This window comes from Urocitellus parryii, chromosome 1, assembly GCF_045843805.1.
Source record: "Urocitellus parryii isolate mUroPar1 chromosome 1, mUroPar1.hap1, whole genome shotgun sequence".
Classification (NCBI taxonomy): Eukaryota; Metazoa; Chordata; class Mammalia; order Rodentia; family Sciuridae; genus Urocitellus; species Urocitellus parryii.
In genome coordinates this window covers 166,708,361-166,980,360 of record NC_135531.1, presented here as the reverse complement: position 1 = coordinate 166,980,360, position 272,000 = coordinate 166,708,361, and the positions used below count along the sequence as shown (strand labels likewise).

The following is a 272,000-nucleotide window of genomic DNA, read 5'->3' as shown; positions in this document are numbered from 1 at the left end:
GGATGGGAGAGGAGGAGGAGCCAGCACGTTACCAAGGAAACAAGACCCAACAAACACTCCCCCCTGGGCCTGGTGGGGGGCCTGTGGCAATGACCTCATCTGCCCACCCAGCCCCTCTCCCAAGGCCAGGCTGAGGTGGGGGGTCCTGGGCTGTTTGTGTTGGGCCTAAGTCCATGGAAACGGCTGTGGTTGTGAGCAGGCAACCAGTGGCCTGACCTCCCAGAGCTAGGGAGGGAAGGGGTCCTAGAAGGGAGGGGAGAGAAAGGGGAGGGAGGAGGAGGAAGGAATGGGGAAGTGGGGTACCCAAGAAGCGGGAGGAGGAAAGAGGAGAGAGGGTGGGGGATCCAAGAAAGAAAGGGAGGGGAATTAGGGGGGGAAGAGAGGGGGAAGGGAGGAGGTGGGGGGCGAGGTGGGAGGGGGAAAGGGGAGAGGGACGGGGAGAGGGGAAGAGGAAGGCAGAGGAGGGAGAAGGGAGAGAAGGGAGGAGGAGGACAGAGGGGAAGGAGAGCAGGAAGAAGAGGGGGGAGGGGACTGAGGAGGGAGGCTGGAGAGGCACCTGCCCTTGGCAGTGAGGGGCCAGGGCAGCTCCTGGGGGAGGCTCCCTAAAGGACAAGAAGGGCCTGAGTGAAGGGGCTCAGGACATGGGGCAGGTGGGCCAGCCCTGCCAAGCCCTGGGGGGTCCGGGGCTGGGTAGGGTGAGAGCTCTGAGGAGCAGGGCCTCTGTGTGGATTTTACCCTGTGACCTCTCTCTCCTAGAGGGTCTCCCTTGTCTTCCCCAGCCAATGTCTGTGGGCAGGTTGGATGCCACCCAGCCTGCAGTGAGCTCTGACGCTGGCCCTGGTGCCGGCCAGGTAGCCATGGTGAGAAGGCCCACAGCGAAGGTCCAAGGGTTCCAGGGGTCCTGCGTCTCAAGGCAGGGGCCAGAGCCTGTCTCCCTCCCTCTCAAAACGGACGCATTTTTGTGTTGTTTTCCAGGCCGTTTGAAATAAGTTGGAAACATCTGATTCTGTGTCCCAAATGATATTCCTCCCAAGGTGGCTGTTTCCACCCTGGCATGAGTGCACCCCACCCCTGCTCAGCCCCCTTCCTGCCGAGGTGTTTGAGGTGTTCGCTTTGGCGTTGCTTGCCCCCCTGACTAGGGATCCTGAAAAGATAAGCCTCTCCTCTGGGGCCCTGTGTTCAGCAGAAGGTGGTGGCCACACTTGGGAAATGGAGATGTTCTTCTGTCCTTCCTGTCTATTGAGAAACTTAGTGTTGTGTTTTTCTAGCAATGTCAAAGATAGGTAAGATGTTTTTCTTCTAAATTTGGTGTGTCATGCAGGCTGAATGTCAATCATCTAAAATGCTTGGGGCCTGAGATGTGTTGCAGATGTTAGGCTTTTTTTTTTTTTTTTTTTTTTGGATTTGGGAATATTTGTAAAAGTTGAATACCCCTAATCTGAAAATCCAAAATCCTAAAATCTAAAGTCCAAAATTTTTTGAGGGTCACATAGGTACTTAAAGTTTAAAGTTTTGGATTTCAGATTTTTTGGATTAGGGATGCTCAACTGCAAAACAGTGCCATTGTTACTGGATAATTGCATTTCTCTATCCATTCATCTAGCTGTCCATCCACTTATCTATCCATTAGTCTATCCTTTCACCCTCCTATCCACCCATCCATTCATTTCTCCACCCATCCATCCATCTACCCATCTATCCATCCATCCATTTCCCCATCCATCCATCCACCTACTTATACATCCATCCATCCATTTCCCCATCCATCTTTCTATCCATTTCCCCATCCATCCATCCATCCATCCATCCATCCATCCATCCATCCATCCATTTCCCCATCCATCAATCCACCTACCTATCCATCTATCCATCCATCCATACATACATACATCCCCCCGCCACCCACCTATATATCCATCTATCCATTGCCCCATCCATCCATCCATCCATCCATCCATCCAACCCCCATCCATCCAACCACCTATCCATTCATACATACATACATACATCCCCCAACCACCCCACTATACATCCATCCATCCATTTCCCTGTCCATCCCCACCCACCCGTCCATCCACCCACTTCCCCATCCATCCACTCAGGACAAGTATCCATCAAGTGCCTCTTACATGCCAGGTAATGCCAATGCTAAAATCAAGGGTATCAGCATCAGCATTAAAACTGTATGTTCCATGGAGGAAAATCTATTGTGAACAACTAACTGTCCATGCAACTGTCCTACCATAAACTATCAGGGGGACAAACCCTGCAAACTCTAAGACTGTTATGGTGGTGACATGTATGAGAAGAGGTCCCCAGAGTCTGGCCACAAAGAAGCCCCTGCTGATGCCCCAGAAAACACATCCAGCCCACAAGGAAAGCTTTGAAGGGAATGGATTGTAGGCTGCCCAGAGTGGAGCAGAGGCCAGGAGTCTAGTCACTGCCTGTGGGACGGAGTGTGAAGACAGCAGGTGCAGACTGTCAAAGGGCCATGCTCAGGCAGGAGTGGGGTGGCTGGAGCAGGGTGGACAGCCAGCTTGGGACAGCTGAAAGCTGCCACCTGGGTCCACAGAGGCCACAGCATGGAGTTTGGGCAGTAGCTGAGGACAGCCTCCACATTCTGCGGCTTCCCCCTGTGAGGTTCAGGCTGTAACCAGCCCGAAGGCCTGACTTCTGGACTTTTGCTTATCTCTGCACTGTCCACTTTTAGCAAGAGCTCTGCTTCAGCACCCTCGCTATCTGATGGGTTCCTCACCCCACCACCCCCAGATGATGTCTGGTCACTGGCCTGCCTGCAGCAAGAATCCTGGGTCCAGCCAGAGCCCCTCTTTGCTCCTGGCCACATCCCAGCCATGGATCCCGCTTTCCACTTGTTCATGCTGTGTCTGGAGGGGAGCCTGGATCTGTACCAAGACTTCTTTCTCCCTATTGAAATTGCCCTGAATAAAATCTGATTTTGCTGCTATAATTTCCATCCAGCTCTGGTTTCCTTGGATGCTGGTGTCTCTCCCAATATGAGAAAGGGGGGTGGTGGTGGTTTGCCTGGCCATTTGCTGCTACAGGTGTCCAAGGAGCTGTGCAGAATGGTCCTGCAAACAGAATCCCCAAGAAGGAGCAGGAGGGAGGACAGTGCCCACCACCCTGGGGGCACATTCTGGTGAGCAGGAAACAGCAAGAGGAGCCGCGGGTGGTGTGGGAGTGAGGGTGTTCCTGTGGGAGAGCAGCCGGGACCAGAAGGGGGTGCTGGGAGGAGGGAACTCCTAAGGCAGGGCAGTGGGGGTCAGCCGGGAGAGTGCAGGCCAGGGGGCTATGCTGGTGAGGTGTGCCCAGCCCCCCAGGTCAGATAGGGGAAGTCAGGTTTGGCACAGGGAGGGCTAGGGCAGGGGTCCAGGGAGTCACGGGGTCTCCTGGAAGAATCTTGATAGTGGGTATGGAGGGGTGAGGGGCTGGCGGACACTGAGGAAGAGGATGCCGTAGGGGATGGGCCAGCAGGGGCCTGGACACAGCTGTAGGGGAGCTGGCCAGCTGTGGAGGAGAGGGAGTCAGCTCCCCCTCCCCGACCCCATGCTGGAGCCCAGGGAGGAGCCAGGGCTGTCCCCTGCCTGCCAGCAGGGTCCTTCTCTAGATGCCAGTGCAACCTCAGTGGAATTTCTGCACTAGGTTCCGAGAGCAGGGGAGGTGGGGGCGAGGAGGCCCATGCAGGCCATGATCCCTGGACCCACTGGGAGCGAACTCTCCTGTTAGGACCCTGTCTGGGTGCAGGGCAGGTCTCCGGCACACCTGGAGCCAAGCTCGGGGCCTGCGGGTGCCACCAGCATGGGGCAGCCTGGGCACCTGTCCTAGGTGCCAGCAGAGCAACAGCTTCTCTGCCTGGCTGGCCTGCGGAGGTGACAAGGCACAGGGGAGCCTGGAGGGGAGCCAGAGGACAGAGTGGAGCTGGCTCCATGTGGCTGCGCATGGTGACGGAGCCACGGGACAAGAGTGCCACTCAGCCAGTGCCCGCTGAGGGACCCGCTGCTGTGGGATCCCCGCTGTAGGCACCTATGTGCAGAACGATGTCCCCTCTCGCCTCCTGTCCACTCACGGTCTCCAGGCTGGGCCTGAGGGTCCCTCTGTGCAGGTGGAGTCTGCTCCTCAGGGAAGGGGTGTGTCCTGGGCAGGGACCTCTGTGGTGTGACAGGGACCCTAGTCACGGGCAGATGTCTCAGCAGAGGACACTGTTGGGCCCATCAGGGGGCCCAGAGAGGCTACAACTTTGTGAAGTAAGCACAGCGAGCAGTAAGACACGAGGGGCTGCCCCACCCTGGCTTGGCCCACTGCACAGGGCTCAGGGCAGGTGGCCAGCTGTGGATCTTGGAAACTGTCACTGATAGTGTCCCCTGCTGGTGACGTTTTTGTGGTGCCCCAGGAAGTTCTCCATGCCAAATAGCTCCTTAGGGCTCCCACGTGGCAGATGGACAGGTGAAACCTGGGCCATGCGGGGCATGAGGATTTATTGCAGGGTCCACAGGCAGGGGCTACTTCCCAGGACCCCCACCCCCAGCACTGTGCTGGATGTTGGGTGGACCCTGAGCCCACGGGGCCCAGAGACCCTGTCCTGCCTGGCATCTCAGCTGCTCCCATGTCCTGGTACACAGTGGTGCTCAGACAGACACAGAAGACAGGTGGGCCCCATCCTCCTTCTGGGGGACAGTGAGGTAAGCCCCCTTCCCGAAGGTCCTCAGCGAAGGGCTGTGCACGGGAGGAAGGGCCAGTAGGCCTGGGAAGGGGTGCTGACTTGGAGGAAGCTGGGAGGGACCCAGGGCAATTGGGGAGGGGAGGACGGGCTGGAGGGACTGTCCCCCACTGCCTGCACCTCTGCTGCAGCCCCCACGGAAGGGCTGGCTCTGGTCACCGAGCAGCCATGCAGCAGGCTGGACAGGGACAGCCTCCAAGCCACATACCACAGTCCGCCCTTTGGGCTCAGGGAGAATGTCCCCCTCCAGCAGAGGGGACCTGGGGCAGAGCTGCCCTCTTGGACCTGGGGATGGCAGCAGGCAAACACCACAGGTGCTCCAATGTCCTGCTGCGTGTGTCCCCAGAGCCTCTGCAGGCCGCACCCCTACTGGCTTTTGCCTGACCCCACGGTCACACCCACCAGCTAACTTCTGCTGCCCTCTGGGTGTTCCTCTGTCCCTCTGGCTGCCCCCTAGCTATTCCCGGACCCTGGGCTGCCCCTGTTCACCATGAGGCTGCCCAGTGATTTCCCCCCTGACAGATGGAGCCCAAGGGAGCAGGGATCCTCTGCACCTGAGCCTTGCCCTGCTCCTGCTGTAGGAGGAGAGGAACCTGCTCCCTGACACCGTCTTCAGTGTGTGGCCCCTGGACGGCCCGGTCCTGAGGATAGCCCAGAGCCAGAGAGAGACAGAGAGGCAAAGAGAGAGAGAAACAGAGAGAGACAGGGAACAGAGGGGGACAGAGATAGAAAGAGAAAAAGACAGGCCTCCAGTGCAGGTCACCTCCCCTGGGGAATGGAGCGGACAGGGACAGTCCTAGCGAAGCCCCCCTTCCACTGCCGATAGGCGCTAGGGGTGCTCTGCTGGTGGAGGGGGTGGACTGGGCCCTTACTGGTGCCCCCCACACCCTCCCTGAATTCTGCTCCCCAGACCCCTGCATCTCACCCAGCCTAGCCTCCTCCCTGGTGCCTGAACCCAGAAACCTGGGGCTGCGGCCTCCTGGGGGATCAACCTGCTCATCCATCTGCCCCTCCACACTGTGACCCTGTGGCCAGCAACTGGACTGTCCTAGGATGCATCCTGTCAAGACCTAGGAGCCTGCCTGGAACCCCAGCCTTCTCACCCTTCAGTCAAACTCCCTTTCCAAGGGCTCAAGTGGCCAGGTGCAGTGCCACACCTGTAACCCTGGTAACTCTGGAGGCTGAAGCAAGAGGATTGCAAGTTTGAGGCCAGCCTGGGTTACTCTGTGAGGCTCTGTGGGGGTGGGCTCAGCGTAGAGCCTGGCTTAGTCCCCAGCACCACACACACGACCCAGGTGCCATGTCCTCCTGCCTGCAGCCATCTGGGTTACCTGCCAGGCCCAGGGGATGGGAGTGAGGGTACAACCATCGCCCGGGGGTGAGGGGCACCTCTTGTCTGTGTTCATGGGGAGAGGGGCTTTCTGGACCCAGGGTTGACTGGTGGAGGAAAGCTCAGGACGCCTCCCCAGAGGGGGTGAGATACGGAGGAGAGGCCAGGCTTGTCCCTTGATGCCTCAGGACAGTGATCAGTGCTGGCTGCCAGGAGCCCAGGGGAAGCCTGGGCGTGGGCGGGGGCGAGAGCTCACGCCAATCCGCAGGGCTGCAGGGCAGGGACGGAGGGGGAGTATTATGTAAACACTCGACTGCCGCATTCTAGCAGGATGAAATCATGCTCCTCTGGCTTGAAGCTGGGAGCCGGCCAGGAGGGCTGGGTGGGCCTGGGGCTGCACCAGGCCCTCGGTGAGGGGTCTTGGCGAGGGGCGTGCTGAAGTTCCCCAGGCTGAGGCAGCCAGAGCGCAGCCACCGCTGAGAAGCAGCGCCTTGGCTGGGTTCTTCTCCGCCAGGCTCAAGGGCCTGCGAGAGAAAGGGTCAGGGCCCTGCTGCCCAGGAGGCCGCAAGTCTCCTGTGGGGCCCACTCCTTCCATGTGGCATACAGAGGCATGTGCATAGAGGACGCTGCACAGCTCCTCCTGGACCCACAGCACCTGTGACCACCTTGTCCCCTAGAGCGTCCACCCTGGAGGCCAGAGGCCTGGCTGTGCTGGACTTGCCCAGCCCCACTCAGCGAGGCCTGGTGCAGCCCAGGGCCTCCAGCCACCCTAGTAGCTCCCAATCTGTGGGTCACCCAGTGCTCAGGAAGGGACAAGTACTGAGGAGACCAGGGTGTGCCAGGTGGGAGAGATGCTTGGGGGCCAGGGTGTGACTAGACAGGGCTGCAGTGAGCCCTGCAGTCCCCTCTCGGGTGGGCAGTGCCGGACAGTCTGATGGCCTCCTGCCCCTTTCTGCCAGCTGAGGTCCAGGTGTGCAGGGCGCAGGCTGTGTCTCATGGTGCAGACAGGGAGAGGCAGGGGGACAGAGACAGGGGACAGAGATAGGGATGAAGAGATAGGGAGAGAGACATGGGACAGAGATAGGGATGGAGAGATAGGGGGACAGAGACAAGGGACAGAGACAGGGATGGGGGAGACAGGGAGAGAGACAGGGGACAGAGACAGGGTGAGACAGAGAGGGAGACGGGGATAGACACAGGGAGAGACAGGGAGGGAGACAGGGGGACAGAGACAGGGATGGAGAGATAGGGAGAGAGATGGGGAATAGAGACAGGGATGGAGAGACAGAATACAGAGTCAGGGATGGAGAGACAGAGACAAGGGACAGAGACAATGACAGAGGCGGAGATGGGGACACAGGGAGAGACACAGAAACAGAGTCAGCCGGTGGGAGACATCCCCAGTCAGTGATGTGGCTGGGGATTGGCTGGGGTGGTGGCCCCAGGACATAGAAGTCTGTTGCCTCTGGGGAGTTCTGAGTCTTCTGAGGGCAGCTGGGGGGTCACTGGTCATGGGGCCCTCATGTTCTGGCCTCTGCTCTGCATGGCCCCTCCATCCCCATGTCCCCAGGGGCGGACAGCCTGCTGCCCACTGCTCACCTCAGAGCAGGAGCCCACACTGATGACTGTGCCTGCCTTACTAGTGTCCCCCCCCTTTCCTCAACCCCAGCCTGTGCTGGGTGTCACCAGTGTGTCCTCATGTGTGTGGGCAGATGGACAACAGGTGTCAGGGGCTGCACTGACATGGGGATTCCCTGGGGATCCTGGGGCTCGAGGAGACCTGGGGAGAGACCTGGAGAGGGAACGTGAGTCTGCCATCCCGCCTGCCTTGGAGGGTGTCAGGCCAGGGACGGTTGGGGGCCAGGCCAGCCTCTTGAGTCCCTACCCCGGCTGCCTGCAAGGGCTGAGCTGGGGGAGAAGCCCCCACTCTTGGCCCTTGGGCAGGGAGCCATTTGCCCACCTAGGGCAGGTTCCTGGGCCCTCCCCCATGGGTCCGTGGGCAACAGGTGGGAAACAGAGGGTCCTCCCAGCCCCCTGTGCACATGGGGTCCCCAGTGCTCAGATGGGTCTCCAGTGGTCCCGGGGTCACAGTGTCCCACTCTTGTCAGGCAAACAGGGAGGACTTCCTGGAGGAGGGTTGGGCCAGGCAGGAGCTGAGGCGGCCTCAGGGGACGGCATGGGATTGCTCTGGCAGCTGTGGGAAGAAACCTTGAGTTCTGTGTGTGCATGAGTGTGCATGTGCACATGTGTGCGCTCCCCGTCCAGGCCCTGTGAAGACCCCGGGAGCACAGTGACTCAGATCCATCTGACGGGGACGCTGCGGCACCATGTGTCAGGTTCCGGGCAGTGGTGGTCAGCTCCTAGCCTGTCCGCTTCTGTGACTCCTACCTATGAGGATGTGGCAGAAGGCTCAGGTCAGGACAGGACTCTGAGCCACTCTGGTGGCCTGAGGGCAGAGTGAAGCCCGCCACCGCAGAGGCACGAGGATGTGGGCTCCTCTGGGTGACTTCGCTGATGCAGCCCTGTCCCCTCTTCAGAGCTGCCTCCACTGGCTGGCCCAAGGGAGGGCCCCACCTCAGCCCAGTCCAGGGCTCCGCGCCCTGCCGGTGCCTGTCCAGGAGCTCTGCAGGACTCCAGCGGCAGATCTGAGGTGGTGGTCCAGGCCCCTGCTGCTGAGAGCAGGAGGAGAGACCATCACCATGGCTGGGGTGGCCTACAGACTCCACTTCCCCATGAGGCTGTTGAGGGAGGACATGCCCAGGCTGGGGACTTGGGTCAGCAATCAAGTCTGGCTGGTACAGATGGACTCAGCCCCCTCAGCTGCCCTGGGGACCAAAGTCCACTCTGGATGGGGCTGTGGCCTGTGTCTGGGAGTCTGGCTACCACCTGTGACCATCTTGGACCTCTGAGGAAGGGCCGCTCCAACCCCATCTCCACAGGGGCGCTCCTGAGCAGAGAGCCTCTTCCTCTCCAAGGTGGGTGGGCACCCAGGGGCAGGCTCTGCAGGACAGGGCTGGGATACTGGGCAGCATCTTTGTGTGACTCCATGGAAAGTGGTGAGGCAGCTGGGTCTGGGGTTTGGGCAGGGGTGGCCAGAAGAAGGAGGGGGATAGTCGCCCATCCCAGGCCCCTCTGCCCTCACTCTGCCTTCCTTCATAACCACAGGATCCTGAGAACCAGCCTCCTTCTGGCCTCCTGGCCTTTGTATGGCCTGGCCTCTGGCCTGGAGTACTCTTCAGGCTTCGTGAACTCTTATTCACACAGCAAAGCCCATCTCAAAAGGCCCCCTTCCCTGGGCCATCTTCCCTGATAGAGAGCTAGAAATTTCCCCTAGATGACTCTCCATCCTGGGCCCACCCCACCACTCTGCTTACGTACCTGCTCCAAGTGCCCTTTCACTGTGGACCCCAACCTGGGCAGGGTGGAGGTACCAGCTCCTAGAACATGGCTCAGGGTCAACAAGTGACCTCTCAGGGATGGAAGATATAGGACTGGATGGTCAGAGAGCACTTGGATCGGGAGCCTGAGACCTAGAGAGACCCCTGGAAGCAGGTGCCCATGTGCCCCAGACCTCCCACACTCCCCTTCCTCCTCACTGCTGCCCTTTGTCCTCCTCCTGGGCCCAGTGGGCAGTCCAGGCCTTGCTGCCTGAGGGGAAAGCAGCTGGATGCCCATCCCTGAGCCCAAGTGAGACTCCCAGTGGGCTTGGTGCTGAGCAGCTGCCTGACACACGCTGTCCACTGGGCCCTCAAGGGGTGGGCACAGCAGGCCCCCATGACCAGGTGGAGCTGCTCTCCCAGCTGAGCATGCCCAGGGGCCTGAGGCTGGCAGCCCTGAGGGGCCTCCCCTCACACCTGGGGCCACTCTTCCCAGGAGCAGACCGAGCCCTAGGAGCCCAGGCTGATTGCTGCCTGGTGGATGGCCCCAGCAAGAATGACCCTTTCCATCTGGGTTTGGGATGGGAAGGAACATAGAGAGGTCAGAGTCTGTCCTTGGCCAACTACTCTATTCCTACTGAGCTCTGCCCTGACCACTGGGCGCCCATGCTGATCTTTGCACTGTCCAGCTTCGGGAGAACCCTGCTATGTCAATGCAGCCGAAAGCCCTGCCCTCGCTGCTGCCAGCTCCTCACCCCTCCACCCTGGATGATGTCTGGCCACTGGCCTGCTGAGTCTTGCCAGCTGGGTCCAGCCAGAGTGCCTGACCTGTGTCTTCGCTGGGTCAGTTTCTGGCCGTGGACTTACCCTTGGCCACCAGTGTGCACTCACCACTGTGCTGGGGCATAGCTCTGTCTGCTCCCCACTGCGAGACCCCCCGATAAAGTCCTTCTGTCTTGACGAGGGTTGTTAGGCCTTTCTTAACAGAGGGACAACGTCCAGGCAATGTCCAGGCAATGTCCGCAAGTCCCCCCACTGTCTGGGGACGTGACTCCTGCTGCTCTGACGGGCCAACAGACAGAAACTAGAGCCCTATTATCCATGTGGACCGTGCGAGTGGCCTCCGTGCCCACAAGTTGCCAGGCAGCCTCCGAGCCTTGTGGACACCGGCAATGGGGCCCTCTACCTGAGAAGCCTCGCCCCATTCCCCCACCCTCAAGCCCCAGGGGCCTCCTGCTCCTGGGCAGCCCCCGCTTCTCTGGGTGTGCACACTCCTACCTCTCCACCTGTGTGTGTGTGTGTGTGAGCCTGTGAACGCTGAGAGACCCATCCCGCAGCAGGAGCTGGTGCTGCCTGTGGGCAGGCATGGATGGGCACGTGTGTCCTGGACACAGTGTAGACGTGGTGCGCGTCTGCAGGCACTTGTGTGTTGGCACAAGCACATGTGGGCACTGGCATGAGGCTGTGCACGGGCAGTGGTGTGGGTGTGGATGTGTGTCTTGGGCGCAGGCCTCCTGTCTTGGGCAGCCTGCGTTGCTGCGGGGGAGATGCGTGGACACGGTATTTCAAGCTCAGACACGTAAGTCACGGGCACCCTGCACCCGCTTGTGGGCTCAGACCTGAGTGCCCAGGTGTCTGTGCTCCATGGCTGTCTGGCTGCACCCATCCTGTCCTACGCCCAGGGCTGCCCCTGCCCCTTGGCTTACTCTGCTCTCCCTGTGGAAAGGTCTGATGCATCTGAGAAATTCCACTCCCAGGCGGCCCCAGGGACAGGTCTGGTTTCCTAATTGCTAGAGAGGAACTGGGGCTGCTGCCCGGGGTGGGGCTCCCGCCCCCTGTGGGTGTGTTCCCAGGATGAGCCCTGGATGGGGTTGGCAGTTCCCACATGAAGGGCCCCAACTGTGTGGGGGTGACATTTGGAGACCCTGTGCATGCCACCAATGCCTGGGTCCTGGGTGGGCCTGGGGTGGTCAGGGAAGAGGCTGGAGGGGTGAGTCAGAGAAGCCTTGGGGAGCTCAAGTGCTCCCTGCAGGGTGCCCTCTGGCTCAGGTCCCGCCTCCTGCACCCTCCAAGGCAGCTGGGGCCACCCTGCCTGCTTTTGGAGACTGAGGGAAGTTGGCTGCGGCCCTTGTGGGAGGGCTTCACCCTGAGTCTGTGGGGCTCAAGGGGACTCGCTGGGTGTGGGTTGGTCTGCAGGGAGGACTCGACATCCACTGGCCTCGCTGCAGCTGTGATAGCTCAGGACCCAGCAGAGCTGCAGCCAGACCACTGCCCACCAGCCTGGGGAGGACATCTGGAGACACCACTGAGTGCACCCTGGGCTGGGGTAGGGGCCAACAGTGCCCTCTGTTCTCCTGGGGTGCTGGCACACTAGGCATGCCCGATCTTCCTGCGGCCTGGGAGAGAGGCAGGCTTGGAGAGGGGCAGGGCTCCCTAGCAGGGGTAGGGGGGTGCTTTGACAGGCAGGGTGCCAGCCCCAGACCTGTTTGTTGAGCTCCCCACCTCCTATACCTCTACCCTACCCTACCCCAACCCTTTCTTCTGGGGCCCAGAGACCCCAGGGCCTTGGGTGGCTGCTGGAGGATGGACCCTGGTCAGTGGCCACTGCAGTCTTCTGCTCTTCTGCCTGTCGCATCTCCCAAGGCCCCCAACACAGGGCCCATACTGCTGCAGCTGCCAGCTGAGCTCCCTGAGAGTGCTCAGGCGGGTCCTGAGGGCCCTGCCCAGACCTGCCTTGGCTCACCGTAGCCTCCCTGGCCCCAAAGGCAGCCCCTGGTCCCTGCGACCTGGGATGGGCTATGTGTAGCTGGCCCTGTCTTCCCTGGATGTCTGGGGCAGACAGACCCAGGGTGCTTCCCTGAGCCCCAGCTGGGGCTGATGGACGGAGGACGTGGTGAGGCCAGTCTGAGGAGGCTGCCACAGGGAGGCAGTGAGAGCAAAGGGCCCTGGGGGGGTGTCCAGTGTGTCCAGCCTGGGGGAAGGTGGGTGGTGGCCCTGAGGACTCCACTGTGGACTGGGAGCTGGTTTCTGCAGACGTAAAGGTGACAGTCCTCTTGAAGACTTCTGAAAGCCAGTATCCAGTATCTGGAAAGTCACACCAGTCTTCCAGCACCTCTGGCCCTCTGCCTCTCCTCCCTGTGAATTCCTGGAATTCCTTCCCCACCCCCTGCTGGGCTGGGTGCGACTGGGGCTGCACTTCCCAGGGTCAGTCAGGCGCTCAGCCTCCAGGCCCCAGGCAGTCGCCCCTGCCAGGCACCAGGCTGCCCTCAGAGGCCACCGGTGCTGTGGAGCTTCTGCCCTGCACCCAGGGCTTGGTTGCAGGAAGCTTGAGCTCATCCACCCCTCACCCTGGAGGAGGATGCACTGTGGGTGTCCTGTGGGCTCCTGATGCTTCTGACCACACATGCAGGGGTCCAAGAGCAGGTGGGGAGAGGCAGAGACAGGGGGACAAAACGGGGCGGAGACAGGAGGCCAGTAAGAGAGCAAGAAGGGCTGGGGGTAGCTCAGAGGTGGAGTGGGCACTTGGCTGGCCTGTGAGAGTCCTAGGTTCATCACCAGTGGGAAAGAGAGGGAGGAAAAGAAAGAGAGAGAGAGAGGGAGAGATGGAGAGAGGGAGAGAGGGAGAGAGAGAAATGGAAAGAGAGAGAGGAGAGATGGAGAGAGGAGAGAGAGAGGGGGAGAGAGATGCAAAGGTGGAGAGAGAGAGGAAAGAGAGAGGAAGAGATGGAGAGACAGTGGGGAGAGGTGGAGAGAGAGGAAGAGATGGAGAGAAAAATGGAGAGAGAGATGGAGAGAGAGGGGGAGAGAGAGGGGGAGATGGAGAGAGAAAGGGAGAGAGATGGAGAGAGAGAGGAAGAGATGGAGAGAGAGAAACAAAGAGGGAGAGATGGGGAGAGATGGAGAGAGAGATGGAGAGGAGAGGGAGAGAGATGGAAAGAGAGGGAGAGAGATGGAAAGAGAGGGAGAGAGAGGGGAAGAGATGGACAGACAGAGACAGAGGAAGAAAAAGCATAAGACAGACCGAGACGCAGAGGCAGAAAGGGAGATAGAAAAACAGAGATAAAAGAGGGAGAGGGACAGCCAGAAACAGACCGAGATAGACAGAGCTGTAGAGAGGGAGAGAGAGACTGATGGGGACAGAGGTGGCAGGACAGCTGGGGCAGGCCGCAGCCGCGGTCTTTTGTGCCAAGGGAGAGGTCTCAGGCTGTGGCAGGCCCAGGAGCCCCGCTGGGGGGAGGTGGTGGTCTGGAACACCCACGGCTCTGAACTGCTGCTGGACATTTGGCCTTGTGGCTCCCAATGCAAGCTTCACCCTGACCCCAAGCCTGTCCTCTCAGGCCCTACTGACCCCACATTTAAATAACCTGTGGCTCAAGGCAGATAGCCTGGGCCCTTGGCCTGCTGGCTCCACATCTAGGTGACAGCATCCACCACCTTCTGATGTTGGGGATGCTGATGGAGTGGGGGACAAGGGCAGCCCATGGCTCGCCCCTGAGACCAGGCGGCAGGCAGGCCAGGGTCCATGGAAGTATTTGCTGTAGTGCTTCCCTTGGGTCCTCAGTCCTACTTGAGGCCTCTCAGGAGAAACAGATTGTCCCTGCACCTGGCCTGCCCCAAACCTTAGTTCCCTTCCTGGGTCACAGATGGGGCAGAGAACAGAGGAGCTGGATGCCCAGGGGTCCTCAGCCTCAAGCCTGCTGCCCACTGCTGGGCTGCGCAGGGGCTAGGAGAGGGCAGGGCCTTTGAGGGGAGGCTTTTCCAGCTCTCCTCCCTAGCCACCCCCAAGCCTCAGTGACAGCTCATGTCCTCAGGCCCCGTTGCCCAAACTGGACTTGTTTCCCAGACCCACCCGCCCTGGGGATCCGGGCCAAGCCCCCGCCTTGCAGAAGCCCTGTGGTGTATGTGGGGTCCAGGGCCCATGGAGGCCCCATGTGACAGCCCCTCCAGATTCAGCAGCTCACCAAGACTCTGTCTGGGGCAAGCTGGGCAGCGCAGGTTCTGGCTGCTCTGTACCCTGGGGCACCCTGAGAGCCCTGGAGCAGCAGGGACAGAGACTCCAGGCTGCTCCGCTCCCTGCTGGCCCTGGCCACCGGCTGGAAAGGACCATTCCTGCTGCCTTAGGGCTGGACCTTGGCCACCTGTGGGAAGACCAGGGCTGGAAACCTGCACGGGGAGCAGAAGGGTATCTGCAGGGGGTGGGGAGGTGGCCCTTGCCAGGGCTGCTGTGGGGTCCTGCCTGGGCAGAGGAGTCCACCCACAAATGCCCACCAAACCTGGCCATGGGAGGGACCCACCTTGGCTCCATTGCCCCTTCCAAGCCTCTAGTACGCGTTGTAAGGACAGCCAGCCTGGCACCCTCTGCACCTCTCAGGGTCTCCCACCTGGGACATCCTCCCTTCTGCATGGCTGGGCCGGCACGGCTGCTCTCACCAAGACCCTTACTTGGACAGAGTGACTGCCCCTCACTGTGGCATGGCCTGGCCCAGAGTTCATAACTCCCCTCCTAAGGTGGGAACCTCCCAGGGAGGTTCCCAGCAAAGACACCAAAGGGACCTGTGGTGAAAGCGTGGGGGCACAGCCCAACCCCCCCCCTTCATAGAGGGCAGAGGGGGTCTTCCAGAAAAGCCCACAGATATGGTGCCTGGGACCCCCAAGACCTTGGGACGAGGGTGGAGCTGGCTTTCTCCCATGGTGGGCCAGAGCTGCTGCTCCCAGCACCTGCAGGCCATGCCCGGGCTACCGCAGACCCATGCTCCCTGGCTGTGGAAGCCTGTCCGCACAGGACAGCTGGTGGCTGCCTTGGTTCCCCTGTGGCTTGTTCAGGAGGTAGGTGGCCTGGAAGAGCCCCACCCACCATCTCCTGGCATGCTGTGGGGTGGGCTTGGGTTAGGGCCCCGTGTGCCCGATGATGTCACCTCTATCCCCAGCCTCAGTTTCCCCAGCTGTGAGAAGGAGAGATGCCAAGGTTTCTTTCAACTTGCAGATAGGAGGGAGAGCACTCACTCCCCAGAGGAGCCACCAGAGGGGACATTTGTCCTGTGGATGCTCACCCTCACTGTGGCTGCAGCTCCCGACCCCATCGGCCTTCCCCTACAGCCTGAGGTGGTCACAGTTCAAGGGGTGCGCTCCCTGCCGTGAGGCTCCTGGGGACAGCCTGGGGTCCTGGCTCCTGTCTGGGGGGTCCTGCGCTCCCTGGGCAACAGCAGGTACACCGTCAATGTGAAGGGACTACAGAGACCTTGCCAGGCATCCCTCTCCCGGGGACCCCAGCGTGGCCCTATGAGCTGCGGGTGCTCTGGAACCAGCATGTCTGCCTTTCCTTCTGACCCCGCGAGCTCCGGTGGAGATTCCTACCGGCTCTGGGCCCAGCACCACTGCTGAGAGAGTGTTATTTCACCTGCTGGCTTCCAGCATTCCAGGGCAGGGCTGGGAGGCCATGAGAAGGTTGCGGTAACCTATATATTATTTTTATGCTGGTGCTTAACACGGCGTCTTTGACACATGTGCGGGGGTCCAGTCATAAATCAGGCTGGGTCCACTGTGCACCCGTGCAGGGGGCCGCCAGGCCTCTCACACGTGTGCTGTCCGCAGCCTCCCTCCGGGAGCTGAGCTTCAGGGATGGTCTGGGCTCCAGCTGCTGCCAGCGGCTTCCCTTTGCCTCCCACTGAGCTTCCCCAAGAGCTGGGAAGGCCCAGGCCAGACGCCCAAGGCTAGTGTTGGATTTGGCGGCCATAAGCACATGTGAAAGTGTCTGCGTGGGTGTGCTCATGAGTGTGCATGGGCGTGCTCCTGTCTCAGTGTGAGCTGTGCTCATGTGAGTGTTCCCAGGGGTGTGTGTGAGCTCGAGTGTGAGCAATCATGTGGGCACGCGTGCTCCTGTGTATGTTTTGGATGTGCACGTTAGTGTGCCACGTGTGCATGCGTGTGCTTGCTGGTGCACTGGGCGAGGGCTCTGTGCTCATGTTTGCAGGTGTGTGCTGGTGTGCTCGCGTGGCATTGTGTGCCAGAGGGCTCCCAGGCTCCCATGGGACACGGTGCTGATGCGTGTGTGTGGATGTGCTGGGCAGAGGCCCGGCTGCCCCGTCCACTCTGGTGTGGCCCTTGCTGTCTGCCTGGTTGGGCCAGGACTTCCCCAGGTGCTGTGCCTGGGCCTGGTGGCTCCCCTCCTGAGGGGCGAGGACACAGGTGATGGCACCATCCCAAAGCCCCCGGGGAACCCCGAGTCAAGCCTGGGACCACATGGATCAGGGCTCTCTGGACCTGGTTTCCCTCTCTGTTGCACACACAGGCCATCCCTGTGTTGATGGACTGGGCCTCAGATAGGCTGAGTGGACTGTGGGGACAGTAATCTTTCTTGGGGTGTCTTTTTTTTTTAAAGAGAGTTTTTAATATTTATTTTTTTAGTTCTCGGGTGACACAACATCTTTGTTGGTATGTGGTGCTTGAGGATCGAACCCGGGTCGCACGCATGCCAGACAAGCGCGCTACCGCTTGAGCCACATCCCCAGCCCTCTTGGGGTGTCTTGTCTGTGGAAAGTGGATGTGAGGGATTGGTGGCCTGGGGAGACTCGTGGGGAAAGTGGGTCTTCTATAAATTGGGTCAAGGATCCTAGCCTTCCTGACCTGCCCCCACCTGCAGGAACTTTGTAGGTGTCCTCTGACCCCATTTCTTTGGCCGGAGGCCCCTGGTCTGGGCAGCATGTGCTATTGAGGGCCACAGAGCCCTGGCCTGGCCCAGGGCTGGGCCCCTCCTTCTCTCTGCTGTGAAAGCAGACAGTCCCTCCTGGCTGGGGCATGAATGGACGGTGGGTCCCCATAGTTTGGCACAGCACGTTGCGCCCAGAGACGTAGGAGAAGGGTGTTTTCTAAGGCGACCGTCCATGTCTTTGTGCGTACCTGTGGTGTGCATGCCTCAGCGCACCTGTGGGATGGCCCGACATGCCCCTGGTCCTCAGGGGGTCTTCACTGCAGGACTTCAGGGTGTGCTCTGGTTGTACAGTGACACAGGGGTGGAGTCGATCTCAGCATCTGTCAATGGACACCCAAGGGGCTTTGCTGCCTATATTGCCCAAGGGGCTGCGGTCCCAAGGTGGCCATGCTGTGGTCCTCTGAGTCTTCCGAGGGCATCTGAAAATGAGGGCTGGCTGTTGGCAGGGGCATCGGTTTCTCTGCTGAGGGTCTCATGTGGTTGCTTGACTGGCAGTCCAAAGACAAAGATGTCCCTCTCACTTCCACCACATGTGTGGGTGCCAAGAGCTACCCTTAGCTCAGGACAAGTTGGACTTTCCAAGAAAAGCTTCATGATGCTGCTTCCTGGGCCTGATCTTGAGCCCAGGCTGAGCTGAGGCCCAGGAGGGATGAGCAGTGAAGAGGGGCATGTCTGGGGACCCCTCAGCCCAGATCCAGAGCTGTGGACACTGTGCAGATGCCACCAGGCCCGGCACTGTGGGGAGGGCGGCTCACAGTGCTGCCTCGCCGAGGCCCCGGCTGGCTTTTAGAGTAGGGCTGGGTGGGCTGCCCCACGCCCCAGCCTCTCTTGGCCCCTCAGCCTCCCCATTCCTCCCTCTCTGGGGCAACTGACCACCATCGAGGACCCCTAAAGCCTACAGTGGATTCCAGTGTGCTACACCCTTAATGATCTCAAGAAGATATGGCCAGGGAGAGGACGGGGCTGAGAGGCAAGGGCAAGGGACTAGGGACCCTCCAAAGGGTCAGAGGTTCTCTCCATGGGTGGATTCATGGGAGGACAGGCAGGAGCCATTCTAGATAGCAAGGACAGCTGACTCCTCCCCTCCTGCCTGGAAAGCTTAGGGGAACAAGGCTGGAGTACAGGGTAAGGATTGAGATGGCCTGGAGCCGAGGGGATGAGGGACACAGGGAGGGTCCTGGGGGCAGCTTCTCAGCACCCTGGGCAAGGGGTGTCTGGAGGTAGGCAGGGAGGGGGTGAGGTGGAGACTTCTGGGGGAAGGCCCCAGGTGGGACTGCTGAGCTGGGGTCCCAAGGAGGGAGCTGTCCAGCAAGTGTCCAGCTGTGAGTGAGGACCCCGGCTCAGGGGAACACAAGCCTTAAGAGGGAGGCCCTTCCTGACCCAGCTGCACCAGCCCCAAGCCCCCAAGTGTGCAGCAGTCCGGGCTGTCCAGGAGGTGCCTCAGGAGGGAGTGTGGAGGGGTGGGGGTGCACTGGGCCTCAGTCAAGGGGCCTCTGCATGGGGGTGCCCGTGGGCTGCTGTGCCTGAGTACCCGGCCTCCCGGGCCCCTGGTGCCAGGCCACAGAGGCAGGCAGCTGATGATGATGAGAGGAAGTCCTGTCAGTGCTGGCGGGAGGTCAGGTTGTGGCTGGGCACAGACAGGCTGTGAAGCGGACACCAGGGCTGGCTGAGGCTACTGGCCACCACATAGGCCACACAGGGCTGCTGGGCTGAGGTGTTGGGGAGCCCCACACTGTGAGCTTCCTGGACCCTGAGGGCAGGATCTCGACCCAAGAGGCACAGTCCAGCCAGGCCAGATTCATCCCGGGGCTCATATCCCTCTGTGCTGGAGGAGACCCTGGCCCTGGGGGCAGGGGCTGCCTGGAGAAGGGCCCCTCCCCTGCTCCTGCAGCTGGAGGACATCCTGAGGGGTTCCAAGGCCCAGCCCTGTCTGTCCACCTGGGTGTCCTCCCTTTGCCCAGGGAGGCCAGTGGCGAGACCAGGGGATCTGGGGGCAGAGCCCCTGCTGCTGCCCACAGCAGCAGCATGCTCACACACATTTTATAAGGACCCAGGATGATGGCTGTGTCTGCCTTCCGCTCCAGCGCATTTTATTAAGAAGGAAAAGGAGGGAAAAAGAAAGAAAAATAAATGAGAGTCTCCCACAAGGACCACACACGGTGGCCCAGCGTGGTCACGGGGCAGGGCTGGCCCAGCTGGCAGGCTACAGCCCACAGCCCCTCCAGATCCTGATGGTGGCAGCAGCAGCCCTAGTGGAATTTGGGCCAGATGGGTCCCACTTTGGGTTCCTCACACCTCTGCTGTCCCCCGGCTGCTCTGAAATGGGGGCTAGCGAGGCGCCTGTGTCCTTGGCGTGGTCCTGGTGGGGCCTGTTTGTCATAATCCTTGCCAGCAGCCCTGGCCCTGGCGGTGCTGCTGACCCAGGCAGGGACCCCACTCCCGGCTGCATGCCTCCAGCCCATAGTGCCCCCTGGGCACACTGTCTCCATTCATCCACCCATCTCTGCAGCCTCTGCTGGACACCAGGAGGTCCCAGGACTGGGCGAGGGCCATGGCCTGATCTGGATCCTGTGGGGATAAGGCCAGGGGCCTGGCAGAGTGTCTGTCCCCCCTCCTGATGTCCCACCCCCAGTCTCGTCACCAGGACCCATAGGCCTGACAATACAGGAAGCCCCTCTGGGGACAGGACTTTGAACTAGGAACCATGCAGAGGGAGCAGGGCCTGGGAGAGCTGGGAGCCCCCTCCCCATAGCAGAGCAGGCATTTGGCTTCTGGCTCCTTGGTTAACAACAATGGAGGGGGTGGGTGCAACCTGGAGCCCACCCCCGCCCAGTGCGTCTGTCCCTCATGCTTGCTTCAGGAGACAATCACTGTGGACCTCTTGGAAAAAATGTTCTCATTGTGAACATAAACAGGCAGCCCAGCTCTGCCAGATGTTCCTGGAAAATGTTTAGGATCCCAGTCAACATATGAAATTTCCATCAGACCTTTTATTAATCAGAAGGCATTTGCTGTCGGTTCACCCCGCCTGATCCCCTGGACATCCTGGGAGAGGCCTGGGCCCCAAAGGGGACTATCAGCACAGGGCCTCCTGCCTCCCCTCCACCCCCAGCAGAGAGGGCTCCAGGACTTCCGCAGGGACCAGCCCCTGTCACTCAGCCTGTGGGTCCTCCAAGGACCAGGACCCTTCCCACGCTCCCAACAGCCCTTCTCCTACCACCTCTTCCCGCTCCGGGCAAGCCCAGCTGCTTCCAGAGGTTCTGGGCAACTCAGTGGTGATCTCTTTTATGGGGTGGGAGACTCGTAAAGAACCAAGAGCCCCACTTAGGAGCTGAGAAGCTTGGCTGGCTCCACAGCCCAGGAGGAGAGGCGGCGAGTCCTGGGGGTCAGGAGGGAGGGAGTGGTGGCAGGAGCAGGAGAGGTGACCTGAGGGGGAGTCCTGGGGAGGGAGGCCTGGAAGGAGTCCTAGAGGAGAGGCCTGGGAGGAGGGGGCCTGGTGGGGCAGGCTGGGGGCAGGAAGTTGGGTACTGGGGAGCCCCAAGAGGGAGGGAAGGCCTGGAGGGGGCAGGAGTCTGTAGGGGAGGGGGGGAGGGAGGGAAGGAGTCCCAGGGCTCACCAGACAGGGAAGCTGGGTGGGTGGGACCCCCAGACTGGAGCCCTGGGGCCCTCTCTTAGTAGGATACCTGGGTCCTGTGTGAGTCAATGGAGCCCCTTGACTCCCCAGGCCCGTGGTGTGTATCACAACCAGATGGGCAGTGGCCCTGGCCACAGCAGTCAGGAAGCTGGAGCTGACTTTCACCCTGGTGTGAGGATGGGTGCACTCCCTTGCTGGCTCTGGGTGGGGCTGGGCAGGGGGACCTGAGAGGGCCATGCTGCCCAGGGGCTGGGGGTACTTCCTGCCCTCGTTCCTAGTGTGGCCTGCTCACCCCCGGCTCCAGAGCCTGAGGCCTCTGCCCTTGGCAGGGAAGCTCAGATTGGTCACCTCAGAGGTCCGGGCATGTCGTCCTGGCACACGGCCAGCTGTGTCCTCAGCCCTCCTTATCTGGGCTGTGAAGGGCTGCAGGCCACCCTGGCTCGGCAAGAACCCATCAGCTTCCGAGATGAATGGCCGTGGTAAGGAACTCCGCGTGATGGCTCTTGGATCAGGTCCTGGCCGCAGTGTCAAAGCATCATTTTTTATGGGCAGCTCTGTTTTGGCCATTAAGTCATAGAGGGAAGGCGGGAGTGGAGTCCGACCTGTGCTCTGAGGGTGAGGCGCCAGCATGGCCCAGCTGGGGCCTCTGGAGCAGACCAGTGCCCTGGGATGGTGGTGAGGAGCCTGGGAGGGGATGCCAGTGGGTGGGCATGGTGGGGGCCTGGGCAGCCCCCTCCCACTCAGGCCTCCGTCGCCTCTTCTGGCCAGGAAGAGCAGGGAAGATTCTCCCAGCCAGCTGGCCAGGACTGGGACTGAGCCAGGTGGGTCTGGGACCTTCCTGCACAGAACAGGGCAGCAGAGCCCCTTGAATTCCTTGCTGCCCTGGGGGCGGTAGTGTGTGCCCTTCTGTCCTGGACCTGGGTTTTGCCCACTGTGCAGCCCTCCCTGCAGCGTCTCCAACAGCTTATGGGGAGTAAAACCTCACTGCCATGGGGGAGGAACTGGCTGGCCCTCAGTGAGGCCCTCTCTGCAGGAACAGAAGTGGCATCCAGGCCAGAGCAGTAGGTGGGGACCTGCTTGCTTCTCATTGTCCTGGGCACAAGACTGCGCCCAGGACAAGGCTGGGAGGAAGGCTGGGAGGGGCCGCCTTCCATCCCAGAACTCACGACGCCCTAATAGTTCTCAAGAGCTTGCAGAGTACGGAGAAGCAGAGGGACGTGGGGCAGGGTGTGGGACGGAGCCAAACCCAGCTCTCAACTCTGACACAAAGAGCTTCAGAGCCCACAGTAGAACCAGCACCCGTCACTGTCCCCACTCCCTGACCTGCTTTGTCCAATACTGAGCAGGCAGCGACACTGAGGCCAGGAGGGTCACCTGCAGGATGGGGAGGAGGAAGAGTCCTTGGTGGTCCCTTAGAGGACACAGGGGAGGAGTCCTTGGAAGTCCTCTAGAGGTCAGAAGAGGAGGGGTCATCGTAGGGAGGTCCCCTGGAGGACAGATGAGCAGGGGTCTTCCGGGGGAGGAAGATGGAAGGTGGAAGAAGGGGCAGAATTCGTGAACTAGGTGGGCTGTCACGGAAAGGTATGGAGGCTCCTCAAATAACTACCAAGGAAAGGATGCAGAGTCCTACCACTGGACCTTCCTCCAAGGGACACGAGGTAGCGTGTCGGAGAGACATCTGCACTCCTGGGTTCACACTGTCCATGGTGGTCAGGTGGGATCAGCACAGGTGGATGAGGAGCAAGTGGTGCCGTCACAGGCCATCCAGCCACAACAGGGGTGAGGTCCTGGTTTCAGTGGCCAGGTGGGAGGAGCTGGAGGACCGTGGATGAAACACACAGGCTCAGAAACAAGGGCTGCTCATGTCGGACACCTGGGGTGGTATCATGACCTCAGAGAAACTGAAGCCTGTGCCCTGAGGCTCACCCACACTCACCCTGATGGACAGCAGGAATGGGACCTTTCAGAGCAGCTACTAGGGAGGAATCTGAATGTTCCCAGCTCAAAGAAAGGATGACTAATGGCCAAAGTCTGAGGTGACAGACCTGCCAATCACCTGATCTGATCATCACCCGTTACACATGGAGATTGAACGGCCACTATACCCACTGAGGGTGTCAACTGAAAGGAAAATATGTGTTAAAAAAGGAGAATGCTGCAGCTTCTGTGTGGTCCTCTGCTTCGAGGGAGTGATTTCCTAGTTCCTGGGAGGGTCCTGACCATGGCAGTGCAAGGGTGGGCAGAAGAGGAAGTAATTTTGATTCACCACGGAGGGGCTGGGGCTGGGGAGGATTTGAATGGGCAGTGTCAAGGGAGGTTGCATTTGCCTGTCTCCTGTTACTATGCCAAAATGCTTGAGGTAGGGTGGCTTTTTAAAGGAAAGAGGTTTTGCCGGGCTTGGTGGTATGCACCTGTAATCCCAGTGATTCCAGACACTGAGGCAGGAGGTTCAAGGCACAAGCTCAAAGCCAGCCTCAGCAACTTAGCGAGACTCTGTCTCAAGATAAACAAATTAAAAGGGCAGGGGATGTGGCTTAGTGGTAGAGTGCCCTTGGGTTCAATCCCTAGCACTGCATAAAAAGGAAAGGGGTCTGTTTAGCTCACAGTTCTGGTGGTCTAAGATCCAGGGGACACATTCGGGGACTGCCTTCTCGCAGCAGAGTTCTAAGGCAGCGTAGGGCACTATGCAGCAAGACAGGGAGTGTGCGTGTGTGTCCTCCAGTCTTCCTGCATGTCCTATGTTCCTCAAATGTCACCAGGACTCCTCCTCCAGGCCCCACCTCTGAAACCTCCCAGGGGGGCTCAGTCTCAACACAGGACACACACAGAGGGTGGTCCTCACACCACGAGACAGATGAGACAGACAGGGCCCAGGCACTGCTGGAGTCAGGAGGGAGTCCAGTCACACGGCTCCCCAGGGTGGAGGTCCCTGCGCCCAGAGCCTGGGGACATGGGGCTGCAGGCTGCACTTGGGCACGGCCCACTCCTGCTATGGGCTCTCCGACCCTTACTCCAAGCACCTGGCACCATGAGCCCCCTGAGCTTCCTGGCCAGGTGTCCACCAGGAGCTGATGGGAGCTGGGGACAGGTATGGCTGGAGTGGGAAGCAGTGCCCTCGCCACTATCTCATGAGCCAGTGAGGTCCCTCTGTGGGCAGCATGGCACACCCAGTGTGGCAGCAAGGCAGAGGCCCTCAGAAAGCCTGGCCAGCCTGCAGCTGGCCTCCTGGATGCCGGTTCTCTCTGAAGCCCGTGCTGGGGGCTCTGCAATGCCAGGGCAGCGGAGTCCCAACTCCCAGGTGCAGCCTGCCTCCTCCGCTCAGCACCCCAAGCCAGCGTCACAACTGCCACTCACACCAGGCAGGCCACCGCCCCAGCTTTGCAGAGTAGGCCACTCAAATGTGCTGGGGCCCAGGGAAGTCCTGCTTCTAAGAGGCCAGAGAAGTGCCCCCTGGTGGAGGAGAGGGCAGAGTGCCACTGTGCAGCCACTGCTTTGGAGCCTTGGAGGAAACCATGAAGTGGGAATTAGAACCCAGAGATGTGCCCGGACTTCAGCCCAGGATGCCACAAAGTCCTCAAGCACAGCCGCCAAGCTGAGGGCCAGGGTGAGGCCTGCCCACGCACTGGGCTCTCCCCTGCTGCAACCATCACACCATGCACACCCCAGAACCCCGCAGACACATAAAGGGCCACGTCACTTTACAAACTGAAGCTGGGAGCAGGGGAGTGTGCCCATGATCCTAGAGCCTCGGGGTTGAGCCAGGGGGCCAAAGTTCAAGGTCAGCCTGGGCAACTTGATGAGACCCTACCTCAAAATAAAATAAAAAGGGCAGGTGCAGCTCAGTGGTAGGGGACGCTGGAGCACTATGAGGTCCTGGGTTTGATATTTATTTGAGGTACCACAAATAAATAAACACAACAAGCTAAAGAATCAACATCCCATCTCTGAAACAAAGCGGGTTCCCTTTAACGCACTCTAGCCGCGTCCTGAATGTTGGCTCTGTAAGTGCTACCACCAAGGCACGTGCTCTGCTGGGTGGGGTGCGAATGCCCCAGTTTGGGGCGTGGTTCCTCCAGGAGGCATGGCCAGTCCAGGCACCACAGAGCCATCACACACGGGGGCGGTGGGGAGGCCTGGCAGCTGCTACTTCCCATAGACAGCCTCTGTGGCTGCAAGAGTCCCCTCCTGGTCCATGGGGCTGTGCCTACAGAGCCCCTCCTGGTCCATGGAGCTCTGCCCACAGAGTTCCCTCCGGGTCCATGGGGCTGCGCCCACAGGGGCACAGTGGCCGGAGCACCCTCTGCACCAGCCGCGTGGTCAAGTGTGTTCCTCTGCTTTGACGGGTGCTGGAGGTAGTGCTGATCCTGGCTTGGCCACAGCCTGACTCTGGCTCAGTGCCATGCCGTGCCCACTCCCCAGGTGCCTGGCAGCTCTGCTCACTCGACAGTGGGAAGCCACTCTCCCTCCAGGAGCACCCACAAGTGCCATGGATGTGACCCAGGAAGACAGAGTCACATGCTGACTCTCCTTTGGGGGGCTCCAAAGTGTCCGTGGCTCCCCAGGCCCAGTGCAGGTGGACGACAGGCCAGGGGAAGGGTCCAGATGTGGTTAGAGCTGGTCATAACTGATTGTGGCCAAACCCCACGGGACTTGCCGTGTAAAACCATAGCTCTGTAAACACCGTAGAGCCAGATAGCGGAGCTTCGTTTCAGTCTCCTGCCAGAAAATAAGCCCAGGGACAGCAGAGAATGATCCTTCTATCTCCTTGCCTTCCCAGGGCTGTGACTGGGACACAGCAGGTGTCCCGTGAATGTCACATGGAATGTGTTTATGTTTTGAAGTGCTGCAAGAACCCTTGTGTTCAGCTGCCCTTCGGGGCTGCATGACCCCTCCCTGGTTGGGATCCTGTGATCTCAACTCTATTTGACCAGGTACCTCCAGGAACTGGAGCAACACTTGTCACCCACCAATCCCACAGGCAGGGTGCAGTCTGAATGTCCAGCCTTACCCACTGACTTCTGTATGCATGGCAGATGTGGATCACCCAGTCTGTGGCCTGCTGAACTGCAGTGTCCACGTAGAACACGTCAGTATCTTCTGACCAGCTAGCCCATGAACTGTCTCTCCCTGGGCATTCTTGCAAGTTCATGTTTTGATAAAAAGTTGGAAATCAACTTATCTAGGTACAGAGGAAAAGAAGAACCTTAAGCTGCTCTGTCTGACCTGTGTGTCATTCCCTTGGGTGCACCTGCCGTGGTAGGGGCTTGCCCTGAGGGTCGGCCCCTTCAGCCCTCAGCAGCACAAAGACCTCCCTCCTGGTTCTGTTGTGTTCCTCTTTAGGCCATGGTCTGGGAGTGGCCTTTGAAGCCCATGTGCTGGAAACCCAAACCCAAGGTCATGTGTTGGTGGTCTGAGGAGGGACAGGGTCAGGAGTCCCTGCTGTCACCAGGGCCCTAGCGGGTCAAGGAGGACGTAGCTTGGTTAGGAATATGCTTGCTCTGGAACACCTGTGAGGGCCATGTGAGGCCCTTCCCAAGTCATGGTGGGGCAGAAAGTCCCCACAAGAGCCCATGCTTCTGCGTTCCAGCCTCCAGAAGATGAGCCAAATAAGCTTCTATTCTGTCGCCTGCCTGTCTTCCTTCCTTTCTCTTTCCCTCCTAACCTCTATTATTTATAAGTTTCCCAGTCTGTAGTATTTTAGTTATAGCAACAGAAAATAGACTGAGAATAGGGGCATTTTAAAGAGCTCTGCGTGTGACCTTCCATCTCTTTTCAGAGGGGGTAGGTGGGCTGTCCATCTCATTGCTCAAACCTCGATGCCCCCTAACAGGTGCACAGACTGCGTTTACACAGCTGTCTCAGGACTGCTGAACTTCCTGTCACCTGGCAGTCTCATGTTCTCCAGGACAGCCCCCCACACTAAAAGCCTTCTTGTTCTTTACATGAGGACGTCTTAAGTGACCCTGCTCATGTCTCTGGACACCTCCTAGGTGATGACAGAGACACTGTCCTCCAATGGTGCACAGTGACAGTGGAGGCAGAGCCTGCCCAGTCCCAACCCACGTGTCAGGCAGGAGATCCCCCATTAGGGACATAATGGCATCTCTCGGTCCATGATTGTCGAGAAGTAGAGAGGGATGCTTTTATAGAATTTGGTCTATTTGAACCTTCTGTTGATTTTGATTTTTAAAAAATTCCTAAAAAGGGAATTAAAACTCATTTACATATAATTATGTAATATCTTGTGATTTCTTTTTTTTGTTGTTTCATTTTTTTTTCTTTTTTACCTCCAGTGTTGGAGATGGAACCCAGCCTTGCATATGTGCTCTACCACTGAATTGTACCACCAGTCCTTATAATTTTATTTTGAGGCAGGGTCTTGCTAAGCTGCTGGTCTTGCTAAGTTGTTGAGGCTGGCTTGAAATTCACCATCCTCCTGCCTCAGCCTCCCAAGTCACTGGGACCATAGGTGTGTGCCACAGCATCCAGCTCCTCTTTGTCATTTCTTTTTTTGTGTTCTTATTCTCATTTCTTTCTTGATTAGGTTAGTAATCCCCTCTCCCCTGCCACTACACACGTTTTAGTTTTTTTTTTTCTTTTTTAAAAGCAGCATTTTGAAATACAGTTGTCCCTTGGTGTCCTTGAGGGTTAGTTCCAGGACCCCCTGCAGGTACCAAAATTCAAGTTTTTGTGTAAAAGGCTCAGTATTTGCCTGTAACCCAGGCAATCCTCTGTGCAGTTTGCATCTTCTCTAGGGGGCTTACTACACCTCATACAATGTAAATATTCTGTAAATAGCTGTTATACTGTATCATTTAGGAAATGACAAGAAAAGTAAGTTTGTTCATAGTTAATAGAGACAAAATTTTGGGAGGAGTATTTTCCATCTGAAGCTGGTGAGTCTGGGGTACTAGACATGTGGAGGGGCAGGGCTGACTGCCAGCTGTGGTATGTTTTGATTTGGGCTCATTAGTTTCTGCACAGATCCTCTGGTTCCTTCACCTTTTCCAGTTTTTCAAACTGGATGTTTAAATGTCTTCAGGAACTCCTTTCTGTTTGCAGGTTTAAATATTCAGACAATGCCCTTCCCTCTTGCCTCAGCTCCAGCTACAGCCCACAGACTCACACTGGCCTCTGGGTAGTCCTTCCTACAAAGGCTCCATTTGGTCTGGGCTCTTCCTTTCATGCTATGGGAGCTGCCTCACTCTGAAAGTGGATGTACAGGGGACAGGTGGACCCTTCTCTGCACGGACACTCACTCTGAAGGAATCTGCTGCAACCCTGGGGCAGAAAGACCAGTACAGAAGCGCTGAGATGCTTGCTTCATAAATATTTAATAACCTTACCAAAGCTCCTGGCTCTCCTGCTGCATCTCCTCTGCCCTCCTGGGAAGCCCCTAAGCCTCCCCTGGGAGACCCACCTATGGCCCCCGGCACCTGGCCTCACCTGGCTCTGAAGAGACTGCCAGGAGGAGCATAGGGACCCGGAAGGCTGCAGCTGGATTGAAGCAGGGCGTGCAACCATGAGGAAGCTTGGGGTGGTCTCTGTCCTCACAACACTAACAGGCCCACCAGAATGGCCACAAGGACACCAACAGTGACTTCCAGGATGGGGCAGAGAGCAGGGGTTGGCTGAGGAGGAATGGGTGTGATTTCTATGTTATACCGGATCCAGTTTGAGAAATAGGAGACCCGGGCATACACTCCAGGGAACAAGGGCTGGGAACATCCGCGGCCCCAGCTCACGATTCCAATCTGCAACCATGTGTGGTTGAATTCACAGACCAGCGGCCCCCCAGAGTCACCCTGCAAAGGAAGTGGGGTTTTCTGTTACCTGAGGGTCGAGGGCCTGCCTTTCAGGTGCAGGGAGGGTGGCCTCGCTCTCCACTCACATGGCCCCCTCCCTGGCGGCAACAGGCCCAGAGCCACAGTCTAGGCCTAAGGCAGGTACGAGGTATTCATGCACCATCATCAGCACACAGCCATCCCAGGGTCCCTGCCCAGCCCCAACTCCAATCCTTCCGGTGGGAGCATACCTCGCACACAGTCCTCACGTTAAAGAGGTCCCCAGCACACACCATGTCTGGCAGGATATAGGACGAGTGTCTGTACAGCACTGCACACAGAGCCTTGGAGACCAGCGGCAGCTGGACCTCCTGCAGCTCATCCGTGGTGTGACCTGTAGGGTTCGGAGAGGGGCAGCTGGGTGAGCTCCTGGTGGGCAGGAGGCAGGGACAGCAGAGCCTCAGCCCGCAAGGAACACAGCCCACCTGGGAGAAGACATGTGCTGGCTTCAGCGTGAGCTGCCCTTGTGCCTACCTTGCTGCGTGACCACTCCCCACCCAGTGGCCCAGCAAGAAAGGTTGGTGAGGTTCACATCAGGAGGTGCCAGGCAGACCGGAAGGACGGCATCGGAAAACACAATGCGGGTCTTCAGCTGCACCAGAGCCACATCAGCCCCCACAGGGTGGAACCTTTCGAAGTTGGGGTGCAGAATCACCTGGTTCACCTCAAACCACTGGGTGTGCTTGTTGGCCACCAGGAGGTTGACGATGCCCACGTACATGTCAAAGATCTGGATGCTCTTGTCCCTGGGGGCCAAAATGAAAGCCACTGCATGTAGCCCCCGCCATCAGCCTATAGATAGAACCAAGACTGGAAGGCAGTGCAGCCTGACCAGCAGAGATACCCACAACGGATGCCTGACTCAGATCCCAGACCATCAAGGGCCCCTGGCCAATAGCTCTACAAGCCAGACGCCCCCACATACAAACCCTCCCTTGCAGCAGGCTGGACAGTACACACTTCCCACAGCTGGCAGATGGCCAAAGGGGAGTCTTGTCCCTGTGCACCAGGCAGCTGCTGTGGATGTGACTGAGGCTCAAGGGACAGGGCCTTGCTCGGTTAGCATCAGCGAGCATGGCTGGGGTGGGGTCTCTAGCGTGGGCACCTCACTGAGGGTATGAGGTGGAGGGAGCTGCTGGTGTGGGGTGGGATGGTGCAAGTGGGGACCAGCCTCCCAGAGCAGTCGGGGCCTCAGTGCAGAGAAAGGTTCTGCTCAACGAGGTGGACGCAACACCGTCGTGGACACGCTGTGCTCCTGCCTCCCGGCGCCCTCACCTGCCGAAGCAGTGCGCGGCCGACAGCACCCAGTACTCGTTGAGGATGGAGCCCCCGCACACGTGGAAGCCGGCATACTGCACGCTGACCTGCCATGGCCACTTCTCTGGGGGCGCGGACACACCGCCCAGGATCTTGCCCTGCACCGCGCGCCGGCCACAGGCTGGGGAGAGACAGGCAGAGTGGGCGCGCGGCGGGGCAGCGCGAGGGGTCTGATGGCTGCCCGCGCCAGGGACGGGACCTACCCACAGCACTGCTCAGGGAGTCCCCCGAGCTCTTAAGGTGTTGGTGGGCCGCGGCGGTGGCCCGGGCCAGGGGCGTCTGCAGAAGCACCAGCAGCAGGAACCCCAGGGCAGCGCGTCGGGATGCGCCCAGGCCGGATGCGGGGGCGGCCATGGAGGAGCCTGCGCAGCAGGTGAATACGTAGTTGCAGGTGACAGCGCCCCCAGCCGGTGAGGGCGCGCGAGCCGGACACGTGACAGCGCCTGAGCCCTGGATACCCGATGGCGCCCCCAGCAGGACATGCTCCCACCAATGACTGCAGCCCCAGCAGGACACGTGATGGCGCCCACTCTAGGCATGTGACAGAGCACCCAGCCCAACTCTTGTAGGTGTGGCATTCCATCCCATAGTCACACCTCATTCTTCCAGCTCTGAGAACTTCTTACCCAGTCTGGTATCTCCAGCTTTCTCCGTGGCCAACTCAATTTGGTTGAATCATTGTCTCTCACACTTGTGCCATACCCTGTGAAAACCTTTTATTTTTTTAATTGAGGCTTCATTTACACACAGTAAAATATACTCATCCCAGCTAGTTTTGACAAGTCTTGTTATCATCAAGATACAGGATTCCAAAGAATTACATAACAAAAATGAGAAAAATTAGGGCAATTCCAAACAAAATCCTGGCATGGTCTTTAAATGCACTCTACAAGCTGGTTTTAAAAGTTATAATTCATGTTGGGTGCAGTGGTGCAGGCCCGTAACCCCAGCAGTGACTGGGGTTGGTGAGGCAGGAGAATCTCAAGTTCAAAACCACCCTCAGCAACTTAGTGAGACCCTCTCTCAAGATAAAAAATGTATGAAAAATGAAAGGACTGGGGATGTGGATCAGTGGCTGAGTGCCCTTGGGTTCAATCCCTAGTATAAAAAAAATAATAATTCATGTGGAAGGGTAAAAATTTAAGAAGAATAAGGCAGATAAAATTTCCCTACAAGACACCAAATTTTATTATGATTCTTCAGTAATTAAAACATCAGGGGGGCATAGGCTGGGACAGATAATGGAATTGTCTTCATCAGTTCAAGTTGCTATGACAAAATACCAGAGACTGGAGGGGATGTCAACAACAGAAATTTATTCTGCATATTCTGGAGGCTAGAAGCCCAAGGTCGGGCATCCAGCATGGTCAGGGACTAGGGAGGGCCCTCATGGGCTGCAGACTACTGCCTGCTGTTGCTGACCTCACATGGTACAGACAGGGGGAGGGTTATGACTTAATCCCCTCCTCAAGACCCCACTTCTGGATACCATCACACAGGGAGTTAGGAATTCAACCTATGAATTTGGGGAAAACACAAATATTCAGTTTATTATAGGAATGAAACCCAGAATTAAATCCTGATAGATATGGAGCTTCGATATCTAATTGCAGTGGTGTGTTAATCCACTTTCCATCACTGCGACAGACTACCTGAGAAAATCAACTTTAAAAAGAAAAGATTCCTTTTGGATCATGGTTTCAGAGATTTCAATCTACGGTCACTTGGTCCTGTGGCTTGGGACCTTTGTCAAGGAAGCATCATGGCAGGGGACACATGGTGGAGCAGAGTTGCTCACATCATGATAGCTAGGAAGCAAAGAAAGAGAAAGGAAGGGGCCAAGGGCAAGCTAGTGCCTTCAAGGTCACATGTCCCCTAAAGTTCCTACCACTTCTGAAGAGTGCCACCAGCAGGAGAACAAGCCTTCCTTGGGGTCACTTCATATCCAGACCAAAACAATGACAAAACATAAAGCCATCTCCAGAAGCAGGAGACACTTATAATTCGGTAAGGACTCACCAGAACAGTGAGATCTGGGGAGCAAGGAGACAATGACCCGCCCCATCTGAGTGGGTGCTGCCCTTGCAGAAACGGCGGCAAAGGGGTCTGTCCTTTTGAGGCTACTGAAACAAAATAGGAGTCAGGACCCAGCAAGGGGTGAACTGTGGTCAACCACACCTGCTTCTGGCTGAAATAAAAAGGGATGCTCCCCAGAAATAAGGGTGAATCCTAGGTAAATCAGTCCTTTAATGGCCACAGCCCAACTCTGAATTAACTGGGTACTCAAACCTTGAACCTGGAAAATCTCAAGTTCTCAAGCCCTGAAGGCAACCGAAGGTAACTCCAAGTGGCTGGTGTGCCCATGCACCTGGAAAAAAGCCCAGTGAGCTCCTCTTAGGGCAATGAGAGCATTGTCCATGAGGCTAAGGATGTTTCACAGACCTCTTTTCCAGCACACAAGCAAAGATGGCCAGAAAGAAGCACGAGATGTGCACCATGACAGAGAACCAGCAGGAAAACAGACACAAAAAATCCCAATGCCTGGATCACCAGCCAGAAAACATGAAAGAAGGACACTGACTATGAGTAGGCTCAAGGGGGTCAAAGGCTTGTCGACTGTTTGCAATGACTGGAAGCTGTAAATTTGACCAAGGAGAATGTGAAAAGAATCATCATAGAAATTATAGAAATGATGGGCTGGGGATGTGGCTCAAGCGGTAGCGCGCTCGCCTGGCATGCGTGCGGCCCGGGTTCGATCCTCAGCACCACATACCAACAAAGATGTTGTGTCCGCGGAGAACTTAAAAATAAATATCAAAAATTATCTCTCTCTCTCTCTCCTCTCTCACTCTCTCTTTAAAAAAAAAAGAAATTATAGAAATGAAAAGCCCAAAAACCAAAATTCAGAAACCACTGAATGGTTTTAACAACAGTTGAGGCCCAGATGAAGAGAATCCATGAACTAGAATGTGAGTCAGAAGAAAAGACCCCCTATGGGAAGGAAAAGAGATGCTCAGAAAAGAAATGTGGACGTACTATGCTGGGACGCACTTTTAAGAAAGAAAGTGCTGCTTTTATTTTGATTTTTTAAAAATAAAACAATAAAGCCAAGTTGTATTAATAGGACCAGAATGACCTTCCACCTGAAACAACTCCCACCCAAAATTTAATACCGGAAGCTGGTGTTTAAGACCAAACATCAAGCAGTGAATGCTGGATCCCAGAGAGACAGGGAAGGAGTGGAAGTGGCCACCACTGAGCAACTCCCAGGACACAGCACAGCAGGACACAGCTCCAGGGCAGTCGGGGGAGGCTGACAGAAGACAGGGGATAGCAGGACGGCCATGGTGGTCAGGTTCTCAGGAGAGGGCACCAGGCACAAGAGAAGGACAGAGAGAACCCTGGAGGACCGGAGAGGGCACCTTTGTGTTCTCAGCCTAGAGTTTGTCACATAAGCATGTGACAAAACCACCCAAGGATGAAGAGAAAACCCCAGGAGAATGAAGTGGAAAGCCACCCGGTACTCACAACAGGTGTGAGAGTCCTATTCACAACAGGCAGGTGGGAAAGGTTCCATGCCCACAGGACAGTGGCAGGTGTACCCGACACTCTCAGTGATGAGAACTAGTCGTCACTAGACCAGACCACACCCACACCATCTAGGAAACCACAGAAGCAAGACCTGAAAAGACTTAACCGGAGTCAAGCCACACAAATGAATTCAGATTAAATTCAGGAAGATCTGTAGGAATTAAAAAATATATATATACAGCACCCAGAGAGGTAAAATTCACAATGCCTGGCATGGGTTCAAAGAAACTAGACAGGTAAAGAAGCAAAAGCTCCCATCCCCAAACAAGGACAAATCACCTGCAACTGACTTCATTGTCAAAATGAGCAAACAAGGACATTAAAACATATCATGGCTGTATTCCATGAAAATAAGAAGTCACGCAGAAGCCTAAAAGACACTAAGAAGCACAACCAAACTTAGAAATGAATCCACAATCCTGAGGCTCACCCAAAGTCTTACAGAAAGCCTGAGAGGAAGGAGTATTGCATATTATAGGTGCCAAGAGTGGGGCCGGAGGACCCTCTGGAGAAGGTCAGTGGTGGGTTATATAGCATAAGTGCTATGATCAGTGGGCTGGAGGGCAGAAATAGAGACCTTCTAAAGGACACACAAAGAGAATCACTTTCCAACAGTTTAGAGAATGGTGTCTGTTAGTCAGCTTTCTGTCTCGTGGCAAAGCCTGGGACGATCAGGCTTGGGATGCAGGTCTGGGAGACTCTTTCCTTAGCATGTGGGGGGCATGGGTTCAATCCCCCACAACATGGCAGGGGATGGTCCTAATAAAATCAACTTAAAGAAGGAACGATTTATTTGGGGTCATGGTTTCAGAGGTCTCCGTTGGTGCCTCCCTTGCTCTGGCCTCAGGTGAGGCAGGACAACATGGCACAAGGGCTTGGTGGAGGACAGCAGTCAGCTCATGGCTGCCAGGAAGCAGCAACAGGAGAGGGAGCTCAGAATAAGATGAACCTTCCAGGACATGCCCAGGGGCCACCTCCTCCAGCAGGCCTTGCCTCTCTAGGTGTCCACCACCTCCCCAGAGCACCACCAGTGGGGACCAGTCTTCAACACACAGACCTTGGGGGACAGTCCAGATCCAAACGAAACCAATCAGAAAATGAGTAAGATATAGTAAAAAAGAAACATGAGGACTGGGGATGTGGCTTGGTGGTTAGATACCCCTGAGTTCAATCCCCAGTACAAAAAAATATGAAATTAAACAAAAAAAGCAGACCCAGGCAATAATAAATGTCAGAGAAGAAAATAAAATAGGAAATAAATATATAAATAGTTGGCAAAAAAAAAAAACCCACAAAGAAACAAGAGCTGTTTTTTGTTGTTGTTGTTGTTGTTTTTTTAAATCACTAACATTGAGAAACCTCCCAGCAGAATGGGCAGGAGCTGCAGTTGAGGTCCACGCTGCCAGCATAGGAGGGAGTGGGACGTGGCCAACATCCAGCTGACAAGCAATGGAGGGAAGGCGACATTTGGAGCATGTTGTTTGGTGTTACGTTTTTGGAACTGGGGATTAAACGCAGGGCTTTGAGAATGTGAGGCAAGCATGGAGCTACATCCCAGTCCCTGGAGCACGTTTCTGCCACCCAGGTGAAGTGGGCAAAGTCCTGAAAGTGGAGCTCCCACAGGGCCCTGAAGAGCAGACATCTGAGGCATCTGTCAGCCATAATGAGGACGTTCTGTGGTGAGCACGTGGTGCAGAAGGGCCCCGAGGAGCATGCCACCGAACATGGGGCAAGTCAGACGAGGCTCACCCAAAGTCTTACAGGAAGCCTGAGAGGAAGGAGGACTGCCCCGTACCTCTGACACCAGAGAAACCAGAAGGTACTGAAAGTAAAGGACGTTACAGAACTGTTCCTTCATGAAACCAACACAACATTTCTCTACAGCTTTTTAGCAAATCAAATCTGAAGGACATGGACAATAGGCCCCAGGGAACTTCCCTTACTATTCTTCTACCCACCCTCCTGCCCCACCCTAAAGGAGCCCACCACCAAAATTCCTCCCGTGACCTGGCCCTGCTAAACCCATACCCTTGTTGGAGCCCACCGCCATTTTCCCCTCGAAATTTTCCCCTCAAAAATGTGTCCCTTCATTACTTAATAAAGCATTGCTGGTCCAGTGAGCTCTGCCACCATTTTCTTTTTCTTTTTGTATTCCCTTTCATGTGCTGGCATTTGGGGCCAAAACCCAGGATGGAGATTTGGGGCTGTCTACCCTTTCCTGACCTAATGAACCTCTACTATGTTTTCATATTTCCTTCCAATTCCCCCTGCCTCTTTCCACCTTATATTCAGAGAAGGAGGCCCTCCGTGAGGCCTGGGCTAGAGTTTTGTTTCTTTACTGCCACAAGGATGGAGCAAGGATCCCTATGGGTGTATGAACTGAATATTAGCAGCACCCCCTAATCCTAACTGCTCCAATTCTTTCCTTCTCTTACGTATTCAGACCTCCAGGCTGCTTTTTTCCATTTTGTTCCTGCCTGCAACACCAGGCTTCTCATTCTCTGGAGAGGTAAGTTCTCTTCTGGTCTCTCACAGAGATGCCCTGCCTGAGACCCTCACCTTTTGGCTCATCTGGATACCAGGGGTCCTCCACCAATGGGATTGCAGGAGGGGACACCCTCTCACTTTCTGGTGGAACTCTGGTGACAGGAGACATTAAGGGATGCCTTGATCTTGACTGACACCCCAGTCAAACCTCTCCAACTTGGGCACTAACCAGCCCATCCCACAGGATTCCCTCTTAGGCTGTCTCATTAAAAATTTCAAAATCCTCCACTTCCAATCTGATCTTAAAAGTAAATGCCTTATTAGGATGAGTACTCGGATCTGGCTGCAATATAAACTAGACAACCTTGTCGATGGCCCAAATTCAGAATTTGTGATATTTGACCTCCAAATCCTCCAAGACTTAGACAATTTCCTCCAATGAACTGACAAATGGCCTGAGGTTCCTTACCTCCAAGCTTTCTTTTGCCTTTGTACAAGGCCCTCATTATGCCAACCTTGCTCTGCTCTCCAATTAATTCTCACTGACTCCCCACTCCATAAGCCCCCTAAATCAGGTCCTGACTCCCAGCCCTCTTCTTCATTTATTGTCCCCCAAGTAGCAGATTATACCCCAACAAAAGTAAGTAAAACTGAAGGCTATAAAGGAAAGTTTCATAGATAGGAGTGCCTGATAACTATCAAGAGACTATTAAGGGCTGGGATATAGCTCAGTTGGTAGTGTGCCTGCCTTGCATGCACAAGGCCCTGGGTTTGATCCCCAGCACTGCACACAACCCAACACATACACACACACAAAGAGACTGTCAGAGTCATAAGCCTTTTTTTCTGAGTCAATTTGAGATCTACATATCTTCCTAACCTCCTATATAGGCAAGCTTGATCTGTGTTTCTGTGTCTGCTAGTATGATTATCTAGCCCCAAATGTATACCTCATATTGGTCTAAACAATGTAACATGGCATATAATAGTCCTAACGAACTTTACTAAGAAAGTTCTAAGTAACAGAAATAGAGAGATCTCTACTAAGCACAGAGGTTATGCTAATAGAAAGGTATTTTGTAAAAATCAGATGACATTAGATAACTACATCTTATGGGGGAATCTGTGACATTATAAAACTAATTATTGTGATAATCCGGGCAATGTTAAAGATTTACATTCCCCAATAAAGGCCTTATCCTTACCGGCTTTGTTATGGGAACAACTTCTCAGCTCTTGTACCTCCTGGTGAGATTAATAGTTTCCATCAACTTCATGATATTCATTGACCTGTTCTAGATGCTGTGATATTATTTTGCATAATCTCATTCCAGTCCTCATGTCTTTTTGTTTCTCTCATAGAAGCACCCACCCCCAGATGACTTTACAACCTGTTCTTTCTAAACCAGACTTTTGCCATGGACACTTCAACAGACCCAAAACATTCCTAAAATGGAAACCCAAACTGGCCCCAGGTCATCCTGTCTCAGGTCAAAGCAGCCAGAGCAGCCATCTTCACTTTTCCCTTACAGCAGTAAGATTCCCTTTCTCAGAGGGGGGAACCGAAGCCAGGAGACAAAAAGACAGTGTAGATAATAAATGATTGGGTCAAAAAGAAGGGGCCTGATTCAGGAGGAAATAGAATGTTCATACCTCCAGGACACTTCCCCCATCCCCACCTGTGGCCAAGGTGACCTGCCTCCAGGGAACTCTCCTCCTGGCAAAGAGTTGTTAACGAATGAATGCCCCCATCCACTCTTGCTTGCTCTTCCTGCCTGTACCTGGGCTTTATTCCTGCCCTGGGATCAGCCACCTGTGGCCCTCCTTTTGTCACTAGTCACAGGACAGAGAGAGAGAGGCAGGATTGGGGTGGGGGGGAGCCTGCTAACTGTTGTGTATGATAATTCTATCAAGTGGGCTCTCTGTGCTGACCCTCACATGCTTTCTTTTCCAAGAAACAATTTATCTGCAGCCCTGCCTGGCCCCTGAGGACAGGATATGCCACATTCCTTAGCAAACTAGCTGTTCACTAAAGGAGAACTGCAGACCCAAAGTAATATTGATAAGAGGAACCCAAGTATCTCTGAGGAAGATTTCGTGACCAGATTCTGAAACTCTGGGAGGTTCTCAAAGTAGAGCTTCCCTACCTTTAAAATGAGACAACCTTCTCTAGACTCTCATAATACACATTTTTCTCCTGTACTCCCCTCATCTGGGAGGAAAAAGACCAGATAACTGTCTCCTTTAACTAGAGTAAAACTAGCCCTCATCTGTCTGTCATATTTCAGGAACACAAATCATTTCTCTAGTGAAGATGTCACCCAGAGCACTAACAGACTTGCCTCCTACTTGAAATTGAGGCACATAATACGAGATCATGGTCCTGTGAATTTGAGGACCCAAAAGGACAAAAGGAACATGTAAGAAACTTTAAGGGCACAATTAGCTGGCAAATGTCCTCCCTTAAATTAAAATATTTTCAAGAAGTTACTTATTATCCTCCATTTTGAGTGAGGCCCCAGCCAGAGGTCATGGAGGAAAAGGCAGAAACTGCTGACCCTTACAGTCTCCAACATAGGGGAGCTGTCTTCTAGCCAAAGAAACATTTTTCTCAGCACAGGTGCCCATATTTCTCTTCTCTTTTTTAAATATTTGTTCAGAGGGGAGTCTCATCCTCAAAAGTAATAGTAGGGGATGATTTAATCACAGATGAGATAAAGGAGATGCCTAAACATTTTCTGCCTCCAACGTGGCCTGATTACCAACTGGGGAAATGAAAAAGGGTCTCTGGAGGAAACATAAATTACAGGACCATACCTTAAGAGACTGATTTTACAAAAGAAAAAAAAATAGTTAAAATGCAAGCTCATGGCAGCAGCTTCCCTCACTTAGCTTCTGCCAGATCTCTATGTCATCAAGGCTTGTGTTGAAATGTAAAAATCGTGGAGGTCTGCTGGGCTTGCAGGGAGCTGATTTAGGACCAAAAGGGGTAAAAAGTGTTACTTTTAAAGCCAAGCCACTTGTGATACCTAAATGGCTGGTTTATTTCCCTTTTGCAAACTAATGATCTCATATATCAAGACTTCTTTACCTTGAGAATCTTTACCTAAGGATTTCAGGGCTCTCTCTCGCATTCTTTTAATATCTGAACTCTAATCTGAGCCAAAAAGTGAACTCTGATCTTATAACAGCCATGTTATTTTCCCCCTAGAACTCTTGTTTTTAAATTATATATATATATATATATATATATATATTGGGGAGAGGCAGGTGGGTACTGGGGATTGAACTCAGGGGCACTTGACTACTGAGCTCCAGCCCTATCCCTATTTTGTATTTTATTTAGAGACAGGGTCTCACTGAATTGCTTAGCACCTTGCTAAATTGCTGAGACTGGCTTTGAATTCTTGATTCTTCCATCTCTGCCTCCCAAGCCACTGGAATTACAGGTGTGCACCACTGCGCCCAGCTAAATTTTATATTTTTGAGCTCATAGTTTTATGATAAATTCACATTTGATCCTGTGTGCCTAAATTAATATTTTTTTCCGATCAGTTTTATTTTATATAACTATAGAGGTTTTTATATTCTGTCTTTGTTCAGGGGCCAATTTTCAAGAATTAGGTCTCAAATACATTGGGAAAACTTCCTCTTACAACAAACAACTATGAGATCTCTGTCTCCTATCTGTTTTGTGTATGTGTGCACACCTATGTATTGTGGTATTGTATCTACATATGTGCTTATGTCCATACATAATGTACATGATATCTGTTAGGAGCCACAGCAAAAATATTGATATAGGCACCTTTGGATTTAATGACTGCCAGCCAGCAATTCACATTCATATGGTAATTGGACTCATGCTGTTCAGCTGGGCCCATTTCAAGACTCAGGTTACTCATGTCACTCTTGTAATGGGAGAGTTCCCATTGGTTGGAAAAGGATGGTAGGAGGGTGTTCCGGGGGAAGTGGAAACCCCCCCGGCTCAGGTAGAACACACACGTGGCGGGCCCACCTGTTAGGGGACGCACACGGCCTTTCTCTAAATAAAACTTTGTCTCAGTTTGACTGGCTTGTGTTTTTGTGCCCAACCGGGTTGCAAGATTGCAAGCCCGCGTGCACTGACAGCTCAGCAGGGAATCGCTCAGCAGGGGTGCCGCAGGCAGTGCTCGGCAGCAGGAGCGGGACTCAGCCGGCCCGGGGCCGGGCAGTTTGCGGCAGATATCAAAATTGGCATATAGATAAATGAGTACTCATAAATTAAAATTTAAATGATGAATAGATCCAAGTACCTTCTTTCATGTGACTTTTAAAAAGGGGTTCAATTAGGTAAACAAATGAGAGTAAAGATGTCTTTAAAAATTACTCACAAGTTTTTCTAGATTGTCAGACAATTAATAGAGTGTTGGTCTCTATAAAATGTCTAAAATGGGGCTGGGGATGTAGTTCAGTTGGTAGAGTGCTGGCCTTGCATGCACAAGGCCCTGGGTTCAAACCCCAGCAACACACACACACACACAATATCTAAAATGTAATATGCATTGCTTTGAGGATTTTTCTTCAATAAGAAAGAGATGGCTAGTATTATTAACTACACTATCTGATATCTTGTTTTTTACAGTTAGAAATAAGTAAATTAGATTTAGCATAAATGGTGTTAAACATAAATGTGTTTTTTAGAGACATCTGATTAATTTACAAAGTTAAAGTGATAACTGCTAAATAGAAATCAAGTATGCTTAACTTTTTAAATTCCATAAGATAATGTATTTAAACATTATGTGTGTTTTCATAAACTGGTGAATGGAAAAATGTTTGAGATTGCTATGCCTGTGTCTTCACTAAAAACAAGGTTACTAAGAGTTAAGATTCTACCAGGTATAATTTATATGCAAAGAGTATAATAGGTTTCAGTTGGACTTCAATTAAAGTACCATAAAAACATAAAAGTATTTCATCTTATTAAAGTGGAGTAATCCGTCTAAATTCAGAAATTTCATAAGGGTTGTTTCACAATGTAAATTTAGAAAAGGGTCAACACCTAGGAAAGAGATATAAGAAGGTTCTAGGTATGGAAATATATTTTAGTATGGAAAGTAGAAGGAAAAAGGAAATGTTTGTGTGTGAGAAAATCTTTGGTGATGTAAAAAAGCCGTAGGATGTCTAAGCAATTTGCAGAAGTTTGATGGAGGGTAAATTTCAAAATGTTTGTATGTAACTAAGTTGGTTACATATATATATATATTTAGCATAATAAGTTAAAGCTATTCAAGGCTTTTCCCCTAAGGTCAAATATTAATAATACTGATATAAACCAAAGTTTAATCCTGTATATGTTGAAGTAACAAAGATTTCTTAAAACATTAATCTGCTCTTATCTATCTTATTATGTGTCTGTTAAGTTTTAGTCTTCAGAAAAATTAGTCTTAAAGGAATAAGGGTTTGTACAACTCTGGCTAAACAACAACTGTTATTTTAGTGTATTACACTACATTACTGAATCTAAATTTTTCTTTAAAAGCCAGACTTGATATATAAAAACATCAGTGTAATTGTCGTGCTATTACTGGATTTTTTATATACTCAATGTATTCATACCTTCCAAGTATACAAGTCTTTAAAATATAAGGTCTAAAAGAACAAAGAACATTTTACCAATTGGTGTTCTTCAAACTAAAGTTTAGAGTAAAGGTTTGGGATTATAAAAATTATGTTTCTTGGTTCCTAGCTATGATACAAACTAAATACGTTTTTGCTCTTGTTAATTTCATTTTGTATTTTCCTTGTAGAATTAACTGTTCTCTGTTAGTGCCTTACAGAAGTACAACTTTCAATATAACAACCTGAGGTAATTTGAGATAGTAGGCCATCATCTATAGACAGAGAGGATGTAAGGCTAACTTCCAGTACTCACACAGACCCCAGTTGAATAGAAGGGGTAAATTACTGTAAAGATATAAACATTAAAGTTAAAACCCAGTACTCTTTCTGCAAGATTGATGAAACTGGCTTGCTGAATGTTTAAGACTAAGTTAAGAAAGTAAAAGGGCCAAGAAAGAAAATGGCCAACATTTGGTCCTTGCCCTCCAAGTCAGTTTAAACCCATGGAACAAGGGAAATTCTCTAAGGGCTTTGCCACTCTGGGCCACATGACCTCCCGATCAGGCAGACCTATGAGACCCTGGAGAACAGAACACTTCCAGTGCACATGCTGCAAAGATGGGGGGCATTGGATAAGGGAGACATTCCTAATGCTTCCAAGGGAAGCCACAGTGTCAAGGAGACCCTGGTCCATCCTGGCAAATGGCACTCAAGAGGCTGCTCACAAGCTCCTAAGAGTGACCCTGAGGGAACTCAGCTGACTCTTAACAGCAGATAGGAACAAGATCAGTATGCCAACTTGATCTTGAACACCTAGAAAAAACAGTCATAACCAAGTTACAGCCATTCCTGAGCATTTAAAAGAAAAGACAATGGTTCTTTTAATGGAACCTAAGATTTACACTTGTGTTAGGCCCACAGCCCTGGTGTCTCCTGAATTCTGAGGCATTTTTTCCTTTGTGAAGCTCATATTTACCTGCCTACCAAAAATTGGACTGGCCTCTGTACCTTTGTCCTCAAATTGATGTTTTACCTGAAAACCAAAGTTTGCCTATCCTGTTAATGGTGTACACCTGACACAAGAGAGCCCTTAAGTTTATTCCCTTGCTCAAAGAGATAGAAATATCCACTGGGATTGAAACAGGAGGAGCAGGATTGGAAACCTCTATTCACTCCTATAAAAAGTTGTCAGAACAGGTTATTGAAGATATCCAACAGGTTGCCCATTTGGCACTGACTTTGCAAAATCAACTGAATTCCTGGGCATCTGTCATCCTGCAAAATCATCAGGGCCTAGGTAGGCTGTGCCCCTTCCTCAGGGAAGAATGTTGCTTCTATGTCAATCAATTAGGACTGGTAAGGGATAAGGTTAAACAGCTGTAGGACTGACTAGAAGAGCAGAGATCAGAACTAGCTGATTCCTGGTGGGCCTTGTTGGATGGGAGACCTAAAGCAGTGGGTTTCCTGGCTTCTCCCTCTTTTAACCCCTCTAATATTCATTTTTCTTATAATAACCTTTCCCTCCTGCTTTGTTTACTTTATACAGAAGCAACTTCTTGATAAGGTATCTAGCCCATACCACCTCCCAAGAACATGTGAAAGCCATTCTTCCCCCTTACTCACAACATGACTCTCCTGTGCCCCACGATGGAATAAAGAAGGAATCACCCACATGACATTGAAGTTCCCTCCCTCTACGTCTATCTCAAGTCACATCCACCAAGACTAGAAGCCTAAAATGCCTCACACCTCCTTATCCTCTTCCAGATCTCTGATAGGGGATCCCTCACTCCACCCCTTCTCAGCAGGAAGTAGCCAGATATTATGACATAGCCCCAACTCATTATACCCCTTTCAGAGTCTCAAATGGAGGATATGGACAATGGGCCCAGGGAACTTCCCTTATCTACAACTGTTCCCCTGCCTGACCTCCTGCCCTTCCCTAAAGGAGCCCACCACCAAAACTCCTCCCATGACCTGGCCCTGCTAAACCCTATAAAAAACAGACCCTTGTTTGGAGCCCACCACCATTTTCCCCTCAAAAAGTTGCCCCTCTGTTGCTTAATAAAGCATCGCTGGTCCATTGAAGTCTGTCTCAATTTTCTTTTTGTATTCTCTTTCATGCTTTCCAAGATTGAATAATATATAAGAAAAGTCAGTACACGGTAATCAGTTGTGGTTTATCCTAGAATTGTAAAGTTGGTTTGACATTTTAAAAAGTCCATCTCTGTGATTCACCATATTAACAAACTATGGCTGGGCGAGATGATGCATGCCTGTTATCCCAGTGACTCAGAAGACTGAGGCAGGAGGATCATGGGTTCAAAACCAGCTTCAGCAACTTAGCAAGGCCCTGTCTCAAAATAAAATTGGCTGGGGATGTGGCTCCATGGGAAAGTGCCCCTGGGTTCAAGCCCAAGTACAAACAAAAACAAAAACAAACTATGAGAGAAAATATTGCTCAACTCAATAGAGACACAGAAACATGAGAAAAAGTCTAATACCCATTCCACGTTTTAAAAAATGTCTAGTATTATCAGCCATCAGGGATGTGTAAATAAAAACCACACAAGATGCCATTTCACACCCACTCAGATGGCAATAATTTTAAAAATGAAAAATAACAACTGCTTATGAGGACATGGGGGAAATCACACCTTGCTGGCAGGAATATAAAATGTTGTACTCTGTGGTATTGCACTGGGGATGAAGTTTTCAACACAGGGTTTTGGAGAAACACATCCAAGCTGTAGCAGGTTGACTCATTACAAAGACAGAACAATTACAAACATATGTGCATCTAACTATGGCCCCCAAAACCATGCAACAAGGACAGACAGAATTAAAGAGAGAAGCAGACACAGTAACACTCAAGATACTTCAGAAATCCACTCTCAGAAGTGTGTCAAATAACCAGCAAAGTGCAGTGGGGAGACACAGATGGGAGCCATACTGTGGACAGCAAGGCCCAGAAGATGGCGGGCACTTCACTCAACAAGCAGGATCCACATTCTTCTCCAGACATGTGAACTTTCTCCAGGACAGACCAACATGCAAGGTCAAAGATGAACTTTAACTCATCAAAAAGGATCGAAATTATACCAATGTGTACTCTTCCCAAAATAGAAATAAATATGAAAAGCAAAGCAGAAAAAACTGGAGGAAGTTCATGAATGTGTGAGAATTAAACAATATACTATTATGTAGCCCAGGATGGGGATGGGGTTCCAAGAAGATACCACAGGGTAAGTTAAAAATATTTTGAGATAAATGAAATGAAAGAATACCATGTCAAAAAATAAGAGATGTAGCTAAAGTAGTTCTTTTTTAAAAAAATATTTATTTTTTAGGTGAAGAGGGACATAACACAATGCCGTTATTTTTATGTGGGGCTGAGGATCGAACCTGGGTCCTGCCCGTGCTAGGCGAGCGCTCTACAACTGAGCCACAATCCCAGCCCCTAAAGTAGTTCTTATAGGCAAATTTATAGCTTTATTAATTAATTAGGTACTGGGTTTTATTTTTTATTTTAAGGCTAGGTTTTGCAAATTTGCCCAGGTTGTGATCCTACTGTCTTAGCCTCCTGAGGCACTGGAATTATATGCATGTGCCACCGTGTCCAGCAAATTTATAGCTTTAAATACCTATATTAGAAAAGAAAGCTCTCTCTCTCTTTTTTTTTTTCAGAAGTCCTCTGAAAGTTGCTTTGCCTCCCACTTCCCAAGATTGCCCACAACCCAGCTCATACACTTCCGAGCCTGGTCTGTCATCTCCCAGCCTGGTCTATTATCTCCAAGCCCATGTGTGTCCTGACTCAAGTTCCTTCAGGATCTATCTGGACTGAAGCACCTCACTAAATGCTGTCTCTCACTGTGGAGTGAGTTTGCTCTGGGACTCCCGTCCCACATTCTCTCAGCCTGCAAGGTGACTCTCTTGCTCATATCTGGGCTGCACACCTACAGTGGGATTCTCAGTAGACTTCCAGACTGCAGGCCACTCTGGGTCTTGCCCAGCAGTTTTCATCTCTGCCCTCCCCCTGAGATCTTTCCAGGTCTAAACCCCCTCTCCAGTGTTCTGGACCAAGGGGATTTCCCTGAGTACACACAGTCTCTCTTAAGGCCCTCATCAGTCTAGTGGGGGAGATGGATCTTGTAATATCAGGGCCTTGAACTCCCTAACCCTCCCAAGCTTCCCAGCAGCAGCACCAATAGTGCCAAGAACAGCCCACACTGGAAACAATGCTGCCTGGCTCAGGCCTTCCATCAGGATGGCCCAGGAGGACAATGATGGCCCTGCTCTCAACTCTGCCTGGCCACAGAGGGTCAGAAGTCCAGGCAGGAGCAATGCTTCTCTCTGGGTCTATATGTCCCTTTTGGACTATACTGGGCTCACTTCTTCATCCTTCCTTTCTTCTCTTCCTCCTCCTCTTCCTCATTCTTTTCTTCTTTTCTCCTCTTTCTTATTTTGCATTTAAGGGATGGCAAGAATCCCCGCATGTTGCAGATGCAATGTGCACCAGTTGTTTTCACTTTTGTTCCCTTCTTGCTATGGGCTGACCCTGCTCCACACCTTACAGGGACCTGGGCTTCAGATGTGGGTACATTCACCTTGTGCAGTGACTTGTTTTCCCCACTTTCTTGCACTAAACACTGTGAAATGCAGGTTCTCAGAGCACAGTCCAATGTTTGACAATGGATCCTTGCTTCTGCTGAGTCAGCCCCCAAGGCACAGCATTTGCATTTCCCTGGAGAATTCCTGGGGACCCTTATCCTTTCCTGTCTCCATGCTGGGGACATCTGCTGCCTTAATTTGCAGTTGAGGGGGCCTCTGTGTCGTCTCTTGAGGAGGATCCCACATGCCCACCTGACAGGAGGGTGGGGAGGAGTCATTGAGGAGGATCTGTCTACAGCAGTGCTCCAGGTCCCTCTGGTCTGTGACAGCAGCAGGTACTATCCATGCTTTCTGCTTGGGTGGAGCATGCTGGAAGCCTGTGGCTAGGATGACTTGCTCCACCCAGCTGTGTCCAGGGTCACTAGGTGAGTCCTCCATAGACAGAGACATGGAAGCAGGGCCAAGATTGGCCAGAGGGGGTTTCTGAGCTGGGACACTGGACGCCTGGGCAGGGGATGGATCTGAGAACTGAGCCCAGGCTGGAACTGGCCACATCTTGAGGCTTGAGGTGGGAATGCATGTTTCCTTCCCAGGAGGGTTTGAGGCTAGGCTGTTGTGTCCTGGGAAGTTTGTGACCTCTTTGGACAAGACATAGGGGAAGGCAGGGCAGTTGTGGGCTTCCCCCAGGGAGAAGCCACTGGATGGCTACATTCCATGTAGCCGAGAGTTGCAGGGCGGGCTCTCCATACCTTATGGGTCTTCTGCCATGTGCATGTGCTCCTGAGATACACACACCTGGTGCTCCAGTTTGGGATGACCAGCTTGACTGGCTTTGTGTACCTGCGCCCAAACTCTCAACATGCTTTGACACTTCGACATATTTTGCACCCCCAACACCTGCCACCACATCATCCACACCCTTCCCAGGGGGACCACCTCCTGGATCTGCTCCAGGAGGGCCCCTTCCAAGCTCTTCAGTGTCCCTCTTGGCACTGAGTTAGGAAACAGGATGAGGCTGGCAGAAGACCAAATGTAGATGGGTGTGGTAGGTCAAGAGGGCCCCTGCCAAGGGCTGTGGTCCATAGGAGAGCTGGGCAGCTACTAACAGTGCCAGCCATGTGTCACCATGCACCATGCACCATGTGAAACACCCCAGATCAACTTCAAGGTGTGGGATGCAAAGAGCCCTGAGCTCCATTCAAGCACCCCACTAGTGTCCTCACCCTCATGTTCCCACAGCCTGCCAGGGGCCAAGGACCAGAGACAAGCCCACCAAGTGGGGGTAAAGGCTCATGCCAAGTTCTTGCAAAGTGGCGGAAGCCAGCTGCAGGAGGGAAGGTGGAGATTCAGTGTGGGTGACCCAGGGTGGCAGGAAGAAGACTCACTACAGAGATGGCAACTAGAACCTTGCAGTATCTTCCCTTATAACTCTGCCTTGTCTACTCTGTAGAACAGAAGACACCCACCACAGCTATGTGACTCAGCTCCAGGTCCATAACTTCTCTTGGCCTCAAAAGTAGAAGCCCTGTGCCAGGTTGGCTGGCACATGCCTGCAATCCCACTGACTTGGAGTTTGAGGTAGAGGAATTGTGTATTCAAGGCTACCTTGGCAACTTAGCAAGATCCTGTCTCAAAATAATAAATGGGGCTGGGGATGTAGCTCAGTGGTAACTTGCCCTGGGTTCAACCCCTGGGACCAAGGGGGGAAAAAAAGTAGAAGCCCTTTCTTCCCAGCTATAGGGTTAGCCTTGGGAGGTTGACCTCCCCCTTGCCCTGTAGGATAAGGCAACCCCATAGCCCTTAGGACCTGTATTCCACAAAATCTCTTGTACTTGGCAGGTGGTGGAACTGGAAGCCTTGCTTAGTCTGTAGGAGCTGCAGGTTGTGGAGCCACAGTTTTCTGAAGGCCATGGGCATCCTTTGGGTCAGTTGAGAAACACTGAGCCCTGTCCCAAGTTCCCATGCCCGAGTCTGTGCAGAGCTTGGTGTCCTGATCAGCTGGCCCTTGCATAAATCAGAGGCTACCAGGCCACAGGAGAACATGCCCAGTCTGTGGGAGCTTGCAGATGGTCCCTGAATCCATGGCCCACCTGCAGCCATCGCCGGCTATTAGACAGGCGGCCCTGACACGTGGCTTCAATCACAGCAGGGCTGGGAGGAAGGGGGGCCAGACTGATGTGACTCTTCTCTTCCCAGACCAGAATCCAGACGGGACAGCACACCCAGCAGCAGGCCAGCCCACCCAGCGCTGCTGCCTGCCAACTGTCTGCCTTTGAACTTGGGGAAATCGGAGGCAGATGCCTGTGGTCAAAAGAGAGTGTGCAGGTGGGGCTCAATCCTCTGAGGGGACAGGAGATAGGGAGAGGGGCTGGGCTGGCCACACTGACCTCCCTAGGCACTTTCATGTGCCTGTTGTTTGCCCACGGCTCAGCTAAGACTCATCCATCCCAGGATGGACCTGCCGAGCAAATGATCACCCCTCCCTCAACACACACACTGACTCCGCAAGGGGAGCATCCGCGATTACTGACCCTGGGGCGGCACAAGAACATCACCCCCGACCCAGACAAGACTCCTCAAAGAGTGTTGTCAGGAAGGGCCTAGTGGCCTTGCCAAGTGACCTCTGCAGCTGTCCAGGAGCCTCGAGGCAGAGGAACGCCCTGCCTTTGTGCAGGGTCAGCCAGAGGCCTTGGGAGGCACCGCCCACCAAGCCGGGCCTGTTCCCAGCCTGCTGAGGAAGGCCAGGCAACCAGCATGCCTGGAATGTTCCCAGCATCCAGCTTCACCTCGGGCCAGAACGGCCCCTAGGTCACCCCTGGAGCCCCACGCTGCTTGCTTGCCCCTGGGACATGGTCCAGGGCAAAGCTGGCTCCCTGTCTATACTTGGTCAAGAATGCACTGGGGTCTTCCCAGGACAGACAGTACTGGGACAGACTGTGATGTGGAAAGGGAAATGCCCAACACCTGATGGTCACTGCTCAGGTGTCCTGGATAGACTCAGGTAGGAACGCTGGCAGTACCTGCAGAAGCCGTACGATAAAGCTGCCACTTCTCAGGGCCCTTGGGCCCCTCCAGCCCCTCTGGTTCAACGCTATGAACAGTTGCCTTTTTGTTTACTGTAGCAGATTGAGCATCTTTAACCCAAAAATCTGAAATACAAATGCTCAAAAGTCCAAGACTTTTTGAGGGTTGACATGACAGCCCAAGAGGAACATTCCACATAAGATTTCATGGATAGGTCCCAGCCAGAGTCCAAGTGCACTACAAGTCCTGCCTACAGGAGTTTCAGACTGTTCTCTTTTTTAAATATTTTTTTTTAGAGAGAGTGAGAGAGGAGAGAGAGAGAGAGTTTTTTTTTAATATTTATTTTATTTAGTTCTCGGCGGACACCACGTCTTTGTTTGTATGTGGTGCTGAGGATTGAACCCGGGCCGCACGCATGCCGGGCGAGCGCGCTACCACTTGAGCCACATCCCCAGCCCTCAGACTGTTCTTAAGTGGCCCTGAGGCATACATGAAGTGTGTGTTGAGATGTACATCACACCTGCAAGATGAATATGTGTATGTAAACATTCCAAAATCCAAAAACCAAAAATCTGAAATCTAAAACACTTCTGGGACCAGCATTTCAGACGAGGGATGCTCGTCTGCTTTTCTTTATTTCTCCCTGTGTTTGGGGGTGGGTAGGTATGGGGTGGACTCAGTGCCACTTGCATGTTAGGCAAGCACTCTGCACCGAGCTTACCCCACCCTACAAGCTGCATGAATACACTCTGAGACAACTTCTTAAAGCCCAACATACTTTTCTGTAGGACACAATTATTACTAATGGATTTGTATTGAACAGGTAATCCCAGATTCAAGTTGGTAAGCACTGCCAAAAGCCAAAAAAACAAAACCTGAAAATAACTATTTCCACTGTGGCCAAGTGATACTGCAAGGAAATACAGAGTGTTTTTGTTCAAAAAACAGGCAGGGCAAAACCTCACAGAACACTGGAAAATATTTAATATTTAAATATGATAATAGAATGACGATATGATTTTTGGTACCAGGGATTGAGCCCAGGGATGCTTAACCACTGGGCCATATCCCCAGCCCTTATTTTTTATTTCGAGACAGTGTCTCACTAAGTTGCTTACAGCATTGCTAAATTGATGAGGCTGCCCTCAAACTTGTGATCCTCTGCCTCAGCTCCCTAGTTGCTGGCACTACAGGCATGCACCACTGCACCTGGCTAACATTTTCGTAAGTTTACTGTTCTAGAAAGAGTCTTAAAAACTGTTGGACGCTGCACTGTGCTCTTAGCCCTGCTCCTTCTCCTCTTGCTGCTGCTTCCTGCTCTTGGCATATCCATCTCTGTATAGATTCTTGAGATGCTGAACTTACTGAGTTCCATCACTTTTTATTTGGGTTTGTTATACAGCCTAAACTAACTGATCCACAGCCAATTTGTGGCAGTTGGACCTGGTTTAATCTGTCACCAAGTTCTGGGCGTGGCCGCCTCACACAGCTGCAGGTGGCAGTATCCTCCAGGGGCCTGGCTTGTTCCTCCGGGCTGTAAATGCGCATCCTCAGGCTGACCCTCATCTTTGCTACCAACAGCATGAACCTGCTGGGCCTGGGAAGAAGCCCCTCCAAGGACACAGTAACAGTCTTCCCTGGATGTTGGGCCAGCAGATGTCTTGTTTTCTTCCTAGAGGGCTGTGTTCTGCTCTCTTCTAGGAGGACGGTCCGGGAGTGGTCTCAGATCTACAGGGTAACTAGTGCCTCTGGACTGGAATCTGCTGCAGCTGAGCTCAGGGCCTCAGTTTCCCCACTGTGATAGGAAAGGCTGCAGCAGGTCTTCCCTGACAAGGTCATGTGAGCTAGGCCCATGGGGCCTTTTCCTGTAGACACATTCCCCCATCCCCCCAGCACAAGGGAGGTGCAGCTGGTTCTGATTACAGGGCCCCAACTCTCCTTGGTGAGCGAGCCTGTCTGGCAGAGGCAACCCAACCAGCCCCTCACCCACAGTCTAGCCCCTGGAGGATGGGGTCAGCTGCTCCTAACTTGCATGGCCCCTGAAGACAGGAGCCTCCCAGGAAGTAGAAGGTGAGCCTTCCCACAGGAGAGCTCTTTGCATAGCTGTGACCTCATGGTTTTTTGCTCTGATCTTGGGTGGGTGGAGCGGGACTGCATTTTTTCCACTTCAGTGGCCAAAGAGCATCTGATCTGAGCACAGTAGGACTTTATGGAATTATAGAAATCTCCTCTCCTGGACCCACTAAGATCTAACTTCCTTTGCCCCCCATGAGGTTCCACCCAGCAGAATGGGAGAGGTTCCCCAGGCCCCTCTCCTCTTGACTTGCCTCCTGGGCTCTGTCTGCCTCCTGGGTTGGGGCTGAGCATAGGGACTCTTTCTGGTGGTGTACCATGCATCCCCTGGGCACCTGGAATCATGAGGGCCCAGGGCCAACACAGGCCCAAGCACCCTCTCTCCCCCCATCCCTCCCACCACAGGGAGCCTCGGCATCCCAAACATGAAGTTAGGGCAACACAATAGAGACCCACCCTTGGCACCCTACAAAGCAAGCTGCTCCTGGAATGTCAGCAAGGCCACATGGACTCCCTGCATGTCAGCTGCATATGCAGGTAGGCTGAGCCATGTGCTCCTTTCCTGGGGCATGACAAATGGACCGGGGCCACAGAAGCCCTGAATTCTCAACACTGGGCCTAACCTCAAAGGAGGGTGTGGCTAAACCAGGACCCTGACTCCTCAACCCATATACCACAGTCTAGACTTTCTACCTATTTCTCAGAAGTGATCCTCACAACTATCCAGGCATACTGCTTGACTTGGAAACCTGACCTCCATGGGAAGTTGTCAGACTCTAGCCTCTGAGAGGGCCCTACTGGAAGCAAAGAGCCAGGCTGGACACTGAGCTGCAAGAAGACCTGGCACTTGCTGAGAGTTCATTCTCCTGAGGTCCCCTCACCAGGTGGTCTTTGGGGTGGCAAGTCCCCAATTCTCAGCCCCCTTGGAAGAGGTGCCCAGCTGGTATGGGAGCTGTCCTGGGAAGATGCCGGATGCCAGCTAATAGGGCCCTGCACCCTCCAGGACAGGGCACTGTGGGGCCAGGGAGAGGCCCTGTGAATGTGAGCACTTGTGCCAGGTGTGCAACAGTCTGCAGTGGCTCAGGGTCACACAGACATGCCAAAGGGGAAACTGATCTTGCAGCCCATTTAGAGGCCTGTCAAAACTCTGCCATCTTCAGTGAAGGCCCCCAAAAGCAAGCTCTGGGCCTGGGGGCCTAATGTAGACCTGGGAATTGAGTAATGCCAGTCTCCCCACCATGCCAGGTCACATCTGAGGCTGCCCCACTACCTCTTCTTCCTTCTAAGGTAGAGCATCCCTGGGGAGGTGGAGTTGCCCTGCTGAGGTGGAGCAGCTCTGGGGAGGTGAAGCAGCTCTGGTGTGATGGAGCAGCTTCTAGGGAAGTGGAGCAACGGGGATGCTGGCCCCTCCCAGGTCCTGAGCTCACCTTCTGTCACACCCCTCTGGCCTCCAGTCCCAAAGGACTGTCCAAAGTGACACCCTGCTTTGTCATGATCTAATCTCCCAGCCTCAAGGGTCTGGGGAGGATGCTCCTGTCCTGTCAGGAGCTCCCCTCCCCTTGGCTTCCTCCCTCGCACATTGTGCTCAGAGGGCCTCAGTCCCACAGGATGAAGGTGCTGCTGCCTGGCTCCTACATTGTGTAAAGCTGGCTTTCTTGGACATGAACTGAATCTGCATCCTTACACACTGAAATAATGTCTTTGAAATTCTTTAAATTCAGGAGATGGACAGTGGGGTGTGTTTTGTAAAAAGCTGCAGTCGCTTTCTTTCCTGGCACAAAGATAAAGGAGACTTCTCTTCAGCCACCATAGCTGGGCCACATTCTTGGTCCCTTGAGTATAGTGAGTGCCACTCCTTGAACCCACAGGCAGGCTTCCTAGGCTTGGCCCCACGTCCCTCCCTCTGGAGTCAGCATGAGTGCGCTGGTATCCCAGGCTCAGAGGGCAGAAGTCTGACACCTTCCCCAGGGGTGTTATTGTGGAGGGTACCCAGACACAGTGCTGATGGCTGCTGGGTCCTGGCCCAGAGCCACCACCACTTTGTGAGCTTCCCCTCGCCACAGCAGAGACCTGCCACTGAGACTTCCCTCACCTGGCTTTTTAATGGAGAGTGAGTGAGGGCTAGGAATACCTGGGGAACAGTCACTGGTGTCTCACCTGGAGGAGTGAGGTTGGGAGCCACTGGCAGGGGCCAGGCTGGCCTCTGCAGGGATCTCCACCATGCACTGCAACTGAAACATAATGCACGCTCAGTTATTGGCTCGGCATGTGAAAATGTTTTCTTGACAGGCATTGTCGGTGTTTGATTTCAAAATCAGTCCTTTCAGGTTGACCACTTTCCTTGTGTATTTAGAGGTAACCTGGGCTCTTCGGTGTCTTGCAAGTCTAGGAAAAGGGGTAAGTAGGCCACTATCCACATAAGGCATCCTTTCTTGCTAGCCTAGGTCAGGATGCACTGATTCTTTTCTTTAAACATGGAAATGGCTTCACAATCCTCACTGAACAGATAGGGAAATCAAGGCCTCAAGAGGGAGAGAAGGAGATGCCTAGACTACACCACTGGAATTTGTCTCTTGTCCATCAGCCCCTCTCTAACCCAACACAGGATAGAGACAGTGACACAGGGGATGTCTAAACACAAACCCTCAAAGTACACTCTCTGGTCCCCAAATGGTGCTTGACCTTGGGGAGACAGCCCCCAACATTCTACCAGTGACCCTCACAGATGCCAAAGCCACAACCTTCACTGGAGGCACAAGAGACAGCAATCACACCTGAGCTGTGTGTGAGGTATCACCCAAGGGGGACTGGAGAGGGTGGACCCTGACTCTCCCTGGTCCCAGCTCTGGCAGGGGCCCTGGGGTCATGAATGTACACCTGAGTTGGTGGTGGTTATTTTTCTGCCTGCCTGTGTGAGCATGTGTCAAAGCCTAGCAACAGATGAGAGAGGTTCTGCAGAGAGAATGGAGCTTCCTGGGAATGTCCTTGTAATAAGAACACACGTGCCACAGTCATCTAACCTGAAGAAATGGAGGCAAGGGGACTTCTTGAGGCAAAATGAAGAGAAGTCTATAATTTGTTCTGTTAAAATGATTCTTGACCACAGGATCAATACTAAGCTAGGTGTCAATAACAAGAGTCGCTCTACCCAGGGTTGTACATCTGCCCAGATGTCCCTAAAGAAGTAACTTCTGTGCAAGGCTGCACTCTTCTGACAGTCCCTGCATTAGTCCCTGTCGCCAAGCAGCCAGTGCGGGAGCTGTTCAGGCCTCCCTGGCTCTGCTTTGTCGCTGTTTTAAACCTAATAGTTTTCAGTAGGTCCACGAGTCTCTGTGTGAAAGGGCATGTGTGCGTGCAAGGGCATGTGCGCACACACTGCTCTGCTAGGGGCTGAGCCTCCACTACACTTGACTGGGGGTCAGAGAGGTGCTGGGGACTCTCCCCACGGTGGTTTTGGTGGACCGGCCCCAGGAACTGTGGCATGGAGGCACATCCAGCGTGAGTGGCCAGGAGAGCTGACTCAGAGATCTCCCCCTCACAGGCCCTGCTCATGAGTATGGAGTTGGACAAGGCTGAAATGAGCACAATGAGTGTCCCCCAACAGTCCAAAAACACACTGACATGATGCCAGGCTGCTCTCAGCACTCCAGTGGCCCCAAAGGGTGTCAATCATGATCTCAAAAGACAGACTCCCAAATGCTGAGATCCTCAAAGAGCAAAAATCCCTGAAATCTAAAATTCCCAAAATTGCAATCTCAAAAGATTAAAATCCCCAATATTACAAGCTGAATTCCCCCAAACTGCAAATCCCATAGGAAAAAAAGGGGGTGCTATATTCAGGATTGTATCTCAGAATCATGGGCAGCACCACAATTTATGGGAGGTTTTGTCACAAAGACAATACCTTAGTAAAAGAAGTCAGTTCAAATGTATGTTCTTGATCTCACATTGGAGACTTAAGTGGTTATTTTGTGTCTACTGTGCATACTAAAGGTCTGCAGAGGAGATAAAACAGAGAGCAATGCAGACAGACAATTTATTGATATAATGCTGATATAAGGCCAGTTCTTTTGTCTTATAATCCTTCCACAACCTGAAATTTGGTTTATGGTGCATTTATTTTTAGCACTGCTTGAGCCTGACTTTCTCTTTTCTTTGGACTGAGACCTCCACAAAGGATGAGTGAGTTGCCCTGTTCTTTTCTTCACTGTATCCCTAACAGCAATGCTTGACCCCTAGCAGACACTCTAATAAATGTCTTATAAAGGGATTCAAATCATTTTTACAAATATACAGTGTATGCATAAAGCCTTCAGTACTAGAAAAAAGGGGGTTCACCACACTACCATATCACAATTTTCTATATTATTTATTTTATCTTAGCATCACTTCCAACACTGGAGGTATAAGTTGTATTAAAACTTTTAGAGAAAGTTCAAATTCATTTTGTGCAAATTTGACTCAGAGAAAATGCATTGACATGCTGACTTTGTGTGTACGTAAAATAAATGAAGAGATGCCCTTTTTGTACATCTGCATTTATAAAAGACAATTTCTCAAGATCTGGGCTCCCTGAGTGACTGCATATTCAGTGGTAACCAATCTCAGTTTTTATCAATCTCATCAAAAGACAGTATTTCAGATGACTGCAGTTATAAACCTAAATGTGCACAATTACCAACCATGGTGATAATACATTTATATATTTTGCTTTTTGACCTATTTCTTTGTAATATTGTTTACTTCCTGTAGCTACTAACCCCGTGACTGTTAGTACATCTGAGTGTTCATGTTTGCAAAAATGTGTATATTGTTATTGCCTATTTTATTCTGTAAAGTGGCCTACGAAGTATTCTCTTGTGTTTTCATGTTTCTCAAATAAATCTGCTTTTTTAAATGCAATTTGATGTCTTTAAAGAATTTATTTTTTTCTAGAAATATATGTATGTATAAATATATATGTGTGTGTAAATATATATATATATATATATATATATATATATATATATATATATATAAAATTTGGTATCACAGATTGAACCCAGGGGCCCTTAACTACTGAGTCACATCTGCAGCCATTGTTTACATTTTATTTAGAGACAAAAATCTCATTAAGCTGCTTAGGGCTTCACTAAGTTGCTGAGGCTGACTTTGAACTTTTAGTCCTCCTGCCTCACCCTCCTGAGCTGCTGGGATTACAGGCATGTACCACTGTGCCCAGTCCAGAATTATATTTTTAGGATTTTCTAACTCTAAAGTCAGAGTTACAGTGTTTGGGATTACAGCCCAAATCAAACTGAAAATTCATCCAAGGCTCTTGGACTTGGGCTCTGCCCAATACCCACATTCTGTCTGCATGTCTGAGTCCTGCTTGAGAGTAATCTCCTTTTCCTTATGGAGATTTAAAACACAAAGCAGGGAAGAATACTCCTATCCAGCATCCATTCCCTTTCCTTCCTCTCACAGAGTGTCAACTAATAGATTTGGAAATGTCCCCTGGAGGTTTAACACCAACAGGTGTGGGCTCTGGAGGGGACCCATAGGTGGGAATGTTCCTACACAGAAATGACTGAAGGAGGATCTTCAGGGCCAATGATAGTAAACTGGTGTTTGGATGTCAACTCCATCAGTAGAGAAAAACAAGGGAAGAACAATCCCCAGGAAGGGATAAGGGACGCCAAACTTGCTTTTAGCAATGAAACAGATGAAGTCTGTATTTTAAATTCTGCAAGTATTGATGTATGCTTTAGTGTATAACATTTATAAAGACAAAGACAATAAGTAAGAATATATTGAGTCACATAAAAATATGAAATCTGAGATTGAGTCTCAGCTACAATGCATTCTATGGGTTGTGCGGTAAATTCGATGTTATTTTATTTGACTGGTAATATCAAAACACATTTTGATCAGATTGAACTAGAAGCTCAAGAGAAGGAACACTTTCGTTGCAAATCATTCACAATTGCTTTCTGGGCATGGTCATCAAGAAGCTGGGTATGGTGTTATGTTACAGTCCCAGCTGCTCAGGAGACTGAGGCAGGGGGATGGCTTGAGCTCAAACGTTCAAGGCAAGCCTTGGCAACAGTAAGAACTGGTCAAAAAAAAGAAGAAAAAGTCAGCAGGAGACACCCCAAACAAGACCTTGAAACCAGCCAAATATGTGAAAGCATTCAGTTCAAACACAGGGCCAGGGCCAGAGCCAGGATCAGGGCCAGGGACATGGGCACTGAGGCACCAGGGCCATATCAAGGAGCCCTGGACCAGCTCTGCTTCTACTTCAGAGAACCCTGAGGCCTGTGCTTGAGGAGTCATGGCGTGGAGGGAGCCTCTCTCCTCCCACTCCCAAGCTTACCTGTGTCTATGTCGGGAGACAGCAGACACAATCACTGCCCCATGACTTGGACCCCAGAAAACTTGGTGGCCCCTGCTGAGCTCAGTAATAGCCAGTCTACTTTGTCTTCTGTTCTACCAAATGGTTGTGCTGTTGTTATTTCAGCTTTTAGTGTTCTGTATACAGTCCTGCTTGGCATAATACTATTTTAGCCAATGATAGATGGCTTGTATAGTGGAAGTCCCCTCAGACTATATATTTGAAAATTTCCTATCATGTGACTGATCCCTGCAGTTGTAGTGCAATGTGTTCCTCTAGTGTTTGTAGTGAGTTTGGGAGACCGGGTGGTGTTCGCATAGGACTCAGCATCCGGGCCTTTCTTCCCCTACAAGCTGTGCAGGGTGGGGGCAGCACCTTGGTTCTCTGTTGCTAATGACATAACACCATGGGCTGGGTGGGCCATGGAGAAGACAGATTTGCTGTGGCCCGCTGTTCTGGAGGCCTAAGGTCAAGGCACACGCCTGGAGTGGGCCTGCTTGTCAGCAGAGTCCCAGGGTGGTGCAGGGCACCACGGGGCTTAAGACAGGGGATGGGTGTACGTCTCTTCTGGTCTCTCTCTTACAGAGTCACCAGGATTCAGTCATGAGCTTGCCTAGCCTGGGCCACCTTCCCAAGGCCCACCTCTGAAAACCATGGTGGACAAGCTTCCTCCCTCTTCGCACCTCACAAGGGGACTGCCTTCCACATACGGAGCCAGGGCGGAGGAGCACTCAAACCATTTCCAAACCATGGAACGAGACACTGTCAACAGCACTGATGTCCAGCCCCAGTGTCACAGGGGCCTCTGGATGCAGGTGCAAGAATGGCTCCCATCCAAGCCAGAAGTGACCAGGCATAGGGTACCTGGCCCAATATTCTTTGCGGGGTCTGTGTGAGCCCTGCCAGCCATTCAGTAGGGCTCTGGGGATCTGGCAGGAGGTGGCCTGAGTCCCTCTCTCAGCAGTACAGATGGGTATGGCTGCACTGTCCAGAACCCACCCAAAGTCTGAGGGCTGGAGGTGGGGTGCAGATGTGAGGCCCACCTCTCATAGGGAGAAATAAAGGGGACACTACATGTCAGGGTCTTTGCTCCTCGGTGGGTAGGGGCAGCAGAAGAAACAAGAGCTGGACCTCAGAGGAGCAGCTGCACCCCAGAACCTTCCAGGAGAGGGAGGAAGAGGCTGCAGCTCATGCAGGTGGGCTCTGGGAACTTGAGTCAGTTCTTGTTGATGAACTGCTGGACCCTCTGACACTGCCCTCCCTCAGAAGGCGGGGCTGTGCATTTCCAGGGTTCCTTGAGGGCAAGGTCTGCTGACATGGTTCTGGGTGGCCTAAGATTGTCTTGATTTTAGCACTACAATCTCAAGTCCTGGAAAATTCTCCTGAAGTCCTGTGGCAACCCCCAAGCTAGGAGTTGAGCAGGTCCAGTGGATACCACCCCACACTCTCTCACACATCCTGGTACACATGTGCACACAGGTATTCACACACACAGACCTGAATATGCCCATCACAACTGTACAAACACATATACACACACACCACAAGCACGCACACCCCAGCACACAATCAAGTATACAAACACCTGAGAACACACTTAGGTACACTCCTCACTCTTGCACACATCCTCACTCTTGCACACATCCCCCCCAGCACACTCCTCACTCTTGCACACATCCCCCCCAGTACACTGGCCTCACCCTTGGGTGTGCTAGTGCTCACCAGAGCCTGGAACCCTGACAGTCACTGGGGGAGGCTCTGGGGACAGCCCAGGAAGCCCTCACACCACCTCCTCCCAGGCTCTATCTACCAGACCATACCTACCTCTGCTGAGGCTAGAGAGGCCACTCTGCACTGGGAAGTCCTGGGACTTGTGCCCTGCATTTGTCAGCGTGTCCCCTGGGAGCTGGGACCTGCCTGTGCAATCTAGCAGTTCCCCGCCAGTGTGGGTGCAAAGGTCACTCAGCTCCCATGCCTCCTGGCCCTGGGCAGGGTTTCGCCAAGGGATGGTCCTGTCCTCCCATACCTGAACAGTCAGTTCCCTCCCTCCGTATGCTGGGCTCGAGATGTAGGAACCCCCACCCACCAGTCTTGGACACCCTTGCTCCACTCCCCTTATTCCCTTCCTAAGCCCCCACCATTGGATGCCCTTGCTCCCCGGGGTCTCTACCCCAGTCCACCGTCCCACAGTGCCCCTAAAGCGGACACCGTGTGCCTGGGGCCCCTCCTCTACCCTATACTGCCACGGTGGGTGGATGCCCTTGCTCCCCTGGGCTCCCGGGCTGCCCAGCCAGTGGCCTGATCCATCCTTGGGATTTGAGGGTGTCTGCACGCAAATGAGCGATAGGCCTCCCCACAAAGGACTCTGTGGACTCTTTACCCACTGGGTGTGCAGCAGGGCGGTGTTCAAATGGGCCTCTCTCTCTTTTTATCAGGCTCCAAACATAAGGAAGGAATTAATCTCTGAGGAGGTATCATTTCCAAATCTAGAGATTCTTGTTTTGGAAACGTCTCCTTTGGAAAGCAGAGAATTGCGGAGACTCATATTTATTTGTTCAGGCAGTGTGCTCTCCAGGACAGCCTCTGGAGACCAACATCTGCTTCTCATGAGAGCCAGGGAGTTGTGGTGCCCAGCACACTGGCACCGCATCATGCAACCCGCTGGTCCACCAGGCGGTCTGTCAACAGCCCTCACTGCTGGTCACGGCAGAATTTCAGCCACAGACTAGCTCTGCCTGCTGTACAGCCTTTCCTCTTACCAGAGGTTGTGATTTCCAGGGTTTCAGTTGGCCACTGTCTGAAAATATTAAGTGGAAAATTCCAGAAATGATTCTTTTCTGAGTAGCATGGCAAAATTTCACACTCCCTTGCTCTGTCCTGCTCATTTGGGATGTGAATTGTCCCTTCGTCCAGAGTCTCCATATAGTATATGCTACCTATCTGTCAGTACTTGGGAGCTGTCTTGGTTATCAAAGTAACCATGTTGGTGTGTAGGGGATGTCAAAGAGAAGCCAGGAAGTGCTTCCTTGAGGCAGAAAGGTGAATGTTTTTGACTTAAGCAAAGGAAAAAAATGAATATGAGGTTGCAAAGATCTACCATAAATTGTTAATCTCTTACTGTGTCTGATTTATAAACTTCACCAGTTATGTGTCCACAGGAAAAACAGTAAAGCTAAAGGGAATGTAGGGAGGAAAGGAAAAGGGGAAGCACTGGGGAAAGAAATGGAGCAAGTTATATTCATGTAACATAATCATGTATTCATATGTTGCCATGAACCCCATTATTATGTATGATTATAATGTGCTAATAAAAACCAGGAGAGCTAGAGTTTGGTACTATCTGAGGTTTCAGGCTCCACCAGGGGTCTTGAACATATCCCTTACAGATAAGGGGATGCTGTATGGTATTTCACAGTCAGACGAAGCCAGCCAGGGAGGGGTCATCCTGTCCTGGCACCCCAGCACATTCACTGTGGGGCCACAGGGAAACTCTTCATTTCCCCACCCAGAAGGCCACCCTCTCCTAGATGCAGCCAGGGACCTGCCCTCCTTGTGCCCTGGTCTATGGTTCTCCCTCCTGAGGAAAGCCCTTGTGTCCAGATCCTTCCTCTCTGGACACCAGCCCCCTGAGCCCAAGACAGCTTCTTTCTCCTCTCAAGGAGCAGGGTTGGGGGAATTGAATGATTTCAAAGCCAGAAAAGTCAGATTCTTCTGGAGCCCAAACATGAGCTCTGTGAGGCCAGGGGCCTTGTAAGATGTAGTTAGGAAGATGGGATTTTGAGCTGCAGTGTTACGAGGGGTCCCAGAAGCCCCCATATCTATTTTCCCCCAAAGCAGAAACTATGTTTCACATAGCTCGAAACATCAGAAGTGTATTCTCTTAACTCCCAAGGCCAGAATTTGATATCAAGGTATTGGCAGGCTGTGTCCTCAACTGGGGTTCATCTGGGGCTCCCCCAAGTTATTCTAAGTTGTTGGCATAATTCAGCTCCTTGTGGCAGTAGGGCTGAGGGGTCTCTAGCTACCCTGGATGTCAGGAAGTGTTTCCTTGAGGTAGAAAGGTGAATGTTTTTTACTTAAGCAAAGGAAAAAATAGATGAGGTTGCAAAGATCTACCATAAATTGTTAATCTCTTACTGTGCCTGATTTATAAACTTCACCAGTTATGTGTCCACAGGAAAAACAGTAGCCTAAAGGGAATGGGGGGGTGTCTGTGTAGGGTGTCCTGACTCCACAACCTCCCTAGTTCCATGGTCTACAACATGAAGTGTGCGAGAGCCAAAGGCAGTTGGGAATGGATTCCCCACACATGGAAAGGACTGAGGTGAGGTGAGGCAAAGAGAGCTCAGAGACCAAACCCCTCATGTCTCCATCTCCTCCCCACTTTTTCCTCTGTTGGGATTGATGTAGCCATGAGGCAACCTACACCTCTGACCAGTGAACCAAGCATGATGTCCTCCTTTAAACCAGCCTGCGTGCTGGGCACGATTCCGGGGCCCACAATTCCTCTGTCTCTTGCTGACTTCACAGCCGTAAACACATCTACCACAACATAAACCATTAAATTAAAAACATGCCTGACATGTGGAACAAATCCTGACGTCTCTGTGCACAGGCTATGCATTTACTGTCTTTTCTCACTGCAGGAAAGCCCCTCCTCTCCCTGGCCTGGAAGTTGCTGTGGCTGCTGAAATCACTCTGTCCGGGAGCTCAAAGCCAGCAGTGCCCTTGGAGGTGATGAAGCACCAACTGCCTCCTCAGCAGAGATGAAGGCACCAAGGGGTGGTCCCACTTATGGCTGCACTGTGTCCTTCGTCTCCTGCTGACACCATCATGGAAGCAGGGGGTGTCTGGGAGCCTGTCAGCTCTGAGCAGCTCCTGGAACAGGAGCAGCCTTCAGGAAGAAAGTTTACCACATCTCCGTCAGCCTCTGAAGCCACATGAGGAGGACAAGAGGAACTGCGAAGTGGCCCACACAAGTTGGGTCGACTAGTCTTCCGAACTGTACATGGGAGGCAGGGACATCTCCACATTACAGATGCAGAAACAGATGTTCAGAGAGAAGTAACTTCCTGGGGTCCACAGTCCATGTGGCACAGCTAGCATTAAAGAAAAAGGCCTGATATACACAGGAGAGCCTCGGGTTTTTGAGAAGGCTATAGCAGTAGAAACATAGTCAGTTTGGGCTGAAAAGGTACAGCGGCAGGACCAAATCAAAAAGGGGTGGTGCAAGTGAGAGTGGCAGCTAGAGCACGGCATCCTGGGTGGAAGAAACACAGAGACCCGGAGGTTCCAGCCTGGTGACCACAGCTCTTATGAGTTATCAACCCAACACAAACTAAGTGCTGGTGAAAGGTTCTGCAGATGTCATCAAGGTCCTGGATGAGTGGATCAGAGACAGGAGAGTCCCAGTGGGACTTGCGTTGTCACACCAGCCCCTTTAAGACCAAAGTGTTCTCCAGGTGGTTGCAGGAGAGACCGAGGTCTGCAGCAGCAGGAGGAAGATTTGTGCTGCTGCTAGTGAAAAGACAAAGGGACAAGGGTGGAGGACATCCAGGGTAGCTGCAGGGAATACCTCAGCCCTACTGCCACAAGGAGCTGAATTATGCCAACAACCTAGATGAACTTGGGGGAGCCCCAGATGAGCCCCAATTGAGGACACAGCCTGCCAACCCCTTGATATCAAATCCCGGCCTTGGGAGTTAAGAGAACCAATTTCTGTTGTTTCAAGCTCTGCAATTTGTGGTACTTGTCAAGGTCACCCTGGGAAGTGAATACAGAAGTGGTGAGTGGCTTTAACAAATGTATAAACAAAGTGGCTCTGGAACTAGGAAGATGAAAAAATGGAGACACATGATGGAAAAAGTCTAGGCTACCTTGAGCAGACTGTTGGTAGAAACATAGATGTTAAAGACTCTGCCAGTGCCTTCAAAAGGAAATGAGGAATATGTTATTGGAAACTGGAGGAAACTTGTTATAAACGGTAAAGCAGTTGATTGAAATGTGTTCTCCTGTTGAGTGGAAAGCAGAACTCATAAAACATATACCTGAGGAGATTTCTATGCAAAGGGTTGAAGGTGTGGCCTGGTTTCTCCTTGTGCTGTTTATAGCAAAATACAAAGGAAAGAGATAAATCAAGGACAGAACTATTAGGAAAAACAAGCGAATATAGCACTTAACAACTCTGAGGAATTCTCAGCCTGTCAGGGAGCAAAGTTGCTAAATTAGGATATTCACTATTAATAAAATGCTCTGGAGAGAAGGCCAGGGTGGCTGGACAAATGTGGTGATTAGTTGTGGCTCATGGTGTACGCAGCCATCTCAACAGAAGCAGTAAGAAAGATGGCTCTTCCTGGGAAAGGGCTGTAAAGAACTTCTTGTCTAATGACATTAGTGCCCATGATATGCACAGGAGACCTACAAGAGATTTGAGAATGTTTTATCATCCAATACACAGGCAGCTTGGACTGAAAGGTACAGACAGGATGAAGCAAAAAAGAAATGTTGGATTTCCAGAATCCTACAGAAAGGAGAACAGGCTGATAGAGCTGGTGGGCTGTGGACAAATTCTATCCTTAAAGGAGGAGAAAGAATGACTCCAAGGGTGGAATTTGGGGCCCAGAGGATTATTTTCAAGGCCTTGAACCTAAAGAAATTTGCTCTGCTGATTTTTGGACATTGCTTGGGATGGATGACTCCTCCCTCCCTGCCTCCTCCTCCTCCTCTTTCTTCCTTCTCTTACTTTAAAATCTGTTGTAGGTTCACAAAATCTGAGTGGAAGATTCAGAGTTCATATATACCCTGTTGCTATGACATCCACACAGCTTCCCCAGTGTTAAAACAGATCTTCCATTAAGCAGTACATTTGGTACAGTCAGTGAGCCCACATTACATTGGGGTTCATCCTAGTGTTTTTACTCTTTGGGTTTTGACCAATGTGTAGTACTGTTTTGCCCTAAAACCCCTCTGTGCTCCCTCTCTTCCCCACAACTCCCTGGAAATCACCCATCTTATGTTCCCCTAGTTTTCTTTTCCACAATGTCATGGAGTTAGAATCACACCTGATGAAGCCTTTTCAGGTCGACCTCTTTCCCTTAGGCTCTTCCATGTTTTTTCTTGGTTTAATAAATCCTTTCTTTTGAGGGATGATTAATATTGCATTGTCTGAATGTATGCAGTTCATCCATTTTCCTACTGAAGGATATCTCAGTGGCTTCCAAGTTTGGGCAATTATGAAGAATGTGCATGCACAGGTTTTGTGTGGATATTAAGTGTTCAATTCATTTGGGTAATCACCAAAGAGCATAATTTCTGGATCATAGGGTAAGAGTATAGTTAGTTTTGGAAGAAACTGCCAAACTGTCTTCCAAAGTGACTGTACCGTTTTGCATTTTCACTAACAATGAGAATTCCTGATGTCTGCGTCCTTACCAACATTTGGTGGTATCTGTTTTGGAATTTGGCTATTAGAATATGGGTGTTGATTCTATGTTTCTACTAACAGTCTGTTTAAGGTAGCCTAACTTTTTCCTCATTGCTTTAATCTGCAATTCTTTAACGACATGAAATTAGAGATGCTGAACAACTCTTCATATGCTTATTTGCCATCTGTATATCTTCTTTAATGATGTATGCTAATACACATTTTTAATTACATTTTTCATTCTAATGAGCTTTAAGAGTTCTTTGTGTATTATGGATAATAGTTCTTTATCAGACATGTGCAAAGACTTTCTCCCAATCTGTGGCTTGTCATCTTTGTCTCAAGTGTCAATTGCAGGGCAGATTGTCAACTCATTCTTTCATGGATCATGGGCTTTGATGATAGTCTATCTAAAGAGAAGTTCTTTTTGTTGTTTTTATTGTTGTAACAGGGATTAAACCCAGGGTACTTCACCACTGAGCTACCTCCCCAGCCCTTTTTATTTTGAGACAGGGTCTCAAAATAATCATAAGTTACTTAGGGCCTCACTAAATTGCTGAGTTTGGCTTTGAACTTGCACTCCTCCTGCCTCAGCTTCCCAAGCTGCTGGGATTAAGGGCATGCACTACCTCGCCCAGCAATTTGAACAGCTTTTAAGAATCCTATCAAGGTAAGTCTACTGACAACATACTCTCTCAAGTTACTTGTCTGTGGATGTCTTTATTTACGTATGAAAGATAATTTCACAGGATAAAAATTGGTGGATTTTCCACTTTAAGTATTTTGCTCCATTCTCTTCTTGCTGGCGTGGTTTGGGAGGAAAAATCAGATGTTAGCTACTCTGTAACTATCGAGTGGTTTCCTCCCTCTGGCTTCTTTTGAGATTTTTAAAAAATATTTGATTTCCCTTTTTTATTTTTGAATATACTAGGTATAGGTGTAGTCATTTGGTACTTCTCCTGTTTGCTGTTCTCTGAACCTCCTGGATCTATATCTTTGTGTCTGACATTAACTGGAGGGAAATTCTCAGTTATTATCACCTCAAAACACTTTCTGTTCCTTTCTTTATTCTCCTTTTAATATTCCCATATGTGCATGTTATAATTTTGTAATTGTCCCACAAGTCTGGGTATTCCATTTCTGTCTCTTTTTTTTCCTTCAGAGTTTTCTCTTTGCCCTCTATTATGGAAGTTCCTATTCTCATGTCCTCAAAGCTCACAGACTCTTTCCAGTCTACTGATGAGCCCATCAAAAGCATTTTGATTTCTGTTAAAAGTCTTTGATTTCTGGCACCCTTTTTACTCTTAGAATATTCGTCCTCCTGCTTATATCATCTGTGTTTTTACACGCTGTGCACTTTCTGTGTGTCTTTGTCAGCTTTTTGGCTGCTGTAAGTAAAGGATCTGACCAACACAACTGTAGGGGAGGGCTCACAATTTCAGGGGTCTTAGTCCAGAGAAGTCCAGCTTCATTCCTTGGGCTCGAGGTGAGGCAGAACATCATGACAGGAGAGGGTGGTGGAGGAAAGCAGCTTACATCATGGTGATCAAGAAGCAGAGAGACTGCACACCCCAAATACAGATGCATACCCACAGCCATGCCCCATTCCCACCTCCTCCAGCTACACCTCTATCATGGGATTAAATCACTGATTGGGTTAAAACTCTTACAACCCAATCATTTCTCCTCTGAACCTTCTTGCATTGTCTCACATGTGAGCTTTTGGAGGACACCCTTAGCATAGCTATCATAGTATTTTTAGAAAGATCTTGGTCTGATAATTTCAAAATTCCTATTATCCAACTCGGTTCTGATACTAGTTCTGTCTTCAGTCTTTTCTTTTTTTTATTGGTGTATTATAATTATACATGATGGTGGGATTCATTATTCCATATTCATACATGCACATGAATGTACTTCTTTTAGTATGTAGTTTCTTTTTTTGGGGGGGGGGAGGGACATTATGTGCTAGGTAAAAGCAACTGCTGCACATAGGATTTTGGTAATGTGGTGTAAGATGTGGGGGAGGGAACTATTCTATAATGATTAAGTCTTGGTAAGTCAATGTCCCTGGTTCATGGACTTCACTATTGCTTCTCAGCACAGACCCTGCCCCCCAACAACCTCTCAGGTAAGATAGAATGGTTGGAAGGACCTGCAGTTGGATACTTCCCCTTTCCCAGGTCAGCCAGGCCTTTGTAGAATGGTTTCTCTTGAGGTCAGAGCTCAAGAATAGAATGCTCTTGTATACTTCAAAAATGGTTACTTAATATTTTCCCTGGGGAAGCCCCAAAGGGATCTTTCTCCAACATTTACTGTGAGAACATGATTGAGCTGCTAAAGGTGAACTCACAAAAGGCCATGGTCTCCCCTCTTACCATGTCTCCTGCGGTTTTATCTTTCAGGATTGAGTACAATGAGGCTCCAACAATTTGTCATTTATGGTGCAGATTTTCCTACCCCAATTTGGCCTCCAGAGAAAATTCTGACATGAGTTTCTGCTCCAGGAAGAGGGAATCTGTCTTTGCTGTCTGCTGCCAGCAATCATGGCGGCAGTGTTGGCCCTGTGACCTCATTTCCCTGAGAGATCTAGGAAAATCTGTTCAAACTTTTATTTCTTGTTAGGCAGAGGGATAACGCCAAGGTCCTCAATGCATGACTGCAAAGGGAAAGCCCAGTGGCTCCTTTCTAATTTCTATTTTTTCCTCTCATCATTGCAGTCATATGCCAATTCCGCCACTGGATTTTGGTAGCAGACATGTTTCTACAAGTCAGGTTCCACAGGTTCATGGATGAAAGGGTTTTGCCCCAAGGAGAACAAACACTGCGAATCCTTACTAACAGCAGATTCAGGAGACCACAACCCAGAGTGTGACATTCTGTGGCAGTGAATGGACATGAGAAACAATACACCACAGCATGAGGTTCTGTGCAGTAAGCACACAGGGGAGACTTCATCCCAGTGATACTGAGGACACCCACCACTCACAGCATGAGGTCCTACATCAGGGAGGTGTCAAGGGATGTAGGATACCCTATGTGTCACTCTGATCCGGGTCCTGGTAAATAGATGGGGAGCCATCCAAGCCAGAGACGTGGGACAGATGTGCATCCCTAGGTGGTGGGATGCCAGCAGAGATGAGTTCTTTGCTGTTGGTCAGAGGAAGTTAAGTGGGGCTGGGACTCACTGCCAATGTGTTCTCTAACTGCGGACCACACGCTCTGGGTTGCTGACAGTGAGCTGCACATGCTGCTCACGTGGGGTGCCTGGCAAGAGCGTCTTCTCCATTAGTACTGTCATGCCTGGCAGCATCCCCAGCACTGCCCTACTAGTGGTCTTCTCACCTGCAACTCCAAGCTCTGGAGCTGGCTTCTCCTTGTCTACCCAGGACCAAAAAGTTTCCTGTCAGGCAGTGTCCTTTCAGGGATGAACTAATGGGGAAAACAGGTGGTAATACCTCATATAGGAAACAGTCTATGCGACACGAGAAAAAGGGGTCAGTTTGAGCCTAACACCATAGTTTCCAAATGTCTGCATTTTACACTGTTGTAGCCCTAGACCTGCTCTTCAGGCTGGCTCTTCCTGTGTTGATCAGATCTAACGAACTTACAGAGAGGCTCTAAGGAAAACTCTAGAAGATGTAGGTCTTGGGGCAGGTGCACACTGCCTGTCCCTTTTTTGTCAAAAGTGCACAGAGCTCTCCTTCCACAATACCAGCATTTGATTAACAGAAATGCAGCATTCAACAAGGACGGACCTGGGTCCAGGTTGGACAGGCTGGTGCCCTCCAGGCCTCCTGGTATCATACTGGCACTCCACGTGTAGCCTCAATGTTCTCTGAGAGTTGTTTTCTACAGCCTCTGCATCTCTGACACTCATCCCAGGGCCAGCTCAAGTGCTGCCTCTACAGAAGACTTCATCCTGGGATTCCCAAGTAGAGTCCCTCGAGTCTGGGATCCTCAATGACCCAACATGTGGTTTTCCAGTCACCACAATCCTATCCCTATGGTCACTGCACTGTCACATACTGGAAGAGGCAGCCCATGGTCCAAACAACTTCCTGCAAGGTACTCCTGGGGCCCTACCTGTCATTATCTGAGGGATACCCACAACACAAGCTGCTGTACCCTGAACCTTGAAGGGTCCAACACCTGCTTTCCCCATGCCCATGCTCAAAGCACTAGCCATACCAAAGGTGAATTTCTGCCACCTGGGAGCCGGCTCCTTTAGTGGCAGGGTGTGGTCAGGAGTGCCCATGCACAGGGTAGAAGCTCTACCAGGGCAGCTGTGGTTCTGTGTGCAGCTCCTCCCCCGCATATCCAGTTTTCAGAGGGTTCTGAGAGCTGAAAAGACAACGTGGATGTAGAAATCTGTGGCCAACATGAGAACTGACTGAGCAGAACTTCTGCTGTGCACAGGAGGCCCTGGGTGTTGGGAAGCACCTCCAGGAGCTGGAGTATGGTGCTTTCTCCTAGAACACAAGAGGGATCACTGTGGGTAGCACTCCACCTCCACTCACCGGCCCTTTCTCAGCCTCTTCCTTTATTTTTTTTTAAACCTTCATTTTATTTGTTTTTTATTTTTTTATGTGGTACCGGGAATTGAACCCAGTGCCTCACACATGCTAGGCAATTGCTCTACCACCAAGCCACATCCCTGGTCCCCCTTTTTTTGTTTTTAATTGCCACAATAATGGCACCTATTGCCTTAGTGCCTGCTGAAGGGGGAAAACACCAACGTTTCAGTATGACATTTCAGAACAAGTCTACCATGTGTAATGGTCAGATCAGGGGTAATTAATATATCCATCTCCTTAAACATCCATCAATTCTCTGGGTGAGAATACTCAGAATCACCTCTTCTAGCTGTTTTGCAATATGCTACTCACTAGAGTCACTCTACCATGCAAGAGAACACCAGAATCTTTTCCTTCTAACTAGTTTTGTTCCTGTTTTCCTACCTTCCTTCTGACCCCTGGTAACCACTATCCACTCTACTTCTTGAGATCAGCTTTTGCAGTTCCACATGACCAAGATCACATGGTATGAATAAAGAAACTATGGTGTGTATACACAAAGGAATATTATTCAGCTCCCCCCAAAAGATGAAATCCTGTCACAGCAATATGGATAAACCAGGAGGATGTCATGCTAATGAAATGAGTCAGGCACAGAAATACAGGCACTGCCCATTCTTGCCCATGCAGAGACAAAAAGCTGATCTCATAGGAGTAGAGAGTAGAATGGTGATCACTAGAGGCTGGGGACACAGGGGAGAGGACAGATGGAGGGAGGCCAGATAGCAGGAACTAAAACACAGATAGAAAGGAGAAATCAGCCTTCATGTTCTACAGCCCTGTCAAGTGACCACAGTTCACAACAGTCTGTTATCTATTTTAGGAAGAAGAAGAGAGGATTTTGAAGTCTCCTAATACCAATAAATAACAAATGTTTGAGGAAACTGAAATGCTTATTGCCCTGATTTGATGACCACACTCATATACATGTATGAGACTGTCACACTAGAGCTCACTGTTAGCTTTCCACTGCTGTGACACAATGCCTGAGGAAAACAATTTAAAGGAGGAAAGCTTTGTTTTAGCATGGTTTCAGAGGCTTAGTCCATGGTTGGTTGTCTCTGTTGTTTAGGCCTGAAGTGAAGCAGAACGCCATGGCTGAAGAGTAGAGGGAAGGAGCTGCTCAGCTCATTATTGCCAGGACGGTGTGAGGCAGCAGGAAGAGGGGTGTGGTGCTGAGGTCAAGATGCACCATTCCAGGGCACATACCCAGGGACCCACTCCCTCCAACTAGGGCCACCTCCTACAGCTCCACACCTCCCGACACTCTACTCGATTGGAATTCTTCCATCGATTAATCCACTGGTAAGGTCAGAGCCCTCATGATGGGATCACTTCCCAAAAGGCCCCACTTCTGAACACTGAAGCATTGGGGACCATCCATACAGGAGTGTTTGAGGGACATTCCAGTCCAAACCATAACACCCACAAACATGCAGTCATTATGTGTACATTAAATACATAGATGGGTGACAGTGGCCTGCTGTGATGTGGCTTATGAAAGGATCATCTTTCTCTCTCCCAGGGGCCCCCTGGGAGAGGTGTGAGTGTCCTAAAACATAAAACATGAAGGCCAAGAGTAGGATGCAGCTGTAAAACCTATTTTAAAACTAGCTTTTCTGGGCTGGGGATCTAGCTCAGTTGGTAGAGTGCTTGCCTTTCCTGCACAAGGCCCTGGGTTCAATCCCCAGCACCACAAAACAAATACCACCACCCCCACCGCAAAAAATTATCACTTTTTTCCTATTACTGGAGAGACCTTGGGTCTGTCCAGAAGACAGAACTCTGTACTTTTTGTTAAGGGTGCTGTAACTTTTCTCTTGGGGGCAAAGGCCAGGCAGGTGTTTGCTGAGTGCTCTGGAGATGTATTGGACTTCGTAACGTACAGGGAGCGACAAGAGCTGTCCACCAGAGGAAGCCAGAGCAGGATGTGGTGGTGAGTCTGTGGCTGCAGTTCCAGGGCATGTCACTCCAGAGCGTGCCCGTGACGCTGTGATGGAAGAGCAGGAATGTGCAGTCGTGTTCCTTCAGGAGGACTTGGGTATTGCCTTAGTGCCTGCTGAAGGGGGAAAACACCAACGTTTCATGTTGGATAGCTTGGGCTGCAGCCCTGCAATGGCAGCACCAGGCTGGGATCTCACAGCTTCAGGGACAGCAAAGACGGTCATACTGTGTTGGCTACCCTCACCAGGACAGGGCTCTGCCTCTATGCTCATGACACCCAGGAGGCACCTCATATGTACAGTGGCTCCCTCCTTCAGCTGCCCGTCCTGGGGCAAGGTGGGTTCCCAGACAGGACTTCAAACACCCACAGCCCTGGAATGGCTTCCCAGGCCCTACCGCAAGGGACATACAGGCTTGGGAAGTGCAAACCTGGAGGTGCAGTGTGTCTCCTCCTAGGTCAGCCTCTTTATGCGTCGGTTATGCTTGTCCACGGTCAGGGTCGCACGGTCCACGGCTGCTGTGATGCCACTCAGGGCCTCATCCTGCCGCTCTAGCTCCGTCTCAGTGTCCAGCGCCAGCCCCTTCAGCTTTGTCAGGATCTGGGGAGAAGTGCAGATAACACACAAGCAGCTTTCCTGAGGATGTTCAGGAGCACACACACCACTCACAGACCTCAGGAGCTGCATGTGAATGCACGAAGTTTTCTGAGTTGATGGCAACAGAGCCCACAGAGCTAGCTCCTGAGCGTGGCCGCAGTATAGAGAACTCAACCCTGCCAGCAGCCAGCACACAGGACCACTTGGAGAGCTTTCTCTGTCTGCCCATGCCTCTGGCCTTGTGGGAATATCCTCCATGAACGTGGGTGCCTGGGTGTTGTGTCAGGTGGCTGGGAGTGTGGGGCTCAGTCCAGGTTCCTGGTCCCATCCAGTCACCATGTATGTTACCTGTCTGTGCCCATCTGGATGTGGATTAAACAAGACTTAAAAGGAAGAGCAGAGTACTGTTTTCCATGTGTAGAAGATGTCACACACAAATATAACAGGCAGAAAAAAACAAGTTCTGACATGTACCACACAGTGACTCTCCATCAGCAATGGACTACACATGTGACAGTGGTCCCATGGGATGGTGACAGCTGAGAAGCCCTTGTCACATGATGCTGTAGCAACATCACTCTCTTCATATCTGTGGCTGTGCTTCATATCTGTGGGCAGAGCTAGTGTGCTGCTAGCATGCAAACTGCAGGGCAAGTCATCGTGCCAGCACGTGACACTTAGTAATAACGACCACGGCTATGGTATGCTCTGGCTTATGCATCTACCACACCACACGCTTCATGTTAGAGTGCACTCCTCCTACAAACAGTGTGCCGTGTCTTGCTGGCCACAACCTCGTGCACCTTGTTACTACCTCTTGGTGGCAGTGAGGCCACAGCAAGGCCACAGCAGTGACTGCTCCATATCTTCTAAGTGTGTGTAGGTCACTCTGTGACGTTCATATGAGGATGCAATTGCCTCACAGCATCTTTCTCAGATTATGTCCCACTTGTCATCAACAGGATGAGGAGCTGTACAACACAATTATGTCCCACTTGTCATCAACAGGATGAGGAGCTGTACAAACCCACCAGAGTGGGGGCACCTGGCTGCACTGACCTGTGAGTGGGAGGTTCACTGAGCATGAGAGCCTGGGGACTGTAGGGATATGCACAGGTCACGGAGGAAGACTGCCTGGGCCACTGCTGGCCAGCTCCTGTGTGCTGTGACTCACGTCATGTTTCATGGAGTCTTGTTCCATCTCCATTCTATGGACATTCATCACACTATGTAGCACTGCTGTTGACCTCATGCTTACAGACTGCACTGGTCAAAACCTTGATAGACTCAGGCTGACAGCAGGAAGGAGAACATTTCAAAAGAAATAGTAATGACAACTACTTGAGATACACACAATCACCCGCTTTCAAGGGCAGTTTCAGAGCACCATGAGGTCACTGAAGAGGACCTGCAGGGCCTGATTCATAGGAGGAGCCCCTGTTGTACTGGCAGCCTCCCCAGAAGAGAGTTGTGGAAGATCCACTTACAGCACATTGAGTGTGCGCAAGGACTGCCTAGGGGGTGACTCTGGAGGGCCATCAGAGCTCCTCTAGGGACTGAGGCTGTGCCTGAGGCCTTCCCAAGGCCCCCAGATGACACAGGTAGGAGTTCTGAGTCCACAGGTGCCAGAGTGGGTAAGGCAGAGCCATCAGCACAGAGTTAGCTGTTACACCAGCAGGTGTCTGCAGGTATCTGGAGATGACCCAACAGATGCTCCATGGCCAAATAGCAGGCACTCAGGTTCTAGCATCATTAACCCCTTGTTCACAGGTCTGGCCTCTAAAGATAGGGAGACTTCCCTGTGCTCTGTGTCTGACCAACCAAAACAAAACAGGAAACAGGAGCCTGAGACAGTAAGACTCAATAGCTTCCCTGTAAGGTGAGGTTTGCATGAACACACCACGTAAATGAGCTCCACAGACTGAAGGTGACTCTGCAGATCCCAGAGGAGCCCGTCCTGAGCATGTGCATTCTGCAAGTGGGCTGTGACAAAGGGGCCGTCTATCCCTCTCCAACATATAGTGCCTGCGCTGGGCTCGCTGTCACGAGACATTGCTGACTGCAGATGGCCGCCCCAGATGAGCCTTCTCACTTCCTCTGGTAACTGGTGGAAACTCCATCAGGTGAGTCATTTCTTAGGAACTGGCCAGAGCTCTGGAAAGTATACTGTGGGGTCAGCTGGCTCTGGGGGATGGGCTGGATGACCTCATACAAAAGTAGGTCTTTTCCATCTCCTAGGCCTATGACCTCACATGGCGGATGCCCAGACTGCACATTAAAGAAGGAAAAATAAACCCCAGCCCACTGCCAGGGTAGATGAGCTCCTCCCTGCCACTTTTCCTGGTCAATGACTTCTTTCTCACTTACCTCTACTCTCAGTGCAGGAGGAAGGTCACCTTGTCAGGAACTGGCACAAAGGGTTGGCCTTTGCCACCCACTTGCTTGTCACTTGATGTCCCCAGACAAGGCCCTCAGCCGCCCACAGTTGGGTCACAAACAGCCCCTGGCAGCGTGTATGTAGTTTCTAGGTCCCAACAATCTCTCTGAAATGTGATTGAGTTTATGGCCACCCACTATATAATGACGTCTTAATTAGTGATGGGCCTATATATGATAGGGGTCCCGTAAGATCACATGGCCTGGTGACACAGTGGCCATCTGATTTTGTACACCTGATCTGTGATGCTCCCACAGTGGTGCACTTCTCTGACTGTGTCCCCGCTCTCAAGCAGATACAGGACCGTGTTGGAAGTGGAGATGTACTGTGGACTGCAAGGCTCTAAGCTATGTAACCTGACTTCTTTGCACATGAGCTGAGAGCTGAGCCTCTAGAAATATACCTGCACTGGAAGTCCAAGTCCTGGCTAGAACTCTTGGTACTGAGGCTTCTGCAGGCCACATATGGGTCCTATAATTCCTCAGCCACTTGGCTCCCTTTAGTGGAGATTACTGTTTGTCTTCTTATTGTAAGAATAGTATGAGTAAAAAGAAAAAAGTTGAAGAAGGAAATAATTGTTCATGATCCAGATTATTGTCTGTCCCATTAGCATCCCTGTTCCCAAAATCCACAACCTGGACCTTCTGACCTGAGGCCACAGTGCAGCGTTCCACCCCTGGCTTTGTGAGACAGGCTGAAGCTGAAACACTGGTGCACCAAGAACTGTCCTAGGTCACCTTCAGACTCTGTGTGTAAGGTATATGTGAGACAGAAATGGATTTTGTGTTTAGAATCAGTTCCCCATCTCAAGAGAGCCCATTATGGCTATGCAAATCTTCACAGTCCTGAACAATCTGAAATGCATAGGACTCTTGTCCTGAGTACTTCAGAGAAGGGTGCTCAGCCTGTGTAAATCATATCTTTTCCCATCACCATATTCATATGCCCCCACAATATCCAGGAATATGGGATTAGAGTACACACAGTTTTGTTTCCTGTCTTTTTCATTCCCTAGCCATCCTGAATAGAAGCTCATAGTTAGGAAACCCAATGTCAGGCACCCAAACATTGTTTCAAGACTTCATATGTATCATCTCAGATAATTCTCAAACAAACCTATTTTATAAATGAGGCCAAGAAAGGCTGGACACTGGCTGGAACTCTGAGGTGCACTGAATCCAGGCTAAGCCAGTTCTAGAAGAAGCAGAAACACCTTTCTGACATCAGATTCAGAGGTCTGATGATGCACACACAGAAACTGCATGTTCCTGAAGAACACAGTGCAGACCTCACCAGGGGTTGGCAGGAGGGAAAGAAATGTCCCAGGGGTACTGGGTTTCAGGACCCGAGCTCTTGTCCATAGCCCTGAGCATTCACAAAAGCTCTCTGCTGAAAGGCGAGCTCAATAAGCAACTATAGATTTTTAAATACCCACATAATAAGGAGAAAAAAATAAATATATCCCCAATACTACATTTCAAAATGAAGTCAATAAAAGCAATGATTGATTATGTTTAGTATTTTAGTTCAACGAATGTGTATAAAGTCCTGCTATGTCAGTGTGAATGTTAGACTTAATACATATTTCAACTAGGACAGACAGGTGAACGCTGGATACACGTGACACGAGATCACAGGACCACAGGACCATCCCTCCAGAGGACCATCTCATCGACAGACCCTGTGTGGCCAACACTTATGTCTCCATCATCCTCACATGACTCTGCCCACAAGGACTATCTCCACGTTAGACTTCCATCTCCATCTTTCTGAAAGGAATCAAGTGCCTTGTTCCTATGCACAGTGAAACTGTGGCAAAGGTAAACATGTGTGTATATATATATATATATATATATATATATATATATGTTTTCCTTGGTCTTTGCCTAATAAGCAAAGTCATATATGCACCTATAATTCACCAGGGGCCAAAACCTCCTGACCACCTGTAAAATTTTGGGCATTTTATTACATAAATCATGAAATACAGAGTAGTTTCATTCAACTTTTGACTTGGAAAAAAGTCTCACTGAATTTTCACCCTAAATAATAGAACTCATTCCAAATGGCCTGTTAAGACCCTTGCCCTGTCTGCCAAAAAAAATGCACTTGGAAAATAATTAAATATTGCAAATCCAAAAGAGATCTTTATAGTTACTACGTATGCAGACAAAGAAAATTACCAAGTTAACCTTCAAAGCATTAGTACCTCTGGAATATTGGTAGCCTTTTTCCTTTAAGAGAGGGACTGAAGTAATTAAACAGCATCGTGTGCATTCCATATAACAGGATGGAAAGAATGGAGCTCATGAAGTCTGGCCAAACCTTAAAAACAGTTGTTCCCTCTGTGGCTCAGGATGACAAGCTGTCTAGTCATCCATGTTAATGTTGCCAGCCGCTGAAATAACCAGGGGCCTCTCCGATGAGCCCTCTCTGGTTGTGAGTCAAAGACCAGGCTCCAAACAAACACGTCCCCAAATCCCTGTTACACAAACAAAGTAACCAGGCAGCTTTACCTACTCAGAAATTAGCTTATTGGAAGTGCTTTAATTTTGGGGAGAAAGAAACATATAGCTCACATAGCACAGGCAAGACAGAAAACCATGCATGAGTGTCAGGGGAACCATTTTGGGGAAAAAAAAAAACCCAAAGGAATGTCAAGGGCTCTTCTGCTTGGGGTGTGTGTGTGTGTGTGTGTGTGTGTGTGTGTAACGATGGGCAGTGAGCATGGCTGTCCACTGAAGGCACTGGGTTCCCTTACTATCTGTGGCAGGGAAGGGTAATGAATGACCTGAGTGACTCAGGCAGGAACCAGACAGGAAGTGAAAACACAACCTGAACAAATAAACTCAGGGAAGGAAGCAGACAAAGAGTTAAGAGCTGTGGCCCTTCAGGGTAGCACAAAAGCTACTGACCCTCCATGAATGACCCTCAAGGAAGACTTGGCTCTCCTGGCCTTGCCAGTCCCTGGGGTCCCTGACAATGCTCTGGCCCAAGAGCCTACAGTCTACTGTAGTATACACTGGCCACTTTACATGCTCACAGTTCCTTGAACTCAGGATGAGATCTACCCACAGTGTCCAGGATGAGCAATGGCACACCAGTGCACTGCAGGAGCAAATACGGAAAGAGCTCGGCCTTGCCATTTCCATTTATTCATATAGGAAATAAATTATGGAAACATGGCTTACTGATAGCCATGGGTACTTACCAAAAGAGATTCGTGTGCATGCATGCACCAGCAAGGGGCAAGGCCCGTGCCCCACCAGGAATGGAGCCTGGGCCCTAACCATGGGTGGCTGTGCTGTCATAGCATATAGGGCTCAGGAAGACCCACCCTATACTCCCAAACACACAGTGATGTATTAGTTGTTGTCTCTGCATAGAATTTGAAAGATGTTCCGCTCTACCCCATCATACAGCCCTAGGATTCAGGGTACAACTGTGTGAATATTAACAGCCTACAGGGAGTGAGTATTAGTGAGGCTGTCTGCCCTGAACTGTTATTACTCTGACTCACCTAGAAACTGAATTTTCTTGCGCCCATTGAAGAACAGAGAGGGACAAATCAAGCTGTCTGTACCTCTCAGTAGTTATTAGATGCTGTGGAAAAGACAAGGAGGGAAAGCTGGCAGTCCTGTAGCAAGGCCCAGTGGGCTTCAGGAACATGCTCTGCTGTGATCCATCACAGGCAGCACTCACAGGACACCCCAGACCCTCATCCCAGTGGCAATATTCCTGAGAGTCCCCAAGTGGCCTGGGGCTGGAAGGAGGATGGGTAAGAGGGTTCCCCTGTCCCAGTATACCCCCATACTGCAATGGCTAGTATCCCTGTGCCATTTCTGAGGGGACTTGGAGATAGCAGAGCAGCTGAGCTCAGGTCTTCAGGGATCCATGGATCTCAAGATACAACTGGGGGCTGGCAGCCAGTGAAAGCATTCTCACTTGAGGCCTAGATAGAGAAATGGTGCTGTTATATAGTAAGGGACCAGGGGATGGCCTGGGTCACACCATCTATCCATGCAACTCCCTGCTACCAGGCCATAATCCCATAAAGAGCAATAAGTTATGGTTTATATGTGAGGTGTTCCCCAAAAGCTCATGTATGAGACAACACAAGACGGTTCAGAGGTGAAATGACAGGTTATGAGAGCCTTAGCCTCACTAGTGCATTAATCCTCTGATAGAGGTTAACCTGTAACTGTAGGCAGGTAGGTTGTGGCTGGAGGAGGTGGCCCCTGGGGACATGTCTTTGGGGGTGTATATTTTGTCCTTGAACAGGGCTCTCTCTCTCTCTCTTTCCTTCCTGGTACCATGTCCTGAGCCATTTTCCTCCACCACATCCTTCCACCATAATGTTCTGCCTCACTGCGGCTCTGAAGGAATGGAGTTGGCTGTCTATAGACTGAGACTTCTGAAACCATGAACCCCAATAAAATTTTCCCTCTCTCATTGTTCTTGTCAGATCTTTTGGTTACAGCGGCAAACAAACAAATAAACCAAACCAAACCAAACCTGACTAAAACAGTTCTTGCTAAATGAAACACATGTTGCATCTGCATGGAGCATCACCGAAGCTCATCTCACACGAGGAAGTGCATACTCAGAAGTCATATTAAACAGGGAATCTTCACAGTGACCAGAGGCTCAGCGACACACAGGCACAGAAAGGTACTGCGTCACCTTTATTCTTACCAACACCCTAGGAATGACTCTGTCCTGTGATGAGATGATACCGAAGCCAAATGCTAGGACAAGGAGTGAATGGCTGAGAGTCAGCTAACAATCCCTTGCCCCATCTCAGTCCTCCTGCCCTCCTGCTGCAAATGGAACAGACAGACAGGCGTGTGCTGCTAGGGCCCACAGCCAGCAGCCACCTCAACTTCGCTTTCTCATTTAATATGATTCAATGGCATCAAAAACCCAAGGCCTGGTTCCCATCCTAAACCAAAGACTGAATCATACCTGCTACATATATTTTAAAAGTTAATGAAAAAGATGTCAATAATGAATAGATCATCTAGACAGAAGATCAATAAGGAAACAGGACCTGAACAACACTATAAACCCACTGGATCTAAGAGACGTATACAGAACATTCCACCCCAAAACAGTAAGCCTGCAATCCCAGATTTTGGAGGCTGAGGCAGAAGGACTGCAAGTTCAAGGCCAGCCTGGACAACATAGCAATATCTGATCTCAAAAAAAAAAAAAAAATTTACAGAAGATGCAGATGAAGAGACACATCAGTGAGGTAGGGGAAGAGACCTTCATGCCTTCCAAGCTCCAGGAACCTCCGCAGGTCCAGCCACCAGGCTCTCAGAACCCTGTGCTTTTGGGGGTTTATAGAGGTTTCTTTCCATGGACGTGACAGATTAAATCACTGGCCACTGGTGTTCCACTCAGCCCGCAGCCCCTCTCTCTTCTCTGGAGGCTGACCCTGCCTTGGTCTTTCAGGGACCAGCCCCATCCTGAAGCTGCCTGGGCTGCCAGTCAGCAGCGGGCTCAGCAGCAGACAAGACACATCACTTCAGAGACTCCCAGGACTCTAGGAGCTGTGGAAGACAGACCAAAAACCTCTGTCAGTACACAAGCAGCACGCCTGCTTCAGTGCACACCAACACTCTCCAGTTATGCCGCATGGCCGGAGAGGAGACTCCACGAATTCACCAAGACTAAACAACAGAACCTTCTCTGAACACAATGGACTAGAAACATGGAAATCCAGAACATTCGCAAATAGGTAGCAATTAAACAGCACACTCTTAAAAAACTACCAGTGGAAGGAAATTTCTATTTTTTTTTACATGATTAAAAACAAAAATACAACATACTAAGCAAACCAAATCCATGTGGGACTAATCTGGAGGGCAGGGGGCTCAACATGAGAAGACAGTGTGACATACCATATCAAGAGATTGAGGAGAAAAGCCACAAATGGTCTGAATTGACAGAGAAGCATCACCAAAGTCCCCAATCCCCTCCTGATACAAATGCTTAGAAAGCAGGAATAGAGGGCACCTCTCCAACACGGGAAAGGGTGTTTGTGAGAAGCACAGAGCTAACATGGCTGCAAGCTCTCCCCCAAGATCAGGACCAAGAGATAGCCGAGGCCTGTGTCCACCATTGCAATGTGGTGCCCCCACCCCAGAAGCCAGAGCGGTAGGACAAAAAAGGAAAAAGGCAACCATATCAGAAAGGCGGCAGCACAGCCATCTCTGGGCAGACGACGACCTACCTGCAGAAAGCCCCAGATCCCACAAACAGGAGCCAGAACAGACACCAACCTAGCGCAGCTGAGAACCAGCACAACGGCCATCAGTCTTCATACGGCAGCAACAATCAAAGAAAGAAGTTGAGAAAATAACTGCATTTATAATGGCATTCAAAAGAATAAAACAGCAAAGTTTACCCAAGAAGGTGAAAGGTTTGTACACAGCAAAGGACAAGCACTGTTGAAAGAAGCTGGAGAAGGAAACAAGTGAGAAGACATTCTCTGTTCTTGGGTTGGAAGACTTTATACTGGGGAGGACAAAAAACAAAAGGTGGGAAAAAAAGATAAACTACATTTCACTAGAATTAAAAACTTTTGTGTACTTGTTCTATTATAAAGAATTTTATTGGCCTTTGTCCCTGGTTCCTGGGGACAAAACTAAATCTTTGAAATTTTCCTAGCAATGGGACTGTTATCCAGAGTATTGGGACCAAACATGAGTTTATGCAAACACAATGACATAAACACAGGAAGAACTGGAAAGACCATCGAGGTGACTGGAGATAGGACTGGGATCAGGTGGCCCACAGCCCCTATCTCCTGGAAAGGATCGGGGCTAGGGATTCAGTTCAGGCATGGAACTGATGATTCAATCAATGATGTCCCACAATGAAGTCCCAGTAAAGATTCTGGACCTTGAAGCCCAATGGAGTGTCTTGGTTGGTGCCACGCTGATGTGACTGGAGGGTGATGTGCTGGCTCCATGGGAGACGGCACAGAGGCTCCACACTTGGGATCCCCTGGAACCTCACTGTGTCTCTTCATTTGGCTGCTCCTATCTGCACCCTTTATAAACTAAAACTTTAATAGAATAGTGCTGGGAATGACGACGGCACACACCTCAGGAGGCTGAGGCAAGAGGATCACAAGTTCCAGGCCAGACTCTGCAACTTGGAAAGACTCCGTCTCAAAATAAAATGAAAACAGCTGGGGACGTGGCTCAGTGATAGAGCACCTCTGGGTTCAATCCACAGTGCTCCAAACAAGAATCAAACAAACAAGCAAACCACAATGAGATACCATTTTATACCTACAAGGATGGCTTTTTTTTTTAAATTAAAGTAAGTGTTGGTGAGGATGTACAAAACTGGAATTCTCATACGCTGCTGTTAGCAAGGCAAAGTGTTGCAGCTGTTGTGAAGTATGGTGGTTCACCAAAAAGCTAAGCCTAGAGTTACCATGTGAGCCAGGGATCTCACTTCCACACCCAGGAGAGCTGGAAGTCAGGACCTAATTGCTTCTTATATGTGAATATTCACATAGCACTATTCACAGTAACCCAAAGTTGGAAACAATCCAACTGTCCATCAACAAATGAATGGATAAGCAAAATGAAGCTATCCAAAGTTATATAGCAAAATAAAGCAATGACACATGCTATAACAGACCAATAGCCATTATTGAAAGCCATTCAGAGAAGTCATAGGCCATGTTGTCAGGAGCACTTAACAATTAAAGTACATGTAGGTCCTCCCCTGCACAGGACCAGAAGCATTTTTAATTTTAGAATAATTGAATAGACATTATAATGAGATATCTTGGGGATGGGACCCAAATCCAAATGTAAAATTTGTTTCTGTTTCATGCATACCTTATACACTGAACCTGAAGGTGATCTTATTAATGTTTTTAGTGTACCTGCATTTGGATTGTGACCCATCCTGTGAGGTCAGGTATGGAATTTTCTACCTGTGGCGTCATCATATTGGTGCTCTAAAGGATTTGGATTTGGGATCACTTCAGATTTCTGGATTAGGGATGCTCAACTCGTGGCTGAGATATGTAGCTAAGTTCAGCAACTAACATCTGGATTGAAATCAAAGCTGTCTATAAGAACGACATTAACTGCCCTTCTCACCCCCAAAGCCGATGTCTGGCTATGCCCTGTAACGAGGGAAAGAATGGATGGTCTGGAAAGCCTTCAGAGCAAAGCTGCAGCAGTGTGAGGAAGCCAAGGAGAGGAGGCAAACCCCGCAGTGTGCCAGCACATACTCTGCATCTCCTCCACCCTAACGCTCGCAGAGCAGAGCCCGCTTCCCTGGAGGTCAGCCTGGCTGTCCTGCCTGAGGCAGTGCGACTTCTTCCAGGACACATACCGGCTCCTTTGCAGCCTACACTGACAGTCATACAGAGAAACAGGCTGTCATCTCTATGCAGACAGTGAGTGCATGGAAGCCAGGATCATAACTCACTGGTCTTTACGTTTACCTCAGGCTCAGGGACACCATTGACTGTGATCATCTAACATAGACAAAGTATACAGGAAAAGCTGAGTGATGTTTCTCCAATGGGGAGTGTACACAGAAGGACTGAGGCAGGTTTAAAGCCAGGGCACCAGGCACAGTAGGTAGGTAGGTACTGAAGATGATTAAATGTGTTCCATAATTTTTTGAAAGGAAAGAAAACGCAAAGACAGAAGCACACGAATTTCTTAAGATCGTCCACAGTCAGTGTAGAAAACCCCAGAAAGCTCCAGTAAACTACTAAGGCAAGCCCACTTGGGGCTGGGCTGAGAATGCAGAGGGTTTCCACAGGTGCAAACACCACGACAGGAACACTGTGTCCTCCCAGGTCTGGAGCCGCCCACGGGCCTGCACGAACCTGACAGGGCCACACATTCTCCTCCTCACAACCCTACCCACCAGCTGTCTTTGCTCTTCACTGAAATCACAAGACTTTTTTTTTTGTTAGATTGAGTAAATCAAGCTGCTTTTCTTTTTTGTGTCTTGTGTTTACTGTGATAATATCACATACAGCAGACAGATAAAGTGTCCTCACATAGGATGAGAGTTCAGACATGACCAGATACTTCCTGTGCCCCCACCTCTGAGGGGCCCCTGTGCTTTCTTATCACAGTGACATGTAGGGTGCTACACATAAGGGCCTCCGTCTTCTGATGCAACCCTTCAACACACCCTGCTGCTCTTGCACCCCATGGATTCCACCCTCTCCATTTCCACTGCTGCTTCCCAGTGAAACAGGAGGTGGAATGAAGAAACTCCAGACACAGGATAGGACAGGACAGAGAAACGAACATGAAGCAACCTCTTGTGAATCTGAAATGCCCTGCTTTGGGGACAGCCAAGAGCCACGTTTTGTTTTACCACTTCCAAACCCTGCATCAATGATGTGGCCTCTGCAGATCCTGTCAACCCAGCACAGCAGCAGTTCTGAGGGGACACAGACTCTGCGGCTAGTCGAGGGGCTCTGCCAAGCCCACCATGGGATTGGCTGCCCTCTGGCCTCCTGGGCTCATCCTTCCTTGCCACAGTGACGTGACAGATGATGGCTATAGACCTCAGGGGCCTGCAGACTGGGTACCCACAAAGCCCATTCCTGTCCCTGTGGAATTCTGGCCACCTCCCCACAGTACCCCTAACTGCAATTTAAATCTCCGGACACGTCTCCATGTAATGCCTTAATGGCATCTGCAACCACAACCACAGCTGGATGGAGGATGGTTTCCTGCATTTTTGTTTACCCCAGAAACTTAACTCATTCCTACTTATGCATGAGCTCCAACTACACAGCTAAGAATTCCTCTCTAAATCTGAAACATCTGTTTCACCTCCAAAAGACCATCTCACATGAAACCAGGCCTTCCTCCTGACCAGCACACAGCCTTCATCAGCCTCCTCCCTGCTTCTGCAGCTCTACCTGAGCCCTCCCTGCCAGGCCACAGGACCACTGACCCTCTCCCTCCATCTCTGACCTTGTGCCCTGAACAAGAGCTCTGACACAGGGTTCCACTGTTCCCAGCTCAGTCACTAGGAGCCCCACCTTGCCCTCAGCCTTCTGCACGCTCATCCTGATATGTCCTATCCCATCCTCTGCTTTGGGGTCCATGGGACAGGTTGGTAGATGGGACATTTGTAAACAGGAAGGGTCCTCTCAAACTACATAGCCACCATCAGAATTAATAGGTAAATCTGTTCTTTTCATCCCAAGTATGGTCTACTTCAACCTGAACACAACTGTGGGACACAACACCATGACGGGGTAGGCATGGGAGCATCCTCAGACCCTACCCACCCAAAGCTCGCATGCTGTTATAAGCTCTCAGGAGAATGATGGGGGAAACTTGGGTGCACAGGCCTTGACACACTAGTTTCTCAAAACACACAAATCTGACCTTTACCCAGTGAGTTCAGCTGTCAGTGTGACCAGTGGGGTGGCCTGCTGAGTGGACTAGTTACAACTAGCAACAGCGTGTCTGAGTGCCATGTCTGAAAATGACCCAAGTTAGACCAGGAGGAAAAAGTGATAAGTCATGTATCCCATAACAAAAATGAATGCTGGGCTGGGGCTCAGCGGCACAGCACTTGTCTACAACATGTGAGGCACTGGGCTCCATCCTCAGCACCACATAAAAAATAAATAAAAAGTTATTAAAAAATTCTGTCTTTTTTTTTTTTTTTAAAAAGGATGAATGCTTTTCTCCCCTGCATCACAGAGGAAAAAGCTGAACTCAAAAGTTTGTGCCTGGGCTGGGAATGTGGCTCAGGCGGTAGCGCGCTCGTCTGGCATGCGTGCGGCCCGGGTTCGATCCTCAGCACCACATACCAACAAAGATGTTGTGTCTGCCGAGAACTAAAAAATAAATATTAAAAATTCTCTCTCTCTCTCTCTCCTCTCTCACTCTCTCTTTAAAAAAAAAAAGTTTGTGCCTATGTAGACAAATAAAATGAGAATTTGTTTTGAAGCACAGGTTAACTCCTAATGGAAGTGGACAGCCCCCATGAGATATACTGCACCCCCCAATGCTGAGGTAGGTAGAGGCCCTGGTCTGGGCACACAAGTGACATGCACTGTCACGGGAGGACTGAGACACATGACAGCAACTCAGCAGTCGTGATACAGAGGAACTCTATTCATTTTTAAAGATATGAATGGTATCATGGTTATCTTTTAACAGCTCTTATCTTTTAAAGATACATATTGAAATAAATATTTCAGTGATATGACAACAAGGTACTACTACTAAAACTATCAGGGAAAGAAAAAGCCATTACATTGTCCAGCAAAACTGTAGGAAGACAGGTTAAAAGGTATTTACATCAAATATTCAAATTTCAATTTCTGGAGAAAAGTGGTAAGCCTTCTTCAGAACCCAATGCTAAGTACAAAACCTGAGTAAGCCGGAGTGCATGGACCACACGTGTACAGTGCAGTATATGCCTAGCACACACATATGTGCACAGTGTCTGTACAAACACGATAGGGTGCACACACATGTACAAGCCCGGCACACATGCACTGTGCACATATGCATGATTCACACGCAATACACACTCATACACACAGTGGTGGAGAGCTGCCAGGGCAACTGTCTGCATAGGAGCAGGCTGGCATGGTGTGCAAATCTACATGCCACGAGGCGCATAGATTGAGTGGGCCCCAGAAGCAGCAACCAGTGCAAATGAACAGAGACCCTGTCTTCAGGCAGGAGAGAGAAGAAGAGTTTGCAGGGAGGACAGAAATGCCACCAGCCTAACAGGGCACTTGGGGAGCCTTTACCTGTGTCAACTCCTGGGTTTCCCTCTCAGAGAGAAGTGGCTGATCCCTCTGCAGCTGCAGTTGCCCGCCTTCCTGGCCTCCTGCAGGCAGCTCCCGCTGTGTGGTACAGCCCCTCAGCCTGGGTGCTGGAATGGAAAACTGAGGTCAGTGGTGACATCTTTCAGAAGACACAAACCACACACAAGCATTCAGAGCCTTACAGAGGAACACTGAAGACTACCCCAGCACTTTGGCCTGGTGGCGTGTGTCCAAGCACGTTACAAGTATCCATCCCCACACTTCTGCTGAGCTGAGCGCCCAACCCAAGACCACTGTTTGGTATCATACTCATGAGATACTCAGGGACTAATTCTGTAACTATCTCTAAAGAAAGGTCATTTATCCAAGAGTGATCAATTTTTCTTTTTTGGTACCAGGGATTGAACCCAAAGCACTTGACCATTGAGCCGTATCTCCAGCCCCATTTTTATATTTTATATATTTTTTTTTTACTTTCATGTTAATGTTTTATTTAAACCAGTACAAGCACCATGCTTAACAAAAGACTGTCCAAAATAAACATGCAGTATGAACTAGCAGAGACTGAAACCACAGGTTAAGAAGTTGTGCCAATTGTTGGTTTGATTAAACGTTGACAGAGAACTGTTAAAATTCACAAGACTAAACCATTAATGTTTCAAGCCTCCTGAATGAGATTATATTGGACCATCTAAATAAGTGGGAATTGCCCTGGCATGTTAGTGATCTCAAATAATATTCAAGTAATTAGATGTGTATGAATTATACTCCATAAAGCAAGAAAATACAGTTTCTATCACAAGCTTAATGTAGTTGTTTTACACATTACAGGAATGTGATCATTGATTTGAAATGTCAAATGGCCTAACAGGAAACAAGTTTCTCAAGGATATTCAACTTGGGACCATTGGTTTTATGTGGCCTAGAAGATTATTTACATTCTTCCAGAAATACAAAATAAGATTTGTCCTGAAATGTTTGAAACACTTCTTCACATAAATTGTAAAGGTTTAAAACTTCATAGATTCCAGTATTACCAGTCTATTAAACAAATAGGGAGTGCAACCATACCAAGAGTACTTGAATTGATAGAATATGAGTTATTCTCTACTTCCACCAAATATCAGCATTTAAACTCTTATGAAAATATCTATTCATCACTAGTCCACATATGGATTAATGACATTACTTGAGTTTAAAAAGTAGAGACAGGGTCTCACTGAGTTGCTTAGAGCCTTGCTAAGTTGCTGAGGCTGGCTTTGAACTTGTGATCCTCCTGCCTCAGCCTCCCAAGTTGCTGGGATTACAGGTGTGTACCACTGTGCCTGGCCAACTTATTTTTTTCTTTGAGTAAAGACTGAAGATTTGGAGTCTAAAACACAAGAACCTTTGAAACCTGGTGAAGTGTACATAAAACACATCACCAGGAAACTTCAGGGACATCTGGGATATTCCACAGAGCAAGTGGTTCCAGAGAGCACAGGAAATGACCAGCTATCAGAGCCAACTGAAACCGCATGTAAGGTTGTGCGGAGGTAGAGGGTGAGTCAGAGCTGCCCTGTGGCCGGGCTTGGCAAGATGTGGCATCTCTGAGGTTTGGGGTACCATGAGCTGCGGGACTCACAGAACACCTGCACATTGGGCAATCTCAATAAAGTCAGGGAGGTGCGCCATAAACAGTGTGAAAGTCCCCATGAAGTGTGGCTCCGGTGGCTGCTCATAGGGGTGTCACTTGTCCTTTATTTAGAGAATAGCTCCAACTGCAACCCCAGCACTTCACAGGCCAGATAAGAGCTGCAATTGAAGTCCGATCTTTGTTATTCTCCATAGTTCAAGCCACCCCAGATATGGAGCAGTTGGCCAAGTGGGAGGAAACAGCGCTGGCTAAGCAGCCCTTTCCTTTGGTACAGGAGGGACCTGTGACCTTCATGTCTTCCTCTGAGCTAGACAAGATACAGCAGCCTGGAAGCCATTGCTATACATATCAGAAAAGAACAGGAAAGAAAGCACATGGGAAGAGGGTGCCTTGTTGGGCATGAAAGGCAGGAACAAAATGGGTTAGGCTCAATACTTTCCAACAAACTGCACTTCACTGTCCTCTCCAGGAAAGACACTAGGCACCTCCAGCACACACACACAAAATCTCCTCCAGTCTCATTACCTCTTAAAATAATCTTTCAAGGTAACCTCCCCTGAGAGTGCCAGACTAAGCACAATTGGCTTCCCGACCAGGATGAATGTGGCTGGGGTTAGAACAGGCATGCAGGAGAACATGGGCGTGGAGCCAAGGGAGGTGAGAGGCACACTCTAGAAAGTCAGGGCTATTAACTAATGACCACTCTGCATGTCTGAGTGGACAGGTCTCACAAAATAGCACCTTTAGGATATATCACTTGGATTGGTGCTTTCCTATTCTGTTCTTAAACAACTACAAAAAAAAAAAAGAAGAGTATTTGCCAAGTGATAATGTTGCAGATGCTATCTGCAAAGCTCCCCAGTAGCTTCAGGGCCCTGCTAATTAGCACTTCTCTGCAAGAAAACATCCAGGCACTGCCCTGCAGCAGCTAGCAAGGTGGGCAGCTAATGAGGTTGGACAATAGGACAGACACAAAAGATGTGTCTCACAGCTGTCATCAGCTTAAGCAGAGGATAGCAGGGCTGGGGACAAGACTGCAGCATGAAAAGGCTCTGCCAGGTGGGCTAGAGGAAGAACCCATCCCAGACTCAGAGGATCCCCTATTTTCTGCTCAGGTGTCTAGGGCAGTGCAGACCCCTTCAGCTGGCTTGCACTGAGCCATGCACTGTTCTACAGTCCTTGCATCTCTGTCCACAGCCTTGGTGGCCCTGGGTTAGTATGAGCTCTCCTAAGAGCCTTTCATGTGGGGTCCCAGCTCCAGCACATGCTCTGGGCAGTGGAGCCCTGGTGCTGCTGAGATGTGACTGGGTTTTCATTCAACACCCAAGGCTATAGGGAGATACTGACTGACTGAATTCCAACAGCCAAGACTGCTTCAGCAACCAGAAGGCTGAAGCAGGAATGTTCTTCCTGATATAACTAATTACCCACAGGTGCATGAAGGGCATGGGGATATTTTCTCTGAGCCGCAGGGTCAGTTGGGACTCAGCTAAGTCACAGGCTCTATCTTCAGGGCTGGTTGCTGACTCAGTCATGCAGTGTTTTAAAATATCTGAGGAAAAGTATGGTGGTCCTGTTGCTATCTCTTCAGTCATTAATATCTCAGTTAAATAAAAATAGTAAAAATGGCTCTGCCAAAAAGGGGAAAAAAGACAACTGTACCTTCTTGGAATAAGGAGGCCTGAGAAGGTCCTAAGCGAGGTCATGCTGGAAGAGGGAACACAGACACTGGCCCCAGCAATGGCCTCTGCACTGTACCAGGTGGCAGGAAGTCCCCTCCTCATGCATCAAAGGCTCAGCTGTAGCGTGGGGACTTCCCTTGCAGATGTGACACAGAGCTGTACCTCTGCATAGGCTCAGAGGGAAACCTGCCAGCACGCTATCTGGGCAGACCTTCCCCTGGGCCCAGGCCTTGGTCTCATCTGCACCCGGGGAAATGCCCCTCTACCCAGGCTATGTGGGATGGGACATGGAAAGCTCTGAGAGACATGGGTCAGAGGAACACAAAATGTGAAGGTGCACATCCATCCGTGTGGGAAGGACAGCACAGGAAGCTGAAACACAAGGAGACAGCAGTTCGTGGGACCCCAACAGACACTTGTATTTTCAAAGTGATGAAAAAGTATGGCAGAATCAGGCACGGCAGTCTCCAAGGGAGTCGGTGGACCAGGACTGAGAAGCTCCAACAGGCTTTGGGTCACGCAAGAGCACTTCATGCACAGCACATGCTTTCATTCCTCAGGACCCCATCTTGGGATACTTAAGAACTCTGTCATGCATGTTGTACAGCCTATGTCTCCAAGGACCCTGTCCTGAGACCCCCAAAAGCTCTTTGATGCAGAACAAAGTGCTTGCATCCCCAAAGATCCTGACCTGGGACCCCAGGGCTCTGTCATGTATAGCACAGTGCCTGCATCCCCTCAACTGAAGCCAGAACTCCTCTGCCTAGGAAGCCAGCCAGGAGCAACTGACCCTGCAAAGACATAGTCAGCAGTCCACCACTGTGCCTCCTGCTGCCTGGCCTGCCTGGTTCTGAGGACACCATGAGTGACCACAGGCACAAGTGCTGTGGATAGGAAAAGTTCTGGGAGCTTACTTGATCCTGGTTCTGGGAAACCTCTCTGAGCAGGTGTTAGCAGCAAGTAGCTACAACAGAATCTGCTAACAAATGATCCATAGAAAATGCTGTACAAGCTAAGTCATGGGATGTGAGAGGAGGGCACCTCATTGTGTGGCTGCCTTCCAAACCACACCCCAGGCAAACCACAAAAACACATGACATAGACTCTAGCAGGAACCTTGCCAGTCCTACCAGAGGCTGTTAGGAGCACCGGGGAGGACTCTGAGGCATCATCAGAGCGGGGAAGCCCAGAAAGCCTAGGATCACAGGCTAGGAGGCTCTAGAGACAGAAGAGGATTTCAGATAGAGACAAGGGTGTCCAGTGTCCTGAACTGTAGTGGGAAACACCTATGGGTGCTCCCTGGTTGTAATGAGGAGGCACCTAACAATGGCACAGACAAAGAAATGGGGGATAAAGAATTCTGCACAGATTGAGAGTGAATATCCCTAACCCAAAACCCCAGAATCCAATCACTCCGAGCACAAAGATGACACAAGCAGAAAAATCTCACAGCAAGAAAATTTGTTTCTTGTGCAAAATCTATGAAAAATATTGTATAAAATTACCCTCGGGCTGTGTGTATAATGTTTATGTAAAACATGAATGAATTCCATGTTGACTGGGGTCCTGGCCTCAAGATATCTCACTATCTATGCAAATATCCCAAAATCTGAAAAATTCAAAATCCAAAACATCTGTGGTCCTTAGCTTTCAGATAAGGGATACTTGGCCTGTACTATCTTCAGATCTTTTCCTGCAAACTAGAAACTATTCTAAATTCTAAAGGCAATTTTGAGGATTCTAAGCAGAAAAACAGCAATCTACAACTACACTTCCCTGAGGCAGATGCTGTCCTGTCTTCCCATTCCCCTGGCTCTGCTCCTGAAGTGAGCACTGCCACTCCCCATCTGCCTGAAACATCACTACAGTTCTCTGGAAAACTTCACCCCAGGAACCAGAGGACTGGCTGCGACACTGCGACACTGCCCCCATGTGGCTGTATGCACACAGCGCGCCTCCACCAGACTGCACCCAGGGCGAGTCATGGTTTCCACCCCTACTGCCTCAGCTCATTCCAGCTCCAAGCAGTAAAAACAAAGAAGACAGACACACAACAGCAGCACATGAAGATGACAGTTTGAGGAAAGCTTCACCCCAGCCTGAGGTCAGGAACACTACTGAGTCCCAGCAACTCTTAGGCTATCTTTCCTACTGAGACTCAGTACATGCTTTCTGCAATGGTACCCGCCAGGACTGGCCCCCATAGCCACCCTGCAAGGTGCGCACACCAAGCCACTGGATGTGAGGAGTGGGGCTGAGAGTGCAGCTCAGTGGAGGAATGCTTGCCTACTACGCAGGAGGTCCTGAGTTCATTGAAACAATGGACAGGAAGGAAGGGAAGAAATGAAGATTGACTTCCTAGAGCATACCCTCCATATCCTCCAGAGAGTCCTCCCAAGAAGTGAAAAATAACTGAGATGGAAACCCTGTGTCATGCCCAACACAGGATCCCTGTGACCGTCTCTTTCCTATGTTCCTTCAACAGAGACTCAATAAATACTAACATGCTGTGGCCAGAAGAGTGTCACAAAGATTTCCTACACCCAGGCCCACAACAGGAACTAGCGAGGGAGGGCAACTGTATCACTGGAGCAGCACTGAAGAGACACCTCATTTTGAAGACATCTGAAGACTCTAGAAGGACAATAAATCCACACCACCACAGGCACACAGAGGGGCAGGAGAACACAGAGAGACAATAGGGGAAAGAACCCTACTGCTGCATGAATCAAACCACCTATTAGACTTCAAAATTCCCACTGTCTGGGAAAACAAAAACCAAAGAACTGGTTAGGATACAACACAAAACTCGTGCAGTCACACACCCAGCCACCTCCCATTGCCCACTCCTCTAGGACAGTCACCACCTCCCCAAAGGCCACACCTCCTCCACGAACTCACACACCCAGTCACCTCCCATTGCCCACTCCTCTAGAAGAGTCACCAACTCCCCAAGTGCCACATACCTCCTCCATGTAATCACACACCCAGTCACATCCCCACTGCCCACTCCTCTAGGACAGTCACCACCTCCTCAAGCACCAGTTCTCCTCCAAGCACTCACATACCCAGTCACCTCCCCATTGCCCACACCTCTAGGACAGTCACTACTCCCCAAGTGCCACACACCTCCTCCTTGAAGTCACATACCCAGTCACCTCCCATTGTCCACTCCTCTAGGACAGTCACCACCTCCCCAAGTGCCACACACCTCCTCCCTGCAGTCACACACCCAGTCACCTCCACATTGCCCACACTTTTAGGACAGTCACCACCTCCCCAAGTGCCACATCTCCTCCAAGCAGTCACACACCCAGTCACCTCCCCATCGCCCACACCTCTAGGACAGTCACTGCTCCCCAACTGCCACACACCTCCTCCCCACAGTCACACACCCAGGCACCTCCCATTGCCCACACCTCTAGGACAGTCACCACTTTCCCAAGTGCCACACACCTCCTCCAAGCAGTCACACACCCAGGCACCTCACTATTGCCCATACCTCTAGGACAGTCACTACTTCCCAAGTGCCACACACCTCCTCCCTACAGTCATACACCCAGTCACCTCCCCATTGCCCACCCCTCTAGGACAGTCACCACCTCCCCAAGTGCCACACAACTCCTCCAAGCAGTCACATACCCAGTCACCTCCCATTGTCCACTCCTCTAGGACAGTCACCACCTTCCCAAGTGCCACATCTCCTCCAAGCAGTCACACACCCAGTCATCTCCCCATTGCCCACTCCTCTAGGACAGTCACCACCTCCCCAAGTGCCACACACCTCTTCCCTGCAGTCACACACCCAGGCACCTCCCATTGCCCACTCCTCTAGGACAGTCACCACCTCCCCAAAGGCCACATCTCCTCCCCGCAGTCACACACCCAGTCACCTCCCCATTGCCCACAGTTCTAGGACAGTCACCACCTTCCCAAGTGCCACATATCCTCCAAGCAGTCACACACCCAGTCATCTCCCCATTGCCCACTCCTCTAGGACAGTCACCACTCCCCAAGTGCCACACACCTCCTCCCTATAGTCACACACCCAGTCACCTCCCCATTGCCCACACCTCTAGGACAGTCACCACCTCCCCAAGTGCCACACACCTCTTCCCCGCAGTCACACACCCAGTCACCTCCCCATTGCCCACACTTCTAGGACAGTCACCACCTTCCCAAGTGCCACATATCCTCCAAGCAGTCACACACCCAGTCATCTCCCCATTGCCCACTCCTCTAGGACAGTCACCACTCCCCAAGTGCCACACACCTCCTCCCTATAGTCACACATCCAGTCACCTCCCCATTGCCCACTCCTCTAGGACAGTCACCACCTTCCCAAGTGCCACATCTCCTCCAAGCAGTCACACACCCAGTCACCTCCCCATTGCCCACACTTTTAGGACAGTTACCACCTCCCTAAGTGTCACATACCTCCTCCCCGCAGTCACACACCCAGTCACCTCCACATTGCACACTCCTCTAGGACAGTCACCACCTCCCCAAGTGCCACACACCTCTTCCCTGCAGTCACACACCCAGGCACCTCCCATTGCCCACTCCTCTAGGACAGTCACCACCTTCCCAAGTGCCACATCTCCTCCCCTCAGTCACACACCCAGTCACCCCCCATTGCCCACACTTCTAGGACAGTCACCACCTCCCCAAGTGCCACACACCTCCTCCAAGCACTCACATATCCAGTCACCTCCCATTGCCCCCTCCTCTAGGACAGTCACACTTGCACAAGATGGCACAACTCCTTCATGCCGTCACACACCCAGGACCTCCCACTGCCCACTCCTCTAGGACAGTCACTACCTCACCAAGATGGCAAGTCTCTTTGAAGTCCAACAATTCCCCTCTTTCAGTTTCAGTGTAGAAGAGCAGATCCATGATCCCTCTTGCCCTCAACTCACATCTCAATGGATATTTATGGTTGAGTATTCTTCTCGTGACAATTTTCTTTCTCATACCAAATACCTGTATTCTGTTCTGTGTCGTAGCATGTGATTTTTTACTCGTTTGTCTCCATCTCTCTATGAACTCTTACCCAGTCCCTATGCAGGAATGGCTCAAGAGTTTGGTGGATGAACGCATGTCCAAATATATGTCCTCTCTTGCTGGACTCTTAGGTCATATCTAGTTTAGTGTCATGCTCTGCAATGCCCCATTGTAGAGCATCTGGAGAAAGCTGAAAGCTCATGGCACTGCCATGTTCTCAATGAAAGTATACCTGGTCTCTGGCTTGGCAGATTCATGCATTGAGCCAGGGGAGGTTGGATGGCTGGGAGGCATGGGGAGGGTGGCCCACCAGCAGAGGTAACTTATGCCAGGTTAGGGCTGTGAGTACTCATTCTTGAATCAATCTGAGGAGATGAAGAGAGGACAGTGGATATGGAGTTTCTTTATTCTGAACAACTAGCAATGCCCCTTCTTATGGTTCAGATGTGGAAGGTGTATATGGGGTCACATGTTCAGAGCTTGGTCTCCTTGTAGTAATGTTGATATGTGCTGGGACTTTAAGGGTTGCAGCCTAGTGGGAAGTCCTTAAGTGATTGGGGTGCTGCCCTCAGAAGGGATTAAAGTAGTTCTTATGAGATCCTAATGAGTTCCTGAAAAATCAAGTTTTTATAAAAGTACAAGCCTGACTTCTGAATCTCTCTGGCTTTCTGTCTTGCCATATGACCTCTCCCTCTTACACATACTCCTAATACAATATCATCTGCCATGAGGCCCTCACAAGAGACCAAATAGAAGGGACTGCTCCATTTTGGGCCTTAAGCCTCCAAACCCATAAGATAAATGAACTTTTTTTCTTTATAATGTTTCCAGTTTCTGGTATTTTGTTATAACAACATGTATTCACACATATAATAATACATATAGTCCTATAATAAAATACCTGAGTCAAGTTATAAAGAAAAAAGTTTTAATTTGGCATGCAGTTCTAGAGGTTCCCAATCTGAGACAGGCAATCCCAGTTTCTGACCCGTGGTGAGGTAGCACATCATGACACAAGCACAAGGAGGAGTAAAACCATTCACCTCATCACAGGCCAGGAAGCAAAAGAGACAGGAAGGGGCTGGGGTCCCTCAATCCCTTTCAAGGGCATATCCCTAATGACCTAAGGACCTTCCACCAGGCCCAACCTCCAAGGAGTTCTACCACCTTTCAATAGTGCCACCCTGGGGACCAAGCCTTCATTCAACACAGGGGTCCTTAGGGGATATCCAAAATCCCACCATGGCGCTGACCAGTTTTGAAATCCACGTTTCTATCGAGTATACAGTATAACTCAGCAGTTAAACTTGTAGTGTCCAGACTGAGTAGAGTAGCTAGAAACTGCTTTATGTCTGGGCACAAGGGCTATCTAGTTGGGTCACTTACCTGCATGCCAGAAGGACCAGCTCCTCTCTGTGGAGGAAGAAGCCCCTGTGCTCCTGAGCACAGAGGCCTCTTGTGGCAGCTCAATCTTCTTGTTGAACTGTACTTCTAAAAGGGGAATGACCTCTGGCATCTTGGCAGATATCACTCGATAGGCCACATCTGGTCTGCCAATAAACCGCTGGCGAATGCTGATTTCATAAGGCGAGTGCACCTTAATGTCATCTAGGTCTTCCCTCTCAAACCTGTGTAGGAGCAAAGAGCTGGAGTCATGGATTTCCAACCCAGAAACCAGGATGGTGAGCCTTCCTGGCTTAACATGGAACTCTGTTCTTTGGGAAATAATAGCAGGGATTTTGGCCACGACTCCCTCCTTTCCAAATGGCTCAGAACCAGCCATAGAGGTGCTTTCCCTGGGCTTTACTTCTACTGGTGTCTTCCAAAGCTTGGAGCTGAAAGGCCACCATGAAGGCGATTCCAGTTCTGTCAGCAATCTAAAAGTGAAAAGAAAACACAGAAAACTGAGTCAACCTGCTTTAAAAGAGTAATGATTTTTGTTTGTTAAAAGACTGCTTTAACCTTAGTAAAGCACATTACCATTAATGTTTCTCACAAGCACTTATGAAGCAGAAAGAGCAGAGCTGTTAGCTCCATGGTTCACGAGGGGGATGAAGGTTCAGGGCAAATAAGGATACTTGCCTAGAGATACCCAGCTAATCTGTAGTAAGGACATGGCAAATATGCACATCAGATTATGATATTTCTCTTTCCATAATATTCTGCCTTGACCTGAGGAATTTTGACTCAAAATCAATCCTGATCTCAATTTCTGAGAGCTAAGATAACTTTCAGCAGTGTGGATACTCTGCACTGTTCAATACAGTAGGAGTCATACATGGCAGATTGTCAACCTGAAGAAAGAAACAAGTTCCAGCTATACAGTGATGCATGTTTAGAGACACATGGTTAAAAACACATGGTAAAAATATGAAAACACAGGTACAGTGAAAACAAAGGATTAGAAATAGGTATATCATGCTCAAAGTATGAATGTTAGTTACTAAGGGTGAAAAAGGCACTGCATGATAATAAGAGAATCTATCCAACAGAAACATTTAATATTAAATGTGTATGCATTTAGCAGAACTTTAAAATTAATTAAACAAAAAATTTTTAAAAACCTGACAAGATCAAAAGGAGAAACAATCACTGTTGTAGATGTTTTTTTAAATTGGTAAAGTGTCTCTGGGTTTAATCCCCTGTACCAAATAATAATAATAATAATAATAATAATAATTCATTAACTTAATTAAAAAATAAAATGTTTGGAAGGACATAAAAAGGATGAGAAGAGAGATGAGGAAGAGATGAAAGATGTCAACTTTAGTGAGACCCTATCTCAAAATAAAAAATAAAAAATAGAAAGAGCTGGGGATGTAGCTCAGTGGTATAGCACCCTTGGATTCAATCCCTAGTACCACACACACACACACACACACACACACAAAGTACACAAAGAAATGAAACTAGAAAATCAATAATTAAATGATAACCTCAAAATCCTCAAATATTTGGAAATTAAACACGTGCTGAAGTAATACAGGGATCCAAAAAAGAAAAAAGGAAATTAGACCATATTAAAAGTCAATCAAAACGAAATTAGAACAAAATTAGAACAAACACAAACTGGTAGGAAGCTAATACAGCAGCTGTTAGATAGAAACGACAGCTCTCAAATCTTCCTGGAAAGGCTGAAGTCAGTGATCTAAGCTTCTATTTCAAAAAGTTTCAAAGCAAAGAATAAACTAAATTCAAGTGAGTAGAAAAAAGAAATGCAGAGATCAGTGAAATTGAAAACAGAAAAAAATGAAACACTGACAAAACCAAAATTCAGTTCTTTTAATTTAAAAAATTAATAAATCACTAACAAGAAATGATCAAAGAAAAAAAAGAGAAAATGCAAATTACCAATATTGGGAATGAAAAGGGGAGAAAGATTACCATAGATCTTGAAAGGCTTGTAGATATTATTCCCAACATCAATAAATTGACAACTTATATGAAATGGAAACACTTGAAAAATCAAACATTCTGAAACTAAGGCAAGAAAAAAGTTAAGAATGTATGAATTATACTTGTAATTCCAGCAACTCAGGAGGCTGAGGCAGGAGGGTTGCAAGTTCAAGGCCAGCCTGGAAAACTTAGCAAGACCCTGTCTCAAAATAAAAAGTACGAGGGTATATGGCTTAGTGGTAGAGTACTCCTGGATTCCATCCACAATACTGCCACACAAAAAGGAATATGAATTGCTTTACAAAGAAATTGAATCTGTAATTAAGATCTTGTCATAGCAAAAAATATGAGCTAGGTGGTTTAAATAAATAATTCATTAATTTAATTTAATTTAAAAAAAAAGGTTTGGAAGGACATACAAAGGAAGAGAAATGAGGAAGAGAAGAGAGATTCACGGGAGGAGAGACATCTCCCAAGAAGTGTCTGAGGAGTTCCCAAAGGGAGAACTTGACTCAGGACCAGAGGGGTTTTTGGCACAATACGGAAAAGAGTTTCAGAATGTGTCAGTCCAAGGTGTAAATGGAGGTGTCTTTAGGAAAGCAGATGCTCTTCAAGGAAGAACAGCCTCAGTCTCAAAAGAGAGATGTCTTTGGGTAAAGCAAGGAACATGCACCCGAGGAAGAGGGCAGGCTCTGCAGAGGGAGAGACACCAACCTATTGGTGCAGGTGTTCATATTTATAGGGGCTGGTGCTTGGGGCTGGACAAGAGGCGGAGGCAGGTGGAGCTGTACAAGTCCATGCCAGTGCATTTCCCTCGTTTTACAAGGGTATGGGCCAGTGCATGTCCCTTGATGTTTCCCACTGTGCTTTCTGTGTCTCAATGGCTCATGGGTGTTTCCTTCAAGACTCAGTATCTCTCTATACACCCTAAATCCCTGTCTCAGTTTCACTGGTGAATTCTGTCAAACATTAAGAAAGAAATAATACCAATTGTATAAAGAACAGTGTAAGAGTAAGTGCCCTGTCCTTCATTTCATAAGGCCACATAACTTGTGCGCCAAGCCAATAAGGACCTTGCAAGAAGATAACACAGAATGCATAGAGGTTGGAGATCTCCACAGAGGCAGAAGAGACTTCTACTTGGATCTTTCAGGCTCTTGACACATCCTGAAAAGAATTTAAGGAGAAGTCAGATTCTAGCAGAGGAAAAACTTTGTTAAAAAAATGAAAGGGCTTGAAGATGCACATTGCTAGAGTAGAATTCGAGCCATCTCAAGAGTGAGGGGTGCCTTTTTTTAGAGGAACATTTGTGAGAAGGAGGCCTTTCTACCTACCTTTTATTTCTTCTCCATTTTACCTCATCACCAATAGGTCTTATAAATACAGAAGCAAAATTCCTTATGAAAATATCAGCAACTCACATCTGACAATGTTAGGGGAGAAACAGATAAGGATAGTAGGAACTCGAGGCTGAGAATGATTCTATAATTGGGCTCACTATGCTGACCCCTACATGCTTTCTTTGCCTGCAACCCTGCCTGGCCTAAGTGGACAGGATATGTCATGTTCCTCAGCAAACTGGGGCAGGGGCAAAGGTCAGGCATTCAGTGAAGATAATGAAGGATGGGGGTCTAGAGAGAAAGGATAATGCTTGGTTATCAAAGAAAGAACAACATGTTGCTAACAGTTAACCTTCACACCTCTGCTCTCAGTCCCCTATACAGAGAAGAAAGAGAAGACAATCATTAAAAAGCAGAGTCTATAAGAAAGCAAGTTGCACCCCCCCCAGGGGATTCCAGCTCTGCAGCCCCACTTCCCTTCAGAAGAGTCTGTCTATATCACTTTCTTATATAAAACTCGCTCTCTACGCTTGCCTCCTTGTCTCTCCAGAGTGTGATCTTCAACACCGGGGAGCAAGAACATCTGCAGTGAACTGTATCAATGAAATAGAGGGTATAATAAAACTTAAGAACGCGGTATTCATCTCAGGAAGATGATGTTGGAAATTAATCTATGTAATTCATCTTACCAGTAGAGAAACAGGATAACTCTATGATCACCATAACAGATGGAAAAAAAAAACCTCAAGAAATTCATCACTCAACCATGTTAAAACTTCCAGAAAGTTAGAAAGAGAAGGAAACTATTCAGTTGGATCAAATATAACTAACAACATGCCTGATGTTAACAAAGGATCAGAAACAGTAAAAACCGGGCAGATTTCTAAACGTATCCAAGCTTTGAAAGCATTCCCCAAGTGTGATATAGTGAAATATATTTGGTCTTCCTCCCCTAATCAGACATCCAGCACCTAAGGTCCTTGAAATCTCTGAAGTGATGTGTCTTGCCCGCTGCTGAGTCCGCTGCTGACTGGCAGCCCAGGCAGCTTCAGGATGGGACTGGTCCCTGAAAGACCAAGGCAGGGTCAACCTCCAGGGAAGAGAGAGGGGCTGCGGGCTAAGTGGATCACCAGTGGCCAGTGATTTAATCTGTCACGCCCATGGAAAGAAACCTCCATAAACCCCCAAAAGCACAGGGTTCTGAGAGCCTGGTGGCTGGACCTGTGGAGGTTCCTGGAGTGTGCAGGTGAGATGGGGCAAAGGCCAGGTAGCTAATTATCAAAGAAAAGGAAATGGGTAGACAGCACTCCCCATCACCTGGCTGCTAACAACCTCTGGGGGAGGGGAAGGAATCACAAGCGATCACCCCCTAAAGGGCTCTCTTCCTGCCCTTCTGGTCATTTTTGGCCACATAGGCAAGGTGGGTGAAGAAGACACGAGAAGAAATGAAACCTGAAATCTACAAAAGGTGCAAAACACTCCCACTCTCTTGGGCAGCAGTTCTGGACTCCCTCCTTTCTGGAGGAGTCTCTCTCTCTCGCTCTCGCTCTCTCCCTCCCTCCCCTCTTTCTGTTTTATTTCTTAAATAAAATTTACTTTCTGCTCTTGCCTCGGCTTTCCTCCGGGGGTTTATTCAATACCGGGGGAACAAGGACCCAGTCCTGAATTTCAAGACGGGTTTCAGAGGACATGAAGCCTCTTCTCCTACCTCACTGATGCGTCTCTTCATCTGCATCCTTTGTAATATCATGATAAACCAGTAACTGTAAGGAAGTATTTCCCTCTGCTTTGTGAACCACTTGAGCAAATTAATCCAATCCAGGGAGGGTTGCAGGAATCCCGGTTTATAGCCAGTTGGTGAAAGCACAGTTAGGAGAGCATGGCTGGCATCTGAGGTAGGGGCTACCTTGGGGACTGAGCTCTCAATCTGTGGGATCAACCTCCAGACAGACTCAGAACTGAATTGAGTTAGAATACACTCAGCTGGTGTTCACTAAAGAACTCCCTGCTTGCTGGGTGGGGGCGGGGAGGGAGGGGACAGGCCACACATCTGGTTTCAGAAGCAGTCTATACTGTAAGAGTATAAGAGAAACTGAGTCTGTTTTTCTCCCCTTCAGGTATTGGATTTCACAGATAAAGACTTCAAGGAAGCCATTAGAAATGTCCAAAGAATGAAAAGAAATCATGTTAAAAAAAAAAAACTGAAGGTGAGTATGGTAATGATTTGTTTAAAGAAAAACTACCAAATTTGTATTAGAAGAACCAAATGGGCCAGATGCAGTAGCACATGCCTGTAATTCCAGCAGCTCAGGAGGTTGAGGCAGGAGGATCGCAAGTTCAAAGCCAGCCTCAGCAACTTAGTGATGTCCTAAGCAACCCAGTGAAACCCTGTTTCTAAATAAAATATAAAACAGGCTGGGGATGTACCTCATTGATAGAGCGCTCCCCCATTCAATTTTTAGAAACACGAACACACACACACACACACACACACACACACAAATGGAAATTCTCAAACTAAAATAACAGAAATGAAAACTTCATGAAAGAGACTAAATTTGGTTTTGCAATCACAGACAATCCGAATTTGAAGACAGATATACAGAAATCATACAGCCTGAAGATCAGGAAAAAGGGGAAAAGAATAAAGAAAAGCAAACAGATCCTGGGCACCCGTGGGATCCACTGAGAACATCATCATTCAAGCAATGTTGGTGCGAGAGGAAAGGATAGAAGGTTCAGAGAAATGACTGGCAGGATGAAGTCTTAAAAGTACCTCCATTTCATGAGAAACACTGCCCATATATCTAAGACTCCAAGCCAACCTCCAGTCACATGGAAACAGAGATGTACATCTGGCCAAGCAGGGGAGCTGGACAGGCATTCCCTCATGGCAGTCCAGTGGGCCAGTTCCCTCCCAGAGTCACAGGGTCAGGAAAAACCTGCTGGAACACTAGTAAGCACAGAGTAAGTACAGGGTCTTGTAATAGAATACCCCAAGTGTCTAGGACAGTGGAAAATCACTGGTTGTATCAAGAACTGAGAGAGTCTAACTGGGCGTGGCCTGTAATCCTGAGGCAGGAGGATCACCAGTTCAAAGCCAGCCTCAGTAATTTAGCAAGACCCTAAGCAACTTAGTGAGACCCTGTCTCTAAATAAAACATAAAAAGGGCTGAAGATGTAGCTCAGTCAAGCGCCCCTGGGCTTAATCCCTGGTACCAAAATAATCATCATCATCATCATCATCATCATCATTAAAAAATAAAAGAACTAGAAAAATCTCCATCAGAGTGGGAAAAGACAAAATAGCATATGCCCAAACTCAGATGATATGGATGGTGAAATTACTAGACAAGGGTTTCAAAGCAGCCACCATAAAAATATTACAATGAGCACTTTGGAACACACTCAAAAAGAACAAAAATTCTGAGTCTCAGTCAAGAAAAAGCAGCCATAAGAAAGTAATACATGGAAATTTTAGAACTGAGAAATATAATAAACTCATATAAATCTGTCTGAATGAGAGAAATTCCAGGCTGAAGAGACAGAGAAAAGAGTCAGTGAAATCAAATATTAAACAATTGATACTACCCCATCTGAATAATAGAGAGCAAATCCTAAAACAAGAAAAAAAATCTAGTACAGGCCCATGCCTGTAATTGCAGCTACTCAGGAAGCTGAGGCAAGAGGATTACAAATTACAAGGATTACAATCTGGGCAATTTAGAAAGATCCTGTCTCAAAATAAAAAATAAAAAGGGCTGGGGATGTAGTTCAGTGAAAAAGCACTCCTGAGTTCAATCCCCAGTACCCCCCCCACACACAAATGAATCAGGAATAAATTTAATTTAATCAAGGAGGAGAAAGACTCGTGCACTGAAAACTATAGAACATTGATGAAAGACATCCCATGTTCATGGGGTAGAAGACTTAACTACCATTTGTTAAAATGTGCTCACTTCCCAAAGTATCTACAGATTTGACACAATCCCATCAAAATACCAATGTCTTTTTTAAATAGAGATAAAACACAAAAGACCCAACACAACCTTGAGAAAGAAGAACAAAACCAGAAACATCACACAGCCTCATTTCAAAGAGCATTATAATCGAAACAGAATGTTACTGACATAAAAGCAAACATACAGACATATAGAACAGCATGTAGACTCTTCTGCCCTGAGCCCCATTCAAAACTTGTAGTTTCCAAATCACTGGGTAAATGTATAGAGTGGCATGAGGAGGATGTTGCCTCCGCAAATCCTAGACGCCCACCTAGGTGTTGTGCTCTTCCTTGGTTGGAGGAGGGCAAATGCAACAACCTGCCCTTCACCTTAGCAGAGATATCTAAATGTGCCTCACACTGAGGGAGATGTAGAAGAGCCTCGGTGTCCAGGGCAAGATGGCGAAGGGACCAGCAGGGGATCCAATCAGACAGACCTTCTGTACTTGTGCTCCTAAGTGGGGGATCCAATATAAAAACCAAAACAGACACAAGGACACAGGGGACACCAGTCAATAATAGTGAGGAGAGCGTGGGCAGGGGAGGAGATAAGGAAAGGAGGAAATTCCAGAGACCATAAAAAGAACAGGCCAAAACTCCCCACGGACTCCTGACTCGGGGCCCTTCTCTTTGGAGAAGTCTGTGTCCCCTGCTTTTGCATCACCCTGCTGCTTGCTTGCTATGTCCTGCTCTTCAATTCTTTGCTGAACAGAGACAATGAACCCAGCACCTCTAGAGGTATCAATACCGCTGAACCTCTAGAAATGTCAATGAAGTGGAAGTCCTCAAATTTCTGTCAGATTTATTTCCCACCCATTGATACACAAGCATCATATCAAGAAGCCCAGAGTGGTAGCTATGCCTCTCTCACTTGGTCCAAATGCCACGGTGTCACCCACGTGTCAGACCAGCACAGTGCCTTCTGTCAAGGAACACCACGGTGTCACCCACATGACAGACCAGCCCAGTGTCTTCTGTAAAGGAATGCCACGGTGTCACCCAAGTAAGAGACCAGCGCAGTTCCTTCTAGGGCATTATGTAAAATTGTGGATATGTAACTGACGTGATTCTGCAATCTGCATTTGGGGTAAAATTGGGAGTTCATAACCCACTTCAATCTAATGTATGAAATATGATATGTCAAGAGCTTTGTAATGTTGTGAACAACCAATAAAAAAAAATTTAAAAAAAAAAGGAACATCATGGTGTCACCCACATGACAGACCAGCGCCCTGCCTTCTGTGAAGGAACACCATGGTGTCACCCACGTGATAGACCAGCGCAGTGCCTTCTGTGAAGGAACACTATAGTGTCACCCACGTGACAGACCAGCGCAGTGCCTTCTGTGAAGGAACACCATGGTGTCACCCACATGACAGACCAGCGCCCTGCCTTCTGTAAAGGAACACCATGGTGTCACCCACGTGATAGACCAGCGCAGTGCCTTCTGTAAAGGAACACCATTGTGTCACCCACATGACAGACCAGCGCCCTGCCTTCTGTAAAGGAACACCATGGTGTCACCCACGTGATAGACCAGCGCAGTGCCTTCTGTGAAGGAACACTATAGTGTCACCCACGTGACAGACCAGCGCAGTGCCTTCTGTGAAGGAACACCATGGTGTCACCCACGTGACAGACCGGTGCTGTGCCTTCTGTGAAGGAAAAGCAGTTGAGATCCCAGCAAGCTGGTGCAGGGCTGGAGAGCTGACAGATCTTTCAGGCAGAACAGAGAAGGTGACCTGCTGGCCTTGTCACCTGAGAGCAAAGTGCTACTGTAGGCTAAATGGACAGCACTTGTCATTTCTTTGTGAGGAGAACATTCAGAATCCTCTAACTATTTTGAATTATATGACATAGTGACGCCAGTGTGCTAGAGGCTGGGAATGGGTTCTGTTCTTTGGCGTTGAAGAATAAACACTGAGGAATGCAGAGGCAAGCACAGAGAACAAGTTTTATTTAAGTAAGGGACAGAAAAAAAGGAAAGGGACAGAGGAAGACTTCTCCAAAGAGAAGTGGCTCAGAGCTAGGTGGCCGTGGGAGCGGGTGCAACTTGCTTTCTTGTAGACCCCAGAACCCCCACCCCTCTTTCATTATTGTCTTCTCTCTTCCCCATTTGCCCGACTAGGAGCAGGAGCTAGGAGGCTGACGGCTGGTGACCCAGAGTTGGAGGAGCACCATCAGGAAGTTAGCCACTAGCAACCCATCGTTCCTTCTTTGATAACCAGGTGTCCCCCTGGACCACCATCCTTCATTACCTACACTGACTGCCTGGCCTTTGCCTCTGCCTCAGTTTGCTGAGGAATGTGACATATCCTGTCCACTAAGGTCAAGCAGGGCTACAGGCAAATTTATTTGTTTTTAGCAGTCCTCATCTGTCTGTCCCTAACGTTAGCATCATTGACTCTAGTCACCCTTCAGTGAATCAGAAAAGCGGAACACATTCCTCCTGCTGGGTATGACTCTGTACCTGTTAGACAATGTCTCCTCACCTTCCTGCTCCTATCCTCCTCATCCTCTGGAGACCACTTTTCTCCACTTCTATGAGTTCAGCTTTTTAGTTTCCATGCATGTGTGAAATCAGGTGATCCCACGTGGTACTTGTCTTTCTGTGCCTGGCTTATTTTATTTAACATAATGCCGTCCATCAGTATTGTAGTAAACAGCAGGATTTCATAATTTTTATGACTTTATTGTATTAAACTGGTAAGTACATTACATTTTCTTTGCCCTTTCATGTACTGGTGAACACAGACTATTCTGATCACTTCTGTGCTTCTGTTGCTCATTATGGTATGAGAAATGGAAAGTCTGAAAGTCTAGTGGTTCATTTTCAGAATACAGTATTTTTCCTTAAATGTAAAATTACTAGGTATATAAGACAAATAGCCAGAGGGAAAATACAGAGTGGTTACCAGAGTTAACTCATATAATAGCACAATAGTCTGCGGAGGTGGCAGATTCAAAGTTCACACACCTGAACAGCCCCTTGATAAACAGGGTCAGCCTGATCAACAGATAGAAATACCTCTGTTAAGAAATAGTAATGTAAGCCAGGTGTGGTGGTGCATATCCGTAATCCCAGCAGCTCAGGAGGATGAGGCAGGAGGATTGCAAGTTCAAAGTCAGTCTCAGCAACTTAGCAAAGCCCTAAGCAACTCAGCAAGACCTTCTCACTAAATAAAATACAAAAAGGGCTGAGGATGTGGCTCAGTGGTTAACTGCCCCTGGGTTCAGTCTCTGGTACAAAAAGAAAGAAAGAAACAGTAACTTAAATGAAGAAATAAGAACTACATATGTGCCAAAACGCACTCACCTCAGGAAGGCTTTTCCTCCACAAGAGAACAAAAGGAGGAGACAACTTTACTGTCTTCAGTAGGAGACAGTAAAGCCTGGGTGACACCTTGGAAGACTGTGCACCCCACAAGTCTCAGGCAATAAGGAACCGGGGAGAGACCCTGCATACTAGGTGGTAGAATGTGGATTACAACCATGCTGGGTGTGCCTGGCTACCAACACTCAGCCTTGCAAGACCATCACTGAAGCCTCACTTCTGCTACACCTCGTGTCTCTGAGTCCGTTCTCGGGTTTGGCAGGGGACATGTTTCTCACACGGCAACCATCCCCACCCTGTCTTTGGTGACTAAGTACCACCACTTGACCTGATGGCCTGGATCCACCTGTTCCCACTGCACTGAAGGACCCCAGTCAGAGGCAGCAGTCTCACTGAGACCTCTGAGTCAGAGCTCTTGGGGGCTGTGGGGCTCTCTCAAAGTCTATTTCCCACAGCTATGGTGCAGGTGTGTCCTGTAGTTCTCCTAGGGTGATGAGCAGCTCTTGTGTGATACACGAATTCCGTCATTCCCATCTCCCTATTTCTTTGGATTCCTTCCTCCAAGGAAAACCTGACACTTCAAATCTGTCTTGCATGGGCCACCTTTGATCCACGTTTCAGCCAGCCAGGCAACCAAGCTATCAGGACCTTTGCTAACCCTCAAGCACTGACACTGAACCCAGAACTCTGCTCAGTGGGCCATTGCACTACCCTTGGTCTGATTCAGAGTCGCAGCACTCTCATCATGGCTCATTAGCCCTGATATCCATTCCTGTCCATATTCTCCAAAGTTTTGCCTATATGAACTGGATAATCAATCACAGGCTTCCTCATGCATCACAACTTGTACTGCATCTTTCGGGATCTGCTGGAGCTGCTTATAGGATGGGACTCTGGATTTAGTTCAGAACTTTTAGCCCTGTGGCTGTGGGAGCCATGGCTTTCCTTTTGAGCAGGCATGGGAACTTCCAGGTCATGTGTGCAATGACCTGAGCGCACCAATTCTTTCTCCACACAATCTAGTGGAGTCAGGAGCAACCAGCCAATCTCACTGTGCTCATAAGTTTGACAATCAAATGCATGGTGACCCAGTGCGGTCCTCTGAGTGTCTGACCAGGAGCATCGTGGTGATATCTTGCATGTCTCTATGGCTACCTCCTGCCAGGGATCAGCAGGACCCTCTATACCACTGCAGATAGAGCCCTCAGCAGTTTTAACAACAATGAGGTCAGAGAATCAATTCAGAAAACTCATCCTTCACTCTTGTTATCAGAATTTGTATCAGTCAGGGTTCTCTAGGGAAACAGGACCAGTGGGGTGCATCAGTGTATGAGTGTGCAGGCACAGGGACAGAGGGAAGAAGGGATGGGGAGGGACAGAGAGGAGGAAAGAAAGGAGAAGGGGCAAGGGGTAGAAAGAGAGAAGATGGAGAAGAGGGAAGGAGAAAGACACAGGGAGGGAAGGTAAAAGGGAGAGGTGGAGAGGAAGGGAAAGAAAAAGGAAGAGAGAGAGAGAGGGAGAAAAATAATTTGTTTTAAGGACCTAGCTCACATGATTTCTTGGGGGGCTGGGTTGGTACCAGGAATTGAACTCAGGGTTATTCAACCACTGATCCATCCCCAGCCCTATTTTGTATTTTATTTAGAGACAGGGTGTCAGTGAGTTGCTTAGTGCCTCACTGTTGCGGAGGCTGGCTCTGAACTCACGATCCCCTGCCTCAGCCTCCCGAGCTGCCAGGATTAAAAGTGTACACCACCACACCCGGCTCTCACATGATTTTTAACCACCATGGGCCAACCAGTAACAGAACTATTAACAAAATTGGAAAAATCACCTTTTATTTCACTAACTTCTAACTGAAATTTTGCATTTTCTTCAAGTACATCTGTTGACAACCATCAACACAGCAGTCCCTGTGATTGTCACCAATGGAAATCTCAGATACTTTCACATCATACTACAGTCAATACAGACCTCAAAATGTGGTTTATATTCATTGCTACTTTGAAATTACTTCAGCTATTAGACCTGCCATTTGTTTGTAATATCCACATTAATGAGCACATGAATATTTCCTCACAAGAGCGTAATACTGTACACCTGCTTTATTTCAGATAATTTTCCATCAAGATTGCATATAATTACCCAGAATAAGCTGGAGATAGCCAAAAAAAAAGTTCCTTTTATCAAACCAGCTTTTTTGCCCAGTACTTTGCCACTAAAGGATCTGTGTAGCTTTCCAAAGGAGAAGGCCTCTCATGACAGGCATCTGGTCATCCTGGGCAGCTCTGACTACTCTCCTCTCGAGGCCAACTTCTGGTTTGCTCTTACAGAACACGGTACTCAAATCCCTATTAGTTCTTCATTCTCCCATTGTTACCCTAAGAATGTAGATGTAATACTTTGTTTACCCCAAAGGGAGCAGAATGGGGCCACCAGCACTAATTAAGATCACATAAGGCCATTCTGTCATCCACATAATTCCATTGGTTCACACACAACCAAGTCTCTATACATCCAGTATGGAGGTTGCTCAGAAATTTTAAAATATGATCCAGCAATCCCACAACTGAGAATATATGGAAAGGAAATAAAATTGGGTTCTTCAAAGATGTCTGCAGCCTGGCACGGTGGCACACACCTATAATTCCAGTGGCTTGGAAAGCTGTGGCAGGAAGATCTTGAGTTCAAAACCAGCCTTAGCAACTTAGTGAGGCCCTAAGCAACTCAGCAAGAATTTCTCTCTAAATAAAATACAAAAGGGGCTGGGGATGTGGCTCAGTAGTTGAGTGCCCCTGGGTTCAACTACCATTAAAAAAAAAAACGATGTCTGCACTACCATGTTCTCTGTAGCACTATTCACAAAGACCAGGACAAAGAAACAACATAAGTGTCCATCAGTGGATGAATCAACCATAAAAAGAAGGGAATACTGTCATATGTGACCTCATGTACAAACATGGGGGACTCTGTGATAAAAGAAATAAGCCAGACACAGTGAGATAAATGTCCATGATATCACTTACATGCAGATTCTGAAAAGGCAGAAGCAGAATCAGGGGCTAAGAGAGAAAATGGAGATATGGTTTCAGTTGTAAGGCAAGTAAGAAATCTGCCAGGCAGCAAATCCTATGTGCTCAGTACACACACATAAATTAATTGTGTAAGGGAACACACAGCATTTTTCACAATGTAGCACAACTTCAAATTATATTCCTTTAAATGCATACTTTTTTTGAGGCAGGTGGGGGATCAACCATACCTCGATAAAGCTGAGGAGAAAATCACTACTCTTAAAAAAGAAGTCTTTATAGCCAGGCATGGTGATGCATGCTCATAATCCCAGTGACCTGGGAGGCTGAGGCAGGAGGACTGCAAGTTCTAGACCAGACTCAACAATTTAGTGAGGCATTGTCTCAAAATAAAAATAAAATTAAAAAGGACTTGGGTATGTACCTTAGTGGTAAAGTGCCCCTCAATTCAATCCCTAGTACCAAAAAATAAAAATAAAAAGCCTTTATATCAGCAATTTATTTCCTTAGCCATTTTAGATTTTCTGACCCACTCTTTGAAATCCTGAACCAGGTCAAATCTCTTTCTTACATGTCCTGTCTCTGCACATTCTGGGCTTAGAGGACATGCTCTGTGAGGAGTCCTGCAGTGGTGTGTCTGCTCACATTGACAGGCTATGGTAGAAAGAGGAACCAGATGTCCTCAGACACTGAGGGCACCATATGTCCAGTCTGCCAGTGAGAACTGTTCATGAGAGAATATAACAAAATGAGAGGCAGGAACTGGGGCCTCACTGGAACCAGCACCCTTATGGTTCCAGTGAGATGCAACCAGAGCTGAGCCAGTGGCTGCTGGGAGGACCAAAGCCTGTAATCCACTGTTCCTTTCTTTTAAGGAGCGGGGGTACTGGGGATTAAACTCAGGGGCACTGGACCACTGAGTCACATCCCCAGCCCTACTTGTATTTTATTTTAGCGACAGGGTCTCACTGAGTTGCTTAGGGCCTTGCTAAATTGCTGAGTCTGGCTTTGAATTCACGATCCTCCCATCTCGGCCTCTGGAGCTGCTAGGGTTACGGGTGTGCACCACCATACCCAGCATTCACTGTTCTTGAGTGACATTGATGATATGGCCAACCTGAAGAGAAGTGAATGCCAGCGGGCACAGTGGCCCACGCCTGTCATCCCAGCAGCTGGGAGGCAGATGCAGGAAGCTCACGAGTTCAAAGCCAGCCTCAACAAAAGAAAGGTGCTAAGCAACTCAGTGAGATCCTGTCACTAAATAAAATACAAAATAGGGCTGGGATGTAGCTCAGTGGGCAAGTGCCCCTGAGGTCAATCCCTGGTACCCACATCACCCCCCCAAAAAAAGAGAAGTGAAGGCCACATGTGCAAGACAGCTGAAGATGTCAAGAACAGATGAAGATGGCCACTCTCAAACATCTATTTCATTTGAAGTTGTTTCATTTAGGAAACTGAAATATGGTGATGTCCCAAAGATAGCAAGAATCTTCTCTGTGCACACGTCTCTGGCTTGTGATGATGAGGGGCTCTGAGGAGAGACATGAGCGACGCTCACCAGCCAGGGCCAATATCCTCAGGCACCACTCCTCCCCACCTTCCTCAGGGAAGCCTCTGGCATGCCCACAGTGAGCTGGGGCCAACAGGAGCTCCACGACTAGGGGACTCTGGGCTCCTTGGGCTGGGGGACAGAGAGCTGACCCATGGTCATAGGCCTATTCGCCGGCCTGAGGTGGATGTCATGCCTGAGCCATGTGAACACCCATCTGGCTGGGCCACAATACCCAGGCATTTGGTCAAGTGCAACTCTGGAGGTTCCCGAGACAGGATTCTGGAGGTCTGGATGAGACTGACACTTAAACTTGTAGACTCTGAGGAAAGCACATGATGCCCCACAGTGTGGGGTGGGCCTTCTCCAGTCACTGGAGGACAGGAACAGGGCAGAGCCCAGCCTTCTTTGGGAAAGAAGAGACCAGCAAAGGTCCTAGGATTCAATTGAGACTCTCCCTGGGCCTCCAGAAGACTTTGTATCTGTTGTTTTCTAGAGAGCCCCAAATAAGAAAATGGGGAAAAACTAAGAAAATATTTGCTCTATGCACTTTGCTGTCTCCCTGTTTTGGGGGTGAGCACGGCACATGCCCATCCTCCACAGCACTGTCTGATTAAAGGAATCTCTCTGGCTTGGTGAGTGGGGATGACATGATTGCAGTCCAACCACCCATGATGGGCACAGACTTATGCCCAAACCCTCTCCAGGTATGAATCTGTATGGCAAAGGCTGCCACATCCAAGAGTGGGATGAGGGAAACTGAGCACTCTACAGTCCCTTCATCTGCAGGGGACACATCCTCAGACCCCCAGGGTACTCCTAAAGCTGTGGGTAGTACAAAACAGTAGAGGCAGGATTGTAGGTCACCGTGCATGGATGAAAAAGCACTTCACGGCTTCTCTTTGGCATACCTGAACTGCCAGCATCACTACCCCTGCACTTTGGGACCTTCATTAAGTAAAACAAACGTTACTCAAACACAAGCAGGTCTGATAACCAAGACTGCTACTAGGAACTAAGAGTAGGATAGTGCGAATATGCTGAATGGGTGATTCACACTCTGGGAGTGACAGGGCAGAAAGGTGTGAGATTTCATCATGCTACTCAGCAGAGTGCACAAGTTACAATTTATGAACTATTTTGAGAATTTTACATTCAAAATCTTTGGACTATATTTGACAGTGGGTAACAAACTGAGGACATAAAACCATAGATAAGGAGCACTACTGTTGTTACAAAAATCAGATTTCAAAACTAATTTTTGAAAAATACACAGAAATTTTTAAAAAGTCTGAACTGATATGATAAAAAAAGAATATTTTCAAGGACTCACCTTTAGGGAGAATACCTGGGGAACTGGTCAAAGATGGCAAACTGAAAACACAAAACATCCAAAAGGATGAAGGAAAGAGACAACAGCACAAGAATAAGGAAATGGGGGACAGGCTGGCTAGACAGATCAGGGAGGTGAACTGCAAGCCATTCACAGGGTTAGGCTGAAAAAACAACCTCGCTGCTAAAAAGGAAATGGGGCCTGGAAAGCAGGAGTAGAATGGGGCCAGTGACAGCCCAGGTGGGAGGCAGAACTGGGGAAGCACAATGACACTGGGCCCCACCTGGGCACCCACCGTGAGACACTCTGTTTGGGACGATAAGAGAACTGGGTCCACCATTCCCAGACATGGCCACCTGGGTGGACTCTGATAGGGAGAAGAAAGCAATATAGTCCACACTGGGCAGGACCCAAGAGGGCTCAGATGTTAGGTCCCAGGTGCAGCCAAGCCCTGGTAGCCCATCCACACAGGGATAATGGGACAGGGATGCTTCTGAGAAACACATAGAGAAAAAAAGATCTCACAGAAAGAACAAATAGGAGAAATCAGACATTTAAAAAAAAAAAGCAAAAAAGACAACTGAAACTGCTAAGATAGGATCTGGGATATAATAGGTAGGAACAATATTGCAAAACAAAAATTCCTAGAAATTAAAATACAGAGCCAGGTGTAGTGGCACATACTTATAATCCCCCAGAGACTCATAAGGCTTAGGCATGAGGATTGCAATTCGAGGCCAGCCCAGTATTTCAGTCAGTTTTTTTGCTGCTGTGACTAAAGGATCCAACCAGAACAATTGTTAAAGGAGAAAAGTTTATTTTAAAGTGTCTTACAGTTTCAGAGGTCTCAGTCCACAGAAGACCAGCTCTATTCCTTGGGGATCAAGGTGAAGCTGACCATCATGGCCAAAGAATGTGGCAGAAAGAAGCAGCTCCCATGGTGATCACAAAGCAGAGAGAAAGAATCCACTCCCCAGATACAAAATATATACCCAAAATCACGTGCCCAGTGCCCCACCTCCTTCAGCCACTCCCACCACCTCAGTTACCACACAGCTAATCCCCACTGGGGGTTAACTCACTGATTGGGTTAAGACCTCACAACCCAGTCATTTCTCCTCTGAACCTTCTTGCATTGTCTCATGTGAGCTTCTGGGGGACATCTCACATCCAAACCATGACCTTAGTGACTTAGCGAGGTCTAAGCAACTTAGTGAGGCCCTATATTAAAATAGAAAATAGAAAGGGCTGAAAATATGGCTCAGTGGTAAAGTGTCTCTGAATTCAATCCCTAGTACCAAAAAGAAAGAAAAACAAAAAGAAAAGAAATTAAAATACAAAACTAGAAGAGGAAGAGGGAAAAAAGAAATATAAAGTAGAATGAAAACAAAAGCACAAAGCAGAATAAAGAGGAAACATATAGAAACTAGTAAGAGAGGACAAACACCCACAGAGTGGGAGTGACACGGGCACCTGTGTTTAAAAACAGGGTGAGAAATTACCAGAGACAATAGGAAAACGCCAAACCCTGGGGATGAACTGTAAGCTCAATGAGAGACTAGGTAAAACACATTTTAAAAAAGAGACCACGACATATCACAACACAGATCACAGCAGGAAAAGACACAGACCTCCCTGCGCCTCAGTGACCTGAGGTCAGAAGAGCAACACACCTGTGTGCAGTCGTAGAGGATGCCGGCCTCACTGCACCTATGACCCAAGACACCAGGACATGCATGGTCTCCACACAGGAGCCAGCTTGCACTGTAGGGACAGGAGTCACTCACACAGTCATCAGAGGACATTCTCCTCACTGTACCTCTTCGAACTGCTAGGGGCCCGAGGTGACCCAAGGAAACCTTATTCAGAGCACAGCCTCTCAACACGTGCAGCTCTCTGGGATGTGCCCTATACCAGGTACACAGCCCCACCTCCAGATGCTGGGTGTATCACATAACTGGACTGCAGTAGGGAAGTGCCCTCCTCACGGGGGAGGCAGAGCAGTCTCAGGTTCACCTACCTATCGGCCACGTCCAGGTCTGAGTCCATCTTCTCCAGGTCCTTCATGACACTATCCAGTTGCTCACCCTGGTGGTGAAGGACCTTTGCTGTATCTTCCAGGCGCCTCTGGGAACTTGCCATCAATCCTGTCAACTCCTGCCCCCTGGTTGTGGGGGAAGGCGTCACCCCAGCAGCAGCACCTGGCGGGGACAAGAGCAGTTCCCTCCAGAAGTGCTCGATGATGTTGAAGACAGCATTGCGGCTGGGACGCAAGGAGCCAAACCAGTGCTTGAGGTGGCCCTTCTCCAGGACAGTGATGGCACTGAAGATAAAATGTGATGCTTCCTTCCTGATCTCAACAATGCTGGAAAGGGGCAAGCCCACGAGAACCTCTCCAGCTCTGTCTGTTGTGAACTTGAGTGAGCAAGGCAGCAAGGACAGTTTCCCAGGGACCCATCGCTTCTCAAGATCCAAGTAGTAGGAGCAGGGCCAGGAGTAGATGCAAACATCACCACTCATCTGTCCTGGGTCTACTGTGCCACACCAAGGCCACAATGTCTGCTCTGAGGGAGAAGAAACATATTCAGTGGGCAGGTGAGGCTAGGAATGGACGCAACACCCTTAGACTAGGGACCTGAGGAAATAACTGGTAGGAGCAGCCTGAAAGCAGCACCAGGGTAAAGCCAAAGCCTCCCCGTGGCAAGCAAAGGAGGCAAAGATGGGGTAGAGAGGGATGAGAGGAGAGCCAGGGCTGCCAGGCCCAGACCTGTATGTATCTCCCCTGTCACCCCAACCTGAGTCCCTCTGCCCCATCCCACCTGGGCAAGCCCTGAGAAGGACGACCACCAGAGGCATGCCCCAGGGCCTGGGCCTCACTCCTTGGGCCAGACAGACATGCCATTATGGCAATGATGTCCTCATCATAGCACACTCAAGTAAGATTCACACAGAGTCCCCTTGAAACCTACACACACACATTTATTTATTTTTGGTACTGTAGATGAAATCCAGGGGTGCTCTACTGCTAAGATATACTCATCCCTTTTTATTTTTAGAGAAGATCTTGTTAAGAGCAAACTTGTAATCCTCCTGCCTCAGCCCCCAAGTAGATGGGATTACAGATGTGTCACATGCCCAGGTTTACATGTATTTAATCGCAGAGTAAACAATGCTGTAGACAAACATTCCAGTCTTGGACTCTAATTTCACAGTGTTCTGCATAACTATGGAGTCAGGTGCACATGTACATGTTTATGACACACATAACTTTATGAGCCACAAGCAGTGATGGTGCACCATCTGCGTTTTTATGTTTACATTTACACTTATCAAGGCACTCTGACATGCCATGGACGACAGGTTTGAATCAACCCTCATAAAGCACGTGGTTCAGCTTGCTCATGACCAGGCAGGCAGGCAGACACAGGGGGACAGATACAGAATATAAGTGAAGAAAGGATGAGGACTTGTACAAGGTTCTACCGTGAGTTTAGAGCCCTCTTCCAAGTAGATAGTGGTCAACATCAATGTGGTATCTTTTCTCCCTCTCCCTCCCGCTCTCCCTGTCTCACTCTCACTCTCCCCACCATCCTGTCTGAATCTCTGTCTCTCACTGTCTTTCTTACTCTGTCTCTCCCTCCATCTCTGGATGTATCTTTGCCTGTTTTACTTTTTCTCGGCACCTCACTGTCCCCCTGTGTCTGCCTGCCTGCCTGGTCATGACACTGCTCCTCCCACATGTGTCTGCACACACCACCAGGACAGGAAGAACCAAGACAACAGCTCACTGGTTGTGGCTGGACATTCAGGTCTCGGAGCAGAGGGAGACACACCATGGCTGAGTGCAGATGCCCTGAACTCACCTCTGCCACAGAAGAGAATCAAGGCAGCAAAGCCAAGACTGTATCTGAGGAGTGTGACTAAGGGAGAACTCTGGAAATCAGCAAGGGAGAGTCAGAGACAGCACAGGGAAAGGAACAAAGCGTAGAGCAGCATCAACTCCAGCTCCCTGGAAAAGGTAGGTAGAAAAAGAACAGCAGCAGCAGCAGCTCTACAGTGCTAACTGCAGAGTTCCACAGACCTCATAGGCTTTCCACCAGCTGGGGGGCCTGGCTGAGGTCCAAGCAACTGCTTTACTCCAAAGAAGGAACTCACATTGGCCCTCTCCGAGCCCAGGACCCAGGCTGCTACAACAGCCACTGCAAGGCGCCATTTGCCTGAAGGTCTGACCACCAGTCTGATGCCACTAAAAGCCTTAAGCCTATGAGTGTCAAGAGGTAAAAGACAGACCCACAGCGTCCTGCAGTCCCAGGAGACAGGCTACAAGTACCATATCTCCCTGCCTTGCCTAGCCTCTCCCAGTGGGAACCGGGAAGATCTCCCCACAGCTGGATGTGATGGCACACACCTGTAATCCCAGTGACTCAGGAGGTGAGGCAGGAAGACTGCAGTTCGAAGTCAGTCTCAGCAACTTCGAAAGGTCCTTAGTTATTCAGTGAGACCCTGTCTCAAAATGAAAAATAAAAAGGGCTGGGGATGCAGCTCAGTGGTAGTGCATCTCTGGGTTCAAATCCCTAATACCAAACAAAAATAAAACTCAAGGGGCTGGGGATATAGCTCAGTTGGTACAGTACTTGCCTCACATGCGTAAGGCCCTGGGTTCAATCCCTAACATAATAAAAACAACAATAACAAAAACCCGAAGAAAACAAAACCCAACTATATAAAAAACTCACTTCATTGGTAAAGATACAGACTGAAAGTGAAATACTGTAAAAACATAAACCTTGCAAATAGAAAGTAAAATAAGCAAGAATAGCTACAGTAGTGTCAGATAAAGCAGATCTAAAATAAACAACTATAAAAAGAGACAAGACGGGTACAGTGTCACACATCTGTAATCCCAAGAACTTGGGAGGCTGAGGCAGAAGGATCCTGAGTCCAAAGCAGCCTCAGCAACTTAGCAAGGCCCTAAGCAATTTAGCAAGACCCTGTCTCAAAATAAAATATTAAAAAAGTGCTAGGGATGTGGCTCACTGGTTGAGTGCCCCTGGATTCAATCCCTGGTACAAAAAAAAAAAAAAAAGTGGAAAATGTACAGATACATGGAAAATGAACATGCTCCCAAATGAACAATAGGTAACTGAAGAAATTAAAAGGTAAAATTTTAAATATTTTTCTTTTTCTTGCTTGTGTGTGTGTGTCTGTCTGTCTGTCTGTCTGTCTGTCTGAGATTTAATCCAGAAGCACTGGACCACTGAGCCATATTCTCAGCCCTTTTTATTTTATTTATTTTTTTTATTTTGAGACAGGGTCTTGCTAAGTTGCTTAGGGCCTCACTAAGTTGTTGGCCTTGAATTTGTGAGCCTCCTGCCTCAGCCTCCCAAGTCACTGGGATTATAGGTGTGTGCTACCACACCTGGCTCCAATTTTTCTTAAACTATTCCAAAAGCTGAAAAAGAGGAAACTCTGCTAATTTTTTTTCTTTTATGAAACCAGCATTACCCTGTTACCAAAACCAGACAAAAATACAATTAAAAAAGAAAAATATAGACTAATGTCCTGGATGAATATGAATACAAAAATTCTCAATAAATCACTAGAAACCCAAATCCAACAGCACATGAAAAAAGATCATACACCATGATGAAAGGGACTCATCCCAGAGGTACAAAGATGGTCTGACACTTATAAATCAATAAGCATTACCCAGCACACCAACAATAAAGTACAGAAACCATACGACAATTAAAAATACAGAAAAGGCACTCAAAAAGATCCAACTCCCCTCCTGATAAAGACTCAACAAAGTAGGTACAGAAGGAACACATCTCAGACTACTAAGGTCATATATAAAAATCCACAGCCAATATTATACTGACTAGGAAAAAAACTGAAACCGTTTCTTCTAAGATCTGGAATAAGACAAGGATGTCCACCATCACTACTCTTACTCAATACAGTACTAGAGGGTCAGCAAAAGCAATTAGGGAAGAGAAAAAAGGCATTCAAATTGGAAGGAAGGAAGTCCAGTTATGTTCGCAGATGATATGAATTAGTGTAGAACCCCAGGTCTGCCAAGTACAGTGGTACACACCTGTAATCCCAGTGACTTGGGAGACTGAGGCAGGAGGATCCCAAGTTTGACACCAGCCTCTGCAATTTAGCAAGGTTCTAGGCAACTTAGTAAGATCCTGTCTCACAATAAAAAATAAAAAGGACTGGGGACATGGATCAGAGGATAAGTACCCCTGGGTTCAATACCCAAATATAAAAACAAACAAACAAAAGGGGAGGCAAGTAAGAAAGAAAACCCTATGTTTACAGGTTTAGCTCAGTGGGAGAGCACTTGCCTTGCATGTGTTGGGCACTGGGTTAGATCTCCAAACAAAACCCTAATGACCATATCAAAAAGCTGTTAGAACTGATAAACAAATTCAGTAAAGTTTCAAAACACAAAGTCCACATACAAAAATCAGTAACATTTTACATTCTGACAACAAGATTGCTGAAAAAGAAATCAAGAGAGCAATCTCATTCATAATACTTATAAGACAAGGATGAATTGGGGATAACTGTAACAAAGGAAGTCAAAGATCTCTACAAAGAAAATTATCAGACATTGTGAGAAATAGAAAGTCTAGTGGTCCACTTTCAGAATAATATTTAGCCTTAAATGTAAAACTGGGATTAAGAAAGGCAGCCAGAGGGGAAAGAAAGCAGAATGCAAAGACACATAATAGCACCACACCTATGGATATGGCAGATCCAAAGTCTATGCACCTGCATAGTCTCTTGCCAAACAGAAGGTGGGGGAAGGGGTCAGTCTAACTAACAGAGACAGAAATCTCTGTTAAGAAATAGTAATTTAGGGCCAGGCATGGTGGTTCATACCTATAGTACCAGCAATTCATGAGGCTGAGGTGGAAGGATCAGAAGTTCAAAGCCAGCCTCAGCAACTTAGTGAGGCCTTAAACAACTTGGCAAGACCGCCTCAAAATAAAAAATAAAAGGGGTTGGGGACATGTCTCAGTGGTTAAGTGCCTCTGGGTTAAATCCCCTGTACAAAAAAAAAAAAATAGAAATAGTAACTTAGGTAAAGAAGTAAAAGCTATACACATGTTAGAATGCATGCACCCCAAGAAGGCCTTCCCACCACAGGAGAACAAAGGGGGTAGGAACAGCTAAAAGTAGATTTCTTTAAATGACCCAATAGGAAACAGTAAAACTTAAGTGACATTGGGAAAGACTGTACATCCCATTGTACTCAGCCAGTGAGGAACTCGGGGAGGGACTTTGTACACTAGGGGTAAAATGCTAGTTGTACCCAATCTGTGTGTTCTTGCTTGCCAGATTTTTTTGGTAGCACATCCTTCTACAGAAGTAAAGTTTGCTTTGCTGAGTTAATTCTGAGCACGTGTTTGATTCCTCACAGCACCCGATATTTCTAACAGATACTGCTAAAAGAAATTATAGAGGACATACACAAAAGGGAAGATACTATGTGTTCATGGGTTGGAAGGATATTATTAAAATGCTTATACTACCCAAAGTGACCTATAAGTTCAATGTAGTCTCCACAAAAATGCCAAAGGTATTCTTCACAGAAGTAGAAAAACAATCCTAAAATTCATATGGAACCATAGAAGACCCAGAATAGTGAAAATGAGCAAAACAAACAATAAAGCTAGAGGCATCATAATGTCTGACTTCGAAACATATTCTACAAGGATTGGGGATGTAGCTCAATGGTAGAGTATTTGCCTAGCACGTGGCAAGCCGTAGGTTCAATCCCTAGTACTGGAAAAACAAAAAACAAAAGTAAAATCATATTACAAAGCCATAGTAACCAAAGCATGGCATAAAAATGACACTCATACCTTTGGAACAGAATAGAGAACCCTGAAATTAATCCATGTATGCAAAGCCAATTCTCAACATAAGCTTGCAGAAGTACCCCACTTCCCCACCCCCGATGCAACCACAGTGTTCTGCCCAAGGTGAGAAGAGCCACCTGGCCCTCTCCTCTCCCTGACCCTAACCCTCTCCCCTCTCTTCCTTCCCACGGGGGGGGGGGGGGGGAAGGGGTGTTGCAGAGGCTTAATGCGCTTGGGACATGATTTGGTACCTCTGATTTGTTTGACTGGAAGCTTTGGAGAATGAAAACCATATTCTATTCTGAGTCCTTGTTCAGTGACTTCTTTATGACAGGCACTCATGGTTTGCCACATTTGTGCATCTGGGATTCTGGGGCATTGCTAAGGTTCATCCTGCTGAGTGGCCACCTCCTGTGCTTGGAGTCCCACTGACAGCAGTCTCCATCAAGTACTGTACAAGACAAGCTGAACAAATCAGAGTGACACAGCAGCTGGTCAGTTAGGGGTCTGAGGAGACTGTCACTGTGTCCTGAATTCTCTATGACTGGTAGGGCATCACCATACCCAGAACCTGCCACCTGGCTTTCATTTTTACCACGTGATCAGAGTTGGCCTCAGACAACAGGTAGCCACAGAAACAAACAAACATGATGATGAAGATGAGAACAGGAAGAAGGCAAACTTTACATAATGGCATGCTCAACATACACAAAATTGAGGGGCCAGGTTAGAGCTAAATGAAAATTCCAAAAAGTCTGCTCTTAAATAAATTCAACTTCTCTGGTAATACAATTCATCCTAGGCTTTCTCTTAGCCATATTTCCCAGATATGAGCAAAGTACCAGAACACAGCTCTACCAGTTACTAATTCCTGAAATCAGGACACACTGCAAAAAAAAGCTGATGTACTAGATTTTTGTCATCATCAAAAAATAAAATGAGTCTTAAAAGAAACACAGTTATCAGGGTTGAAGAAACCTTAGAAATAATCCCAGATCAGAGATGGGACCTTGGTCCTACAGGGATCCTAAGCTAGGCCTCCTAAGAACCTGTCCTTAGCCATACCAAAGGGAACCTCCTCATTAAAAATAAACAAAATACTTTTACTCTTACCCTAAGAAAGCCAGGAAGTTAACAACCTGATGTCACGAACACTGAGGAAATTTTCTCAGTTATAGAAGACATCTTTTCTTTCTGTATAGAAAGTAGTCTTGAATCTGAGGAAGAAGTGCCTCTAGCAGGACCACCCTCCCCACAGTTCCCAGCATACTCCAGGTCCACACAAAAGTTCTCCAACAGGACAAGCCTTTCCAATGTCTTAGTATCTCCCAACACATGGATAAATCACAGTGAATCCTAGGCAACAGGTCCCTGAATTTGGAAACATACACTGGAACCCTCCACTGGAACTCCACTGGAACTCCACTGGAACCTCCACTGTAGTGACTCAAGAGACAGGAGCAGCCAGACCCAGTGGCACACGCCTGTTATCCCAGCAATTCAGAAGGCTATGGCAGAAAGATTGCAGAATAGCAAAAATGGTCCTGAGCAAAACAAACAACAAAGTCAGCCTCAGCCACTCAGTGAGACCCTATCTCAAAATAAAAAATGCTAGAGATGTAGCTCAGTGGTAAAGCACCTGAATTTTTCAATCTCATATTAAAAGTGGGCAGGGGCAGGTGCTGAAACATTTAGTGCTATAAACAACCTGCATGTACCCCAGTAAGTACAGTGGCCACAGCACAGGCAAAGGTCACGAGTGTCACCCTCCATAAGCCAGTGGCACCACTTCTCAAAATTAGAGGAGGTTGAGCTACTTCAACTCAGCCATGTCCTCAAAGTCTAAGAAAAGCACCAAAGGTGAAGAGCTCCATGCTTGAGTGCCAGTTGGCCCCTGAGGATGACCTTGCCCTGTTGTTTCACTGAAAGGGGCTCCTTACTACCTGGTCACACCCATACATGTGGGGATGGGGTGATCATGGCTCATTAAATGGTTCAATGCCTGGGTACATGCAGGGAAAAAAAAAAAACAAACTCACATTGGGTTCCTCCTACTATACTCAACAAAGATCACTTCTGACACCACATGTACAGTGGGTTTTCCCCCACACCCCATCTAGCTATCAGTTCTAAAGTGGACGGTTCTCTAACCCAACTCAATTCTGACACTGCCCTGCTTGAGACAGGATCAGATCCCACAGGTTGAGGACTCAGTTTCCTAAGATGGTCCCCATTTCATGTCAATTGCCAGCCCAGGCTGCCTTAACCTGTGCTCTGACCCCCAGCTATAGATCAGAATTCTATAACCCTCTCCCTGGGTTTGATCAGCTTGCTCAAGTGGTTCAATGAACTCTGGGAAACACTTGTGTAAGGTGTGGGAAAGAGGCCTCCATGCCCTCCCTGGGTACCACCCTCCAGGAACCTCCCCACATTTACCTACCAGGAAGCTCTCAGAATCCTGTACTTTTGGGTTTTCATGGAAGTTTCATTCCATGGGCTTCATAGATTAAATCACTGGCCATTGCTAATCAAATCAACCTTCAGCTCCTCTCCCTTCCCTGGAGGCTAGGGATGGGGCTGAAATTCCCAACCTGGAACCTGTGGTTGGTCTTTCAGTGATGAGTCCCATCCTGAAGCTACCTGGGGCTGCTGGCCAGCGGGGGCTCTTCAGCAGACAAAAATACTTTATCATTTCAGAGATTCCCAAGTTTCTTAGGAGTTGACTGCCAGAAAACAGAAAAAATATATATTTCATTCAATCACACTGCTACACACATTATGGAAAGTGAATAATTACCTGACCCCAAGTGACTTCCAAGTGACTTCATATACCTCATGAAGGTAGTCCATGAGTGTGAAGTGAAATTGTTCACAAATTCCCCCAAAGAATTACCTTACCTAGCGTTAGAGAAAGCTTTCTGAGGCTCCTACTCAGCTCCTTCACTTTATCACAAACTTTATAACTTTGGAAAAGTGACCTCACTCACCTACTGGGCCTCTGTTTACTCTCTCTGGTAAAATAACTAAAAGACTTCAGAACACCACCAGCAGTAAGACACTTTAAAATTTAGAGAAAAGGACAGAAAAATAAAAGATGAGGAAGCACTTGTCCTTATGTCCTTATGACATTATAGATAATAAATAGGAGAAAAGTATTCAAATGTGAAATATCAAGAAAGCAGCAAAAGGAGAAATGTGTGGCCACAACTTTTCCTACCACAGATCTCCAGGGCACCTTTCCCAGAAAACCAAAGTAAATGGACACTAAGTGGAAGGACAGAAGTGAGAAAAAAAAACATTCCCACCATGCACCAGAAATCTTTCAAGCGTGTATAAAACTTCTATGTCCTTCCTCGTCACCTCCTGCCCCTGGCACACAATCACTCATGCAGACTCCTCAGGAAGGGGGGTCTCTGCCCTCCTATAAGGCCAAGCCTTCCTCCTGAGCTCTCCATTCCAACCCACTTCTCTCTAGCACCAACAACTGCATCTCCCCCATACCCGGTTCTGCAAACTTGATCTGTTATAAGCCAAATGACAAGTACTTTAGATCTCGCCATAGTCACTCACCTCTGCCACTGTAGAGGACAAATAGTCAGACAACACATCAAAACAAGGAGGTGGGTGTCCCAATACAACTTCATTTACAAACACGTGGCAGCCAGACATGCCCTGCAGTGTGCAGTCAGCCAGCCATTCCCCAGGTCACCTCATCAGTTCACAAACATGCTCTAAGATCTCCAACTTACACACACACACAGCCATTTGCTGTAGCACACTCCTGTCATCCCAGTGACTCTGGAGGCTGAGACAGGAGGATCACAAGTTCAAGGCCAACCTGGGCAACTTAGGGAGACCTTATTTAAAAATAAAAAGGGCTGGGGATGTAGCTCAGTAGTAGAGTGCCCTTGGGTTTTACCCCAAGTACTAGAGAGGGAGAACCACACACACACGTCTCCCTCAGATACCATCATCCAGGCCCCAGAAGAGACACTGTTTTCTGACCTCCCCCCACCAACACCTAAGTGCCTCCAGAATGCTCTTATTCCCATCACTCCCCCGACATGTCAGTCACCAGTGGCCTCCAGATGGCCACCCAATGCCCATGCTTGTTCTTACACTGCAAAATGCATTCCCCTACCTGACTCCCAGAAGTCTTCATGTCAGGACCTCCTGGACACTACTCCTGGTCTCAGGCATCCAAGTTGTATAGGCACCAGTTTTCTGTGTCTTTCCCTGGTCCTTCCACTCACACCTGCCTAACTGGACATGGCCTTTTCCTATTTAAAAAAAAAAAATCCTCTCTTTGTCAAAAGAGCACGGATACCAAAGTCCTAGGCAGAGGCCTGATTCTGGGCATCCCACAAATCAAGTATGGCTACTTGCTAAAACCAAACAGAAAAGGTAATGGTGAAAACATGAAAGAAACTTTGCAGCAGCTACATGGGGAAGACAAGGGCACCCACGTCCTTAACCCTGTCTTGGGGGCTGATAATGACTTGAGGTTTTATACAAAGGGGAATGAAAACAAGGGTTGAGGATTTGCATAGCTGGAGGCTTTTTGAAGCTGCCAACGCAGATGATGTTGATCAGGTGTAGTCTGTCCATCATAATCTCAGGATTGGTCAGTGGGGCCTTGTCCCAGATACGAAAGGTGCCATCTGAAGCTGTGCACAGTGGCTCATGCCTATACTCCCAACAACTCAGCAGGTTGTGAGGCAGGAGGATTGCAAGTTTGAAGCAAGGCTCAGCAACTTAACAAGGCACTGTCTCAAAAGATAAAGGACTGGGGATGTAGCTCAGGGATAAAGTGTGTTCAGTCCTAAGTACCCAAAATAGGGGGATGGGAGGGAGAGGGGGAGAGAGAGGGGAAGGGGGAAGGGAGGAGACAGAGAGATGTCAATGCTTTGACTCATCACAAGGTGTTTATCAGATCAGATCTTGTTCTGGAATCCAAGGTGACTGAAAGCAAAGGAGATGGATGCAAAATTCAGGCAAAGGGCCCAAGTCTTTAGTCTTGCTTTTAGCCACCCATCAGACATTAGCAGGCAAAAGTGAAGAGTCAAGGTCCTTGTTACAGAACCATGGCACTAAATGTCACTTCAATCAATGCTCATTCTACTTAATGTACCTATTAAGCCCTAAATTTTCTAGGCCTGAACTCAAATATCTCGTAGGCTTTTGGGCATCTCCATACCACACCTACCAAGCAACAGTTGACAAGCCCCACTATCAGCTCCTCATCTGGCCACTTGCTGGGCATAGCCAATCCATAACTAAGAAGTACCTCCTACCTGACTAGCCCCCACAGAAGTGCTCTTCTCATAAAGACTTCACTGGACTCAAGTTTCCCTAGATTCCTCTCTTCCTCATCTTCCTGAACAATCCATCATAAATCCTGGCAGCGTTCCACTGTTCTCCATCTCCTCATCCACACCTCTCCAAGGAAGGGCCATCACCCACTGGAACAAATCCTCAGCTGACCTCCCAATTTTACCCTGACCCCACCACCTGTTCTCTGCCCAGCAACCAATAAAACAGAATTATGAAAAGTGACTCTTCTGCCCAAATCCCTTCCCAACGTAGAACAGGGATGTAGCTCAGTGGTAGAGCACATGCCTAACACCAGCAAAGCCCCAGGTTCCATCTCTAGCACCCCCGTCACTGAAAAAGAAACAACCACAAAAACAAAAACACCTTTCCCAGTGTACTTGGAGTAAGTCCAACTCCTCACCACAGCCAAATGCATTCTGCAGCTTAATTCTGCTGCCCTTTCTACTAGCTATTCTCTCTGGAAATGAATGACACTTTTCACTTCAGGCCTCTGCTCAAATGTCACCTGAGCCCTTCCTAATTAATCCCCGAACCATCACCTAGCAAAGCATTCCCACACTCCAGAGCTTGTTCACATTTACAATGCTGTCAACTAAAGTCTGCACACAAGAGAAAGAGAACACCACAGCTAACAGGCCCCCATGCATGTGTGCTGAATGAGCCAAATCCCACCACATGGAAATAAGGACGCTATCCATTCCCTCGCACACTGCCTAGCTTTCTGGTGATGCTCCATTCCCAGAGTCATCATTGGGATGCTGCCTACTGCAAGCTGGAACAGCCTACACAGCACCAACATGAACCTGAAGACCTGCATTGACCCTGTGTGTACAACACAGATCTAGCATGGGAGGTCACGGCATGAAGCTCTGGGGTGTCTGAGGCTAATATATCCAAGTGCGCTCTTGGGGAACAAGTACTTGGTCACACGGCCAGCACTACTAACATCATGGTTGGCATAATGCATGTCTTTCAGCATTTCCATCATACAGGAGCCCAAGTGAGACTCAACAGTAAGTAAACACCCTATTTTTAGTTCATTTCCAAAGTAGCAGAGCTAGAGACATTTTAACACCTCCCACTACCTCCAAATTTCAAGGCTGGAAGAGAAAACAGAGGGGCAGTGTATGTGGTGGGGCAGTGCAGCTGGCTTTTTCCCATTACCTGTCCTCCCACTCTGCAGTATATCCTCTTTCCACTCCCTCAGAGGCTCCCAGCCCCACCCTGGAAGGCTCAGTCATGCTGTCCGAGGGCATTTCAACCCAACACCATGGCCTACTCACAGTGCATGTGCTAGCTTTTCAGAGAGAGCTGATTGTGTGCTGTTTCCACTGCGCTTCCTCCAAAACACTAACTTCAACCCCTTTCCTGTTGCTCTTTCAGGGATGGCACTACCCAAGAGGGTCAGGTTCTGTAAGTCTGAGTGGGGCCAAAGGATGTGCATCACTAGCTGGTTCCTGGCTCTGCCAGGGAACTTCAGTGACATATACCTGTATTCCAGACCTCTCTTCCCTCCCACATGTACCACAGTGCTCACATTAACACCAGAGGGCCACCATGTGGATAAGGGGAAATATGGCAACAAATATCTGGCTCAAGAGTTCAAGGTCCTATACACAACAGTGAATCTCACCATTGCGTACATCCACAGACTTGGATCCTAAGTAAAATTACATATTTTCATAATTATATCAAAATGGATTCTTTTGTCATGTATAACTAAAAAGAACCAATAAAAAAGTTTAAGGTCCTAGACATGTGGATAAGAACTTAATTGTCCCCAGAGATCTTGGGGTGTATGTGGATGTGCTGGCCCTGACCTCCTCTTTCTCAGAGAACTTGGTCTCAGGCACAGAAATTCAGCCTGGGAAATGCTTATCTGAATTTCAAACTGTGTGGGGAAAAAACAAACAACCCATTCTGCCAGGCATGAGGGGGCATGCAGGTAAGTGATCTCAGTGACTCTGGAGGCAGAGGCAGGAGGATCACAAGTTCAAGGTCAGCCTGGGCAACTGAGCGAGACTCTGTCTCAAAATAATAAAATAAAAAATAGAACAAGCGGCCTTACCTCTGCTCTCACACCACAATCAACACAGGAGACTTCTGTGACCCCAAAAACTATAAAGGTTTTGCCCCACCAGCAAGTGAGCAATTCTGCTACAAGGGACACCAACAGGACATACTCTACTTTGATCCAATTCTGATTCAGCCTGGAGATAGCATCAGATCCTAGTTTGAGAGCTCAGTCTTCAAGATGCCAATCACAAGCCCCAGGCTGTCTTGCCTGTGCTTCTGACAGACTCCCATACATAACCATAACCCCTTTTTGGATTGGATTTCCTCAAATGGCTCAAAGAACTAGGGAACTACTTACTTACATTCACTGGTTTATCATAAAAGACAATACAAAGAATACAGATGAAGAGACATGTAAGAGGCATAGGGAATGGGTACAGGCTTCTACACCCTACCTGTGCACCACCTTCCAGGTACCTCCCTCTATGCGGCTACCTGGAAACTCTCTGAACCCTTTCCTTTCCAGTTGTTATGGAGACTATAGCACAGGCCTGACTGCTAATAGAAAGGGTGAGGAAACCCAGTAAACCCATCTATTCAGATTATTTTTGACATCTCCAAGAAATTCTAGTTTCTATGGTTTGCCCTGTGGAGGGAATTATAAGCCAGGAACCATGGATAAAAAACAAAAAGCTGGGCATGGTGGTGCATGTCTGTAATCCCAGAGGTTTGGACGGCTAAGGCAGGAGGATCACAAGTTCAAAGCCAGGTGCAGCAGCAAGGCCCCACAAAACTCAGTGAGACACTGTCTCTAAATAAAATATGAAACAGGGCTAGGAATGTGGCTCAGTGGTTGAGCATCCCAGGTTCAATCCTTGATTCCCCAGAACAGAACTGTATTTATTTTTATGTGTGTGTGTGTGTGTATAATATCAATACACATACCAGTGCATTTTGTAGTATCCTTTATAATTTTTATAAATGTTAACTTGAGCAAAAAGATCAAAATTGAGGAGGGGTTATTGGGAATGCTGATTTATAACTGGTGGGTCAGAAGCCCAGATGAGTCAATCTGGGCTTGTGAGGTGAGATGGCAGGGCAGAAAATGATATCTACATAAAATATGCTGTTAACCTGAAATAAGTCTCCCAGAAAAAAAAAGGGAGAAAGGGGGCTAAATGAGTGAATTCACACATGCCTAGAAACACAGGCTCTATACCAGAAAAATTTTAAATGGTCAACTGTGGATGGGCTTATGATTGAGTCTCTCTCCATTTTAACTTCTGTGTACATTCCCATTTCCTACCATGGCCTAGCCCACAATGACATCCATGGTAGGGGATAGACAGAAGCAACTGGTGGTAACACAAGGTTAACTGCATATTTTATGCAGGTATTATTCCATGGGGTGGGTGTGTGTGTGTGTGTGTGTGTGTGTGTGTATATATATTTTATATATATAAAATATCACACATACTTTCCTCATGAGGCAAATTCTGTGATGAACCATACTTCTCACATACTGAGACAATTATAAACACTCTGCACCCCATTTTTCCCATTGGCCTCCCCAGTCTGCATGCACAAGTGAAATCAAATACCCAAAGGACATTTAGTAAACACATGGAAAGATCGTAGTTTATTGTTAAGTTTTTTGAAAACTATATATACATATATAGAGTGTTAAGAGAAATTTGTGTGTGCACATGTGTGCAAAACATAAAACTCAAAATTGGTTTCCCCTATACTCTAACAACACACTTTGACACATGTATGGGAGTTTCACAGACACACACACACCAGGAAGCAAACAATTCAGCAATTCAGCAGAGGACACAAGTTGGATGTTCCCTAATTCAACTCAATTCTGATATTGTATGCTTGAGACAGGATCAAATCCCACAGACTGAGGGCTGTCCCTCCACCATTCCCCAGCCCCTTCTGCCTCCCCATTTCACCTTACAAGCCCAGATTGACTCACCTGGGCTTCTGACCCACCAGTTATAAATCAGTATTCCCAATAACTCCTCCTCAATTTAGATTTATTTGCTCAAGTGTTTCAGAGAACTCAGGGAAATACTTGCATTTACTATTTTATTATAAAGGATACTACAAAGAACACAGATGAAAAAGAACACAGATGAAGATGATTTTATATATATAGAGAGAGGGGAGCGGTATAGGTAGGTAGGTGGGGGTAAGGTATGGGAAGAGGCCTCTCCCTGGGCACCACCCTCCAGGAACCTCCCCACATTTACCTACCAGGAAGCTCTCAGAACCCCGTGCTTTGGGGTTTTATGTAAGTATCATTCCATGGGCTTGATGGATAAAATCATTGTCACTACTGATCAACACAGCCTTTAGTCCCTCTCCCCTCCCTGGAAACTGGGGCTGGGGCGTAAAATTCCCAATTTACAGTCAGTCTTTCATTGACAAGCCCCATCCTAAAGCCACCTGAGGCTGCTGGCCAGCAGGGGGCTCAACAGCAGACAAAACATTCATTTCTTCAGATATCCAGGAAAGAGAATGAAAACACATACACAACGTAACATTATGCCTATATAAGAAGATACTAGGGGAAGAAAAAAGGGAGAAAGGAAGGGGGCTAAATGAGTGAACGCAAAAGTGCCTGGAAAGACAGGCTCTATATCAGAGAATTTTTTTTTAAATATTTATTTATTTATTTATTTTAGTTTTTGGCGGACACAACATCTTTGTTGGTATGTGGTGCTGAGAATCGAACCCGGGCCGCACACATGCGAGGCGAGCACGCTACCGCTTGAGCCACATCCCCAGCCCTATATCAGAGAATTTTAAAATGGTCATCTGCGGATGGGCTTATGACTGAGTCCTTCTCTCCATTTTAATTTCTGTGTACATTCCCATTTCCTACCATGGCCTAGCCTACAATAATGACATCCATGGTAGAGGACAAACAGAAGCAACTGGTGGTAACACAAAGTTAAGGGAGTAATTCCATAAAAATGGGCCCACTGTGCTGCATGTTACCTGCAGGAGAAATGCAAGTTTGAAATAATGTCTCTCAAAGGAATCCAAGTTACCCTGAAAGAGGAGATTTTGTGACCCTTTCCACAGACCAGATCCTGGAACTCAGGGAGATAAAGGATAGTTCCTCCTAACCATAAAACCTGTAAGAATTTAGAGTTAAGAATCCATGGGCCAGGGGGTTGTGGCTCAGCAGCAGAGCTCTTCTAGCATGTGCAAGACGCTGGGTTCCATCTTTGGCACCACATAAAAACAAATAAATAAATGTCCAACTACAACTTAAAAAAAAAAAAAAAAGGATCCACAGGCCAAGGTGACAGAGTTGTCATGACAGCGGAGACCCGAAAGTCCGATGTCATCCTGCTGTCAAGTCAAGGGGGGATTCCCTAGAAACTTCACTGTGATCCCCAATAAAACTGGAGTGCAGAAGAGGCACGCTGTCCCTCTCCTGAGAGGACCTACTCTCTCCCTTGAGTGTCCCCTTTACCCTTTCCTATCCCTTCACTAAACTCATGCATGTTACTCGGAAAGACATGTCGGAAACCTTTGATTTGACAGGGTTTGAAGGGGTGCGCTTGCGGGGTCAGTTTCCTGAAAGGTCCCAGCCCAGTAACCTCCATCCCCAGGGGTGGTGGCCACACCTGTAATCCCAAGTAACTCAGGAGACTCGGAGAGGAGGACAGCAACTTCGAGGCCAACTCCGCAAAACTCCGTCACAGACATTTTTAAAAGGGGCTGGGAATAAGGCTCAGTAGTACAGCCCCCGGGTCCAATCCCCAGGGCCGGAGGAAGAACCAGCCTCCACGCCGTGCCCACGGGAACTGAGGCCACCAGCACCGGGCCGCAGCACGCCGGCCCCCAACCTGCCCGCGACTCAGTCGGCCGCCCTTACCGCTCTACCTGGAAGCAGCCCCCAGGCTCCTCCAGCCTCCCGAGCCTCCCGCTCTTTCGGGACAAATGGTCCTCTCCTTCCAAAGGGCCCCCTCAACGACCCCGGCCCGGTCTCCCTCCGTCCGGCCGCCCCCTCAGGCCCCCAGCCCCTCCAAGCCCCGCCTCCCCCTGGAGACCCCTAGGGGCTCTGGGTAAAGAAAGGCTCAAACTCGTCACCGCGTCAGCCATGGCGGCAGGGCTATCCCGGGGCTGGGCAGGAGCCTACCGGGCCGCAGCCGAGGCAGCGGGGAAGATAAGTGCCAAGTCCGCCGGGTTTAACCGGACCCGGAAGCGACCTCCAGCGGCAGCTGGTCAGCTGTGAGGCGAAGAACTCTGCGCTTGCGCGGAGAGCAGCAGTGTGCCGGGCGCATGCGCGCAGGGCGGAAGCGTGCGGCGCCTCGGCCAGAGGTCCGGGCGGAACGCAGCGCCACCGAGTCTTGGTTCCGGCCCCCGTCCTGCAGTTTCCACCTCGCGGCGATCTGGGCGACTTCTCTGCCTCTGCTTTTCTTGGGGAGTGTAAGTCCGAGCCTGGACCTCCGCCGTGGCCGATGGACCGCGAGACGCGCGCCTTTGCCGAGCAGCACTTCCGGGACCTCGGGGGCCAGCTCTATGGCGGCGGCGGGCAGGCGCCGAGCGGAGTGGCCTTCATCAAGGAACCCGCGACCTTCTCCTACGCCGACTTCGTGAAGGCATTCCTGCTGCCCAACCGGCCCTGCGTGTTCTCCAGCGCCTTCACCGAGAACTGGGGCAGCCGGCGGCACTGGGTGACGCCCGAGGGGAAGCCCGACTTCGAGTACTTGCTGCAGAAGTACGGTGAGGAAGAGCGCCGGGGACACAGGGAGAGCCAGGCCCGGGACAGCCGGCGACACAGGGAGGGCCAGACCCGGGACAGCCGGGGACACAGGGAGGGCCAGACCCGGGACAGCCGGGACACAGGGAGGGCCAGGCCCGAGACAGCCGGGGACACAGGGAGGGCCAGACCCAGGACAGCCGGGGACACAGGAAGGGCTGATATACCTAGCCTAGTTCTCTCATTAGATCAGAAGCCAGCTTGTCACAAGTTATGAAGGATTCATTTCTGTTTTCTGTAAAAATATTAGGATGTCTGTATGGCCTGGCCATTAGTTGATGTTGTAAAGCTGCTTGGAATGCCTGCCCGTGCCCTGAACTCACCCATGTCGGGTTTTCCCTGACCAGATAACAACCCTTTCCTAAACCTTAGTGACGCCTCATAAATTCTGGCCTTCCCTGGCCGGATAACGACCCTCTCTGAGTTTCTAGGATCTCCATAAATTCTGATGCCAGGGCCAGCAAAAATGTAAACTTGTGTTATGCTCCTCAGAGTGTTGTTATCTGTAACTCCCCTTTGTGTAACTTTTTGGGCTATAAAACTGGGCTGCAAAGAAGCCTCGCCGCTGTCCTTGGCTCCCACGATTTTGATGGGCAAGACAGCCCAGCCGGTCGAAATAATAAGCTTGCTTTAATTTGATTTTAATTGGAGTCAGTGGTCTTTTCTTGCATCCTGGTCTAACAGGGCCAGACCCAGGGACAGCCGGGGACACAGGGAGGGCCAGACCCAGGGACAGCCGGGGACACAGGGAGGGCCAGACCCAGGGACAGCCAGGGACACAGGGAGGGACAGACCCGGGACAGACCCGGGACAGCCGGGGACACAGGGAGAGCCAGACCCAGGGACAGCTGGGGACACAGGGAGGGGCCAGGACAGAGCTCCTACCGCACACCGGGGCCCAGGGACACTGGACTGAGGTGGGGGAGGATACAGGATGTGTTCCAGACCACAGCTCAGGTGGGTGGGGCAATAAGGTGTCCAGAACCCAGAGGGCACAGGAACAGCCCACACCAGACAAGCAAAGAGAGCCAGGATGGAGCTCAGGCCCCCAGGGAGATCCAGGACAGAGAAGGAGACATGGGAGCTCAGCTGAACTACAGAAAGGCATCGTGGAGGGTAGGGAGGGAATGGAGTCTGGTCTCCTGGGGAATTCTCCTGCAGCTGGTTTGGAGGGTGGCCTGCGTTCAGAAATCGCAGCCAAGTCTGACTCGCTGTCTCACTTCAGGAGATGTGGTTGTACCAGTTGCCAACTGTGGGGTCCAGGAGTACAACTCGAACCCCAAAGAGCACATGCCCCTCCGCAAGTATATCAGCTACTGGCTGGAGTATGTCCAGGGGGGCTGCTCCTCACCCCGGGGCTGCCTCTATCTCAAGGACTGGCACCTGTGCAGGTAAGGGGGATGCTGGCCATGGGGCACCTCCCTAGAACTATGCTCCCAAGGCCTTTTTGACAGGGTGCCTGCTGCTCCAGCAGAGTTCCAGCCTATGTCTCCAATGTGGTGGGAAGGTCAGCTCCTCACCAGGCCTGTGCAGTGCTGGCCACCAAAAGGAACATGGGCTTTTTGTGGGCACAGGTGGGCTGTGGTCTCATCCCTTTTCTTTATTATTTTCCCAGCTTCCTTAAGAGGATCCCCTGGGACTGGCATTTTCTCTACCCCAGTGAGGAGGCCAGGTCTCTACTTGGAATATGCAATGGTCTTTAATGTCTTCCTGCCTCCTTGCTGGTCTCTCCAAGGGAGGAGGCCTACCTCACCTTAAAAATGACCCCCACCCCAGCCTCCAGGCACTATGTACAGATGACAGAATTTTTTTTTTTTTTTTTTTTTTTGTAGTCCTGGGGATCAAACCCAGGACCTTCTGCATTCAAGGCAAGCACTCTACCAACTGAGCTATAACCCCAGCCCTGATAGGATTTTTAGCCTTGGGCAAGAGTGATCTGCATTCAATAGAAATTAAAGAGAATGGACTCTCCTTTCCCCAGGCTAACAGTATGTGGTCTGATCCATAGTTCCCAGTAAGCTTCACCATTCCAATAGAGAGCACTCATCATTCTACAGTGTCTTCAGTGTGCTGTGTTACTCAGCAATGATGTTTGTTCAATTGTTGTTGTTTTTGTTGTTGTTGTTGTTGTTGTTGTTGTTGTTGTTGTTACTTGGTGCTGGGGATTGAATCCAGAGTTTTGCACATGCCAAGCATACCGTATTAATGTATTTTTAATTTATGGTATTTTCTACATGGACATATGAGAATATGAGCCCATTGTCAGCTGAGAGGCATCTATAATTCATCTGAAAAGCTTAACCCACCCCAAGACCCAGACACACAGTGTTCACTCTGGGAAGCATATACATTCCTCTCCAAGGTGGTCCTGAGATTTTGTGTCCCTTGCTGGGTATGCCTTTCACAAGAAAAGGCTGTTATGCTCATACCCTCAGCAGTGGGTACATTGTGGGGCTCAGGTAATGTTGAATGAACCTGGGAACAAATTCCTGGGTCACTTTGTGCAAACTAAAGCTCAGAGCAATGGAGTGAGGCCCTTGTAGTTCCCACCAGATCACGAGAAGCACCAGGCCCAACTCACCCCATCACTCTGCTGCTTGCTTGGAGAGCAGGCCAGGTTCAGCCAGAGGCTGGTCCTGGCCCACAGGCATAGCTTGAACCAGCAGTGCAGACAGACACAGACCCAGGCGTGGTTGTGCACTGTGCTTGAGGTACTAGGTAAACAGATGGGTCTTGATCATTTGCTAAGTGTTTCTCAAATATTGCATGTGACATACGTATGCTAGAAAATTGTTCATTGTGTATTTGGAATTCAACTTTTGACTTTCCTGAATTTTATCTGACAGGTCCAAACAAAAAGGGCAGAGGAAGACATGGGGTCGTACAGTCAGGAGGACACAGGGAGAGACACCTGAGCAGGATCTTTGTGGATGAGCAGACTTTGCTGGAAGCTCAGAGGCATGCTAGGCAGAGGGACCCTTGTGTGTTTTGGGACCTGTATGTGGTTGTTGCTGCGCATGCCCTGCTCTGTCATCATCTGACCAGCAGTTATGTGCACTTGAGTCCAGAAGTTTTTTCCAGCACAGTATTGGTTGGGCTGTGCCTTCTCTAGGGCCCATTGATGGGTTGAGAGGGTCCATGGATAGCCCTTCTGCCTGGGCCTGCCACTTAGAATCTACTAGGCAAACTGTGGTCTGCTGGTACTGGTGAAAAGTGAAAGAGGGCCCCCAATTCAGGAGTTGGGAGGATGCCCACACAGCACCAGAACTCCCAGCACAGGCACACACCAGAGCTCTGGGTCTGAGGGAGAGTGCCCACTGCTTGTATGGGTCAGTTGTGCTTTGTCACAGGCCACCCCCAAAGCCACCTTCCACCTTGCAGTTCTGGGCTCAGCAGTTTGAGGGGTTCAACTCAGGTTTCTCAGGACTATCACTGTCCAGTAGATCCAGGAAGACTGGGACTCTTCAGCCTTTTGGCTCTCCACAGGGACTCATCTGCAGAGGACTTGGGGGACGTGTTCACCTTGCCTGTGTACTTCTCCTCCGACTGGCTGAATGAGTTCTGGGATGCCCTGGATGTGGATGACTACCGCTTCGTCTATGCAGGGCCCCCGGGCACCTGGTAAGGCTGAGTCAGAGCTGTGCCTACCCCACTCTGCTTGGAAGCTCATCAGAAGCAAGGCCAACCCTGGAAACTGCAAGGCACCAACAGTGAGCTCTTGCCACAGGTCACCCTTCCATGCTGACATCTTCCGCTCCTTCAGCTGGTCCGCCAACATCTGCGGGAGGAAGAAGTGGTTATTCTTCCCACCGGGGCAGGAGGAGGCGCTGCGAGACTGCCATGGTAGCCTGCCCTATGATGTGACTTCCCCCAAACTCTTGGACACACGCCTGCACCCTATGCTCCAGCACAGCAGCCCACCTCTCGAAGTCACACAGGAGGCTGGCGAAGTGGTGTTTGTGCCCAGTGGGTGGCACCACCAAGTGCACAATCTGGTAAGGTGGGCTTAGGCAGCCCAGCCCTCTGCCCACCTGGTTCCTGTCTAGCTGCTTTTCCACAGAAAGACAGCAGAGCACCCCATGCTATGGATGAAGCTTCAGAGGTCCCAGCCCCTGGTTCCATTCCCTGCCCAATTCCTGCCCTGAGGAGTGCGCTCCTCAAACCCTTTCTGTGCTGATGCTGCCTAGAGGTGGGAGTGGCCTTTCCCGGCTGAATAGGCATGTTGAGGCCCCCTGCCCAGGGCCTGATATGGGCTATGGGACATTGCCTCTGCTGTGGGCTCAGCCAGCCTGCTCCTGCCCTCCAGGATGATACCATTTCCATCAACCACAACTGGGTCAATGGCTGCAACCTGGCCAACATGTGGCACTTCCTGCAGCAGGAGCTCCGGGCTGTACAGCAGGAGGTCCATGAGTGGAGGGACTCCATGCCTGACTGGCATCACCACTGCCAGGTGGGTGCCCATATGGGCTCAGTCTGGGGGCTGGGGCAGACACCAGGGCCAGGTTGCATGACTCAGAGTCCATCAGTCACCGTCTGGCTTCAGCATCTGTGCCTCATGGCTACTGTGTTACTCCCTGAGAACTGCTTGTTAGGGTGCTGTGCAGACATGGCTGTGACCACAAGCTCACTGTCCTTTCCTCTGTGGCTTAGGTCATCATGAGATCCTGCTCAGGGATCAATTTTGAAGAATTTTACCACTTCCTCAAGGTCATCGCTGAGAGGAGACTTCTTGTCCTAGGGCAGGGGTCGGAAGCAGCTCAAGAGGAAAACATAGGCCTAGGGCTGGGCTTCCAGCAGGCTGCATTTGATGTTGGCCGTCTTGCAGAGGTGCTGGCCTCTGTGGTCACACACCCTGACTTCCAGAGAGTGGACACCAGCACATTTTCCCCAGGGCCTGAAGAGCTGCTGCGTCAGCTACAGGATGCTGTGGCTGCTACTACCACCCTGTAGTTCCTATGGAAGTTCGCATGGGGGCACCAGCACAGGGTAGCCTTCTCCTCCAGGACCTTCTTGGAATACAAGCCATCCTCATCTTTATGGCCTGGGGTGTGATCTTGCTGAGCAGAAGCAACCTCCTGGAAGGTCTGATGTGGCCATCTCCCCAAGGTCCTGACTATGGATCTCTGGGGAGGCCCAGCCACAATGAGAGCACAATACTCTGAGATAGGCTGGGGGTATCCCTCCAACTTGCCTGTAGCAAAGTCTGCCAGGAACTTGGATGGTGGCCATGTGAGCAGGTTTCCGTGGATCTCCCAGCGCCCCCTAAGCTGCTAAGTGATGAGTGTCCCATCTGTCTGCCTTAGGGTCTCCCCTTTCTGACCTGGCCCATCCCATCCCCTGATTCCTGGGACACATGCAGCAAGCCTCCCTCCATTCCAGCCTTACCCTCTGGCTGTGCTTCAGGGGCTCCCATCTCCAGCTAGGCCAGGAGTTGGGCACTGTGTGACAGGTTGAAGCTAGCTTCTTGAGCTGGTCATCATTCACCATGTCCAGAGGCAAAGGGTTAGGTGGCTGAGAAACCAGGCACTGGCCCAGCCAGGTGCCCAGAGTGGAGGATGTGATGCAGGAGGAGAGCTTTCCTTTTCCGTAGCACCTCTGAGAAGCCTGGGCCGTGGTGCCTGCCCAGTCCCGCCCCCAGACTGCCCTGGTAGGGTTGGGCTGCAAACAGAGCAGGAGCTGAGGGAACACCTCTCCATGGTTCCCTCTGGTAGTCCAGGAGCCTGACACAGTCCTCTGTTCCTGGGCCCTGGCGGGGTGGTGCTGGCTCTGTTTATCATATTCACTACAAATGGTAGGTGCTTTCTGTGCATGGAGAAGGGGAACAGGCAAGCCACCCGACCTGGCCCACACAGCCCTCCAATACCCTGTGTCTGGCCACCTGTTGTCCACTCTGATCTCTTTCCTGGTGCTTTTCTTGGGAGTGCTGGGCATACCTGAGGGCAGAGGAGTGAGATCAGTGTGACCCAGTTGCTCTCTCTGGGCCTTGGCCTTGGCCCAGACACGTGTGTACATGGGGCTGGAATGGAATGGACTCACAGGGCCCCCCAGAGCCCCAACTCACTCCACAGGGTACCTGGGACCCCCAGCTCTGCTAAGCCTCAGCCCCTCCCTTGTGACACAGCCTCTCACAATCTCAGGTGTTCCCATCAGAACTGGGAAGGATGTGTCTGCCCAAGAGGGCAACAGAACATATCTTAGACACTACCTGCTGTGATGTCCAGTGGGATTGGAATAGCCTCATCTAGAATGGAAGCCCAGGAGAGCAGGGACTTGTTTTGTCCAATAAATTATCACATAGTAAGTGCCTTGTGTGTCACATGAGGCCCCAGCCAGCACCTTCCCAGCTACCTAGGATGGCCTGACCACACTGCCAATGCTGAGTCTGAGGAATTGCAGATCTTTCTACCAATAGAAAGGAGCTTTGCCCAAACCCAAGTTCCCAAAAGCTGAGTTTGGGGCTTCGTGGTTGGGATGAATAGAGGCCTTACTCCAGGCCTCATGCCTCTACCCCAGGAGACACGTGTAAAGTGTTAGGAGTACAAGTGCAGTTACTTGCTTGGTGCCTTTAGGCCATTTGCTCACAAGTAGGGAAAACACCGTCATAACTGGCACTACAAGCTCCATCTTGTCACCAGCAGGCGCAACAGGGAAGCATTAACAGCAAAGCAAATCAAGTTCTTGTGCTGAATTTGAACTGATAAAACTTTTTTTTTAGCTGTATCAGTTTTATCTAATCAAAACCCAATTTGTCTTTAAAAATCATTCTGTCAGAGATTTGCATTAGAGAGTGTTAGCTAGAGTATGCAAACCAAGGCGTTGCCATTTGGGCAGAAAACTCATCATCACATTTTATAACATCTTTAGAGTGTTTTTCAAAAGGTATATTCCACAGAACTGTAAAAATTTTGAATGTAGACTATAAGAGTTAATGCTTATATACCAGTTAGGAACATAATGTGTTTCTGCACACATTATCATGTCTTACATTTGCAAACTAGATTGTGTAAACAGTATAACTGAGAAAACCTGAAAAAAAGCTAGTAATTAAAATCTTTAAATTCTTGAGGTGGAAGATGGACAAAACAAAAGATGCCTCTAAACTATAGACATGACTGATGGTACTTAAGATGACTGTGAATAATGCATAAAGTCCTTTTACATAAAGAGCAAGACACAGCAGGATAATTTAGTTACCTCTGTTGGCTTTTTCATCACTGATCAAATTGCCTGACAAGAACAACTTGGGAGGCAAGATTTGTTTGGGCTCACAGTTCAGAGGTCCTCAGTCAGCCAAGTCCATTGCAGGATCATGGTAGCAGGAAAGCAGAGTGGAAGGGGCTTTCCAGGGCTCCCCCAGTGACCTACTTCCTTCCTCTAACTAGGTCCCACCTCCCAGTTCTTCATCCAGTTTTCAGATTAATCCATCAATGGATTAATCCAGTGCTAAGGTCAGAGCCCTTAGAATCCAATAGCTGCCTAACCCCCCCCCCCCCCGGCCAGTGGTAGTGCTGGGGTTTGAACCCAGGGCCTTGTGCATGCGAGGCCACTCTACCAACTGAGCTACATCCCCAACCCCAGGACCCATGCTTTTAACCCTTGAGCTTCTGGGCTGATATTGCAGATCTGCAGCATAACAATGACCTTCATTTACAGCATTATATGTGGACTATCAGATTTTAAAATTACTATTATTAGTAGTACAAGGGATTGAACCCAGCATGCTTATCTACTGAGCCTTATCCCAAGTCCTTTTTTGTGTTTTATTTTGAGACAGGGTCTTGCAGAGTTGCTCAAGGGCTCGCTGATGAGGCTGGGTTTGAACTTGCAATCCTCTTGCCTCAGCCTCCTGAGCCACTGGGATATTACAAGTATGGACTATCAGATTTTAAAGCTTTAGAATATATATCAATAGTTTCATTGTGAAAATAGTTCATTTAACCAGAGTTATAAACCAAAAAGAGACTTTAGGACAAATATTTGAATTAAACCTAGCTAAGGACTTAATTTTCATAACCAATCAAAAACTTATCAGCAGAAAACAGGAAATTGTTGTGATAAAATCTTTATTCTTGGGCTGGGGTTGTGGCTCAGTGGTAGAACACTCACCTAGTACGTTCGAGGCCCTGGGTTTGATCCTCAACACCACATAAAACTAAACAAATAAAGGTATTGTGTCCACCTATAACTAAAATATAAATATTTTAAAAATTAATAAAAAATTTGTTCTTTAAACCATTTCTTTGTAAACTTTGCTAAAGCAGATCAGTATTTTTAAAAATCCTTATAGTTTTAAATATGAAGTATGAGATTCTGGTTTCTTATCTGTGCATTATATATACATTTTTCCTTAATCACACTTTCTAAGAATATTTACATGTTTTTATGAAAGATGCGAGTATCATATTGCTTTAATAGTTTCCGTTTACAACAATGTCAGTTTGCTGTGTCATCATTGTGGGCAATGCCAAGCTGCTGGATCCTCCCTATAAATGCTATTTAAGTTACTCTAAGGTTGCCAGGCATGGTAGGGCATGTCTGTAATCCCAGCAGCTTGGGAGGCTGAGGCAGGAGGATCCGAAGTTCAAAGCCAGCTTCAGCAAAAGTGAGGCCCTAAGCATCTCAGTGAGACCCTGTCTCTAAATAAAATACAAAATAGGACTACTGGGGATGTGGCTCAGTGGTTGAATTTCCTGGAGTTCAATCTCTGGTACAAAAAAAAAAGTTACTCCAAGTTCCTCTAGAGCTAAAATATTAAGCAAAGCAGAAAGGTGAAAACCATTTTCTGTATTACTCTTAGCCAAAAGATATTCTTTATTTCCTCAACAATTTTCCCCCAGAAATTTCCATGCCAGTTATGTTCATTTGTACAAAATAGGTGTGTTCTGGCATACAGTTTACATTTTGGGGGGCAAACTATCATTGCCAGGAAGGTGCGATGACTCCAAGGAATGTGAGAAGAAAGTGGAGATGGGAGCCGGCCACTTAGCCTTATCTTCAGGCTTTAGGGGAACGTCATCACAGAGCAACTTGGTTGTAAAATGAAGGAATATTCTCAACATCTGCAGAAACCCACCTGTCCATGGACATGCAGCCCATGCTGGGGGTTCCCCTTCCTGTGGATGCTGTGTAGCCCTCTGTTTTGTCCTGGCCTGCCACCCCAGAAGTACCTAAATCAATGTGGTGGTGTTACCAAAAGCTCAATCCTTGTCCCCATGCCAATCCAATAACTGGGATGTCGGAGACCAGCTCCAACAGGGGGTCTCAGGAGACGAACCGATGATGAGGAGTCGGCGAAAGAGGGGTGGAGAAACAACACAGACACCAAAGTGAAGGTGTTGATCCCAATCTTTACTTGTGAAGTTGGTCATATATACTTTTCATTTTGGCAGGCTCACAGTACTTTGTGGTTACAAAACAGGAATCATTATTCAAAGAAACAAAATATTACGTAGCTACAATTAGAATAGAAGAATGTATCTTGGCTTATGCATAAGCAAGCATTTGTACTTTCAGTTTGAGTTTTGCTTTGAGCTGTTTCTGCTTAGTTAACTTTTAATAATAGTTAGAAATGTCCCAAACTATTGGCCTATACCTTGACTATTCTTTCTTGACTTACTGACTGGAACCGGTGCCATGGTTACGGCAAGTGGTTGACTTGTTATTAATTTTAATCAAACAAGAGTAAGAGCACAAACCATTGTGCACAGGAACAAGAACAAGTTGCCCAGTACTAAGCACTAATCTGTCTTCTTAACATTAATTTTTCTTCTCTAGATTTTAATTTAATTTCTCAAAAACTTCCTTGACAGGAATACAGGGAGTTTTTCATTAGATATTAACAATTTATGCTCCATAGCTGAATCATTGCATTTAGAGCAAACAGATCTATTCTTAGAAGTAGTTGCATTAATTGGGAAATTCATGTTTTTTCCTTCATACTTAATGGTCATATGAGAAGTCACAACTATGCTTATTAAAGGAAAACAAAAACAAACCAGCCCATTCCCAGAAACATACTGTGCTCCTCCAGAGGATGGACGCCTTGCGCCATCCACCTCAGTAGGGCCTTGCCATTGCCTGAGTCAGGGGAGGGGCGCAGCACTGGGACACGGCTTTGAGAAAATGAAAAAAGTTTTATTGCTCTAATAGCAAAGGAGCAGCACAGAGGCTGTGATTCTGCCCATCAGAAGGGGAGCAGGGGCCTGTTAAAGAGGTGATTCAGAAGCTAAATTCCAGGTGTTCTGTCCAGAGTTGCAATTCACTTGTTAATATGAGAGTCTTTTCTGAGACCTTCTGGTGTCTCCCCAAGTCTGAATTACTTGTTCCCCTGTGGTGGGTGTGCAAGGACAGGTAACTGTCTAGAATGGGGAGGAAAGGTAATCCTGTTTTCCTGAGATCAGGGAGGGGGAGAAAGAGAATGAAATATGTCCTTTTAAAAGTAAGTCATGGTGGCAGAGCAGCAAGGACTTTATTCATAAAGCGAGCCAGAGTTATGTTGGGAGAAGAGATGTCTTCAGAGAATGTTTGAGGAGCTCCCAGAGAGATGGGGCGGGTGACTCAGGACCCCAGGATGGAAAAGAATTTAAGCACACAACAGTCCAAGGTGTAAATGGAGGTGTCTTTAGGAAAGCAGGTGCTCTTCAAGAACAGCCTCAGTCTCAAAAGAGAGGTGTCTTTGGGTAAAGCAAGGAACCTTCCCCCTGAGGGAGAGGGCAGGCTCTGCAGAGGGAGAGACACAAACCTATTGGTACAGGTGTTCATATGTATAGGGGGCTTGTGCTTAGGGCTGGACAAAAGGTGGAGGCAGGTAGAGCTGTACAAGTCCATGCCAGTGCATTTCCTCGTTTTACAAGGGTATGGGCCAGTGCATGTCCTTCGATGTTTCCCACTGTGCTTTCTGTGTCTCAAAGGCTCATGGGCGTTTCCTTCAAGACTCAATATCTCTCTATACACCCTAAATCCCTGTCTCATTAACAGTCCAAACCCTCGGGTTCAGCCCTCTAACTTCTGTCTTTGGAACTGGAAAACAATACACTGGGGGTCTTTGCAAACTGGGGGTTGAAGAACTTTGCTTTGAACCAGTTATTTAAGTCCAATACTTACTTTTTAAGCCTAGTTATTGAAAGAAGAGACATCTAGAAAACCTTAAAAATCTTTCAAGGAGCTGAGCTTGGAGGTGCACACCTATAATCCTTGAAACTCAGGAGAATGAGGCAGGAGGATCATTAGTTCAAAGCCAGCCTCTACGACTTAGTTCCTAAGCAACTTAGTGAAATCCCATCTCCATAAAATATTGGGGGATGTGGCTCAGTGGTTAAGTGCCCCTGGGTTCAATCCCTGGTACAAAAAAAAAAAATTCAGTCATATAGCTGGGGAGTAGCTTTTTAGGTCCACATTGGGCAGTCCTGGGCAGAGCATCCTCTCTATGGGTTTGTTAGGGTTCTCTAGAGGGACAGAATCAACAGGAAGTATAATTATAAAAGGGGGACTTATTAGGTTGGCTTTCTCGACCAGAAGCTGGATAGTCCACGATGGTCATCTGCAAGCGGAAGAACCAGTAGGTGAGCAGTCCAAGAGGCTGAAGCCCCAGCACAAGAGGAACCAGGTGCTGCCCTGGTCTGAGACCAAATGCTTCTGAAGAACCACTGACAAAATCTGCTTTGGAAGAGTGAGAATCCAATATCCTCAGACAGCAGCAATCAAGAACCCGTTCAAGAGTTGAGCTTGCATCTGCGGCTGTGTCCTTGTTCTTCCAACTTTTATTCCATCCAAGCCTCCAGCCCACTGTATGATGCTACCCATTTCAGTTGGCTATCCCACATGCAATCGTTCCTAGACACACCCTCTTGACATACCAATAATGCTCTTAATCCCTGGCATCTCTTAATCTAATCAAGTTGACAGTTCAAATTAACCTTTGCAGTGGGTAAAACTCCAAAGTCTGATTCCCAGTGGGGCTCCTTAATACCAGTTACAGCAAAGGCAGCTCTGTTCTAACAACAGCCCGAGGGACATACTGATCCCCCCAAAACTGGCCAGACCCCTGAAGCTAGGAAGTGACAACCTTGAGATAGGTGAATGACTCAGTGCTCTAGAGCCAGCCAGTGAGCCCAACCCACTGAGAAGGCAGCCTTTAGTAGATGGTCCCATCAAGGTCACCACAGGCACATGAACAGGGACCATCTTTAATACTTTCCTTAGCCCTTTAGTAACTTAATGCAGAAAATAAAAAGACATTTAAAATTATATAAATCCTGAAGGGTAAACAAAGGTACAATGACATTTTAGATCTACATTTACTGCCAAAAGAAAAAATTATTTTTCTAGTGAATAAGGTTTTACATTTAATTGAAACAAACTAGACTTTGGACATCAGATATAGCACAAGAATCATTTAATAGTTTTGAGGGGCATTTCAAGAAGTCATTAAAGGACTTTGTTGACTAGAAAAATAAAACCAAGGTAGTTTGTGCAGATACAGTATTATAGTTAAAGCTTTGTCCCAGGGTTTCATAAACTGACTTCCAGACCACACACGTATAATCGAATCAAGCCTTTATTGAAGCACACCAGTGGCGGCTGACCAGAACATAAAGCTGTTCCCCTGATCAGCCCAGAACAATTGCAAGGGCACTCCTTATAAGCCTGAAAACTGCAAAAGGGATATTCAGGGGATCTAATCAATGCAAGCAAGCCAGGTTACAGAAGCAGGACAGTGCAGTCAAGCGGAGGGAAGCTTAACCAATCACAGTTAACCCAGTCACCCCAGTTACAGAAACAGAGGCCCGTTACCCTAGTTACAGAAACAATACCCCATTAGGTAGTTTTGTGTTCTTGAAGGTTTCTATAGCAAAAGGAAAAGAACATCTTGCCCCAGTCATGACTCTTCTACTTGGCATGGTTGTTTTACAGGATGAAGTCATAAAACAAAAATGGAGTCACATTTGCTCCTACTATCACAACAGTATCATAAATGAAAAGTGCTACAGGTAATATCATATAAATTCATTTTTAGCTAGGCACAGTTTTGCATTCCTGTATTCTCAACAATTTGGGAGGCTGATGCAGAAGCATTGAAAATTACAGTCAAGCTTTAGAAATTTGTCAAGACCCTGAGAGGATTAGAAAGTTTGGTGGTGCACTTTCAAAATGTAGTATTTTGCTTTAATTGGGATGTAAGATCCACTTGTAGCCATTTTAACTATACCCTTCCCTTTTGCCACCCCAATTTTAAAATTAGCCAGTCATGTAGATTGTGATCCCAAGTTCTTATCAGGGCAAAGGGGAGCACTGTGTTAGTAATAAAAGCAGATGGACTGCCCACCCAGGCGCAATTGCTGGCTGGATTTTCTTTGGAAGCACACCCTTCAGCAGAAGTAAATTTTGCCTTGTCCAGATACTTCTAAGCACGTGTTTAATTCCTTGTGGTACCCCGCTATTTCTAATAACCTGTGTCAAAAAAAGGGGGAGGGAGCTGAGGAGGTAGCTCAGTGGTAAAGTATTGTTATACCGACACCGAGACCCTCAAATAACTCTCAGACCACACATTGCCATTCTAATTAAACCTTTATTGCTGGCCAGCGCCAGACACTCTACTCTCTAAAAGCGAGTTAGTCAGAGTGGAGCACCCCCTCCAGTTTGGCGTCATATTTTTTTTATTGGTTGTTCAAAACATTATAAAGCTCTTGACATATCATATTTCATACATTTGATTCAAGTGAGTTATGAACTCCCATTTTTACCCCCTATACAGATTGCAGAATCACATCAGTTACACATCCACGTTTTTACATATTGCCATACTAGTGACTGTTGTATTCTGCTACCTTTCCTATCCTCTACTATCCCCCCTCCCCTCCCCTCCCATCTTCTCTCTCTACCCCATCTACTGTAATTAATTTCTCTCCCTTGTTTTTTTCCCCTTTCCCCTCACATCCTCTTATATGTAATTTTGTATAACAATGAGGGTCTCCTTCCATTTCCATGCAATTTCCCTTCTCTCTCCCTTTCCCTCCCACCTCTCGTCCCTGTTTAATGTTAATCTTTTTCTCATGCTCTTCCTCCCTGCTCTGTTTTTAGTTGCTCTCCTTATATCAAAGAAGACATTTGGCATTTGTTTTTTTATTGATTGGCTAGCTTCACTTAGCATAATCTGCTCTAATGCCATCCATTTCCCTGCAAATTCCATGATTTTGACATTTTTTAGTGCTGAGTAATACTCCATTGTGTATAAATGCCACATTTTTTAATCCATTCATCTATTGAAGGGCATCTAAGTTGGTTCCACAGTCTAGCTATTGTGAATTGTGCTGCTATGAACATCGATGTAGCAGTATCCCTATAGTACGCTCTTTTAAGGTCTTCAGGGAATAGTCCGAGAAGGGCAATAGCTGGGTCAAATGGTGGTTCCATTCCCAGCTTTCCCAGGAATCTCCATACTGCTTTCCAAATTGGCCACATCAATTTGCAGTCCCACCAGCAATGTACAAGTGTACCCTTTTCCCCACATTCTCGCCAGTACTTGTTGTTGTTTGACTTCATAATGGCTGCCAATCTTACTGGAGTGAGATGGTATCTTAGGGTGGTTTTGATTTGCATTTCTCTGACTGCTAGAGATGGTGAGCATTTTTTCATGTACTTGTTGATTGATTCTATGTCCTCCTCTGAGAAGTGTCGGTTCAGGTCCTTGGCCCATTTGTTGATTGGGTTATTTGTTTTCTTATTAAAATTTAATTTTTTGAGTTCTTTGTATACTCTGGATATTAGGGTTCTATCTGAAGTGTGAGGAGTAAAGATTTGTTCCCAGGATGTAGGCTCCCTATTTATCTCTCTTATTGTTTCTCTTGCTGAGAAAAACTTTTTAGTTTAAGTAAGTCCCATTTGTTGATTCTTGTTTTTAACTCTTGTGCTACTGGTGTCCTATTAAGGAATTTGGAGCCTGACCCCACAATATGTAGATCGGAGCCAACTTTTTCTTCTATCAGATGCAGAGTCTCTGATTTGATATCAAGCCCCTTGATCCATTTTGAGTTAAATTTTGTGCATGGTGAGAAAAAGGGATTCAGTTTCATTTTGTTGCATATGGATTTCCAGTTTTCCCAGCACCATTTGTTGAAGATGCTATCCTTCCTCCATTGCATGCTTTTAGCCCCTTTATCGAATATAAGATAGTTGTAATTTTGTGGATTGGTTTCTGTGTCCTCTATTCCGTACCATTGGTCCACCCGCCTGTTTTGGTACCAGTACCATGCTGTTTTTGTTACTATTGCTCTGTAGTACAGTTTGAAATCTGGTATCGCTATACCTCCTGATTCACACTTCCTGCTTAGAATTGCTTTTGCTATTCTGGGTCTTTTATTTTTCCATATGAATTTCATGATTGCTTTATCTATTTCTACAAGAAATGCCGTTGGGATTTTGATTGGCATTGCGTTGAACCTATAGAGAACTTTTGGTAATATCGCCATTTTGATGATGTTAGTTCTGCCTATCCATGAACAGGGTATATTTTTCCATCTTCTAAGATTTTCTTCTATTTCTCTCTTTAGGGTTCTGTAGTTTTCATTGTATAAATCTTGCACCTCTTTTGTTAGGTTGATTCCCAAGTATTTTATTTTTTTTTTTGAGGATATTATGAATGGGGTGTTTTCCTCATTTCCATTTCAGAAGATGTGTCGCTGATATACAGGAATGCCTTTGATTTATGCATGTTGATTATATATCCTGCCACTTTGCTGAATTCATTTATTAACTCTAGTAGTTTCTTTGTAGACCCTTATGTGTCTTCTAGGTATAGGATCATATCATCCGCAAATAGTGATAATTTAAGTTATTCTTTTCCTATCTTAATGCCTTTAATTTCTTTTGTCTGTCTAATTGCTCTGGCCAGTATTTTGAGAACTATATTGAATAGAAGTGGTGAGAGAGGGCATCCCTGTCTTGTTCCAGATTTTTAGAGGGAATGCCTTTAGTTTTTCTCCATTTAGAATGATGCTAGCCTGAGGCTTAGCATAGATAGCTTTTACAATGTTGAGGTAAGTTCCTGTTATCCCTAGTTTTTCTAATGTTTTGAACATAAAGGGATGCTGTACTTTGTCGAATGCTTTTTCTGCGTCTATCCAGATGATCATATGGTTCTTATCTTTAAGTCTATTGATGTGGTGAATAACGTTTATTGATTTCCGTATATTGAACCATCCTTGCATCCCAGGGATGAATCCTACTTGATCATGGTGCACGATCTTTTTGATATGTTTTTGTATCCGATTTGCCAGAATTTTATTGAGGATTTTTGCATCTAAATTAATTAGGGATATTGGTCTGTAGTTTTCTTTCTTTGAGGTGTCTTTATCTGGTTTGGGAATCAGGGTGATATTGGCCTCATAGAATGAATTTGGAAGTTCTCCCTCTTTTTCTATCTCCTGAAATAGATTGTGGAGTATTGGTATTAGTTCTTCTTTAAAGTTCTTGTAAAACTCTGCTATATATCCATTTGGTCCTGGGATTTTCTTGGTTGGTAGTCTTTTGATGGTTTCTTCTATTTCCTCACTTGATATTGGTCTGTTTAGGTTGTTTATATCATCCTGACTCAATCTGGATAGTTCATATATCTTAAGGAATTTATCAATGCCTTCACTATCTTCTATTTTATTAGAGTATAGGGTTTCAAAATAATTTCTAATTATCTTCTGTATTTCTGAATTGTCTGTTGTGATGTTGCCTTTTTCATCCCGTAAGCTAGTAATTTGAGTTCTCTCTCTCTTCTTCTCTTTGTTAGCGTGGCAAGTGGTCTATCAATCTTATTTATTTTTTCAAAGAACCAACTTTTAGTTTTGTCAATTTTTTCGATTGTTTCTTTTGTTTCGATTTCATTGATTTCAGCTCTAATTTTAATTATTTCTTGCCTTCTACAGTTTGGCGTCATATTTAAGCCAAAAATCCACAAAGGGACGTTAGGGGGGTTAGCCAATGCAAGCAAGGCAAGTTACAGAAGCAGGAGATTGCAGCCAGGTGGCCAGAGGCTTGGCCAATCAAAATGAGCCCAGTTACTCCAGTTACAGAAAGAGAAGATTGCAGTTAGATAGTTCTGTGTTCTTGAGGGTTTCCACAACAAAAGGAAAAACAACTTGCCCCAATCATGACCTTTCATGTCCTCATTACTGGATTGACATTGGGGACGAGGATGGAGTTTTTGGTAACTCCTTAACCTCACCTTTCTAAGCCTCACAGCTGTTATCTATCAGTACATTTTTAGTTTTGAACTATCTTGCCTGATGTTAGGAGAGGTGCTATAGTACAGCTCACTCCTCTGCCTGTCTGCATGGTAGATGGTTCACACCCTTTTGTTCTCAGGCTCTTTATACATTTGCTCCCAACAGTGACCCCTGTAGATAGCACAGAAGTGGGCCTTGTTTTCACTCTGTCTGTTGACTTCTACTTGGGACAGGGTTGTTCATTCATTCACATTTAATGTCACTGTTGATGTAGTGAGGTTTAGGTCTGCCCTTTTACATCCTTCCATTTCCCCATGTCTTTTTTTGTTTTTCTATTGCTCTTCACTGTGTGTGTTTGTATTTTACTGGGAATTGAGCTCTAACACTGAATGACATCCACTGCTCCTTTTAAAGTTTTATTTTGAGAGAGGGTGAGATAAAGTTTCTGAGGCTGGCCTAGAATTTTTGATCCTCCTGCCATGGTTTGTACCAACATACCAGGCTACTGCTCTATTTGTTTTTGTTTTCTCATTATTTGCTAACATAGAATTTTTTTTCAATGATTTTTTTTCAGTTTTTTATGTATTGGTCTAGTGATGAGTTACCATGTGTGAGAAATATGCTCACTTTTTTAAACCCAAAGAATGGACTTGTTATAGACATAGGAACTTCCAAGAAACTCAGGCAGTCTTTAAGATTCTTGCAATCAAGTCAGAAAGTGGGGGACAAGTCCATAGAGTACTGCATAGTGGCATACTTTAAGGGCACCTGAGTGGCAGGCCTCTCCCTTCATTCTAGGCACAGGAGCAGCAGGCCACTCACCCGGTAAGCACAGCCCTGGTCGTAGGACTATGCACGTAGGACAGTGCTTGCTCCCTGGCCCCCTCCTTGATTGATTGCCACAAGGATAGTTGGCAAAGAATTGTGTTGGTAGCTGCCTATAATCTGCTTAGCTATAGTAGCCCGAGTCTATGTACATGGTAAATATGCATTAAAATCAGACCTGCTTCCTGCTTGGTCTCCAGGGGTCTTGAATCACGACTCTACAGCCACATTCTCCTCTACCCTGTTCCGTGGACCTCCTCGCTGGACGAGAGAGAGCCCATGCAAGAAAGAGTTCAGACATGTCACCCAGTAATAGACATGAGCTAGTTGAAGGGATAGGAAAGGAGGAAGGGGATACTTTCAAGGTAGAGAGTGAGTCCTCTGAGAAAAGAGAGGGACAGTTGCCTCTCCTGCATTCCAACTTTACTGGGGTTCTGGAAAAGTTTCCAAAGAGTCCTGCCCAGGTTCACCTCTTGACTTTTTGACTGACTGCAGGGTGTCATCAGACTTTCATGTCTCCACTGTCATGGCAACTCTATGTCACCATGGCCCATGCTGAGTGGTCATAACTGGATTCTTAACCAAAGAATTATCCTTATCTTCCAAAATCCGGTCTTTTGTGAAAAGAGTCACAAAAGTCTCTCCCTCCAAAGTAACCTGGGTTCCTCTTAGGTTGTTTTTGCCTGCATTTCTCCTGAAGCTAACAGGTAGTTTGCTGAGGAATTTTACATATCCTGTCCACTTAAGGCCAGGCAGGGTTTGCAGATAAATTGCTTTTTGGCAAAGAAAGCATGTTGGGGTCAGCACAGTGGGCCCATTTTATAGAACTATTCTCTAAACCTTGTGTTCCCACAATTGTCATCTACCTGTCCCCTAACATACTGAGAGACAAAGGTACAGAGAAAGCATGGCTTTTACTGACAGGCTTGCAAGATAGAATGTCTAGGGGAGCAGGCACACCCAGAGCAGTTATGATCAGCATTTTACCCTCTTGTGCACAAGGTCCCCTAACCCTCCCCCATGCTCCTTATTGGCTGAGTACTATGGGGGTGGTGTACCATCTTCCAGATCATCACCTGGGTTTACATTGGGTCACTTAAAGAAATATGCTGCCAGGCACAGTGGCACATGCCTATAATCCCAGCTGCTTAAGAAGCTGAGGCAGGAGAATAGCAAGTTCAAAGCCAGCCTCAGTAATAGTGAGGTGCTAAGCAACTCAGTGAGACCCACTCTCTAAATAAAATATAAAAAAGGGCTGGGGATGTGGCTCAGTGGTTGAATGTTCCTGGGTTCAATCCCTGGTATCCCTCTCCCACACACACACAAAAAAATCACACCTCTATTGCAACTAGTTGCCATCTTCTCTCCTGAAAATGTGCCCTCTGATGCTTAACTCTGCAGCTTAATATAAGACATTGCTGGTCCATTGAGGTTTTTCCACATTTTGTTTATTTTTGCTTTTACTTTGGATCTGCCACATGCACGGGCTGTGGTGCTATTGTGCATTCACTGCTTGTCACTTTCCATCTGCTGTGACACGTTTCTCTCTCTCTTTTTTCTTCCCCCTCACACCATCTTATATGTAATTTTGCATAACAATGAGGGTCTCCTACCATCTTCTGTGCAATTCCCCTTCTCACTCCCATCCCCACGCACCTCTTGTCCCTATTTAATCGTAATCTTCTTCTCATGCTCTTCCTCCCTGCTCTGTTTTGAGTCGCCCCCCTTATATCAAAGAAGACATTCTGCATTTGTTTTTTAGGGATTGGCTAGCTTCACTTAGCATAATCTGCTCTAATGCCATCCATTTCCCTGCAAATGCCATAATTTTGTTATTTTTTAGTGCTGAGTAATATTCCATTGTGTATAAATGCCACATTTTTTAATCCATTCATCTATTGAAGAGCATCTGGGTTGGTTCCACAGTCTAGCTACTGTGAATTGTGCTGCTATGAACACTGATGTAGTGCAGCTACTTTTTCACGTGTGTGAGAATATGGCCCTTTATACATAGCCCATCTTGTCCATGGTGATACTGTTAGGTAAAATGAATTTGGGCCAGTTGTAGGATGTGAAAGACTTCACAAAATCTACATTAAAAGCAATTTATTTATTTATTTTTCTTTTACTTTCCAAGAGGGGGATAATGGATGGCACCACAGGCCATATTGGCCCTGAGTGATAAATGTTTGGGGTTTATATGCAGGCTCTATGGGCAGAGCTGAGCAGGGTTTTTGTTTCTTTCTGGTTTGACTATCAGTTGAAACCCAGGAAGCTGAGAACACTGGGTCAGTATCTGGGGATATGTTGCTTTCCAGGCAGGAGCAGGTGGGTTTGTGGGTTTTTTAAAAAAAAAAAAATGTAGGTGTCTCTGAACGATTGACATGGGAAGAACACATGAGAGGGGGACTCCTCCTGAGAGACTAAGTGAGGTCAGTCTGTGCAATGGAGTGCTGGGTGTCAAGGGGAAAAATGAGCATGAGCTCACAGACATTTTATGGGATCCATGGATCCACGGATGCCTGAAGCCACAGATAACAATACCTAGAGTGTTTCCTGTACATACCTGCCTATGATCACTCTTTCTATAAAATCTCAAAGTCCTTGTCTGCCCCTAAAGACAGGGCTAAGGACAGGGTTCCCTTGTCTTCCTGGTATAGCTGCACTGGTCAAAGTTCCTTTCCTGCTTTTTATCATGACCTTTTCTGTTTGGTTTTGGGGTCAATAGCTGACCTGACCTGTGGGATCACCAGAGTCAGGCCACTGCCTAGGACTCCCTAATAGTAGAATGTAGAACATCTATATGAAGCACAGGCACCCAATTTATTTCCACTGCACCTTGCTGTCCTAGAGGATCGCCTCCTTCCCCCCACCCACCTTCTGCTGGGGATGGGACACTGAGCCAAGGCACCAACACCAATTGCTTCCTTTCATAGATCAGTATAAAGAGCAGAGGCCAGGGGGTGATGAGAATTATTAAAATAATTGTCAAATTGTTTTCATTTACAGATATCATATGTGTGATATATCTGATATCTTAAACTTGTTTCAACAATGTTGAGACTTTCTAAGTTGCCTGAGGTCACCCCAGCTGATACCATATATCATATATCTGTATGTCTATATCTCTATATCTCAAGATATCTATATCTCTAATCTTTCTCTTTCTCTGAGGTACTGGGGATTAAACCCAGTAGGGTTATACCTCTGAGCTAGGTCACCAACCCTTTTTATGATTATATTTAAGACAAGGTCTCACTGTTAGCAGATGCTGACCTGAACCTTGGGCCCCTCCTGCCTCAGCCTCTCTGAGTGACTATTGGCATAGCTACAGCCATCTTACTTTCACCCAACTTCATTTATAACTACTGTTCCTATTAAGAAATAACTGCCATTTCTGTTCTTGAGAAATAGAAACTTTCCCATTTCTGTTCTTGAGAAATAGTAATTTGCTTTCCACAAATTCAGGTGATGCTTACTGTGCCAACCACAAAGACCAACCCTGCCACTAAAGGAACTCCTCCTGCCCGCCACCATGACCTTGCCTATTAAAGGAACTCTTGAGAGGAAGCTGCTCTGTCCTCTCTGTGGGAGACGGCCTGTCAGCCTTTGCCTTTGCCTCTGATGTGCTTGTGTGATCAGTCCTATGCCAGTTGCCATTCAATGGGGCTGTGCCTGGGATCCAGGCCCTCCTGTTGACCTTGCTCTCTCCTCTGGGGATCTGAGCTGCTTCAGGGCCCAGGACAATCACCACATACCCCCTTCCATCCATGGAGTGCCCGCCTACATCCACACACCAGGGATATTTGGGTGAGTGACCCTGCCTTTACCTTCCCTGCATCCTGGTGAGTCTGCTCTGGGAGTCGAGTTCCAGCTAGGGTCTTGGTTCTCTGCAGGTTGCTCCCCGGGAGAGCCACAAAAGCCCTGAGTCCAGGCACTCTTGAAGCTTTTTGCCTGGGACTAGTGAAGTGGTGGGCGATGACACCCTTCTCTCAGTCCCAGAAAGGCTTTAGCATGAGGCGGTGAATTGTGTGATGATGGTCCTCCTTCACTGCTGTCCCCTCTTTATTCTGGTTTGGTCTAGAGCTGGGCATGCCTAGCCCTAGCCACTCCAGACTAAAAACTCACCATGGGGACCCTCAATCCCAAATTCCATATTACCTCTCAGCTGCCTCCTCACCCACTTAGTCCCAATTTGTTTGGCTCCAAATCTAAGGGCTTATCAGCTGTTCAACTTTCCAGCCAGTCACGACCCTTTCATGATCTAAGTGGATCTAAATGGCCACCTAATGGCACCTTCGATCCCAACATTTTACAGGATATTTACACTGTTGTGACACTTGGGTAAGTGGAGGAGAGCCCCTGGTGGCAGGCTTTCTCTTCTCTTTACTCTAAGCCTTCCCTTTGCTCTTCTTGCTCCCCGCCCAGCTTTTACTTACCACCAAGGCTCCAGATTTCTCGAAAGTCCCTACTCCTACACAAAGGACCCCGAACCCTCATTCGACCCCAATGATGAGATCCCACCTTAGCAAGCCTTACCAAAACCACCCGTTCCCTCCACATTACCATCCCACCCACCCCCAGTCCCCGTCACTCAACCTCACACAGCTGTCCAGGAACCTGCCCCTTTACTCCCTCTCTGTGAGGTCGCTGGGTCTAGGGGGTTGTTAGAGTTCTGTGCCCTTCTCAGTGATCTCTCTCAAATTGAACAGTGCCTGGGGTCCTTTACCTTCACCTCTGCCACATGTACCAAAGAACTACAAACACAACACAAGCCTATGACCTTACCTTTCACGACAGGCACATGATCTTATCCTACACCCTCCTCCCAGAGGAGCAGAGATGGGTCTGAGAACAAGCCCACAATTATGACAATGAAGTCCACCAAACTACCCTGCCCACCCCATCGGCACTGAAGCAGTCCCTGACCAAGACCCCACCTGGGTCTATAATTCCTCTGGGGGCTGAACAAGAAGAGACCAGTTCACTACCTGCTTACTGGCAGGTCTAAAAAGGGCAACTCATAAAGCCGTCAATTATGATAAACTCCAAGAGGTCATTCCAGATAAAAATGAAAACTCATTTTCCTTTAAAAAAAATTTGCAGTTGTAGATGGATAGCTTGCTTTTATTTTATTTGTGTACTTTTATGTGTGCTGAGGATCGAACCCAGTGCCTCACACGTGTGAGGCAAGCACTCTGCCACTGAGATACAGCCCAGCCCAACCCCTTTTCCTTTCTAAACCACCTGACTCAGGCCCTGCCCCAATACACCAATCGAGATCCTGAGTCACTGACAGCCAGACCTACTTGTGACCCACCTGCTCCAATACACCAATCGAGATCCTGAGTCACCGACACCAGACCTACTTGTGACCCACTTCTTCTCCCAAAGTTTCCCTGACCTTAAAGCTGAACTTGAGAAGCTGGAGCAAGTCCCCTCACCCGCAGGCCCAGGGACTTGAAGTAGCATTCAAGGTGTACAATGGTGGAGATGAAGGGCCCGCAAGGTTAAGTACCAAATCATAGCCAAAGCATTTCAACAATCGACCACTGGAAAACCTACTGGTTCATGCTATGAATGTGGTCAATTGGGCCATTGGGCCAGCACCTGCCCTAATCCTCACAAACCTCCTGTCCTTGTCCCAAAAGCCACAAGGAGGGTCACTGGGCTGTCAATTGCCCTCTTGCCCAGTGAGTCAGGAGGTCATATGATTCCACCACACTGCAGGCAGACCTTCTGGGCCTAGTTACAGATGACTGATGAGGCCTGGGGTCCTGACACCCGATGACCACCAGCAAAACACGGGAACCCAGGGTAATCATTGTGGTAGCAGATAGGCCCATCTTTTTCCTTCTGGACACCAGGGCTTCAATTTTGGTACTTGTCCAATTTTGGGGACCCAACTCTACCTCTACCCCTCCATTGTCAGGGTAGAAGGCAAACCATACCAACCATTAAAGACCCACTTCTCACATGCTCCATTCACGAGATCCCTTTTGTCCCACTCTTTCCTCATCATCCCCTAATGCCCTACTCCCTTAATAGGTTGAGGCCTTTTAAGTAAATTAGGTTCATCCATTTCCTTTAATCTTCCTATGCAGGGCTCTCTCCCGGACTTGTCCCCACTCCCACTCCTCCTCCTTCTATCACCTACAACTACTCCCTCATTAACACCCTTGCCTCCATCCTTGGTCAATCCCCAGGTATGGGACATACACAACCCCTCCGTAGCCACACGTCAAGATCCTATCCACATCACACTTAGGACCCACTCTCTAAGGTCCAGCTCTCACTTCCCACTGTCGTGGGCTTCCAACTGACCCCATCCCACAAGGCCATTACGAGGGAGCAGAAACCTCATTTCTCCCTTTCTGTTCCTACTACCAAGGCTGAAGTACTCTCATTTCTGAGATTAACAGGATTCCTTAGGGCTTGGATGCCCAACCATGCTCCGCTGGCCCGACCCCTTTACCATACCACAAAGGCCCTTACAAAGAGCTCCTCATCACACCCATCAACACCCCCTTTCAGGCCCTCCAAAGCCCTCCTGCAGGCCCCAGCCCTTCACTTGCCTGACCCATCCCACCCCTTTTTCTATATGTAACAGAAAACCAAGGATCTGCCCTGAGGGCACGAGGCCACCAGTTGGGACCATCCTTTGTAGCAGTGGCATTTCTCTCAAGATGCCTTGCCCAGCAGTATAGGGATGGGCACCTTGCCTTCAGGTACTGGTCTCCTCGGGCATCCTAATCCAGGAGTCACGGAAACTGACATCTGGGTCACCTCTGACAGTCCTCTCCCCACCACTGAACTGAATCACTCTCCTATGCAGGTCTTCAGACACTGCCACTTCTACATCCTTTCCCTCCAGGTCTCATGGACTGAGGACCCCACTGTGACCTTAAAAACGTGTCTACCCCTCAATCCCAGGGACATGGATTCTCATCAGCCTCTCCATTCCTACATAGAGACCAAAGAACAATTACTCTCCATTCCTCCCATATTCAGGAAGGACCCTCCTACACCTGGTTCAGGGATGGGAGCTCCTTTTCCTATGAAGGCCTCTGAATAGCAGGCTGCGCTGTCATCATGGCCGTAGAGGTGATGGAAGCTAGCCCCTCACCTCCTAACACCCACTTCTCCAACCCACACGCAGAACTTGGAGCTCTAACCAAGCACCTACCTTAGCTAAGGGGAAGTCTCTGACCATTTACACAGATTCCAAATACAGACACTGTCAGAATTTCTTGGGCATAGGTTTCCTTTGGACACCTCATAGGGTCCCTTGTCCCCAGTCATTATCCTTTCCTGGGGCCACAAGTGCCCACAAATGCCTTGTGCCCTGCATGGTGCAGGGAATTTCAGGCCCTGGATCAGCTTCTCCTAGAGAACCAGCCTAAGGTGTGGGTTGCAGCCTCTCAGGGGAGCAGCTGGAGTCCCTAGGGCTGAGGAATCTTCTGGAACAGGCCTCATCTAGAGAGCTACCTCCTTGGGACATCGTCTCCCCCAAGCCCTGATCCAATTCCTTGGAGACAGGTGGACAGTGAGCCTGTGGATGCTGGTGCTGAGGGGCCAGGTCAGCAGAGATTCCTGCCCTTGCATTCTCTCACAGTTGTGAAGGAGGAAAATTCTCCCAGAGCATAAGGACCACCAACCCCAGTGCAATGCTGTGCAAACCTGATAAGACTCGTAGACTGGAGTCATGGTAAGGTCTCCTGGGAGGGTGATCATGGAGTGTTTCAGTGAGAAGGATGAGGTGGGAGATGTCCAGCTGGCAGGGACCTTACCTGCCCCTTGAGTCTGACATGTCGGTGCTCCCTCAGCACCAGCCCTTTCTGTTTATCACTGAAATGATCTGCTCACTTATTTGAGGCTCAGGTTTATTTATTCAGAGTCAAATATGATGAAATTATTTAAGAGGCAAGGAAAAAGTGGATTGAAAATCTAGTTATATTTCCATTTGTCAAAAATCCTAATTTACAGCCAGGTGCAGTGGTGCATACCTGTAATCCTCGATGTCTGGAGGCTGAGGCAGGAGGATTGAAAATTTGAGAACAACCTTAGAAACTTATGAGGCCTTATGCAACTTGGTGAGACTCTGTCTCAAAATAAAATATAAAAAGTATTGGAGATGTGGCTCAGGGTAAAGTGCCTCTGGGTTCAATCCTGGTACCAAAAAACATAAAATAAACAAACAAAATCCTAATTCACCGTTTGCTACCCCTGAGTATGTACAGAAAATTTCTGAGATTCGGTCTTGTCTTTTCAGTGCTTTCAAATTGAAATTCAGGTCCTAGACACCAGAATCCACTTAAGAAACAGAAAAACTCCATCTTGCATTATTGCTGTAGAACATGAATCCATGTTTACAAGAAAAGTGGTGGATAAATTTATCAATGAGGATCCATGGAAACATCAGTTTCTGTCCTTTACAAGTTGGAGAATGTGACAGGGGATGAGAGCTCGCTGTTGTTGTCTGGACTTGGCAGGTTCATGTTAACTGTGTGGTGTTTTGGTATCAGGAATGGAACTCAGAGGTGCTTAACCACTGAGCCACATCCCCAGCCCCTTTTAAATATTTTGTTTTGAGAAAGGGTCTTGCTAGGGGCTAGGATTGTGGCTCAGGGGTAGAGTACTTGCCTAGCACCTGAGAGGCCCTGGATTCGATCCTCAGCACCACATAAAAATAAATAAATAAAGATATTGTGTCCAACTTAAAAAAACAAAAAATAAATTTATATATATAAAGGGTCTTGCTAAGTTGTTTAGGACCTCAGACCCCTGAGCCACTGGGGTTACAGGTATGTGCCACCACCCCTAGCTTCATGATGAATTTTAAGGACAATCTGGGCAATACCTGAAATACCCAACTATGATCATTTAATCAGTAAATGATTTAAAATAGTAAATGACACCTGTTTCTAAATAAGAGTGCTGGTCCCCTTCATGAGCACTCCCACAATCTCATCTAATTCCTGTTTCCTCCCAAATGCCTGCTCCTAGGGCCCCTGTTGAGATCCCGCCTTTTAGCTTAAGAAACTTGGGAGTTATATAAATACTTTGTCCACACTCGCTGTGTTCTCTATGATATTTTGGCTAGTCTTAGATATGGCCTACTATTTCCACTTTTAGAAGTAGTTTTTCTTAAGTTCACCAACATGCACAGCAAAACTGGCCCTGAATTTTACAGAATTTACTAAAATGCTTGGTGTGTTTTCAGAGAGTGTAGATCATGGGATGTTCAGTCTCATTCGTAAGAAAGTGTTTTGTCTTTCCATTGATTTCATTGTATTTTATACCTCTCACTGTGTACCTTTTCTATTATAATCATTTTTATCACCCATTAGATGTATTTTAGTTTAATTATTTTTGTGTATGTGTGGATTGCTGGGGATTGAATGCAGGGCCTCATGCATGCCTGCAAGTGCAGTACTACGGAGCTATTCCCCAACCCAAGAAAATTAGTTTTATAGACTGTTTTTTTTATTGATTTACTTATTTATTGTGAAGGATTGAAGCCAGGGACTTGCTCATCTGAAACTTTCTCATGTTATCCTCCAGAAATTCCTTTCAACTTTGCGAAAGGATTTTGGAGGTGGGTGGGTGTTTTACTGCCCTGGGATCCTGTGCTCCCCCTGTTCATCCTCCTCCTGTCTTCCTTCTAACTTTGGGTACTTCTAGATATGGCTGCTATAGTCACTGCTGTGAGGTTTTCTGTGCACATAATTTTCATCTCTTTTGGGTAGACACCTGGGAGTGTGATGACTTAATAGTAGAGTGCGTGGTGCATACTTTGTACAAGCATGACAGACTGTCTTCCAAAGAAGCTGTTGTTGCATCAGCAAGAACAGAGTTCTTCTGATTCATGCTTTCACCATCTTTCGGTGCTGTCAGTGTTTGGCATGTGGCCCCTCCAGTGGGTACATGGTGGTACCTCATTGTTTAATTTGCAGTTTCTTAATGATGTGCTGGTGAACATCTTCTCACACACGTGTTTTTTGTCTGTATGTATTGGACGAGTGTCTTTCCAGATCTTCTTGCTTGCTTTCTTATTGAGTGTTCTTCATGTATTTTGAATATCAGTCCAGTGTCATTATGTGCTTTGAAAATATTTTGTCCAGTTCTCCAGCTTGTCTTCTCATCCTCTTAAGCGTATTTTTTGAAAAACAGAAACTTCATTTCAATAAAGTTCCATTTACCAGTGTTTCACTCACAGATCATGTTTTTGATGTTGCATATGAAGCCATCATGATAAACCCAGATTTGTAAGTACTTCTGTGTTATTTTTGTGAAGTTCTAAATTTTGTATTAGCTTAGAATGTATAGGCTTTTTTTTTTTTTTTTTTTTTTTTGGTGCTGGGAAGTTAACCAGGTTCTTCTAGGTGGGTGTTGTGCTAGAGCCTACTTTTTGACTGATGCTCCACTGGCAGCTGACTTTGTGACTTTTGTAAAGTCAGTGTATTTCCTTTCTTTGCATGTTAATGTCCAGGTGCTTTGGCAATGTTTTCCAAGAGTCTTTCCATTAATTTTCCTTTGTTGAAGATCAGTCAACTGTATTTATACTGTGCAAAAACCATTCTGTCTCAAGGATTGTAGCTTTTTAGTAGTTCTTAACCCAGGTTTTTTAAGGTCCTGCGAATTTAGTGTTGGTTCTTCTGGGTCTTTCATTACTGAAAACATAACTTAAAAGATTTGGGATTTTATTGAATCCACAATTGAAATTTGTAACAATTGATAATACTGAGGCTTCCTATATATGAACAGAAAACATCTCCATATATTTACCTTATCTTTGACACTCTCATTAGAAGTTTGCAGTTTTTTTTTTAAATCTTGCTATAGTATTTTGTATTTAAGCTAGTTTCTTTAAAGGCCCCTGACATGCCCCCTGGGAACTAAATATTGACAAGCATGCCTTAGCAATCAAGATCAAGCTTGTTGAATTAACACAGCTCAAGTCTTACATTAACACTGTAACCCAAGACTGAGAACTCTTATCTTTAGAAGTTTGCAGTTTTTGTCGTACAAATTCTTGTCAGGTTTATATATGAGTATTTCTTTTTTAATTTTCTTGGTTCTATATAAGGGTGTGTGGTTTTTTGTTTTTGGGGTTTTTTTTTTGTACTTGTTTAGAATTCACTGATGCTCTACCATCAAGCTACATCCCCAATTCTTTTTATATTTTTATTTTGAGACAGAGTCTTGCTAAATTGCCCAGGTTGGCCTCAAAGTTGTGATCCTCCTGCCTCAGCCCCCTGAGTGGCAGGAATCACAGGCATGGCCTCCGGGCCCAGCTTGCTGCTGTCATCAGTATAACAATAGTGCTATTTATTAGCCTTATGTTCTACAACCCCGATACCATACAGTAGAGGACATACAGTAGAGGACAATGCTGCATCTCTATAAAGACATTTGGGTTTTTCTAAGCTCGAGTGCTTATTTTTTATTATTCTTTTTTAAAAATATCTTTTTAGTTGTTGATAGACCTTTATTTTATTTATTTATATGTGGTGCTGAGAATGGAACCCAGTGTCTCACACATGCAGGCAAGTGCTCCACCACTGAGCCCCAGCCCCAGCTCCCCCCAGCCTTTTTTTTTTTTTTTATTCTTGACTCTTTCTTTAACTATTGATGTAAGCATTTCATTTATTATTTGGGTTTTTGTTGTGATGGAAAAATTTAAATGGTTTTTACATTTTGAATCAGTCTTGCATAGCTGTAATAATTCCCTCTTGGTCATGGTGTACAATTCCTTTTATTTATTTTTTGACTCAATTATGTAATTTTTGTGCAGGAATTTTGCATTTATGATCATGATCATAAGAGTAATTCATAGTTTTCTTATTTTTCTATTTAATTTTGATAATATGGTAACCTCAGAATGAATAGGGAGGTGTTTACTCTTCTGCAGTTTAGAAAAGAAATGTAGAAAATTGGTGGCAGCTTCTAAGTATTTTATGGGAGCCTGTATGAGATGTTGGAGCCTTGTCTTTCCTTTTTTTAAATATTTTTTTTAGTTATACATAGACACAATATCTTTATTTTGTTTATTTATTTTTATGTGGTGCTGAGGATCAAACCCAGGGTCCCACACATGCGAGGCGAGAGTGCTGCCGCTGGGCCCCAGGCCCAGCCCCTGTCTTTCCTTTTTTTGTGTAGTAATTAATTGCTGATTCTATTTTTTCCACAGGCATGGGCTCATCTGTTTTGCACACTTCTCCTTGTGTGTAAGTTGTAGGAGATTGTCTCTCTCAAAGAATTGGTCCAGCTCCTCTAATTTATCTAATTTGTGTCAAACTGATGTTCCTGATAGTCTTGAATTGCACGTGGATTCATAGCAATTGCACTTTTAATTCTAATTAGTAGTTTCTCTGTTCTGTTTTCTTTTTTCTTCAATATTATTGTATTATTTACACCTTTATTATATTTATTTATTCCAAATAACAAATTGATGTATTTATTTAATATGGTGCTGAGGATAGAACCCAGTGCCTCACATGTGCTAGGCAAGTGCTCTACCTCTGAGCTACAACCCCAACCCCTGTCCTCTGTTTTCTTAGCCTCATATCAATTTATCAGTGATGCTGATGTTCATGAAGAACTTGATTTTGCAGACTGCTGCGAGTTTCATGATTGCAATTTCATCAGCACTTTCTGTATTAATTACTTTCCTGTGTTTAATTTAGGTTTACCTTGCTCTTATTTCTCTGGTTTCCTGAAGTGGAAGGTTCAATAATTGCTTTTACCTCTTCTTTTCTGAAATGTGCTTAGGATGACTTAGACACCCTTGAAGAACCACCTGTGCTGTTTTCTGCAGATTTCATATGATGCCCTTTTACGTTTCATTTCCCTAGAAATGGTAGACTTTTCCCTCGAGTTCCCTCTTCCACCCATGTCTGTTTAGAGCCCAGTTTCCCCTCCCATTGCCTGGACACTTTCTAGCTGCTTCTGGTCTGGGTTCTGCTTTATCTCCCATATTCTTTGAGCACACTTGGGATTTCACTAGTGTTGCACATTTGTTGGGGTGTGGTTTATGGCTTAAAATGTGGCCTGTCCTGTGGGTGTTGCTGTGACCTGACAAGGCTGTGTGCTTCGCGTTGGCTGAAGGCCAGTGAAGCCTTCCTGTCTGCTTCTCTGCTGTGAGGTCTCAGTACTGACACAGTTGTGCTGAAGCCTCCCAGTGTAACTGTGAATCCTTCATTGTCCTGGGCAGTTCTGTATGTCTCTGCCTGTGTATTTTGACTTTATTTCAGGAGCATACATATTAAAAATTTGAGACAGTTAATTTAAGTTTAGCCTGGGATGGACACAGTGGTACATGCCTATAATCCCAGTGATTTGGGAGGCTTAGACAGAAGGACCACATATTCAAAACCAGCCTCAGCAACTTAGTGAGGCCCTGAGCAACTTAGAGAGAGCCTACCTCAAAATAAACTAAAAAGGGCTGAGGATGTGGCTTGGTGCTTAAGCACTCCTGGGTTCAATCTCTGGCACGAAAAGAAGAAAAGAAAGAAAGGAAAGAAGGAAGGAAGGAGATGGAGAGAGGGAGAGAGAGAGAGAGAGAGAGAGAGAAGAAAAAAAGAAAGAAGTTTAGCCTAGGGATAAGACAGCTCTCCTGGGACCCCTGAGCTCTGCAGCAATTAACAGAAACAAGGCTCCCCCTGCCCCCGTCCCCTGCTCTGACAATTGGGGCGATGCAGATCAAAACTGCACTGAGATCCCATGTCACCCCAGTCGGAATGGCAGCTGTCAAGGATGCAATAGTAAAGAGTGACAGAGAGAATGCGGGAGAATGTGCGCTCCTCCACTGCTGGTGGGACTGCAGATCAGGGCAAGTGCTCTGGAAAGCAGTGCGGAGATTCCTCCAAAGCCTAGGTGTGAGGACTACCACATGCCCCAGCTGACCTACTCCTACTATTTGTCCAAAGCCTCCTAGAGTGATGCAGCCCCATCCATGTTTATAGCAGTGCAATTCGTAACAGCCCAGCTATGGAACCACCCAGGTGCTCTAAGCAGATCAACGGACACAGATGCTGTGGTGGCCACGGTGCATGTGCCCAGTGGCCCTACAGAGGACTGGAATCATGGCATTTGCTGGGAAATGGATGGACCTGGAGACCATGATGCTCTGTGAAATAAGCCAGACTCAGGAAGTCCAGGGCCCAAGGTTCTCTCATAGGCAGAAGTTAGAAAAAGGGGGAAAGGGAATTTTTAAAAGAGGGATTGCCTGAAAATAGAAGGGAGACCAACTGAGCAGGGGAGGGAGGCGGGCAGCCTGGGAAATGTAGAGGAACCGCGTGTGCATGAGGGGCCATGAGCCTGCTTGTGTGTGAGTGTGAGATGCCAGTGGAGTCAGTGGTGCTAGTACAGGGGAGATCAGCAGAGCAGAGCAGCAGATGGGGCAGGAGGGAGGAGAGGGAAGCATCCAGGAAGGAGTCGATCCCAATGTATGAACTCCACTATGGTTTCTTTCTCACGAGTCCCACTATAATGTATGATTATAATGTACCAATAAAAGTTTATAAAAGCAAAGAGTGGACCTGATCCCAGAATCACTCTTGAGCTTCCTGCTCTCAAGATGTGATTTTTCCTTCCCACACACTGTACCTCCCATGCCATCCTCCACAAGGTGACCAAGCCAAGGGGTCCCTTGCAAGTCCCATGACATGCTGTTTGGACTTGCTGCCTCCAAAAGTGTGAGCTCAAAAAATCTGTTTTCTTTATAATTAGCCTGCCTCAAGTGCTTCTTATGGTAATGAAAGACATAATAATACAGGTAGCCCCATAATGGCCCTCCAAAAGTCCACATCTGAATGGCTGTAAACCGTGAGTATGTTATGTTACCTGGCAAAGGGGAATCCAAGATACAGATGGAATTAAGTTTGCTAACAGGTTGACCTTAAGGTGGGAAGATTACCAGGGCTCACCAAGTAGGCCTAGCATGATCACAAGACTCCCAGTAAGTGGACAATGAGTTGGAACAAAGATTCAGAGTGACCTCACGAGAAAAGGACACAGAGGGAAGAGCCACTCTGCTAAGATGTGGACTTCAGATAGTGACTCATATTTGACCTCAGAACTTTAAGAGAGCATGTTTTGGTTGATTTTAGACGCTTGAAGCCATTTATTATGGCAGCCTTAGAAAATGCACATAATCAGAAACAACTGATTCTTCAGGATATCAAAGAGCTTTTAGAAAATATTGGGGATCACAAACAAAAGTCTGAAGAAGGGCTAAAGGGCTGGACAAGAAGGGCAATGTGAAGAAGAGGAGATGGTTTGCAAATGCAAAGAGCACCCTCCAGAAAGGAAGAGCCAAATCAGGGAAGCAAACAGACGCTTGAGCAGGGCACGGTGGCCACACCTGGGACCCCAGCACGTGGAAAGCTGAGGAAGGAGGATCACATTGTCAAAGTCATCCTCCCCACTTGGTGAGGCCTAAGGCTGTAAATAAAATATAAAAAGGGGGGGATGTGGCTCAGTGGTTAAATGCCCTGGGTCCCCTCAAAAAAGAACAGTAGAGTCTGCCAAAACATTCAGCACTGGAGCAGGACCTGGCCATCCACCAAATGAAAAACAGAATGGAGGAGTCACTCAGAGGCTCTCAGACTCAGAGGCAAGAGGCCCAGGCAAATCACCTGCTGCGACATTGGCAACCCAGGTGCTGGGAGAAACCCATACGAAAAAAACAGGAGGACTTCAGCAACAACTGGGCAGCCAGGAATCCCGCAGCACAGCTGTCTGTTGCTCTTGTTCACTGAGCCCACCCAGCCTCCTCTTGGCATCTCTACCCTGTCATCTTCTTCATCATCAGATGCTGGGGATAGAACCCAGGCCCTCCTGCAGGCTTCGCTCTTCCTAACTCTGAGCCCACCCAGCCTCCTCTGAGTGACCTTCTGTCCATTGCCCTGCCTGCTCCTTGACTATGAACCTCCACTGTTCTTGTCATACTCCTCTCCCCTGCTTAGACACCCTGTGGCCACAGGCCCTGTTAAAGTCCTTTCCACAGTGTCAGAATCTTTCCCTTTACTAGCCGTGGTCCTCAAGTTCTTCCTGGTCCTCTTCATGGTCCTCAAGTTCTCCAACAGAGCCCTACCTGTTGGAGGGGCACAGTGAGGAGATTTGGCTTTACATGGTGCATTGTTGGCACTGCCCTTGGTGTCTGCTCAGTAATAAATGTGTCCCTGCCCTGGATGTTGAATCTGAGGAAATGACTTATTCCATGTGAAGGTTTAAAGCACATGGCAATGTGGTGACTCTGCTTTGTCATTGCTTCTGTTTTTTATTATTGAGATTCTCCAACCAAAACCAAAGAAAACAGGCAGTGGGCTGGAGCTGTTGGGCAAAGCCTCCCTCGCCCACCTAGCTCTCCTCCCTCTGGAGCGGGCTATCACTGACACTGCTGCCCATCTCCACCTTGTCCCTGTGTGTGTCTCTCACACCCAGGCTCCCCGTGCACACCCTCTGTCTCACACACACTCTCTCTCTCTCACACACACACACTCTTGTGCACACACTGAAGGTGCAGCTCAGGGTTGGCACACCCCTGGGTTCAATCCCAAGAAAGAAAGGTAGAGAGAGAGGGAAGAAAGAAAGGAAGGGAGGGAAGGGAGGGAGGGAGAAAGGGACAATTACAGCGTCTGTGTGGCCCAAAGGTAGAGCATGAGGACCTGGGTCTGACTCCAAGCACTGAAATGAGAACTCCCTTACACCAAAGTAAGCATAAATGAGACTCCAAGTCACATGTCAAGTGCTGACTCCCAGGTGGAGGCATTAGGAGGTGAGGCCTTTGGGAAGTGACTGGGTCATGAGGCTGATTAGTGTCCTTAAAAAAGAGAGCTCCCTTGTCTTCTTCTCTGGGTTAGGACACAATGGGAAGATGGCCATGTGTGAACCAGGACTTAGAGCCTCCCCTGACACCAAATCTGTGTCTACTTGACCTTTGATTTCTTATCTTCAGAACTGGGAGAAATAAATGGGTGTTTGTGAGCCACCTGGAACTCTCTACCTGTGGAGGCTCTGGGACTGACTCTAGCACCACACACAGGATGACGGTCTATTCATGGCAAGCCACCCAGTCCATGGCAGTGGCTTTCCCAGCCCACAGGTTTAAGACACAGCGTTGGGAGAACGGGTCGGTGAGGACAGAGGATGGAATGGGTCTCTATGCAGTGTTACTTTGAGTGCATGTAAGAAAAGTCATCTGGTTGTAAATGGAGTTGGGCCTGCCATCTGGATTCCAGGGATCAGCAGGCACCACTGCCTTTCCTGGACATCTTTACTTCCAGAAGGAGGAGCATGGCCCTTCTTGCACACTCTTGCTGGTGGCTTGGGCTGTCAGAGACCCACCATGCTGCTCCAGAGCTGTGGAGAGAGCCCCTCTGTTGCTGGAAAGCTAAGCCAAAGCTAGGGCTTAGGTGCTCACTGACCCTACAGGCCATGTGTTGGAGGCTCTGCTGGGGGGGGAGCCCTTGGGAAGGAGGGCCTGGTAGGAGGGAGTTCAGCCATTGGAGGTGTGTGTGAGGGGACACAGGGACCCACAGCGCTGTGCTTTTGTTTCTCTGGGGACCCTGAGGAATAAAGCCTGGAGCCCTGACCATCCCCTCCCTGTGGCCCCCACTCCCCAGCAGTCTTAGCCTGGCCCAGTGCTCTGGAGCTTGTGTCTGAGGGAAAGGCAACAAATCCCTGGGCAGAGGAAGAAGTGACACAGCCCAAACCTGGGTTGGGGGAACCCCTACACGGGGTTGCCTACACCCTTCCCTTCACAGTGGAGCTCAGGAGCACTAGGGTCAATGAGCGTCCACGTGCTCAGAACTGAAGAGATGTAGAAGCCACACCCTGGAGACCAGCGTCCCAGCTGCACAGGATCTCAGCTCTAGGAAGTATCTGGACCCTCCATCTGCTTCTGCATTAGATCTGTCGTCTAATCAGACACCACAGCCTGTCGAAAACTCCAGTACACACTGGTGAAAGTGAAAAATGACTCAGGGTGTCCCTGCTACATCAAGAGCTGTAGGTGTGGGAGGATAGCAAGCCCGGAGTCCACTGCTCCACCTCTCTATCCCACGACAGGGTTCTGCATTAGGTGGCCTCCTACCAACAGTTGTTAAAAATCATGTCCCTCATAAAAGTAAAACATTGTAACTAGGCAACTAAAAATAATACTAATTTTAAAAACCATTGTGGAGAAACTAGCCCCAAGTCAAACTTTCTGTTAGGGCTTTACAAAAAATTCTGGAGAATATGCTGGGGACGTCAGAACTGAAGAGAAGTTGTGAGCCTTCACAGAAGGGTGGCCAGGATCGTCTTCAGAGAAACTGAACTGCAAGCATGGGTCCCACTCCATGGGCACGTGGCCCTCTGAGGAGCGGCTCTGTGGGCGTTGAGCTGTTTCTCCTGGGGAAAGCCTATCTGATGTGCTCCCGGGGGATGTGCAGCCCTGGCTAGGTCTAGGGCACACAGTCTGTGCTCAGGGGGCCGCGGTTCTTCCCCGTCTCTAGCTGATCATGAGGAAGCAACAAAACTATTGCAGAGCAGGGAGCCCGTGCTGGGACCTTCTGAGGATAGTACTCTGCCCCCAGGGTCCTCCCTTGGCACCTGGCTCCTCGGGCTCCATAGCCCATAGGTACTCTGACTACTTCATGCCATGGGACACGCCTTCCCTCCAGGCTCAGGTGTACCCACATCAGGTGCAAGGTTGTCAGATGCAAGGTGCTGGCCACTGTGAGCTGGGGTCCTACTGAGCCTGTGTTCCACTTCAGAGCTCCAGGGTGACTTTTAATCTTTAATTTTTTTTGACTTTTCTTTTTTCTTTCTTTTTCTTTTTTTTTTTTTGAAAGACCAAGAAGTCACACTTGTTTATAAGAACACTGGCCAGAGGTGCAATGACCAGGCAGGGACTATTCATATGGGTTAGATGTTCTTTGAACAGAGTCTGGGCCTTGGGTACCTCCTTCGAGCTTAGTCATTGTAACAATGGGTGACGGGAACAGAGGTGAGTCATGAAGCCACATGGCTCTCCTATGGAACTAGGTGGGGAAACAGGGGAGGATACTGTATTTCTAACTCATCTTCTCTCCCCAGGTGAGCATTCCAAATGTCAAGGATCTGCCCAGTAAGCAAAATACCTCAGTTTATCCCAAGGTTGAAAACAAATGAACTTAAATCACCACATCACAAAAGGCAGCTAACTTGAAGACTAAAAATGTCACTTGGAAATAAAGGTGGGGACACACAATGGAGAAATGGGGCAGAACACAATGGAGAAGAGGGAGAGGTGTAAATCCAGCAGCCTACACACCACGTATGTCAGAGGAGCAGGCTCCCACACACACGGGCTCGGTAATACCAGGCGGGCTATTTGTTCACAGTATTAAAGGGCATCTAAAATTTCGCTACAGTAAGGAATTGAAAGATGCCTCAAGAATGGGCACAGAAAGGCTGCGTCCGAAGATGGCCTGTCACTCAGGAGGATGGAGCTGATGGGCCTTCGTTGACCAGTATATTGCGAAAAGTGCAGAAGGGGGAGGGGTGGCTTTAGTCACCTGATGTCATTCCTTTCCCTGGATCCTTTGTCTCATCTCATCTAGCTGTCTCTTCGTCTCTTCTTCCATCCTTCGAATGTCGTCCATGGTCAGGTTCACCCACTTATGAACCAACAGAACAGTGCCTGTGGAAGTTTGTGAACAACACTTCTCTTTGTTCGGCAGGCCCCACCACTTGAACTTGACAGTGACCAGTGTGTGTGCGCACATATATGGGCAGTCTTTCTGATTTACAAGTTCTTGCTTCCACTTTGGGCCCAAGAGTCCTTGGCCTGTTTTGACAGACTTGAATGCTGCAGGGTCTTCCTCTGCCCTGTAATCCTTGCTAAGTACTTGACTTTGCTCTTCAATGTCTACATATATGACCTCCACGTGTTTCCATGTCTCGGGCTACAGTTTATGCACATTCTCTTGGGTGCCAAGATCTGGTTTGTGCCAGGTTTCAATTTTAATCAGAAAGTCCTCTTTCATGTACTCATTTGTAATAGCAGTTCTGCAATATGGGTAGGCATTCCATGTTTTTTCATATATATTCAGGGGCCAGCATTCGAACAAATGTGGGTACCCTGCTCTTTAGGTGGTAGATCTTGTGCGTATACTGGCCTTTCTCACCATCCTTCTCATAGGGTCCACTCACTGGGGCCTCCACACCTTCACCACCACCAGTTTCATTTTTGCTGGCCTTGACCACAGAATACAGCTGCCCCACTTGATACTACATTTACCCAGATCCTTTTTTTGGCTTTTCACTATTAATTTATGACAAGCATTCCACATCCACAATTCTCTCCAGTCAAAAATTCTTTGAGACAATGCTGTCACCTTGGTCAGTTGGAGGATGGAGTCATCTGACTTGCCCATCCTGTGAATGGCCCCCAAGACCGTGTAGGTTTTAAGCTGGCCATTAAACCTGCCACTGACCGTGTTCACTTCCTCCACGTCCATCTGGATGGACAAGTGGTCCTTGGCACCAATCATGCTGTTGCTGGTGGTGCATTTCCACAGCACGTACAGGTTCATGAACTCAACCATCTTGTTCTGGACATTGAAGCGTGCCTGCTGCCTCCACCAAGAGCACTAGCACAGAAGGGAGGAGCCAGGTTGAATTGTGCCCACTGGAGCATGGAGACCGTGTGGAGAGCTGGAATATATCTGGAAGCCAAGGTCCTACTGGCTATCTTTGGTCCCTTTGGGTGATTTTGTCATTCTGCTGACCTACCATTTTTGTGACCTCTGGATAAATGTATGCTAAGCTCAGCAGACCTCTGGCCTTTCCCATTGAAAACTAGAAATGGGACACACCCAAATCCTGCAAAAGATTCCTCCCATCTTAACGAAAGCCATCTCTGAATCGTTGATTTCTCCAGCTCTTTGCAGTATGACTAGCTGAGAGCCCCACTCCTTCCTTCTGGGACTAAAAAAGCATGTGTAGCAGGCTCTGTGGTTCATGCCTGTAATCCCAGAGGATTTGGAGGCTGAGGCAGGAGGATCATGAGTTCAAAGCCAGCCTCAACAATGGCGAGATGCTAAGAAACTCAGTGAGACCCTGTGTCTAAATAAAATCAAAATAGGGCTGGGGATGTGGCTCAGTGATCAAGTGCCCGAGTTCAATCCCCGATACTCTCCACCTGCAAATGTGTGTAATTGCCTTCAATGGGAACATGTGTATTTTGGGAAGGCTTAAGCTTGAGTTCACAGAGAATGGTTGTTCATATTTGGCTCAGAATAAAACATTTTCTTATTTCCTCAAAGCAGAGGTATTGCTTTCTCTGTACACTCACAACCCAGCAACACCCCAGAATGCCAAGGGGCCCAGCTTATCCCAGGGTTGTGCCAATCTTTCCCTGTTAGACATTTGTTCATACTCACTGTATTACCAGGGCAAAAACACAAAACCACCATGTGACCATTCGCAAACACACAGGCTGATACCAGAAAATAAATCCAACATCTTTATTCATTTATAAGAATTTGTCAGTAATTTATTTTTTTTCTTTTTATTTCTTTTCACGTGTGTGGAGCTGGGAATCACAGGAACTTGTGCATGCCAAGCAAGCATTCTACCTCCTGGGAAAACCCCAGCTCCTGTTACTAATCTTAAAATTCTCTTAACAGCCTGGTGTAAGCCAGGCATGGTGGTGCACATCTATCATCCCAGTGGCTCTGGTGGCTGAGGCAGGAGGACTGCAAGTACAAAGCCAGCCTCAGCAACTTAGCAAGGCTCTTAGCAACTCAGGAAACCCTGTCTCTAAATAAAACACAAAAAAGTTGCGTATGTGGCTCAGTAGTGAGCACCCCTTGGTTCAATCTCTGGTTTAAAAAAAACAATAACCAAATCAGGTATAATGGTATGTACCGATAACCCCATCTACTTGGAAGTCTCAGGCAGGAGGATTATGAATTCAAGACCAGCCTGGGCAATATAGTGAGACCCCCATCTCAAAATTAAATACCTTTCAAATAATAATTTAATCATATGACCAGTATAATCATAACATAATAAACACTCATCTCTGCGACCTGTTATAAATTGAACTTACATGTCAAATCCTATCCCCAAAACCTTATTAGGAAATAGGGTAGTTGCAGGTGTAAATAGCTAAGGTGATGTCATATTGAACAAGCTGATCCTTAATCCCATGACTGATGTCCTTATAAAAGGAGGAGACAAAGACACACAGCTCAGTTGGTTCAGGTGCTAACAGAAACCAGGGCCCTGGAGGGCTCCTAAAAGGAGACTGTCCTCACAGTCTGGAGCTGAGAAGTCGAAGAGAAGGTGCCATAGACACCTGTCTGGGCGGGCTGCTTCCTGTCTCACACGTGGCCACCTCCTCTCTGCTCACTTGGTTAAATGTGTTAGAAACACCAGGTTCCGTTAAGAATCAGACATGGGCTCTCAGAAGTAGCTGGGCAAGGAAAAGTTTACTTCTGCAGACAGCACGCAGCTGAACAAAGTGGCAAGCAAGCACACTTGGATGGGCAGTCCCCCTGATTTTATCCCCAACCCAGCACTGACCCTTGCTCTGACAGGAGGAGCCTGGTATCAAGAATTGCCTTTGCTGCCCCCCACCCCTTATCTCTATGGCAGGAAGTTCTTCTGGTGGGGGGAATGTGTTTCGCAGCAGACGGTTCTTACTTCTTTACCTAAGTTTCTATTTCTAAACAAGGATCCCTACCTCTGCTTTCTGTTGCTTTTCTCTAGTTAACCTACATGTTAATGCTTTGCAGAGTGGCAGAAGCACACCTCGAAAGAGGAACCCGGAGGAAGAGGAAGGAAGGAAAGATGGCTTTGTGGTCACTCTGGGGTTGCTGGTGGCCCGGGCTTTGCCGCCCTCTGGGGATGACAGCCATGTAGGCCTGCTGCTCAATTCCGCAGGCGCAAGGGGGAGCGCGAGATTCCTCTTGGGGGAAAATACACCCCTGGTTCAGCCTGCCTTGCCCCAACAGCTCTCACGGGCTCCCCTTTCAGAACGGGCAGGTTCCGACTCACCACTGTGACAGACGCTCTCGCAACCCCGCGTAACCTGCGCGCCTTTGGGTCTGGCGTCTGGCTTGCACCTGTCTCACCAGTCCCCCACGCCTTCCAGGCTTCTGCAGGGTCCACGCCCTTCAGGCCTCTGCAGGGTCCCCCACGCCTTCCAGGCCTCTGCAGGACCACTGAACCATACCCCACCCAGCCTGGGGCCTTCAGCCCTACATCTCTTCAGCCAGCCCTCAGATGTGACTGCCTGGAGCCTGGGCTTTGGTTTTGGCCCCAGGCTAGGGACAGGCAGAGAAGGCCCTGGTGGGATTCGCCCCACATAAGTTGCAGGTGCAGGACATTGCTGGTCAATATATTTTTAAGCATTTGCCCCACCTAAGAAACCTTACCTTTATAATAGGTATTCTTTATGTGTGTGTGGGGGGGGGGCAGCCCATTTTTGTATTGGATTTAGAAACCGGGTCTCATGGAATTGCTTAGCACCTCCCCTTGCTGAGGCTGGCTTTGAACTCACAATCCACCTGTCTCAGCCTCCCAAGCCACTGGGATAACAGGCGCGGGACACACAACGGCAGGGCTAGGTATTCTGACTTTTGATAAGGGCGGGCATCTGGCGTGGAGCACAAAAGAAAATGCCAATCCTGGGTGCAGTTCAGGTAGGGTGCTTGTGCTCTTACCTATCACGTGCAAGACCCTAGGTTCAAACCCAAGGGCTGAGAGGAAAAGAAGACCTCACCACACCCCGCAGGGTTACCTGTGCGCCTTAGCCTTTCAGTTCCTGTTCAGGCCCAGGAGCCTAGGGCCCACCATTGGGCTACTGCCTCTCCACCTGGGCAGTTTTTCTTCTGTCTCTGATGAAGGGTGGAGAGTTCCCCGTGAGAAGGGGAGGTCAACTCAGGACATACAGGTTCAGGGCGCACGTGGTGCAGGTCCAAGGCACATACCGCTCATTTAGGAAAGCTGGTACCTATTCAGGGCAGAATGGGGCTGCCTCCAGAGGACAGCAGCCTGCGTCAGGGGTGTTTATGGAGGGCCAGGAGTAGGGGTGGTGCTACAGGTAGAGCCAGGTGGAGTCACACGGTTCTCTGCCAGTTCTCTGCATTTGTGCCTTGTCCCAACACAAGTCCAAGATTTAAACTCTGCATTGTATTATAATGAATCAGGTTTTGATTTGTGTGAAAAATCAGTACTCAAATCTTTAGAAAAAAAATCTAGAAATGGTGGTTTAACTGAGTCAATTGGGATACTCACAAAATCCCTCTTACAAAATTCATGTTCCATAAATGCTTTGCAACTTCCTCTGAGGTTTCATGACCTGTTTAAACCTGCAACTTGCTACTTATGCCAGAAGTTTTGCCCTGTGTGCCTCTGCCCCTCCAGGAATAATCCATCATTCTACATTAAAACAAAACAAAACAAACTATATATCCATCTATCTATCTATATATACACACACACATATGTTATGGATGTATACATATATACACACATACACACTCAACAACTATTCTATATGTACTTTCATGTTATTGAAGGTGACTGGGAATATTAAATGATTTGTCATGTTTTTTGCATTCAGTGGGCTTTTGTACATTACCACTACTTTCAGGTTTAAAACAGAACCCCCAAATGAAAGGCATTTCACATTTTTTCTCTTTAGTAGGGATTTTTTTCCTGATGAGTTGTTTGATGTTTTATAATGTAACTACATAAAGTAAAGGCTTTCCCACATTTTTACATACACGGGCCATCTCTCCAACATGAGTTCTTTGAAGAAAATAAAAGTGACTAGATGTAGTGAAGTATTTCCCACACTGCTTACATTAGTCAGGTTTCTCTGTAATATGAGTTAATTCATGTATGTAAAGGTAAACACAAGTAGTGAAGGCCTTCCCACATTGTTTACAACTACAAGGCTTTCTTCCTGTATGAAATTGTTCATGTATGTGAAGGGAAAAGGAACTAGTGAAGGCTCTCCCACATTGTTTACATTTATAAGGCTTCTCCCCATTATGAAATCATTCATGTCTGTGAAGGTGAGCAGACCTAGTGAAGGCTGTTCCCCACTATTTACATCCATAGGGCTTCTTTCCTTTATGAGTTCATTCATGTGAATGAAGCTATCTGGATCCAGCAACGACTTTTCCACATTGTTTACATTCATAAAGCTTTTCTCAAGTATGAGTTCATTTATGTATTTAAACGTAAGAGGAAGTAGTGAAGGCTTTTCCCAATTATTTACATTCCTAGAGTTTCTCTACAGCATGACTTTGTTTATGTCTTTGAAGATAAGAAGATGTAGTGAAGGCTTTACCACATTGATTACATTCATAGGGCTTCTTTCCAGTATGACTTTGTTTATGTCTTTGAAGGGAACTGGAATAAACAAAGGCTTTCCCACACTGCTTACATTCATAGGGCTTCTCTCCAGTATGAGTTCGTTTATGTCTATGAAGGTAAGAGGAACAACTGAAGGCTTTCCCACATTGCTTACATTCAAAGGGCTTCTCTCCAGTATGAATTCGTTTATGTTGGCAAAGGGAAGTTGAAGAAACAAACACTTTCCCACACTGCTTACATTCATAGGGCTTCTCTCCAGTATGAATTTGTTTATGTCTTTGAAGGGAACTGGAATAAATAAAGGCTTTTCCACATTGCTTACATTTATAGGGCTTCTCTCCAGTATGAATTCGTTCATGTTGGCAAAGGGAAGTTGAAGAAACAAAGGTTTTCCCACATTGTTTACATTCATAGGGCCTCTCTCCAGTATGAATTCGTTTATGTCTTTGAAGGTAAGAGGAACAACTGAAGGCTTTCCCACATTGTTTACATTCATATGGCCTCTCTCCAGTATGCGATCGTTTATGTACTTTAAGGTAAGAGGAACAACTGAAGGCTTTCCCACATTGCTTACATTCATAGGGCTTCTCTCCAGTATGAATTCGTTTATGTGTTTGAAAGGAGTAAGTAAAAGTTTTCCCACATTGCTCACATTCATAGGGCTTCTCTCCAGTATGAATTCTTTTATGTTGCTGAAGGGATGTAGAAGAAGCAAAGGCTTTCCCACATTGTTTACATTCAAAGGGCTTCTCTCCAGTATGAGTTCGTTTATGTCTCTGAAGTTGAGAGGACTGAGTAAAAGCTTTCCCACATTGCTTACATTCATAGGGCTTTTTTCCAGTATGAATTCGTTCATGTTGTCGAAGGGAATTGGAATAAACAAAGGCTTTTCCACATTGTTTACATTCATAGGGCTTCTCTCCAGTATGAATTCGTTTATGTGTTTGAAGTTGAGAGGAATGAGTAAAGGCTTTCCCACACTGCTTACATTCATAGGGCTTCTCTCCAGTATGAATTCGTTTATGTCTAGAAAGGTAAGAGGAACAACTGAAAGCTTTCCCACATTGGTTACATTCATAGGGCTTCTCTCCAGTATGAATTCGTTCATGTTGGCAAAGGGAAGTTGAAGAAACAAAGACTTTCCCACATTGTTTACATTCAAAGGGCTTCTCTCCAGTATGAGTTCGTTTATGTGTTTGAAGTTGAGAGGAATTAGTAAAGGCTTTTCCACATTGCATACATTCATAGGGCTTCTCTCCAGTATGAATTCGTTTATGTTGCCAAAGAGAAGCAGAATAAACAAAGACTTTCCCACACTGTTTACATTCATAGGGCTTCTCTCCAGTATGAATTCGTTTATGTGTCTGAAGTTGAGAGGAATGAGTAAAGGCTTTCCCACACTGCTTACATTCATAGGGCTTCTCTCCAGTATGAATTTGTTTATGTCTTCGAAGGTAAGAGGAACAACTGAAGGCTTTCCCACATTGTTTACATTTACAGGGCTTCTCTCCAGTGTGAATTCGTTTATGTGTTTGAAGATGAAAGGAATAAGTAAAGGTTTTCCCACATTGCTTACATTCATAGGGCTTCTCTCCAGTATGAATTAGTTTATGTCTACGAAGGTAAGAGGAACAACTGAAGCTTTTTCCACATTGTTTACATTCATAAGGCTTCTCTCCAGTATGAGTTTGTTTATGTGTTTGAAGATAAAAGGAATAAGTAAAGGCTTTGCCACATTCCTTACATTCATAGGGTTTCTCCCCAGTATGAATTCGCTGATGTCGCTGGAAGGAAGAACAATATATGAAGGCTTTCCCACATTGTTCACACTGATAGGGTTTCTTTCCATTATGAGTCCATTCATGTGAATGAAGCTGACTGGATGTAGCAAACACTTTCCCACATCGTTTACATCTATTAAGCGTCTCTCCAGTATGAAATCGTTCATGTATATGAAGGTAAGAGGAACGACTGAAGGCTTTTCCACATTTTTTACATTCATAGGGCTTCTCTCCAGTATGAGTTTGTTTATGTCTTTGAAGGTGAGAGAAACAAGTGAAGGCTTTCCCACACTGTTTACATTTATGGGTCTTCTCTCCAGTATGTGTTCGTTTACGTATTGGAAGATAAGAGGAATTAGTGAAGACTTTACTAGACTGATTACATCTGTAAGCTGTCTCTTTGGTATGAGACTGTTGAAATTTTTGAAAACACAAGGAACAACTTAACTCTTTTCCACATGTTAGACATTCATAAGTTTCATCTATAGTATGCACTGATGCTTGTCTTTGAACACTTGTGTGAGAAATTAAAGATGTTTTCTTCTGTTTAAGTTCATATGGCTTCCCTGCACTCAACTCATTCTCATACAATTTGTTTGCAGAGTGAGATATAATGTGCCTATTAAGGAAAAAAAGATATATAAAGACTTGTCAATATATACTACTCACATGGACTTACTCTAATGGGAAAGTCCTGGTGAAGACTAAGATTTGGAATCTCACACTGAGTACCTATTTAAATTTTTCCAGAACCTACCATATGACTTCTGTTAAAAAAAAAAAATTACATGGATATTTATGGTTGGCTTATTAACACTTTTATATATTCATTAGTCAGTATGGCACGTACACTATTACCAATGTCAGGGAAAATATTGATTTTCTGTCATGTTTAAACTGTTTGAAAATAAATGCAATGATGACTTTGCAACACTGCTTCTCATAGATAGTACTAAAATGGTGGTATCATAAGAGCAGTTAGTTTGTTAGCATTGTCAACAAATCAATAATTTTTGAAAATATGAAACATATAACTTATATTAAAGTTCTGGTTAAATAGGAATAACTATAATTCATATCATGGTTGTTTTCTCTGCTTGTTTGTAAAATTATAGGACATGTTACAATTCCATCAAGATACTGTGTTTCTTCTAGTGAATACAAATTACCTTAGATCTCTTTCAGTATTTCTGTTCTGATTTTTCCACTTGTCTCCTAAATGTAGACAGAGAACAATCATGAATCATTATGATTTTAGAATAAATTACGGGATTTATAATATGGACTGCTCTAATGCAAAAATAAAAATGAAGAAAAAAGAGAAAAATTATGGGGTTCATGCTCAGAGTGAAATGATATTAGGGCTATTTTATTCCCCAAAGTACTCCCTTTTCACATTCCAAATCCCTGAGGAAAAAAAAAACTCTCACTTGGCAGGCCCAGTGTCCCACACATATAATCCCAGCAGATTGGGATGCTGAGGAAGGAGGATCTCACAGGTTCAATGCCAGCCTCAGCAACTTATGGAGGCCTTGTCTCTAAATAAAGTATAAAAAAGGGCTGTAGATGTGGGTCAGTGGTTGAACACTTCCAGATTCAATCCTTGGTAAAAACAAAAACAAACAAACAAACAAAAAAAAAAACAACCTCCCAATTTCTCAGTGATTGACTATATAATGAAACATCATCTTTACCTATAGAAGCCAGGTTTCTAAGGACTTCTTGCATGACATCTCTGTGGAGATTCTTCTGGGAGAGATCCAGCAAAGCCCACTCCTCCTGGGTGAAGTTCACAGCCACATCCTCAAAGGCCACTGAATTCTAAAATTCCAGAAAAGAGTAGTGCATGCCAGGAGAGATTGACAGCATGAGGGCTCTATTCTCACCATAAGACATATGCACATTTCTGTGATCTCCAAATATTCATTCCATGATTTTGTCATCAAAACTTGTACTCTCATTGTGCACTCACTTGCCCAAACAGAGGCATATTAATACAAGACCGGAACTATCCAAAAAAGCATGAGCAGAGCAAAAACACCCTTCTCCTTGTGGAGTCCAGGGAGTAAGGTATGCTCCTGGGTCACCCCAACACTTTTGTGAGTGCATATTTAATTTATGGAATAATGAAGCCCTACTACCTTATGTGCAAAAGAGAGTTAAATTGCTGGGTGCAGTGGCGCACACCTGTAATCCTAGTGGCTTGGGAGCCTGAGGCAGGAGGATCATGAGTTCAAAGCCAAAAAAGCAAAGCACTTAAGCAACTCAGTGAGACCCTGTCTCTAAATAAAATATGAAATTGGGCTGGGGATGTGGCTCAGTGGTTGAGTTCAATCCCCACTACCAAAAAAGAAAGAAAAAAGAAAAAGAAAAGAGAGCTAATATTAGTCCTTCTAACAGTATGTACATTTAGAAGTATCAGCTGACAAGTTGGAACTTGGCTGGTAGGGGGAACTAAGGACATGGGAGGATCCCACCAAACTATGCAGTAACATTGAGTCATAATGCTGAGACTATAGGTAAAAAACACGATCTTTACTGAATGTATGCCTTCCTTAGAAACCCAGTTATTTTGTTCCACTCATACCTTAAAACTCCTAGTCAGGAAACAAGCATGGGATATGGGGCAACTGCCCCTGAAGCAGTTTTACCTCTTACCTGAAATTTACCATGAACTGCAGCATGGTGATTTTTCTGACTATTCCTACAAATTTATAGTATTTTCCCTTTAAAAACACTGCCAGTATATCACAGTGAAGACTTGCTCTCGCTCTCTCTCTCCCTCTCTCTCTCTCTCTCTCTCTCACACACACACACACACACACACACACACACACACACTCACTGATTAAAGCACAGGAAGAAGAAAGATGGCATTTTTCAGTATGCCCAGAGAACTCCAACCTTCCTGGCAGTACATTTAGAAGAAATTATTTCCAAAGACTAAATCACCTCAGATGTTAAAAGTCAAACCTTCTGGGGAAAAGAGAAACATCAACCTCCATCTGCCCCCAGTCTTCCTGTCTAATCAGAGAGGAGGAAAGGCTGAGAAGTGCTCATGAAAAATGGCCCTAGAAGGACTGGAATATGAGACCTGTTCCATTCACCAGGTCCTTTCGATGCAGCAATGGAAACAGTAGCCAGGAAAATTATGTAAGGAGAAACAGTGGAAAAGAGATGCACCCAAATTGGAAAGGAAGAGTAAAATTATCTCCCTTCACAGATAATCAGTTCCATAAGTGTATGAGCAACCTGAGAAAGGCATTCTGGAAATAATACCAACAATTAAAACAATGTCCCAAGAAGGGGGCTTATGTACTGAAAACTACAAAATGTTCCTGAAAGAAATAAAATAAGACACAAATAAATGGAAACATACCTGTGTCATGAGCTCAAAGTATTACCATTTTAAAGACCACCCAAGGAACCTGGGCTCAGACACAACACCCTCGCCCTGTGGCAGCAGGACCTCAAGCTCACATCCAAGGAGTGAGGCAGTGTTGGCCTCTGAGCACAGGAAAGGGAAGCCATCAGGATTGTGCTGCCACTGACCACACACTGGGGGAGCAATGGCAGGAAGCTGCCCGAGTTCTACGAAGCCTAGAAGGATTACCACAGTCTGCCTGGGGTCCATGCTGGAGGAAAGCTGCTTGGACACACATTGACACAGAGAGATGGCCCCAGATGTGGCAGCTCCCTGCAGAAGGCTGGGATGAGAAGTTGCCCAAGACCCCTGGAAGCTGAACGGGAAGGTGACCCCAGTCACTGGAGGCAGCAGGAGGTGGGTCAAGGCAGAAATTTGTTTGCTCTAAGGCAGTGAGCGGAGAGCAACAGCTCCCATCATGTGGTGCTGGGGCCAGACCTGGGGAATGCTGGGCACTGTTAGGACACCAGTTGGATGCTGCATCAGTCACTCAGCAAAAGAAATAGGCACCTGCTGTTGATGACCTGGGACACCGGAAGTTAAAAAAAATCAGAGGACTAGTGAAGTCTTTGTATTTAGGACTAAGGACAGCATCCCAGTGAGTCATGCTGGCCAGGGTGGGGGGACATTTCTGCACCACAGATGGGCCTGCAGAGAATTCACAGCCACAGGACCTGTCCTCAGACATAGCCACCAAGCTCCCTGCCACATTAAAAAGCATTCTGCTGAGTAGAGCGGGTACTCACTGACCCACAGCAAATATGATGGAACCTAACAAAGTACTGCACCCCTGGGCAGTCAACCACCGGCCCCAGGGATGGCCCACCAGAACTGCCCAGTGGATGTTCACAGCAATTAGTGGAGTGCCTTATGTCCCAGCACCTCTGAAATGACACAAAGTCACAGAGTGACAGACATCATCTACATGTCCCAAAATATAATGAAATCCAAACTGAGGTTCAGCAAGACTTTTCATCACCTTGACATGTTTTATTATAAATAACTCTAATGTCAGCTTTTTTTTTTTTTTTTTGGTACTTTGTGTTGAACCTAGGGACACTTAAACACTCAGTCACATCCCTAGCTCTTTTTAATGTTTAGAGAACTGTTGAATGAAATGGAACAAATTATGCTATGTGCTGTATAAATATATCACAGTGAATTCCAATGTTATATTTATGTATAAAGCATATCATTTCAAAGTGAGGAACACAGATAGGGCTGGGGCTGAGGGAACACAGATGTGTCATGTTCAAGGGACTGATAAGCAGCCTACCAGCGGGACATCTCCCACCTGGTCCTGCTCACTGAAACACTCCTTGATCACCCTCCCAGGAGACCTGGACCATGACTCCAGTCTATGAGGCTTTCAGGTTTGCACAGCACTGCACTGGGGTGGGTGGTCCTTATGCTCTGGGAGAGTTTTCCTCCTTCACAACTGTGAGAGAATGCAAGGGCAGGAATCTCTGCTGACCTGGCCCCTCAGCACCAGCATCCACAGGCTCACTGTCCACCTGTCTCCAAGGAATGGGAACAGAGCTTGGGGGACACAATATCCCAATGAGGCAGTTGTTTAGATGTGACATGTTACAGGAAATTCCTCAGCCCCAGGGCTTCCAGCTGCTCCCCTGACAAGGTGTGCCCCACACCTCAGGCTGTCCTCTAGGAGGAGCTGACCCAGGGCCTGAAATTCCCTGTACCTACAGGACACAGGACAGCAGTGGGCACCTGTGGCAGCCCAGGAAAGGCCAGGACAGTGGCTCAGGACATGCTACCCTGTGAAGTGTCTAAAGGGAAGCTTTACTCAAAGATATTAAGGCATCTGTGCTGGGAGAAGACAAAGGACAGTGGAGCTCCAGGTGGCTGTTCTCTACTTTCCCCTCATGGTAGATATTCACAAACAGGACACAAATATTTAAAAAAAGTATCCTGCATTACTGAGTGAAAAATTGATAATACTGTGCCCACTTGAATGTCGTGAGTGGAAGAGTTGAAAATGGTGTGAACTGGAGGAGGAGTTGGAGTCTGGAAAGGTGAGAAAGAGGTGCAAGCTTAGGGGTCTACTGCCAGCCCTAAGAGGGGCTAGCCTGGGAGAGCAAAGTGAATTGAGACCGTGTTTCAGAAACATGGGGTGGGAAAGTGAGTGACTCCTGGGGGAGGAGGAACAGTGACCCCTAGACCAATAACCTTGAACACAGGAAACCCATCCCTGAGTAAGTATCCCATGAAAAGGGTCTGCCTTCATTGCACACTGAGAGACTAGGGCTGGGTCCAGCTGGGCAGAGAGGGTTCTGTCAAAGTGGCTGCAGACCAGGCAGCACATTGGGAACCCACCTGCACCAGCCCACACCATAGCCTGAAGGCATCAAGGGCTGAGCTATAGCAGCATCTGACTCAGGTCTAGGCTGGCTGACTCTGGAGCTGACAGTGGAAGCTGATTCCCACCAGTTCTAACCAGCCCACCTCCCTGAGCAGTCCTCAACCCACACTCACCATTTCCTGCCTTCTGGGGAGTCCTGACATCCTCCTGAGGATCTCATAGCACCTGTAGGTCACAGGGAGACAGATCTGAGCCAGAGCCACTTGGGCCTCACACAGCAGAGAAGACACAGTCCTGGAGATGGATTCAGAGCTGCACAGGGTGAGAGAGAAAGTCCTGTGAGACTGTGGAAGGCCACCCTCCCACCAGCTGCCTGCTGACTAGTTGATGAACCCATCCTAATTCCACCTTATGATTGGGAGCCATCTCATCACAAAGTCATAAAAAGTTAATTTCTGTTTTACCATAAATTGCTGAGATTTTTAAACTTGTTTGGAACTCCTGCCGGTGCCTTGAACTCATCCATGTCTGGGTTCCCCCTGACCAGATAACCACCCTCTCTAAAACCTTAGTGGCACCTCATAAATTCTGATGTTGGGATCTTAATTTATTCCCTATCTTAAAATATCATGCCATGTAGATCACTAACCTGCTATCTGCCTTTGTATTATGCTTGTCAAAATCCTGTTACCTGTAAGTTCTCAAGACACCCCCCCCCCTTTGCAAATTTTTGTTGCTATAAAACCTTGTTCCTGGAAAGCTGGGAGGCTGTTCTCTGGCCCAGGTTTTGGGTGAGAAGGCCACTGGCAAGCTTTTGTGTATACAATACAAGTTTGCTTTAATTTGATTTAAAATTGGAGTTGGTGGTCTTTTCTTGTGTCATGGTTCAACATAGGCAGGGGTCCAGAAGACCCCTCTCTTACCCCAGGCCACATATGCATATTTCAGGACCCTGAGTAACAGAATATGTATCCGATTTTTAGATAAATAAGGCCAGAAGGAAAGTTTCTTGGCAAAAGCTCTTTTCAGGCAGGGTTTCTTTCCTACAAGGGGACTGCCACACCAGGGGAATATTTCCACTTATTCAGAACTGACCCCAGCTTTCTAAAGCTGGCCTGTTGTCTTCCTGCTCTCAGGAGGCCCTTTCTGTACCTTCAGCCTGGACACAGTCACAAGCATATGTGAGGAATTACACACTTGGAGTGAGGAATTACACACACGATGTGAAGGGAGCCAACCATGACCTCAGAAAAGGTGGGTGCCAGGTCAGGCCAGACTGGAAAGGAAGGAGATGGGCATCCATCTCACTAGGGAAGAGCCTGGGGATACTAGGCAAGGCCACCTCACACTTGACTTTGTCAAGTCATTTTTCAGTCAAGCAAATAGAAAGACAACAAGGAAATACAATTAAGTGCATGAAAAATTAGTTACATAGCAATAAAATGAATTAAAAATAAAGAAAATCAAACTCTTGAACCAGCTCAGGTAAGACATCTGTTTCACCTGCAGTTCAGAATGAAAATCTACTTGCAGAGGAATATACATATTCTACACTGGAAGCCAGAACCTGACTGCTGAAATATGACCCTGAGGGAAGACACCGATGACACTGGCTTCTGTGGGGGCCATGCAACACTCCCCTGAGTCCATTCCCTCCAGGGTGCCCCCCTTTTCACTGACCGACACTAGCTATTCAGACTGGAGGGTGAGACTATTAGTAAGAAACACCTGGCTCCTTTTGTTCACATAGTAAGTCTTTAATAGCTTGCTTACTGTTCCTTTCCTCAGATGTGCTCAATGCATTCTTTAAAGCTGTAGGAGGGGGACTTGGATACAGCTCAGTTGGTAAAGGGCTTGCCTTGCATGTACAGGCACTGGGTTCAATCCCCAGTGCCACAAAAACAAAACAAAAAAACCAAAACAGCTGTAGGAGGGAAGTATTTTTTAAAATCAACCCCTTCCACAAACTCTTCCAGGAAAAGGGCATTTTTTTGCCTAACAACCACTAGATGTTCCATTACCCTATGGACATTCCTTTAGTCTACACAGCAGAGAAGAGTTCAGGTTTTTTTCTTCTTCTCCTTCTTTTTGTGGGTCTTCATAATTGTAAAATTTATAGTGGAAGGGAGAAGATCAGTAAATGCCCATAAAAATGAATTCTCCTGAGTCTCTGGCACAGAGCAACTGAGAACTTTAGCACCTGCTAATCCAGCCACCATGAGGATTGGCAGATCCAGGAGGTGAGAGTTGATGTGCTGGATTGCTGGAAACTCATGGAGAGAGGTCTCCAAGGACCCAGGTGGGAGGGAGCTTTGTCCTCAACAGCATTACCAGGTTCATCACTAATATGCACACTGGGAAATTAAGACCAGTTTGACCCATAGATGACCAAGAAAAATCAAGAGGACAAGTACTTAAGGAATCATCTACTGAGGAGAGAAATCGGGGGACCCCTGAAGCCTCCATCTCCTGCTGATAATCATCAGCAATATCAGAAGTCCTCCTGTCCTCCACATCTATCCCCAAAAGGCTGATCATATATACCAGCTCTCCAAGAGAGGCCGGGGGAAGATTCAAACCAGTTAAAGCACATACTCCTTTCTCCCTCCAAGACTTAAAATAGGTAAGAATCAACCTAGGAAAGTTTTCAGAAGATCCAGATAAATATATTGAGGCATTTCAGAACTTACGCCAGGGGTTTGATCTCATCTGGAAAGATATTATGCTATTCCTTAACCAAATTTTAACCTCCACTGAGAAGGTCACCCTAGAAGTAGATAAACAGATAGGGGATGACCTACATCTTGTTCATGGTCCAGCAGCACAAAGGAGAAGCAAACCTAATCATCAATCTGGAGCACAGGTAGTTCCCAGAACAATCCTGCCTGGAATCCGAGGGATGAGCAGGATGCCTAGAATATTAGACATTTCCAGATGTTAATCCTTGAGGCCTCAGGAAAGTCCTGCTATTTTCATGAAGAGACTCAGGGAGGCAGTAAGAAAACACACCACGTTGGATCCTGAATCTATAGAGGGCCAACTATTTTTTTAAAATAAATTATTAAAGAAAATAAATAAAAGATAAATTTATTATTCAGTCAGCCCCAGGCATTTGGATAATATTACAAAAAGTGGCATATGGCCCTGGTCAAATCTCGTGTGATACCTTCTGGCTTGCAACCTCTGACTTTTAGAACAAATGTTAAAGGAAAATAAGGAGAGAACCTAGAAACAGGGAAAGGTGAAGCACTGGTCATAGACCTAAGAGGAGTGACCTTCCTGGATGAAAAAAAAAAAAAATGGAGTGCACCCTGAGAAACAAAATGTACTTGAAGAGGAAGGACATTTCAAACAGAATGCCCACATGTGAAATGGCCACACTTGAAGCCCTGTCCTAAATGTCAAGGTAATTACTGGAGGAATGAATGTCCCTGGGGCATAAGTCTTCTAGGCCAGTCCCCTCCACACAGGCTGGCAGAGCCCTAGGTGGATTCCAATGGCTCTGGTAACTCCTATCACCATGAAGGAGCCCCAGGTATGCTTTTCTATAGGGAGCCAAGAGGTCAGTTTCCTCTTGGACACCAGTGCCAGTTTCTCTGTAGTCACCTCTTAACTTAGACCTCTTTCCTGTCTCATGGGTGTCAGGACAGCCAATCACCAAAAAGTTTATTCCCTATCTGAGTTATGAGAAGGCTTTGGAAGCCTTTGAGACATTAAAAAGGGACCTTACTTCAAGACCCTGTCCCCAACTTACCTATGGAACAAAATTTAACCTGCTTGTCACTGACAGAGGAAAAATAACCCTAGAACTAGTCACAAAAGGGCTGAGGATAGTTGGTAAAGTGCTTACCTCACATGCACAAGGCATTGGGTTCAATCCCAGCACAACATACACACACACACACACACACACACACACACACACACACACACACATCACCCACATAGACAACAAATGGAATATCTCAGTAAGAAGCTTAACATAGTAGCTTCCTCCTCTAATAAAAAGTAATGTCTCATAACTTTAGATCAGGCTCAGCTGACGATAGGTCTGAGACACAAAGGGGGAAGAAAAAAACCAAAAAGTGTCTTTTACCTGAACTCATGTTAGTCTGAGGCAACAAGTAAACTGTATGCTGCTTTACTAAGATAATTAATGACTGTGTCACTTGTTCTAGGATGCTTTATTTAGTTCTATACTTTTGAGCTCCTGGTTTTATGGTGAAATTCACATTTTGGTCCTGCATAGCTAGGTTAATGTTTTCCTAATCAGTCCTATTTTTGTTCAACTATACAGTTTTTGTTTGTTTGTTTGTTTTGTTTTTACACACTGCTTTGATCAAAGGAAATTGGGAAGGGTTAGCTCTTAATCTAATAGGTTTTAAAAACTACATAGCTGGGAATGGGATTGTGGCTCAGCAGTAGAGCATTTGCCTAGCACATACAAGGTCCAGGGTTTGATCCTTAGCACCACATAAAAATAAATAAACAAAATAAAGGTATTGTGTCCAACTACAACCAAAAAGTAAATATAATGCGCCCCCCCCAATAAAAACTACATGGCCTGTGTTGTTTGTCTATGTGTGTACATGGGTCTATTGTCATGTCTACATGTATTTGGGTATCAAAATTGGTATATGGATAAATGAGCCCTCACAAATTAAAATTTTTTAAAAAAGAAGAGGCATCTAAATACCTTTAATTCCTGTGATTTAAAAAGTCTAATTTAAATCAGGTAAACAAATGGAAGTAAAGTCACAAGTTTTGCTAGGTGGTCCAACAACTAATAATATGTTGATATCTATAAAATGTCTAATATCCATTGTTTCTAGGATTTTTCTTCAACAAGGAAGAGAAAGCTAATTCTGTTAAATACACTTGTTTGAAATCTTGAGTTTTGAAAATGAGTAAACTAGATTTGACATATATGGCATTAATCATAAATGTGTTTATTAGAGACATCTAATTAATTTTCAAAGTTAAAATGTTGTTAAATATAACATCAAGTTCTCTTTTTTAATTTTTTATTTGTTTTAATTAATTATACAACGCAGTAGACTGCCTTTATGCACTGTGATATGTCCTACATAGATGGGATACAATTTCTCATTTTTCTGAGTGTACATGTTGCAGAACCATATTGGTCATGTAGTTACATATATACATACAGTGATAATATCTGTTTCATTCTACTGTCTTTCCTATCTCCATATCCCCTCCACTTCCCTCCCATCACTTCCCTCTATCTAATCTAATGTAACACTATTCTTCTCTTGTGCCCCCCCCACCTTATTGTCAATTAGCATCTGCATATTAGAGAGAATACTTGGCCTTTGGTTTTGTGGAATTGGCTTATTTCACTTGGCATGATATTCTCCAACTCCCTCCATTTACAGGAAAATGCCATAATTTCACTCTTCTTTAAACTGAGTAATATTCTATTGAATATATATACCATATTTTCTTCATCCATTCATCTATTGAGGGACACCTAGATTTGTTCCATAGTTTAGCTATTGTGAATTGAGATGCTATAACATTGATGTGGCTGCATCACTGTAGTATGCTGATTTTAAGTCCTTTGGGTATAAACTGAGGAGTGGGATAGCTGGGTCAAGTGGTGGTTCCATTCCAAGTTCTCTGAAGATTCTCCATACTGCTTTCCATAGTGGTTGCACCAGTTTGCAGTCTCACCATCAATGTATGAGTGTACCTTTCCCCCCACATCCTCGCCAACATTTATTGTTGCCTGTATTCTTGATGATTGCCATTCTGACGGGAGTGAGATAATATCTTAGAATAGTTCTGATTTGCATTTCTCTAACTGCTAGAGATGCTGAACACTTTTTCATATATTTATTAATTGATTGTATTTTTCTTCTGTGAAATGTCTGTTCAGTTCCTTAGCCCATTTATTGATTGGGTTGTTGTTGTTGTTGTTATTATTATTATTTGATGTTAAGTGTTTTGAGTTCTTTATATAACTTAGAGATTAATGCTTTATCAGAGGAGCATGTGGTAAAGATTTTCTCCCAATCTTTCTCTCTCCTCACATTATTGTTTCCTTTGCTGAGAAGAAGCTTTTTAACCTGAATCCACCTCATTTATTAATTCTTGATTTTACTTCTTGTGCTTTAGGAGTCTTGTTAAGGAAGTCAGATCCTAGGCCAATATGGTGAAGATTTGGGCCTATTTTTTCTTCTATTAGGTGCAGGGTCTCTGTTCTAGTGCCTAAGTCTTTAAACCACTTTGAATTGATTTTTGTGCAGGGTGAGAGATAGAGGTTTAATTTCATTTTGCTACATATGGATTTCCAGTTTTGCCAGCACCATTTATTGAAGAGGCTACCTTTTCTCCAGTGAATGTTTTTGGCACCTTTGTCTAGTATGACATAACATATTTATGTGGGTTTGTCTCTGTGTCTTCTATTCTGGTCTACAATGGTATTGTGGGTCTCTTATTTTTCCAAACAAATTTCATGATAGATTTTTCTATTTCTATGAAGAATGTCATTGGGATTTTAATAGGAATTATATTAAATCTGTATAATGCTCTTGTTAGTATGGCCATTTTGACAATATTAATTCTGCCTATCAAGGAGCATGGGAGATCTTTCCATCTTCTGAGGTTTTCTTCAATTTCTTTCTTTAGTGTTCTGTAGTTTTCATTGTAGAGGTCTTTTACCTCTTTTGTTAGATTGATTCCCAGGTGGGTTTTTTTTTTTTTTGAGGCTATTGTGAATAGAGTACTTTCTCTTTCAGTAAATTTATCACTGATGTGTAAAAATTTGTTAGATTTATGGGTGTTGATTTTATATCCTGCTACTTTGCTGAATTCACTTATTAGTTCTAGAAGTTTTCTGGTAGAATTTTTTGGATCTTCTAGATATAGAATCATGTCATTTGCAAATAGTGATAGTTAGAATTCTTCTTAACCTTTTTGCATCCCTTTAATTTTTTTCTTTTGCTAATTGCTCTGGCTAGAGTTTCAAGGATAATGTTGAATAGAAGTGGTAAAAGAGGACATCCTTATCTTGTTCCAGTTTTTAGAGAATATGTTTTCAATTTTCTCCATTTAGAATGATGCTTGCTGGCCTTGGGCCTAGCATATGTAGCTTTTACAATGTTGAGGTTATGTTCCTACTATCCCTAGTTTTTCTAGTGTTTTGAACATGAAGGGATGCTGTATTTTGTCAAATGCTTTTTCTGCATCTATTGAGATGACCATATGATTCTTGTTTTTAAGTCTATTAATTTGAAGAATTATGTGTATTGATTTTTGTATGTCGAACCAACCCTAAATCACTGGGATGAACCCCACTTGATCGTTGTGCACTCTTTTTAATATGTTTTTGTATACTATTTGCCAGAAGTTTTTAATCTTTATTTTGATGGGGTTCTTTTTTTTTTTTTTTTTGGAACTGGGGGTCAAACCCAGGGCTTTGGGAATGCAAGGCAGACGCTTTGCCACTGAGCTACATCCCAGCCCTTGCCAGAATTTTATTGGGAATTTTTGCATCTATGTTCATTGGGGATATTAGTTTAAAGTTTTCTTTTCTTGATGTGTCTTTGGTTTTGGTATCAGGATATTAGCCTCATAGAATGAGTTTGGACAGGTTACTTCCTTTTCTATTTCATGGAATACTTTGAAGAGTATTGGTGTTAATTTTTCTTTGAAAGTCTTGTAGAACTCAGATGATAATTCATCTGGTCCTGGGCTTTTCTTGGTTGGAAGGCTTTTGATGGCATTTTCTATTTCATTGCTTGAAATTGATCTGCTTAAATCATGCATGACCTCCTCATTCAGTTTGGGTAAGTCATATGTCTCTAGAAACTTGCTTATGTCTTCAATATTTTTAATTTTGTTGGAATATAAATTTTCAAAATAGTTTCTAATTACCTTCTGTATTTCAGATGTGTCCATTGTGATATTTCCTTCTTCATCTTATATTTTAGTAATTTGAGTTTTCTTTTTCTCTTCATTAGTATGGCCAGGGGTTTATCTATTTTACTTATTTTTTCAAAGAATCAACTTTTTATTGTGTCAATTTTTTCAATTATTTCAATTTCATTGGTTTAAGCTCTGATTTTAATTATTTCCTGTCTTCTAGGGCTTTTGCTAGGGTTTGAGGTGTAGTGTTAGTGTTCATTTATTTGTTGGCTTTTTATTCTTTTAATGAATGAATGCAATGCAATAAAGTTTTCTTTTAGTACTGCCTTCATAGTGTCTCAGAGATTGTGATATATTGCATCAGTGTTCTTATTTACCTCTAAGAATTTTTTTTTACTTCATCCTTAATTTCTTCTACTATCCATTCATCATTAATTAGTATATTATTTAGTCTCCATTTGTTACAGTAGCTTGTATTCTTTATTTCATCATTGATTTCTAATTCCATCCCACTGTGGTCAGATAGAATGTAGGGTATTATCTCTGTTCTTTTGTATTTACTAAGAGTCATTTTGTGGTATAAGATATGGTCTATTTTAGAGAAAGAGACATGTGCTGCTGAGAAGAAAGTGTATTTGCTTGTTGATGCATGAAATATTCTATATGTGTGTTAAGTCTAAATTATTGATTGCATTATTTAGTTCTAAATACCAAGTAGTCTTAACTCCTTGAATTCTATAGGGTAAAACACTTAACATTATTGGTGTTTTCATAAGTTGGTAAGTGAAAAAAAAAAAAAAAGGTCTAACATTGCTTTGTGTCAATACTGAAAACAAGGTTACTAACAGTCAAAACTCTCAACAGGTATAATTCCATACCTAGGATCCAAAAGTTCCCACCACATTTTAACTAAAGTACTGTAAATAAAAAAGTGTTTCACTTAAGTAAAATGATGAAATTTGTCTAAATTCAGAAATATACAAGAATCTCAGAGTGTAAATTTTAAAAATGAGTCAACAAGCTAGGAAAGAGAAAATTTAAATGGTGCTTAGTATGAAAATATATTTAGTAGATAAAAAGGAAATGTTTCTGATAAAGAAAGTGTGTTGTGGTAAAATTGCAATACATCTATGTACACAACAAGGGGGGTCTAAGTATGTGATAAAAAGGTCTGTGTGAATTTTAAATTCCAGGGTAAACTTTAAAAAGTTTGTGGGGGACTAAGTTAGTTGTATATAAACAAAAAATCAGTTAAAGCTAATGTTTAAGGGTTTTTCCCTAAGGTCAAATATTAATGTACTGATATAGACCAAAGTTTAATCTATGTGCTGAAATGGAAAGGATTTCTTAAAACATTAATTTACTATTAACATTGTATCTGTTAAGTTTTATTCTTTAGACCAACTATCCTTAAAGAAATTAGGGTCTGTACGACCTTTTTTTTTTGTGGTGCTTCGGATTGAATCCAGGACCTTGTGCTATGGAGTGAGCTACATCCCCAGCCCTGGGTATGTACAATTTTGATCAAAAAACTGTTATTTTAGTATATTGTACTCTTTTACAGAGTCTAGATTTTTTTCCTTAAAAGCTATACTCGGTTGCTATAGAAACATCAATTAATTGTGGTGCTATTACTCTTATTTGTATATTCAATGTGTTCATATCTTCCTAGTATAAAAGTCTTTAAAGTAGAAGGTTTAAAATACCATTGTATCAAGCTGGTGTTCTCCAAACTAAAGTAATAGTTATTTTAGACTTGTGAGTATAGCAAATTTTGGGGGGATTATTTATATCATTTAACGTTCTGTAATTTAACCTGTTAACAATAAGATATATGTAAATTTTTTGTTATTTTCTAACAGGGGTAAAAAATTTAAATGAATTTTTCAAAGATAATATTGGTATTCTTGGCCCTGTTTAAATGTTAATATCATGAAACATAAAAGCATTTTACCATTTTCCACAAAAAGAAATTTAAAAGCTCTCTTAGCCTTTCTTTGATTCATGTTTCAGATATAATGTCATAATGTTTTAGCTATCATTCATAAAGACTTGGGAAAAAATTATGTAAATTTCATAAAATAATATTTAAGAAAGAGGCAAAGATCAGCTTCAGAACTAGAACATTTTACCTAAGATTTGTAAAGAGCTCTGCCTTATCAGAGATGTGGTGCTGCCTTCCACCTTACTGCAAGTTAGAATGACTCCAAACTAGGTCAGACTCCAGTTCACTTAAAGTTGTGTTCAAGATTGATTTTTGTTGTTATGACCACTGGGTCTTGGCCTGACACGGTGGTGCACACCTGTAATCTCAGGGGCTCAGGAGGTGGAGGCAGGAGGATTGCAAGTTCAAAGCCAGCTGCAGCAATTTATCAAGGTATTAAATAACTCAGTGAAATACTGTCTCTAATAAAATACAAGATAGAGCTAGGCATGTGGCTCAGTGGTTGAGTACCCCTGAGTTTAATACCCAGTACTCCCTCCCAAAAGAATACTATGATATCAAACAGGGGATATAATGTATAACTCAGCCAAGGGTCAAGATTATGTACAAACTCAACATGTTTTTACTCTTTTAATTTCATTTTGAGTTTTCCTTGGAAACTTTAAATGTTATTTGTTAGTGACTTACAGAAGAACAAATTTCAATATAACAACCTAAGTTAATTTGAGATATTAGGCTATCGACTACAGACAGATAGTATATAATGCTAACTTAAAGTACTAATACAGACCCCAATTAAATAAAAGGAGTAAAATGACTATGAAATTATTAGCATTAAAATTAAAGCCCAGCACTGTTACTTTAAGAATGGTGAGATGGGCTTTGTGGATGTTTAAGACCAAGGCTTAAAGATTAAGGTTAAATTAACAGGGCCAAGAACACCAATATTTTTGGCTTTTGCCCTCTGAGTCAGCTTAAAACCAGGGAACCAGGGAACTTCTCCAAGATCTTTGCAACTCTGGACCACATAACCTCCAGTCACTGAGACAAAAGCCAGCCAGTGCACTTACTGCAAAGAGGAGGGTCACTGGAGAAGGAAGACATCGGGATGCTTCCAAGGAAGCCATATCATCAAGGGACACTGACACCCAGCAGACGGCACTAAAAGAACTAAGAAGCCGTTCTGAAGTTCGCTAAGAATGACCCTTATGGTAACTCAGCTGACTCTTGACAACAGGTAGGAACAAGTTCAATTTCACCATCTTGATCTTAACTATCTAGTAAAACAATTATAACCAAAGCACTGTCATCCCTAGGAATTTAAAAGAAAAAAACAATAGTTACTTTACTGTACACCTGTGTTAGCCACACCAAGAATAAGTAAAACTGAAGGCTACAAATGAGATTCCTAGGCAGGAGTGACTGATAACTACCAAGAGAAACTGCCAGAGTCAGAAAAAAGTTTTTTACTCAGCCTACTGATCTGCCTAATCTCCTAGAAATTTAGGTTTATTCAGTGTTAGCTGGTATGATTATCTAGCCCTGAGTAAAAGAAATAAAGGGATCACTTTTAAATACAGAGGACAGCCCAATAAAAAGATATTCTACAAAAATCAGATGACATTAAGTAGCTTAAATGTAGTGTTTATTCCAGATAACTGTGGCAATGTTGAAGATGTACATTCCAAAATAAATTCTTTGTCCTCTCCATCCTTAGTATGGGAATAACTTCTCAGTTCTTATACTGCCTGGGAAGAGATTATTGATGTACTTTTTATGATAGTCATGACACATACCAGATATTGTAACATTTCCTTTGCAATTAATCTCATTTTAGTACTCATGTCTTTTTGTTTCTCATATAAGCACCCACCCCCACTTTCTTTACAACCGGTCCTTTCTGAACCAGACTGCTGAGGGCCATTGCCAAGTAGGTATGACGCATTTCCTTGCCAGCGTACCCCATGTTAAATGGACTTGTCTTGGAAATTTGCTGCGACCTTGCATGTGTGTTTGAGAAAGATGACCCTGCTCAAGGTGATCGAGGGTGGATCCAGGAGGCATTTCCGGGTTTAAGACAATAGGGGTTTTAGGGAAGTTGGAGGTTGAAGATTATTGCTGCTGGGATTAGGGTGTTCCTGCTGCTTGTTCCCGATGAGTTCTCGTGAGATTCAAATGGGATTTGGAAAGGGCCTTGTGGAGTAGGATTTTGGGGACAGCGGCATATTGGAGATTGGACCAGAACCTGTTTGTGTAGAGGCCGGTGTGAGTTCGGGAATAAAGGATTGCTGTTTGAACCTACAAAGCTGTGAGTGCCTCCTGATCTTGTGCCCAGCCAAGACACTGGCACCAGACTTCTGCCACAGACCCCTGGACCAACCTGATTTCCCAAAGGGAACTCCATGCTGCTTGCCCCACCCTATGTTGTCCCCCGCTCATCTCAAAGCACCAAGAGTGGTTCTCACCATTTTCCTTAGAGGAATAAAGAGTCCCTAAAATTAGAGGGGAGAATGAAGCAAGAATTACGGACAGGCAATCAGTATAGAATGTAATTGGCTGAGATGAAGAAAATGGAGGCTTGTTTAGGTCTAGAAAGTTGGAGACCACCCCTGGGAGATTGGAGATTTAATGTATTCAGAGTCTTTTGATTACAAATATTACTTGTCCATACTGCCCTTTCCAGGAGATTGTTGATAAAGCACACCCTGAGCACAAGGGGAGCTGCTAATTCATGCCCTCTGGGCTTCTTTCAGCCTGGATCACTTCATTTGGCCCTCCACCTGCTCATCTACTTCCCACCTTTTGGCCATCCCACTAGGCATCTCCTGGGCCTAATCACATACACAGAAAGGAGACAGATACAGGGGAAGACAGCAGGAGAACAAAGAAAATCTAAAATGCATGAATGGGGCAGGACACCCTCACTTCTTGGGATACCAGGATACCAACTATGGCCCCCTTCTCCCTTCTGGGAGAAGTCTCTGTTACTATTTTTTAAATAAAACCTACTTTCTATGCATGCCTCAATGCTTTTCTCTAATGTTCAAGCCTCAATCCTTGAGGAAGCAGAACTCATCACTGATAACTGGTGGTATCCATAATAAAAAAATCCTCTGATAAAGAAAGCCCAAGACTACGTGGATTCTCAGCTGTTTTCTACCAGACTTTTAAACAACTAATACAAACACTCCTCAAATTATTCCATAGAACATAAAAGGATGGAATACTTCTAAATTTATTATATGAAGTTAGAATTACACTCATACCAAAAAAGATTAAGGACACATCAAACAAAAAAAAATTATAGACCAATATACCTAATGAACTTAGATAAAAATTAATTGAAGAAATAGAAACAAGTTACATTCAACATATTAAGAGGATTGTGCATTATGATCAAATTGGTTTTATCCCAGGGTAGAAAGGATATTTTGTTTTGTTTTGTTTTAATTAGTCATACATGACAGTAGAATGCATTTATGCACTATGATATATCATACATAGATGAGATACAATTTCTTATTTTTCTGAGTGTACCTGTTGTAGAATCATATTGTTCCTGCAGTCTCATTTATACATTCAGTAATAATGTCTGTTTCATTCTACTATCTTTTCTATCCCCACATCCCCTCCCCTTCCCTCCCATCATTTCCCTCTACCTAATCTAAGGCAATGCTATTCTTCCCTAGTGCCCCCCCCCGCCTTATTGTGAATTAGCATCCATATATTAGTTAAAACATTCGGCCTTTGGTTTTGTGGGATTGGCTTATTTCACTTAGCATGATATTCCCCAACTCCAACTATTTACTGACAAACTCCATAATTTTACTTTTCTTTAAAGCTGTGTAATATTCCATTGAGTATATATACCACATTTTCTTTATCCATTCATATATTGAGGTACACCTAGGTTGGTTTTATAGGTTAGTTATTGTGAATTGAGCTGCTATAAACATTGATGTGGCTGCATCACTACAGTATGCTGATTTTAAGTCCTTTGGGTATAAATCAAAAAGTGGGATAACTGGGTCAAATGGTAGTTCCATTGCCAATTTTCTGAGGAAACTTCACACTGATTTCCATAGTGGTTGCACTAATTTGCAGTCCCACCAGCAGTGTATGAGTGTACCTTAGAAGGGATGTTTTAACATAAACAAATCAATAAAAGTAATTCACCACAAAAATAAAATTTGGGAGTTGGGATTGTGGCTCAGTGGTAGAGCACTTGTCTAGCACACGTGAGGCACTGGGTTTGATACCCAGCACCACATAAAAAAATAAAAAGACAAAATAAAAATATTGTGAACATCTAAGACTAAAATTATTTTTTAAAAAAATAAAAATAAGGGGAAAAACCTTAGTCATCTCAATATACGCAGCAGTAGGCTTTGACAAAATCCAGCCCCCATTCATGACAAGAACACTGAAAAAGGTGAAGACAGAGGAATCTTTCTCAACATGATAAAGGCCATGTACCACAAACCCAACATCTCAGTGAATGGAGGAAAATTGAAAACATTTTCTCTAAATCTGGAACAAGGATGCTCACGCTCTCATTCTTATTCAATATGGTACTAGAAATTCTAGTCAGAGTAATTAAGCAAGAGAAGGAAATGGGCAAAATTAGGAAAGGAAGAAGTAAAGTCATCACTGCAAGTGATATAATCTTAACTGAGAAGACCACCACCAGAAGTTCCACCAGAAGATTGTTAGAGCTAATAAATAAATTGAGCAAAGTAGGACTGGGGTTGTAGTTTAGCGGTAGGTAGAGCACTTGTCTACACAGGTGAGGTACTAGGTTCAATCCTTAGCACCACATAAAAATAAATAAAGTAAAGGTTTTGTGTCGAACTAAAAAATAAATAAATAAAATTTTTTTTTTTAAATTCAGCAAAGTAGCCGGTTACAAAGTGAACACACAAAAACCAATAGCTCTCTTGTACACCAATAATGAATCTGCAGAGAAGACATGGGGGACGTCAATTCCACTCAAAATAGCCCCTTGTAAACAAAATTTAAAAAACAAATAAACGTAACCAAGAAAGGAAAAAACCTCTATAAGGAAAATATGAAACACTGAATATGGAACAGTTCTGAAGAAACGAGAAGGTGGAAAGACCCCCACGTTCATGGATAGGAATAATTAATACTGTCAAAATATCCACACCATGAAAGGCACTATATAGATTCAGTGCAATCCCCATGAACATACTAAGTACTTTACAAACGAAAATTGCGTGATACTTCTTTTAGTCAGCTTTTTTGCTATGTGACTATATTTTGGATCTGACCAGAACAGCTATGGAGGAGGAAAAGTTTATTTGAGGGCTCATGGTTTCAGGGGTCTTAGGCCCAAGAAGAGTGGCCAATTCCTTGGGGCACCAGGTAGAACATAGTGGAGGGAGAGTGTGGCAGCGGGAAGTAGCTTACATAGTGATCTGGAAACAGAGAGTCTCCTTTGGCCAGATACAAATACATACCCACAGCCATGCTCCAGTTCCCATACAATCCAGACACACCCTACCACTTCAGTTTCCATTCAGTTAATCCCTATCAGGGGATTAATTCACTGATCGGGTCAAAATTCTTACAACCCAATCATTTCTCCTTGAAACCTTCAAGCACTGGCTCACGTGTGAGCTTTTGGGGGACACCTCACATCCAAACCATAATGGTACTGGCAAAAAAAACAGGCACAAGGACCAAAGGTACAGATTAGAAGACACAGAGAAAAACCCACTTAGATACAGTTATCTGATCCCTGACAAAGATGGCAAAATCAGACACTGGAGAAAACACAGCCCCTATAACCAGTGGTGCTGGGGAATTTTGTTACCCATACATAAAAGAAAGATGAAACTAGACCCTTTCTCCCATCCTGCACAAATTCAAATGCAATGGATCAAAGACCTGGGAATCAAACCAGAAGCTATGAAACTCCAATAAAATGCAGAGTCTGAGGCATGATGTGGGAGCCCCAGGCAGTGAGGACATGCATGACATGAGATAAAATAGTGGCTGAGGACACAGCATACAGTACAGTTTCCAAAGGGAAACCTCTGCTCAGAGACACTGATATAGCGTTTGTGTCTAGGAAAGAAAGGCATAAGTGCTTCTTTTAAAAAATTAATATTTTCTTCATTACTTTCTGTCTTTCTTCATTCCTTCTGTTAGAAATGGCAGTTGTCCTGGGCAATAAGACACACCTTGGAGGTAGCTGAGCAAGGCCAACTTTACTTCAGCAGAAGGCATGCTACCAAACAAAGTCTGGCAAGCAAGCACACCTGGTTTGGCAGGCAATCCACCTTATTTATCCCTGACACAGCACTGACCCTTGCTCTGCAGAAGGTGCTTGGGTCAAGATCAACACAACTGGCTAATTTCAAATTACAGAAGGGAAGGACTATAGTTAGGTCTGGATCACTCAGGACACTACAGCATTATGATTGGAAGTCTGAAAACAAAGGAGGATTATAGATGGGGGTGTGACCAGGGCCAGGGTATACACTCCTGCCCACATGTGGATACATGCTGTACATGTAGGGCAGTTCACAATGGCTACATTTAAAAAAAAAAAAATATATATATATATATATATATATATATATATATATTTTTTTTTTTTTATTGTAGATGGACACAATACCTTTTATTTTGTTTATTTAGTTGTTATGTAGTGCTGGGAATCAGACCCAGTGCTTCACACTTGCTAGCTACACAAGTGCTCTACCACTGAGCTACAACCCTAGCCCCACAATGGCTACACTTTAACCATAAGGTTTATAAATGAAATTGGCTCTACCTAACTATACATTGTGAAATTTAACTTTTATAGACATTTTTTTAAGTCACATATTAGGAAACTCACCAGACTACAGATCAACTTTTATTTTTTTCCTTTGTCTTTGGTGGTGCTGGGGAATGAACCTGGTGCCTCCAGCATGCTAGACAGGGGCTCTACCACTAAGCTACTGCCCCAGTCCTACAGGTTTAACTCTGACAGGAAAGAATATTAACCTTACACTTCCTTCCTTCATTTTTCTCTTCATAAGTCCTTTTAAAGTGAAGTTCCAGGTGATTCTAGTCTTTCCACTCACAGGAAATATTCACCCACAGTTAAAAAAAAACAAACAAAAAAACAAAAAAAAAAAAACAAAAACAAAGGAGGACTCTACCACTACTCAGGCTCCACAAATACTTCAAGTCAAACTGGCAATACATTCTATGCAAAGCCAGTTTTGAAGGAAGATAGAATGGTTTGTTTCTATTTTTCATCTTCAGATAACTAAAATGACAGAAAAGAAAACATATATGAGAAAAGGCAGCAAAGTGAGAAAGAACAGGCAACAAACGTGCAGATTTACTCACCTCGACAGAGCCCAAGTCCTGACACTCAGCAGCTGGAGAAGGAGCAGCTCTCTCAGGCCCAAGGGTAGTTCAGAGGCAGAGCAACCTGGAAAAGGTAGGAGTGACCCTCAATTTCAGCCTGTTTCAGGAACTGGAATATTATGGATTTGCTGCCAGCCCTAAGGAGGTCCAGGTATTAGAGGGAAGGTGGGTTGGAGACCCTGCTTCCTGCACATTTGGAATAGTATGAACAGGTAAATTCACTACTCCTGGGAGAAATAAAGGGGACTGAATAAAATAAAATCAATCAACAGGGAGGGCTAGGTTTGTGGCTCAGTGGTAGAGCACTTGCCTAGCAAGTGTGAGGCCCTGGGTTCAATCCTTAACCCCACATAAAAATAATAAATTCCATCTACAATTTAAAAAGATTTAAATAAATAAATAAACAGGGACTCTACATGCCACTCCTGCATTACACAGAACCCCAACTGATTCCAGATTCCCTGAAAACTTCCTGTGACTACTGTATACACTAGAGACCTGGCCTGTGGGAGCTGGCCCAAGGCCTAAAATAGACTGCACCCTGCAAGACACAGGGCAGCTCCAGACAGTGCTGACCTCAATCCAATAGGACAAACCAGAGGTTGAGGTCACACCACCCTGTCAAGTTCCTAAAGGGACTTTTTGCCCAAAGTCATTGATGAGGGAGGGGTCTGTGTCTAGGGAAGATAAGAACCAGAAGAAGCACAAAACGAACCCCTCCCTCTTGTAACATGGGTCCATTTTAAGCTTCAAAATAACCCTGTCACTGCAGTTTTTAAAAACTGACATTTTTTTTTTTCCTTTCTCTTCTCCCTTTCCCCCTTCCTAACCTTGGGGAAGCAAGACTACCCTTCTTCCCATCCTAGGCCAAGTTCCCTGTCCTTGAGCACACACACCAGACGTCTGCAGGGATGATGCCAGAAGAACTGAGAGGGGCTGGGGATGTGGCTCAAGTGGTAGCGCGCTTGCCTGGCATGCTTGCGGCCCGGGTTCGATCCTCAGCACCACATACCAACAAAGATGTTGTGTCCACCGAGAACTAAAAAATAAATATTAAAAATTCTCTCTCTCTCTCTCTCTCTCTCTCTCTCTCTCTCTCTCTCTCTCTCTCTCTCCTCTCTCACTCTTTCTTTAAAAAAAAAAAAAGAAGAACTGAGAAATAGCCATCTACCAAGTCTATGAGTGAATTATGGCCCCCAACAGGGCACCCTGGGATGCAGTCTTTGAACCACCCCTTTAAAAGTTCTCTGTTCCCCCAGGGGACAGATCCACAGACTCTGGAACAGTAGTCCCATGTGTTTCTTTTTTGAAAGGAAAAAAAAAAATCTTATTTTTTTTTTCCTCAGAGTCATGTCCTGTTACTAGACTGGCATTGGGAACAAACACAAACAAGCTTTTTAATAACTAACTGGAGTCCAGAGAAGGGTCAACAGCAGCCCCAGCTCTGGCTTCATGGGCAGGTCTGGTACTTTGGGCAACCCCCTTCCATGCTGAGACCTAAGCATCATAGTATGTTCCCCATACCAAGGGAAAAAAGCATGGAAAGGGCCTCCTCCATGGAATATCAATACGCCTACTATAAGAAAAAATCCAGAAAGCACCTCTGGGTACAAATGACAGTGGGGAACACACTTAAAGTTGATGGCTAATAAGGGATAAGGGATAATAATAAATAAGCCAGGTCAGACTCAACAATGACTTGTATTAAAACCCCTTGAATGCAACATTAAAAAAAATTAGGTACACTTCCTTTTATGTTCATTTGTTTTTTGGTACTGCAGATGAAACCAAGGGGCACTGAACCACTGAGCTCCATTCTGGGTCCTTTTTATATTTCATTTTGAGACAGGATATCACAAAGCTGATTAGGGCCTTGCAAAATTGCTGAGGCTAGTCTCAAACTTACATCTGCCTGCATTATCTTGCCTTGATGGGATTACAGGCATGTACCACTGCACCCAGTTTAGCACAGCTTTTCTATGTGCTGGATTGCCCAATCTCTCTCCTAGGACAAGATTGGTTTTGTGAATTAAATCCTATTGGGGTGAGATGGTTATCACACCCAAAAAGCAATGACTTCATATAAAAGTGCCAACAGAACACATGCTCTGCTTTCAGTTTCAATCAAGGAAAAGGAAATTACCTGATCTACTGGAGGTCTAGGAAAAAAGCCATTAAGGCTGAATGGAGCCTGCAAAGTGCAACCAATGTTATCCCAACCAACTTTTGTTTAGGAGTTGGTAACTCATCCCAGGAATAAATAACTTCCCCTTTTAAGAGAAGGCACTGATGGACATCCATTCTCTTCTGGACAAAATTTTAAAATACAGATTGTGCTAGTTTTTCCACTCTATAATGCATCTATTCTGCAGAGAGCTAAAAATAATATTGCTTAGAATATTCAGCCCACAATACCAAGTCCACAAACCCTACTGGCTCTGATGCCAGGCAACTAAGGCTGATTCATGATGCTAGACCTAAAGGATATATTCTTTTGCATTCTTCTGGAAAGGATATCCCAATTATTACTTGCTTTTCAGGGGCAGGGACCTGATACCAATGTTGCCTCCTTGCTGGACCATCCTACCCCAGGGATTTAAGACCTATTCTACTGTTTAATGTGAATCTAAAAAAAGACCTGTGAGAGTTACAGCCATATCAAAGAAGGCTTTTAAAATATGTGGATGATCTGCCTATAGCCAGTCCAACCATGAATACTGCCTTTAAACACTAAAGCTGCTGTAATCTATCTTGCCCCATGTGGATATGTGGTATCCACTAAAAAGTCTCAGTTTTGTAAACAGGTTGTCATCTGGGATTCTAGATTATCCAATAGACCCCAAGTTGATGTCAGGCTGTAAGCAGGCTCTCTTTTGAGAGTTAGAGAAGTCAGGAACCAGATAGTTATATGGGTATCTGGGAATGTCAGGACTCTGCCATGTTTGTTTCTAATTTTGGACTAATGTGGCGAAAGACCTGAAAGTCTTTTCCATGATAGATGCAGGTCAGGGTCACTCATAAAAATCTGCCCTAACTGGCTTTTTTACTGAGAGTCCCTGACTCTCTTAGGAAGATTTGGGCTATTCCCCCCCCCCCCAACTTAGCAGAATGAGGGCATTGCCACCTGAGGGTAACTTAAATTTTCAAACTTAGACAGCAAAGCAACATAACCACAGACTCCATCAAGGCCTACCTCAGCTTTCACTAGATGCTGTAAGATTCTCTATTTTTGTTTTGTTTTGTTTGGGGTGTTTTTTTTTTTTTCTGTTCCTAAAGTGGAACAGAAATAGAATCTTGGAGTCCATAATGCCAAGGCCATTCAAGAAGTTAAAACAAAGCCATGTCAGAGCCCTTAACTTGGTCCCTGCCTGATTTACAAAAGGTGTTCTGCTGAGAGCCACAGCCAAGTCGGAATGGCCCCTGGCATTTTACCAATAGTATTGGTTGAGAGGCAAGATTAAGATGATGCTGGATTGATTCAATTGTATATTAGACCTTTACTGTCTGCCTGGGCCCGCTACTTTGGAGTTCTCACGGGGATTCCTGGAGAGTTCACATTGGTTGGGGAAGTGCCGGAGGAGGGATTTCCGTGTGGTGTGTGCCGGGAGAAGGCCGCGTGCGTGGCGTTCTTGGGAGTTCAGAAATAAAGTTTGTTCCTGCTTCAGTGGCTTGTGATTTGTGCCCAGCCAGACTGCGGCAGTGTTCAGACTAGTAAAATAATGTCCAACTCTTATAGTTCTCTTAGACACTGGGAGACATGCTGTGACTAGGATGCCATCTGTCAAAACAGCTGGACCACACAGCAGAAGGCAGAGTACTGCCTGCTGGAAACATGGGGAGAGAGCAGGCCAGCCTGTTGGATGATCCAGATGCCAACTGCACATCACACTCACACCTCTCCTGAATGGGAACAACACAAACACTTTCCTACTGAGGAGAATGAGAAATGAGCCCAAAAAAAGGGGTTTCTGACTCCTAGGATAGAAGTGCCAGGTGGAGACAAAGTTGCCATGGGCTCCTCCTCCTGCCTGCACAAGCCTGGCCCCTGGCAGAGCACCTGCATGAGTACTTGCCATGGGAAGGAAGCCTTGCTGACCTTCAGCAAGTCCCAGCTGGGAGGGCCATGCAGCCACTAGACCCCAGCAAGTGTGTCAGAACTTTGCTGTGCACCAGAACAGTTCAAAGACTAAATGGCAGCCCATGTAAAAAAGCATGAGATGTAAAAGGGCACAGGACATGAAATAACTCAGGCTTTTGTAGACTGACAGGTAGAGCCTGCGCCCAGGTACGGAGTACCATGGGAAATGTCAGATATCTGATGTACTGGTAGATAGATACCTTCTCTAGGGGGGTCAAGGTTGATTCTTCCAGAACAGAAAAGTCTTTAGAAATGTCTAGAGTACTTTTGAAGGAATTGATCCTGACGTGATGATGGACAATCTCACTGCAGAACTGACTTAACAAGGGAACAAACATTGAATGGCCAATGAAAGTTATATGCATCCTGGAGACCCCAATCTACATGGAAAACAGAGAAGGTAAATCATACCTTTAAAAACACTGTGGCTAATATATGCCAGGAACCCACCTGCAATGGGATATGGGGTTGCCAACTGCTCTTGATTTAAATCAAGCCCAGAAATACTATGTTAGAGACTTTGCTGGTATCCTGTGGAAGGGCAAAACATGGCTCTCACAAAGAGACCTAGACTAAAACAGCATTATGACAATCAGTCAAATATTTATTAATTGCTGAGTGAGTGGGCTTTCTCCAGGTCCCCATTAAGGTTCAAGTCACCTCTTCATCTGCTCCAGGGAAAGTCCCAAAAAGGAAAATGACACTCCATTCTAAGACACCATTCATCACCCAGCTTCAGGAGCAAACAGCTTAGGGATGTTGTAGCCCATTTCTCCACAGAAATGGGAGGTAGAAATTGACAATGGGAAATGTATAGGGGTCCACTTCATGCTGTGAACATAACCTTGTGGCTTAACTTAAGTGTATCAGAGATCCATTTCATACTGAACATAACCCAGTGGCTTATTTTAAATCTGACAATGTTTTTTTTCCCCACTTTATCTTCTCCCTTTCCCCTTCCATAATCTTGGGGTGACAGATTGCCATACTTCTCATCTTAACAGGAGTTAGCTGTCCTTGAGCTCACACAACACGGGAACCATGTAATTCAGACTTGCAACAGTGCCACAATATCTAAGAAACAGCCATCTCCCAAGTCTATGAGTAAATTATGAAACCTTACAGGGCACACTAGAATGCAGCCTCTGAATCACCTCTTTGTAACCTTCTGTTCCCCTCACATGACAGAATCACAGCCTCTGAAACTGGAGTTCCCAGTTTCTCCTCTGCTGGCAATGCAATAAATCTTTTTCTTTTTTTCCTCAAAACTATCCTCATTATTGGACTGCCATTGGGACATTGCCTGAAGTTTCAGTACCACTGTGTCTGTATGCTGACTCGACAGTTCCATGCGTACAAAATTTATGAAGTGTTAGCACACGGGAACAAAAGTGAATGAAACTGTCAACATAAAAAACAAACTTGAACATCTCAAGTCCCATAAGAACAGGGGAATACCAAGATTGGACACTGCTCAAAAACACTGGCCCACTTTAGGAGCCAGATGCAAGGCCAGAGGGCCAGCCACCCTGCTGAGAGCAAGTAACCACAAACTGGGACTCCAATTACCCCCTCCACAAGTTCAATGATTTTATTTTTAGCAAAGCACATCACTTATGTTTAGTTACTATAAATGATAAAACTCAGAACTGCCAAAAGGAAAAGAAACTGCCAAAGGGAATCCTAGGAAAGAACTATAAATGAAGAAATCCCCCTCCTCTGCATTCTGCTAGAGCAGTTCCTGCACAGACACCCCTTCCCATTATAACTCAGAAGATGCTCCCATGGCAGATACACACCTTGATCCAGAAAATCCCTCCCCTCTTTTTCTCCTCATAAGCAATTAGCTGAACAAATTTCTCTTCAGGGATCAGAACAATTCCTTGTTAATCAAACCGGGCTAAAGAGTCTCTCCTTCCTCAAGGACTCTGAAATTTGACTCACTGGCAGCTGAACACAACATAGGACCCCTATTCCTGGCCCCTCCATAGAACAGGCTTACTTCCAGTGAAACATCCTCTGACCTGGGATCTGACCTGCCCCCATCCTCGCTGCCCTCCCCTCCAGCTTCTTCCTAACCCTGTTTGCCCCTCCCTAGGAAAGCAGCCCTTTTCTGCAGGAGCTGTGGGTGCTTGCAGAGCTCACCTGTGGTTCTCCCCCCTCCTGCAGTGCTCCTTAGAATAAGTCTAAGTCACTTATCACCCAAATCTGCACTTGTTTCATTGGACAGTCTGTGAACAACCCTGGACAATATCAACTGCACTCTCAGAAATGGCTTCTCCTTACCCTTCCCATCCAGTCCCCCATCACATCTGTCTGAGGACCCCAGGTTTCCAGAGCTCTAGAGCTTCTCAGTCTAAAGGGCTCCTTCCAGGGTTGGTGTGAGCAGCCTAGGCCTCTGCAGGGGAGGCTGCCCAAAGAGCTCTGACTGGACCTTCAGTGACCTCCTTTTGCAGGATCACATCTGGCCTTGGATTATACTTACTGGGATTAAAGATCTCTTCTTCTCAGTCACCTTTTCAATAGAACAGACTTGGTGTTTAAAGAACCCAGTAAAAACACTCATACTCTGTGTTTATGTTCATAGGAGAAAAAATTTTAAGCCACTTACATTTAATACTTCAGTAGGAAAATCAAATTTACCCATCTTGCTTAGAAAACGAACATGTTTTTTAATTACTATTTCCAATATCACATTTGGTAATCAATCATCACAGGTGACTGCTGGGAAAGAAAAACACTACCAAACAAGTTTTAACTAATGGATTAAAAGAAGAAATGTTTCCTTGTTTTTTGTCTGGATCTTTTTTTCCCCCTGACTTATACCTCGATCTTGCCCTTTAGGAATATTTCCTAATCTTTCAGCTTTATTAATAAGTTACATTTTACAATTAATGAAACACTGAAGCTAAAATAAGTGAACAAGTCTAAGACAACAAACCCGGGGAGCTGCAGTACCACTGGACACTGACCTGTCACATTCCAGCTTCAAGTCAGGCTTCTGTCACCAGGCATGTCCTCCCACCCCCTCCTGCTGCTGAAGACCTTTGTAGGGTTTTCCTTCACCTTCCTGGGGCCACTTTTCCCTCCTCTTTGAGATAACTGTTCTTCCTTCCAGCTCTGAGAATCCAGGGGGCAGGAACCATGTCTGTCATGTTACCTCAACACCAGCATTTCACTGCCTGACCTGGGTATCTCCAGCTGCTCCCCTCAGAATCTGCAGTCTACACCTCAGTCTATCCTCCAGGAGGAGCTAACCCAGGGCCTGAAATTACCTGCACACTGTCAGGCACAGGATGGCTGTGGGCACCATTTGGAAGCCTCAGGAAAAAAACAGGAAAGTACCTGAGGACACAGGACCCTAAAAGTGGCCTAAAGACACTGCAAAGGGGTCTCTTCCTGGGCAAGATCAAGAGAGGCATAAGTAGTTTTTACACTCAAATTCCAGGTCATTCCTCTCTGCTTTGCACTCCTGGGAGACATGCAGATACATAAAAATAAAAACAGACAAAACCACCACAAGACAAACAAAAAACCCTTTAAAAACTGGCATCCAGTACTCAGTGAAACTATGACCATTAAAACACTCTCCACTTGAATGCAGTCTTGGGAACAAATGTTGACACAGTGTGCCCTGGTGAGTGTGAGACACATGCTCACCTGTTCAACCCAAAGAATGGTCTGCAACATGCAGTAGAGCAGGAATCGAGGCATTTGCAAGATGTGGCACAGCCACAGCTGTGACAATCAGCATTTCATCCTAGGGCAGAAGGTCCCTCCCCCAGTTCCTCATTAGCTGAGGACTTGGGGCGGGCAGTGTCCTCTGAATGTCAGCTAGGTTTTACTGTCTCCTATTGGGTTAAAGAAATACACCTTTTCTTGCCCCACCTCCCTCTGTTCTCTGTGGCAGGAAGGTCTTCTTGGGGTCAATGTATTCTGGCACACAGTTCTTCTTTACCCAGTTACTATTTCTAAACAGAAAGTTTCTACCTCTGTTGGTCCAGATTGCCCCTTGCCTGACCTCATTTGTCAAGAGCTGTTTAGGTGCAGGGACTTTGATCTTCCATATCACAGGCAGTGGTGCTGTTGTGTGTTAACTGCTTGTAACCTTCCATCCTGCTCTTCTTACCCTCAGGCTACCATTCTTACATCCCAATTTTACATTTATGTTTAAATACTGTATTCAGAAAATGAACCCTTGACTTTCTATTTCTCACAAGATGCAGTTGGCATGAGGAATGCTGAGAGAGAATGGGAATTTTAAGGATTTGCTGCCAGCCCTTGGAGAAGTGGGGTTCTAGAATGGAAAATTGGTTTGAGATCCTACTTCCTGCACATTTGGAAGTGTCTGTGGGGAGTACAAGTTACTTCTGTCCAGAAAGGAGGGTCGATGGGGCCCCACTGGGGCCCCACTGCCACACTCAGAACACATCTGAAGATCCCATGACACTCTCCTGGGCTTGCGGTAGGTCACAATGGAAACTTGGGGACAGGGGCTGTGGCTCAGTGGCAGAGCGCTTGCCTGGCATGTGTGAGGTACTGGGTTCAATCCCAGCACCACATATAAAGACAAAAATTTCTAAAATTATTATTATTATTTTTAATGGAAACTTGGCAGCCTAAGCGCTCACAGGCTATGGCGTAGCACTCTGACACAACAGCAGCTCTGTGTACTGACATTTAACCTCAGGGTCGTGAAGAACCCTCCGCAGCAAAAGGAAAATTAAAACAACTGGGACTGAAGAACTCCCCTTTGGTCTTAGTGCAGTAAAAGTCCCTAAGTTGTGTGAGCTGAGTCCCTAGATTGAGGACAAGCTTGACCCCTTACAAAGAGGGCATAGCGCGCGTCCTCTACTAGAACTGACCAACTCCCTGGCCCGAAGTAACCCAGAGCTGCTACGTCTGAAAGTAAAGGCCCTGCTGAGCCCGGGGCTCGGACTGCGGAATTGTCCCCCAGGCCCTGGCGCCACTAAAGAGTGCTGCTTCCAGATCTCGGGTCCTCGAGCTCGTTTCCCACGACGTGCTCACCGCGCTCTCTGGGATCCGCTGCCCAGGGATGACCTGGGAGGTCTCGAACAGGGAGGGGTCAGGGACCAGCCCCGCGGGCCCAGGGGTCAGGGGCCCAGCGCCACCTGCCAGCCCGGACTCGGCCACACGCAGCAGCTCACCCGCAGGCTGGATCCCCACGGCAGGTGCGGACAGGGTGCCGCCAGTCCTCTGCACACACTAACCGGTGGGCCTCCAGGAGGACTCACTGTCCTCCCGGGGCTCACAGGCTGCGCAGATGCACCGGGGATTCGCGAGCAGCGGATGCCTGACCTGAGGAGGAAGGACCGGATGTGGTGAGGAAGAAAAGCCCTAGAGATTGCATAAGCCCGCCCTTCCTGTCTATCTGCGCACCTGATTGGACAGTCCTACCCAAGGTACAAGCATTATGGAGTGACAGTTATGTCATCCTATCCTTGGCTGAAGTGGGCCAGAGTGACAGGTACTTGGCCCAATCCTTTTCAAGCAGGATTTCCTTGCCCTGTTGGAACCTGATCCTCCCAGGAAACTTTTCTATTTCGCCTGGTGTAGAAGGCGATTTTTAAGTAGGACAACGAGTGTCCACGATATATAAAAATAAGTGTGCTGTTCACTGCTGAAAGTGTGAGAAATAGACAGTCCAGTGATCCATTTTCAGAATACAGTTTTTGCTTTAAGTGAAAAATGAGAGGACGTAGGAAAGGCAGCTGGAGGGGAGAGCTGGGTGGAAGGTACAGGCAGGTCCCGGGTGAAAATTCAGGGTCCTGACGAACAGGAGGTGAGAAAAGCCCCCACTAATCACCAAGGATAATGTACAACAGATAGCTAGCTCCTTTACCTCAGAGTTGGAAAATGGAAGATGGAGGTGAACCCAGATGGAATTTACAAGGAGGAGGGTGGTACTCAGGATGCATTTTCTTTTCTTTTTTTATTTGTTCTTAGCTATACATGACAATGGAATGCATTTTGACATATTATACATATGTGGAGTACAACTTCCCATTTTTCTCATTGTACATGATGAGGAATTAATTACATTTGTTGTGCATTCATATATGTACATAGGAAAGTGATGTTCCATTCATTCTAAGATATTTCCTATTCCCTTCTCCCTTCCCTTCTTTATGGTCCCCCAGAATGCCTTTTCATTAACCACTTCACAAATATTGTCTTTCATGCACTGACCAGAACCTGAAATGAGTTTTTCTGCTATGTGTCCCCCCTCCCCCAATGGTGAGTGTTCTGTTTCTTGTCATTTAAATAAACGCAGCTGCTTTAACTTCCTTTCCGTGATTGCCCTTAATTTTTTCCCCCCCATGGACTTTATTCTTCAAAATTCGCAAAAACAAGAACCCAGAACAAAGGCTGTAATGGCGGGGCGGGGGGTGGGGGCGCTGAGGCAGGAGGATCAAGAGTTCAAAGCCAGTGTCAGTAATGGTGAGGCTCTACAACTCAGTGAGACCCTGTCTCTAAATAATTAAAGTTCAAAAATGGGCTGAGGGGCTGGGGTTGTGGCTCAGTGGTAGAGTGCTCGCCTAGCATGCTTGAGGCACTGAGTTTGATCCTCAGCACCACATAAGTGTAAAATAAAGACATTGTGTCCACTTAAAACTAAAAAAATGAACTAAAAAAAAAAAAAAAGACCGGGATGAATGCTCAGCTCTCTATTCAGGAATGAAGTTTCACGCAGGAACAGGGAATGCATGGGTGAAATGATGCCATGGGACCCACTTTCCTGGTGGAAAATGAGCTCCGAGAACAAAGAAAGGCCCTGGGCTTATATAGATTATCCTATGAGTTGACTATCATGAGCAGCGCTATTGATAATTTCTTGTAGGCGGGTTGTCTTTGAACTCAAGTGTGTATTTTATCACACCAATCATCAAACATAAACAATTAATGCAAAAGTTGTTGGGTGTGCTGGGGCACCCCACATAGCACTCAACACACACTAATTAAACACTATATGTAAATCACTCCATACTAGGGCAATTAAACATGACAAACATATTACAGGATCCTAGAGCAACCACAAGCCCCAAAAGTACCTTTGATGCCATGTCACTTCTCTTAGTGGAAGAGCAGAAGATGATGCTGTCTGGTGGTTCTCTCCAGCCAGTGGTTGGATATCACAGAATGCAAGAGTTGATCTGGGGATGAACACCAAGGTGGCCAGTCTCACTGGTGTCCTCAGTGAAGCTCTTCAGTGTGGGAAACAAGCAATTTAAATACCATTCCAAGTTGGTGATTGGTTAAACCCAGTGAACTATGTCCGTTATGTCTAGTGAGATGATGTAATTGCAACTGGGCATGTTCTTTGTGCTTGTCCATGGAGCTGTGTTCCCTACCAATTGTAACTAGTCATAGCTAAGCATGGTCTATGGCTAGTGCTCCTTATAGCTCCTTATCAATTGAAAGCAGATATGACTAAGAATGCCAATGGCTGCTCTTCCTTATGGCCAGCAACTTATTGAGTCCCAGCATTGTAGGGAACAGAAGAGGCAAGGCACAGAAGATAGCAGGAAACAGTTTTATTTGGCTGCAGTCAGGTTCAGAGGGCACAACTTCAGCTGTAATTCATTAATCCCCTGAGCCTTGAATTCAGGTAGTTTCAGAACTTTATACCCAGCATGTAAGGAGAGGGGCTTAGAAGTTCACAGTCTGCAGAAGTTCACATAAAGTAGCTTTCCACATAAAGCAGTGAAAGTTCTGGGCAAGTTAACCTTTCAAGGACAACACCTGAGAAGGGGTGAGCTTTTTCTCCTCTTTCCTTCTTCCCCCTGTCAGTTGTTACCATGGAGCCCAATTGGTAACTTATCTTAGAAATGTAGACACCTCTGTGAAGCCCAGATCCAAGTTAGAGGCCTTGTTAAAAGATCTTTCATTTTAAATCATACTTTGCATTTGCAAACACACTTCTACAAACTTCTACTGGATGATTGTGAAAAACTAGTAAGGGAGCATCCAGCACTTGGAGTGCTGCTTTCTTCCAGGCCAGTGGCCAAGTAAAATAGAGCAATAGGAAGATAGGAAGTTTAACTACATTGATCTCTTGTTTAGAGACTCTTTTGCTGACAGTCCTAAAATCAGCCATGGTGAAGATTTCTGGAGAAGCCCAGTTAAGATTTTCTGTGGAGAAGGGGGTGCCACTATAATTCCCCCCTTTAATACTGCTTCTCATAACTTAATCCCTTAAATTAAAGAGCATCATTATGATCATCTTGGCTTAAAGCCTTATATAATACCAAAACCTTAGTTGTTCTCCTTTCAACAGTGGCTTCTATAGTGGATATAATAGTTTTAATGCACAGTGGAGCCAAACATGGGAACAATACACAGGTTAACAGCAGAATACCCACTATACCAATTAAGCTTTTTAAAATCTATCAAGAGTTGAAAACCATCCCCCAAAGCATGTTTGGGTCCCAAATTTTAATGCCCTTCCAGGTCTGAATTGGCACGTGTGCTAGTTTTCTTATGTTGGCTATATCCGTAACTGCTTGTCTATTGTCATCTATTTGGGTGCAACAATCTGAACTGTTGATCTGTCCACATATTCCTCCTTCTTCAGCCAGTAGGTAATCTAATGCTAAGCAGTTTTGATAGATAGCTGCTCACATCTGGGTCTGCTGTGTGGCTATGTGGTCAAAGCCTGTGGCAGTCTGATTAGTAATAATTTCTAGTATAGCTTGTAAGTGGATAATTCTGTTCAACATGCAAATAGGAATCCTAGAGCTCCAACTGCCATCTTGTGCCCTGGTAGCAGGAGCATAAGTGGCAATAATCCTCTGGGGTGGTCACTCATCTTTACCCCAAGATTGGTGACCTCCCAGATCAAGCCCTTGCCCAGTAGATCTCTTTTTTCTTGGCCCTAGATCCTCATCAACAGGATCCCTAGGTCTTTTCCAGTTGCATTGGGCAGTAGGGAAAACCCAGGTTTAATAGTACAAACTGTGCAGGTCCCCCTCCAGTTTGTTGGGAGTTGGGTATATGCCACAAATCCAAAATAGTACATCAGATGCTTTCCAGTTAGAGGGAGCCAGATTACTCCAGAATTTATGGATGCCATAAAAATACTGATTCTGTTAGTGTCTGGACACATACAGTTAAAAAGAATTTGTTTCTTATGGGGCTTTTTGCATATTAGGCCCTAATCCCCAGGGTTATCTTCCCAAAACCAAGTAGATTACTCTGGCTAATGGGTGGAATTCCAAAACAATATTTTATTACGTGGGGTTTCACTAACCCATAGGGTGTGGTGGGGTCCAACTCTGCCAATACATTCTTCACCAAATCTTAGCCTTGGGGCCTTTTACTCTTTAGTTCCTGGGTCTTATTATACAGAAGTAGAAAATAAGTATCTAGACTTATTCTTGTCCAGAGCCATTCTTCAATCATTAGGGCCCCTCCCCAGATCCAACAATTTTTAACCCCAAGGTTTTTACAATTCTTTTTTGATAGGTCCAGAAAGAGACTTTTTTTCTAAGGGAGGAAGGTTGAGATTTGGGCTTAACTCCTCATATAGTTTAGAATTAGGTTTAGGGCTTATGGTAGGTCTCAGGGCAGTTGGTTTTGGATCACTTTTTATAAATTTCTTTCATGTCAGCAGCTGGGAGTCCAGTGGCCAGCAATACTAAATTCCACTGGTAAAGGGGAAATTTATTGGACAAGTTATACTTCCCTTATATTGAGATTCAATCCAAGCCATGGGGACTCTTTTTCCTTTTCAGAGACAAAGAGTCATCCATCTATAGCATTCCTCTGGTGGGACAGGTCCTAAATATATAGTTTTTTTTTTTAAACCACCTCTTGGTTATAGTAGATTGGCCTGACACATGGTTCACGTGATCTCCACTGTTGGGGTAGGAGTAGGCCAAGCCCCTCAAGATTATCAAAGGAAACCACACTAAATGATAGACTAACATTTTGGTTAACATAGGTTAAACAGTGTAAGTTAACAAAATGAAACTAATAACACCAAACAAATCCTAGAAAACTTATATAAGCAATAAAAAAGTATAAATGAAATTTTGTTACCCAGAGTCCAGTCAGTAGGAGTTACTGTTATCAAACCAGTAGCAAAAACAAAAAACAAAAACAAAACAGAGAACTGAGTATATATCTAAAAGCAATGCATTACGCTATGAGAACTATCTTAGAGGCTAAAAGAGTCCATTGGTCCTGGTGGGAAGTTTATCTTTTGCTGTATGTTGATCAGCTAGTTCCTCCTGTGTGGCTGAAACAGGGCCATAGTCTCCTCAAGCCTCCACTGTGCATAAAGCAGTCAGCTTCTGGAGTGGCTGGAGCAGGCTCTCGTCCTTCTGATCCTCAAGCTTCTCCTGTGCTCCTTTTTTTCCCAGATGGTCTGCTTCAAGGGTGAAGTAGTGTGTGGGGTGCACTCCCAGTCCACAGTTGCAGGCGTGAGTCTGATGTAGTGAATCCAGGGACCTATCTCTGCAACCTTTACTGCAGTCAGGGTGGATGAAACAACAGTGAAAGGGCCCTTCCAAAGAGGTTTCAGGAGGTTAATATTCCATTCTTTGACCCAGACTGAATTTCCAGTCTTGAAGGTGTGTGTATCTGTGGTCAAACTTACTGGCAATCTTTCTACAACCCATTGGTTAAGAACCTGTAAACTTTTCCCTAAGGCCCAAAGCTGTTTCTCAGGGTTAATTCTCTTATTTCTCTTAATTCTCCCTGTGATCCCTTGATAAGGGGGAGTGCCTCCTGTACATTATCTCATAAGGAGAGAATCCTGTCCTAGTGGCAGTGGATCAACAACAGTGTAATAGGGAGAAGTTTATCTCAATGTAAGTGAGTCTCCTGACAGTTTACCCAGTGGAGACTTTAAAGTCTCATTCATCCTTTTAACTTTATCAGTACTCTGTGGCCCATAGGCAATGTGTAAATTCCATCTGATGTTTACATATAATTTATATATAATAGTGGAATGCATTACAACTCTTATTACATATATATTACATATACAATTTTTCATATCTCTGGTTGTATTGTTAGACCAGGACACAAGAAAAGAACTGACTCCAATTAAAATCAAATTAAAGCAAGCTTATTATTTCGACCAGCCGGGCTGCCTCTCCCCACAAAAACTGCGGGAACAAGACAGCAGCCGCAGCTTTCCTGCAGCCCAGCTTTATAGCCCAGAAAGTTACACAAAGGGGGTTTACAGATAACAAAACTCTGACGAGCATAACACAAATGGTAGTTTACATTTTTGCTGGCCCTGACATCAGAATTTATAAAGGTAATTAGAGCCTCAGACAGGGTCATTATCTGGCCAGGGAAGGCCAAGATTCGTGAGGCATCACTAAAGTTTCAAAGAGGGCTGCTATCTGGTCAGAGAGCCCGGCATGGGTGAGTTCAAGGCTCGGGCAGGCATTCCAAGCAGGTTCAGAATTTGCAGTAATTTATAGTAAAGCCGAAATTATCTTTTCATGGCTTTGTGGCGAGATGGCTCCCAGTTTTAAGAGAAAATCAGGTTGGGTTTATCAGTATACATAGTATACTCACATCAATTCATGTCCTCATACATGTACTTTGGATAATAATGATCATCACATTCAGCCATCATTAATAGCCCCTGCCTGCTCCCTTTCCTTCCCACCCCTCTACCCTATTTAGAGTTCCTCTATCCCTCCCATGCTCCCCCACCCTATCCCATTATGAGTTAAGCTTCCTTATATCAAATAAAAAATCAACATTTTTGGGGGGGGGGATTGGCTAACTTCACTTAACATTATTTTCTCTAACTGCATCCACCATCTGATGTTTAAACTCTCGGCCAGTAATTGTGTCACCTCTGCCACAAAAGCTGGCCCAATAGTTATTGTGATACCAAATCTGGGAATAATTTCCCGGAGGAACATCCTGGCTACTTCCATAGCCTTTTCAGTATGGGTTGGAAAGGCTTCCACCCAGCCAGCATATGAGCTCACAAAAACCAAAAGATATTTATAGCCCAGTGAGCGTGGTAGCTCAGTGAAGTCTACTTCGAAGTCTTCAAAAGGTTCTTCTCCAATAGTTTGGATTCTTGGTGGAAGCTTTGGCCCCTGACAAGAACTGTTGTGAGCACAAACCTCTCATTGTTCACAGATCATCTGGGTGGTGCTTGTGAGCCAGAGGGACATAGAAATGCTGACTCAGAACTGTCTCAAGTGCTGTATATCCAATATGGGTTCCCCTGTGGAACTGCCTGATAAAGGCTGGGGCTAGAATCTCCAGGACGGCTATGTGGCCATCAGAAAATCTCCACCATCCCCCTGGGGGATTAAATTCTTTCTTTAGTCTTAAACCAATTACTTTCATGCAGGGAATATTTTGCCTCCTATTGTGTTAGGGGGTCAGGCAGAAGGGCAGCATTTAAATCTGGGACTGGATTCTCTTCCTGTTTCTCCCAGGCAGCTACTCTTAAAGGCTCAATTAAGTAAGCTATGTCAGGAGGCTCACTTACATTGAGATGAACTTCTCCCTATTATACTGTTGAGGATTAGATCTTCTCCCACTAGGAGGACTGGATTCTCTCCAGTTACCCTGAGCAACCACAACATTTCCTCTTTGATTACCTTGGCAATGCATAACTGCAACTATCCTAGGAACCCACACTGCACCCAAAGTTTAAGGATTTCCTTCCCATACTTTATGCCTTTTCCTCCTGAGTTAATTAGCCCCTTTTCTTTTTCTTTTTTTTTTTAAGAATATGAGCTCATGACATATTATGATTAAAATATACAAATACTTTTAAACTTTATCTCAGTAGCATTATACAAGGAATTAGTCAATTGGCAAGTTCTCTGATTTTACATAGTGAATTCATTGCAGTATACCCACTTCTTTTAGCCTTTTTTTAAATTAGTTACACATGACAGTACAATGCTCTTGACAATTCATACATTTGAATCAAATGGGGTATAATTTCTCATTTTTCTGATTGTACAGGTTGCAGAATCACATTGGTCATGCAGTCACCTATATACATGTAAATACATGTAAATCTTGGACTGGCCAGTAATAATCAGTTCCTGGTTTCTGGACAGGCAAAGGAAATGTATTCCATGGTGATGGGCAAGGCCTGAGAATCCCATGTTGCAAAAGTCTGATCAAATGTTTTTATTTTTTTAAAAATAATTGTATATTCTTTTTTTAAGAGAGAGAATAGAATTTTAATATTTATTTCTTAGTTTTCAGTGGACACAACATCTTTGTTTGGTATGTGGTGCTGAGGATCGAACCTGGGCCGCACACATGCCAGGCGAGCACGCTACCACTTGAGCCACATCCCCAGCCCTGATCAAATGTTTTTAAATTTTGAGTTGTGCCTCATGAGGAATATGATATTGTCTCAGGCACACTGGCATGGCTCCTGGTATTAATTCCACTATTACCTGGGGGCTAGTCCAGGTGGATTGTCCTCTGCCCACACTCCTGGCACTTGGAAAGGGAGATCTGGCCTCTGTTGTTGTGTCTCTACTAGGCTGAAGAGATGCCAGTCCTCTTCTTGAGGAATTGTGAGGGTTAAAATTCTTGCTTTAGGTTTTCCCAATGATAAGGCAGCCTGACCTCGTGCATCAAAGTTATTTGAGCCTGGAGTTTTCCTAGCAGCCTAAGAAAACTAGTTTTTCCTAGGCCCTAGTTTTCCCATCAATGGCACTGGGAAATCTGGCATGTACAGGATCTCATGGCTCATTTCATGGCCTGCTAAATTGCATTGCCAGTACAACAGGAAATGATGATGAGCTTTGTTGCTGGTGGCCCTAATAATTGTGGTCTGTTTCTTTGAAAGTGGGCCCACAGGTTGGTCACCACTGAGTGGTGAGCCCCAGTGTCCACCATAGAGTCCATTCAGACCATAGGCTCCTTGGGTCCCAAAGGGATGGAGCCCAGTTGGTCCTAGTCCTCATCATAATTTTCCATGGCTTCCAGTCCCACAAAATCTTTCTCAGGGGCATCAGATGGGTGTTTGTGGTGTTGGTATCATAGGGGACCTCTTTGTAAGGCTGGTATCACCCTCAAATGAGTTCACCTCTCTTATCCTGGTAAGGAGCAGCAGCAGCCCAGTCCTTTGGTTGGGGCCATTCAATCTTCCAGTGGTCCTCTAGATGGCAGTAGGTGCACTGGTTTGGTTTCAGCTTAGTCCCAGGTTGAGATGGTCCCTCTAGCCAGATTTTTCTTTGGCCTTGAATTTGACCCTGATTTTGATTTTTTTTTTTTCCTTTTCTCCAGTGGGATGCCCCTTTGAATGATTTCGGAGTTTGAAATAAAGGCAGCTGCAAGGAAATCCATTTTCTTCTTCATCTTTCTGTCTGCTTTTCATTGGGCCTCTTGGTCTTAATTGATAAACTCTGTAGTGGTGACTTCAATCGCTCACTGGCACACTTCCCAGAAAAGCCTTCTAATTTTTATTTTCAGCTTGTCCCACAAAGGCTGCGTTGATCATTCACTGGTTGTCTGGTGCCTTAGGATCAAAGGGAGTGAAGAGCAGGGAGGCCTCACACAGTTGTTCATAGAATTGGCTGGAGCTTTCACCAGGCTTCTGGAGCACTTCTGATATCTTGTTTATATTTAGGGCTTTCTTTACCCCTTCCTTTATACCTCCTATGAGGGCTTCTAGATATCTCTTTATCTTTTGGAGGCCTTCCCCATTGTTGGAGTCCCACCTGGGGTCTGTGTCAGGGATCTGGGCCTGGACATAGGCTTAGATGTTGCCTTGTGTATCTGGAGCATGTTCCTCTCGCCATTTTAAAGCTACTCAGGTTACCTATCTGCGCTCCTCTGTATTGAACAGTCAGAAGAAGCTGGTGGCAGTCTACCCTGGTGGGCTGGTGAGTCTGGATAATGGATTGCATCAAATCAATCATGGCCTGGGGCTTTTCCATATAGGAGGAAGTATAATTTTTCCAATTTAAAAGATCGGTGGAGGTGAAAAACTGATACATATAAATGCATTGTCCCCTTTGAACATATCCCTCATGGTCAACATAGGCAGGTTCTCTAGCCTCTCATAGGGGCATCTGGAGAACCCTGCTTTGGGTAGTGGCTCTCAACGTAGGACAGGTTCCCATTCTGGTCTTGGGAGGTGGAGGAGTCTTTTGTTCTGGGAAGTTTCTGGCTCTGAAGACAAATTGGAAGAAGGAATAGCTGGTGTTAGAGGATTATCACCTGTTGCCACTGGGGAGAAGGGGCTGTGGGGCAGGCTGCTGTTCCAGTAGTCTTGGTTGGGTAAGGTTGGGTAGAGTGGCACCTAAGGTGGTGGATTTTCTTCTGGCTCATTGGGCAAAGCTGGTTTCTCTTCTGTCTTTTCTCTGTCAGATTCTCTTTTTCTAGCTGCTCTCTGCTGAATCTTAGAGGTCACTATGCTCCAGGCTAACATCAACTTGGACTGTCCATCTAGAGAGGCTCCCAACCAAGGGGGCTGTTTCTGTACTATTTCTTGCCAGCAATCAATATAAAGGAACTGGTTTGGGTGTCCAGGGGTTCCAACAACTAATAAAAGGACCTCAGCAATGACTCTGTCATCTAAAGATCCTTCTGGTGGCCAGCCCACACCTAGGGTGGGCCATTCTAATTCACAGAGAGTATGCAACCTTTGTAGAGTGAGTTTCACCCCATAATTTCCCTTAAAAGCCCTCTTAAGATTTTGCAACATACTTTCCAAGGGGTTCAAAGAACTCTGTTTACTTTGTGTGCCTCCCGTGTTCCACCCTAGTTGGTGTCGCACACTTAGGACAAGACTCGCTTTCTCTGTCCCTCTCCAGGCATTCCTCTCACAGGAGAAAATACTCCCATTTGGCAGGTGCATTGGCCCACACCTGTACCCCAGCAGATTGTAAGGCTGAGGAAGGAGGGTCTCGAATTCAAAGCCAGCCTCAGCAACTTATGGAGTACTTGTCTCTAAATAAAATATAAAAAAGGGCTACAGATATGGGTCAGTAGTTGAACACACCTGGGTTAATCTTTTGTTTAAATTTTTAAAAAAAACCCTCTCAATTACTCAGTGTTTGATTATGTAATGAAGCATCATCCTTACAGATAGAAGCCAGGTTTCTAAGGATTTCCTGCATCGCATCTCTGTGGAGATTCTTCTGGGAAGGATCTAACAGAGCCCACTCCTCCTGGGGGAAGTTCACAGCCACATCCTCAAAGGCCACTGAATTCTAAAATATTCCAGAAAAATGTAGTGCAGGCCAGGAGAGACTGACAGCATGAGGGTTCTATCCTCATCATGTGGTCATGTGGGATATTCTCACAACTTTGTGGTCTCCAAATATTTATTTCATTATTTTATCATCAAAACTTGTACTTTTGGTGTGCACTCACTTCCCCAAATGGAAGCACTCCAATATAAGACCTGAACTACCCCCCCCAAAAAAATGCACCAGCAGAGCAAAAACATCTTCTTCTTGTGGAGTCCAGGAAGTCAGGCATGCTCCTGGGTCATCCCTAATATTTTTGTAGGTGATGTATACTACTTGGATTAATGAAGCCCTACTACCTCCTGTGCAGAAGACAGTAATATTAATCCTCCCGACAGCACCTGCCCTTAGAAATGCCTGCTGACAAAGTTGGAATTTTGCTGAGGGGTAGTTAAAAATTTGGAAAGAATCCCACCAAACAAAGCAGAAACACCGAATCATTGTGCTGGGAGTATACATAAACAACAGGACCTTTACTGAATGTCTGCCTTCCTTCAGAAATATAATTATTTTGTTCCACTCTTATCTGAGAACCTAAAATATCACCCATCTGAAAACACACAAGCAACCAAAAAAAAAAATCCAACTCTGTGCTCAAGGAGACTGGAAGCTGTGTGGTAGAAAACATTTCATACAGGTGGTCACAATATGTTTATTGGGGATGAGAAAAATTAGAAGGCTGCATCTGTTTGCTCCAGACCAAACCTAACCAACCACCAACAGGAACAATGATTGATAAACAAGAAATTGCTGATACCTCTGATAATGTCAAAGAAGGATGGGGTAAGTGAAAGGAAGCATGTGTCTTAGGAATAAATCAATGTCACCAAAGTTCATCTCTTCCACATGCTAGCCTTGCAGAATTTTATAAATTTCCAAAATAGACATTTTAGTGGCCAAGAAAGTAATCTGGCAAGCCTAACAGGCATAAGAACTGTGTAATAATTATCAACATTGTCTGAACCACAGACTGCCAGCTTTTCTAATATACAGTCAGAAGCCACACAACAATGCTTTCTTCAAGGACATGTTTGGTCACATAGGTGACACACATATGGGTGCCTATTTTATGAGATTACTTGTGTGTGAGCAGTGGTGCTGGAATAATAAACCTAATGCACTGTCAACTGCAGGATTTGGTAAAGCAACATGCTGGGGAGGTTTGTAGCCCAGGAACCACTGACACCACAGAGCCTAGGTGTGCAAGAGGCTGTACCACCAGGATCATGTGAATAGGGAGTGATGTGCAATCATGAGGTGGCCTAAAAATGCTCCTCCAGAATGTATCCCTGTATTTAAATGACACATGATTGTACATAAAGGACTTTCCAATTATGATACTCCCAACAGCACAGAATTAGTAGACAGAGGAAGAAGGAACCAAGAGATAACAAAGTTTTCAGTGGGCTGCCTTTATGGGGAAAGCCGACTGATGACATAACAGGTATTCTAGAGGGGAAAAAATCACAAGCACCGTGAATCATGGGCCAAGGCAAACCTAACTGTAAAAATACATTTCAGCCCTACTTCACAAATATCATTCTAAGTTCTCACATCAGAGAAAATCAACACTTCCAGTTTAGAGGAAGTGGTTTGAGAGGAATAGAAAAACTATTTTTACCTAAGAAGAGTAAACTGTAATGAAGAAGAATGAGAAAATCACACACACTAACATTAAGGAAATTAAAAGAGGAGAAACCTGCAGTACTATGACCTCAGAGAGCCAGGCACAGAGTGAGGTGAATAAGTGCATGAGGGAAATGGAGACATCCAGGAGGGGGAAGAGCAGGTGAGAGCCACAAGTGGGAAAAGGGCCAGATCTCAGGGAAGAGGAAAGCCAGGGAGGAGGCCAAACAGGGGAGGCTTGACACCATCTGCAGGACAAGGGCCCTCAGTCAGGGAGAGCAGTGGGGAGACGGGACAGTTGACCCTGCAGCGGTACTGCCTCTCACCTGACGTTTACCATGACCTACAACCCAGCGAATTTTCAGACTATTTCTACAAGTTCATTATATTTTTCCTCCAGAAACACTGCCAGTGTATCACAGTTAATCTCTCACTTTTTCTAAACACACACACACACACACACACACACACACCCCTCAGTGCTTAAAGCATGAGGAGAAGAAAGATGGCATTTTCCAGTATCCCTAGAGAACTCCATCCTTCCTGAGCCCTACATTCAGAGAAACTATTTCCAAAGGCTGAATCACCCAAGATGTTGGGAGCCAAACCTTCTAGGGAAAGAGAAACACCCAGCTCCCTCTCTCTATAACCTTCCTTTCTAATAAGAGAGGAGAAAGATCTGAGCAGTGTTCACGAAGACTGGCCTAGGGAGGCCAGCGTGTCCTGAACACAAGACAAAGGCACAGTCGACAGAATACCCCCCCCACACACACACACACAATGTAGACAGAGAGACCAGGCTGGATGCCGACTTCATGGATTATTTAGCCTTTATTCAGGAACAGGACACACCTACAGGAACTGACCCACTCTCCTGGTGAAAATGAAGAAAGGAAGGGACTGGGCTTATGTAGGTTATACTGAGAGGTGACTTACTGAGCATGTCAGCTTGGGCACTCAGGAATTTGGGGTCTATTTTACTGGGCAAAATGGGAGGGAATCTAGGGTCAGGAGTCAGTCTCTGGGATTTATCTTACTGAAGCAGATGAAGGGCCTGGGGTCAGTGGTTGGTATCTGGAAAGGATTTTTTTATGGAAGGGTTCATGCTTTGGCCTCTTCCCAGACTGACTTTCTAGATTTGATGAAAACCACTTCCCCAGGGTTTGTTTTATCCTGGCTAAGAATGTACTGGGAAAGGATCAATGCTCTCAATGTATGGCTTTCCTTCTCACCCCACTTTTCCTAGGTCTCACTATTTTGGGGGTTTCTCATTTTCCATATATAATACACCAGACACTTCACTAGCAGAATCACCTCCATCACAAGAGCATGGAGTCATCCGTGGGCATTTAAAAGAAAAAAAATAGTTACTTTAATATAACTTAACATGTACACCAGTTTTATCCACTCCAAGAATATGTAAGACTGGAGGCTACAGAAGAGAGATTCCTAGGAAGGAGTGCCTGATAACTATCAAGAGAAACTGCCAGTCAGAAGTTTAAGGCCGGGGCTGGGGATGTGGCTCAAGCGGTAGCATGCTCGCCTGGCATGCGTGCGGCACGGGTTCGATTCTCAGCACCACATACCAACAAAGATGTTGTGTCCGCCGAGAACTAAAAAATAAATATTAAAAATTCTCTCTCTCTCTCTCTCCTCTCTCACTCTCTCTTTAAAAAAAAAAAAAAGAAGAAGTTTAAGGCCTACAGATGTGCCTAACCTCCTACATAGGTAGGCTTATTCAATGTTTACTAGTATGATTATCTTGTCCTAAGTAAAAGAAATAAAGGAAATCATAATAAAAATTTATCTACAAAAATCAGATGACATTAACATGTTAAATGTTATGTTTACAATTCTAATAACTCTGGCAATTTTAAAGATGTACATTCCCAAATAAAGGCCTTATCCTCTCCAGCCTTATTATAGAAACCATTTCTCAATTCTTACACCTCCTGGTGAGAGATTATTGACTTCTATCATTTTCATGATATTCACTGACATGTTCCAGATGCTTTAACATTTACTTTGCATTAACCTTATTTCAATACTCAGGTCTTTTCGTTTCTCTCTCATAGAAACACCTACCCCCAAATGACTGTAAAATGTTCTTCCCAAACCAGAGTTTTGCCACAAACCCTCAACCAACCTGATTCCCAAAAGGAACTCCAAATAGATTGCCCCATGCCATTTCACCCCCTCAGGTAGAACCAGCAAGAGTGGTCATCACCATTTTCCTTACAGCATTAAGGAGGCCCTAAAGCTAGAGTGGGGCAGGATGCAAGAATTGAAGACAGGCAGTGAGTAGATAGGTAAAAGGGTCAGATCTTGAAGATGGAGACTGCCACTGAAAGACTGAAATGTTAATGCCTCCAAGAGTCCTTAGATGATCCAGATTACATGCCTATATTGATACTCCCAGAAGGCTGTTGCACACCTAGAACAGAGAGGAGCTGTTAATGAATGCCCGCAGAGCTGCTTTCAGCCTGGACCCGCCATTTGGCCCTTCCTGCTTCCCATCTGCTTCTCACCTTTTGGCCATCCCACCAGGCATCTCCTGGGACCAGTCACATACAAAAGAAGGAGAGAGATAAGGGGGACTAGGGCAGAAAAACAAAGAAAATCTAAAATGTGTAAAAGGGGCAAGACACGCCCACTTCCTGGGGTAAAAGAACACCAGCTCTGGGCCACTTCAGTGCACTTCTCTAATGTTCAAACATAAACTTTTGAGGAAGCAGAACTCATCACTGATAACGAGTGGTATCAGTAATTTAAAAAAATCTTTCAATAAAGAAAGCCCATGGTGGGGTTGTGGCTCAGAGGCAGAGCACTCCCATGCATGAGGCACTGGGTTTGATCCTCAGTACCACATAAAAATAAAATAAAGATATTAAAAAAAAAAAAAGAAAAAAGCCAGTGACTGCATGGATTCTCAGCCAAATTCTACCAGACATTTAAAGAACTAATATCAATGCTCCTCAAATTATTCCATAAAACAGAAAGAGATGGAATACTTCCAAATTCTTTCTATGAAGTTAGTATCATACTCATACCAAAAAAATATAAAGGATACATTAAGCAAATTATAGATCAATATACCTAAGGAACTTAGATAAAAATCCATCAAATAAATAGAAAGAAATTGCATTCAACATATTAAAAAAATTGTGCAAAATGACAAATTGGTTTTATCCCCAGGGTAGCAAGGATGTTTTAACCCATGCAAATCAATAAAAGCAATTCATCACAAAAATAAAATTAAGGCAAAAAAAAATCAGTTATCTCAACATACACAGAGGTAGCCTTGGACAACATCCAGCCCCCATACATGACAAAACACTGAAAAATGTGGGGACATCATAAGGCCATGTAGAATGAACCTCACCAACGTCACAGTGAACGGAGGGACACTGGAACAGAGTCCACACTAACGTTCTTATCAACGTGGTCCCAGAAATGCCGCCAGAATAGTGAAGCAAGAGGAGGAAACCAGCAAGAGCAGGAGAGGAAGGAGCCAACCATCACTGCTTGTAAATGATGTGACCTTTCTATTTAATTTTCTTAGTTATCAATGGATCTTTATTTTATTTAGTTTTGTGTGGTGCCAAGAGTTGAACCCAGTGCCTCACACATGCGAGGCAAGCACTCTGCCACTGTGTAACAGCTCCAGCCCATGATATGGTCAACCATCTGCTTGACACAAAACCTTTAACCCACATTTTGAAGATGAAGAAATGGCACTCAAATTATTTTTTATATTTATTTTTTAGTTGTAGTTGGATACAATGCCTTTATTTTATTTATTTATTTTTATGTGACGCTGAGGATCGAACCCAGGGCCTTGTACATGGTAGGCAAGTGCTCTACCACTGAGCCACAACCCCAGCCTTGGCACTCAAATTATTGATCAGCTAGGTCTTCCCCAGTGTTGATGTGAGGGGTTTACATTCACGGCATGGGGCTATACATACTCAATTTACACTGGAGATAGCACAAGAAAAATGTTTCCCCAAGGGAACTATATCTGCTCAAACACAAATGAACTTATAAGTGGTGCTTCCCAGCCTGGTCTCACCTTGACTGAAGCCTCCTAAGATCCTAAGCCAGGAACCCATCTGAGCCACCTCTAGACTAGAATCTCAGAAACTGTAACATGAAGAACAGTGGCTATTTCTTTTGCAATAGAAACCAAATGCTGCAGGGCATGGTGGTGCACACCTCAGCATCTCAGCGAGACCCTGTCTCTGAGTAAAATACAAAAAGAGCTGGGGATGTGGCTCTGTGGTTAGTTGTAACTGGGTTTAATCCCTGCTGCCAAAAAAACTGAATACTCTGCATAAATGTCTCCAAAAAAAGAGGGGCTCCTGGGTTGGCTACTGATGGCCCTTCACACCACCACACTGCCTCAACAGCTCTCCAGTCTCCACCTCAAGGGCTGGAATGTGCAAGCAGGGGGCACACCTAGTAACCAATGTCCTGCTGCTGTCTCTTCCACATTCCCCTTCCACCTTGAGAGGGCTTTTCCAGACAAGCCACAGACCCCTACCAATCATGCTCAGTCCAAATAGTTATAAAAGAAAGAATGATCTTGGCTAATACAAAGTTTAACCCAGTAACTCTGAGTATCTCATGTGTAGAAGTGGGTAAGCTAAGAAAACACTTTGCCAGAAAGTTGAAGATGGTTCTCACGAAGCCGAACACGTCTGTCATTGCCACCTGCCACTGCCACCTGCCACTTGTAACAGTTACTCTGTAGATCAGTCATTGCCATCACTCTCACAGCCAGGTGACTCAGTACTCACCAAGTGCCAGGCAGTGCTCAAAGCTCTGCAGCATCCAGCAGGTGCCTCACTTCAATCCTGGAGGCAAGTCCTATTAGCACTCCCCATCCACTTATGAAGCAAGGGCAATCAACAGAGGGAAGAGTCACTATCCCCCAACGGAAATGCACATAGGGCACATCACTGCAAACGAAGACCCCTCGATCACACAGCTCCTTAGCACACACTCATTTCTGCCATTAACAGAGGGAAACTTTCCTTCCAGACTGCTTTACACGGAGTAGGAAAGTCAGGGCATTGCTCACATCTGTTTAATCAGACTTAAGACATTAACAACATGCCCGACTCAAACATTTCTGTGCATTTGCTTGTATTAAAAACCTACTGGTTTGGGCTGGGGTTGTGGCTCAGTGGTAGAGTGCTCACCTAGCATGCATGAGGCATTGGGTTCGATCCTCAGCACCACATAAAAAAAAATTGTGTCCATCTAAAATTAAAAAAAAAAAAAACCCCTACTGGCTGACTCTGAAAGATGCGAACTTCAGAAAGAAGTTATCTTTGCCAATCAAAAATCAGATTAGTAATATTATTTACACAAATTTTAAAATAGAAAAGTAGGGGGGGAAGTATGCACAATGACACTTTACACTTTATGTATTCAGGAATAAAGAAGCTAGAGCAGTATTCAGTTGGAGTATCTCAATGAGTCACATTATGGCAGGTGTACACATACATCTCCACCATGGGTTTCCGGTCAGAGAACGTGGTAATGCTGAATGCTCATGCACAAACCCTCCACCTGGAGGAGCTGCTCTGTGCAGAGGCTGGTCCTATGAACTCCAGTTACAACAACCCCAAGTTCCTGCAGATACAGTCAAATACCTGCTGACAGGCCACATCACCACTCACATCACTACTGGCCAATGGTCCAATATTTCAACTAGCACTGTGATACTATATGCAACCTATTTGAAAATTTACATCCTTATTACATAAATCAGTTGCTTTCCCTTTACAAAAAATTCTGGTATATGAAAAAGCTGAAAGTTATGTTCAAAGCTTTGACACAATAAAGATATTATAAAAATTTACTTCATTCTCCATGTTCTGCCTGAAAAGGTGTTCCCAATTTGTGGCATTATTGCTCTGATTTTCTGGTAAACTGAACAAGGAATAAAAGATGATGACAGGTTTCTGTGTGAATTTCATAACAAGGGCTGAAAAACTTCTCTCAAAAGCTTGTACAGGGAATGTGCCTCAGTGGGTTGTAATGCAAACAGATCACACAAAAAATGGCTCAACAGAGGAGGATTTATTTCTCACTCCTATGAGGTATAAATGGAGGCTTGGAAAGAGAGAGGAGAAGCCATCTGATTTCTTCAGGCAACTCCTTCTCTCTTGGTCACAGTCACCTTCTCTAACAAGATTTCTCAGGGCCACTCTGGGTATCATGGGACTCAAGAACTCAGGCAGCGTCACAGGGAATGTCTGTTATCTGACCCGGAAGCAACATTGGTCCCTTGTGTCTACACCGCATGGACCCAGGCAGCTGCAGGCTCTTCCCACAGCAAGCAGAGGCAGGGGTGGGCAGGTGAGCTAGAGAACAGACGGGGCTCTCTGTAGCATACACAGCCAGTCTCCACCATGCTGAGCAGCTCCCAGGTGAGTCTTCTGATGACTGCTGAGATGTGACTTGCGGCGAAAGGCTTTCCCACACCTGCTGCACTTGTACGGCCTCTCCCCAGTGTGTGTTCTCTGATGCACGTGGAGGTAGGACTTCATGCGAAAAGCTTTCCCACACTGAGCACACACGTGGGGCTTCTCGCCAGTGTGAATCCGCAGGTGTTTGGTGAGATCCAACTTATGAAAGTAGGCTTTCCCACACTGGGCACATGTGTGGGGCTTCTCCCCGGTATGCATGCTCTGGTGCCTCCGGAGGTGGGTCTTCTGGGAAAAGGCCTTTCCACACTCACTGCATTTGAAGGGTTTCTCCCCCGTGTGAGTCCTGTGATGCATGACGAGACCCGACTTCAGGAAAAACGTCTTTCCACACTGGTCACACTCATGGGGCTTTCCTTCTGTGTGAGTCCTCTGGTGCAGAGTGAGGCCTGCCTTCTGACAGAAGGTCTTCTTGCACTGTGCACACTCGTAGGGCTTCTCTCCCGTGTGAATCCTCTGATGGATGGTAAGGGCCGACTTCCGGCAGAAGGCTTTTCCACACTGGTCACACTCGTGGGGCTTTTCTTCTGTGTGAGTCCTTTGATGTAAGCTGAGGACTGACTTCTGACAGAAGGCTTTCTTGCACACCTCACACTCATAGGGCTTCTCTCCTGTGTGAATCCTGCGATGGATGATGAGCGCCGACTTCCTTCGGAAGGCCTTCCCACATTCACAGCATTCATAGGGCCTCTCCCCAGTGTGGATCCTCTGGTGCGTAATGAGGGCCGAACGATGGCAGAAGGACTTGTCACAGCTGCTGCATGTGTAGGGCCTCTCCCCAGTGTGTGTTCTCTGGTGGTCTCTAAGAACAGATCTAACAAAGAAGGACTTGTCACATCTGCTGCACTTGTAGGGCTTCTCTCCTGTGTGCTTTTTCTGATGGTCAGCAAGGGCAGATGCTCTGGAGTAAGTCTTGCCACACAGACCACATGTGAAGGGTTTCCTCCCTGCCTGGGGAGACACACAGCTGTTCCCACACTCACTGTGCATACAGGTCCCTGCCATGCTGCCCCTCTCTGTGCTGAGGGCACTCCCTTGTCCCCCACCTTCCAGATGCTGCTGCCCAGCCTGGGCCTTGTGGCTCTGACTGAGGAGTTCACTGTGTGTGAGGGCCTTCCAGGGCACCTCGTGGGCACCAGGCTTCTCTGCTGCACATCTCACAACAGGCCCTCCAGGGAAAGGCATGAGTTGGTACACATCCAACTCCTGAGGTCTCATTACTGAAGAATTCCCATTATTTACTATCAGATTTGAAATACATTTTGAACTCAAATGAAATGCCTTTCCTAATTCAAGTCTCTCCATAGCTGATATGCTGCTGTTGACAACAACTTGCCACAAGTGTCTACCGTGATTTTCTTGGCTGTTCTCAACCACATCATCAGCTATCTGCACATCTGAAATGAAAAAAATAAGAAATAAACAAACACTCCCATGAACCACACGTCAGCACCCTTTATAGAATGCTCATATAAATGTAAAGAAGTTTCTTCCTATCACAGCAGCATAAGATTTTATAGGAGTCAATAAATACTGGCTTTATAAGTGTATGGTTTTTCTTTTTGACAGTGAAATGTTACATTAATTGATTTTCTAGTGCTAAATTGCTTTTCATTGATTCACTTTTTTCTTTTTTATATTGTGAAGAATTTTTTGGTAAAAATATATCCTTAGTGGCTGGTTGCAATTTTAAACTAAGTGATAACTATTGGCCATTTATTTTCTCAATTCCTCCCTCTATTTTATTAACAATGGTGGGTATCTCCTGCTGGCATTCATACCAGTTCTGTTTTGAAGACTGGAAAGACTTTATGGATCGGCTACCTGCAGGTGCAGGAAGGTCATTTGTCTGGAAGGAATATGGCTTAGGGATGGGAACCATATGTGTTTATTTAGTTTTCACAACTCCCGGGGAAGTGGCTAGAGGCTTTTAGGGGATTTCAAACTAAAAGAAAAACCTCCTCTTCCCCATGTTGAACCAGGATAGCTTCCTGCAAATTCCTAATTGAACCCAGTTCCCTGTGCTCCTCTGAACCAGGCCTGAGGAACTGTAACCTCGACCTGGACAACCCTCCTGGCCAGAGGTTCTAGCTCTGTACCACCTCTGCGGCCAGCAGCCCTGGAGTACCATTTCCCAGGTCCAGCACATGGCCCTGCTTGGTAATGCTCTGCTCTGTACTGTGTTGGTGTTTAGCTACCTCCCAGTGTCATAGAAAATGGAATCTCCTGTTCATTTCTCATTCTGTTATTTTAGAATGATTTCCACAAATGGAAGGCAGAAATGCTGAATTCAAGATCCATGCCCCCACAAGTCTGAGCACTGCAACACACACTGGTTCATTTGGTCCTGGGAACCAGAACCTCCTGGTCCCTTCCAAGTCCAGGACCTCCCTTATCATGCTCCTATGCCAGGTCTTCCTTGGCTTCCTGATTTCCAACATTGTGGTACATGAGATTCACTCTTGGACCTTTCTTCTCATTTTCTTATCAATTGTAAAGATGACTTACTCAATAAAAATGACTTAATTAACAGCTTTAAACCACTGATTTCTAAATCTGTATCTCTAAGTCGTCCCACTCTTGAATCTAGATTTTACATTTCCTATAGACTATATGTCAACATTGGAAAAGCAGCTACTCAAACTGCAGCTATGCCAAAGCAGACTCCTAACATCCCCTGATATCACCTTCTCTGACCCCCTTCTTGAACCATCACACGACACTTCTCTCTCTCTCACTGATTAAATACGCCTCGTAGTTCTAATCCAACAACCTATAATATCATTCTCATTTCCCTCTCATCAGACTGTAAACTATAAGAAAAAAAGGCATCACTTTGAGCACTGTGGTATTATGTACAACTATAATATTATCAAGCTTAAAATCTGCTCAATTAAGATATGCAGAAAGTGGCAGCCATTATGAAGTCAAACAACAATAAGTGCTGGCGAGGATGCGGGGAAAAAGGTACACTCATACATTGCTGGTGGGACTGCAAATTGGTGCAGCCAATTTGGAAAGCAGTATGGAGATTCCTTGGAAAGCTGGGAATAGAACCACCTTTTGACTCAGCTATTCCCCTTCTTGGACTATACCCAAAAGACCTAAGAAGAGCATACTACAGGGACACAGCCACATCAATGTTTATAGCAGCACAATTCACAATAGCTAGAATGTGGAACCAACCTAGATGCCCTTCAATAGATGAATGGATTAAAAATGTGGCATTTATACACAATGGAATATTACTCAGCACTAAAAAAAAATAAAATCATGGCATTTGCAGGCAAATGGATGGCATTAGAGCAGATTATGCTAAGTGAAGTTAGCCAATCCCTAAAAAACAAATGCCAAATGGGAGAGGAGGGGAGGAGTAGGAAGGATAGGAAGGGCAGCAGAATAGACAATATGATTGATGTATGTACATTCCATGTATGTATTATATATCAAAATGCATTCTACTGTCATGTATGACTAAAAAAAAATAAATAAAAATTTTTTAAAAAGATACACAGAAAGGATAAATGAACATATGAACTAACATCTGAACAAAGTCCACAGTGTGGAGAAAGCAGGGCAATGAGGACACTGGAAATGTGGGTAGCAAAAGCAGCCACAGGGAAGGTGGGCTTAAGCTAGCACCAGTGGACGGAGAACTCAGCACAGCAGGGGCATGTGAGCCACAGCCTCCCTGAGCTGACAAGGTGTGAGGGTGCAGGGCAAAGCCGACTTCTGCCCTGCTTGTTCCTCCTGGCCTCCCATGCCCAGCACACAGACTGACCTGGAAGGCACCGGTCCAGGGCTTCTTTAACCAGCCATGGCTCTGTTCCTTGCTCCAACTTGAAAATAACTTCAGGTCTGGTAATGAAAAGCCCTGTTAATGAGAAATAATGCAGAACTTTGGAGAATGACAGCAGCCCACCTAGAAGTTGGGCAATAAAGGGGCCCGCAGGAACCTTTGGCTACAGAGGGGTAATGAGTTATTCACGGACTCGAGTTTTCAACCTAAATGGCATGAAATGTTACAAATGGTGCCTACATTTATCACCAAGGAACAAAGTGTTCCTTCTGCGAGTTACTAGGGCATTTCACTCACCCAAGAACACCAGGCTGCTGTAGGTCTCCAGCATCACGTCCCTGTAGAGGGTCCTCTGAGCATCGTCCAGGTCCTGCCACTCCTCCCAGGTGAAGTCCACAGACACATCCTCAAAGGACACCATCCCCTGTAATGAACATGTCTCCTCAGCCCAAGCCCTCCACCCTGGGCACAAAAACAAGAATCTGGACATTAACTCCTGTGTGTGTGTGTGTGTGTGTCCGTGTCCAAATATCTCATGTAAAATTACGAGTTTGCTTTGTACTTTACATCAAGGGAGAAAGGAAAATCAGAAAAATTCTGCCACTATAATTATTAAATTATTGTAAAGACTTTCACAAAGTTTACCTTATAGACCTAAAACCATCCTTGTTAGTAGAAATAAACATGACTAAAATCCTGCTGCTCCACGGACCATGTGATCTGGCATGAAGACATAGTATAAACACCAGGAAGACGGTGTCTAACACACTAATCTGGACCCAACTTCTATACAGGCTGGGGTGAGACAGGAGAAAGGACAGCCCTGTTGTGTGCCGTAACATGCACCTCACTGGAAAAGAAGAGGTGCCATGTTCTTCAGATCATGAAGTCCCCACTCCAGTCCAGCCGCAGCACCACACAACACGTGCTAGGCAAACACACCAGGACTGCGTGCACCTCGGAACTCCCCAGCTTCCACTGTGGGGCAGACCAGAGCACTCTTCTTCCTAACATGCTGGTCCCCAGAAAGCCACTCAGGCAGAGCCTGACTTGATGTGCTGTGTCAGAGCTTAAGCTTGAGTTACTTGGGTGGAGGGGATGCCCAGCTTCAGCCCATACCAGCCATCCCCAGAGGAGGAGAGAAACGCCCAAATCCAGTCCACTCTGGCCATCTGGACTCACCACAGGGGAGGAAAACTCAATAACAACAGGGAACACATATGAAACCCCCACCCAGAGGCAGAAGCTCCACAGAAGGACTTACAGAACTGAGGCCCATGTCCCCTGGGGGAGGGGGAGGGGTCTTCCCAACACCTGCACACTGAAGCCTCACACCAATGCATCAGAACAAAAGCTGGTGCCTTTGGGACATGACTGGTCCTGTGTGGAAGGAGCTCAGAAGTGGGACTACCCCCTAAACACGGGAGAAAGAAGGGAAGGGGGCTTCTTCGCACATCTCACCATGTGAGGACACAGAACAGGCCCCACTTAGGAAGGACAGACCTCACCAGACACCTGATCTTAACTTTCCAGCCACTGAAACTATGAGCAATGCATTTCTGCTTCTTACAAGGCACCCAGTACAAGATGTTTTGTATATCAGGCGAATAAACTAAGACCGCTTCCAGCACGCCTATGCTTTCCAGTTCATTTACCCAGCACATCATGTGTGCCTAGGAAGAAGGAAAACCACACTGCAGAGCAAAGGTGAAACTACAACATGAGGTGAAAGAACAGGCATCAGACAGATATGGCCAATACGTTGGAGTTCTCAAACAAGCAATGTCAAACTGAGTAATATGCTAAAACAGTACTCAAAAAAATAAAAACATAGCCAGACACAGTGGTGCATGCCTGTGATCCCTGTAGCCCAGGAGGCTGAGGCAGGAGGGTCACAAGGTCAAAGCAAGCCTCAGCAACTCAGACCCTGAGCAACTCAGTGAGACCCTGTCTCTAAATAAAACAACAGGGCTGGGGTTGTGGCTCAGAGGTAGAGCACTTGTCTAGCATGTGTGTGGCCCTGGGTTCAATCCTCAGCACCACATAAAAATAAATAAGTAAAATAAACGTATTGTGTTTAACTACAAGTAAAAAATAAATATTAAAATAAAAAAACAAAAAAATGGGCTGGGGATGTGGCTCAGTGGTTCAATCCCTAGCAACAAAATTGAAAAAAAATGAAAAAAAAGTTATGAATAAAGCCAGTAAGAAGAAATCTGCCTATAGAAGAACAAAGATGAAAAGGACACCCAACCTCTCCACAAAAGTCACACAAATGAGAGGGGACACCTGAGAGGATTTTCTGCCTTGTGGGGACAAGGGCATGGAGTACTGCACACATGGCATGTTAAGGGCGCCTGAGTGGCAAACCACTCCCCCATGCTAGGCATGTGAGTGGCAAACCACCTATCCTGTAAGCACAGCCCTAGGCATGAGGCCATGTGTTGCAGTCGCTGCACTTGCTCCATAGCCCACTCCTCAATTGGTGGCTGCAAGGACAGTTAGCAGACATTGCATTGGTGGCTGCCTGTAATCCGCTTAGCTACTGCCTGAGTATATATATGGTAACTGCACACTAAAAATCAGACCTGCTTCCTGCTTGGTCTCGGAGGACTTGTCCTGTTCTGTGGGACCTCCTCGCTGGATGAGAGAGCCCACATAGCAGGCGCCCGAGCAGGGACCTGAGGTAAGCCTATAAGACAGGGTGTGGCCCCTCACAGAGCAGTGAAGAAGGGAAAATGGGGAACCTACTGAGTTCCACCACAGACTCACAGCTGCAAGTGCTGCACACTCTCTTAGATACTAGAGGTTTAACCCTGAAGAAGAGAGAAGCCCAGTTCTGAGATGTAATAATAATAATAAACACTAACCCACGGATCAATACTGCTGATGATTTTGATCCTAGGATATGGGACAAGATAATGTCAAATGAGCAGCAAGCTGAAGTGAGACAGGGGTATAATTTATCACTACATTTTTTCCTATTGTGATAGCCATTCAGCAAAGTTTAGGGGGCCCTGCAATAGACCCTTGTCATATAATGATGGCCCTGAGAGAAGATGAGGCTGTGAAAGACAGACGGGAGAAAAGGGTGGGGGAGAATTCTACCTCAAAAGCAACCGAAGCAGGTGTAGGAGGGAAAAAGGCAGGAAATGGTACCTCTAGCCTTCATGTGCAGGAAGAGGTGACCACAAGTGGTGCAGGTGCGCCTTCTACTGACAGGCAAAGGTGATATCCTTCCCTGAGTCAATGGCAACTGCCTCCTTATGAGGCAATGCCAAAGCCAGCAAAGGACTATGACAGTTTGGAAATGACCAGGCCACTGGATAGGCCCACGCCATGGACTCCCAGAAACCCATTCCAGGAGGCAGAGATCCTTTTGAAGGTCTATGTAGGATAAGAGATTAGAAGTGGGGTGAGGAGTACAAGCCTTCCCAGTCAACACGGTCCCCACACCAGAACACCTTGCAGAGCAAAGGCTTGAATCCCTCAGTCTTGAACCAAATTGCCCTCAGGACTGGAGAGACCTAGCCAGAGCAGCTCTTGAGCCTGCAACATTTTTGAAGTGAAAGGCATTATCCTGTGATGAATGTAAACAGCAGGGGGATCCTAACCACACCACAAATGTTAGCCTCCCAGCTGAGTGCTTGCAGGGAAAAGGAATCTACAGTTCCCTTGCGGTATAAACCACAGGCCCACCAAATTATTTCCATCAGGTGCAGCTCTGTACTCTGAGAGCCTGGAGGAAGCTGCCAGCTGGGGGAGGGACAGTTTCCATACAGGGCTTAAGGCAGAAGGCCACTGAGACTTACCACAGTTTACTGACAGGGTAAACAAGGCGGAAGAAGGGAAGGTGTCTCATGAAGGAGCCAGGGTGGCTTTAGCCAAGGAGTTGATCTGGGATGGACTAAATAAGGAACACAGAGCAGCAGTGGCGCCAGTTTGAAATGGCACACTGGATGAGTGGACTTTGGCCCCCCAGGATATAGGGACACAAGCAATTCAAGCCTCTCTGCAGCCCTCAGTGATGGCAGCTGCATAAAAGCAGGACTAAGGAGGCTTGCAGACAGCTAGTCAGAGACTGCAAAAAATGTGCACCTTTTCTCCCCATTGGCCCTGCACAACTTGCTGGAGTAAATCCCCGAGTTACAATCCAATGCTTTATGGCAAATGGATGTCACTCATTATTATGTACCTTTTGAAAATTTAACATATATTTATATACTCACTGATACCAACTCAGGCTGTGTAATGGCCACAGCCCCCAAAGGAGAAACCACAAAAATAGGCCATCTCCCATCTACTTAAATGTTTTGGAATTACAAATGTTCCCATGTCTATTAAAACTGACAATGGGCCAATCTATACTAGTAAGACATTTCAAGTGATTTGTAATGATTGGCATATACAGCACTTAACTGGGATCCCCTACAACCCTTAGACTCAAGGCATAATAGAAAAAGCACACAAGGAATTAAAGACCATGCTACAAAACAGGAGGGAAACTATACCAAGTCCCCTCTTGATGCCTTGAACAAAAACTTATTTGCTTTTATTTTTCTTTCAATGTCAAAATCTTCTATGGAAACAGCAGCCTATAAGCATTGGGCCCCCCTCTTGGGGCCCTCCCATCTCCCTATGATCTCATGGAAGGATCCCATAACAAATGTATGGGATGGTCTGAGGCCCTTCCTAACCACGGGTCAGGGGTTTGCATAGGTTAAGAGGAGCCTCACCCCATCTGAATGCCTGCCAGAAAGTCAAGCCCTGGACCCCCAGAACCACCAACCAATAAGATGAAGGAACCAACTCTGGAGGAGAAACCTCACAAGCAAAGGATTCAACAACACAAACAGACCTCATGTAGAGAAACCTGGGGTGATAAAGGTCTTTTTGAATAAGCCACCAGATTGGCCCCTTTGCCTGGTGGCAATCCCATCCCTGGGCCTATGACGATGGTCCTAGTGTGTGCAATACTCACTGCTAATAGTGAAGCCTCCCATGAAGTAAACTGAGCTTTGGTCACTAGGCCATCACTTTTAGCAGTTGCTAATTGGGAAGGGGCTTTACCTAAGCGCTTTTCCAATAAGTCCAACCTTACTGATCCTGAGTTATCCATTGGGTAACTGTACCTGAAATACCAGCATTTCCATACCTACCCTGCCCATTTGTTTCTCCATAGTTGATAATAATGAGACCTACAATCAGGACAATCCCCTTTGTTTTGCTCTTGCCAGAGAAACTATTGTAGATAACTATAATAAGTCATGTGTTGGGCTGTCTCTCACTGGCCTTAGAAGTATAGTTAATGCTACCTGTAACCATAGACTTTCCCATGACAAATGCAAGAAACCCTTGCTGCCAACATGCCCAATAACGCTTTTGGAAAGCTCCCCTCAGATAATGGTAGCATCCCATGGAATAATGTGTCACTGCCATAGCTTAGCTCCTTGATAAGAAGAATTTCTCTGGGGAAGAACAATTTCTATGCACCTGGGCAGGCACAGCTCCCTGGAATGTAACTGATATGCCCCCAAACCATACAGGCCACTGCAGTAACTGCTCACAGGACAAGCCATTACCAACCAGTAGGCAGGAAATCAGTATGGCATGATGGACATCACGCCAATATTGCTAACTGCAACAGCCAGGTGGATTAATGGGTCTATACTGTAGAGTCCAGACCTTGACCATGGATTTGCCTTTGTGACAAATGATACCCATACCCACTATACACAAGCTTGTGTTATGCCACCTTTTGCCATGCTAATAATCAATGATGGCATAAATAACACTCATACAGAGATCCCTTGTGCAGTCAATACATCCTGCTGGCTCACAAATTGTCTAATCCCTGCTGTGAAAGCTAAACCTATATTTTTCTTCAGAGTGCCCCCAGCAATCTGGCTTCCAATGACCCTGTCCAGAGTGGAGGAGTCCATGGGACATGGAGATGAAGAATCTTCTAAATGAGATCCTGCAACAGACAAGGTGTGCAATTAGCCTCATCATCTCTGGGATTATTGCCCTGGTGACCACCAACGCCGCCACAGCCACTGTCACTGCTTCATTCACTTGGAGTATCCAGACTGCTCAGACTGTGAACAATGTGTTCACTGCCGTGGCAGAAGCCTTTGCCATTCAAAGTGACTTAAGTAAACTATTCCAAGCTGCTATTTTAGTCATCAGCAAGAACTAGACCTCACCAGGAACTAGATATTCTGTTTTGTTGCAGAGGCTCACTTTTGACCCTGAGTTTCATAGTATGTGTCACTCAATATGCTGTATCTGAAAATGTAACCTTACACTTCTCCAGTTTTTCTCTGCATATTAAGGGCACTTGGGATGCTGTGTTATGACTATGCAAAACCTTACTAAGGCAATTGTCAAAATCAATGAGACGAAGGTGTCTATCTTGACAACCTCTTCTTTCTTCCAGGGACTGACTGAGCACTGGAAAAACCTGATAGCCAAATTAACCAATCCTTATAATGCTATTACCCTGACCCTACTGTTTATCATAGTGATAATTTTTTCTTGTGTTGTGAGATGCTTACGTAACCATGTAAAGGCCACCAGATGAAAAACAGCAATGCTGGCTGAGGTCCTTGCAGCACAGTTAGAGGGGGGAGATGTGGGGACAAGTGCCTGGGGTACTGCATTCATGGCATACTTTAAGGTGGCACAGGCCTCTCCCCTCGTGCTAGGTATGTGAGCAGCAGGCTGCTTACCCCACAGGCACAGCCCTGGGCGTGAGGTCATGTGTTGCAGTCCCTGGGCTTGCTCCACCGCCCACTCCTCAATTGGTCGCTGAAAGTACAGTTAGCAGACATTGCACTGGTGGCTGCCTGTAATCTGCTTAGCTACTGCGCACTAAAATCAGACCTGCTTCCTGCTTGGTCTCTGGAGGCCTTGATTAGTGACTCTGCAGCTACACTCTCTTCTACCCTGTTCCATGGACCTCCTTGCTGGACGAGAGAGAGCCCACACACTGCCCACCTTGCAAGAAATGTTAAAATTAATTCTTTAAAAGAAGAAAAAGACTCCTGCTATTCTTCCTTGATCTGAACAAAGGGTTTGTATATGATGACATATACAACTGTGCACCTACACATGACACACAGCAATGTGCACACACACAGGTGAGAAAAGTGAGGAGCACACAGGTGACGGGAGTGTGGGAAGACAAGAGTCTGGACTGTGGGTGATCATGGGGCAAGGGTGAGATCCTAGTAGGTTCCTGTGCAGAGAAGCTCTTAGTGGGGTTTAAAGCAAGCAGGCACCTATTCCAGGGGGTCACGCTGACAAGGTAGCCACCTGACGTTCGAAGGCAAGTGGTCACCTTGGAGGGAAGCTTCCTGAGAGCTCTCATCTCTGGCCACCAAGGCAGCATTGAGGTAGGAAAGCCCTGGAAGCCATGAAGGGAGGCTAGCCTGCAGTGGCAGAAGAAAGCCACACTCACACTTAAGTGGAAGCAGAAGCAACATCAAGCTCCTCTCGCTGTCCCTGAATAGTGTCAGCACTGTATATTTTTCTCTATCTCTACTGTTTTTTTGTACCAGGGATTGAACTCAAGGGTTCATAACCACTGAGTCAAATACAAGCCCTTTTTAGTTTTCATTTAGAGTCAGGGTCTCAGTTACTCACAGCCTTGCTAAAGTTTCAGAGGCTGGCTTTAAATGTGCAATCCTCCCGCCTCAATCTCCCAGGCCACTGGGACCACAGGTGTGCACCACCATGCTCAGCTTCATCTCATACAAGGAAAAGAGTCTTGTCCCTGCTTACAATAAATTCTATTACTATGACAACTCCCACCACTGAGGACTCATGTCAGTGACAACTCCAGCCATAGGTGTGAATCTTAAAATGACAAATGGGGTAAAGGAGACTGTATTCTAATTATGTTTTCTAAGTAACCAATGGGGAGAAGGAAATTAGAAAATATTCTAATCCTGTAATATAAGGTAACCAATGGGAGTAAATGGGGTAAGGTTATCAGTCAGGTCCATGTAGGGAAGAGAATGCTCCACAGCTCAGGACCTAAGACCCTAACTTTCAGACACTGAGGCCTTGAGAGCGCCCCTGCCTCACCCTCTTGCTTGGCCCACTCTGCTCTAACAGGGTGCTATTTTCACCTTCAAGAACTCTGTACTTTGCTGGGACTGTAGCTCAGTGGTAGAGTACCTGCCTCATACATATGAGGCCCTGTGTTCGATCCTTAGCACCACATAAAAATAAATAAATAAAATAAAGGTATTAAAAAAAAAAAAAAAAAAGAACTCTGTACTTTGCTACCTCTGTGTCTTGCTCAATTCTTTGTTCAGGACATGAAGGACCTGGACCCCAACTGGCACCCTGATGATAACGTACATGTATATATGCTGGATGGGAATTCTCAATTGGTTCTCTCTCTCCCTTATAACAAGTTTTGGGATGGTTTTAAAGCACAACAGATAAACAGAACAGAATCTGGTAGTCAGAAATGGGGTGCTACAGTAATAAAAAGCCATGACACATGGCACTTGCTATAAGACCAAACAGATGCTACCAAAAGATGAAGCCATTTTCATCTGGGATGGCACACACCTGCCGTTCCAGACTTGGGCAGCAAGATCACAAGTTCAAACACAGCCTTTGCAACTTAGCATGACCTTGTCTCAAATTAAAAATTAAAACAAACTGGGGAGGTGGCTCAGTGGTTAAGCACCTGGTTTCAATCCCCAAGACCAAAAAAAAAAAAAAAAAGAGAGAGGTAGGAGGGTATCTAAACAAATAGGATCTAGAAAAACAAACAAAAAGATGAGAAATGAACTAATAAGCAAGGATGTTTAATTTCCACACAGAATCTGGAAGAAATATGGAGGATCCAATATTCTGCAGGTTTGAAATAAAACTATTTCTATCCCTGGTTTTTCTTACTCCTTAGAAGTCAGAAATGGGGCTGGGGATGTGGCTCAAGCGATAGCGAGCTCGTCTGGCATGCGTGCAGCCCAGGTTCAATCCTCAGCAACAAAGATGTTGTGTCTACCGAAAACTAAAAAAAAATAAATAAATATTAAAAAATTTTTTTAAAAAAGTCAGAAACGGCTTTGTGGCCCAGATCAGAGACCAAAAATATTTCCAGCATTCTAAGATCTTGGGGTGAGACCTGGTAAAAAGTGGGCCTTCCAAGGCTGTCCCCCAGTGCCCAGGACAGAAGCAGCTGCCAGAGAACAAAAAGCCTGTCCCCGAGTGCACGAGGGTGGCTCAGGTCTAATATATGCCAGTACAGCTGGAGCTCACTTCACTTAAAGAAAGTATTTCTTATAATTCATGTCTGGAGTCAGAAAAAAACTGAAAAGGAGGCCGCAGGATCCCCCACTTATAACCAAAAACAGTGACAAAAGATGTTCCACTAAGAACCCAGATGTTTAAGAAGAACACTGATAGAGAATGGCAAAGCCAGGGGAGTAAGGAGGCACAAAGCACCTTTCTCAGGGAGGAGGACTGGACTCTAAGCTAAGAATTAGAGCAGGTGGCCACTAGGAGCAGTTTTTCTGACCACTGCTGGAGGGAGTGTCCACCAGAGTCACTCCTATCTCCTCAGTATGGAGGGTGTGTGTGGGAAGTACAGATGGCTGGTCACCAAGACTTAGCTGAGCCTTCTACCAACACTTTGATACAAAAAGGTTTAGAGGCCAGTTGCAATGGTGCACTCCTCTAGTCCGGTGACTTGCGAGGCTGAGGCAGGAGGAAACCAAGTTCAAGCCTCAGCAACTCGATGAGGTCCTACGTAACTTTTGAGACCCTGTCTCAAAATAAAAAAAAAAAAAACAAAAAGAGCTGGGGATGTATCTCAGTGGTTGAGCACCCCTAGGTTCAATCCCTGATACCAATAAAGGGGCTTTGAGGCTCTGGAGATGGACAAAGCATGCTTCACAAGGGAGAGAAAGGGAGGGAACAGCACACTAACAACTGGTACGTCTCACTACTCTCTCTGAAAGGCAGAGTCTAAAGGCCTCTCCTTAAGCAGGAGTGGTCCTAGGGATGTGCCTGATCAGGCTTATGTCGGGAAGGCCATCTGAGACTTCTGAGGGAAGACCACAGAAGGCTCGCAGCTTCCACCTGGGTCTCCAGAGAAGCCAGGCACATCTGACTTCCCAAGACTGCCAGAGCCAGAGAGGCTGGTGGCCCCAGGTCCTTAGCCACCAGGGTCCTTCTAGCTAAGATGACTGGCACCATGAAGCAGCCCACCAACACTGCCCAGTCCCGTTGCCTGACCCACAGAACCATGACACATAATAAGCCTGTAGGTTCTGTAGTTCCATGTTACTCAGCTGATAACTAGAAGAACAAAAATTCATTAGAGACCTTAGGTGGCACCCTCATTTGAACAGGGAGGATACGGTTAGACTTGGATATTAAGTTCAAGGTAAATTAACAAAGTAGGTTCCATGTTAGATATGAAGCTATAATTATGAATTTTAAATGTTCAGTTAAGTGGATTTAAAACTTTCTTCCTTAAGCAACTATTAACAAGTATATTCCATAAACAGTTACAACTGATATGCATTCATTTTTCCCATTTTTAAGTGGTTATCAGAAATAAAAAAAGAATAAAATCTTTAAGAGTTTACAAACATGACACTTATTTCTAAATTACAAAATAAAACTATGTATTAATAAAAACTATAGATCAAATCGCTGACATAAACTTCCATAAGCAAAGATACACATTATAAAATCTTTACCTTGTTTTTATTCTTTGCATTGTCTATCAACTCTATTAACTGACCCTTGTTCAAAACTGCCCCATTAACCTCTGAATGCTAAGGAGTCACTCTGGGTAGAGAAATAATCCACAGGGACAGACCTAATCACCCAGGAGCACAGCCTCCGCATTCTTCCAAGAATGGCACTTCCAATGCAATGAAAGCTTGTGAGCACCGACTGCTCCTCCTCCCCAGGGGCATTACTGAAGGTGCAGAATAAAAGGGAAAAATCAACAAAAGCAGCCAGACTTGAAATCAGGTGAGATGAGATCTGAGTCCAGAGAACCCACCTTTATAGTCTGTATAGCAGCTGGACAGGGGCGACCATATTTGAAGACCAAAAGGATGTGGTTTTCATCTGCACTTTGGACAGCTGCCAACATGAGAGCTGAATGTGTTGTCTACAGGCTAAGGAAGAGGTCAGGCTGGTTTCTTCAAGAAACCCAGAGGCCTGGGAGGCTGAGGCAGGAGGATCACAGATTCAAAGCCAACCTGAGCAAGTCCCTAAGCAATTCAGCAAAACCCTGTCTCTAAAGAAAAAAAAAAAAAAAAAGGTGGTGGGGGGATGTGGCTCAGTGGATAGGTTCAATCCCCAGTATCACAAAAAAAAAAAAAAAAAGAAAAAAAAGAGACTGATTGGGACAAAGGGGCAACAGATAAGCTATCTGAATGAGCTACATCAAGAAGGTAAGTGGTATATACACAAGGAATATTACTCAGCTATAAAGAATAAAATTATGGCATTTTCCAGTAAATGGATGGAACTGGAGGCTATCATGCCAAGTAAAATAAGCCAATCACAAAGGCCTAATATTCTCTCTGATATGTGGATGCTGACGCACAATGGGGGCGTGCAGTGGAGGTTCACGGGACTGAATAGGACAAAACTTTTCTATGTTCGTGTATGAATACAAGACCAGTGTAACTCTATACAATTTACAACCACAAGACTGAAAAGTTATACTCCATGTATGTATGACATCTCAAAATACATTCCATCATATATAACTTAAAAAAAACAACTTTAAAAAAAATGAATGGAAACTAAGGAGTTCCAAGAGAAAATTGAGAACACTAGTTTCAAACTCAACAGACTCAAGTCAAGACCTGAGAACAGACACTAGATTTCACTGTGTGGGTTCCTGGTGAGTTTCTGAGGAACTGAGACCACAGTGAGTGGGTTAATGTGCAGATGAGCTGTGTCTGCTCAACAGAAAAACATTCCATTAGTGTGCTGCTGCACCATCACACACAGGAATATAAACACAGCCTTTTGTGAGTGCCACTGCATGCACAGGTGCACTGAAGGCTGTGGGGTTGACTCAGCCCCACTGACATCCAAGACAGCCTTCCAAAGCTGTGTGGGCCACGCTCTCTGAAGAACTCCAGGAGAACCTCATTAAGGAAGCTGTAAAGCAGTGAAGAGTCCACAACAGGAAGATGGTGTCTCATGAAAGCTGAGCAGGCTCTTTCCTCAGGTTTCCTCCAATCCTGTGAGAAATGTGTCTGCCTTTCCAGCACAACATCAGAAAGGCCAGGTACACACTGCTCCTCCAAGGTGAGGACCCTGAAGTCAAACCTGCACCTAACTGTGTGCCAACTTTATTTATGAACATTAACTTCAGACTCAGTTTTACTTATTTCTACTTTTCTGCTTTAAGTCATGGACCCACAAACCCCATGCAGTATAATGCAAACCAAGTGAGGAATGAATAAAAACAACTCACTGGAGTCTCACTCATTTTTCAGTGCTCCTGGAAACACTGGAAGCAGGCAGAAAAGGTGAATAAGGTGAAGTCATGAGGGAAATGGGCAGGGGGCGTGGTCCTAGATTCTCCTGCTCAGACCAACACACTGGCTGGAAAAGACCAAAAAGAAAGATTTTTAAAAAGCTCCCCTGTGGAAGAACTTAGCCCTTTACACCTTACTACGGCCCCACAAAGAGCCCCGAAAACACATCTACAAGTCCATTATTGGTAGAGAGGTCACAAGAACCACGGAAAGCATTGGGAATCAAAAAAAATATAAAAATATTTAAGGGTAGGTATTTTAAAGCAATGTTCTAATTTGACTTCAATGTCACAAAATCATTTCAAAAATAAGCAAATGCCTATTTTGACGGATAAGGCCAGCTGAAGAGCGATCCAGGGCAAGTCACACTTCCACAAATTCAATTTTTAAAACCTTTAGCCAGGCACAGTGGCACACACCTGCAATTCCAGCTGCTTGGGAGGCTGAGGCAGGAAGATCGCAAGTTCAAAGCCAGCCTCAGCAACTTAGCAAGGTGCTAAGTAACCCAGTGAGACCCTGTCTCTAAATAAAATACAAAATAGGGCGGGGATGTGGTTCAGTAGTGAGTGCCCCTGAGTTCAATCTCCAGTACAAAACAACAACAACAAAACTTTCATATTTGGTAGAGACTCCTTGGCAAACCTTTCCTGAATTACCAGGAAAAGTCCATCAGGTGAGAGGGAGGATCAGCAGATTTCTAGATGCCAGATTTGGTGATAAACCAGGTCTGAGAGCTAAGACATTGGAAGCAATTTGGGAACAATGAAGAAATGGAATGTTCAAAGAGTACTGTGGGCAGACTGCCCAGGTATTACAGGTATTTCTCCACCCCAGACCACATCTTCAGGCCCCTCCAATAGATAACATTTCCAAGGCTCTGGCCTCCCCTTCTCAGTCTGACTGAACTCTTTACAGACAACTGGTCCCAAACCTCCAGAACTGACTACCTGGTGACAGCTTCTGGTGGAGCATTACTAGAGGAGCCTTGCTGCACTGCTGCTGTCTGGGCCAGGCAAAGCGAATCCAGGGCTCCTGTCTCCCGCTGACTGAGCCAGGCTTTGCAAAGCCCAGTCCAGGGCTCCTGTCTCCCACTCTGGGCCAGGCAAAGCCAAGTCCAGGGCTCCTGTCTCCCCGTCTCTGGGCCAGGCTTTGCAAAGCCCAGTCCAGGGCTCCTGTCTCCTGCTGTCTCGGACAGGCACAGCGAGTCCAGGGTCCCTGTCTCCCGCTGTCTGGGCTAGGCAAAGCCCAGTCCAGGGTTCCTGTCTCCCCCTGTCTGGGCCAGGCAAAGCCCATCCAGGGCACGGCTCTCTGCCCTGGCCTCCTCTGAAAATGCGGCCCGAGGCAAACTTTCTGGCGGCACTTTCCTTCAGACTCTGTAAGGCTTACTTTTACTTTGCCCCAAGATTAGGGGGCCATCATCACGCAGGACCCCAACCCCGTTAGAACTTACTGTCCCTGGACACCAGTCTGGTATAGGACACTGTAAGCTCCAACTTCGAGCGGCTGTCCTCAAAGTGAAGGTGGAATCCCCCTCCCTGAAATCGGAGACGTCCCTCTGCAGAGAGGGCGAGCTGAGGGGGCACAGCGGCCCTGCCCGGACAGGTGCCCAGGGAAGGGTCCGCAGGGGAGGAGAGGGACGCCGCCGCTAACTTAGGTCGACCGAGCCCGCAGCGCACCGCCCGCCGGCTTCTCTTTAAGTCGGGAACTGGAAAGACAGAACCTAACACGTAGGTTTCTTACATCTACCTTCAAGGCTGCCTGACACGTAGGTTTCTTCCATCTACCTTCAAGGCTGGCTTCGAATCCAGCCAAACCCCCGCCCACCTGGCTCGGAACGCTCCGGAGCAGCGAGTCCCAGCGTCCAGGGCAGAGCCCTGCCGCCGCAGCCGGAGGGCCCCAGAAACCCCACTGGCTCCAAAGACACCACAGTGCGGCCGGCCGCAGGTGGCCTGCTTCTAGGGGGGCGGGGCGCTCGAGCTACTTAACAGCTCACCTCGGCTGGGAGGACCCAACGGAACGGGGGCGGCGACCGGCGCCCCGGGCGGAGCGGGGCAGTCACAGCGGGCTAGCGGCCTGGGGAGCTGCGGGGCCCCGGCGTGAGCTCAGGTGTCGGCGCGCACCCACCCGCCGGGCCTCGCGGCGGCACCCGTCCCCTCTCAGCTCCCGCTGGCGCCCGCGCGCCACTGCGCGGAGGCGCGGCCCGGCCCAGCAAGCACTCGGCACTCCAGCCCGACTGCCGCGGGGGCGGGAGCGTCCGCAGCAAGATGGCGTGGGGGGGGCGGCGCATGCGCAGAGGACTCCGGAAGCGCTCCGAGTGGAGCTGGAGACGGCGGCCGACCCGGCCTCCCACGGGGCCGTCCGCTGCGGGGCCCGCTGCCGGAGGCCCGGGATTGGCCGCCCCGCGCGCGTGACCGCAGCCCCTCCCCGTTAGGGGACGATCGCCGGGTGTGTGGGCGGCGCTCGCAGCGCGGGCGGTTTAGTTAGGGATTCTGCAGGCGAGCGTGTTGGACCTTGGGAGGTCTGTCTGGGTTTTAATTCGTTAAGTGACAGGAAAGCAATGTCTGTTTTCTTCCGAAGAATCAGGAAAAGCTTATCATCCGCTGAACTAACGGGGCTTCTCCAGTGGCGTTCGCTACTCGGTGGGAGACCCTCTGGTCACGAGTCAGGACGCCCGGGGCAGGCTCTGGTCGGGTGTTCAGGGTGTCTGGAGGGTGCTCGCGGGGCTCCAGCGCTGCTGCACCCGTGGGCCTGGCCAGATGGGATCCCGTGCTCCTTTCAGGGTGCCTCGCCCGACCTGCTCCGCCCGGCGCCCAAGGAGCTGGAGGGAGGCCCTCCCCTCCCAAGTCAAGCCCCAGGTAGGGTATGGTGGCGGAGATGAAAAGGCCTGCAGGATTAGCTGTCAAATAGCGACCTCTTACTGCTACCACTGCCCCTAAAAGCACAGAGAGCCCTGCGGAGCATGCTGTGGCTGTGGTCAGCTGGGCCACTGGGTCAGGGCCTGACCTAACCTTCGACAACCTTCCGATTCCTGGTGCTGTCGGTGTGGTCAGCTGGGCCACTGGGTCAGGGCCTGCCCTAACCCTCGCCAACCTTCCGGTCCCTGAACTAAATGCCACTGAGTGGACCACTGAGCTGTTGGTTGCCCTCTTGCCCAATGGCGAGGCAGGAGGTTACACACCCACCACACCGAAGACCGACCTTGTGGGACAGCTACAGATGACTGAGGGTGCCCGGGAGCCCAGCACCCCGACCGCCCCGGGTAACCACTGTGTAGCAGGTGGGCCCATCTCTTTCGAATTGGACACCAGGGCTACACTCTCAGTACTTGTCCAATTTTGGGGATCCACCTCTATCTCCACAACCTCCATTCTCAGGGTGTAAGGCAAACCATACCAACCATTAAAGACCCATTTCTCACATGCTCCATTCACGAGATCCTTTGTCCCACTCTTTCCTCATCATCCCCCAATGCCCTACTCCCTTACTAAGTTGAGACCTTTTAAGTAAATTAGATTCATCCATTTCCTTTAATCTTCCCATGGAGGGCTCTCTCCTGGACTTGTCCCCACTTCCACTCCTCCTCCTATCACCTACAACTGAAAGGTTAATAAAATAGGTACTTGTCACTCCGATTTTCTATATGCTTAACAAACACTGTTAAAATCCTGAGAACTGTTTTTGCTAATTCCTGAGAACTGTTTTTGCTAATCTTGTTCCCAGAATGTGCTGTCCCCAACTGCCAAGCTGCAGAATGCACTCCCTCACTCCGTTGCAGGCAAACTGCCCACTCGCCCTGACCTGTCAATGAACTTCCCTCCCTGCCCTCTCCAAGAAAAGTATATAAGCTCTGCTCAAGCTGTTCTCAGGGCTCTATCTCTCTTTGCTGTAGAGGGAGCCCTAGCATGCTGGTCTCCAAATAAACCCACCCTTCTGCTGTTGCATAAGAGAGTCTCTTGTGGTCTCTACTCCGACGTTTCGCCGGACCCTTACACAACCACCTCCTCATCAGCACCCTTGCCTCCATCCTTGGTCAATTCTCAGGTATGGGACATACACAACCCCTCTGGAGCCAAACGCCAAGATCCCATCCACATCACACTTAGGATCCACCCTCTTTCCATCCGAAGCCCAAGAGATCTAAAGCCATAGTTCCTGACCTTCTAGCCAAAGGCCTATTGTATTGTCAGACTCCCTATAACACACCATTCCCCCCCACCCCCGCTGTCAAAAAACCCTCAGGCTGCTTTCCATATGGTCCAAGACCTGAGCATCATCAACATGGCAGTCATCCCTTTACACCCCATTGTTCCAGATCCATACACTCTCTTGTCCTCTATCCCCGCCTCCACAACATACTTTTCTGTCCTCGACCTTAAGGATGCCTTCTTCTCTGATGAACCCAGCCTAATTCCATCTTATGATTGGGAGCCAATCTCATAACAAAGTCATGAAAAGTTAATTTCTGTTTTACTATAAATTACTGAGTTTTCTAAACTTGTTTGGAATTCCTGCCTTTGCCTTGAACTCACCCATGCCTGGGTCTCCCTGACCAGATAACAACCCTCTCTGAAACCTTAGTGGCGCCTCATAAATCCTGGCTCCCCCTGGCCAGATAAAACCTTCTCTGAAACTTCAGTGGAGCCTCATAAATTCTGATGTTGGGATCTGAATTTACTACCTACCTTGAAATGTTAAGCCATGTAGATCACTAACCTGCTATCTGCCTTTGTATTATGCTTGTCAAAATCCTATTAGCTGTAAGTTCTCAAGATACGCCCACTTTGCAACTTTTTTTGCTATAAAAACCTTGTTCCTGGAGAGCTGTGGGGCTGCTCTCTGAGACAGTCCTGATCAGCTCTCTTTGCCTACACAATACAAGCTTGCTTTAATTTGATTTAAAATTGGAGTCGGTGGTCTTTTCTTTGCATTGGGATTCAACACTCCATTCCCTTACACAAAGATTCCCAAGACCTCTTTGCTTTTACCTGGACTGACCCAGACACTCAGGTGTCCACTTGACTTACATGGACCGTCCTTCCTCAGGGCTTTAGAGATGGCTCCCACCTTTTGGACAAGCCTTGGCCCGAGACCTCCCCCACCTATCCTTGTCATGGTCATTCCTGCTCCCATACATGGATGGCCTTCTTCTCTGCAGTCCTTCCCTAGACCACAGTAAACCCACAAGGCCAAGTCACTAAATAAACTTCCTGGCCTTGTGAGGACGCCGCGTCTCCCTCTAAGGTCCAGCTCTCACTTCCCACTGTCATGGGCTTCCAACTGATCCCACCTACAACTACTCCCTCATTAACACCCTTGCCCCCATCCTTGGTCAATCCTCAGGTATGGGACATACACAACCCTCTATAGCCACATGCCAAGATCCCATCCACATCACACTTAGGACCCACTCTCTAAGGTCCAGCTCTCACTTCCCACCGTCATGGGCTTCCAACTGACCCCATCCCACAAGGCCATTATGAGGGAGCAGAAAACCTCATTTCTCCCCTTCTGTTCCTACTACCAAGGTTGAAGTACTCTCATTTCTGAGATTAACAGGATTCCTTAGGGCTTGGATGCCCAACCATGCTCTGCTGGCCTGACCCCTTTACCATACCACAAAGGCCCTCACAAAGAGCTCCTCATCACACCCATCAACACCCCCTTTCAGGCCCTCCAGAGCCCTCCTGCAGGCCCCAGCCCTTCACTTGCCTGACCCATCCCACCCCTTTTTTCTATATGTAACAGAAAACCAAGGATCTGCCCTGAGGGCACGAGGCCACCAGTTGGGACCATCCTTTGTAGCAGTGGCATTTCTCTCAAGATGCCTTGCCCAGCAGTATGGGGATGGGCACCTTGCCTTCAGGTACTGGTCTCCTCGGGCATCCTAATCCAGGAGTCAAGGAAACTGACATCTGGGTCACCTCTGACAGTCCTCTCCCCACCACTGAACTGAATCACTCTCCTATGTGGGTCTTCAGACACTGCCCTTTCCCGCATCCTTTCCCTCCAGGTCTCATGGACTGAGGGAAAGGATGTGGACCCAACTGTGACCTTCAAAACGTGTCCACCCCCCAATCCCTCTACTCTGCCTCCTCCTCCCAGGGACATGGATTCTCATAAGCCTCTCCATTCCTGCATAGAAACTGAAGAACAATTACTCCCCATCCCTCCCATATTCTGGAAGGACCCTCCTACACCTGGTTCAGGGATGGGAGCTCCTTTTCCTATGAAGGCCTCCGAATAGCAGGCTGCGCTGTCACCATGGTCGTAGAGCTGATGGAGGCTAGCCCCTCGCCTCCTAACACCCCAACCCACAGACAGAACTTGGAGCTCTAACCAAGCATCTACCCTAGCTAAGGGGAAGTCTCTGACCATTTACACAAATTCCAAATAGGCCTTTTATATACTATTGGCTGACACAACAATATGGAAGGAATGAGGACCCGTGACCACCAAAGGCTCCTCAGTCACGAATGCGTCATGCATCAATGCCCTCCTTGAGGCCTCCCCCTCCCTCCTTCTATTGGCATAGTACATTGTAAAGCCGGCCTATCAGACAGATAATTCATTATTACAACAGGTGACAATCTGGCAGACTAAATGGCCCAGCAGGTGCCTCTATTCTCCCACCCCAACAAGAGGCCTAACACCAGTCTCCTTTCTACACCCCCAGACACCACCTAAGACACATCTGCACTCTCCAATGCTGCCCAGGAGTCCTATGGCATCCTCACCTGTTTTCTCTGTGGAATTATCTGATGGCTTTACAATGTCCTATGACAAACAAAAGAAGGAGGGAGGAAGGGGGCCTCTAGGAGGCCATTGATGTTTGAAGGACTGGTGATGGAGGAGCCTTTGGTGGTCACAGGTCCTCGTTCCTTCCATATTGCTGAGCCTTTGGTGACAATGAACTTTCTTTGTTGTCCCTGGTGTGTCTGTGTGATTAGTCCCATGCCAATTTTCTTTCACCACCTATGCATAGAATCATGTCTTTACTAATTTGGGGTTCTTTTATGTTCGGAAATGAGGTTCAGGACACTAAGATCTGGAAGCAACACTTTATTAGTGGTGTCAGGGCCCCAAAAGATTATTCCCAAAGTCTGAACCCTTATACAGCAGGGCTTTTACTTTTATACATAACAAGTTTGGACCATATCAGGACCAGGGAGTTGGTGTGATTCTATTGGAGGATGCATTTTACCCTCTTTGTATGAGATCAAGCTTGTCAACAACCTAGGACTCTTAGCTCATAAAGCTTAGACTTTTTATTGCCCCAAACCTAAAGGGGAAGTGAGGTTTCTTTTGTCCCAGATATTTTTTTTTTCTGCTTCTGCTACCTGGTCATCTTGTTTCAGGTATCTTCTCTCAGCTGCTGCTCCTATGGTTAAGTGTCAGTACATGGAGCTGCATTGTACCCTGAAAGTTGTGGAAAATGGCAACCTCCCCACAAAACTCTTTGACCCAGAGTGTTATGGACCAGGCTATATGAGCAATGACCAAACACATTCCATTTTACCCTTAGACTCCATGTCATGTGAGAAATGCATCTCCCATGGGAAAGCCCTGCCTCTGTACCCATTAATAGTTACCACGCATAGCACACTTGGCAACACAAAATAGCAGTTCGTATACAATGTGAAGTTTTTCTCTTTGGTTCCCATTTTTCTTGGGCAATGTACCCTGTCAGAGATTGATTGTCTGGACATTAGTAACCACTCTCTAACTTGTACCCATTACTAAAGGAATCTGCTCTTATTCTTCTACATACTGTTCCTAAACAGACTGATATCTGAAATCTGATAAAAGAACTTCAAGATGTTGAAGGAGCTGAGGAAGTTCATGAACTACATGTTTGGCAACTTGCTGGAAGCAGAATCATTGCCACTGCTCACACAAAATGAGAAGATCAGCATCATCCATGCAGGTGGCTAAAACTATTAAAGGTGCTTTTCATAATCCTGGAATTCATGCTACTGCCATTCAGCCTGAATTTGCTAGGGTAGGCACTAATGTGGGAGACCAACCTTACACGTGACTGAGTCACACTTACTGGCTGGGTGCTGAGGCGCCTAGTCGAAGAAATGTGGCAGAGCTTTCCCCACTCTTCTTGGGTCTGAGGGTCAGTATCTCATCCATGGGTGTGTCTTGCTACAGCCCCATAGGTGAAGCTATGCTCAAATGTTCCTTTGTAATATAACCCCTTGCCCTGTTTAAGACAGAATCTTCCATGCAAGAGCCTTGTATGTGTCCCCTTCTCTTAGTGTGCCCTTGGGTGTGGCTTACCCAGGTGTCAGTCAACCTGCTGACAGTGGACATCATGAAAATAGACTCAGCCCCCTGAAACCTGACCCTTTGCTTCTCCTCAATAAAAGGGGTCAGTGTGTGTGTGTGTGTGTGTGTGTGTGTGTGTGTGTGTGTCTTTCTGTGGACCCTTAAGGTCAGAGGAGCTGTCTCAGTGACCCCAAAGAAAAAGGTGTTGTGTCTCTTGTGTGGTTATTTTGTGCAGCCCAGTTAGCCCAGTTTAACTGGAGTGACCCCTGAGCCTTTTAGTCGTGAAACAGAAACCAGGCACACTAATGCAAGTGTGGTCTGTGTGAACTTGCCTGCAGGACTCAGTGTGCTTTGAAGCAATTTGTGGGACATGGCCACCAGCCTATTCTGGAAAGAATGCAGGAAAGGACCCAGTAGTTAGCATTTCTTATTTAGAACTTAATGACAATCTAGAGAAGAAGCCCAGGAGGACTAAAGTTGAAAACATCCCTGCTGTTGTGATAGAGATTTAAAAAGTGCCAAACAAGCAACCTGAATCGCCTTTGTGAGTCTTGAAAAAGATATGATATTTGACTTTTGCTTTAAACTGAAAGAGGAAAACAACTCCACTAAAATTCTAAGTTTGCCAAGTAATGTAATTGAAGTCCTTGTCTGGATCACACAGTTTAATTCTAGTTCTGTAAGAACACAATGGGACTGCATAACAGAGTCCTATATCATGACTTTGGGATTATTAGTACAGAGTACAGCTATGCTGTAACAATTTTTAAAAACCAGTTTTAACACTATGTTACATTTTTGTTTAAAGTAAGTATAAACCTTATGTAATATAATGACATTTGATTTCTGTTTTTCCCATGATAAAAAGATTAGGGGGATAAATAAATTTAAAATTGTTACTGGTATCTCTCTGCTTTTCTTTCCCCCATTGTTACACTTTATTAGGATTATAATTGTTAGACCTGTAACATCATCAGCAAGTTTGTTTCCATTGATGTTTGGATAATGTTTACTTGCCCTTTGAAGTCATTACATAGTATAATGGCAGCATAGTTTAAGAGTTGCTCATGGCTAGGAGCAGAACAGTTACTATCTGTATTCTATATTGCTAAGTGTTGATCCAATAAACATTGAGATAATTAGGAAACTGAATTAGAGTTCACACATTATAGGTCAAATGCAGAATAAGAACAGGGAAGAAGTTTACCAAACTAAATTCTTAGATTATTGTATGTTGATATTCAGACTACATCTCTAAATTATTTTGAGAATTTCAACTCCTTTAGTCTACCAAAGTTAGTCTAAAATATGAATAAGTTCACCAGCATTCCTTTCTTTGAAAGATTGATATTAGAAACATTGAGCTGGAAGTCTACTTGCAAAATATCTAAATATTTTTAAGAATTTTTAACTTCCTCTTAGCTTGTAAACGCAAGGTATCAATTTAATCTTTTAAATTGTGGATGTTTAAAAAATAACTTCAAAGTTAAAGGCATTTCATGGGGACTAATCATGAATGGATTTAAACAGCTTTTTGAGTACTGCCATTTAATGCTTGTGCTTTGCCAAGAGCCACTAACTTGAGAGAAAAGAAAGATGGTTAATGCAATCTGGATATTAACTTCTTAGCAAAATTAATAATTAAGGAAAAATTGGAGGGTCTGTAAATCATCATTTCTTGACATTGCTTAGTTCTTAGACCAGTGGCTTATTTTGCAGGGTGTCATGCTTTCCATCTAGGAAATTGTTCTTGGCTATTTGATTATTGCAATAGATTTCAAATCCAACACAAATATTTTAATATTTTTGAAGTTATATTTTTCTTGATAGAAGAGGGGTTTTGCTTTGTGAAGAAAATGAAGATTTTGTGCTCAGAAGAATGATTATTAAAATCAGTTATCATGTATAGCTCTATTTTTCTAGAAACGGGTATTCTGACTACTTCAGTAACTTTTATAACTGACTACTTTGAGGATGGCTACCTTTGGGGATTTAAACTAATTCATTGCTTAATAGGTCTTAAGATGAAAGTGTTAGAATACGAAAATTTTTAAAGAGATGATCTTTTGTTGTAGATTGTTTTTTCCCCCCTAATATATGCATTTTGCTGGCAATGGATCTATTTAAGAACAGCTGTTTTTTCCAATGAGAATGAGGTAATTTTAGGAACATAGTTTGTAAGTTCACATATATTATAATGGGCCAAACTATAACCTGCCAATTTGCAATACATCTTGGTCTTTTTTTATTCTAATTTCTTATAATGCAGCAGACTGTATTACAATTCATGTGATACATATAGAGCACAATTTTTATATCTCTGGTTGTACACAAAGTAGAGTCACACCATTGGTGTCTTCATACATGTAGTTACAGTAATGATGTCCATCTCATTCCACCATTTTTCTTACCCCCCCCACACATATTGATCTTTTAATACTGTTACCTGATATCGTGTAATTCACTTCTTTACCTAATAGTTGCTTTGAGTTTTGCAAAAGGTTTTTAGTTTTAGTTTTAGTTTTTAACATGAAATTGAGCAATCTATATGGGTGAACAAGAGAAAGCTGCAAATTTTACTGTATAATGTCCATTCCTGATTTAACACTTTACAGAATATTTTACTAAGATCTTAAAACAATTTGTTATCTAAACATTTTAGCAATGATATGATAGGATAACTGGTAAAATATATTCAATGGGGTTTCTTTACAATGTTTCTTTTGGGGGTCTGTGTCTTAAAGGTGGTCTAACATCTAAGTAGAAGACATCACCAGAGTGAGAATTTTAAAAAATGGCATATGAGCATTGGACAAGGGCTTTGTTGTTTTATTTTTTGAAAGTGCTTTGAAGGGATAGCCTTTAGGTTTTAGTTATTTCACTTTTCATAATTTTTGAGTAGCTTATATGTAACAAAGTGGTACCATAGGATTTTCATTTTTCAAAGAACTTTGTCATAGCAAAATCAGAGACTCACCTTTTGAGTTTTAGCAGAGAATTATTTATTTACAATGTACTTTCTAAACCATTTTTAGCTATATTACCATTATCTTTAATAAAAAAAGACATGCTTTTATATTTAAGTGTTGTGGGATTTAAGTGTCTTTCTCAAAATAACTTATTCCTTCCTGAGAGAAAATGCAAGAAATACCCTGAATTATTGGAGACTGACATCCATTATTTAAATATACTGTTATATAACACTGCATCAGTTTTAGGAGTTACATCTCTCCTCCTGGCTCTTTTATATTTGAACAAGATCAATGTAGAATGTTTAAGAACATGTCTGTTGTCTGAAAATTTTATTGAATCCACCATTTGACCCAGCTACCCCATTCCTTGATTTATACCCAAAGGTCTTAAAATCAGCATACTACAGTGATGCAGGCACACCAATGTTTATAGCAGCTCAACTCATAATAGCTAAACTATGGAACTAACCTAGATGCCCTTCAACAGAGGAATGGATAAAGAAAATGTGGTACATATACACAATAGAATATTATTCAGCCTTAAAGAAGAATGAATTATGGTATTTGCAGGTAAGTGGATGGAACCAGAGAATATCATGCTAAGTGAAATAAAACAATCCTAAAAAAAACTAAAAGCCAGATGTTTTCTCTGCTAAGCAGATGCTGATCCATAGTGGGGTGGGGTGATAGGGAAGAAGAAGGATATTTGGTTTGTGTAGAGGGGAGGCAGAGGAGGGGTGGAGTAGTGAGGATAGGAAGGATAATAGAAAGAGACAGACATTATTACCTCATATACATGGATGATTACCCTAGTGGAGTGACTCTGAACCATGCACAGCTGGAGGAATGAGAAGTTGTGTTGCATTTGTGTACAGTAGTTAAAAATGAATTCTATTGTTTAAAAAAAAAAACTATTGAAAAGAAGGTGCTGCATATGCCTGATTTAAAAACTAACCAGGAATCTTCTAAGCCAATGAAGCTTTAGTGATAAAAGATTTAATTCTCTATTTTTAACTTTTAGCTTGTATGATTGTTTATTTTTTTCTGGAATGTATCTACATTATAAAAGTCTGGACTAGAACCTAAACAATAAAAATCCTCTAAAATTTGGCTGCATATATATATTAGAAAACAAAATGCTGAATAACTCTATCTTAAGTTATATTATTTGAATAGAAGAAATTTCCACCAAGTGCATCTTGGAAAATCACACTAGGTAGAAGGCAATGTTAATATATTTGGGTCTTGTTAACATTCAGTCAATTTTGGATTTTTGAAAGTTTTAAGGGAAAAGACCTATGGAACCTAATGTGAAATATTTAGTAGGTTAACTTGTATTGAGCTGAAGATTTTTACTGTTTATAAGCAGATATCATTTGAACAATAAACGTGTCATTAACCTGCTATCTTAAGATGTTCACATATACACAAATATGGAGATTAATTCCTCAATTTAAAGATATTTATTTTAATACTGAGTTTAAGTTAAATGATAAAATAGTGTTAAAACTCTTGGGAAGATGGAGGGTTTTGTTTGTTTATTTTGTTTATTTGATGTTTAAATAGAAACTGTGTTCTGAGTCTCTGAAAAGGGAATTGTAATAAGCACTATTCTGCTATAACTGTACCAGTGTGTGGTGATGCTGATTTGTTTCACTAAGAAGCTCTGGAATGTTTAGCAGTCATTTTCTCTGGCACAAGAGCCTTTTGTATGTTATGCAATTTAAACTTTTAAACCAAAAATTTTATGGTTCAGTATCTTTAGCAAAAAGATGCTGAAGGGAATGTAACATACAGTTCATATGTGGTTATATATAAAAGACACAAATTACCGTGTTATGGCTCTGCCTTGAAACAGCGCAATAAAGTGTATCCATATATTCTATGATTCTTATGAAACCTTCATAACTGTGTTGGTTTTGTATCTGCTGTTGCTTGTCTTTTGGGCCAGATATAGTACACTTAAATGCAGTTACCATCTCATTAAATGCAGATACAGATAAACTGTCTTTTAGTGTTGTAACATTTTACCTGACTTCTAACTTTTTGTATTTTTTTTTTTGTCTGTGTGTTATTTTCCAAAACTGTTCCTACCTCACCAGGAGGCTTAATGGATTGTTACATATTATAAATGTTCTATATGAGACAGACTACTGTGTATCTTCCCATTTATTAAAAGCTAAGTAGAAAATAAACTATATCTAAAAATAAATAGATAGATAGATAAATAGATCGAGGTGTTTTCTAATGTGACCATGATTGAATTTTAGTTTGAGAGAATGGAAATATTGATTGAATTTTCAAGAGAATTAGATTTAAGAAAGTAAAACAGAAATTCTGTTATCAATAACTTTCAGTGATTTTTTTTTTTAGTAAGAGATCAAATTCTAGTAAACCCATCTTTCCTTAGTGAAAATTTCCTAGTTTACAGTCTGTCTCTTGGTATGCAAACAACCTTGTGCTTGATAATGAACAGAGAGAGATTTTTAAATAAAGCTTCAAAATATGTTTTGTCATTTAATAACATATAGTTTTGTCACTTTTCAAGTACTTTCTGATTCCCACACAGTAAATCACTTTTTATTCTGTTCCCATTTTTCACTGGCATAGGGTGGATACAGGGCATAGGATTACTTGTTTTAGGAGCTTTTATAGAACTTATCAATGCCTATTTTAAAACCTGTGTTCTCTACACATTGAAGCTATACTGTTAAATGTTTATCTTTGCTGTTTTGTTTATCAGTGTAAACCTGTCAAACCACAGTATGCCACGCATCTGTATAAAGTAATTTTGCATATTTGGAAAAATCCATTCGTTTTCATCCTCATGTTTTTCATTGGCTCCAGAACTAATATTTCACTGTGGTCCCCTGGCAACTGGTCTCTGAAGTCTGAAGATTACCAATCTCTTTTTTAAATTTGTTTTTTTAGTTTTAGGTGGACACAATATCTTTATTTTATTTTTTTTATGTGGTGCTGAGGCTCAAACCCAGTACCTCACATGTGCTAGGCAATCGCTCTGCTGCTGAGCCATAACCCCAGACCAGAGGTTACCTATCTCTTGACTGCAGTAGGTATTCCTTAACTCTACCCCAAATATCCAAAAGTTACTGGAGTTCTTATCCACTATAAGGAAAGTTTGCTGCACTTTGTCAAAGGCTGCTGGGATTCTACCAACTAAACAAATTTTTGTATTGCCATTGATTTCTTGTGAGTCAGCTTGCTGTTCATATTGAAAGTCAACCGATTTGAGTATGCTGAAAGACTTACAGTACCTACAAGAATGGTTTTAGATTACCCAATAAAAATAAATGCTTTTCTTATAAAACAATTATATATATATATATATATATATATATATATATATATATATATATATATATATATATATGCAGAGTCATTCTACAATTTAAAAAACCAACCAGGAATTTTCTAAGCCAAATGCAGCCTTAGTGATGAGAAATTTAATTTTCTTTTTGTTTTTTTCTTGTATGATTGTTTATTTTTTTTCTGGAATGTAACTACATTATAAAAGATAGATACATGGGCTGCGGATGTGGCTCAAGCGGTAGCGCGCTCGCCTGGCCTGAGCGGGGCGCTGGGTTTGATCCTCAGCACCACATAAAAATAAAATAAAGATGTTGTGTCCACCGCAAAAAAAAAAAAAAAAAAATTTCTCTCTCTCTCTCTCTCTCTCTCTCTCAAAAAAAAAGGTAGATACATTATAAAATGTATCTACAACTATATATATATATATATATATATATATATATGATGGACCTTTGTATATATGTAGATACATTTTTGCACTTTGCACATGCTCATCTCCTCCAGCGTGAGCATGGCCTGCACACTCGGGTGTACGTGCCCATGCAAGTGTGCTCCTCCCTCTCTCCCTCCCCCGCCCTGCAACGCCCTCTGGCTCGTCTTCGGAACCCCACTTCAGTCGTTTCCACCCAGCACATCTCCACGTGGAAAGAAGAAGCGGATCTGACCTCCTTTCCCACTGCTGTCAGGGCGCTGCTGTCAGGTTCCGCACTGACCAGGGGCTAGGAAAGCTTATACTGAGATAAGAAGATATCTAAAGAATGTGATAAGGAGACCGGGCTGGGAGGAACCAGGACTTGGGGAGCACGAACTTAGGGGCTGCCGCGCGGAAACGTGGCCCCGGCGGCCTGCGCTGGGATACCAGCGAGAGGGGACGCTGTGGGCCAGCAGCGGGTGGCGCTCAGCAAATGGGACCTCGGTTGGGCCTCCGCCCGTGCCGTGCTGCGCGCTGGGACCGCGCTGTGTCCCGCCTCGGCGGGACCACACGGAGGCACGGGGCGCGCAGTGCCCGCAGGAGCAGAAGCGGCGGCGGTTGGATCGCGCAGCAGCCACAGCAGCTCAAGTACCTGGAGTCCTTCTACGAAAACCCTCCTCCTGGGCTTACGGGAAGGATGAGACTAGGCCAGAAGATGATTCCTGATATACCAGGCAACGAGCATGCAAGGGAATTTCTGGCTCATGCGCCAACTAAAGGACTTTGGATGCCATTGGGGAAAGAAGTCAAAGTTATGCAGTGTTGGAGTTGCAGGCGATATGGTCACCGAGAGGGTGACAAAGAATGCCCTTTATTTATCAAAGGCAACCAGAAGTTAAAAGTTCAGAGTACCACTGAAGATCCCATGTATGACATCATTCAGGAGAATAAAAGGAAACTGCAATTAAAGCAGTTACTGGAGGATTCCACCTCAGATAAGGAGGGGAGCAGCTCCACTTCCTCAGAATGTAAAGAGAAGCATAAGGAAAAAAGAAAGAAGGGGACTGGGTTGTGGCTTAGTGGTAGTGTGCTTGCCTTGCACGTGCAGGGCTGGGTTTGATCCTCAGTGCCACATAAATAAATAAAATAATAAAATAAAGATATTGTGTCCATCTACAACTAAAAAAAATTTTAAAGAAAGAGGGAAAAGAAAAAGAAGAAAAAACAGAAGCATAAGTCTTCCAAGTCAAGTGAGAGTTCAGACTCAGACTGACAAGGATGAGTTGTTCAGCATTCTCTTCAGAAAAAAATCAGACACTGTGGCCAAAGAACAGAGGGAGGTGTGACCCAAGAGTAACAGGACACACACAGGACACCTGGTGGCACAGCTGTGGATTGTTACCACATTGCCATGGTGAGTTGATTCCATTCAGATCCTGGGTCTGGACAACAGCTGGTTCCCCCAGGAGAACTCATTCATCGGCCCCTCCCTGCCCATTACTTAAGTCTCTAATTCCCTAGAAAGGCCTCCTGCAGCATCACAGGACAGCTGGGTGTCTCTGGGGAAGTGCTTTGGGTGCTAACATGGCTTTTGTCCTTTGTGAGCAACTCAGCTTCCACAGACTTTATGCTGGACTCTTCTATGTTGTTGAGTATAATAAAAGCTTATGATTCATTTTAGAAAGAAAAAAAATGTTATAATGAGGAAGATGGAGAAGGAACCACCCACTTCCCTCATCCCCAGTCCTTACGAAAGGATTTGAGCAGAGCCAGCTGGCTGTGAAGTAGATGCAGCTCCTCATGAACATCCGAGGAGATCCACCTACTTTGAAGTGAGCAGCAACCTCTTCTACAAGTCCACCCCCCAACCCCCACTGTATCCCAGCCCACCACCACCAAGGTGTGAGCGAGTCAGAATGTCCAAAACCTCTCTGTTGTTCCTCCAGGCTTTTCTCTTGGGGATTGGAAAGCCGCCCTGGGATTGAACAGCTGGTTACTTGCTCATCTCCTCAGGCAGGCTGTGAAGGAGAGTATGTCCATGCTCACAGTGACATGAGGACTAGGGCCATTGCAGCTCCAACCACTGCACCATTGATGCACATTCCAGGCAGGGTCCTGCTCAATGTGCAAGGGAACTTGGAATTACAGGGATTGGGTGAAAGAGTTATGGCCTTGTTCTAACACACCGACCAGGGAAGCCACCCTGTTATGGGCCTTTAAAAAAAGAATATGAGAGAACAGAAGGGTATTCCAGACACAGGTAGACCCAGGAATTTGAAAAAGAAGTTAGATGGGGGTGGTCCATGTGCAATCTGTGCCCACAGACCATAGAAGGCAAGGGACCTATCTTCAAGTGTTCTCTGAAACAGGAGAGCCTTTCACAGCCTTCAGTTGCTCAGGTGGATATGTTCAGGGGTGGCAGGATTTGTTGTTGTTAGATTCTTGAGCTGTTAGACACTGTGGTAGAATCTTATTCAAGTCTTCAAGGACCAAGGTTGAGACCTGTTCCAGAAGTGGGCTTGAAGGAGCCAGACTCGAGTTTAGTGAAGCTTTGTCTCTCACAGGACAGATGGCAAGTACCCAATTTGTGCACACAGTAGCAGGTGCAGTTCCCCAGTTATAAATAGACACTCTTACAGAAAAGTGCCTTCTTTGAATTCAGTGGTACACAGGGAGTTCTAAGCTGCTTTGTTGCCACTTCTTCCTGTCTGGTTGCTGACCCCTCTACTCTGCCCTCAGGTGATGGTCAGCTCTTTGTCCATCATCCCAAGGGTCACATAATGAGGAGGAGCAGGAACTGAGTGTGGTGATGAAGCAGATGAGAAAACAGGCAAGAACCCAAAGCAAAGAGAAAGATCCAGTGATGGGTGATGAGTTGACCTGAGGGGTGTGGATCCTGCCTGTGCTGGTTGGAGCCTAGCCTCTTGTGAGTGGAGAGTGGTCGAGGCAGGAGGGAGGGAGTTCTTGAGAAGTTGGGGTGAGGGTTATAGAAGAAGCTAAGAAGGGAGTCCGATTTGAACACTTGAGCTTGCTGTAGCACCCCTGCCCACCCAGGCACCTGAGACCCACTCTTAATCTGCCTCATTCCAGCATTTACTTGTGGTAAACCTACTCCCCAAGTTCTACTGGAGGATTATGTGCAGGTGCATCTGAGCCAGAAGCTTTATTCCATTCTTTGTTCTTTTGTTCTTTATTTTATTGATGTGATGTATTACTGATTTGTGTATTTTGAAGTATCTTTCTGTCTTTGGGATAAATCCTACCTGATCATGGTGAATTCAGTGTACTAGTATTGAGAATGTCGGCATCCAGATTCCTCAGGATTTGTTGTTGTTTCTTTGCTTGTTGGTGTAAGGAGTCTTCTAAGAAGCAAGCACACAGCAGGAGCTGCTAACTTGGACACTCTGCTGTCTTATCCCTCTCTGGTTCTGTAAGTAGCAGAAGGTCCTAACAATAAGGATGGCAGCCAGGTAATGCAGACTTCCAGGGGGCCTGTGTAAGCCCTCACAGAAGCTCAGCACCCCAAGAGAGGCACTCAGGGAGGCCAACACTCGGAGACTCCCTGAGGCCTGTTACCATCGCAGAAGCACTCTTCCTTCGACGCGGTCCGCGTGGCCAGCCAGGTCGCAGAGAATCCCCCCCGACAAGCGCTGGTCCCCAGCTCCTCTGTTCTCGCAGCCCTCTGGGTCGCAGAGCACTCGCCCCCCAGTCCCTCTGTCCGCTCAGCCCTCGGGACACAGAGCACCCAGCCCCAGCTCATCTGTTTCATCTGTTCCCTGCAGCCCTCCAGGTCGCAGAACACCGGCCCCCCAGCGTCTCTGTCCCGCAACCCTCCGGGACACAGAGCACCAACCCACCAGTCCCTCTGTCCGCTCAGCCCTCCGGGTCTCAGAGCACCGCCCCCCAGCTCCTCCGTCCCCACAGCCCTCCAGGACACAGATCACCCCCCCGCCCAGCGTCTCTGTCACGCAGCCCTCCGGGTCTCAGAGCACCCGCCCCCAAGTCCCTCTGTCCTCCCAGCCCTCCGGGACACAAAGCAACTGTCCCTCAGCTACTCTATCCCCGCAGCCCTCCGGGACACAGAGCACCCGGCCCCCAGCGTCTCTGTCCCCGCAGCCCTCCAGGTCGCAGAGCACCCGCCCCCCAGCTCCTCTGTCCTCGAAGTCCTCTGGGTCACAGAGCAACCGCCCCTAGCGCCTCTATCCCTGCAGCCGCCCCCCCCCACCCCGCCCAGTGCGGCTGGCGGGTGCTCTGTGACCTGTTCAACTTACAGTAAATGCTTAAGCCTATTTCTAGGTTTCTATTCTGTTGCACTGGTTCATACATCTGTTTTTTATGTTAGTACTATGCTGTCTTAGGTGCAGGGGCTTTATGATGTATTTTGAAGTCAGGGAACTTGATGTCTCTAGCTTTGTTCTAAAAGTATTTACAGTGGGCTTAAGCATTTACAGTAAATTGAATTTTGAAAAGATATTAAGAAGATACAGTTGGGAAAGAACAGACTTCATTCATTGGTGCTGAGAGAAAAAAAAAAAACTCTTGTTGCAGAAAAACAAAATTAAACTCTCCATCACAACACACATAAAAATCAATAGGAAGCTAGGTGTGGTGGCACACTCCTGTAATTCCAGGGACTCAGGAGGCAGAGACAGGAGGATTGCAAGGTTTTTTGGAGGCCAGCCTCAACAATTTAGCAAGGTCCTAAGCAATTTAGTGAGGCCCTAAGCAACTTAACAATACTCTGTCTCAAAATAAAAAGGACTAGGGATTATCGATGTGGTTAAGTGCCTCTGGGTACAATGCAAAAAAAAAAAATAAATAAAATAACTGGAAATGGATAGAAGACTTCCACATAAGACCTGCAACCCTATGCTACTAGAAAAACACACCTTGCCATTGCTGAGGCTGGCTTTGAATTTGAGATCCTCTTGTCTCAGGCACTCCAGCAGCTGGGATTATAGGTGTGCATCTGGCCCAATAACAGAAATTCTTTATGTAAATATTTCTACCTAGGAATTGATGAGTTTGGCTGACACTTTCAATGCCACCTGCACCTCACATTTCTATGCAGGGTCCTTTGGCTCTAACGTCAGTCTATGGGAACCAACAGAATGGCTGCTGGGGACTTGGTCATGGGGGTGATATTCTTACCTCAGGTTATAGCTGCAAGTCCAGGAAGCCTCTGTCTGTTTTACCATTATCTCCTCTTGGGTGTCACTGGGTGCAGCCGCAAGTCCACAGATGTGACTGCCGAGCACTGTAGCCAAGGCCTTTCCCCTCCTCAAAGCGGCTCCAGCGCAGACAGCTTTCAGGCTCAGACTCACTCCAGGGATCTGGGATGCAAACTTGTTTCTGCATCTAAAGGGTGGCACCAGCTGCCTCCAAGGTACTGCCATCAGTCCACGGTCTGCCAGGTACCTCAGCCTCTCCGTGTTCCTGCACTGCATCAACCAACTTCTGATAAATAGCATTTTTGGTATGGGGGACATGGTAGAATTCAGCCACTGAGCCACATCCCCAGCCCTATCTTGTATTTTGTTTAGAGACAGTCTCACTGAGTTGCTTAGAGCCTCGATTTTGCTGAGGCTGGCTCTGAACTTGTGATCCTCCTGCTTCAGCCTCCCAGGCTTCTGGGATTACAGGCGTGCACCACCAAGCCTGGAAGACTATTGTTTTTCTTTCTATTGATTTATGTCACTGTGGTCACTGACGGTTTATATCTTTAAAAACATCCAACTGAATAGAGTCAAATTATATTCTTAAAAGGAACAGTTTATTTTGTTGAAATGTAATAAGAAGTATATTTCTAGATAGAATCTCTTCATGACACCTGCTTTATTTTTTTCTTTTTAAATTTAAATTAATTGGAAACAAATACGGATGTACCTATGACAGGGACACAAGGTGATGTTTTGATTCACGTATATACTGTATTTTTTCTCTCCTTTTTTGATATTGCCGATTAGATCTGGGGGAGGGGGATGTGTAACCACTGAGCCATATCCTCAACTCTTTTTATTTGTATTTTAAGACAGGGTCTCCCTAAGTTGCTTAGGGGCTTGTTCAACTGCTGAAGCTGGCTGCAATTTGTGTTCCTCCTGCCTCAGCCTCCCAAGTCATTGGGATTACAAGTAGAGCATGCTTGACACATTGAGTCATCTGAAAATCAGGGTTAAACCATAACTCTCTCTTTAGTTTTGATCTTTTATTACTAGGGACTGACTGAACCCGGGATGCTTTCCCACTAAACAACATCCCCAGTCCTCTTTAGTTTTATTTTGAGAAAAGGTCTCTTTGGGTTGCAGATGCTGGTTCCCTTGAGATCCTCCTGCCTCAGCCTCTGGAGCAGCTGAGATTGCAGCCGCTGTGGCCAGTGTCCAGCTTGTCTCCTTGGTCATGTCCATTTCTTCATGGTGAACACAGCTCAAAACCCTCCTTTGAGCTCCTTGAGAGGCACATGCACTGCTATTCTCTCTTTTCACACAAGACCTGTGCAGTGTCACACAAGACTTGCTTATTCTTCTCTTCTCCTTTTTAATTTATTTTTTAACATATGTCTACATTTTTATTCTTTGTTGTTGTTGTTGGATGTTGTGTATTTATCATCTCCTAGTTTTTAACCTAGAAATGATGGCATCATGTAGATACTACGTGTGTGTATGTGTGTGTGTGTACATATATATGCTGTAGATGGATACAATGCCTTTACTTATTTTTATGTGTTGATGAGGATCAAACCCACTGGCTCACTCGTGCCAGGCAAGCTCTACCACTGAGAGAAATAACGTGATGGCAAAACCAGACCTGCTTGTGAAATGAAATTATAAAAGCATCATGATAACAAACCAAGGCCTGGAGAAAGGACCAGTCCCCTCCCCTCTCAGCCTCTCTCCGGGGAAACCTCATTCACCTGGGTCCCTGCTTTGGGACCTGAAATACCTGCCTGCTCCCTCTTTCAACTGCAACAGCTGCCGGTGAAAAGAGCCCCTTCTTCCCTGTTTCTGTGAGCATGCCCTAAGTTAAAGATCCTGCACAAGGCCTTCAACCCCGAAAATTAGGAATTTTTTTTTTTTTTTTAAGAGAAAAAAGCCCCAGTGATAGGATGGATCTAAGATGATGCCAAATAACCTATAAATATTGTGAGAAACTGGATCCAGGCTCAGGATTGGAGTTTGTTTTCCTCTGGGCCTGCAGCGAGGCCTGTTGTATGGGGGCTCCTGCTGTTCCTGGGCCAAGATGTTTCCCCAACAGTGACAGCTCACTTTTAAACACTCATCATGACATCAAGTGGTCGACACCTACATCTTGTGGACAGTAGTACATTGATCAATTTATCCTCCTTCAACTTAAAGTATTTAAAATATTCAAAGATCCACGCACAGGTGGTAAGTCGGTAGCACACTGCAGCTTGTAAAACGGACCCAGCTTTATCAGGCCTCCAGGGGGAAGAGGAAGCGGTGGGTCCGCTGTCCTGCTGGCGCCCGCCAGCCACGGCCCTGTGCTGCCATCTAGTGGCGAATCCATGACTCTGGTTTCTTTTTCTTTCTCTTCTTTTTTTGCGGGGGTGGGGGGGAGTTACTGGTGATTGAACTCAGGGCACTCGCCCACTGAGCCACATCCCAGCCCTATTTTGTATTTTGTCAGAGACAGGGTCTCATTGAGTTGCTTAGCGCCTCGCCATTACTGAGGCTGGCTCTGAACTCGCGAACCTCGAGTCTCGGCCTCCCGAGCAGCTGGGATCCCAGGCGTGGCCACCGAGGCGGCTCACCCGGCTCTCCCTGGTTCCTTTTATGCTCACGTAAGTACTGTGCAGCAGGGTCTCCCTTGCACGTAGTTTTCAACTGCCACAGGCGGGACTGCCGGTGGCTGAGGGCTGGAGCCTTGCTCGGTGCGCTCCAAGCGCTGGGTTCCACCCTCAGCACCACACGCAGAAGGAGAAGTCAGCCTGCAGAGCTTGCGCGCCTCCCTGCGGCTACCCGCGCTTAACCCCGAACCTGTCGTCGACTGCCATTCCATCTGCGGCTGGGGCCGTTGGGCACAGTGCCCAGTGCAGGTTCCAGCGCTCCTCCTGGTGACGTCTGACCACCCGGGTGGTTCTGCAGCTCTAGTGCCATCGAGGCCTTGACTGACTGTTCCCTAGCTTCACTGGCACTGCCGTTTCCACAGGCGCTGGCCGCCCGTGGGTGCCCAGCCCTGCCCTTCCCCACAGAGGCCCGCGTTTTGGACCGCAGTCTCCGGTCCTCCTGAGCGGGGGTCGGGCTTGGCCCACCTTCTGCCACGACTACACCCCGGTTTCCACATATCCAGCCACTGCTGGCCGCTCTTGAAGAGCCTGTTACTTTTACCGTCGGTTCCCTGCTATTGTATCCTTCACTTACTGATTTGTGGGCGAATTGTACACACATCAGGTAGGAGTTCAGGGACTTCAAATTGACAGAAAAAGAAGCCGGCAGAAGACTGACCCTGCTTACTGTAAATCCCATCACCATGACAACTCCCACCACTGAGGACTCAGGACCATGATGACTCCAGCCATAGATGTGGATTTTAAAATGACCAATGGGGATAAAAAAGTAGGCAGTATTCTAATTAGGTTTTCTAAAGTAACCAATGGAGTCAGAGAAGTTGAAAAATATTCTAATCCCGTATTGTAAGGTAACCAATGGGAATAAATGGGGTAAGGTCATCAATTAGGTCCATGTAGGGAAGAGAAAGCTCCACAGCTCAGGACATAAGACCCTAACTTCCAGATACTGAGGCCTTCAGAGCCTGTCCTCAGTTCATTCCCCTCCCCCCCACTCTCCTGTAACTATGGGGTGCTATCTTCACCTTCAAGAAATCTGTACTTTGCCTGCTACCTCTGTGTCTTGCTCAATTCTATGATCATCAGGACATAAAGGACCTGCCTGGACCCCAACTAGCACCCTGATAGTTACATACATGTATATATATGTTGGATGGGAATTCTCAACGCCCCCCCCTCCTTTAATAAAATTTCTCAACTTCAGTGTCATCTCATCTGTTATTTCCCCCTAGTGTACAAATGACTTCTGTTTCATTTAAGGAATCCTTTCCCACTTTAAGCCACAGAGATGTCTTGTTTGTTCTTTTGAAGACAATTTAATTTGCATTTATAATTTGGTTCCACAATGAAAGGAAAGCCAGGAACCAGGAGATGGGCAGCAAGAAATGAAAGATAGAAACCAGGCAGAGACCCATACAAGAGAATTTATTTGTCAGAGCTGACAAATAAAGGCCATCTCTCCATAGACGGAGAGAGGCAATACAGGCTTGGTTTCCACGACTTTTATGGGGCAGGTTCAATGTCGGTGGTTAAGTGTGGAGTCCTTAAGTGTGGAGTCCATATGAGGGAGTGCTGAGCCTTTCTCGCGTGGGAAAGTGAAACTTTTTCTTAAAATGGCAGCTGTCACACAAGATGGCCATCCAGATGCTTAGCAAGGACCTTACATACAATCTCCCCAGAATCAACTTGTTCTGTGGTTAGTCATGTATTTTTTTTCCATTAAACTAATGAAATTTTAATGTTTTCTGAGAATGTTGCCCTACAGTTTCTTTACATTTGCTCTTACTTGTTATCTTCTCATCCAAGTTACTCTCAACTCGCCTTCAGAGCTGTCTTTTCTGTGTAGACTGTTTGTAATTCTGTCTATTCCTTTCTGCATCTTTAAGGTTTCAGCAACCCCATATTTACTCTTTTTACTTTTAAAACATGCAATGACAAGCAAATATTGAGTATATTCAAGGTGTATATGAATGGATGTGTATACACTCTATAATAACTATCTCAATCAAGTTCATGAACACATCTGCTGCTGTTGAAGTTTGTGCTCTTCCAAACTTCACACCAGGTGTGCTCCCCATGGCTGCAATATGAAGAGGTGACCCTAAGAGGGGTCAGGTCCTGAGGGCTCTGCCTCACCAATGGGATTAGCACTTATCAAAGTGCTCCGAGGAGGCCATTGGCTCTGTTTGCCCCTTCTTGAGGACACATCGAAGCTGAATCCGCACCCTGCTTTCTCAGGATGCTGGCTGGAAATAAGGCCACATCCACTGTTAACAAAAGCTCAGTCCTTATCCCTGATGCCAATCCAATAATGAGGACACAGTTTTGAGAAAAAGGAAAAAAAAAAAACTTATTGCTTTGCCAGCTAAGGAGAAGAAGCACAGGGGCTCCTGTCCCAGAGCCTGTGAATCTGTCAATCAGGGGAAAGAGAGGGTTATTTATTTATTTATTTTTAATATTTTTTAGTTTTTGGCAGATACAACATCTTTGTTTGTATGTAGTGCTGAGGATCGAATCCAACACTGTGAACATGCCAGGCGAGCACGCCACTGCTTGAGCCACATCCCCAGTCCGAAAGAGAGGGGTTTTATGGGGTTTTTTTATTTTTTATTTTTTTAGAGAGAGAATTTTTTTTTAATATTTATTTTTTAGTTTTTGGCGGACACAACATCTTTGTTTGTATGTGGTGCTGTGGTGCTGTGGATCAAACCCGGGCCTCACGCATGCCAGGCGAGCGCGCTACCTCTTGAGCCACATCCCCAGCCCCAAGAGAGGGGTTTTAAAGAGGCGAGTCAAAGGCTGCATTCCAGGTGTTCTCTGTCTGAAGTTGTAATTCACTTTGTAATTTGGGAGATGGTTAAAGGATATGGACAATAGGCCCCAGGGAACTTCTCTGTTTCCCTTTTGCCCTACTGTCCAGCCCTAAATGAATATCCACCAAAACTCCCACGACCTGCCCCCCCCCACAATAAAACCCAGACCCCAATTGCAGCCTGCCACCATTTTCCCCTTGAAAATGTGCCCCTCGGTTGTTTAATAAAACACCGCTGATCCATTGAGTTCTGTCTCCATTTCTTTTTATTTTTGGGTTGCCTTTCATTTGCTGTCAATGGTCGTTTCTGAGATCTTCTTCATTCCCAATCTGAATCCCTCCTTCCTGTGGTGAGTGAGTATGTGCTCCTGGACAGAAAACTCTGCCTGGGATGGAGGCAGGTAATCCTGTCCCCTACCCCTTCGGTTAGGGAGGAGAGATTAGGGACCGGGAAGGGAGAGAAAGATAAAGAAGCTGGTCCTTTTGAAACTGAAGCCCCAGCAGCAGAGCCACAAGGGCTATATTCAAAGCACAGGATGGATATAGTTACACACACACACACACACACACACACACACACATACA

General features: G+C 46.7%; 5 protein-coding genes and 3 pseudogenes across 8 annotated transcripts; 2 read left to right on the top strand and 6 right to left on the bottom strand.

Annotated features, from left to right (window-relative positions):
• Positions 1-28,334: 28,334 nt before the first annotated feature.
• Prss38 (serine protease 38) lies at positions 28,335-30,299 on the bottom strand. The gene is made up of 5 exons (XM_026379958.1): positions 30,149-30,299; positions 29,904-30,066; positions 29,103-29,374; positions 28,820-28,962; positions 28,335-28,589 (listed from the first exon to the last, which is right to left on the bottom strand). Exons 1-5 carry the CDS (start codon positions 30,297-30,299, stop codon positions 28,335-28,337), a joined length of 984 nt encoding a protein of 327 aa, XP_026235743.1.
• A 35,020-nt stretch (positions 30,300-65,319) lies between these two features.
• On the bottom strand, positions 65,320-132,281 carry Snap47 (synaptosome associated protein 47). The gene is made up of 6 exons (XM_026379955.2): positions 132,196-132,281; positions 114,827-115,370; positions 96,206-96,696; positions 86,477-86,601; positions 72,082-72,251; positions 65,320-71,767 (listed from the first exon to the last, which is right to left on the bottom strand). The coding sequence occupies exons 2-5, from the start codon at positions 115,324-115,326 to the stop codon at positions 72,105-72,107; spliced, it is 1,263 nt and encodes a 420-aa protein (XP_026235740.1). The 5' UTR covers positions 115,327-115,370; positions 132,196-132,281; the 3' UTR covers positions 65,320-71,767; positions 72,082-72,104.
• Positions 132,282-132,356: 75 nt separating this feature from the next.
• Positions 132,357-141,035, top strand: Jmjd4 (jumonji domain containing 4). Of its 3 annotated transcripts, XM_026379948.2 has the most exons (6): positions 132,357-132,782; positions 134,045-134,210; positions 136,306-136,440; positions 136,547-136,814; positions 137,126-137,272; positions 137,473-141,035. In XM_026379948.2, the coding sequence occupies exons 1-6, from the start codon at positions 132,518-132,520 to the stop codon at positions 137,770-137,772; spliced, it is 1,281 nt and encodes a 426-aa protein (XP_026235733.1). In that variant the 5' UTR covers positions 132,357-132,517; the 3' UTR covers positions 137,773-141,035. The 3 variants fall into 3 exon arrangements, with proteins under 3 accessions (XP_026235733.1, XP_026235734.1, XP_026235735.1); XM_026379949.2 differs by lacking the exon at positions 137,126-137,272; XM_026379950.2 differs by lacking the exons at positions 132,357-132,782; positions 134,045-134,210 and adding an exon at positions 134,721-135,777.
• A 28,733-nt stretch (positions 141,036-169,768) lies between these two features.
• LOC113175628 (phosphatidylinositol transfer protein alpha isoform-like) lies at positions 169,769-171,184 on the bottom strand (annotated as a pseudogene).
• LOC113175627 (small ribosomal subunit protein eS21 pseudogene) lies at positions 171,112-172,775 on the bottom strand (annotated as a pseudogene).
• A 3,041-nt stretch (positions 172,776-175,816) lies between these two features.
• On the bottom strand, positions 175,817-210,439 carry LOC113175636 (uncharacterized). The gene is given in 7 exon segments (XM_026379941.2): positions 175,817-176,239; positions 176,241-178,628; positions 179,179-179,224; positions 179,704-179,830; positions 183,927-184,065; positions 200,957-201,041; positions 210,284-210,439. Coding segments are annotated over 5 exon segments (2,685 nt in total). The 5' UTR covers positions 183,957-184,065; positions 200,957-201,041; positions 210,284-210,439; the 3' UTR covers positions 175,817-176,145.
• An 18,501-nt stretch (positions 210,440-228,940) lies between these two features.
• On the bottom strand, positions 228,941-247,938 carry LOC113175638 (uncharacterized). 2 transcript variants are annotated; one of them, XM_026379946.1, is made up of 5 exons: positions 247,808-247,938; positions 245,751-245,881; positions 233,570-233,696; positions 233,255-233,347; positions 228,941-230,870 (listed from the first exon to the last, which is right to left on the bottom strand). In XM_026379946.1, exons 2-5 carry the CDS (start codon positions 245,763-245,765, stop codon positions 229,351-229,353), a joined length of 1,755 nt encoding a protein of 584 aa, XP_026235731.1. In that variant the 5' UTR covers positions 245,766-245,881; positions 247,808-247,938; the 3' UTR covers positions 228,941-229,350. The 2 variants fall into 2 exon arrangements, with proteins under 2 accessions (XP_026235731.1, XP_026235732.1); XM_026379947.1 differs by lacking the exon at positions 245,751-245,881.
• Positions 247,939-253,629: 5,691 nt separating this feature from the next.
• Positions 253,630-262,072, top strand: LOC113175643 (uncharacterized; annotated as a pseudogene).
• The last annotated feature ends 9,928 nt before the right edge of the window (positions 262,073-272,000 follow it).

What these genes read in the sequence shown, in the direction of transcription:
- Prss38 (XM_026379958.1), bottom strand. Translation starts at nt 30,299, where the DNA reads ATGGCCGCCCCCGCATCCGGCCTGGGCGCATCCCGACGCGCTGCCCTG. An exon ending in GGGAGTGGTCACGCAGCAAG is followed by an intron (nt 28,963 to 29,102) that starts GTAGGCACAAGG and finishes CGAACCCTACAG; the next exon opens with GTCACACCACGGATGAGCTG. An exon ending in ACGTGAGGACTGTGTGCGAG is followed by an intron (nt 28,590 to 28,819) that starts GTATGCTCCCAC and finishes CTTCCTTTGCAG; the next exon opens with GGTGACTCTGGGGGGCCGCT.
- Snap47 (XM_026379955.2), bottom strand. Translation starts at nt 115,326, where the DNA reads ATGAGTGGTGATGTTTGCATCTACTCCTGGCCCTGCTCCTACTACTTG. An exon ending in GACCTGGACGTGGCCGATAG is followed by an intron (nt 96,697 to 114,826) that starts GTAGGTGAACCT and finishes TTTCACTTTTAG; the next exon opens with ATTGCTGACAGAACTGGAAT. An exon ending in AAACCCAGGAGTTGACACAG is followed by an intron (nt 72,252 to 86,476) that starts GTAAAGGCTCCC and finishes ACTTCTCCCCAG; the next exon opens with ATCCTGACAAAGCTGAAGGG.
- Jmjd4 (XM_026379948.2), top strand. Translation starts at nt 132,518, where the DNA reads ATGGACCGCGAGACGCGCGCCTTTGCCGAGCAGCACTTCCGGGACCTC. An exon ending in GCAGGGCCCCCGGGCACCTG is followed by an intron (nt 136,441 to 136,546) that starts GTAAGGCTGAGT and finishes CTCTTGCCACAG; the next exon opens with GTCACCCTTCCATGCTGACA. An exon ending in ACTGGCATCACCACTGCCAG is followed by an intron (nt 137,273 to 137,472) that starts GTGGGTGCCCAT and finishes TCTGTGGCTTAG; the next exon opens with GTCATCATGAGATCCTGCTC.
- LOC113175638 (XM_026379946.1), bottom strand. An exon ending in CAGCAGCCTGGTGTTCTTGG is followed by an intron (nt 233,348 to 233,569) that starts GTGAGTGAAATG and finishes TCTCATTAACAG; the next exon opens with GGCTTTTCATTACCAGACCT. An exon ending in CCTGGACCGGTGCCTTCCAG is followed by an intron (nt 230,871 to 233,254) that starts GTCAGTCTGTGT and finishes TTTTCATTTCAG; the next exon opens with ATGTGCAGATAGCTGATGAT.